The 278,616-nt window shown below is 55.0% G+C and overlaps 2 protein-coding genes across 18 annotated transcripts in view; both read left to right on the forward strand.

Annotated features, from left to right (window-relative positions):
* Window positions 1–31,267: 31,267 nt before the first annotated feature.
* Window positions 31,268–191,790, forward strand: PPP2R5C (protein phosphatase 2 regulatory subunit B'gamma). Of its 17 annotated transcripts, none has more exons than XM_051834798.3 (17): window positions 31,269–31,510; window positions 31,969–32,034; window positions 52,357–52,525; window positions 131,763–131,962; window positions 151,782–151,892; window positions 153,109–153,201; window positions 153,287–153,417; window positions 157,643–157,702; window positions 159,699–159,807; window positions 163,664–163,717; window positions 168,643–168,813; window positions 175,096–175,223; window positions 177,471–177,572; window positions 179,876–179,948; window positions 184,227–184,343; window positions 187,724–187,797; window positions 189,491–191,790. In XM_051834798.3, exons 1-16 carry the CDS (start codon window positions 31,484–31,486, stop codon window positions 187,772–187,774), a joined length of 1,662 nt encoding a protein of 553 aa, XP_051690758.1. In that variant the 5' UTR covers window positions 31,269–31,483; the 3' UTR covers window positions 187,775–187,797; window positions 189,491–191,790.
* A 23,371-nt stretch (window positions 191,791–215,161) lies between these two features.
* The window catches only part of DYNC1H1 (dynein cytoplasmic 1 heavy chain 1), a 65,645-nt gene continuing 2,190 nt past the window's right edge, over window positions 215,162–278,616 (forward strand). The window contains exons 1-72 of the mRNA XM_089322660.1: window positions 215,162–215,629; window positions 223,575–223,662; window positions 227,979–228,152; window positions 228,323–228,578; window positions 228,946–229,132; window positions 230,612–230,883; window positions 230,969–231,196; window positions 232,119–233,195; window positions 233,729–233,908; window positions 235,323–235,472; window positions 237,722–237,868; window positions 239,795–239,935; window positions 240,477–240,653; window positions 240,754–240,864; window positions 240,945–241,064; window positions 241,579–241,818; window positions 243,748–243,903; window positions 243,990–244,103; window positions 244,629–244,739; window positions 244,813–245,022; window positions 245,197–245,343; window positions 245,448–245,614; window positions 245,703–245,876; window positions 246,703–246,868; window positions 246,947–247,135; window positions 247,219–247,413; window positions 247,913–248,195; window positions 248,412–248,512; window positions 249,455–249,614; window positions 250,893–251,136; window positions 251,246–251,429; window positions 251,621–251,833; window positions 252,813–253,051; window positions 253,224–253,380; window positions 255,050–255,277; window positions 255,639–255,869; window positions 256,023–256,163; window positions 256,405–256,638; window positions 256,725–256,931; window positions 257,013–257,134; window positions 257,817–257,982; window positions 258,827–258,990; window positions 261,919–262,048; window positions 263,684–263,817; window positions 264,142–264,256; window positions 264,360–264,521; window positions 264,608–264,822; window positions 264,897–265,101; window positions 266,408–266,581; window positions 266,772–266,891; window positions 267,026–267,146; window positions 268,627–268,822; window positions 269,248–269,365; window positions 269,448–269,663; window positions 270,281–270,493; window positions 270,573–270,700; window positions 272,640–272,793; window positions 273,236–273,382; window positions 273,469–273,619; window positions 273,700–273,953; window positions 274,037–274,171; window positions 274,269–274,363; window positions 274,459–274,633; window positions 274,739–274,814; window positions 275,877–276,037; window positions 276,117–276,228; window positions 276,311–276,371; window positions 276,451–276,574; window positions 277,135–277,248; window positions 277,636–277,806; window positions 277,909–278,126; window positions 278,225–278,328. Coding sequence (XP_089178786.1) covers window positions 215,371–215,629; window positions 223,575–223,662; window positions 227,979–228,152; window positions 228,323–228,578; window positions 228,946–229,132; window positions 230,612–230,883; window positions 230,969–231,196; window positions 232,119–233,195; window positions 233,729–233,908; window positions 235,323–235,472; window positions 237,722–237,868; window positions 239,795–239,935; window positions 240,477–240,653; window positions 240,754–240,864; window positions 240,945–241,064; window positions 241,579–241,818; window positions 243,748–243,903; window positions 243,990–244,103; window positions 244,629–244,739; window positions 244,813–245,022; window positions 245,197–245,343; window positions 245,448–245,614; window positions 245,703–245,876; window positions 246,703–246,868; window positions 246,947–247,135; window positions 247,219–247,413; window positions 247,913–248,195; window positions 248,412–248,512; window positions 249,455–249,614; window positions 250,893–251,136; window positions 251,246–251,429; window positions 251,621–251,833; window positions 252,813–253,051; window positions 253,224–253,380; window positions 255,050–255,277; window positions 255,639–255,869; window positions 256,023–256,163; window positions 256,405–256,638; window positions 256,725–256,931; window positions 257,013–257,134; window positions 257,817–257,982; window positions 258,827–258,990; window positions 261,919–262,048; window positions 263,684–263,817; window positions 264,142–264,256; window positions 264,360–264,521; window positions 264,608–264,822; window positions 264,897–265,101; window positions 266,408–266,581; window positions 266,772–266,891; window positions 267,026–267,146; window positions 268,627–268,822; window positions 269,248–269,365; window positions 269,448–269,663; window positions 270,281–270,493; window positions 270,573–270,700; window positions 272,640–272,793; window positions 273,236–273,382; window positions 273,469–273,619; window positions 273,700–273,953; window positions 274,037–274,171; window positions 274,269–274,363; window positions 274,459–274,633; window positions 274,739–274,814; window positions 275,877–276,037; window positions 276,117–276,228; window positions 276,311–276,371; window positions 276,451–276,574; window positions 277,135–277,248; window positions 277,636–277,806; window positions 277,909–278,126; window positions 278,225–278,328 — 13,009 coding nt within the window. The 5' untranslated portion in view covers window positions 215,162–215,370. The remainder of the gene's footprint in view (window positions 215,630–223,574; window positions 223,663–227,978; window positions 228,153–228,322; window positions 228,579–228,945; window positions 229,133–230,611; window positions 230,884–230,968; window positions 231,197–232,118; window positions 233,196–233,728; window positions 233,909–235,322; window positions 235,473–237,721; window positions 237,869–239,794; window positions 239,936–240,476; window positions 240,654–240,753; window positions 240,865–240,944; window positions 241,065–241,578; window positions 241,819–243,747; window positions 243,904–243,989; window positions 244,104–244,628; window positions 244,740–244,812; window positions 245,023–245,196; window positions 245,344–245,447; window positions 245,615–245,702; window positions 245,877–246,702; window positions 246,869–246,946; window positions 247,136–247,218; window positions 247,414–247,912; window positions 248,196–248,411; window positions 248,513–249,454; window positions 249,615–250,892; window positions 251,137–251,245; window positions 251,430–251,620; window positions 251,834–252,812; window positions 253,052–253,223; window positions 253,381–255,049; window positions 255,278–255,638; window positions 255,870–256,022; window positions 256,164–256,404; window positions 256,639–256,724; window positions 256,932–257,012; window positions 257,135–257,816; window positions 257,983–258,826; window positions 258,991–261,918; window positions 262,049–263,683; window positions 263,818–264,141; window positions 264,257–264,359; window positions 264,522–264,607; window positions 264,823–264,896; window positions 265,102–266,407; window positions 266,582–266,771; window positions 266,892–267,025; window positions 267,147–268,626; window positions 268,823–269,247; window positions 269,366–269,447; window positions 269,664–270,280; window positions 270,494–270,572; window positions 270,701–272,639; window positions 272,794–273,235; window positions 273,383–273,468; window positions 273,620–273,699; window positions 273,954–274,036; window positions 274,172–274,268; window positions 274,364–274,458; window positions 274,634–274,738; window positions 274,815–275,876; window positions 276,038–276,116; window positions 276,229–276,310; window positions 276,372–276,450; window positions 276,575–277,134; window positions 277,249–277,635; window positions 277,807–277,908; window positions 278,127–278,224; window positions 278,329–278,616) is intronic.

The following is a 278,616-nucleotide window of genomic DNA, read 5'->3' on the forward strand; positions in this document are numbered from 1 at the left end:
TGTGTTCTTTTGGGGCATCATGTTGTCTCCCTTATTCTTGTTTCTCTTTAACTGGTGCATTTGTTGTTCAGCATTGGGGAGATACTCATTAGTTTTTTTTTTTTTTCTTTTGCTGTGGAGGCGTTTATCTTTGTGCTCTGCCTCGGTAGATAAGTGGATGGTCAGCGAATGTCTAGAAGTTCGTAGTGGGTGTGGCCAGGGAGCTCGGTTCAGTTCTCCAGGCCGTGTCTAAGGTGCCACACCCGAGTTTGGTGGTAAATCTCCTTTTTTTTTTTAATCAGAGGGGAAGTAATGCTGCTCAGCTGAGCTCTTCTCCTCGATGGCGATCAGTGCCTAGCACTAGCCCCAGTGGGCATATTTGTCCACTGACCCAGGGACCACACAAGGATCTGTGCAGTCCTCAGTGTAGCTCAGATTCCAGCAATGTCCCTCACCAGGTAACCAGGGAGCCCTGCGCGTGTGGAGCCTCCCACAGTGACCGCCTACAGTCCCGGCCACACCGTGAGTCCTCCCACACAGCCTGTTTTTTCACAGTCCTGGCACATGAGCCTCCCAGAGTCAGGAGTGCCCAGCCCTCTGTTAGTTCTCCCGGCCAGGCAGGGGTCTCCACTCAGCCGTTTGCTGGGCTCTCATGTGTGTCCAAAACTGAGCCCTTGTTGCAGGACGCCATTGTAAAGGATGGGGAGAGAGAAACGTGTCCCTTCTTTCTCTCTCCTCTGGTTGGCAGGTACACTGTCCCCCACGGGGCTCCACGCTGGATTCTCTCTGGGTTCTTCCTGCAGCTTTAGTGCCAGGGACTGGGCTGCTGCGGCCTGGTCTCCCCTCGCTGTCCAGCACTGGTGCGTAGCTCTCAGCTGCTGGAGGCCTGAGCTGTGGGCGCCCTCGCCCTCCACGTAGGTCCGCCGTGTCCCTCCAACATGCATGGAGTTTCCTGTGCCGAGTTCTCCCTGAGTCTTCCCTGAGCCTGCACTCTCTCCACATTTTAGAAACTCTCTCCTCCTGGACTAGAGCAGTGAGCACCCCCACACACACTCCGCCATCTTGGAACTCCTAGAGATTTAAAGGTTTAAAAGCAAGATTTATTACAGTCAAAGACCTCCAGCCAGAGCAGCATGGGGGGGGGGGGCTGCAAGAGAAGCCAAACCCAAGGACCGGTGGCACTGGGATTCTAAGGACAATAAGATGGGGACAACCCCAAGAAAAGGCCTGATTTACAATTCTCCATCCTGTCTGGCTTGCTCACAATAAAACAAAAAGCACCAGGAGGGTGGGTACCTAACTTGTTTTCACAATAAACTGGGAGCTCAGAGGGCGGCCACCACTCCCTTGCTGTTCTCGTGAGGAGACTGGAAGCCCAGGTCAGGAGTGCCTGCTAAGGGTGACTTTGGGGGAACATTTTCCACTCTCAGTCTCCATTCTGCCTGCTAAACCCACCTGACTCCTAGGACCCCGCCACGCACCAAACCTGAGTTGAGAACTCAGCTCCCAGCTTCCGCCCAGACCCCGCGGCCGCTGGGGGCATCTGGGAAGTGAACCAGCAGGTGCAAGCTCGCTCGCTCGCTCACTCTGCCTCTCAACATTTAAAAAAACAGTTTGGGTTAGTTTGTATGTTTCTGGGATTTTGAAGAATGCTTAATCGATATAACGCTTATTTATCTATAACCAGTTTGAATACAACTGCTGTAAGCTGAAGCGGCATTGCCATCTGGAATTGGGAAAATATCATATACACAGGACACACAAACATACCTGTGAGGGCACTTGGACCAGTTCACGGAGATGCGGTTAATGGCCAAGCTCATTTTGGTGCAAAAAGTTGTGAAATCCATTCATATGAAATTACAAAACCTTAAAGAAAGAAATAGAAGAGGATACCAAAAAATGGAAAAATCTTCCATGCTCATGGATTGGAAGAATCAACATCATCAAAATGTCCATTCTCCCAAAAGCAATTTATAGATTCAATGCAATCCCAATCAAGATACCAAAGGCATTCTTCGCAGATCTAGAAAAAATGATGCTGAAATTCATATGGAGGCACAAGAGACCTTGAATAGCTAAAGCAATCTTGTACAACAAAAACAAAGCCGGAGGCATCACAATACCAGACTTCGGGACATACTACAGGGCAGTTGTAATCAAAACAGCATGGTACTGGTACAGAAACAGATGGATAGACCAATGGAACAGAATTGAAACACCAGAAATCAATCCAAACATCTACAGCCAACTTATATTTGATCAAGGATCTAAAACTAATTCCTGGAGCAAGGACAGTCTATTCAATAAATGGTGCTGGGAAAACTGGATTTCCACGTGCAGAAGCATGAAGCAAGACCCCTACCTTACACCTTACACAAAAATCCACTCAACGTGGATTAAAGACCTAAATCTACGTCCTGACACCATCAAGTTATTAGAGAACATTGGAGAAACCCTTCAAGATATTGGCACAGGCAAAGAATTTCTGGAAAAGACCCGGGAGGCACAGACAATCAAAGCCAAAATCAACTATTGGGATTGCATCAAATTGAGAAGTTTCTGTACTGCAAAAGAAACAGTCAGGAGAGTGAAGAGACAACTGACAGAATGGAAAAAAATATTTGCAAACTATGCAACAGATAAAGGGTTAATAACCAGAATCTACAAAGAGATCAAGAAACTCCACAAAAACAAAACCAACAACCCACTTAAGAGATGGGCCAAGGACTTCAATAGACATTTTTCAAAAGAGGAAATCCAAATGGCCAACAGGCACATGAAAAAATGTTCAAGGTCACTAGCAATCAGGGAAATGCAAATCAAAAGCACAATGAGGTTTCACCTCACCCCAGTTAGAATGGCTTACATACAGAAATCTACCAACAACAGATGCTGGCGAGGATGTGGGGGAAAAGGGACACTAACCCACTGTTGGTGGGAATGCAAACTGGTCAAGCCACTATGGAAATCAGTCTGGAGATTCCTCAGAAACCTGAATATAACCCTACCGTTCAACCCAGCCATCCCACTCCTTGGAATTTACCCAAAGGAGTTTAAATTGATAAAGAAAAAAGCGGTCTGCACCCTAATGTTTATTGCAGCACAATTCACAATAGCCAAGACCTGGAACCAACCTAAATGCCCATCAATGGTAGACTGGATAAAGAAATTATGGGATATGTATTCTTTAGAATACTATACCGCAGTAAGAAACAACGAAATCCAGTCATTTGCAACAAAATGGAGGAATCTGGAACACATCATGCTGAGTGAAGTAAGCCAGTCCCAAAGGGACAAATACCATATGTTCTCCCTGATCGGTGACAACTGACTGAACACCAAAAAGGAAACCTCCTGAAGTGAAATGGACACTATGAGAAATGGTGACTTGATCAGCATAGCCCTGACTGCTAATGGACAACTTAATACATTATCCCTCATAGTATTTTTTTTTGTCTGTTCTACTTAATATGACTGGTTTAATTCTGTAATTATCACACAGTTATTCTTAAGTGTTGAAAATTAACTGAAATGTGATCCCTGTTAAACATAAGAGTGGGAATAAGAGAGGGAAGAGATGTATAATTTGGGGCATGCTCGGGCTGACTTGCCCCAATTGGTAGAGTTGGAAACATACCAGGGGATTCCAATTCAATCCCATCAAGGTGGCATGTGCCAATGCCATCTCACTATTCCAAGTGATCAATTTCAGTTCACAATTGATCATAATGAAAGGACTAAGAGTCAAAGGGAGCACATAAACAAGTCTAGTATCTGCTAACACTAACCGATAGAATAAATAAAGGGGAGAGTGATCCAACATGGGAAGTGAGATACTCAGCAGACTCATAGAATGGCGGATGTCCTAAATAGCACTCTGGCCTCAGAATCAGCCCTAAAGGCACTCGGATCTGGCTGAAAAGCCCATGAGAGTATTTCAGGCATGGAAAGCCAAGACACTCTGGCAAAAAGATCTCTGTGAGTGAGATCCCAGTGGAAAGAACAGGTCTTCAAAGAGGGAGGTGCCTTTCTCTGAAGGGAGGAGAGAACCTCCACTTTGACTATGACCGTGTCTAAACAAGATAAGAGTCGGAGAACTCAAGGGGCTTCCATAGCCTTGGAAACTCATGACTGGTGCATAGGGAGATTACTGATGCCATAAACAGGAGTGTCAATTTGTAAAGTCAACAACAGGAGTCACTGTGCACTTACTCCTCATGTAGGATCTCTGTCCTTAATGTGCTGTACACTGAGGCTTAATGCTATAACGAGTACTCAAACAGTATATTTCACTTCGTGTTTCTATGGGGGTGCAAACGATTGAAATCTTTACTTAATGTACACTAAACTGATCTTCTGTAAAAAAAAAAAAAAAGAAAAGAAATTATCAATTCCCAACTTGACTCTCACTGGGATTAAACATGACAATAGGTCTGATCTGATTTCATCATCATTTAAAAAAAATCATCTATTATTTTTCACTTTATGTTTCTGTGTGGGAGCAAACTGTTGAAATCCTTACTTAAGGTATACTAAGCTGATCTTCTGTATATTAAGATAATCGAAAATGAATCTTGATGTGAATGGAAGGGGAGAGGAAGTGGGAAAGGGGAGGGTTGTGGGTGGGAGGGACAGCATGGGGGGGGAAGCCATTGTAACCCATGAGTCGTACTTTGGAAATTTATATTCATTAAATAAAAGATAAAAAAAAAACCATTCATATGAAGAGCTTTCAAAGGGTTTGTGGCCGGCGCTGTGGCATAGTGGGTAAACCCATTGCCTGCAGTGCCAGCATCCCATATGGGCACCAGTTCAAGTCCTGGCTGCCCCACTTCCGATCCAGCTCTCTGCTGTGGCCTGGAGAGCAGTAGAAAATGCCCAAGTGGTTGGGCCCCTGCACCCACGTGGGAGACCTGGAAGAAGCTCCTGGCTCCTGGCTTCGTATGGGCACAGCTCCGGCCATTGTGGCCATTTGGGAGTGAACCAGCGGATGGAAGACCTCTCTCTCTCTCTCCCTCTCCTCTCTCTCTGTAACTCTGACTTTCAAATAAATAAAGGGTTTGTGGAAAACGCTGATTATGAAAACTCTGCACAGACTTCGGGAAGTTTTGCATCAGAATTGTCTTTGGATCCGGTCGTCACCGATGGCCCCCGGTGACACCCCCGCTGCGGAGCGTGGATCTTCCTGGAATCGCGATGGGCAAAGCCGGTGGAGCTGCGGGCAAGGCAAGGCCTGCGGCCGCAAGCCGGGACACTGGGCACGGCTTGCGGGGTCGCCCTGCCTGCCATGCAAGCTCCCGGGTCTGGGGGCTCAGTTGCTGGTGAGGAAACTTCCAGCCGCGCTGTGGCTTTTTGTTTTCCTCGGTCACTTATTTGAGAGGCAGAGAGAACTCCTGCGGGCCGCAAGCTGGGCGCTCACCCCGGTCTCTCCCGCTCGCCGGAGCCTGAGCCGCCCCTGCTGCCTCCCGCGTGTGCGTTAGCAGGCAGCCCCCCCACCCCACCCCCGTCTCCGCCCTGCGGGGCCGCGGGACGTCCCCAGGGCCCAGCCGAGAGGACCAGACGTCCACTTCTGTCCACTTGTTTCTCCTCTCGGGCGGGGGCTGGGGGAGGGGTGGCCGGGGACCACCGGGTTGCAGTGGAGCAGCTGCCAGGGGCGCCCTCCCAGCTCCCTCCTCCACCCGCGAGCCCCGCCCGGGCCTCCTGCCTGGGGGAGACCCCCAAGCTCCTCTCTGCTCCCCGCAGCCCCTGGGACCCCTGCCCCCTGGGCCCAGAGTAGTTCCGGAGACCCCACGGGAGCCTGGGCTGAAGTCGGCGGACAGCGAGGGGAGGGTCCCCAGGAAACAGGAGCGCGGGGCAGCGAGGACGCCCCCGCCCCCAGCTCAGCGTCGGTCCCCTTCGGAGAGCTCGTGGGGGTCTCCCCGGAGGAGACAGAGTCGCCATCTTCATGACCACGCAGTGTCCTGCTGGGACCCACAAAGGGCGTCCCGGGCGTCCCCGAGCTGCGACCACGCCTGGGGGGGGGGGGGCAGGGGTCGAGGGCAGGCGCAGCTGCCCCGTGGTGCCCAGGTGAAGGACACCTGGGCGCAGCGGGAACCGGCTCGGGGGCGGATGAGGGCTGGGGGCTTCGGGAACGACCCGCCCCCGCCCTAGCAGAAGTCATCCCGGGGCTGCTCCCGGGAAGGCGCCTCGGACCCAGCAAACGGTGAGGGGTTTACCCAAGCAAAGCCACACAAAACCCGGGAGCCTCTAGGCTGGCCGTATCACGCAGCCGCTGGGCGGGCGCCCGGCGGTCCCACCCCCAAACCCCTCCTCAATTCGAGGTGCGGTGCCAGGCTATGGCCACCAGAGGGCGCGCGGCGACCGCCCCTTGCGCGGGGCGCCCCTCACTCCGCGGCCGGACGCCAGGCGCGCGTCTGGCGCTGACTTGCTGGGTCCTCGCCAACGCCGCCCGAGGCGCTGGCTGTCGCCGTTTGGCGGATGCAGCATCTGGGGCCCAGAGAGCTCGAACGCCTCGCCTGTGTCCCCAGGGGCTGCGCGCACCGGCGGTGCTGGTTCCTGGTCCGTGCGTGTACATGCGCATTCCGGCGAACCCTCTCCCTGGGGAGACAGCCGGAGTTGGTGAAATGCGTTTCCCAGGGTGGGCCTGGAGAGGTCATACGCAGCGGCATGACCTGAGGGCCAGATCCAGAAAGATCTGTGGGCTGCTCAGCTGCTCCAGCCAGGGCCTCATGGGGCCGCCCAAGGACCCTCCCTACTGGACTCGGGCGCATCTGCAGCTCCCAGTGGTCCTGGAGACCAAGCCCCAGAAGTGGAGCCCCAAAAACATCCCCTGAAAGCCCCGACAGGAAGAAGTGGGGTCCCTGGAGCACGGTCGGGCAAGGTGCACTTGAGGACGGCAGGGGCGTGCCCGGTTTGTGCACACGGAGGCGGGGGGCACCCATGGAAGCTTCTGGAAAGAGTGGGCTTCTCTCTGGGCAGTGGTGAAGCAGGACACTGCTTACAGGCGAGATTACATTAAGAGCAAAGGGCTGGGCACGCGGCCTGGCCACTTGCCGCTTCACCTGTCCACCCCCGCTTCTGCCGTTGTAATTTCTGTTTCCTCCAGCCCGGAGAAGCTGGGACAGGCGGGTGTCCCTCATCTGCAGTGCTTGGAGTTGGGAATATTTTTGGATTTGGGAATGTTCGCAGGTACTTAGCGCGGTCCCATGGGGGTGGGGCCCAAGTCTAAACATGGCTGTCGTTGTTCCGTATTCGCCACCCCCACCTGGCAGCACAGTGTTGTCAGCGCACCTGCATCTGGGCCCCAACCATCGCCCCAGCTCAGGGCGGCCTTTTCCGCTGGCAGGGTCCTCTTGAACGGAAGAGGTTGGGATCTGTGGCCATGGGGGGCGGGGAAGGTGGTCTGGGTGGGGTCAACAAACCCCCCTCCCCCACTCCGTGGGCACCCGAACAGCGGCTGCATTGCTCAGTGCCCGTCGGGGCGCTGGAGAGGGCAGTGCAGCTCCGGGCGGTGCCCCTCCCGCCCTGGCTGCCTCAGGGCCCCCCAGGGGTTGGAGCGACGCCAGCGTTGGCCCCTAACTTCAGCCCCCAGCCCTGCGCTCCGAGTCACTGAGGCCACATTGGTGTTTCCCGTCCTGGGTGCATGTGGGGCCGCATTCGAGGTGTTCTACAATTAATGTCACCTGTGTCTTTTTACTGGGTCGGTGTGGCTACTAGAAAATTCTAAGTCACACACCTGGCCCGCCTTGGTGACGTTCATTCTGTCTCCAGGGGCAGCGCTGGTCTAGAGTTCTGTACCCTCCGCCTTCCCGGTGGGCACCCCCACAGGGCAGGGGCCTCCCTTGGCGTTGGGGGTGACTCCACGGGGCCGTGCTCTCTGCCGACCCTGCAGCCCCCACCCCCGCCCTGGCAGACGGCTCCGCCTTCCGCAGCGGCTGCCCCAGAGCAGATCCAGCAGGCGGGAGCTGGACCCTGCTGACCCAGTGGCCTGCGTGGTGTCACCAGGGCACACGGTCACCTGCTGGTTGCCATGGAATCCACCCATTCCTAAGGGACTGCTGGCTCAGCCTGGGGGTACAAATGTGCAGGTCACAGTGGCTGGGGGCAGGGGACTGGGCGCCTGGTGGGACTTGGCTGGCGAGGGCTGAGGAGGGGTGGATGAGCCGCAGCAGCGGGAGCCCCCGAGCCTGGCCCTGTGTCCAGCGACCCCGTTATCACCTCTGCCCAGGCCAGCAGGGCCGACCAGGGTCAGCCCCTCCCTGCGTGATGGCCGCTGTGTCCCTTCCTGTGCGATTCACCCTAAGAGCTCCTGCTCCCCCTCTTTTCTGGCCGGGGGCGTTGAGTTCACAGAAGCCGCAGTGGAGCCCTGGACTGGTGAGGCAACCGCATCCCTCCCGTGCCCCACCAGGTCTGCCTGCTAACGGCCACCCTGGCCGGCGCCTGCCGGACGCCAGCCCTGCCTTCCTCCCGCCGGCGCCGTCCTCCCATCCCCACAGCAGCTGCTTCACTCAGGCCCTTGCTGTTTCTCCCTCCAGCCCCCCAGAACCCTGTTGAACCCCAGATTCCCACAGGGGTGGCTCCAGGGGGCATCCCCAGCTGAGAATCCAAGCAAGACCCAGCCTGGCACCCGGTGCTCCTCGGAAGAGCCTCTCTCGGCTTTCGGAGCACCCAGAGCAAAGACGGTGGCCCCGGGAAGAGGCGCCCTGGTGGCGCAGGACCCAGGCTTGCCGAGGGAAGGGCCGGCCCCCGCAGTGGCCACCGCATGGCTTGCGTGTGCTCCTCATTTGTCCCACTCCCCTGTGGGCCATGGGCTCCGTGAGGGCAGAGCCGGGTCTGGCTCGGCCCTCGACTGTGGCTGTGTCTCCGTGGCTGGGACTTCCAGGGTGACACAGGGGAGTGGGCACGTGGGAGGTGCCTGAGCAAGCAGCCTGCGAGGTGCTGGCGCGTGCAGTGGAGGAAGGGGCCCTGGCGGGGGGGGGGGGGGGAGGACACAGGCCAGGCAGCCGAGGACAGGAGGGGACAGCGTCGCCCGCGAGTCCTTGGAGACGTGTAGTCCCCTGGGGCTGCCCTAACGAGGTCCCGAGCGCCCACTGGCTGTCGGGGACCTGACAGCATGGCCCCAAATCTGTACCTGAAACCCCAGCCCCAGACCGTATCTGCAGGTGCTGAAGTCAGAATGAGGCCACTCAGGGCCAACCCAGCCTGGCAGGTGTCCTCACAGGGACAGGGAACCCAGGGTGCCCAGGAGACACCAGGCGAGGGGGCGCACGGAGGAGAGGCTCTGTGAGGGCCCAGCGAGGAGCGAACCCTCAGAAACCCCCACTGCCCGCCCTAAGGCCTGGACCCGGGTCCCACAGCCACGAGCTCAGGCAGCTCCATGGCGTGGCGTGTGCTCAGGACAGATGCTCACTGCCTCCCAGCCCTGGGGCCCTGTAGCCCAAGCTGGTGTGGGCGGGGCCTACCCCTCCGACAGGGCTCGGGACAGGGCTGTCCCCCGCCTCTCCTCGCGGCTGGTAGCTCTTGGCCTGGTCAGTGGGCTCTGACCTCCCTTCTCTCTCTCCCTCTCTGTGTGTCTCCCTGACTCTCTGTCTCCTTCTCTGTGTGTGTGTGTGTGTGTGTGTGTGTGTGTGTCTCCCTCTCTCCCTCCCTGTCTCTCTCTCAAGTGTGCACAGAGAAGAGGCCGTGTGAGGACGGGCACTGGCTCCTTGATCCCGGACTGTCAGTGTGTGGAGCTGGAGGAAGCCATTTCCGTGGGAGGCGCCCGGTCTGTGGCATTTTCCCGTGGCAACCGAGCAGACTAGAACATGGCGCCTCTCAGAGCCGGCACTGGCACACCCCGCGGCTGCTGCAGGCTGGCACCCAGCCCACGGCACCTCCCTGGACAGGACTCGCCCCTCGGGGAGGTCCAACCCCAGGGCCACAGAAGCCAAGCCACACTCGCTGTGCCTGGCCAGGCTCAGGACACCGCAGACGTGACGTGAGGTGCTCAGGAAGAGCCACGGGGGTGACACGGGGATGGGGGGCGCCACCAAGAGAGCCCGCAGTGGCCACAGCCAGGACAAGGTGAGCGGCAAGATAACGCAGCAGGGGCCAGGGCGAGAGGAACAGAGACAGAGAGAGAAGCAGGGGGAGGGGGTCTTCCGTCCGCTGGTTCATCCCCAAATGGCTGCAGTGGCCAGGGCTGGGCCAGGCTGAAGCCGGGAGCCGGGAGCTTCATCTGGGTCTCCCACGTGGGTGCAGGGGCGCAAGCTCTTGGCCATCCTCCGATGCTTTCCCAGACGCATTAGCAGGGAGCTGGATGGGAAGTGGAGCAGCCAGGATTTGAACTGATGCCCGTATGGGATGTCATCATCACAGGCAGTGGTTTAACCCACTGTGCCACACACCAGTCCCTAAAATAAAAAGTAAAAAAAAAAAAAAAAACCCTCAAGGTCACCAAACAGGAGTCATCTAGAAACCTGTCGCAGCCAAGGGGAGCCCAGGAGCCCCCACAGCTCAGAGTCCTGGCGTAGCCTGGTGAGACCCAGGGACTCCAGGGGACACTTTAGGGGCTCTGGGTGAAATGCGGACTTGAGTTGTTACCAGTAAAGAAAGCCAGGTGAGAGACACCAACCAGGTACGGTTCTACAGCTGCCAACTGCCCCAAAGGGAACAGGACGGCGGGCGGGCAGGGGTGGGCGCTGCGGCAGGCGCCTCCCACACCCCAGGGCTGGTTTGGGTGCCGGCTCCTCTGGTTTCGCACCCAGCTCGCTGCCAGGGCACGGGGAAGGCAGTGGATGAAGGCCCAGGAGCTCGGATCCCTGCATGGAGCTCCTGGCTCCTGGCTTCAGCCCGGTGAGGATCTGGCTATGGCAGGCATCTGAGAAGCGAATCAGCAGAGGGAAGATCTCCTTCTCCCTCTCCGTCACTCTGCCTTTCAAATACAATAAACCTTTATGAGAGAATGAAGAGCAGTCAGGTCCATGCGGGGACGGTGGGTGCCAGCAACAGGTCGACAGCCCCGAACTACACATCAGAATACTCACACACTGGGTGCCAGAGGGAGGAAGACTCGAATATCTATAGCTAATGAAGTCATGCAGCATTAGAATAAAGTCACTGTAAATACTTCTATGATCTTGACATAAGGAGTTCCTCCTAAACATTACTCCAGAGGCAAAAGCCACAAAAGCTGTTTTAACTGCTTTATGATATAATAGCGGCCACTAAGAAAAAATCAGACGCCAAGAAAAGTAGCAAATGACGGTCTCACTCTCATGCCCTCCAGCCTGCTAGTAAGCACTGTATTAACGCATTAAACCCCCAGAATAAGCCTGCCAGGCATTGCGTCGCCCCAACCTCAGATGAAAACCAGAGGCTCCGGTAGGCAGGAGAGGGGCCCCAAAGTAAGGCCGTTAGGGAGCCACAGGGCTGGGGTCACAGCTGTGCTCCGTACCCCAAAAGTAGCAGACACAGCACAGCCGGGGAGGTGGATGAGAAGCGAAGGTCAGTGTCTTTGTACAAAGCACACCCTGCACTCCAGCTCAAGAGGGACCCAGAGGAAGTCACCCGCAAGGAAGCCAGCAAGGGGTGTCCAACTCAGCAGGCATCAGGTGCCTGCCCGGCCCCCCGCCGGCGGGGAAGCAGGCCCCACGGTGGCGCTAGCGGCCCAGCCTGGCCCAACGCTTGCAGGGGCAGGGCTCCACATCAGTCCCCAGGGAGGTGAGCAAGCCAGGGGGCGCCGGGAGCCTCCTCCTTGAGCTGAGCAGAGACGACCCCCACCCTGGTGTGTCCTGGGGGGAGGGAAGACAAGGAAGTCCTTGCACTGCGGGTGGGAATGCAAAGCAAAACCCAAGTGGCCAGTGCAGACGTGACTTCCTCAGCAGGTGGTCAGGCTGGGAGACGCTGGTGTATCTCACCACAGTGTCCACAGTGCCAGCAACAGAGGGCTGCACAGCCCGCGTTCCTGTGCTCACACAGGCCCCGGCCCCGGTCCTGGGAGATCGCTCTCTGAGTCACTCCCGCCTTCACGCAGGTCCTCTCTGCTCCTCAACCTTACTCCTCCCACGGCGTCCTTGGCCTCCCTTCCATGGTGACTCCCTCAACCTGCGCTGGCCAATCTGGTAGCCACTTGCTATATGGCAGGGGAGAGGCCAGTGTTGTGGCTCAGCAGGTTAAGCCCTGCCTGCAACAGCAACCCATATGGGCACAGGTTTGAGTCCCAGCTGCTCCACTTCTGATCCAGCTCCCTGCTAATGCACCTGGGAAAGCAGCAGAAAGTGTCTCCAGGGTTAGGGTTAAGGTTAGGGTTAGGGTAGGGTTAGGGTCAGGGTCAGGGTCAGGGTCAGAGTCAGGGTTAGGATCAGGGCAATCAGGCTGGAGCTAAGAGCTAGGAATGGAATCTAGGTCACTCCCCCAAATGCCTGCAATGACCAGAGCCAGGCTGGAGCTAAGCGCCAGGAGTGCAATCCCAGGGTCTGCCTTAGCAGGAAGCTGGAGCCGGGACCCGGAACAGGAGCCAGAGCTGGGGACTGAACCCCGGCCCTCCCATGTGGACGCAAGCACATTGAAAACTAAAGGCTGAGTGCTCATCTTAAGATCACTCGATGCGGTTGCAAGACTCCTGCGTTCCACTGCGTTCTCCCTGAGGCCAACTCCTCCACCCGTTCCAAGTCCTTGTTCCCCACTGACGTCCACTGGGGAGGGACAGGCTTCTCACTGCACCCGCCTGGCCACCGGCTCTGCGGTCCCCGGCTGTGCCCCAGGCCGACACCCCACTTACACATTAGCCTCCCCCGTTGCACCATCTCTCAGCCACCACCATCAACCTTCCTCTTTATCAGACTGTATTCCATGCCTCTCATTTCAAAACCCATCAATTAATTAACTAAAAATTTGAAACCTTGACCTGTCACCCCTCGTGGCTCTCATTCACGGCGATACTCTCGAGCTAGCGCTGCCTGCTGTCTCCAACTCCTCTCTTCCCATTTGCTCTTGAACCCGTTTCATTCAGCATCTGCCTCCTGCCATTGCATGGAAACCCTCCAGGGCCCCCCGTGCCACTTACGATGAAGCCCAAGTCCTCAGTGCGGCCTCCCAGGCCCCTCTCCTAGCTGCCCCCGCAGCCACCAGTCCGTGGCACAGCTCACGGCAACGCTTTGCCGTGGCAGCTGGGGACATCCTGGGGACAACTGTGGACCAGAGCGGCCCTCCGTCCTGGCCACCAGGAGGACTGGAAGTCCTGCCCCGGGGCAGGAGCTGGGAACAGGCAGCTGGCAGGGGTCTGAGGAGCCGGATGTTTCCACGTAAGAAGCACGGGGAGGCGCGGCTGCGGGGAGGCGGCTGGAAAGGCCCGATTTCCCCATCCTACCGCCAGCCGATGGCGTCGCTCGAGGAAGGCCAGAGGCACCGGGAACGTGAAGATGCCGTACCGTCCGCGGCGTCGGAACGATTCTGTGACGGGGCACAGGAGAAAAGACGGCAGCACACAGGCCGGACGCCGACGTTGCCCGTGGATGCCCGATGGTGTTGGAAATGGGTTTTTGTCTTCTTCCTTATGTTTTTTGTTATTTTCTCATTTTTTATAATGTGAACTAATTTTCTCCTTGGAAAGGTATTTTCAGTTTTTAAATGAAATGGAAATTTTCACTGCGAACAAGATGTTTCTCCTGAAGCAACGCAGCTAAACTGGGCCAGAAGACAACAAACCCCACCATCCTGAGAACAGCGAACGCCACAGCGGCTCCCCTCCCCAGAGGCTCCCAGGACACAGAGCAGGCACCGAGGCGGGACCTGGCAGGCCCCCGGGAGACCAGGGCGCTGGGACTCTGAGAGTGACAAGGAGGCGGGAGCCATGCAGACAGAACCCAGGGTGTGCAAAGACCCTCCTCAAGCGTGCCGAGGGATGTGGTCTCCCCGCACACGGGGAGCAGCCACAGCTGGAGACAGAGCATCTGAAAGGACTGGGGTGCCCGGGGCCGGGGCCAGCACCTGTGCCAGAGCCAGACGAGAAGACTCATCCTGCGAGGCATCGGGTGAAGCACCCAGGAAGACTCTGTTCTGGAGTGGCAAGTACTTAATCCTGGCCTGAAGGCTGCTGTGTGCCCCCTGGCGTCATGAAAGCAAGCCCAGGAAGGACAAGACAGTGAGTCAACTCCAGGAACACAGGGTAACCAGCGCGCAGCAGGAGGAAGTGGACAATGCCCAGTACCCAGTCACGAATGTCCAGACTGCAAAGAAGCCCGCAAACATCAAATCAGCTAGGATCGACACAGATGCTAGAATCAGACAAGGGCATGAAAACCCTTGTCAAAACAGTGCTCCATGTGCACAAATGTTGTTAGAGACGTGGAACACACATGGAAGATTCAAATAAACAACTCTGCAAAGATGAAAACGACAGTGTGTGAGATGAGAACAACACTGGATTTATTATGCACACTGACCAGTTTCACAGGAAAGAGCGAAGACGAGTTCAAGACTACTCAGCAGGAATTGACCGATACAGCACAGAGGTGGAAACTTGGCGAAACATCTATGATGGCCCGAGGCCCGTGTGAGCCCCTCCTCCTCGTGCTTGGCCCTCAGCAGCCTCCACTCCATGGAGCAGCTCTGGCCAACTACTCCGCAGAGATCCGGGGAAATGTTGGGATTCGATCATTTGCCTTTAAAAAAATCAAATAATGAGCACTATTGTTTTGCAAAGCAGAAAGAAAAGCAACACGGATTCATTCTCCCAAATATTTGCACAGCCAGGGCTGAGCCAGGCTGAAGCTGAGAGCCAAGAGCCCCATCTGGGTCTCCTGTTTGATGGCAGGGACCCAAGGTCTTGGACCACCACCTGCTGCCTCCCAGAGTGTGCGTTAGCAGGAACCTAGACTCTGACACAGAGCTGGGACTCAAACCCAGGCACTCCACTGTGGGATGCCAGTGTGCCAAGTGGCATATTTTTTTAGATTGATTTTTTTTATTTGAAAGTCAGAGCTACAGAGAAGAAGAGGCAGAGGCAGAGAGAGAGAGAGAGAGAGAGAGAGAGAGAGAGAGAGATCTTCATCCACTGGTTCACTCCCCAAACGGACAATTAACGTAGAGCTGTTTATGAAAATAAGAAGAGGAAGAATCCCATGAAAAGCACTCTGCTCTTCTCCAAAGCGTGCGTGGCTGACCCTCCTGTGGGACCCTGGGGTGCTCGTCCTGTGCTAAGCTCAAGGTTGGGGGGCAGCTGCTCACAGCCCACTGGGTTGAAAAGCCAGAGTTAGTTCTCTTCCTCCTCCTCCTCCTCCTCCTCCTCTTCTTCTTCTTCTTATTATTATTCTTTAACTTTTATTTATTTGAAAGGCAGATTGAGAGAGAGAGAGAGAGAGAGAGAGAGAGAGACCTGTCTGCTGGTTCATTCCTCAAGTGCCCACCAGGCCAGGGCTGGGACAGGCCCGTCAGGAACCAGGAGCTCACATGGGACCTCCCACATGGGTGACAGGAACCTAACTTCTCAGCTCATCACCGCTGCTCGCCCGGCTGTGTCTTAGCAGGAAGCTGTGTCGGAAGCAGAGCAGGGAGCTGCACCCAGGCACCTTGCACTGGGATGTGGGTGTCCAAGAGCAATCCTAGCCCCTGTGCCACACCCCTGGGGTTCAGGTACTGGGAACCGAGTCCAGTTCTTCCAGGTGTGTGGCGGCGTCCAAGTCCCTGAACCGTCATCTGCGGCCTCCCGGGGTGTGCATTAGCAGGAGGCCAGACCAGAGGCGGAGTAGCTGGCACCTGAACATGGAGTGTGGGTGTCCTAGGCAGCAAGGAAACCACGGCGCCCCAGGCCCACCCTACGCCCAGGGGGGTCTGTATTCTACAGCTCCTGGGGACTTTGCACCTCCACCTCCCCCACGCCCCTGCTAGCGATTGCCCAGGTGCCCTGGTTCAGGTGTAACTCCCAGAACTCAAACCTTGTTTTTGGGGCTTTCAGGGCTGGCTCCCCCAGGTCACAGATGTTGGTGACTGCATGGGAGAGGGGGAATTCGTGACAAAGGCAGGTGTGGGGGAGGGCACGTGTCACAGTGGCTTAGACAGCTTGAGATCCCCACATTCCGTGTTGGAGAAAACACCCCGAGTGCTGGCTCCGCACTTCCGATTCTGCTGCCTGCCATGTGCACCCCAGGGAGCAGCAGGTGATTCTTCAGGTACTTAGGTCCCTGCCATGCGTGTGGGAGACCCGATTGAGTCTCAGGCTCCTGGCCTCAGCCTGCCCCAGCCCTGGCTGTGGCAGACATTTGGAGACTGAATCAGCTGATGGAAGATACCTCTGTCTCTCTGCCTTTCCAATCAGATGAAAATAAATGAATAAATACTGTTAAATGCAGGTCTCTGGGTCCCCTCCTTGGGCCTACTAACTCAAAGCTCTGGAGTGGACTCAGAATTTGTATTTTAACCAAGCATCACCAACAGATTCCACACCTGCCATGCTCACAAACCCTTTGCCGGGGACCTGTGTGAGCAAAGCCATGATGTCAGGGTCCCCTGGGCGGCAACAGACTTGCCCTTCGTCCTCCCCCGGGTGGCAGGGCCGTGGTCAGCAGGGACAGGAAGCAGTGCTTCCGTGGCCCGAGCCACACACGGTCATGCACGCTGGGTAGAGGAGAAGGGTGGCCACAAGAGGGGCTTCCCAGCAGCCAGTGGTCAGGGCCAGGTGGGACAATGCGGGGCGGGGGGGGCATCTCCTCCAGATTGTCAGGGCCAGGTGGGACAGTGCCCTGTGGGGGGGGGGGCAGAGCCATCTCCTCCCAGATTGTCCGTTAGACACTCTCAGAAGCATGAGAAGGCCACTTGTCAGCGGCAGAACCAGCGGGTTTCCCGCTTGCCCAGAGACAGTGCTTTAGGGGGCAGAGGCGGGAGCCAGGGACGGGGACGGCGGCCTCAGCCGTCAGGGCCGGCGTCCGGCTCAGCTCTTGGGATGCCTGTATCCCATATGGCAGTGCCGGGGTCAAGTCACGGCTCCTCTCCCCATTCCAACTTCCTGCTGATGGGCCAAGCACTTGAGACAAAGCCACCCATGTGGGAGTCCTGGACTGCATTCTGGGCTCCTGGCTTTGCCCCGTTGCAGCCCTGAACCAGCAGATAAAAGATATCTCTGTCTGTCTCTCTGTGTCTTTGCTTTTGAAATACATAGTCTCCTTTGCATTCCCTTGAAAACAACATTGAGCAGCCTTGCGGGGGTGGGGTTAGGATGGAGCAGACGCGCCCCCATACACCAGAGGGTCCCCACGCACGGGCAGCACCCCCAGGGAGCTGCAGCCACCTGTAGGGAGTATGCCGAGAGCAGCGGTCACCTCCTTGCCAGTCGCTGTCCTGCCTCACTCCCCCAGAAAGATGGTCCCCTCAGTCCCCTCGAAGACTGACCTCGAACTTTGCCTCCAGCGAAGCGGGTTCAAGTTGCAGCTCGAAGGTGGGTGGACTGGGACGCTTGCAAGCTTACCCTCGTGTGTGTTCACTTCCCACTCGGGCTCCCACTCGGCCTGCATCCAGCCCCCAGGGGTGCAGGAAGCCCCTGACAGCAGGAGGGCAATTGTGACCACCCTGGTCAGGGACCAGGGGCCTGAGAACAAGGTGCCACCCATCCAGAAGAACATAAGTCCCAGGGCCTGACACCGTCGCTGGGGCAGCTTTGCGTCATCCTGGACCCCGAGGACCCTGACCCGTGTCACCGGGCTGCTCCCTGACCCAGCACGTCTCGGCAGCTTTGTTAAGGGCAGCATTTCCACGCGCAGGCACGGTGCTTTCTGGAGCGGTGCCGCCGCCAAAGCAACAGAAACTCAGCGCACGAAGAGGGAGAAGAGCAGCCAGCAGGTTTCCCAGGTGAGCGTGCTAATAATACCTGCTTCCCTGGGCCCCCACGCTGTGCTGCATTTCCATAGCATCTACACCCACCTGTCTCCGAGAGCTCACTGAGCACTAAGTGGGGCAGATGTAGTCACGCATCTAATGTGCATGTTACACGTGCGTGTGGAAGCTCGCCACGTGCACGCAGCCAGACGGATCCGCCGCGCTCATTTGTCCTCTGGCACCATCGGCTCTCCACGCAGGTCCTCCCTGCCGCCCGGTGGCGTCCCAGGACTGAGAGACTTACAGCAGCCCTGAGCTGCTTGCTCTCCTGGTCCTGGGCCGACTGGGCTGCAGGGAGGCAGTTCTGCCGGGGGCTTTCCCATGCACTTGGGGTCAGTGGGTACAGGGGATGCCTGGTCCGGGGTTGGGGGGGTGCTAGCCAAATCCTCGCATGGCCACTGCATGAGCACAGGGCTTCCTCCTAGCATGGTGGCTGGGTTCTGGGCCCGCGTGTCCTGAGAAGGGGTGGGCGGCAGCAGCTGTATCACCTTTCATGATCTGAACTCCGGTTACGCGGCATGAGTGCTACGTGGTCCACGCCTGCAGGGTTTCAAGGGAAGGGGACAACTGCCCACCTCTCAGCAGGACGGTCATCACTGGAGCTTCCTCCAGGTCTCCCATGTGGGTGCAGGGCCCAAGCACTTGGGCCATCTTCCACTGCTTTCCCAGGCCACAGCACAGAGCTGGATAGGAAGAGGAGCAGCCGGGACTCAAACCGGTGCCCTTACGGGATGCCAGCACTGCAGGTGGTGGCTTCACCTGCTGCCGACATGCCAGCCCCTCCTTTGGTTTCCAGTAGATAGTTCTGTGCGGATTGAGTTCTCAGCACGTCTGTGACATAAGCTTATAATGAATAGTGCTCATAACCTGAAATACTGACCGGTCTCCCAGGAAGAGCCCTTGGGGACGCGTTTCCAGGTGGACTCGGGGCCGCCCGCGCACAGCCCATGGCTCAGATTCGCGTGCAGAGCCTTGGGCCGTCTGAGAGTCCAAGCCGCAGAGGTGTGGTCTGGAGCACAGGACGGGAGGGGTCAGCAGGCTCGCGCCCCAGGCCACTTTGCTCCCACTGCAGGGACAGCAAAGGCTCTGGGTGGTGGCACGTCCGCCATGGCCCAGAGGGACCGTGAGTGTCCCTTAACCAGCACCAGGCTCTAAGCCAAGGCCACTCACGCTCAAAGGAAGCTCACGTGAGCTCCGGTCTTTAGGGTTACTTCCTGGACTTTGAGCAACTGGGCCGTCGGAATTCAGGTGACCGTTTCCCGCCCTGCTCAGCACTGAGGGCCGCGGGGAGCCCTGGGCGAGCCTGGGGCAGGCAGGGCATTCAGCAGCTCCCAGGTGGGTGCAGAGCGCTCATCACTGAGGGGGCGGGTGGAGCAGGGGAGGGGAGAATGGACTATGGGGGCCCCAGAAACTCCCGAAGCCAAGTGAAAGCCAAGGAGGGCAGGGAGACCTGGCAGAGGGGGTGGGTCGGGTGGGGAAGGTGTGGCCAGGGAAGAGGAGGAGCTCCGGAAATCCAAGACGGCCGAGTGGTTAGCGAGGCCACGTGGGCAGGGCTGGCCGAGAATAGGTGCATGGCGGGCAGGACCCGGGCTACTGACGGCATGCAGGAGGGAGGAACACTCTCAGAATGTTTTGTAATGAGAACTCATTCTTTATTATGATTTTTTTTTGACAGGCAGAGTGGACAGTGAGAGAGAGAGACAGAGAGAAAGGTCTTCCTTTGCCGTTAGTTCACCCTCTAACGGCCACTGCGGCTGGCACGCTGCGGCCGGTGCACTGCTCTGATCCAAAGCCAGGAGCCAGGTGCTTCTCCTGGTCTCCATGGGGTGCAGGGCCCAAGCACTTGGGCCATCCTCCTCTGCACTCCTGGGCCACAGCAGAGAGCTGGCCTGGAAGAGGGGCAACCGGGACAGAATCCGGCGCCCCGACCGGGACTAGAACCCGGGGTGCCGGGGCCGCAGGCGGAGGATTAGCCTAGTGAGCCGCGGCGCCGGCCTCTTTATTATGAATTTTAAAGTTACTACATTTATTTGAAAGAGCAACAGAGAGAAAGAACCTTCCATCCACTGATTCACTCCCCAAAAGGCCGCAAGGTGCTTTTCATTTGCTTTGAAAGTGTTTGTGACCCATGTCACTTGGCACACAGCCGTGTGTTAGAGCAATGACTGCACTCACCTCCAGCTCCCTGGGTGTCTATGCTCACCTCCAGCTCCCTGGGTGACCGTGAGTTCCCTCACCTCCAGCTCCCTGGGTGACTTTGTACTCACCTCCAGCTCCTTGGGTGACCGTGAGTTCCCTCACCTCCAGCTCCCTGGGTGACCGTGAGTTCCCTCACCTCCAGCTCCCTGGGTGACTTTGTACTCACCTCCAGCTCCTTGGGTGACCGTGAGTTCCCTCACCTCCAGCTCCCTGGGTGACTTTGTACTCACCTCCAGCTCCCTGGGTGACTTTGTACTCACCTCCAGCTCCCTGGGTGACTTTGTACTCACCTCCAGCTCCCTGGGTGACCGTGAGTTCCCTCACCTCCAGCTCCCTGGGTGACAGTGAGTTCCCTCACCTCCAGCTCCCTGGGTGACCATGAGTTCCCTCACCTCCAGCTCCCTGGGTGACCATGAGTTCCCTCACCTCCAGCTCCCTGGGTGACTTTGTACTCACCTCCAGCTCCCTGGGTGACCGTGAGTTCCCTCACCTCCAGCTCCCTGGGTGTCCGTGAGTTCCCTCACCTCCAGCTCCCTGGGTGTCCGTGAGTTCCCTCACCTCCAGCTCCCTGGGTGACTTTGTACTCACCTCCAGCTCCTTGGGTGACCGTGAGTTCCCTCACCTCCAGCTCCCTGGGTGACCGTGAGTTCCCTCACCTCCAGCTCCCTGGGTGACCATGAGTTCCCTCACCTCCAGCTCCCTGGGTGACCGTGAGTTCCCTCACCTCCAGCTCCCTGGGTGACTTTGTACTCACCTCCAGCTCCCTGGGTGACCGGGAGTTCCCTCACCTCCAGCTCCCTGGGTGACTTTGTACTCACCTCCAGCTCCCTGGGTGACTTTGTACTCACCTCCAGCTCCCTGGGTGACCATGAGTTCCCTCACCTCCAGCTCCCTGGGTGACCGTGAGTTCCCTCACCTCCAGCTCCCTGGGTGACTTTGTACTCACCTCCAGCTCCCTGGGTGACCGGGAGTTCCCTCACCTCCAGCTCCCTGCGTGACAGTGAGTTCCCTCACCTCCGTGCTCTCCACAGGAAGATCAGTTTCTCGTCCTCCTGGCCACCTGGCCAGAGTGCACAGCGGGGCCGTAGTGGCCTAATGCCACAGCTGCAGGAGGCCGCAGCCAGCCTGGGGCTGCAGCATGGACGCGCGCACACACGCACATGCGCACACGCACCCCGTGCCCAGTAGCCTGCTCTCACCCTTAGAGCGGCGGCTGGGGATTCCTCCTGTCTCCCAGGTGCTACACTTAGCGGCCTCTGCCCGCTTTGTCACCTCTGGTAGACTGCTCGCGGCTGTTCATGACTTTGAAGGAGTGATTCAGGGAGTGGCCCGTTTTCCCAAAGCACTGCCGCCCTGCACCGGCCTCTGCACTCCCAGTCAATCTCCCCTTTTCCCTTTATGTCACCCGCTTGGTTTCTCTCCCCACCCCCACGTCACGCATTTGCAGCCTGAGTGCCTAGGATTGAGAGAAAGGCATCCGTGCAGCTCTGTCTCAGAGGGCCTCACCCTGGACCCCGGCGCCCACCCTCCAGGCAGGGCCTGCACTGCTCCCGGCCCTCTGGCCAGACCTGGCCAGGGCAGGACAAGCACAGGCTCCTGGAGCCAAAGACCCCCCGCCTCTCTCTCTGTGTAACTCTGCCTTTTTTTTTTTTTTTTTTTTTTTGACAGGTAGAGTTATAGACAGTGAGAGAGAGCCAGAGAGAAAGGTATTTCTTGCGTTGGTTCACCCCCCTAATGGCTGCCATGGCCGGCGCTGCGCCAATCGAAAGCCAGGAGCCGGGTGCTTTCTCCCAGTCTCCCATGCGGGTGCAGGGACCTAAGCACTTGGGCCATCCTCCACTGCCTTCCCGGGCCACAGCAGAGAGCTGGACTGGAAGAGGAGCAACTGGGACAGAACCCGGTGCCCCAACCAGGACTAGAACCGGGGTGCCGGCACCACAGGCAGAGGATTAGCCAAGTGAGCCATGGCACTGGCCATAACTCTGCCTTCCAAATAAGTAAAATCTATTTTATAAAAAGAAAGGTGCAGGGCCGGCGCCGTGGCTCACTTGGTTAATCCTCCACCTGTGATGCTGGAATCACATATGGGCCCCGGGTTCTAGTCCCGGTTGCTCCTCTTCCAGGCCTGCTCTCTGCTGTGGCCTGGGAGGGCAGTGGAGGATGGCCCAAGTGCTTGGGCCCTGCACCTGCATGGGAGACCAGGAGGAAGTACCCGGCTCCTGGCTTCGGATCGGCACAGTGCCGGCTGTAGCGGCCATCTGGGGGGTGAACCAACAGAAGGAAGACCTTTCTCTCTCTCTCTCTCTCTCTCTCTCTCTCTCTCTCACACTGTCTATATCTCTACCTGTCAAATAAAAATTAAAAAAAAAAAGAAAGGTGCATCTGCACTGCACACGCAGAGGCTTATTCGCCATTGTCTGAGCCACACTGTGTAACAGTCTGACTCAGCACTTACACGGCGTTGGGTGTTGCAATCCAGAGATGACATCGAGCAAACAGGAGGATTGCATTGGTTACGCGAATTCTGCACTTTCCTAGAGGGGGCTTGAGCCTCTGAGGATTCTGGTATCTGCGGAGGGTCTGGGCACCACCCCGCCATGGGCTGCTTCATTGTGGCAGCCCCAGGAACAGCCCACTTGCCTTACGGTCCCCAAGTGAGATGACCACGTGGACACACTGTGAAAGGGCTTGTACAGCTGACTCATTCACACAAGAGCAATCTTTGAGCGCCGACTGTGTCCAGGAGCCAAGCCTGGGTGCTAGGAGTCTGCAGGGGCCCCTGTTACAGAGTTTTTTACTTTGTTTTCCTTCCGTGAGTTATCTCCCCAGCTACTTGCAAGTGTCCTAAAATCTGTCCTAAAATGGTTCCAGTCCTCAGAGCCCCTGGTTAATCATTAAGTACACAGCAGGGGGCCGGCGCTGTGGCATAGTAGGTGGGACTGCCGCCTGCAGTGCTGGCATCCCATATGGCTGCCGGTTCTATCGGCTGCTCCACTTCCGATCCAGCTCTCTGCTATGGCCTGGGAAAGCAGTAGAAGATGGCCCAAGTCCTTGGGTCCCTGCACCCACGTGGGAGACCCGGAAGAAGTTCCTGGCTCCTGGCTCCTGGATCGGCGAAGCTACAGACATTGCGGCCATCTGGGGAGTGAACCAGTGGATGGAAGCCCTCTCTCTCTCTCTCTCTCTCTCTCTCTCTCTCTCTCTGCCTCTCCATCTCTCTCTGTGTAACTCTGACTTTCAAGTTAATAAATAAATATTTTTTTAAAAAAGTACACAGCAGGCATTTATTAAATGCCTAAAGAATCACTTTCACATGGATTTGTGATAATTTCAAATTATTCAGCACGCAAGTCTGGATGCGTGAGTGCCGAAACTTATTGTCTTCCACAACATGCAGGAAAACCAACCAGGATTTGGCCCCATTTCCTTGGCCCCACAGCAGGCCTGCCCTGTCCCGCAGGACTTAGGCTACCGAGCCCGAAGCGAGGGCACCTGGTTTGCGTCCACGGCTGCATCTCAGCTTGCGCGGGGGCAGACGGTGGCTCCGGACGAGGCTCCGAGGGAGGCTGCACTCCGGTGGAGGAGCAGGGCTTCCTCTGGGATGCATCGTGCGGCATCTTTGTAACTTCACTTTGGCCGCCGCAAACTGGCGTTCTGAGATCTTGGCATTAGAGGAAGAGAGAGCCGGGGAGAGAGAGAAGCAGAGAAATGGGAAGAAGGGGCGGGGGAGGGAGGGAGGAAGTTCGGGGGGAGGGAGAGAGGGCGGACAACACATTTGGGGCCAAATCCGTCGCTGCAGCGTGTGTTCTTCGTGTGATGCTGGACAGAAGGGTTCTGAGCACGACAAGATGGAGAATGCCATGTGTGCGCGAGTTTTAGTTCTGTCTCGTCCTGACGGACGGAGAGCAGTTATAGATGCCAAGGGTCTCCCAGAAGGCCCGCCGGGCATGTGGCCCCTTTGTGCCTTCACGCCACTTTTCTTTGCTTCTCCAGGGTCCAAAGAAACTGGCAGGAACTGGCACCTGCACAGCACCGTAACTGTGAGAGAACTGAGGGCATGTATTCAAGCCCCAGGGGCGCACACTCGCGTGTTGGATTCCCCACCTGTTTGCCCAGCACCTGAATACGCCAGGCCCACAGGACCACAGCAAGGGCCCGTCACTCAGGGGTGCACTGCCTGCCAGTCCAGCGCTGCAAGTGCTTATGCAGCGACTGATTTGGCACTTGGATATGACATTGAAAGTACGGGTAGCAAAAGTAAAAAAGTAGCTACATCAGGCCACATCAGAATTAAAACCTGCATCCGAGGATCTAATCAACAGGGTGAAAAGGCAGCCCACGGGGTGGGTGGAGAAAATATTTGCAATCATAAATCTGATAAGGAATTAATATCCAGAACATAGAATTCTTGCAGTTCAGCAACAAGAAAGAACAAAGGACCTGGACAGACATTTCTCCAGAGAGAACACACTGACGGACTGCAGACGCATGAAAGTGTTGGGCCACTGCTGCGGAGCCCGCGTCCCACATCAGAGTGCCAGTTTGTGTCCTGGCTACTCTGCTTCCAATCCAGCTTCCTGCTAACGCACCTGGAAAGCAGGTGATGGCACAGGTGCTTGGGCCCCTGCCAATCATGTCAGAGATACACATGGAGCCTCTAGCTCCTGGCTTCAGCCTGCCCAGCCCTGGCTCTTGTGGCCATATGAGGAGTGAGCCAGTGGATGGAAGCCCTCTCTGTCTCTCCCCCTCTCTCTCTCTGTAACTCTACCGCTCAAATAAATAATCTTTAAAAAAAAAAACAGACTTACAAAAGGATGCTCAGTGCCCCCTGATCATTAGGGAATTCATAGCAAAACCACAGGAGACATCACCTCATGTCCCTGTAGAAAATAGTAAGTGCCGGTGAGGATGTGGAGAACTCAGAACCTTTCTGTGTTGTCGGCAGGAATGGGGACCAGCGCGGCCTCAGAACAGTAGGAGCGGCCACAGCAGCCAGCAGTCTCGCTCTGGGTACACGCAGTTGGCCCCTCTTTTCTACCAGTTCCACATCTGTAGATTCAACCGACCACGGGTGGAAAATATTCAGAAAAAAATTCATTGTGTCGAACCCGCGCAGGCTTTCCCCTTCATCATGTTCTCCTGAACACACAACGTAAAACCATTTATTTACGTGGCATTTGCGTCACTTTAGGTGGCAGAGGTAACCTGGAGATGATTGACAGCACGGTTTTCTGTGGGGGACTGGAGCATCCTGGGCTCTGGCGTCCGTGGAGGGCTGGCCGCAGACCCAGAGGAGCGGTATTGCACACCCATGGCCACGGCGGAACTATGCCTCACGGCCGAGAGCTGGAGGCAACGCAGGTGTCTGGGAGGGATGAGCACCCAGGCAAACTGTGGTCTGTGCGCATCCTGGAGTGCTTTTCAGCCTCCCAAGGAGGGAACTCCTGACACGTGCACCAACGGGACATTAGCCCCAAAAGCAAGCCAAGTCCTAGCGACAGAGCAGAAGGGTGGCTGCAGGACTGCGGAGCAGGGCCGGGGAGTTTGCAATGGGGACAGAGCTCCGCTGGAAGGTGGAAAGAGCTGTGGCGAAAGCTGTGCCCTGGCGAGTGTCCGCAAGGCCTCAGAACCAGAGACTTTAGGCGGTTAGCTTGGTCAGTTTCACTTTATGTGTATTTTACCGAAGCTAAAGGAAATGTCAAAAGCAGGCTTATTCCTTATTCCACAGAATAAGCAGGCTTATTCCACAGAGCGGCAGCCTTCCTTAGGCATCCCTGGAAGCCAACGTGACCTGGATGAGGGCTCCTCCCACCAGAGCGGCTGCTCTCTCTCCCCACCCGCAGGGCAGGAAAGACAGACAGAGTGGGGCTTCGCTGAGCCTGTGGGCACCCTTCTGCCGCTCACGCCCAGGACTGCCCGTGATACTCACACTGACCACCAGGGCGGCAGGCTGGCTGCTGTCACGTCCACCCCAGCACTGGCGACCTCTGGAGCCAGCACATCCCCAGCTGTCAGGGTTGCCCTGTGCACTGCAGGGTGTTCAGCAGTACCTGTACCCACTGGTTGACAGCAGCGCCCCCTACTGACACTGGTGCAGCGCCAAACCAGCCTTTGCCAAATGCCCCCTAGGGACACCATCAGCAGGGCTTCCGAAGCCTTGGTTGGTTCAGCAGGTTGAATCTGCATGCAAGCCCCAGTCTCCCCTCCAAGGCCCCCTGCAGAGCCACTGCAAGAACACCCAAGAGAAGCCTCCCAGGGCTCCCCCCGCCTCAGGCCCCAACGAGGTGAGACCTGGAGAGAGAGGAGGCTGCGGTGTTCACACACTCACACACACACACACACACACACACACACTGCACGCCGGGGTTGGAGGCAGGCCCTGGCAGCACCTTAACCTCCTTTGCCCCTACAAATGGGAACACACCGCCTGTGGCCGTGAGCCTCTGTGCCTTGCTCCTCTTGTGCGTGGACTTGATCTTGCCCACGTCTATACACAGCCCTTTCATTCATTCAGTTCCCGTTAAACCCTTTGGACTGTGCCATCTGTTACCAGCCCGCTGAAACCGACAGCCCCAACCCTGGGCCGAGGGCTGGAGGGGCAGACTTGGACATACCAGGCCGCAGCAGCAGGCTTTCCACTGCCCCCATTCCAGCGTGCCCTCCTGTGCCCCAGACTGCCTGATCCCGCTCTCTAATGCTCTTAGGGTATTCCCTCTCCTCCTTGGGTTATTTCTGTCCCTTCTTATCTCCTTAGGGATTTGGGAGGAATAAAGAAATCAGCATACTTCACTCCCTTACAGGAAAACGCATTCTTTTTGTGCTGCTTTGCGTTTTTCTTCAATTAGTAGTTTTCAGAACATGTTTAGAACTTGCAGAGATTCTGTTTTCAACCCACGAAATGTTCGGCCTTTCGAACTCCCTTCCATGCGGACGGTCCTCCAGGTCCACGAGCACAGCACTGGCTCACGGTTTTATCTGACCTGGGATCTGCCTGGCCCAGCAGACCTGTGTGGGTGCCCTGGCCTCACAGTGGCAACTTCTGGGTGTTTCCCTGGGCCCTCGGAACTGAGCCGTCGTCCCCTTGCGGGCGGGTGAACTCACTGGGAGCTCCTGATGTGTTGGGCACTCTGTAGATGCATAATTTTTTTAAGGATTTATTTACTTATTTATTTGAAAATCAGAGCTACATAGAGAGAGGAGAGAGAGAGAGAGAGAGAGAGAGAGAGAGAGAGAGAGAGAGGTCTTCCATCCGTTGGTTCACTCCCCAGATGGCCACAATGGCCGGAGCTGCGCCAATCTGAAGCCAGGAGCCAGGAGCTTCTTCCAGGTCTCCCATGTGTGTGCAGGGGCCCAAGGGCTTGGACCATCTTCCACTGCTTTCCCCGGCCATAGCAGGGGGCTGGACTGGAAGAGGAGCAGCCGGGACTAGAACTGGCGCCCATGTGGGATGCCGGTGCTTCAGGCCAGGGTGTTAACCCACTGCGCCACAGCGCTGTCCCCTCTGAAGAGGGGACATAATTAACTCAAAAGCAAATTTGTATTGGAGGGAGCTGAGTTTGTAAATAAATAGACCCACATTCCATACATCGTGATTGTTAATGACATTTCCATGGAAACACAGCGAGGAAAGGTGGCAGGGTTGAGTGGGTGGGGAGTAGATGAACTGAACTTCCAGGCCCGCCTTAGCAGAAGTCACTGTGCAGTGCAGGCAGCCCCCCGCCAGGAGAGGTGACGAGGGGGGCGGGAGGCTCAGGAGCCCAGGGGAGCAGAAGGGGGACCTGTGGCTGTGCTACCAGGCTGGGGACAGACAGCAGACCACAGGAAGGCAGCATGAGGTCGGAGAACAAGTCGGGGTATTAGGCCAAGCCACAGAAGGCCAGTGCTAGGGCTGACGATCACAGGAGGTCTGAGGCATTGCCACTGCCCACCAGCAGCTCAGCGGAAAATCCATTTACACAGTCTTGATGGCCAAGGAACCCGGCCCTGCAGGGAAGGCCGGAGACACCCAAGCCCAGATTGGCACCTCGGGAGCTAGAAGAGCAGGCTCCCTGGGGCAACAGACCAAAGCCACAGCAGGATGCTGGGACCCTCCCAGAGGTGAGCCAGTGCATGTGGACACACACACACACACTCCACGAGCCCCCTTGCCTACTCTGAATGCCTTCTTTTAAGGGCAAGAGTTGTATCTACGTGCAGAGTTCCCGTAAACGCCCCAGCACCCAGTATACGGCACGACACTCAGTGTCCTCTGCTGCATTGATTATGGGATGGATCCTCTCATGTGAGCAGGGGATGGGTGGTGACGAGTCAGGCCTTCCTGGTTACTATGGTTTCAAAGTCGTTGGGTGGGAACAAGGCAGTTTTTCTGGTCTCGCATCCCTAAGCATTCCCTGAAACCTCACGTGACACACAGCCTGGCCTCTGTGTGTCCAGCGGCCAACACGGGCGGCTCTGCTCTCCCCCAGCAGACCACACCCCAGGCGGGAACCAGCCTGCTTCCTGCAAAACTTGCTGTCCACGCGCGTCCATGCCCCCTCGTCCACTTGAGTGTTGGACTTTACCTGGGCTCTGTCCATGTGCGTCCGTGCCCCCTCGTCCACTCGAGTGTTGGACTTTTCCCGGGGCTCTGTCCATGCGCGTCCGTGCCCCCTCATCCACTTCACCGGGACTCTGTCCACTTCACCAGGGCTCTGTCCACGCGCGTCCGTGCCCCCTCGTCCACCCGAGAGTTGGACTTCACCCGGGCTCTGTCCACGCGCGTCCGTGCCCCCTCATCCACTTCACCCGGGCTCTGTCCACGCGCGTCCGTGCCCCCTCGTCCACTCGAGTGTTGGACTTTTCCCGGGGCTCTGTCCATGCGCGTCCGTGCCCCCTCATCCACTTCACCGGGACTCTGTCCACTTCACCAGGGCTCTGTCCACGCGCGTCCGTGCCCCCTCGTCCACCCGAGTGTTGGACTTCACCCGGCTCTGTCCACGCGTGTCCGTGCCCCCTCATCCACTTCACCCGGGCTCTGTCCACGCACGTCCGTGCCCCCTCGTCCACCCGAGAGTTGGACTTCACCCGGGCTCTGTCCACGCGCGTCCGTGCCCCCTCGTCCACTCGAGTGTTGGACTTTTCCCGGGGCTCTGTCCACGCGCGTCCGTGCCCCCTCATCCACTTCACCCGGGCTCTGTCCACGCGCGTCCGTGCCCCCTCGTCCACTCGAATGTTGGACTTCACCCGGGGCTCTGTCCACGCACGTCCGTGCCCCCTCATCCACTTCACCTGGGCTCTGTCCACGCGCGTCCATGCCCCCTCATCCACTTCACCCGGGTTCTGTCCACGCACGTCCGTGCCCCCTCGTCCACTTCACCAGGGCTCTGTCCACGCGCGTCCGTGCCCCCTCGTCCACTTCACCCGGGTTCTGTCCACGCACGTCCGTGCCCCCTCGTCCACTTCACCCGGGTTCTGTCCACGCACGTCCGTGCCCCCTCGTCCACTTCACCCGGGCTCTGTCCACGCGCGTCCGTGCCCCCTCGTCCACCCGAGTGTTGGACTTCACCCGGGGCTCTGCTCCTCTCTGCCGGAGAAGCTGCTTCCTCCCGCAGTGCCTGGGCAGGCGCCAAGATCACGGCTACTCCGGGTTGCTCTCTTCGCCTCCCACCTTCACCACACCCTCAACTCCTTTGCCACGCCCGGGCCGCACGTGAGCACATCACTCTCCAGCTTGACCACCTTCGGTGATCCTGAACTGCATTCGGAAAAGAGTGCCACTCCTGGGCAAGCCGTGCCAGCCTTGACCCAGAGCCTCTGTTCCCTCGGGCGCATTCCTGGCTGCCTGGGGCGTCTGTCAGTGAGTCCCCGGCCTGAGCACCCGCCCCAGCCTCATCACCTGTCACCTGTCACCTGTCAGGCCCTCCCAGCTGCTGGTTCTTTCTGTGTCCATCCACGCATGCGAATCACAGGAGGTCAGGGCAGGGCCCTGCTCACGCTGGAACCTGCAGCAGCAGCTTTGCACACCGGAGGGTGTGCAGCGTGTGCGGCACTGCACCAGGGCTGGCGGCACAGAACTGTCTTGCCCCTTAGCCTCCTGACAGCCGCTCCTCCTTGATTCGGGTTTACAGGGGGTTGCTAGCTACCCCCTCCGGGACTCTCTCCTCAGCCCGCGTTCCCATCACGGACCGCAGAGAGCCCCGGAAAACGCTTCGCTCGCCGACCCCTACGGCGAGGCCGGCCACGCCTGGAGCCGCATTCTCGACCGAGCGCGGGCCGTCAGCGTCCCCGCAGGTGGCGGCGGCAGCCGGACTGCGGGCACGCAGTGCACCTCAAAGCCACACTTCGTCCCTCGAGCCTCTCGTCTCCCCAGACCTATTCGCGAGCTGAGAAAAATCGGGGCTCCTGATCACCACGTGGCTTATCACCGAGTCCAGTTAAAGAATAAAGTAAAATCCCACGGGCGCAGGTCCATGACAGCACCGCGGTGGGCGGAGCCGACGGAAAGGGGCAGGGCTTCCCTGGGCTGTGGGCGGATCCGACCCGGTTAGACGGGGCCGCCCCTGGGCGGGCTACTGGGAAGAGGCAGTGGGCGCAGCCAACCCGGGAGAGGAGGGCCGCCCCTGGGCGGGGCTAGCGGGAATAGTGGCGGCGGGCGGAGCCAACCCGGGAGAGCAGGGCCGCCCCTGGGCGGAGCAGGGGAGCAGCGCCGGTGCACGGGGCCGGCCCGGTGGGCGGAGTCTTCCCGGGAGGGGCGGGACTACCCCGGCGGGCAGAGCTCAGCTGGGCCAAGTGAAACCAACGCTTGCGCGGCCACGGGGCCTTCTCGGTGGCCACGGGGCCTTCTCGGTGCCCCCGGTGCGCCGCGTGCGGACGCCCGTCCGCGCCCTGCCCGCTGCACTTGTTAACGTGCTTCAAAACACGCATTTCGCACGCCTGACCCACTCGCCGCGCTCTCTGTGCCCACCTCCACAGCGGCCACAGCCCGGCCACCGCTGTCACAGGCACACACCCCTCCCCCAGGCCCCGGCCCGGAGCCGCCGGCCGGCCAAGCGACGGGGGCGGGCGTGTGGGCGGCAGCTCGGCGCGGGCGGGGAGGCGCGGGAGAGCGTTAGGGCACGTGACGGCGCGCTGGCCAATGGCAGGCGCCGTTGGGCTGAGGGGCGGGACCGGCGCGGGGCGGGGCGAGCGGCGGGAGGCGCGGCGGGGCGGGCCGGGGGAGGGGCGGAGAGACGCCGCCGCTGCCGCCGCCGCCGCCGCCGCCGCTGCCGCCGCCGCCGCGGCTGCAGCAGCCTCTGGGAGCCTGGGAAAGGGGAAGCGAGAGCGAACGAACGACTCAGTCCCCGGGCGGCGGGGGCGGCGGCGGCGGCGGCGGTGGCCGGGCGGGCGCGACGGCCGGGGCGGCGGCGCCGCTGCTGCTGCTGCTGCTGCTGCGGGGAGCAGGCGGCGGCGGGGGCGGCGGCGGCAGCCCGCACCAGCCATGCCGAATAAAAACAAGAAGGAGAAAGTGAGTTCAGGGCCCGGCCGCCCTGAGGGGCCGAGTGGGAACCGCCCTGAGGCGGGGGCGCGGCGGGACCTAGGGGTCGTGCCTGGGCGCCTGGCCCCCGCCCCCTGCCTCCCGCCGCGTCCTCCCTCTGGCCGGTGGGGGCGTGCGGGGCAGGTGCGGCGGCAGCGCGGGGCCGGCCTGGCCGCTGAGGGCCGCGGCTCGCCGCTGCGTGCGCCCGGAGGCCGGGGGGCCCTCGACCGCGAGTCCTGCGAGGGGCGAGGGAGGCGTGCGGCGGGGCCCCCGCGGCGCCCGGAGCGCCGAGCGGACGCGGGCGGACCTGTTTGTGCGCGAAGTTGGCGCCGCAGGTCCGGAGCCGGGGGGCGTGGGAGGGGGCGCGGCGTGATCGGAACGGTCGGCACCGTGGGGTCGAGGGTGTCCGTGCATCTCTACGACCTGACGTTGACGCGTTTGTTTCCCAGGAAGTACCGAAAGCCGGGAAAAGCGGAAAAAGTTCCAAAGAGGGACAGGACACGCTGGACTCGGAGGTAACTGGCCCAAGTGCCCGCTGTGGCCGTGAACTTGTAGCTCGGGTGGGAACACCGAGGGCGCAGATGCCCGGCGGCTTGTGTGCGGTGGCCGTCCCCACCCTGGGCTGGGCTACCGCGGTGTGTGTCCAAGCGCCTTCCCTGGGCCAGGGGCCTGGCAGCCCTCCTGCCATAGGGGTCTGTGGTTGGCTCAGGCCGGCCCCCGCTCCTGTGGGGTCTGTGGCTGGCTCAGGCCGGGCGTCCCCTCTCCTGTGGGGTCTGTGGCTGGCTCAGGCCGGTCCCCTCTCCTGAGGGGTCTGTGGCTGGCTCGGGCCGGGGCCTCCCCGCTCCTGTGGGGTCTGTGGCTGGCTCAGGCCGGTCCCCTCTCCTGAGGGGTCTGTGGCTGGCTCAGGCCGGCCCCCTCTCCTGTGGGGTCTGTGGCTGGCTCAGGCCGGTCCCCTCTCCTGAGGGGTCTGTGGCTGGCTCGGGCCGGGGCCTCCCCGCTCCTGTGGGGTCTGTGGCTGGCTCAGGCCGGTCCCCTCTCCTGAGGGGTCTGTGGCTGGCTCAGGCCGGCCCCCTCTCCTGTGGGGTCTGTGGCTGGCTCAGGCCGGGGCCTCCCCGCTCCTGAGGGGTCTGTGGCTGGCTCAGGCCGGGGCGTCCCCTCTCCTGTGGGGTCTGTGGCTGGCTCAGGCCGGGGCCTCCCCGCTCCTGAGGGGTCTGTGGCTGGCTCAGGCCGGTCCCCGCTCCTGTGGGGTCTGTGGCTGGCTCAGGCCGGTCCCCGCTCCTGTGGGGTCTGTGGCTGGCTCAGGCGGAGGCCTCCCCGCTCCTGTGGGGTCTGTGGCTGGCTCAGGCCCGGGCGTCCCCGCTCCTGAGGGGTCTGTGGCTGGCTCGGGCCGGGGCGTCCCCGCTCCTGAGGGGTCTGTGGCTGGCTCAGGCCGGGGCGTCCCCGCTCCTGAGGGGTCTGTGGATGGCTCAGGCCGGGGCGTCCCCGCTCCTACAAGCCCACAGGTGGCTCCCTCTGTCTCTGCTGCTTTTCCCCCGGCACAGCCTCCACCGCTGGTATCCTGGCCTCGCTCCTTTCTCACTCGGTGTCTGGTTCTTCAGCCGGCTCTGGGTCGTGCAGATAGTCTTGATTTAAATATTCCAGATTGACCGATCCTCGGCGTCTGTGTTCAGCGGCATCGCCGTTCCGGTCTCTCTTTCGCTCTGTCCAGTTCTGACGCTTTTGCTTCCTGAGCTCGGCTGAGGAACTGGCGGATGCGAGCCGGGTGGGGTTGGGATTGTTCTGGAGACGATTTGCACAGTCACTGCTTTCCCTGACGCTGGGTGTCGTGGAGCCAGAGCACCTCGGGCCAAGGGGCCAAGAGCTGTGTGGGTCCAGGCAGAGCTAATGGCTCCTTTTGGGTCCATGGGCAGCGGAGAAGCTGCGTAATTTAGCATCAGTTGTCTCCACAGCTGGATCATTGAGGCCCTGGTCTTAGCACAGATGACGCTAATTTGCAAATGTCCTAGAAGCCAAACTCGAGGGAGTGACATTCTGTCTGGAAAACGCAGTTAAACGGTGATTCTCTGCAGTAGACTTTTTTTTCCTCTTGCTAAGGCCCAGGTTGTCTTTGCCCAGTCCCTGGTGGTTGTCTTTGCCCAGTCCCTGGTGGTTGTCTTTGCCCTGTCCCTGGTGGTTGTCTTTGCCCAGTCCCTGGTGGTTGTCTTTGCCCAGTCCCTGGTGGTTGTCTTTGCCCAGTCCCTGGTGGTTGTCTTTGCCCTGTCCCTGGTGGTCCCAGGCTCCCGCCCGTTCAGCAGGTGGTTGGTCCCGGCACATCTGCTGCCCTCTCAGAGCCAAAAAGCAGACATCTGGAAGGTCCCCCGGATAGCGGGAGTTGGCGTTCTTTGTGCCAGCCCTTCCCGGCCCTTTCTTTATAGCGTGCAGTCCCGTGCTGCGCTGGGGGCCTTGGATTCCACCTGCTGCTGTGCCACGCTGTTGACTCAGTTACTGGGGATGAAATGTGGCCATCCTGCAGGAGTGTGTGCGCGCACTGTCTGTTTTGATTTGATTTGGGTTGGTTGCTCTTTCATTAAAACTGCTGAGACTTCCTCCTGCTCCCCAGGCCTCTTGCTAACCCATTCGGGTCACAGAGGAGCGTCGGTAAATGTGTGTCCCATTTATTCCTGTGCCAGTAGAAAGGACTGGCTGTAAGGATGGGTCATGTCAAGTTAAAACACAAAAAACCCTTGAACAGTTCAAAGGTCAAATTTGTGTTTTCAAGGTGGTTGGGTTTTTAGACGGTCGCTTACATGAGACCCATGGGGTGCAGAGCCTTGCGTGTGCTGGCCCACCTGTCCTTTTGTATTTTCTCTAGTGCTGCTGTCTACGAGCTGGAGCCACAGAGCTTGAAGTTAGCACTGAGAGACAGTGAAGTGTTGCCATTCAGTACTTCTCCCAGAGGTGACACGGCCTTGTAACAGGTCACTGTGCAGGAAGACACACTGGGGAGCCTCTGAACTTGGAGTCGCCCCTGACTTTTCATTGTTGCTTTCCTCTGCTCAGTCTCCAGCTCGCTTCTCCGTTCCTTCCACCCACTTGCCACGTGACTGACACACACTGTCCCACCTCTCAGTGTCGCTCTCAACTTGAACGTCTTAACCCGAACAGTGTGCACAGGTTTCATACGCCCTTGCTGCTCTTAAGCCTTTTTGGCGATTATGACACCTTCCTGATGGCCAGTTGCTCACGTGACCCTGGGCACTCGCCTCTGTTGGGACGACTTCCCAGCCCTGACAGGTGTACAGCAGGTACCTGCCTGGGGCAGCGTAGCTGGAGGATTTGGGAGTAAGAGGAGACAGTACAGCGTGTGGCCCGTGGTTGGTGTAGCCCTCGACAGCAAGTGCAGGAGAGGGCCTGTCGTGACATCTGAGCTGGCAGTCACCGAGGCCCGGCAGGCCGTGCAGGGGGCTCGCGCTGCAGGACGCTGGCACGGGTTTGTAGGAAGGAAGGCGGCGTCGTGGAGGAGAGAACAGTGGAAGCAGTTGCAGCCTAGGGGTTGGCGTCAAAATGCTGCTTCCTGCTCTGCTGCAAACGGTGTGGCTTACCTCGCTCGGCCCGGGTCTCGCGTCCCTGGAGGGCCTTGGTGAGCTCGCGATTAGGCCGTCTCTAACTATCCAGCAGAGTAGGCACCGTGCGGGCCTTGCCGTACTCTTAGAGCACCTCCTCCTTGAATGACATGTTCATACGTATTTCTTTTTCTCTTTCGAATTCTTAAATTGGACTTTTTGCTTATCCACGCGTGTCCCAGAAATGAAAGTCTCTGCCCAGCCCTTACTGCTGATTTACCCCCAAGCGTATCTTTCAGGAATGAGGCCAGGCGCGGGCCTGTGGGCCACGTGCAAGTGTGTGGCCGAGGGAGCGGATTTCTGCGCAGCTGGCCTTGTGAGGGCCCACAGATCCGGGACCACGACGAGGCGTCTTGGTGAATATTTGGAGTCCACATCGTTGCTCTGAGACCCCTGCCGTCTGGAGGCTCAGACCACAGGAGGGTGTTGCTGCGTTTTCCCAATTTGTGTACTGGGTCCTAAGTTACATTTTAAAAAGCATTAATGCCTTTTTAAAGTGATTGTTTTGAGCAAATTTGTGTTCTCTGGCCACGTGTTTTGCATGTGCGACTCCATAGTGCTGCTGTGTAGCAGCCACGGCTGCGGACAGGGCTGGACAGCCCTCATGTGGACCTGCTGGCTGCGTGACACCTTCAGTCACAGCCTCTTTCCTCCTGTGATCCGTTCCGGTCTGGCCTGACGTACAGGGTGCTAGGTGGTGGTGTAGTTTCTTACAAGTGAAGGCTGAAATTTTGAAAGTCTGTCTAACATACCCAGGATGTGTTGACAGAAACAACATTTTAATGAAAGCTGTCTGGGTTGGTTTGTTTGTGTTTCACTTCCGGTGCTCTCTGTGGCTGTGGACCATAAGTGCGCTGGAGGAGGGCCGTGGAGGTGGTTTCCACGGGGTGTGGTGGAGCCCCCACTCCTCCACCAGAGAGCAGAGCCGCTGTCTGGCTCCGTTCTGAGCTCTGGGCTTCCTCCTCGTCCCAACCGTGTCCGTACAGCCCTGAGCTGAACTCCAGTGAAACCCGAGAGAAGCAGTACTTCAGAAATCTCTTGAAATTCGAAATTCATATGTAATTATTATCTAGGAAATAGGGGTCCATGCTTGTCACTGCCTGGTCTTGGTTCAGTCTTGCCAGCCTCCCCGTGGGCCTTGCCTGGAGCATGGTGTGCAGGAGAGGTGGGCGGGGCGGGTGTGAGGAGAGGTGGGCAGGGGGCGGGTGTGAGGAGAGGTGTGCAGGGGCTGGGTGTGGGGAGAGGTGGGTGGGGCGGGTGTGAGGAGAGGTGTGCTGGGGCGGGTGTGAGGAGAGGTGTGCTGGGGTGGGTGTGAGGAGAGGTGTGCAGGGGGCGGGTGTGAGGAGAGGTGGGCGGGGCAGGTGTGAGGAGAGGTGGCTGGGACGGGTGTGAGGAGAGGTGGGCGGGGCGGGTGTGAGGAGAGGTGTGCAGGGGGCGGGTGTGAGGAGAGGTGGCTGGAGCACAGGTGTGAGGAGAGGTGGGCGGGGTGCAGGTATGAGGAGAGGTGGCTGGGGCGGGTGTGAGGAGAGGTGTGCAGAGTGTGGGTGTGAGGAGAGGTGTGCAGGGGGCGGGTGTGAGGAGAGGTGTGCAGGGGCTGGGTGTGAGGAGAGGTGTGCAGGGGCTGGGTGTGGGGAGAGGTGGGTGGGGCGGGTGTGAGGAGAGGTGTGCAGGGGGCGGGTGTGAGGAGAGGTGGGCGGGGCGGGTGTGAGGAGAGGTGTGCAGGGGCTGGGTGTGGGGAGAGGTGGGTGGGGCGGGTGTGAGGAGAGGTGGCTGGAGCACAGGTGTGAGAGGTGCCCAGAGCAGGTTGTGCAGGAGAGGGGTGGCGCTGCAGACAGGAGGGTCGCCGTGGGTCCCAGCCTTGACCTTCAGGAGGTGCTGCCCTGGGCCAGCTGTCCTGGGGCTGCGCAGAAGCAGTGGGTTCCTCTCTAAGCCACCGCATCCTCGCTCCCACTGCCGTCCCGTGCTGTAGGCTGGCCCAGCAATCCCAGGCCCAGCGTGTGCATGTGAGGCCTGATCCTTTTTTGGGGTCCAGTACTTTGTGGGGTTCTCCTCAGCATCCTTGGCCTTACCCACCAGACACCAGTAGCAACTAAGGATCCCAGACACTGGGGATGTCTCCTGGTGCACAGAGTCGCCCCCTGCTGGGCCACCACGCTTAAAAGACGGACCCCCCCCCCCAGTACATCCACTTACAAAGCCTGCCTGACCCACAGTCATCTGGATGTGGTGTTTCCTGTGGGACAGCAGCGCCCTAACCTTTGCACTCCTCACGGTGTGGAGAGTCCAGAGAGCTGCAGGGCAGGCTGTGTCTATGTTCTGATAGAAGTCAGACCTGGAATTGTTACAATATTCATTAATTCACCTAATGATGACAATTCCCATTACACATCAATGCAAATAATATTTATATGAAAATTAAAAACCCCACTGGGAAGAGAGGTATTGCTGCGTGTTTCGCCCGGCTGTAACGTCTGGCGTGAGAGGTAGAGGACTGTCCTGCCTCCTGTTCTGCTGTCACAGAGGGAGCCTGTGGAGAGCTCCAGGTAGTGACGGGCAGGACGGGAAGTCGTGTCTTAGTGCGAGCATAGACACACATTTGGCCCTGTGGACTCCTGAGAGGTCCCAAAGAACCCAGCTCTGGGCCCCCAGCCCACACTTGGAGAACCGCTGTTTGAGAATAGTCTTCTCCCCCTTTCCTCTTTTAGCTCCGACTCGGGTTGTCTATTCTGAAATTCCAGGGAAGCCATATTTCTTCCGTATTTTGAGTTAGAGCACTCGCGGTGCCCGTTGTTTGCCATTTACGCTGCCTCGGGCCGCCTGCCTTCACCTGTGAATTGGCTCCGCAAGCTGATGAAGCTGTTGGGGACGGCAGCTGAACCGACTCCCAGCACGCCCCAGGTGCGTAGCGCCTCGGCCCGGGAAGGTTCTGAGGCGCTCAGGGAAGAGGAGCGCCTCAAATCAATTAGGTTGCTGATTTTTCTGATACTGTAAATTAGCACAAAAAAAAGTTCTTTCATTAAGAGGCTTATTTCCTTATCGCCTTTTTTGGTCTCCTAAGGGAATTTTAAAGCAGAATTTTCCCTCAATGTAATTTAAGTAAGTAGCATTATTCTAAAGCAGAAAAATATGGTACTCAGATCTTTCTGTACTGTCTTAATGAAAGTTGTACAAAATGGAAGATTTTGTTTTTGGCTTTTATGTACTTAGTAGAAAAAATATAGTCTTATAAGATCCTAGTAAAAATTATAGTTTCATATGATCTTATTTTAACTTATTGCCCTTCAAAGTGGTTTTCCTTTTAAATATAAGGGTTCCGTATGATTTTGTTTTAGAAAGATTTATTTATTTATTTGAAAGGCAGAGTTACAGAGAGGCAGAGGTAGAGAGAGAGAGAGAGAGAGGTCTTGCATCTGCTGGTTCACTCCCCAGATGGCTGCAACGGCTGGAGCTACACTGATCCAGAGCCAGGAGCTTCTGCCGGGTCTCCCACACAGGTGGAAGAGCCTAAGGACTTGGGCCATCTTCTACTGATTTCCTAGGCCTGGCAGAGAGCTGGATAGGAAGTGGAGCAGCTGGGACTCGAACCAGTGCCCATATGGGATGCCAGCACTGCAGGCCACAGCTCTACCTGCTATGCCACAGTGCTGGCCCCATATGCTCTTTAGTGCTTTATATTTCTTTTTTTTTAATCTTTATTTTTTAAAAGATTTATTTATTTATTTGAAAGAGTTACACAGAGAGAGGGAGGGAGGTCTTCCATCCACTGGTTCACTCCCCAATTAGCCACAGTGGTAGGAGCTGTGCAGATCCGAGGCCAGGCGCTTCCTCTGGGTCTCCCACGTGGGTGCAGGGACCCAAGGATTTGGGCCATCTTCCACTGCTTGCCTAGGCCACAGCAGAGGGCTGGATCGGAAGTGGAGCAACAAGGACTCGAACCGGTGCCCATTATGGGATGCCGGCACTGCAGGCGGCTGCCTTACCCGTTACGCCACAGCACTGGCCCCAAGTGCTTTGTATTTCTTAAAATTTAAGTTTGTTTTGGTAACATGTCCCAGCAGAACAGAGTCACATATATGTCAGTGTTTCATTTAGACAGCTACAGCTTTGTTTTGAGCAAGTGCTGTGCTGAGGGTTGTGATGGATAAAAGAATAAGTAGGGGTGGGCATCTGGCCTAGCAGTCAAGACTGACTGGTGACTCTCAGTGAACCTGGATTCCACATCTACTCTGCTCCTGCCTCCAGCTTCCTGCCAACGCGCCTTCTGAGAGGCAGCCATGATGGCACAGGGTTCTGGGTTCCTATCACCATTGTAGGAGAAGTCCTGGCTGCTGGCTTAGCCCCAGGCACTTGGTGAGTGAACCAGTGGATGGCACTGTGGGTCTCTCAGTCTCTTTCCACTCCTTCCCCTCACCTCTCAATAGTGGTGGTAGTAATGATAATAATGACATAGCCCTAACGTGTTACACACAGGCTGTGTGCATTACCTGCGACATGCTGGCCCCGTTCCTCCTTACTTTCTGCCACTGGATGGATGGGACAGATGTCGCCCATCTCATGGAAAGAGCAGGTGGGCACTGGGTAAGAATCAGGGGCTTCCAAGTGCCTAAGCCAAGGGCAGGGAACCTGTTTTCTGCCAGGGGCCATTTGGGTATCTAGGACATCATCTGCAGGCCATGCAAAGCCATCAGCCTCAAAATGAGCAGACTGTAGATCTGTTGGGTTTCGAGTCCCACCTGCAGTGGCCTTGGCGGGGCCGCACATTCCCCACCCTGACCTGAGCAGACCCGGGCGCACCGTTAAGTTCCTGCGTTCCCGAAGGCGCCTTGCTCCGAGGCTGCGTGCTGCAGTGGAAGCCAGCAGCGAGGATCACTCAGCGTTCTCCGCCCCCTTTAGTGAAAACTCATTCCATGGCACGTATTTCTAGAAAGTTCCTGAGTGAATGATAGGAAATCACTGCAGGTTTCCCAGCTGGGGAAGGCGGTGCTGTGTTGGAGCAGCCGCCAGGTGAGTGAGGCAGCCGGAGAAGGCTGTGGGGAGCTGGGTGAGGACCCGGCCACGGGGGACATCGCTGGAAGATTTCAGCTACCAGAGGCCTCCCCGAAGCTGCCGGGGGTCGTGGTGACCCCCTGGCGTGTTCCTGGCAGTGCTGGCACCCTGCCGGGTTTGAGAACGCCACAGTGCTGCTGCCCAGGTGCCGGGAGGACTGCCGTCCTCCTCCACCTGGGGGAGGCAGAGAGCAGGCCCAGAGTCCAGCTCCAGGGGAAATGCTCCGAGTGGAATGCTCCGAGTTGGATTTTCCTGCATCTTGTGTACTTTTTTTTTTTAATAAGTTTATCAGTGCCGTAAAAGCTCGGTTTTGGACTCTGCAGCCTGCAAGTGTTAGCTCTGACCCAGTGCTGCCGTGCCCATGAGCCCAGCGCACCTGGCAGCTCTGAGGGTGGTAGACCTGCCCTAGCCACGGTGTTAGCCAGGTGTGGCTATTTCATTCCAATCCAAATGAATGGGAATTAACATCTAACTAAGCAAAAACATCCAGTGTCTTGGTCGCACTGGCCTCCTCGCGGCCAGGCCCGGTGGCCAGTCGCATGGCGTCAGATGCTGGGCAGCCCCAGCCTCACGGACGGCCTTCCCGTTGTGGACCCTCAGGGTGTCTTCCAGATTCCAGTGTGTGTGCATTTAACTGAATTCTTGGTTGTCACTGTAAAAGGTCAGACTTCCAGGTTAAATGTAAAGAAAAGAAGACACAAACGGACAGAAGACAGGGAAGTAGATAAAATTAGGAGAAAGAAGACAGGAGAGGGGAGATGGCGGCGACACAGGAAGCAGGCCGTGTCCCCCACGCGGTCTGCTTCAGGTCCACACCCTGGGAAAGCTCCGTTTCCCAGCCGGGCGGGGCCTGGAGAGGACTCGAAGTCACCCCTGTGCCCTTCCAGTCCATCTTTCTTTCTAGACTCTTTCTCTTATTTTTAAGTCGAAACACATATGCTTAAAAATAAAGAAATTGCGTTTCCGCCGTCAGCTCACTGCATACTCAGGCCTACTCCAGGGGGTCAGAGTGGCCTCACCAAGGAGAGGGTCGCGGTGACCTGAGTGCCACCAGAGAGCCTCCTTCACACTTCTGCCGGGGGAGGGGCGCTGTGGGGTGCAAGGGTGGGCTGGGCCAGGCACCCTTTCTGCTCGCCGCAGGGTCTGTCTCCCGGCGTCCTTCTGCTTCCTTGATCTTGGCTGTCCTGCAGGGGATCCATCAGGTCCATCGAGATCCCCCCATGTCCTGGGCACGGTCACGGGTGCTGGGTGCCTAGCACTGAACAGAACGGAGTGCCTGCGTGGAGTGCCTTCAGTGAAGGCGTGAGAGCTGGGTCCTGGGGGCAGCCCCACTGCAGCAAGAGGGCTGGTGACACGGGGACAGCATCGCACGTGTTTGCAGAGCAGGGGCCCCAGTGACCGCCAGTACTGCCAGGCACCCCTGGTGGGGCTGGCCGCCTCTGGCAGCCGCTCTGCTGGACTCTGGGGGCTCCTGGGGAGGTCTCAGCGAGGGCGTGAGGTTAGAGGTGAGCCCTGAACGTCTGCGAGGAGCCGTTCCTGCCAGGGACAGCAGCCGCTGCGGAGGGCTGAGGCAGGAGGAGCCGGATGTGGCTGCCAGTGCAGTCGGCTGTGAGAAGGGGGTGGGAGAGTGGGGAGGTGACGTGAGAGGTGGGGTAGGGTCTTGTAAGCAACCATCAGTGGGGCTTTGGGGTTTGCATTCTGAGTGGGATGGGAGCTTTGGGGGCAGGGGCTGAGCGGGAAGGAGCTGATCTGAGGGTAGAGAGCTCGTGGGCGTTGCCGGGGAGACCAGCCTGAGGACCGCGCCTTTTCTCAGATTGCCGTCTTCACTCACACAGGCGAGGCTGAGGCGCCAGCACAGCCGGCAGTGAGCCGGTACTGACCTTGGTTTAAAAGCCTCCGCTGGTGGGGTGGGCGTTTGCGCTCGGGGTGCTTGCATCCCACATCAGAGTGCTGGTTCAAGTCCTGGCGGTTCCACTTCCAGTGCAGCTTCCTGCCACGTGCACCCTCAGAGGCAGCAGGTGACGGCTCACGTACGTGGGTCCCTGCCACCAACATGGGAGATCGGATTGGGTTCAGGGCTCCTGACTTCAGCTGGGCCCAGTGCTGGCTGTTCTGGACATTTTGAAGAGGGAGCCAGCAGAGGAAAGAGCTCTGCCTGTCTCTAACTCTTTGACTTTCAAATAAAATGAAAATAAATAATTTTTTTTTAATTAAAAAAAAAAAAAAAAACCACCTTAGCCGGGAACTGGCTCCATGCCGTTTGGTGCCTAAAGGCGGATTGCAGAGAGCTTTGCTTTGCGGGGCGGCTGCTGCTGTACGGCGGCCTTGGCTTTTCCCAGACAGTTGGGTTTCTCGGGAGAACACCTTTGTTGGCTCTGATGGACACCCAGTTCTCCGGTGATCTGCAGGGGGGTGTGGTGGCTTTGGGCAGGTCAGTGTTCAGACAGAAATTACCGTCCTCCCTTCAGCCCCATGGCTCTCTCCCGCCCTCTCCTGCACCCAGTGTCCGGGCCTTGGTTTCCGGGGGACTCTGTGGGAGGTCACCTGCCTTGTCCCTTGTGCATCTGCACAGTGCTCTTGTCGTGGGGTGCACCCGTGACTCCACATGCTGACCTGAACCTCCTGCTGCTGGAGGCGGTAGCTCCCTTCACTGTCACTGGTGAGGGGGGCTCCGGAGGCCTGCTGATAAATGTGGCTTCCTGATAGCCTTGATGGGGCAGTCTGTCCTGCTCTGCCTTCTGTCTGCCTCTCAGCAGGAATCATTGGCCTGGCCCAGGGGTCAGCCGAGCTTTCTGCCAGGGTCAGGTGGAAGATACTCCAGGCCTGGGGAGCATTTGGTTTCTGTCACAACCACTCAGCTCTGCTGCTGTAGCCAGAGAGCCGCGGTAGACAGTAGGCAAGCAAACAGGCCTGGCTGTGTTCCAGTCAAACCTGACAGCAGAACGGGCGCGGCCCAGATGCAGCCAGAGGCTGTAGCTTCCCAGCTCTGCCTGGTGGAGTCCACATCAGGGTCAGTGCTCAGAGAAACGCTGCGACAGGACTGACGGCTGCCACCCTGGGGGTGTCTGCCCTTGAACCCTTAACCTGAGACCAGCACTGCTTGTGCTTTGGCAGGACTTGACACACTCTCGAAGCTATGGAGAGCACAGTGCTTGCCTGCCCGACTCCTGCCAGGTTGTGAGTTTGGGGGATCGTGGCGTCCGGGTGAAGGGAAGGAGATGTGTGTTCAGTGTGCTAAGCCCTTACATGGTGAGACGTCCAGAGTGACTGACTGAGCAAAATAGTTCTTTTTTTTTTTTTTTTAAGTTTTATGTATTTATTTGAGAAGCAGAGTTAAAGAGAGAGGTTTTCCACCTGCTGGTCCCCCCTCCCCCCACAAATGGCCATAACGGCCAGAGCTGGGCTGATCCAAAGCTGGGAGCCAGGCGCTTCTTCTGGGTCTCCCACGTGGGTGCAGGGGCCCAAGGACTTGGGCCATCGTCAGCTGCTTTCCCAGGCCACAGCAGAGAGCTGGATTGGGAAGAGGAGCAGCCGGGATGTGAACCAGCACCCAATGGGATGCTGGTGCCACAAGTGGATACTTGGCCCACTACGCCACATCATCGACCCAACTGAATGAAATATTTCAAAGTAGAGACACTTGTAGGCAGCATGGACCAGCATGCCTCCCATGTTTGTAGGGCTGCTGGTGCCTGGCGGCACAGGAAGCTGTGGAGGGGCAGTGCCCAGCAGGCACTTGGACATCCGGAGGTGACGTGGCTCATGTCAGAAGCTGCGTGGTGGCACGTTTTCCCAAGGGTCAGGGAAGCCTCTAGCACCTTGTTCCTTCTGTGTTAGAGGTGCAGCCCTTGCATGTTGGAGGCTGGAGAAGACTGGAGGAGAGGCCTTCGTGCCCTGCGGCAAGCAGACCTCTGCACCTCCACGCACCTGTCAGGCTGGGAACAGGGGCTCAGCTGCCCTGGCTGGGACCCTGATCCTCAGCCTGGGGTTGGGAGCCTGCCTGGGCGGCCCCCTCGGCTCACCACGTGGACTGGCGCCTTCACCTGTGCTTTCCTGAGGCCCTCCTTGCCAGTGCCTGCCGAGTCCTGGGCCCTGCGTAGCCCCCTTCCCTGCGGCCAGTGTCTCTGAGTAAAGAGCCCGGTAGGGCAGGGGAGGACCGGCCAGCAGCTGCTCCTGTAGCGCCTCAGCTCATTGCTGGGCTGCCCATGTTACCCAGAAACCCAGTGCCCACTCGGCGCTCTGCGGAGCCACCAGCTCTCGGCAGCGCCTGCGAAGGGAAGGGGCGGCTGTCCTGGTGTGTGTGTGACGAGCTGTACTGAACTTGCTGCACGGGCTCCTGTGATTAGCGACACGTAAGGAAGCTGAAGTACCTCTGGGGTCTCTCTCGCCTCAGTGAGCGAAAGCAAAGCTCCCCAGAGCCTCCAGGCCGGAGAGGGACAGCGATGGACAAACTTCACCTTTTTAGGTTTCACCCACGCTAGGTGGCTACACAGCGTCCTCCTCCTCCGTGAGGATTTCCTGTCATTCTAAGGAAGATGCTGAGCTGAGCTGTTATTTCTTGCTAAACCGCTGACTCAGGAAGCACTCCTGCCGTCTCACTGAGGGCTCAGCCAGCGTCGGTGCCTTCTCTGTGCCCAAGACCAGTGGACCCTCCCGAGTCCCACCCGACTTTGGCACTCGAGGTGCCTGTGCTGTTTCTAACAGTAAGCCTGGAAGAATCGAGAGGGGTCGGGGCAGCACAGCCAGCGGCACCGTCTGCTGTCAGAACACTTCCCTCACCCCGAAAGGAAGGCCTGGGCCCGTGAGGCAGTCTCCGTCTCTCCGACCCCAGCCCCTGGCGGCCGCCACCCTGCTCTCTCTCTGGATCTGCTCCTATAAATGGAACTGTCACGGTGGCCTTTTCTGCTTGGCTTCCCCCACGGCACAAGATGTTTTCAAGGCCCTTAGATGCTGTAGCGGGTATCAGAACTTCATACCGTCTCGTGGCTCAATGATGCTCCGTCATTTGGATAGACCACAGTTTGTGTCCTGAGCTAACGGACGTGTGGGTTGCTTCTGCCTGCTGGTTGCTGTGGACTTCCATGCACACATTTTTGTTTGGACGCCTGCCCAGTTCTTCGGGTTACCCTGGGAGTGGGATTGCTGGCCCACACGGCAGTTTGATGTTTAACTTCCCGAAGAACCTCCAGACTTCCACAGTAGCTGCCTCATTTTACGTCCCCGCCAGCCTTCCGCCAGCCTTCCGCCAGCCTTCCGCCAGCCTTCCGCCAGCCTTCCGCAGGGCTACCATTGCTCCACACCCTGACTCGCACTTGTTTTCCGTTTATTTTATTTTTTTAATTAAAGATTTTATTTATTTATTTTGAGAGGGTTGCAGACAGAGAGAAAGGTACTCCTTCCACTGGTTCACTCCCCAAATCACCGGAGCTGGGCTGATCCAAAGCCAGGAGCCGGGAGCGTCTTCTGGGTCTCCCATGCAGGTGCAGGGACCCAAGCACTTGGGCCATCTTCCGCTGCTTTCCCAGGCCAGAGCAGGGAGGTAGATCGGAAGAGAAGCTGTTTTTCCCTTTTCATGGGTCTTTTTTTTTTTTCCACTTTCTTGATAGTGTCTTTTGATGCATGAAAATTTTTAAATTTGCGAAGTCCAATTTATCTGTTTTTTCTTCAGTCGTGCTTTTGGAGTCATGGCTAGGAACCCATGGTCAGACCCAAGGTCAGAAAAGAGTTTTTTGGTTTTAGGTCTCATATCCAGGTGTCCGCCGCACTTCGTGTGTGGTGTGGTGAGGGTCTGATCGCACTGTGGCCCGGGTGTCCCAGTGCTGCTGGTTGACACGCCCCCCCCCTCCCCCCGAATGCGTGTTCCACTGATCAGGCTGCTTACCCTGACTGCAGCGCCACACTGTTCTGGTCAAAGTGCACTTGGTTCAAAGCTCTGAAGAGACACACAGAGCTCGGGTTTGTCACGGGCCAGGTGGCCGCGGCATGGAGATTCAGGGACTGTGGCCTGCTCTCAAGCACAGAGTGGGAGGTGAGGCAGCCCCTGCCCCGTGGAGGCAGCAGCACTCAGGGGTGAGGTTGGCGCCTGGGAGACGCCTTCCGAGCGTGGAGTGGCCGGGTCCCGGTGACTGCGTGAGTGGGGAGGGTGGGAAGTGGCATTGGCGTCCGGGCCGGGCCTGCAGGGCCCTGGGGTGGGGTGGAAGGGGAAGAAGGCGTTCAGGTCAAAGCAGCAGGCATCGCACAGGATGCAGCCGGCGCACCTGGGGTGCTGCTGCTGGTGGAGGAGCTGGCGTCCGAGGGACAGTGGCCGGCCACGGAGACACGCTCGGGCAGTAGGGAGCCGCAGAGGGCTTCTGAGGAGGGGAGCAGTCTGTTGCAGGTGTAGAGAGGTAGGTCTGACAGCGGCGTGAAAACACGGTGGGGGAAGGATGAGAGATGTTACCTTTTAGTCTAGAGGTGATGGGGTTAAACCAGAGCGCGTGTGACACAGGAACACACAGGTGATAACACAGAGACACGCAGGTGACGGGAACACACAGGTGATAACACGGAGACACGCAGGTGACACAGGAACACGCAGGTGATAACACGGAAACATGCAGGTGACACGGGAACACACAGGTGATAACACGGAGACACGCAGGTGACACGGGAACACACAGGTGATAACACGGAGACACGCAGGTGACACGGGAGCACACAGGTGATAACATGGAGACACGCAGGTGACACGGGAACGCACAGGTGATAACACGGAGACACGCAGGTGACACGGGAACACACAGGTGATAACAGAGACACACAGGTGATAACACGGAGACACACAGGTGACACGGGAACACGCAGGTGATAACACGGAGACACGCAGGTGATAACATGGAGACACGCAGGTGACACGGGAACACACAGGTGATAACACGGAAACACGCAGGTGACACGGGAACACACAGGTGATAACACGGAAACATGCAGGTGACACGGGAACACACAGGTGATAACACGGAAACACGCAGGTGACACGGGAGCACACAGGTGATAACACGGAGACACGCAGGTGACACGGGAACACACAGGTGATAACACGGAGACACGCAGGTGACACGGGAACACGCAGGTGACAACACGGAGACACGCAGGTGACATGGGAGCACGCAGGTGACACACGGGAACACGGAGCAGACCTACTACTGAGGGGAGAGCAGGTGCTGACCCGTCCATGCGGAGGGACACCACTCAGTGGACGAGTTCCTCCCCCAGGCCACACTGCCTGTGCGTCCCCCAGTGGGAGAGAGTCGCAGACGGACTCCACGTGTGCCTGTCTCTCTCAGTATTGTGACAGGAACACACGGGGAAGAGGAGACACAGCACTGCCCCAGAGAAGCAGCGGAACTGCAGCGCACCGGAGCGTGTGTGTGTTGAGCGTCACGAAGACACACGTGAGCATCACGGGCGCCCAGCGCAGCTTTTGACTGGCATGGCTACCGAAAGACGGCGGCTCTGACGGCAGGGGCGTGGCACGAAAGTTTCCTGCAAGCCGCGACCTGGGGAGTGCACGGTGGGCCCAGGCCCCGTCGCCCAGCCCTGCGGACGTCAGCGTCCACCCGCCTTCGCCCCCGCTCCCTCCTCACACTGGGTGGTTTTGAAGCAAACTCAGCCATCGTGCTTTGTTCATAAATCTCGAATTGGGATATCTTTGAGCAGGGGACCCCAAGCAGAGCCAAAACACTGGTGCCACACCTGCGAGAGGTTTAGTGCTCCTTGCCGCGAGCACGCGCCAGTCACGGTCCGTTCTCGGATGCCCACCCCGTTCTTCAGCTGGCGGGTTGATAGCTAAGGGCCAGGTCCTGCGTTCGTGGCTGCGTGTCCTGGATTTCCCATCATCGGCATAGGGCCTGTCTGTCCTTTTTCCCCTTGCACTTTAGCTGTTAAGGAAATCAGGATATTCACACGCCTTCGAAGGGCGCGTGAGCTCTGACAGTGTCTGCAGAGGCTTCCGGTTTTCCCAGCTCGAGGATGGGTGCTGCCTGCCTCTTGTAGACAGAGGCCAGGAGGCCGTAAACGCCTCGCAGCGCACAGGGTGGCCCCGCAGAAGTCCGTCCATGGGGCTGCGGCACAGAAACCTGCAGCTGCCCCCGCAGCCCAGGTTTGCAGATGGCGTCCCTGGGTGGTCCACAGGCCCCCTGTCCTTGTACTTTCTGGAAACTGGCGGTCAGACCCCGAGACCTGGTCAGGTGGAAGCTGGGCTTGGAGACGGCAGCACTTATTCCTGTGTCACGGGGTGTCATGTCGTCTCTGCCACGGCAGCGGTGACCATTTGGTCCATCCATTATAAATTGTAGACGGGGACAAGCTTGGGAGACCGGCGACTGGGGTTGCCTGCCTGTTGGACGTAGGGAGGAGGAGTGGGATCCACCTGGAGTTGAAGGCCGTGGACCCCGTGAGGCTCGAGCCTGCAGCATCACTCCTTCTGAGCACTAAACTGAGGGTGCTGTGACACCATGGAAGCCCTCCGAGGGTGGGAGGCAGCTGCCCACCGCGTTCCGCCCTGGCCCTGCCCCCCTCCACTCCACGGGCACCCAGGACGGGGCCATGGCCGTCACTCCCCTATCAGAGGACTCGGGGTGGTGGGAGTGGGAGATCTGTGTGAGTGCTGGCTGTGGGCAGCCGTGTCGGGTGCTGAGTAGGAGCGTCTGCTCATGCTGCCGGTGGTCCAGGCAGCTTCCTCTGTCCTCCGCCTGGTGACCCTGCTGGCCTTCCTGCTGTCCCCAGGCCTGCAGCCTTCCATCAGGGTGATTCTTGGCGGACTTCGTCTTTCTTTTCTTTATTGTTTTACAATTTATTTTGTTTGTTTCAAAGGCAAAATTACAGGAGAGAGAGAGAAATTGATTGATTGCTCTTCCGTCTGCTAGTTTACTCCCTAAATGGCTGCAATACCCTGGGGAAGCCAGGAGCCTGGAACTCCATCCTGGCTTCTCATGTAGGTGGCCGGGGACCGTGCACTTGGGCCATCATCTGCTGCTTTCCCAGGCACATTAGCAGAGAGCTGCGTTGGAAGTGGAGCAGCCGGGACTTGAACCGGTGCCTGTGTGGGATGCCAGTGCTGCTGAATCTGCTGCCGATGCTGGCCCCTGCAGATCTCTCTTTCACACAGATACACACAAAGCTGTCAGATGGCTCAGCTCAGGGCTGTCAGACAAGCAGATGTGCTGGGCTCGTCATGCTCTCCCACAGGGGGGCCAGGGACCCAGGCACTTGACCATCCCCGCAGCCTCCCAGGGTGACGTTAGAGGAAGCTGGAATCAGGAGCCAGACTTGAGACTCCACCCCAGGCACTCTGATGTGGGTTGTGGGCGTCTTGAGTGAGAGGCTGAAAAGCCTACTCCCACCCACAGTTTTAGAAAGCGTTGTGGATCCAGGATCTGCCTGCTTCCTGCCCAGGCCTGCCAGCTCCTGGGGCTGCTGCTCCACGCGGCCGACCTCCCCAGCCGGGACCTCTCTGCCGCTGGAGCCGGTGGTGGTTTGGCCTCCAGGAGGGCACCCCCGCCCGCGCCTGCTGCCCACGCAGGACAGTGCTGTCTCCTCTCTCCCTCGTCCCTGCCAGGCAGCCTGGTTCACTCCTGTAGCTTCAGTCACCGTTTCGATACCATGGACTCCGGAGTCCTGTCCTGCTCTGACGGGGGTGTCCTGGGTGCCCCTGGAGACAGGAGGTGAGGAAGGCCATCCGTGCCACATCTCTGGGGCAGGGAGGAGAGGAGCCCGGCCCCCCCTCCATTTGCTAAGCATGCGGACTCGACCCAGACTGGGCTTGTACAGGTTGGGTCACCACGCTGGACGTCAGATCGACAGGCACGTACTTGGGCTTCCTCCAGTCCCCCTCTGTCCCTCTCTCTGATGCCCTCTGCTCCCTCCTCCCCACACATCCACTCCTGGTGTCCCCTTGTCCACAACTACCCACCAAGTCCTGGTCTAAGCTGGCATCCTTGTGTCTTGTTCAGGCTGCTGGATGGGCCCTCTGAGGACCAGCCCCCATCTATGGGCCACTCCTGAGGCTGGGTGATGTGTCCTTGTCGCTGCCGTCACCACCTCCCTCACTGGGCTGCCAGCGCCCTCAAGAGGAGCTCGGAGCTGTTGGCCTGGACTCGCTGGCTCTGCCCGCTGCTCCACAGGCACGGCACAGCACTTGCGGCCTTCCGGCCTTGGAGCAGCCCCCTGCCTGCCTCCCCGGCTCCCTTCCTCAGAGACGCTCTCCCCGGACTGTGGTGCCTCCGGGAGCTGCTGGCCCTCGTCAGGGAGAAAGATGTCTGTCCCACCACTGATGGGTGCCCGAGCCTGGGACACACATAGCAGGGCAGACCAGGAGTTGGCCGGGAGCACCGCTCAGGCCCCCTCGAGAGGGAGAGCAGAGCAGCCCTTGTGCCAGTGTGGGGTGGGGTCTGGTGGAGCAGGAGGGAGCGGGGCCATCATGAGTTAGCGCGGGGCAGGGACCAGGCTTTCTTTTCTGGAAGGCCACTGCGCACTGCTAGGGGAACGCCTTGGAGGGAGGCGGGGCAGGCGCATCTTCGTTCTCGGACGCCGGAGACGTTTCCTCAGGGGCTGCGGGCACCTGTGAGGTGGGTCAGACCGTGCAGGGTCGAGGGTCACATCCTAGACGTCCACCTTGCTGCTGAGAGCCAGGCTGCTTCTGTCCACCTCTGCCTGATTGTGACCAAGGCCGTCGTGTGTTCCGCGTTAGAGGAGGATGAAAAGGAGACAGACTGTGACCAGGGGTCAGGTGTGCGAATACGTATGACTTAGCGCTGAAAGCAGGCCGACCGACGGGAGAGAGAGCCCTGGGGTCTTCTAGGGGCCTCCAGGGAATGCACAGTGGAGGAGCTTCAACTGGGGGGATTTCCATGGCGGAGATGCGTTGTGGATGGGGTTTTTGAGGAAGAAAGACCCGAGCTCCCCGGTCAGATGGAAAGAATGACAGGTGTCGAGATCGGGCCCACAGAGCGTGTTTTGAGGAAGAAGCTGCAGCCTGGGAGGGAAGTGGTTCTGGACTCTGGTCCCACGCAGCATTCTCCTGCCGTCCAGGTGCTCTGGCCGAGTGTTCTCGAGCCCCTGTCACACGGCAGCTCCTCACTGCTCAGTGAGCGCTGCATGGCAGGGTGGCCTCTAGCCTCTGCCCTCTCCACTTGACAGCTGGCGCTTGCCAGTGCTACTGGTGACCAGCACTGCTGGGCAGTGCAGGCAGGAAACCATTGTTAGGGTGAGGGGCAGGGCCTGGCTGGACTCCACAGGGTCTCCCTGGGCCTGTGTGGGTGGCAGGGGAAGGGGCCCCTGGAGGCTGTACTGTGTGACCCCTCAACTGTCGCCCCATGCTGGAGTGTTCCACGGGGCCGTGGGCAGTCGGGCCATCCTGATTGTTGTGATGCAGCTTGGAGATGGACAGGTGGACCAGGAGCCAGGGGTGAATGCAAGGAGAGCAGCTAGAAGAAGAGCATCTCCTGGCCCTCAGGGGGAGGTGCCTGCTCACCTCGCCCGAGTGGTGAGAGGCAGGGCAAACCTGTAGGTTATGAGGCGCTCACCTGTGTTTGCCAGTTTTCACAAACTTAGCAGCCTACAGGAAGAACACGAACTTGTCAGAAGTCTGAGCTGGAGCCAAAAGTGGGGTCCCAGGGCAGAGTTGTGTGCCGCCTGGAGGCCTAGAGGCTCCCAGCATCTGACACCACCTGCTCCCGCTGGCCCACGGCCAGTGGCGCCGTGTCGCCCTGCCTGTCTGCTTGTCCTGTGGTCTGCTCTCGTCTGGCCGCCCGCATCTCCTGAGCCCCTGTCTGGGGACATCCTGCCCCATCAGGACCACCTGCACCTCTCAGGAGCCTTCACTCACTCACACCCACAGAGTCCCTCTCGTCAAGTTAAGGTCACAGACTCACAAGCCCCGCGAACCCCCGGGAGGCGGGGGACCCATCCTTCAGCCGCCCGCATCGGCCTGGGTGGCGAAAGTTTAGGAATCCGAGGTTGGAGGGAGACGTGGGACTAGGTACGTCTGTGGAGCTGAAAGCCGACGTCGCACGGTTCTAAGAGGGGGGGATGTAAGCCATGCCATGCGGCACCTCGAGGCGTGCCGGCCCGGGTCAGGCGGAGGAGACTGCTTTCTCTCTGGGCCTCAAATCCCCCAGCTCACGTGCTCTTCTGTTTTTGTTTCGGAAGCTGATTCCCAGCAGCAGGAAAAACAGCCTTGTTGCTGTCCCGCCTACGGTGTCTACCAAGATCAAGGTGCCGGTCCTGCAGCCCATAGTGAAGAAAGACAAGCGGCAGAACTCCTCCCGGTTCAGTGCCAGCAATAACAGGGAACTTCAGAAACTGCCGTCTTTGAAAGGTAATTGCCACTTGCCTTCCAGAAGTCAGACTTGGCTGTGTGGATGGAGGGGCCGTGTTCCGGCCTGCTAGCTTCTTAAGCCCGTGCTGTGTGTGTTTTGTAGGATTGTCTTTTCTTCTGTGTGAGGCTTTTTGGCTTTTTTTTTTTTTTTTTTTAGGTGGAATGGCTAAAAAATAAATCAATTTATTTACTCAACTAACATTTTAAATGTCAGAGCTACTTAAGATAAAAATCTGATAACTAATGTTTTATGGGTGTAACGTGCTATGAAAACAGGAAGAACTTAAAATCTCCTCCTATTCATTGTAATTTTTTTTCTTTTCAGTACCTCTCTTGTTTTGTCTCAGGGCCCCAGCGGTTCAGAAGGGGTTTGCCACAAGTAATTGGAAGAACTCAGGAGAGCCTCTTAGTTCTTAGGTTTGAGAAGCTGGGATGTAGCTGCCACAGCACTTTGTGACTTCCCCTTGTGACGGCTCGTGTGCAGCTTTGAACCTTCCCCAGTGGCATGTGCCCCTCTCCCTCTGGGTGTCCGGCCCCTGTTACAGAGGAAGATAGAACAAGGAGCTTACAGTCAGTTGTGAGTCTTGGAAACCCTTTTATTTACTGAAGTAAGAAAGCTGCATGAAGAGCGTATCGGGCTTCGGCGAGAGCAGGAGGTCTGTCTTGGCAGAGCTGTGACCCCAGAGCCTGCCCCTGGCTGGAGCTTAGTGGGGACGTGGGCAGTGGGGGACAGTGGGGTCATGGATGACTTTCCTGGAAACCCAGGCTCCCTGCCTGTGGCGAGCTTGTTGTTGGCTTATGGTAGGTACCAGGCATGCTCGCCCACTTCTGCTCCCAGATAGTCGGTACCTCTCTGGTGCCATTGGCTCACTCATTAGCACGCTGAGCACACCAGTCACCACCAACGAGCCCGCTGTCACAGCAAGACCTGCCCGGGACTGCTCCCAGCAGTACCCTCAGCCGGCCCAGAGACAGACAGTTTGGATGAGTGGCTCGGAAGAAGTTTTGTGTAACTGTTCCAGAGCCTTCACGCTCACCGCAGCCCGAGAGCCAGAGCTTGGTTTGACAGGGGCGCGTCTGACATGTGCCCGGCCTGCTCTGTGCTCAGCCTGGGCTGGCAAGACCCGGTGCAGGCCAGAGCGGACCTCCCGAGGAGTCTGCACAGGCTCCTGCGTGCCTTGTGGGCAGTGCCCCTCGGAGAACAGCACAAGGTATGGCCCGGTGGCCCCCACCTCCCCTCCCTAATCCTGTCTGACAGCTCTTTGTTGGCTGCTGCAAGACATTAACACTCGTGTAGAAGCAAGCATGATTTCATCCAGTTCAGAAAAAGCAGGAATTGATGGGAATTACGTTAAAGTTACGTGTTAATTTGGGGAAGATTGACTATGATACCCTTTGCCTATTTTGGTGGGTGGTATAGCTCCTCCATGGTTCTGGGTTTTATTTTCTTACTTATATAAGATATTTTTTTTTTTTTACTTTCTGTAAATCTCTACTTTTCCCTTAATTTTATCCCTAAGTACTTTAGTTTTTGTCACTCTTGCAACTGGGTAATACTTTTTCCATTTCTACTTCTAGTTGGCGCTTTCTAATCTCATGAAAAGCTATTTATTGGATTTTGAGTATTATGCCATCGCCTTACCGAGTTTTCTTATTAATCTTAGTGAGGTTTTTTTTTTTTTCTGTACTAGCATCTGCCTGTACAGTCTTGTCATTTCTAATCAGATCTTATCTTTCTCTTGTGCTGTGTGAGCCAGTGCTACTTGTTGGGTTAATTTCGCTCCACCACCAGCCAGGACTAAGGGTAACAGAGGCACTGGCAGGCGTTCCTGTGTCCTCCCATTTTTATGTATTTATTTTTTCTCCATTTTTAGTAAGTGGCTTCAGCATGTCAGGTAGAGGGGGCTCATGTTGCTGGCATTGGTCTTGCCCAATGGCTCACACCCCGCATGTGAGTCTTACAGCCTGGCTAGGGGCTCCCGCCCGTCATGCTGGTTTTGTCACATGTTGTAGGGCTTTCTCCTTAGCACGTTAATGTTAGGATTGCAGTGTTTGATTCCGGTTTTAAACTGCCTTACTGTCATAGCATGCATGCTAACTTTTTTTTTTTTTTTTTGGCAGGCAGAATTAGACAGTGAGAGAGAGACAGAGAGAAAGGTCTTCCTTTTCCATTGGTTCACCCCCAAATGGCCACCATGGACAGCGCGCTGCACCAACCCGAAGCCAGGAGCCAGGCGCTTCCTCCTGGTCTCCCATGTGGGTGCAGGGCCAAGCACTTGGGCCATCCTCCGCTGCCTTCCTGGGCCACAGCAGAGAGCTGGACTGGAAGAGGAGCAACCGGGACAGAATCCGGTCCCCGACCGGGACTAGAACCTGGTGTGCTGGCACCGCAGGCAGAGAATTAGCCTAGTGAGCTGCGGTGCCGACCTGCATACTAACTTTTATATACTGCCTGCTTCGGGTTAGCAGTTTTCTTCTGAATTTTTGCTTCAGTGTTTTTGTTTTAAATATTTATTTATTTATTTGAAAGAGTTACACAGAGGAGAGGCAGAGAGAAAGAGAGAGGTCTTTCATCTGCTGATTCACTCCCCAGTTGGTCTACAACGTTCGGAGCTGCGCCAATCAGGAGCCTCCTCCAGGTCTCCCATGAGGGTGCAGGGGCCCAAGGACTTGAGCCATCTTCTGCTGCTTGCCCAGGCCATAACAGAGAGCTGGATCAGAAGAGGAGCAGCCGGGACTGGAACCGGCACCCAGATGGGATGCCAGTACTGCAGGCGGCGGTTTAGCCTGCTAGGCCACAGCGCTAGCCCCTGCTTCAGTATTTATGACAGGGAGCTGTTGGGATGTTTTCCTCTTTGTATTGCTGTATCTTTTTTTTTTTTTTGTTAAGATTTATTTATTTATTTGGAAGTCAGAGTTACAGAGAGAGAAGGAGAGGCAGAGGGAGAGAGAGAGGTCTTCCATCCGCTGGTTTACTCCCCAATTGGCCGCAATGGCTGGAGCTGTGCCTATCCGAAACCAGGAGCCAGGAGCTTTTTCCAGGTCTCCCATGTGGGTGCAGTGGCCCAAGGCCTTGGGCCATCCTCTATCACTTTCCCAGGCCATAGCAGAGAGCTGGATTGGAAGTGGAGCAGCTGGGACTCGAACTGGCACCCATATGGGATTGCCAGCACTGCAGGCAACGGCTTTACCCTCTACACCACAGTGCCGCCCCCTCCCCCCCCTTTTTTTTTTTAAGATTTAAGAAAGAGGCTGGCGCTGCAGCTCACTAGGCTAATCCACCACCTGCGGCGCCGGCACACCAGGTTCTAGTCCCGGTCAGGGCACCGGATTCTGTCCCGGTTGCTCCTCTTCCAGGCCAGCTCTCTGCTGTGGCCCAGGGAGTGCAGTGGAGGATGGCCCAAGTGCTTGGGCCTGCACCCACATGGGAGACCAGGAGGAAGCGCCTGGCTCCTGGCTTCGGATCAGCACAGCGCGCTGTCCATGGCGGTCATTTTGGGGGTGAACCAACGGAAGAAAGACCTTTCTCTCTGTCTCTCTCTCACTCTGTAACTCTGCCTGTCAAAAAAAAAAAAAAAAAGATTTAAGAAAGAAATAGAGAGAGAGTGGGAGAGACAGGGAGAGGGAAAGGGAGAGAAAGATCTCCCATGCACTGGGTCACTCCCTAGATGGCTGTAATGGCCAGGGCTGTGCCAGGCTGAAGCCAGGAGCCAGAAGCTTCATCCTGTCTCCCATGTGGGTGCAGGGGCCCATACATTTAAGCCTTTCTCCAGTGCTTTCCCAGGCCATTAGCAGGGAGCTGAATTGAAAGTGGAGAGGGGCCAGTGCTGTGGCATAGCACGTAAAGTCGCCGCCTGCAGTGCCAGCATATGGGCACCAGCTCAAGTCTTGGCTGCTCCACTTCCAATCCAGCTCTCTGCTGTGGTCTGGGAAATCAGTGGAAGATGGCCCAAGTCCTTGAGCCCCTGCACCCTCGTCGAAAGACTGAGGAAGCTCCTGGCTCCTAGCTTTGGATCAGTACAGCTCTGGCCATTGCTGCCAACTGAGAACTAAACCAGAGGATGGAAGACCGACCGATCGATCGATCTCTCTCTCTCTCTCTCTCTCTCTCTCTGCCTCTCCTCTACTCTATATAACTCTTTTAAATACATACATACATACATAAATATTTGAAAAAAAAAAAAAAAAAGAAAATGAAGCAACCAGGACACAAATCGGTGCCTATATGGGATGCCAGCATCACAGGCAGTGGCTTTACCCACTCTGCCAGCCCCATCTTGCTGTAACTTTCCAACTGTCAGATGGATTCATCCTGGCACCTGGTGATCTTTCCCAGAGTGGGCTGCACACGGTTTCTGTGCAGCTTTCATGCTGCTATTATATGCCTGAGAGAGATTGTAAGACATGGAGTAGCATGTGGCTGTGAAATAGGGTTGAAAGGTAGCCTGTGGACTCAGTGGGCCCAGTGCCTTCCCCTGTATCAGTGCTGAGTCCCTGGCGCCCGGCGTTGGTAGAGCAGGCCTCGCGTTCCTCAGTACGCAGTGCTGTTTAATGAGTCCTTTCGTCTCCTCCCATCTGCGGTGCTGATGTTGCCTTTCCAAATCTGTAGTTGTCCTGTTTCCTTTAGTTTATCCTTTTCCTCATTCGTTAAGTTGAATGGAGTTCACTTGTTTTTAGTTTGCTTTTTAAGATTCAAGAGAGGCAGAGAGAGAGAGGGAGGTCTTCCATCCGATGGTTCACTCCCCAGTTGGCCACAACGGCTGGAGCTGCACCGATCCGAAGCCAGGAGCCAGGAGCCTCCTCCGGGTCTCCCACGTGGGTGTAGGGGCCCAGGGACTTGGGTCATCTTCCACTGCTTTCCCAGGCCATAGCAGAGAGCTGGATCAGAAGTGGAGCAGCCGGGACTCGAACTGGTGCCCATGGGGATGCCCGCACAGCAGGCCAGGGCATTAACCCACTGCGCCACAGCACCGGCCCCATAGTTTGCTTTTTAATAATGAAACAACTTAAAGCCATGTATTCCTCTGAGAATGACCTAAGTGTCCACTCTCTCTCAGTACTTTTTTTTAAAAAAAGAAACTTTTCAAGTCATAGATTTTTTTTTTAATTTTATTAAGGCATAACTTGCACACCCTAAAATTTATCCACTGTGAGCGGAAGGTCTAATTGTCGTGGTGAATGTGTGGAGTGGCGCAGCGGCCCCCGCAGTCCAGGTTAATCTGTTTCCAGCGTCCTCCGGGGTCCCCTGGAGCCACTGCCGCCCCCAGCTGCAGGCCGCCTCAGACCTGCCCATTGCTGGTGTTTCACATTGGTGAACCCCTGTAACGTGTGGTCTCTTTGTTCTTAACTGGCTGATCCTTTCCTTTCGTGTACCAGTTTGCAAAGTAAAATGTCACCCTTAGCATCCTCCAGGGATGAGTTTCTCTTAATTAGTCGATAGTGCTTGCATGTACTTACCGCAGTGTGTTCATTGGGTGCGTTTACACGGTGTGCAGTGATGAAATAAATCAGAGTAACTAGCCTTTCCGTCTCCTCATACATTTATCATTTATTTGTGTTGGGAACCTTCAGATTATTTTGTTCCAGTTATTTTAAAATGCATAATAAATTTTCCTAAGTTGCAGTCACCGTGCAGTGCTGCAGGACGCTAGAACGGACTCACGCTGCCTGATGGTGGTTTGAGGCCCGTTAGGCCACCTCTCTCCGTCCCTCGCCCCCTGCCCACCCCCCACCCCCGCTTCCTGGCCTGCAGCAACCCTGTTCTGATCTCTGCTCCTAGGAGATCAGCTTCGCTGGCTTCTGTGTGTGAGTAACCAGCGTGTGAGCTTTGTGTTTCTGTGCCTTTTTTCACTTAAAATATTTTCCTCCAGTTCCCATCATGTTGCTGCAAGTGGTAGGATTTCAGTTTCGTACAGCTAAGTAGCATTGCATTGTGTGTGAATCACTTTCCCCTCTCCTGCCGGTCCCTCAGTGGACAGCTTCGCTGAGACTGTCTCTGGGCTGCTGTGAGTGGTGCTGCGAGTGAGCGTGGGGTGCAGTGTCTCACTGGTGTGCGGGCCTCGCCCCCTTGGCTCTGCACCCGGGGTGGGCTGGCTGGGGCAGGAGGTAGCTTCTGATGGCTTTACTAACTCAGGTTCCCGTCAGCCACGGAGGAGCGTTCCCGCTTCTCTGCATCCCCATCAGCATTTGTTATTTCTGTCTGTCTGGTGTTGTTGTTGTTGTTGTTGTTTTTTTCTTGTCATCAGGCAGAGTGGACAGTGAGAGAGAGACAGAGAGAAAGGTCTTCCTTTGCCGTTGGTTCACCCTCCAATGGCCGCCGCGGCCAGCACGCTGCGACTGGTGCACTGCGATGATACAAAGCCAGGAGCCAGGTGCTTCTCCTGGTCTCCCATGGGGTGCAGGGCCCAAGCACTTGGGCCATCCTCCACTGCACTCCCTGGCCACAGCAGAGAGCTGGCCTGGAAGAGGGGCAACTGGGACAGAATCCGGCGCCCCGACCGGGACTAGAACCTGGTGTGCCGGCGCCGCAAGGCAGAGGATTAGCCTATTGAGCCGTGGCGCCAGCTTCTGTCTGTCTTAAATAGACCTTCTAACTGGAGTGAGGTGATGTGTCCCTGGTACATTTCTCTGATGATTAGTGATGTGCATTCTCTTCATAGAGTTACTGGCCTTCTTTGGAGAAACGTCTGTTCAGTTCATTTGTGTGTTTTGATTTTTCACTGTTGTCCAAGTTCCTTGTGTATTCTTGATAATAACCCTCGTAGGATGACGTCGGCAGTTGTCTCCTGTTTTCCAGCCGTCTCCTGACCCAGCCAGTTGTTTCCTTTGCTATACAGAGGCCTCTTCATTTGTGATAATCCCATTTATCTGCTTTTGTTTTTTGTTGGCTTTGCTTTTGGGGTTTTATCCAAAAAAAATCTTTGCCTATACTCATGTCTTAATGTGTTTCTCCTATGTCTTTTTTGGTAGTTTCATATCTTCTGTTTAGATCTTTAATCCAGTTTAAGTTGATTTTTTATATGACAACAGATAGGGGTCTAGTTTCATTCTTCTAAATGTGGATTTTCCTTGTACTATATCTTATTTATTTTTATTTTTTTAAAAGATTTTGTTTATTATTTGAAAGGTAGAGTTACAGAAAGGCAGAGGCCGAGAGAGAGAGAGAGAGAGAGAGAGAGGTCTTCCATCTGTTGGTTCACTCCCCAGATGCCACAATGGCCAGAGCTGTGCCAATCCAAAGCCAGGAACCCAGGGACTTGGACCATCTTCCACTGCTTTCCCAGGCCATAACAGAAAGCTGAATCGGAAGTGGAACAGCTGAGTCTCGAACCGGCACTCATATGGGATGCTGACACTGCAGGCGGTGGCTTTACCCACTACACCACAACGCAGCCCCAGCCATTTCTTTTTCCATGCTATATGTGGTGCCTTTGTTGAAGATCAGTTGGCTGTGGATGTATTTATTTCGGAGTTCTCTATTCTTTCTTTATTGGTGTATATGTTGACTCTTTTGCCAGAACCATGCTGTCTGTGTTGTTATAGTTTATGCAGTGTTTTGAAATCAGATATTGAAATGTCTTGACTTTTGTCATTTTTACTGTGGCTGTTAGGGTCTTTGATGATTACATATAACTTTTATGATTGCATTACTATTTTAATAAGGATTGTGTTGAATTTGTAGATTGTCTTGGGTAGTAGGGACATTTTAATGATATTAGTTCTTCTGATCAATGAACATGGGATATCTTTCCATTTTTGTGTGTCCTTTTTAATTTCTTTCATAGAGATATTTTACTTCCTTGGTTAACTTTATTCTTTGGCAGTTTTGTGCGTGTACAGCTGTTGTGAATGAATTTTTTTGAAAGATTTATTTTATTTATTCAAAAGCCAGAGTGAGAAAGAGAGAGGAAAAAAAAATCTTCCATCTGCTGATTCACTCCCCAAATGGCCACAACTGCTGGAACTGGGCCGATCCGAAACCAGGAGCCAGGAGCTTCTCCCAAATCTGCCATGCCAGAGCAGAGGCCCAAGCACTTGGGCCGTCCTCCACTGCCTTCCCAGGCACATTAGCAGGGAGCTGGAGTGCAAGTGGAGCAGCCAGGACTTGAACTGGTGCCCATATGGGGTACCAACACTGTAGAACCTGTTGTGCCACAGTGCCAACCCCAAAATTATCAGTTTTAATAGCTTTTTGGTAAAGTCCTTAGGTTTTCCTGTATACAAAATCGTGCCATCTACAGAGATCATTTGACTTCCTTCTCTCCACTTTGGATGCCCATTGTCTCATCCTCTTGCCCAGTTGCAGACTTCCAGTACTGTGCTGAGTTAAGAGTTATGAAGATGGGGCTGGTGCTGTGGCGTAGCGGGTAGCAGGAAAAGCCGGCACTGCAGCCAGTTCAAGTCCTGGCTGCTCCACTTCCGATCCAGCTCTCTGCTGTGGCCTGGGAAAGCAGTAGAAGATGGCCCAAGTGCTTGGGCCCCTGCACCCACGTGGGAGACCTGGAAGAAGCTCCTGGCTCCTGGCTTCAGATCAGCACAGCTCCAGCCATTGCAGCCGTTTGGAGAATGAACTGGTGGATGGAAGACACCTCTCTCTCTCTCTCTGCCTTTCTGTAACTCTTCCTTTCAAATAAATAAATAAATCTTTAAAAAAAAAAAAAAAAGAGTTATGAAGACAGACATCCTTGAGTTGCTCCAGATCTTAGAGGAAATACATTCAGCTCCCCCATTTAGTATGATGTTGGCTGTAGGGTTTTGTATTTAGCCTTTTTTTTTTTGTTATTGAAATATGTTCCTTCTTTACTTTTGTTAAGATTTTGTTGTTGTTTTGTTTTGTTTTAATCATGAATAAGTCTAGGTTTATTCCGTTATGGTCCGTGATGGTCCATGACAGGAGTCCCATGTGTTGGAGTTTGTTGAGACGCTTGGTGCATCCTGGAGAATGTGCCACGTGCTGATGAGAAGGAGTATGTGAGTGGCTAGCTGCTACATGAACTTCGTAGGTTCATTTGGTCTCCGATGTGTCTGGATTTTTTTATGGGTGATCTGGCATCGATGGGATCAGCCCCAGCTGTTGCTGTAATGCAGTCTGTCTGCCCTTTAGACCCAGCAATGTGTGTGTGTGACGTATTTGGGTGCTCCATTGTTGGGTGCCTGCACGTTTTGTTTAATTGATCTCTGTTATAAATCACCTGCTTTGTCTCTTTTTACAGTTTCCATCAAAAAGCTTTTAAAAGTCAAAAACTTTTACATAGGAAGAGCTATTTTTGCTTGCTTTTGGTTTCTGTTTGTGTGAAATATTTTTTTCCATTATTTTGCTTTCAGTCTGGGCATCCTTACTATCTGAGGGAGTTTCTTATAGACAACATATAGTTGAGTCTTTTGGTTTTTTTAAAAATTCATTTATTTATTTAAAAGGCAGAATTACAGAGAGGCAGAGACAGAGAGAGAGAGAAAGAGAGATCTTCCATCCTCTAGTTCACTCCCTAAATGGCTGCAACAGCCCGAGCTGGGCCAGTCCAAAGCCAAGAGCCTGGAGCTTCCTCCTGGTCTCCCACACAGGTGCAGGGGCCCGAGGAGTTGGGCCATCTTCCACTCTTTCCCAGGCCACAGCAGAGAGCTGGATAGGAAGTGGAGCAGCTGAGACTCCAACCGACGTCCATATGGGATGCTGTTACTGTAAGCGGTAGCCGTTACGCCACAGTCTCAACCCCAAGTCTTATTTTTTTTTTAAATACATTCAACCTGTCTGTATCTGTTTTAAAAGATTTATTTATCTCTTTAAAAAGCAGAGAGAGAGAGAGAAAGAAATCTCCCATCCACTGGTTCACTGCCCAAATAGCTGTAACAGCTAAGTCTGGACCAGGCTGACTAGGAAAGCAGTGGAAGATGGCCCAAGAGCTTGGGCCGCTGCACCTGCATGGGAGACCCAGAAGAAGCTCCTGGCTCCTGGCTTCTGATCAGCTCAGCTCTGGCCGTTGCGGTCATTTAGGGAGTAAACCAGCGGATGGAAGACCTCTCTGTCTCTCATTCTCTCTCTCTGTCTCTCTGGCTCTACCTCTCTCTGTAACTCTGACTTTCAAATAAATAAAATAAATCTTTAAAAAAAAAAAAAAGGAGCAGGCCGAAGCCAGGAGCCAGGAACTCCAGCCTGGTCTCCCACGTGGGTGCAGGGGCCCAAGCCCTTGGCCCGTCTTCCACTGCCTTCCCAGGTGCAAGAGCAGGGAGCGTGGACTGGAAGCCAAGCAGCCGGGACTCTGGTGCTCTGATGTGTTAGCAGCAGTGACTTAACCCACTGCACCACCCCCGCCCCCGCCCCCAGCCTACCCTTTATTTGGTGAATGTAATCTGTCTGCATTCAAGGTTTTAATGATAGGTAAGAACTTACTCCTGTCGTTCTGTTAATTATTTTCCATTTTGTTTTGTAAATCTTTTGTTCCTTTCTTCTCTTATTTATTTGTAATGTGGTGCCTTTCTGTATTGATAAGGTTTGATTCTTTTTTCTTTCTTTTTTACCTATCTGCTGTACCAGTGGGTTTTCTATTTCTGCCCATTTTCATGATGGCAGTTATCCTTTTGTTTCCAGATGTAGGCCTTCCTCAAGCATTTCTTGTAAGGGTGGTCAGGAATCTCCTTGGTTTTTGCTTCCAGGAAGACTCTCTCTCATTTCTGAAGGACAGTTTCACTGGGTGTCATATTCTTACTTAGCATGCAAATGGTCTCTTCATCTGGCTCTTTGATTTGGTGTAATGTTTCTGAGGCTTATCCCTGTCTAGTAGTTTGTTTCTTTTTGATGATAAATGATATCCGGTTATGGATACGCCACATTTTGTGTATCTGTTCACCAGTTAGTGGATGTTTGGTTTATTTTTTAGCTGCCGTGAATAATGCTACTGTGAATCTCAAGTCTGTTCATGAACATAGATTTCTCTTGGGTAGACACCTAGGGGTGTGTTTGCTAACTTGTAAGTTTACGTTTCACTGTTTTCCAAAGCAGTTGCACCATTTTGCATTCCCACTGGCCAGGGTGCCCGTACTTTGCCCATCTGACCTGTTCCTGCCTGTCCTTTTCTCTCTCCTGTGGGTGTGTGGTCGCGTCTCAGTGTGGTTTTAATCTGCATTCCCTTGATGACTGGAGATGTTAAGCATCTTTGCAGGTACCTGTTAGCCATTCGTATGTCTTCTTTGATAAGATGTAAATTCAGATCCTTCCTCTGTTTCTAAGTTGATTTCTTATTATTTAATTGAAATAGTCACTTGTGTACCTTGAACATGAGTCCTGTATGTGATTACAGGGTATAACAAAAATAGATTACTGTAAAAATGAAACATAAGGGCCGGCGCATGGCTCACTGGGTTAATCCTCCACCTGTGGCACCAGCATCCCATATAGGCACCGGGTTCTAGTCCCATTTGCTCCTCTTCCAGTTCAGCTCTCTGCTGTGGCCCAGGAAGGCAGTGGAGGATGGCCCAAGTGTTTGGACCCTGTACCCCATGGGAGACCAGGAGAAGCACCTGGCTCCTGGCTTCGGATCGGCACAGTGCCAGCCTTAGCAGCCATTTGTGGGGGTGAACCAACGGAAGGAAGACCTTTCTCTCTGTCTCTCTCTCTATCTATATCTCTACCTGTCAAAAAAATAAATAAATAAATAAAATGAACTCACAACTTTTTTATTATTATTAAGTTCATTATACATAAAACTACCCTATTCCACTGCTGTCAGAGTTTCTAAATACTTATTCCCAATTTCTGTCTCATCGAGAATCTTTAGGTTTATGTACAAGTGTTAAATCCATTTGTTGAAGTTTTAATTTCAGATGTACTTTTCATTTCTGAAAACTCTGTTTTGGTCATTTTTTCAATCTGCAGTGTCATTTTTAAATATTTCCCGTTCTCTTGTGCATTTCATCCAACCAGCCTTTCTTCCTGTCCCGTAAGCCAAGGTAAGCGCAGCCGTCTGGCCGGTCTATGACTGGGTCAGGTAGCACTGTGGGAGCGGCTGCTACATTTGTCAGGATGCCTGTGTCGGATTAGTTGTTGCCCTTTGCTGGTCTTCCTACTCAGATGCTTAGTAAACTGAATCCTAGAGTGGAAGTATCTTCTTGAATGGGGGGTTGGTTTTGGCTTCTGCCGGACACAGGGCCCTGGCCGCTCTGACTTAGGTGAGCGCGTCGTCTCCTGTGGTTTCCTGTACAGGGAATGCGTCAGGGTTAGCACCGAGTCCTGTGAGGAAGATGCACGGCCTCTGGTTGCCCTCGAAGTGCTGCTGAGTTTACCACCGCGTCGGGGGATCACAGGTTGACCTCCCCATGTGCAGTTATAGGTTTCCCTTTGCAACAAAAACCACTGGTCGGGGCGGGGGGGGGGGGGTGTTTTGGCATCCTGCCATTTTGAGTTCCCTGTCAATCATGTCCTCATGTTTTAAACGGCACTTGATGATCTTTGCCTGAGCCAGCAGTGTCACTAGAGAGGCGGGCATTTGACCTGGCCTTCTCCTGAAAGACATGATATTTTTCTTTGTAACTAGAGATACTTGGTTAGCCCGAAATATAGTTCCCACTGGAGAAGTAAGGTAAGCTTAATTCTCCTTCCTTTAGGTACTGGTGGCCCTCAAGTGGTAACAACTTAAGCTTTTTTCTTTTCTCTTAGATGTCATTGTAAATGGTAATGTATTGCCTTTTATTTCGTGTGTTGTAATTCACTAAAGTCACTCTTTATTTTGTGCATTATTTCAGCCATTGGGTGCTCCCAGGTGAGCTCCTGTGTAGTTTTTGGCATTGCCTCATTGAATTTTGAGTTCTTGGCTTCTGAAACACTGGGATGTCCCTAGGCTCACTTTGTACCTTCCCTGCCCTGGACTTGGCATCTGCTGGTTTCCACAGAGCCTGGGCTCTGCCCATGGAAAGTGATGGTGGACAGCAAGCCCTGGGCACTGCTGCTGGAGTGGCCTCCTTCTAAGTGCTTTCAGTGGAGGGAGCTGGAATATAAAATTCTTTAAATCATGCATTCATGTTTATAGTTTCTACCCAACATCTTAAAGAAGATAGACTTAAAAAAAAAAAAAAAAAGAAGAAGAAGAAGAAGATAGACTTAATTTAAAAGGCAGGGAGACAGAGATTTTCCATCCACTGGTTCATTCTCCAAATGGCTGCAGCGGCCAAGGCTGGGCCAGGCCAAAGCCCGGAACCAGGAGCTCTACCCAGGTCTCCCGTGTGGGTGACAGGACTCTGGGACTTGGGCATCTTCTGTATTCCCAGGCACATTAGCAGGGAGCCAGATTGGAAGCGGACCAGCGGGGACTTGAACCAGCACTCTGACAAGGGATGCCGGCATCCCAACTGACACTGAACTTGCTATGCCAATTTTAATAGTGTTTTCACCTGTTTCCTGGATTTTTTATAGTTTTATTTCTCTTACACCAAAAATTTTGATTTCTTTTTTTTTTTTTTTAAGATTTATTTATTTATTTGAAAGAGCTACATAGAGAGGAGAGGCAGAGAGGGAGAGAGGTCTTCCATCCACTGGTTCACTCCCCAGTTGGCCTCAACGGCCAGAGCTGTGCCAGTCCAAAGCCAGGAGCCAGGAGCCTCTTCTGGGTCTCCCATGCAGGTGCAGGGGCCCAAGCACTTGGGCCATCTTCTACTGCTTTCCCAGGCCATAGCAGAGAGCTGGATCAGAAGTGGAGCAGCCGGGACTGGAACTGGTGCCCATATGGGATGCCGGCACTGCAGGTGGCAGCTTTACCTGCTGTACCACAGTGCCAGCCCCAAATCTTGATTTCTTAAGTCCTTTATGTGTCCTTGGCTATATTCTACTAAAACAATTCCCAACACAAATATTGGTATTGTTACAAACAGGTGCAACTTCCAATCAGCTTCATCTCTTCTCAGAAAGAGCTTCGGCGTTTTCACTGGGATTCTATTAAATCTTTTAAATACCCAGGGAGGGCCGGCTTCTCACAGCATCGCCGTCTCCTCTCTAAGAGTATACTGTGTCCTTTCTACTTCCCTGGGCCACTTGGGTTCCCTTTGGGAATGTTTTTAAGTTTTCCTTGTTGGATTTTGCGTGCTTCTTTTTAGGCTAATACCTGGATGGTCTGTTAGAGTTGCTTTTTTAAATAGTGTCTTCGAAATAGTTGTTCATTGTTTATACAGGGATGATTGATTTGGGGTCTTGTTTCATACCAAGCTCCCTTCCTGAATTATTTTATTGTTTGCAGTGGCTTTTCAGCTGGTTCTTGTGGGTGTGCCAGGTACCTAGTCAGATCATCTTCACACACAGGCGCTTTGACCTCTGCTTCTGGCCCTGTCTGTCCTCACAGGTGGCTGCTAACAGTAGGACGTCACATTGTAGGGAGGTGGTGAGAGTGGGTACACCTGTCCTGTTCCCGACACCGTGAGAATGAGAGGCATAGTTTTTGACAACTGTTTATTTTCCAGGCTGTGGGTACTCCAGCTGTTTTGAAAGATTACTTTGTTGCATTTTATTTATTTGAAAGACAGAGAAAGTGTGTTCACATGTGCTGTTTCACTACCCAAATGATGGCAACAGCCAGTTAGGCCAGGCCAAAGCAGGACAAGGAAGGAACTCCATCCAGGTCTCCCCTGTGGGTGGCAGGGACCCAAGTCACCACCTGCTGCCTCCCACAGTGCACAGTAACAGGCAGCTGGAATTGGGAATGGAGTCTGAACTCTGACCTCGGCTCTCGACGTGGGCCGACTGTGGCGTGTTTACTGCCGAGCCAGGTGCCTGCCCTGGCTTTTCAGCTCTTACAAACAAAGCCGTTATGCAAATCTCTGGTTGTTGCATCTTTGAATCTTAAGCTGATTCAAGAAAAGGAGTTGTGAATCACAATAGGAGCTTTCCGAGCCCCTGCAGAGCCCCTGTCCACTTTCCAGAGAGGCCACCCAGCGTGTGAGATGCCAGCCCAGCCGTCTTTCCCATAGGGGTCACTCAGAAGCTTTAGTCATTTCTTGAGTGGAAAATAGCATTTCCTTTTTTGATTTTTTTTAAGTTTTGTTTTATTTTATTTGAAAGGCAAAGTTACAGGGAGAGAGAGAGGTCTTCCATCCACTGGTTCACTCCCCAAAGACTGCAATGGCCAGGGTTGGGCTAGATGGAAGCCAGGAGCCAGGAGCTTCTTCCTGGTCTGCCACCTGGGTACAGGGGCTCAAGCACTTGGGCCATCTCTGCTGTTTTCCCAGGCACTTTAGCAGGGAGCTGGATCAGAACTGGGACAGCTGGGACTCAAACTGGCACCCATATTTTTATTTTTTTAACAGTGAAATTTAATGTAGTCCTCAGACTTGCTCATTGAAAGATTTTTCTTAATTCCGTCATTTGGCATTTTTAGTCTGGAAGGTGCAAGTGTCAAATGAGGAGGCCAATCTTTTTTTTGTAAGTGACTTAGAGGAGTCGTCGGTGGGCTCTGTGTCTTGAGGCTGTTCCCCCTGCATCAGCAAAGGGAAGCCTGGGAGAAGTCAAAGCTGCAGTGCCAAGCAGCAGGACCCCGTGGTCCACTCAGTCGCACAGGCCTCCTCTGAAAACCGTGGCTCTCTGAGTCTTAGGAGAATTCACTCCAGTTTTTTTTTTTTTTTTTTAAATTGGCTTTCCAGTGGCAGTTAAATATTTTATATTTCTTGATCTCCTTTTTTCCAAATACAGTACTTCACTCTGTTTCAGATCAGTTTATTTTCCGATAACAGTTGAAAGTTTGCAATAAAAGTGGGTGTTTTCACTGCTTTAAAATGAATTATGCATTTATTTACAGGAGCTTTGGCGTCTTGCCTGTTAGTTGAAGGATAATAAAAATGGCTGTGGGAGAGACACCGGAGTTCCTGCCCCTGCCAGTCAGCCTAGAAAGGTGTGCTTTCCTTTGTCCCCCAGTATCTAGAAGCCTGAGGCCCTGGGCTTGGAGCGGCAGGTGCCGGTCCACAGGCCACCTGAGCTGCTCAGGGCAGGAGAGGCTGGCAGGTGACAGTCCTGGGCAGGCCTCTGGCCCCTGAGCACTGGGGTTTGCGTGGCTGCCCTCCTGCAGCAGCTGGGTAGCTAAGGGGCTCCCAGGACCCTGCTCGTAGGTGTTGGAGAGCAGACTGCGGGCCTCACAGCCTGTGCCCAAGCCAGAGCAGCTGGCCCGCCCAGCCCTGCCCCTCCCCAACAGGGTGCCCTCCTCTCTGTTCCCCTTGGGCCACGGACACACCCTTTGAGTTATCCAGGGCCAGTATCAAGTCTCTCTGGGCTGCACCTGCTGTATTCTTGCATTCACTGTTCAGCCTAGACCCTGCCCAGGCCTCACCCCTGCCTCTCCCAGCACCTGAAATTGTATTTCTCTCTTTCTCCCTCTTTCTCTCTCTCTCCCCCTCTCTCCCCCCCCCTCTCTCTCTCTCACACACACACACACACACACACACACAGAGAGAGAGAGATTCCCTGAGCATTCCTGTTCCTGTGAGTCATTGCAGCAGGAGGCCAGGGCGCCCCAGTGGCTACCTGGAGTGTCGCCTGAGCTGCCCTGGTTCCAGCCTTCCTTATCTTTTTATTTTTAACTGTGGTCAAATACACATAGCGTGTTTATTATTTTAACCATTTGTAAGTGTACAGTTCAGTGGCATGAATTCTTTCAGAATGCTGTGTGCCCGGCACGACTGTCTGCCCAAAACTTGTCCATCATCCCCAGCAAAAACCCTGCCCCGTGAAACACTAAGCCCCAACCCCCCGACCCCAGGAGCCTGTGTTCTCTCTTCTGTCTCTGGATTTGACTGCTCCGGGGTCCCCATGGGAGTGGAACCCCACGGGAGTTGTTATTTCCATCTAAACACCATGCCCTCAGTCTGCCCGCAGTCCTGAGCTGCCCTCCTCCTTCAGGCTGGCGGCGTCGCGTGGTGTGGACGGAGCCCCTTTTGTTGAGCCGTCCATCTTGGGCTGCGGAGGGCTCCGGACATGTTACCCACCCCCCCTCAGGCTTAGCTGTTGTCTGAAGCGTCACCAAGGGCAGGGGCTGCTTGCATTCTAGCATCTGCCGAGAATCCAGGAGATACAGAATGAAAAGCCCCCTGGCCCCCGGTCCTCTGCCCATCCTTCCCCTGCTACTTCAGCTGTGACAGGTGACTGTGGTGTCACCTCTCTCGGGACAGCCAAACATGGCCCAGGCTCACTGCTGCCTTCACCCCACTCCACCTTGAGTCTTCTTGGGAACAAGGCTTATTGCTCCTTTGACCTACTGCAGGGTAGTGAGTGTGTCAGCAAGTTAAACAGTGCGGTTGGAACTCCAGGGCTCTGACGCGAGAGCTGGGTGTACCCTGTGTGGGTCTCACACTCGCAGGACAGGGGCTGTGAGCACTTGCTGTGGTTTGAGGTTTTGCCGCGTAAGCAACAGGGAGAGTAGAGCGGAGCCCCGTCTCGCGAGCCCACACTTCGGGTAAGCGTCGCTGCCTCCGCTCCACTTCCCCGCACTCAGCTTCCGCTGGACGAGCCCCTCTGTCCCTTTTAAGTCACTCGCAGGGCCCACTCACGTCAGCCAGGCCACAGCGCCTGTCCCTTTGTCCTTGCTGTTGGCAAGCACGAGTCCCCTGGCAACCTTTGAGCATAACTGCGTGTTGGGTGTCTTTGATCTAAGGAAAAAGTCTATTTTAAACTGTAAGTGGAGCCCGATTTTGTAGGTTGGATCTGTTACCCAACAAAACGTACATCATCCATGCTCACATATTTTCTAGGTTTATACAAAATGAGGCCAGCCAGCGTGAGACCAGTGCTCTGCGGTGACAGTGCCACAGACCTCAGGGTCAAAGGACCGCTTCCTGCTCATTACTGTGAAGCTTTGTTGCTGAAATATGGGCAGAGCTGGTTGGAGAGAGAAAAAATAAAATGTATGGCTGATTTTAGACGTGAAACTTCACAGTCTTATTCGGAAATGCTACCTAGAAATTAGTTCAGGCAGTTGGGATTTTTTTTTGTTTGTTTCAAATTTTTATGTATTTGAGAAACAGACTCCCATCCTCTGGTCCACTCTCCAGATGCCCACAGTGGCTTAAGGGTGGAAGCCAGGAACTCAGTCCAGGTCGTCCACGTCCACGTTGGGGGGCAGGACCTCCCCCCATCACTGGAGCCACCACTGCTGCCTCCCTGGGTGCTCGCTTGCCCAAGTCACGCAGCTGAACTGAAATGCTCCTGTGTGGACACAGGTGTCACAGCTGGGTCTTTGCTTCTAGACCAAACGCCCACCCTTGTTTTCTTTTCTTTTTCTTTTATTTTTTAAGATTTATTTATTTATTTGAGAGGCAGAATTACAGAGAGAGAGAGGTCTTCCATCCGCTGGTTCACTCCCCAAATGGCCACAACAACCAGAGCTGGGCCAGTCCGAGGCCAGGAGCTTCTCCCACCTGGGTACAGAGGCCCAAGCTCTTGGGCCATCTTCCACAGCTTTCCCAGGCCATTAGCAGGGAGCTGGGTTGGAAGTGGAGCAGCTGGGACTCAAACCAGCGCCCCTGTGGGATGCAGTGCTGCAGGTGTAGACTTAACGTACTCTGCCATGGCGTCAGTCTTGTACTCTTGTTTTTAAAATAAAGAATAAAACTGAGGGAGTCACTCGAGAATAAAGAAGAATCCCTTTTCATACCTTAATTTCAGTATAACACAGAGGCCAGTGTTGTGGCACAGCTAGGTAAGCTGTGGCCTACAGAGGCATCCCCTATCAGAGTACCAGTTCAAGTCCCAGCGGCTCTGCTTTCTCATCCAGCTTCCTGCTGATGTGCCTGGGAAGGCAACAGATGGTCTCAGTACTTGGGCCCCTGCCATTCAAGTGGGAGACCTGGTTGAAGTTCCAGGGTGGGACTGGCCAGTCCTGGCCATTGTGGCCATCTGGGGAATGAACCAGTGAATGGAAGATCGATCGCTCTCGCTCTCGCTCTCCCTCTGCCTTTCTAATAAGTCCTTTTAAAAAGATTATGCTGTGTGTGGTGTGTGATGGGAGGCTGCAGCAGAACCTACAGATCTGTTTGCTCGCTTCGCCCTGTGGAGGCCACTGCCAAGCTGCCTGGCCTTGGCCTTGGCTGAGCCATTCAGAGTGCAGCTGCGCCCTGGGGGGCCCGGAAGCATTGCGACATGGGAGGCAGGGAGAGCTGCCTGCAGGTGGTGGGTGTAGGGCACCTGTCCTGCAGCTGGCGCTGTGGGAGCGTGAAGCCTTGTCCAGACAGGATTCACCGGCTCCTCCCTCTTAGAGAGCTGGGAAGTGTAGCAAGGCGGGGGAGGGTTCAGATCAGAGCTGGGTGTTGCCGCTTCATTTGTTCGTTCATTCAGTTCCTTTGATGGAGCACGGCTTGGGTGCCAGGCATTGTCTTGGGGCTGGGCCAAGGGCCAGAGCCTGTGGCTCCAGCTCTTGTCCAGCAGAACAGGGAGGCTAGAGGAAGGCTGCCCGAGGGGGTTGGTCTGAGCAGAGGTTCCTTAACTGGCTCTGCTGCTGCCCGTTTTAGCCAGGGGGGCTCTTTCCAGAGCGCCACGGGTGGACAGTCCTGTTTTTAGAGTGTGTTGATGCTAACTGCTTTCCGCCTGTCCCTGGAACTGCCAGGGAAACGCTCTGTGGTAGCTTTAGCGACCCCCTGCCAAGCTCCATCCATGTGACTGCACCTCGATCCTGTGGTAGCCTGAGCTACTCCCTGCCGAGCTCTGTCCTTGTACACTGCTCCTCTTAGGATGGGTAGAGGAAGGAGATCAGATCTACTCCCTCTTCCAGGTGAGGGAGAACCAACCTGGGGCTGCATAGGGCTGCCTCTCCCTGTCCAGCACTGTTCACTGGCCACTGCCTGCCCTGTGATGCAGCGTGCCCAGCGCAGGCGCTGTCAGGCCCATGTGCTGAGTGAGGAAAGCAGTACTTGAGCAACCGTTGGCCCTGACAGCTCAGGGGCACAAGGCTGCAAAGGTGAGACTCACAGGGAGGAGTGTGGGCAGCTCATAAAGGATATGGTGAGACGGGGCGACTCCCTGATCCCCTGGTCCAGCCTCTCATACCTGATGCCAGCTAATTTTTGTGTGTTTTTCTGTACATAATCCCATTTATCTGTCACAATAAACCTCTCATGTAAGATGTCCTCGTCACCATCACGGCCCTTTCTCTGTTCTTAGTGTAAGTCTAAGAGGCAAGCGCTCATTAAGAGAGTCTCCGCTGTCACTGAATCTGTGTTTCTTTTTTTCCTTTTTTTTTTTTTTTAAGATTTTATTTATTTATTTGAGAGGTAGAGTTACAGACAGTGAGAGGGAGAGACAGAGAGGTCTTCCTTCCTTTGGTTTACCAAATGGCCACAACAGCCAAAGCTGCGCCGATCCAAAGCCAGGAGCCAGGTGCTTCTTTCTGGTCTCCCATGCGGGTGCAGGGCCCAAGCACTTGGGCCATCCTCCACTGCCTTCCCGGGCCACAGCAGAGAGCTGGACTGGAAGAGGAGTAACTGGGACTAGAACCGGCGCCCATATGAGATGTCGGCGCCACAGGCGGAGGATTAACCCACTGCACCATGGTGCCAGCCCCCCATTTTTCTTTTTAAAAATTGTTACTTTTAGTTGTCCTGAAAGCAGTGTGTGTTTGTTTTGTCACTACTGAGAAATTTAAGGAAGCTTCTGGAAGGAAAAGCTCTCGTAGGGGCTCTTTCTGTGCTGGGACTGTGTCTGAACAGCCGTACGCTGCCCTTCCTCCTGCGTTTCTCTTTTGTAAATCTGTGTGTTTTTGTGGATGTGTACCTGTTTTATTGAGTGTGAGATAATCCTTTCACATTAGCATTTTAGAGCCATAAATAAGATGTGATGCTCTCAAAAAAAGAACAAAATATTTAAGAATAAGCTTCTCAGGAGGGGAAAGACTCATACAAGGAAAACCACGACACGCTGCTGAAAGAAGTTAAAGGAGACAGCCTACTTGAGGAAGCTACCCTGTGTCCATGGATGAGAAGATCTGATACTAAGGTGTCGGTTCTACCCGCATACAGTCATTGCAGTCCCAGTCCAAATGCCAGTGATGTTTTTTTCCCAGAAATAGAAAAAGCCATCTTAAAATTTATGGGGAATTTCAAGGGACTCCAAAAGAATCTTGAAAAAGAAGAACACTGGTGTTGTGGCATAATGGGTAGAGCTACCGCCTGCAGTGCCGGCATCCCATGTGGGTACTGGTTCGAGTCTCGGCTGCTCAGCTTCCGATCCAGCTCTCTGCTGTGGCCTGGGAAACCAGCAGAGGATGGCCCAAGTGCTTGGGCCCCTGCACCCGCGTGGGAGACCTGGAAGAAGCTCCTGGCTCCTGGCTTTGTATCAGCCCAGCTCCGGTTGTGGCAGCCATTTGGGGAATGAGCCAGTGAATGGAAGACCTCTCTCTGTCTGCCTAGCCTCTCAGTAACTCTGCCTTTCAAATAAATAAATCTTTAAAAAAAGAAGACCAAAGTTGGAAGACTTGCATTTTGTGATTTTAAAACTGAAAGTGACAGTAATCAAGGCAGTGTGGTAACTGCCTCCTGACAGACATACGGACCAGTGGAGCAGAACAGAGCCCGTAAGCCTTGTGGTCTGTGGTCAGATGATTAGACAAGGACGCCAAGACCCCTCAGCGGGGAAGATAAGTCCCCAGTGAGTGATACTTGGAAAGCTGATGTCCACATGCAAAAAAATGAAGTTGGGCCCTTATTTTATACCAAATACAAACATTAACTCAAAATACATCAGAATCCTAAATGTAAGAGCTAAGGTGTAAACCTTGGGAAGAAAATACAAGGAAGTAGAATCTCATGGCTCATGATTCAGGATAAAAAAAAAAGCACAGGCAACAAAAGTGAAAGTAGATAAACCGGAGTACATCAGAATTAAAAGCGAACACGCATCAGAGGGCACAGGAGAGTGCATCCACAGGATGGAGGAGTCTGGCAAATCACACGTCTGGTGAGGGGTTAACATCCACCCTACCCAGAGCAGCCTGCGGCTCAGCCATAACCAGGCAAAATCGGCAGTTTGTAAGAAAGCAGGAAGGACTAAGCGGGCTTTTGAACCAGTGAGACTGCTGCAGCCACGGCTGCTCTTGGGAAACAGAAAGCGAGTGTCGTCGAGGAGCTAGAGAAGTCGGAAGGCTCTGCGCAGTCGGTAGGGACGTAAAGTGTCGCAACCACTGTGGGAAACAGTGGAGCGGTTCCTCAAAGCGTGGAGTAGAGGATCCTGTGTGACCCAGCACCCGCCAGAAGGTGGGAGTGGCCAGGTGTCAGCCAGCAGGTGCATGAACAAACTTTGTTACGTCCACACTGTGGGGTAGTACTCAGCTTTAAGAGCAGGGGTGTCTTGACACCTGCTTCAACAGCGGTGAACACTGAAGACGTAGTCACAGGAGGACTGCAGCATTCCACTTGTGTGTGGTGTCTAGAGCAAGCAGAGGCTGGCTGCCAGGGGCTGGGGAGAAAGGACTGGGCAGTTGGTGTCCGATGGGGACGGAGTTTCAGCCTTGCAGGTGGAGATGGTGGCGGTGATGCTGGCACAGCAGTGGGAGCGTACTCAACACCACGGAGCCGTGCACTTGAAAATGGCTGTGATGATAAATTTCGTTGTGCATTATTTTAATACAATTTTAAAAACGAGTGTGCTTTAAATATGTGGTGCTCATTCGAGGCTATTACATTTCTAGAATGGATTCCCAGGAATAAAATTGCTTCGGCAAAGAATCTTGACGCATGTTGCCAAATGATTTTCTGAAAGGATCAGAACAATTTATAAATTTGTTGGCAAAGTTACATCAGACCTCTATAGTACTGAGTAATTATCATTTACAACAGGCATTGCTGATTTGGTAGGTGAATAAGTATTTTTTATACAATTATTGATCATTTATTACTCTGATGAACTGAATCATTGAAACACTGAGGGTTCAGTGTTTCTTTCACTTATAGTACTGTTCCTTGTTGATTGTCTTTATAACATTTTTTAAAGATTTATTTATTTTAAAGGCATAGTTACAGGGAGAGACACAGAAAGAGAGAGGTCTTCCATCCGCTGGTTCACTCCCGATATGGCCACAACGGCAGGAGTTGAGCCAGGCCAAAGCCAGGAGCCAGGAGCTTCATCCAGGTCCCCAACGTGGGTGCAGGGAGCCAAGCCCTTGGCCCATCTTCCACTGCTTTCCCAGGCCATTAGCAGAGAGCTGGCTTGGAAAAGGAGCCACCAAGACTCCTGTTGGTACTCAGATATGGGATGCCAGCGTTGCAAGCAGTGGCTTAAAGCGCTGTGCCACAATGCCAACCCAGCATTTATTTTCCTCTTTACCTGTTTCTTTGGAGGGAACATACAGCATTTGTCATTTTTTAACATGAGGAAGACCTCGTAAGGCCTGTGTTGAGTGTTTTTAATGCCCTTTTCTAGCTTGGGACCCGATACTCACTTTTTCCTATAAAGCTGAGGAGCGTTCGGGGTTTGAGTTCAGTTTCCTTTTTTCTATTTGTTTAACCAACCCGGTCTGGGATAAAAGGGTTTGCACTGGGGCTGGTGCTGCGGCTTAGCAGGTTAAGCATCCACCTGAAGCACTGGCATCCCATATGGGCTCAGTTTGAGTCCCAGCTGCTCCACGTCCAGTCTAGCTCCCTGCTGTGGCCTGGGAAAGCAAAGTGAAGATGCCCAAGTCCTTGGGCCCCTGCACCCGCATGGGAGACCCGGAAGAAGCTCCTGGCTCCCGGCTTTGAATCAGCCTAGCTCCAGCCTTTGCAGTATTTTGAGGAGTGGACCAACAGATGGAAGACCTTTCTCTCTGTAACTCTGCCTCTCAAGTAAAGAAATAAATCTTTAAAAAAAAAATTGCATTGACATCTCCCTACATAGCTAGTCCCCGCTGTCCTCCCCGGTGCCCCCTCTTCCTCTGACCCAGGCTCCAGCTCTGTCGAGATGTCCCCAGGTGTGGGCTGTGGCTCGGGGCTTCTGTCCCACTGTGAGTGCCCATGCCCAGCCTGCTGTCGTCCCTCCGTAGAGCTCTGGGGAGGTCCGGCCTGCGCCCTGGAGGTGACCTAGTTCTTGTTACTTTCCCGGGTAAACTTTAGAATGCTTTTGTCAGTTACCTAGCAAAATGCAGAGCCCTGCATGAGTTTTGGCAGGATGCGTTTTAGACCTTTAAATCCCTGCGGGGAAAAATTAACAGCAGCATCCTTAGAGTATCTGTGCTTCCAGTTCATTTTTACTCGTGTTTTTTCTTTCTGCATATCCCTTGTTTATATTACAGAGTGCATTCCGTCAGTGATTTCGGGGTCACAACCTTGGAGTTCTTCAAAGAACTACTTTATATGCATAAGGTTTCAGAAGAGCATGGGGAGAATTGGTAATAAAGTTGAGATCCTTTGATCTGAGATCATTAGGAAAAATACATCAAAAAGTGTGTTCACTTCTTTGCAATCTCATCTGTATATTTTATATGCGGCTCCTCTGAGCCTCTCCCCTTTATTCCCGTGACCCAGCTCGTCTGCGCTGTGTCAGGATAGGCACGTCGCCGTACCCCCCACGATCCGCTACAGCGCAGGTCTGTGGGGAGCCTGTGCCCCTGGATCTTTCCCAAGCCCCCAGATGCTCAGCCCCATCTGGGCCACCTGGCTGCACCCTGTGCACGAGGAGGTGCTGGCGAGTAGCTGTTGGCACGACCTTGTGGCTGAGATCTCCTGACCAGCATAGCCCAGGGGTCAGCAGTGGAAGCCCCAAGGCCAGCGAGCAGCCAGGACCTAAGTGGGAGCCGCCTGACGCCTGACGCAGGCACGTGCCCTTCCCACGTGCCCAGCTCTGCCATTCTGAGAGCGGGGAGCCGGGGCGTGCCCAGGTGGCACCTGGCTGCGGTCTAGGGAGAAGAGCAGCATGGGACTTGATTGGCTGCAGGCCTGCACAGTGAGAAGCATGTCCTGCCGTGAGAAGGCTGCAGCGGGTAACGCGTGCACCCTGCCTCTCGCTGGCAGGAGCTTCGTGAAGGAGCGGAGGGGCGTTGTGTCCCCTCACAGGGGGAGCGTGGGGCGTTGTGGAAGAAGGGCACCGTCGGGCAGACTGTCACGGCGAGTGTGGAGCAGCGTCTTGCACTGCTAGGACAGTAAGGCCTGACTTAATAGCTTTTTTTTAAAAGATTTATTTATTTGGGCCGGCGCCGCAGCTCACTAGGCTAATCCTCCGCCTTGCGCGCCAGCACACTGGGTTCTAGTCCCGGTCGGGGCGCCGGATTCTGTCCCGGTTGCCCCTCTTCCAGGCCAGCTCTCTGCTGTGGCCAGGGAGTGCAGTGAGGATGGCCCAAGTGCTTGGGCCCTGCACCCCATGGGAGACCAGGAGAAGCACCTGGCTCCTGGCTTCGGATCAGCACGGTGCGCTGGCCGCGGCGGCCATTGGAGGGTGAACCAACGGCAAAAGGAAGACCTTTCTCTCTGTCTCTCTCTCTCACTGTCCACTCTGCCTGTCAAAAAATAAAAAAAATTAAAATAAAAAGATTTATTTATTTATTTGAAACAGGGAGAAGGAGAGGCAGAGAGAGAGACAGGTCTTCATTTGCTGGTTCACTCCCCAGTTGGCTGCAATGACCAGAGCTGTGCCAATCCAAAGCCAGGAGCCAGGAGCTTCCTCCAGGTCTCCCACACAGGTGCAGGGGCCCAAGGACTTGGGCCATCTTCCACTGCTCTCCCAGGCCACAGCAGAGAGCTGGATCAGAAGTGGAGCAGCCGGGACCCAAACTGGCACCCTTATGAGATGCCAGCACTGCAGGTGGTGGCTTTACCCACTACACCACAGCGCCAGCCCCTGACTTAATAGCTTTTAATGCTAGTCCCATCAAAATAATTGAAATATCTTTCTCTCTCGCTCTCTCTCTTTGTTTTAGCTAAGCATAAAGTACCTAATACAAAAGTAACCACACTGCATTTCATAGTATGCCTTTTCTTTCCCTCATGGCCATGTCATCTTACAACTGTAATTTGTAGCATTTTCTGGCGATTGAATATCAAGAAGCTGTCATTTCCCATATTATTTTTCCAGGAAAAAAATAGATCAAGAAAAGTCAGCGTCTGGTCTGGGGATTATAAATTCATAATTTTCTCTGTTGGTAGTAGAGGAAGTTGAATGAGAGTCCCGACTAATGAATCAGAATTGTGTGATATTTGAATAGCCATTTGTTTAAAAAACAAAAAACAAAAACACTGGGTTGCCAGAATGCTGCACGTGATGCAGCTGTCACAGTGATTGGAACCAGAGAGTGGGGGGCAGACAGGTGGGTGTAACCCGCCCCTGAGCGTGGGTGCCGGTCAGCGAAACCTCCAGGTCCAGAGTTCGCAGAGACGTCCACACGGGAGCTTCCTCCTGGGCAGTGTTTACTGAGGTGGTGGCCTCCGGTCTCGTCCCCCGAGAGCCGGGATCTTTGCCTGAGAGTTACCGAGAAAGGAAGGCTGCAGGAAGCCGGGAAACGGCCAGGCTTCTCGCGCACACTGACAGCCAACGCAACGCTCTTTCCGCTTGCAGTTTTTTTTTTTTTTTTTTTTTTTTTTTTTAGTGTCATTTTAAGTTGCAGCTTCCAGCCAATCAGCGGGCTCCGTGCCTGCTGACATCACGAACCAGCCAGTTCCCTCCAGCTGCAGAGAGCTTCAGTTTGTCTTTTTTTTTTAAACTAAAATGGAGGCTGGTTTCTCGCCTTAAGGAGTCCATTGCCTTCCCGCTGGAGTCTAGATGTTGACATGTAATAAAGCGGGCAGCAGGATGGTGGTGGATGCGGCCAGCTCCAACGGGCCTTTCCAGCCCGTGGCCCTTCTCCACATTCGAGGTAAGTAACTGTGGGTTCCGCCGAATCGGAGCCTTCCGTGGGCAGCTAATAAATGGCTATTGTGCTTCAGATAAGAGCAGCAGGAAGTCCTTTCCGGCAGATTCAGCCCGTTTTCGCTGCAGACGGAACCCGAGGAGGCTGGGTGTGTCACCGCGGTTTAGCATTTCACGAACTACTTACAGAATTTGAGGCTTGAGCGAGGCCTTGCATGCATAGTTCAAAGCTGGTTTTTCTGCTTTCTGCTCGCTCTCCCATCCCCCTTTCAAAGCTGCGCTGATGTCAAAGGATGTGAAGTCACTGCCTGGGGAAGGTATTGGGTGGGGGTAGGAAGGAGGCGGGCCCGGCCGCGGAGTTTCTGTTGCATCTGTGTTGCCGAACACCGCGAGGGTTTCTCCGCGGACACCTCTCTGAGTTGACGATCAACTGCAGGCAGAAGGGGCCGAGCGGAGGAGAAGAGAACTTCCTTCAGGAAGCGCTGTTTTCACCCTTGCATGGCGCCCACGAGAAGCGGCTTGTGCTTTCAAAATATCCTAGACTGCTGCGGAGCCTGGGTTCTGGAGCGCTGGTGTTTCCAGAGAACCTCGGGAGTGTTTTGTGTTTCGGTCGGCTCTGTAGTGCGGTGCGACTGCGATTTTAAGTGGCCACACGTTTTCAATGAGTGTAGATGATCACGACTTCAGTAATTGCTGTTTGCCTCTTGTAGTTTGTGCATATTTTGGACTCAAAATTTAGCCCTGAAAACACAGTTACTGTAGTGATTAACAGCCCAGTTAAACCGAAGGGTATCAGGGTAGTAACGTACGTGTTCTTAGTTGATATTTTGAGATAGTTCTTACACAGTATTTTTTTTTTTTTGCTCGTAATTGGGTGAGGTAGAAAATGGATGTCAGGCTTGGTCGAATCACTCTAAAATGTATGTCTCAGCTGTGTCCTACGAAAAGTTTTCACTGTCAGGAGCTCCTTTAAGGAGCTGGGCTGAGGAAGGGTGGGGGCGGGATCCCTGGGTGACTAGTGACCTCTGTGACTAAAATGCCGCCCAGATACTTCAGGTCCCAGGGTGCACCCGGGGAGGTCCAGGCACGAGGACCCCGAGCCGGCTGCGGTGTGACTGCCCCGTGCTCTTCCCTCCAGACCCTTTTTGGACGAAGCCGGTGGAAATCAGCCCACGGTCGGCGGGCTGTAGGTCTGGCCAGGGATTTGTTGTTTGGTATTGCACCCAGTGAGAAGCAAAAGCTAACTCCAGGTAACGTTCAGGTGTTTTGGCTGCAGGAACCAAATGGGCGAGGGCCAGGTGCAGTTGTCAAGTGGTCAGGCTTTAAATTAGTTCGGAGGCACTGACTAGGTGAGCCGTGAGATCATCCGATTGCATATAAAATGTGAGTTTTTGTACTTTTGAGGTACCTGCTTATAAATCACAAATCTTTTTAATTTGTGAATTTTCTGTTTTTATTAGACAATTTAGAGTCATTTTTTGAATTGTAAATTTACTCTGAAATAGAATCAGTTGAATTTATGTCTTAAACCACAGTAATATATTTACTTTAAATTCCAAGGGCTCACGTTGGCCAGTTTGGGTTTTCTGCCGTTGGTTGCGTGCGGTGTAGTTGTGGAAGGAGAAAGCAGTGAAGTGTTAGCCTGAAGGAGACTTGAGTTTTTAAGAAGCGGTAACCTTTAGGGACCTCAGACTGACCACTCGTCCAACGGTGGGAGTAGTCATTTCAAAACTGGACAACACCTGATGTACGCAGAACTTTTTGGAGCAAGTATGTTAACGTGAGGTGGAGAAAAACTCGATGTATTGATTGGGCTTTTAGAGTCGTAGTCTCTCTCACATCCAGCTAGCAGCTACCCTGTGCCAGTGCTGAGGGTCATTAGAAATCACTGGTGCCAGGGAGGGGCCGGGAGAACCGGCTCCTGGGCCCAGCGCTCTGCTGGGAGGATGCAGCCCGGGCTGGCTCGCTCCCTCACTCACAGGGACATGGTCCCATTTAGGTCCCCGCACGGTGTTTTGTTTGGAATCTTGGTGTTTTCCTTTTTTAAGCTCAGTTTAAAGTCGACATTATGGCTGTTGGTTGAACACTCTGCTACAGGATCACAATAGTGGTTCCTCCCCTACTGCCTGATCATCTGTTCAGTTCAGGGGCCACTTTTGTTGGCCAGTTTTGCACCCAGGGCTCATTCCTTACTGATCTTAGAAATATTTGTCAGCTGTGCCACATGCCGAGCAGGGGCCCAGTTTTCACTGAGCTCAGGGCCCCTGGCCAGGGAGGGGCGCAGGCGGTGAAACAGTGAACACGACCACTAGACCGAACAGTCGTCCGCATTCAGTTGATTCAAACCTGGAGTTCGCCATCAGCACGCTGAAGTTAGGGATGGGTATTGGACACAGCAGGGAAGACCCCACTTGGCCGCTTGCACCCCACGGCAGAGTGCCTGGTTCAAGTCCGGCTCCTCTGCGTCTGATCCAGCTTCCTGCTAATGCACACCTGGGAGGAAGCAGGTGAGGGCACAAGTACTGGGGTCCCTGTGACCCATGTGGGAGCCCTGGCTTGAGTTCCAGGCCTCTGGCTTTGGCCTGGCCCAGCCCTGGCTGTTGTGGGCACCTGAGGAGTGAACCAGCGATGCAAGCGCCCCAGCTGCCTCCCTCTCTGTGCCTTTCAGGTGAAGTGAAAATAAATAAGTAAAAATATGGTGAGTTAGCATATCTGGAGCAGGTCAGGTCTGAAAGGGACATCTCTCTTTCTTTCTTTCTTTTTTTTTTTTTTTTTTAACAGGCAGAGTTAGACAGTGAGAGAGACAGAGAAAGGTCTTCCCTCCATTGGTTCACTCCCCTAATGGCCACCACAGCCGGCGCTGCACCAATCCGAAGCCAGGAGCCGGGTACCTCCTCCAGGTCTCCCGTGGGGTGCAGGGCCCAAGCACTTGGGCCATCCTCCACTGCACTCCCGGGCCACAGCAGAGAGCTGGCCTGGAAGAGGGGCAACCGGGACAGAATCGGCGCCCTGACAGGGACTAGAACCTGGTGTGCTGGCGCCGCAGGCAGAGGATTAGCCTAATGAACCACGGCACCTGCCAGAGACATCTTTCTCAAGCTGCATGTAAACTTTCCAGTCTGTAGGAAAGAGCCGCCTGGAACTTGAGGACTTCAGCCCTCCCCTCACGGCGCCATCCCGGCAAGCTGCTGCAATGGTGGTGGTGTTCTCAGTGCTGTCCAGGTGACTGTTGAGCACTTAAATGTGCAACTGAGGGCCAGCGCCGCGGCTCACTAGGCTAATCCTCCGCCTAGCGGCGCCGGCACACCGGGTTCTAGTCCCGGTCGGGGCGCCGGATTCTGTCCCGGTTGCCCCTCTTCCAGGCCTGCTCTCTGCTGTGGCCAGGGAGTGCAGTGGAGGATGGCCCAAGTGCTTGGGCCCTGCACCCATGGGATACCAGGAGAAGCACCTGGCTCCTGCCTTTGGATCAGCACGGTGCGCCGGCCGCAGCGCACCAGCCGCGGCGGCCATTGGAGGGTGAACCAACGGCAAAGGAAGACCTTTCTCTCTGTCTCTCTCTCTCACTGTCCACTCTGCCTGTCAAAAAAAAAAAAAAAAAAGTGCAACTGAGACACTGAATTTTTATTTATTTATTTTTTTTACAAGCAGAGTGGACAGTGAGAGAGAGAGACAGAGAGAAAGGTCTTCCTTTGCCGTTGGTTCACCCTCCAATGGCCGCTGCGGCCGGCGCACTGCACTGATCGATGGCAGGAGCCAGGTGCTTCTCCTGGTCTCCCATGTGGGTACAGGGCCCAAGCACTTGGGTCATCCTCCACTGCACTCCCGGGCCACAGCAGAGAGCTGGCCTGGAAGAGGGGCAACCGGGACAGAATCCGGCGCCCCGACCGGGACTAGAACCCGGTGTGCCGGCGCCGCAAGGCGGAGGATTAGCCTAGTGAGCCGCGGCACCGGCCTGAGACACTGAATTTTTAATGCTATCATAGTTACTTTTAATTTAAATAGACACGCATGTCTGGTGGTCACTGTATTGGACAGTTTGCACTGGAATTGGCCAACCACATCTGAAAAGGACTGGTTTTTGGCTTTGTGGGTGAGCGCAGCCATAGATGGTAAACAAATCGGTGGGTCAGGTAGCAGGCTCTGCTCTGGTGACGGGGCACGGGTTGCCTGGCCTGCTGTAGACCTTCCCTCTGGTCGTTGGACCGCCTGCAAGACCAGTAGTAGAACGCGTTTCCTGCAGGCTTCTGCGCCGTCCTTGTCTTGCGCCATTTTTTGGAAGCAGCGGAAGCACTGGGAGGAGGGCCCAGTGGCCAGTCCCTCTTCCCACCCAAGCGCACTCTGCTTTCAGAACTGGGTTTCAGGTGTTGACAGCCCAGCCAGAAGATGCTAATGACCAAAGCGGAAGCAGCAGTCTGGCACATCTTCCAGCTGGCCTTGATTCTGGCCTCCAGAAAATTCTCAGCGGCTCTCAGCTTTTCCTAGTCATTTGTAAACTTACCCTGTCGATGAGTCTGTCTGTGACAGTAGCTTCAACCATACAACAAACCGTTCTCTATGCAGAGGTGTGATTAGGGGAAAAGTTTGGTTTCTTTAGCAGCACTTCCCAAATCACCAGTTTGTTGAGTGTTGCTGCTTTGCTAATAAAAATTTAGAGAAAATGCACAAAAAGTGTAGGAGTCAGACCCATGGCTTTTGTTTCCACTGCACTGAATCCCAGTGACCGCCTGCTGCAGTAAATAGTGCATCCAGTGCACACAGCCGCTGCAGCCGGCACACACCTGCACCATGGCCAGGCCGCTAGAGCCGGCACACACCTGCACCATGGCATGGCCGCCGGAGCCGGCACACACCTGCACCATGGCACAGGCCGCTGGAGCCGGCACAGGCCGCTGGAGCCGCTACACGCCTGCACCATGGCACGGGCCGCTGGAGCCGGCACACACCTGCACCATGGCACGGGTCGCTGGAGCCAGCACACACCTGCACCATGGCACGGGCTACTGGAGCTGGCACACACCTGCACCATGGCACAGGCCGCTGGAGCCGGCACACGCCTGCACCATGGCACAGGGCACTGGAGCCGGCACACACCTGCACCATGGCACGGGCCGCTGGAGCCGGCACACACCTGCACCATGGCACGGGTCGCTGGAGCCAGCACACACCTGCACCATGGCACAGGCCGCTGGAGCTGGCACACACCTGCACCATGGCACAGGCCGCTGGAGCCGGCACATGCCTGCACCATGGCACAGGGCACTGGAGCCGGCACACACCTGCACCATGGCACGGGCCGCTGGAGCCGGCACACACCTGCACCATGGCACAGGGCACTGGAGCCGGCACACACCTGCACCATGGCACAGGGCACTGCAGCCAGCACACACCTGCACCATGGCACAGGCCGCTGGAGCTGGCACACACCTGCACCATGGGCAGTCAGGAGGCACTAGTGAGAAAGGCTACCTCCTGGTGTCCCCATCCCCCAGAATTAGGAAGGAAGAACGTGGGCAGACCCTGACGAAGATGAAGCCAGTGGTTCTGTCTCTGAGCTGCACGCAGCTCAGCTCCAGCTTCTACCTCCACGGGTGTCTGGATCGCGGGACTGTAGCTCTGTGAAGTGCCATCTGGAAGGGCCCTGCTAACCCTGCCTGGTGCTGCAGCGAGGAAAGTTGTCCTCTGCATTCCCTGGGTGACACAGCGCTGGAGGCAAGGCCATGTACAGCTGCGTGCCTGCTTGTCCCTCAGTCCCACCCCAAACTTGGGGCTAGTGTCCACTCAGGAGGCTTCTGCTTTTGTTTTTAAAGATTTTATTTATTTATTTATTTTAGAGTCAGAGTTGTAGAGAGAGAGAGAGAGAGAGAGAGAGATCTTCCATCCGCTGGTTTACTCTTCAAATGGTGACAACAGCGGGAGCGGGGCTGGTCTGGAGCCAGGAGCTTCCTCAGTCTCCCATGTAGGTGCAGGGGCCCAAGCATTTTGGCAATCTTCCTCTGCTTTCCTAGGCCCATTTCGGGGAGCTGAATTGGAAGTGGAGCAGCCGGGACTCAAACCGGTGCCCACGTGGGATGCTGGTGCCACAGGCGGCAGCTCTGCCTGCTCTGCCTCAGCACCGGCCTGCTCAGGAGGATTTGCCTGCAGCAAAGGCTGTCTCCTGGATTTTGTTCATTAAAATATGTTAGCGGATAGGGGAATGAGAGAAAAAGAAAGGGATAAGGTTAGTAGTCGGGAAAAGGGTGTGTGTTTTTAAACCTAGGAACGGGACAGGCAGAACCCAGACGTGGTAGGTTCTGGCTGCCTCCTGCTGCTTCCTTAGGTCAGATACAGTTGCGAGGTGGTTCTGAACCTGCAGCACTTGGCCGTGCTGATGACCTTTCATCAACACTGGACTCCTGCCTGGGAGGTGAGGGCAAGTCCCAAAGTTTCTCCTCCCCACGGTCACCCAGCCTGTAGGGCCCAGTCCAGGGCCACTGCCCCTCTCCCCGGGGCCTGCTGCCCGTGGCTGTCCCAGGAGAAGTGCACTTCCCGAGCACCTCAGTTTGCCGGGCCAGGGGCCGTATGCGCCTATCTCTGCTCTCTCTTAAATCCGCCCAGCACTGTGAGGCATCATTCCATTTTTTTTCCCCTTAGAAGGGAAAGGGGAGCCCTTTGTCCAGGCCACAGAGAATGGAGTGAAACGGGACCAGGGCCTCATCAGTGCGGCCGCAGAGCCCGCGTTCTGCTCTGCACGGCGTCACGTGTTGCGGGGTGGGGTGAGAGCCCCTGGCGGGGCATCTGGACGGCTGTGATACCTGTCAGTGGCTGGAGCTGAGAGCTCGTTTCAGGCTGAGCAGGCGTTCGCTGCAGGTTCACACACGTGTTCTTGGCGGGCACGGCAGCTGGTGCTGGCGCTGCCCTCCGTGGCCCAGTTCACAGGCGTTCCCCGTTGGCTCCGTGCTCCTCCACTCCACAAAATCGGAAGCGTCCTGACAGTCATGTGAGCTTGACCCCTCGTGACACCTGGCATCAGTCCTGGAGTGTAGGCATCAGGCAGCGTTGCTGGGTTGAAAATAAAAAATAAAAAAGACCGTTGAGGCCGGCGCCGCAGCTCACTAAGCTAATCCTCCGCCTTGCGGCGCCGGCACACCGGGTTCTAGTCCCGGTCGGGGCGCCGGATTCTGTCCCGGTTGCCCCTCTTCCAGGCCAGCTCTCTGCTGTGGCCCGGGAGTGCAGTGGAGGATGGCCCAAGTGCTTGGGCCCTGCACCCCATGGGAGACCAGGAGAAGCACCTGGCTCCTGGCTTTGGATCAGCACGGTGCGCCGGCCGCGGCGGCCATTGGAGAGTGAACCAACGGCAAAGGAAGACCTTTCTCTCTGTCTGTCTCACTGTCCACTCTGCCTGTAAAAAAAAAAAAAAAAAAAAGACCATTGGGTGTATCCCTTAGCCAGGTACCCCATCAGGCGGTGGTGTTTCCCTAGCTCCTGAGAGCCTGCCTGAGGTGACCGGCTGGAAAAGCAGGCACAGGGAGACACTGCGCTCTGGGCCGTGCTCCCACTAAATCTCCTTTCTGCGTCAGACTGGAGATACAACCACCAGGCAGAGAACATTAAAAAGCGGGAGACATAGTGGATGGATGTCACTACCGTACTAGTGTTTGCCTTTTTTTTTTTTTTTTTTTTTTTTTTTTGACAGGCAGAGTGGACAGTGAGAGAGACAGAGAGAAAGGTCTTCCTTTTGCCGTTGGTTCACCCTCCAATGGCTGCCCCGGCCGATGCGCTTTGGCCGGCGCACCGCGCTGATCCGATGGCAGGAGCCAGGTACTTATCCTGGTCTCCCATGCAGGTGCAGAGGCCCAAGGACTTGGGCCATCCTCCACTGCACTCCCGGGCCACAGCAGAGAGCTGGCCTGGAAGAGGGGCAACCGGGATAAAATCCGGCGCCCCAACCGGGACTAGAACCTGGTGTGCCAGTGCCGCAAGGCGGAGGATTAGCCTAGTGAGCTGCAGCGCTGGCCTTGTGTTTGCTTTTTAACTGTGGGAAGACGCTGGCTGAACTGCACCACTGCACCAGATAAAGGTCTGGCTTTACTTTGGGTCCTTGTGTTAGTCATAAGTCAAAACTCTTCTGTCTCTCAAAAAACACTCTAGGGGCCGGCGCTGTGGCATAGTGGGCTGAGCGTCCACTTGCATTGCCAACATCCTATATGGGCGCCAATGTATCCCAGCTGCTCCTCTTCCCGTCCAGCGCTCTGCTGTGGCCTGGGAAAACAGCAGAAGATGGCCCAAGTCCTTGGGCCCCTGCACCTGCATGGGAGACCTGGAAGAAGCTCCTGGCTCCTGGCTTTGGTCTAGCCCAGTCCCAGCCATTGCAGCCATTTGGGGAGTTGAAGTAGGCAAGAGCTCTCAGGTTCTGTTTCTCTCTCTCTCTCTCTGTTCCCTCCCTCCCTCCCTCCCTTCATCGCACCCCACCTCCACCTCTCAGCCTCTCAAATAATAACTTTCTGAAAGAGGCTAAAGGAGTATGATGATTAAATACAATGAGTAAGTCTAGATCAAGCCCTTGTTCTAGAAAATACAAAAGGAAGCCTACAGAAGACGTTGCACAGACAGAGGAGGTTGAGGGCAGACACTGGTGCTGTGACGTTGCTTGTTGTTCCGGGTCCTGTCAAGGCGTGACGCTGCAGGGGGTTGTACTCATTTGTAAGGAATGCAGAGTGGAGCATTCACAGGTGCAGTGTCGTGTTCGCTGTAGTACGTGTTGAACGATAAAGAGAAAAATGGCTATAAAACAGATGTGCTAAAGGGTAGAACTGTTGAATCCAGGGAGGTGGATCTGCAGGTCTGCACTGGACTTCTGCCTGAACTTTTTCATAATGTTTGAGGGCGGTATTGCTTGTGAAGCACAGAGAGGGGGCGTAATAAGTTAGAAACTGTTTCCTGAGTTGTGAGCAGTGGTCTTTTAGGGTCGAGCTTTTGCCTGCCAGTGACAGCACTGCCCACTCAGGGTGACTGCCCAGATGGCTGCACCATCCGACCTCGTGGTGTCTTGGGGCTCTGGACCCCTCTGATGCTGATTGGGACTTTCATTGGTCTTTTTTAGAGTGTGACTGCCTCTAAGGCCTCCTGGGAGATAAAACCAGGGTTCCCTCTGAACTTGAGAGGCGGTGCCTAGTGGTTAAGGGTGGGGTGGGGAGCCGCCCCCACCCCGGGCCAGCTGAGCCATCTTGGGCGGATGACTCACCCTCTGTGCTGAGAAGTGGATGTGAAATGGAGTAACAGCTCGACCTGCCTCTTTGGGTTTTGTGAGAACTGAGTGAGCGAATGCGCGGCAGCCGCTTCGAACGGTGCCTGGAGCGTTGTGAGGCCCCCGTGCAGCTGGTGGCCGCGGTCACCTCTGTAGTAGGAGCCTGCGGTTCAGCCACAGCGCGCTCTGCCCCTCTAAGCTACACTCCTGCCGTCTGTTCCTTTCGAAGCCTGTCCGTCTGCCTCTCTCACTTCCCGAGCCTTTTCCTTGGCATTTGGGCCCTGGAGTTGCACCGTGTGCCTCTTGTACACGGTGTGAACTCCCTGTGAGCCGGTCGCGGCACTGTCCCCACGGCCTCCAGTCGGAGTGTGCCTGCCTCTCCATTCAGTGTTCTCTCCCTGCTCGTGGTCCAGTCTGTTGTGTATGGAGTAAAATGAGAAATGGGCATTTACCAATAACCTTTTTCTTTTAAAGATTTTTTTTTTATTTAAAAGAGTAACAGAGGCAGAGAACTTCCATCCACTGGTTCACTCTCCAAATGGCCACAAGGGCCAAGGCAGAACCAGCCGAAGCCAGAAGCCTGAACTCCATCCAGGTCTCCTACGTGGGTGGCAGGAGCCCAAGTGCTTGGGCCGTCTTCAGCGTCTTCCCAGGGGCACAGCGTGGGCTGCCAGCATTGCAAGCAGCCCTGAACCCACTGCACCACACACTGGCCCCTAGGTACCCATTCTCAACTCTGGAAGAAAAGTCTTAGCAAAACATTTGTAAAACATTTTAAGTTAGAGATATCATCTGTGGTTAATCCCAAATGGGTGACTACACATGCCATTTCCCTTAGTTGTTTTTAAACATAGATGTTACTGGGACTGGCATTGTGGGACAAAAGCTTAAGCTGCCGGGCCGGCACCATGGCGTAGTGGGTAAAACCGCTGCCTGCAGTGCCAGCATCCCATGTGGGCACCAGTTTGAGTTCTAGCTGCTCCACTTCCGATCCAGCTCTCTGCTCTGGCCTGGGAGAGCAGTGGAAGATGGCCAAGTGCTTAGGCCCCTGCACCCGTGTGGGAGACCCGGAAGGAGCTTCTGGCTCCTGGCTTTAGATTGGCGCAGCTCCAGCCATTGTGGCTATTTTGGGAGTGAACCAGCAGATGGAAGACTTTCTCTCTCTGCCTCTGCCTCTCTATAAATCTGCCTTTCAAATAAATAAATACATCTTTAAAAAAAAAAAAAAAAAGGCTGCCACCCAGGACTCTGGCATCCCTTATCGGCACTGCTTCGAGTCCCAGCTGCTCCACTTCCTATCCAGCTCCCTGCTGATGGCCTGGGAAAGCAGCAGAAGATGGCCCAAGTGCTTGGTCTCCTGTCACCCACATGGAAGAACTGGATAAAGCTCCTGGCATTGGCCTGGCCCAGCCCAGCTGTTGGGACCATTTGGGGAGTGAGTCCCCACCCCACCCCCACCATAACTATTTGTCTTTGAAATAAATAAATAAATCTTCAAATAAGTAAATAAACATAGATGTTGCTCTCTGGTGCTTTAACGATTTGACTTCCAAAGTGAAGTCCCATTACATTAAACTCCTTTGATTTTCCTTTTGGTGCTGATTTTCTTTTCTTTTAAAGATTTATTTATTTGTTTGAAAGAGTTACACAGAGAGAGAAGGAGAGAGAGAGAGAGGTCTTCCATCTGATGGTTACTCCCCAATTGGCCTCAACGGCTGGAGCTGCACCAATCAGGAGCCAGGAGCTTCTTCCAGGTCTCCCAACCAAGGACTTGGGCCATCTTCCACTGATATCCCAGGCTATAGCAGAGAGGTGGATTGGAAGTGGAGCAGCCGGGACTGGAACCGGCACCCATATGGGATGCTAGCACTTCAGGCCAGGGCATTAACCCTCTGTACCACAGAGCCGGCTCCAGCTGGTTTTCTTTTCTTAAGATTTATTTTATTTATTTGAAAAGGCAGAGTTAGACTGGTTCACTCCCCCAAATGGCTGTAACAGCTGTGGTTGGGCCAGGCCGAAGCCAGGAGCTTCATCTTGGTTTCCCACGTCGGTTCACGGGCCCAAGCACGTCGGCCATCTTCCGCTGCTTTCCCAGGCGCATTAGCAGGGAGCTGGATCGGAAGTGGGGCAGCCGGGACTCACACCAGCTCCCATGTGGGATGCTGGTGTTGGCAGGCAGCAGCTTTACCCACTATGCACAATGCCAGTCCCTGGTGCTGACCGTTTAAATTGGGTAGTATTTGAGCTGATACCTCAGCTCTGACCTTCTGTGTTATGTTGTTAGGTTTGAATGCTGATGCCGTGACCCTGTCTGATGAGGGTTTGCAGTCTGCTCCCCATCGGGGATGCAGGTGAACTCTGTGTCCCCAGAGGTCTGCTGTCTCCTGGTTGCTACTCACGAGCAGCGTGTGCTGGTAGTGGTGCTTCATTCACGGTTGGGAGAGTAGTAACGTTTCACTCCAGGGAACAAGCCCAGTGCTTCCTGAGTTGCTGGTCTTTGTTCTCGGCAGGCTCCAGGAGAGAAGGCAGGTAGGGTGTACTGGAATGTGTTGACAGTTTCTGTGCACGCACAGCCTTATCCAGGGGCGACGTTTGTCAGCCGTGTCCTCAGAGTGTAGAGCTTCAGTCTCTGTAGTCTGCGCAGCCCCGGTGCTGCAGAGCTGCATCCGTGGGGTCCACAGAGCCAGCACTTCCCCTTAGGAACGGCAGGCTGTAAGCTGCCTCTCCCGCTGTGCGACCCACCTCGTGCACACCTGTCTGACCTCAGACTGTTCCTGACGAAGCAGGAGACTGTTAGTTCCTACCCCACAGAGCTCACGTGAGGCCCTCCAGCATGCCGGCCTAGGACTCGCTGTGGAAGCGCACCTGTGCAGGTGTGTGCGTGGCTGGCTGCACTGCCCGCTGGTTCCAGGAACATCCTTTTTATTTGAAAGAACAAAAAAGCAGACAATCTGGTTTTCAAGACTTGAATATTTGGCAGATACTTCCTCTAGAAGTGAGCTTATCAATCCAAGGGAAACAACTGGGGCAGCATTTCTTTTCTTTTTTTTTCTGCCCTTGATGAAATCGGAGCTTTCAAGCAGAATTTGAATTTTGGAAAACTTGCCCCCGACAGTGTGAGCTTGAGGCCCCAGTGTTGCCTCTCCTGCCATGGTTGGGGGTGGGGATGTTAACCATGGGATTTCCCGTACCCACAGCGCCCCAGCGTGCTCTGGCCACCAGTAAGTGACGCTGTGAAACCCTCGTGGGCAGCAGAGCGGTTCTGAGCCGTGGGACAGCCGCTGCGTCTTGGGGGTAAATGAAAGATGCACTCTGCAGCGCAGCCTTGAGAAAGGTCGCACTGAGGTTCCGTGCGGGGTAGAGGACAGCCAGCCAGCGCTTTCTGAAGGGCAGTGAGAGAGTTCCTCATCTCAGCTCGTATTTTTTGTGTGTTCATTTCTTAGGAAGAAAACGTCTGACGGCCTGGCTCTCACAGGCTGCGAGCATCTTGGTAGCGCTCTCTGGTAACAGGTGGTGCTAATGTGATTAAGCCCGGGCGTACCTGCTCAGCGGCATCTCCTGTGCCTTTCTGTGGAGGTGGTGCACACCTTCAGAGCAGAGAAGTATCTGGGAGGAGGAGGCGGGCAGAGCACCTGCTGTGCCCGTGCCCTGGCCTGTCCCCAGCACGCACCAGAGCAGAGCCACGCCCTTCCTGCTCTGCCACGCTGCTGCGACCTGCGATTTTGTTTCTCAGTTCTTGAGCCCTGGTCTCGAGGGGGCACTTTGCTTTAGAGAGTAGCGCTGACCATTTAAAAATGTGCTTGGGGAGCGAGCATTTGCCCTACGGATTAAGATCCTGGTGTCCCATATAAGAGTACGTGAGTCTGAATCCTTGCTCTGGCTACTGACTCCAGCTCCCTGGCGATGCAGACCCTGGGAGGCTACAGGTGACGGCTCAGGTACTTGAGTCCTTGCCACTCACCTGAGACACCTAGACTGAGTTCCGGCTCCTGGCTGACCCAGCTCCAGCGCTTATGGGCATTTGGAGAATGAACCAGTAGTTAGGAGTGTACTGTCTATCTGGGTGACTCTCCCTCTCCCTTTCTCTCTTTAAATACATAAATAGTTTTTTTGTTGCTTTTTTTTTTTTTTTTTTTCAAACTAGGGCAGAGGCTTGCTAAAACAGCTTAAATTGCCTGTTGGGATACTCATGTCCCACATCAGACCAACTAATTTGAGTGAGTCCCAGCTACTCTGTTTTGATCTAACTTCCTGCTAGCGAGTGCCCTGGGAGGCAGCAGGTGATGGCGCAAGGACCTGGGTCCCTGTCGCCCATGTGGGAGACCTGGATGGAGTTCCAGACTCCTGGCTACAGCCTGGCCCAGCTGTGGCCATGGCATTGCAGGCAGATGGGAGTGAACTGGCTCTTTCTCTCGCTCTCTCTCTCTGTCTCTCTGTCTGTCTGTCTCCCTCCCTCCCACCTCATCAATTTTAAACTGTACTTAAAAGAAGCTATGAGCTTTTCTTTTTAAGCAAAGTAATTTTTAAATTGTACTAGATGTTGAAGCATTGAGGGTCTGTTAATTTTATATGCTCATGTACACACACACATAAATGTTCATATCATATGGGAATCCAAAGCTCTAAAGTCTAGGTTTAAGACCCAGCAGTGGGGGCTAGCTCTGTGGCATAGCGGGTAAAGCCGCCGCCTACAGTGCCAGCATCCCATGTGGGCACTGGTTTGAGTCCTGTCTGCTCCACTTCCAATCTGCCTCTCTATTGTGGCCTGGGAAAGCACGCAAGTCCTTGGGTCCCTGCATCCATGTGGGAGACCTGGAAGAAGCTCCTGGCTCCTGGCTTCAGATCAGCACAGCTCCAGCCATTGTGGCCGACTAGGGAGTGAAGCAGTGGATAGAAGACCTCTCTTTCCCTCACTCTTCCCAGTGTGTGTGTGTGTGTGTGTGTGTGTGTATAACTCTTTCAAATAAATAAATTAAATAAATCTAAAAAAAAAAAAAAGACCCAGTAGTGTTCCTTACTGGGGCCCATGACTATGTCACTACACCTTCCTGAATTTCCAAATATGTTTAAAAGTACATTTGACTAAACTTATTTTCTTTTTCTTTTAGATTTATTTTATTTATTTCAAAGTTAGAGAGAGAGGTAGAGAAAGAGAGAGGTCTTCCATCTGCTGGTTCACTCCCCAGATGGCCACAACGGCCAGAGCTGAGCTTATCCACAGCCAGAAGCCAGGAGCTTCTTCCAGGTCTCCCACGTGGGTGCAGGGGCGCAAAGACTTGCGTCATCCTCCACTGCTTTCCCAGGTGCATCAGCAGGGAGCAGGATTGGAAGTGGAGCAGCCAGGACTCGAACCGGTGCACATATGGGATGCTGGCGCTGCAGGCCGGGGCTTTGACTTGCTGTACCACAGTGCCAACCCCGACTAAAGTTACATTCAAGAGAATTGACAGAAAAGAGCTTACTGGCATTCCAGCGTAAGATCCCTGAGGACAGCAGTACAGCAGTAATGAGAGTGAGCAAGTTGCTTTCATTGTACTTTAGTTGAGGAAAACCTGAGTGACTGCCTGCCCAACAGGTGGGCTGTTTTGTTTTAAAGAATCTCATAAGTTCAGGGACTGTTTTTCTTTATAATAGTTACGAATGGTGTTGGGTTGAAAAAGTGTTTTTACTGCTGTTAAACAACAGTTAAATTTATGATTTCGTGACATTTTTACTCCTCTTCCTCTCCTTAAGAACCCATTCTTATTTTATATCATTTATTTTACACATGAGACCATTGGGTATTAAAGCCAATGTTTTCTAAGGCTCATAAACTTTTGTGGTTGGTTTTTCTTTTTGTGGTTGGCTTTTCTTATTCAAATAGTGTAGTATCAGTGGATATGAATCCTGCATTATTTTTTTAACTTTTAAATTTCTTGCATCATGTTAACTTCCAGAATTTTGACCTTAAATTTTTGCATTCCATTCTTGAGTGAGTTGGAACAGTCTGTAGCCAGTGAAGTGGACAGGAGTTGCCTTGCCTACATGGAGTGGAACTGTTGCTTGGAGAGTGTGAGTGTGGGCACGCACGTTTGCATAAACCAGTTCACGCGCTGTGACATAGGAGCCTTGCCTTGCTTCCTTGAGCCTCTTCACTTTTTATTTTTTAAAAAGCCAGTGAGTCCGGCCTGCGCCTGTGGCGCCGGCACACCGGGTTCTAGTCCCGGTCGGGGCGCCGGATTCTGTCCCGGTTGCCCCTCTTCCAGTCCAGCTCTCTGCTGTGGCCAGGGAGTGCAGTGGAGGATGGCCCAAGTGCTTGGGCCCTGTACCCGCATGGGAGACCAGGAGAAGCACCTGGCTCCTGCCATCAGATCAGCGCAGCGGCCATTGGAGGGTGAACCAATGGCAAAGGAAGACCTTTCTCTCTGTCTCTCTCTCTCACTGTCCACTCTACCTGTCAAAAAAAAAAAAAAAATAGCGAGTCTTTAAGTGAAATGTAAGCTAAACTTGGAGCCCCCAGAATGATTTTTTACACGCCACGTTTGAATGTCTTCTTAATATGTATTTATTAAGTTTTTTTTTTTTTTTATTTGAAAGGCAGAGTTAGGAGGAGAGGCAGAGAGAGAGAGAGAGAGAGAGAGAGATCAAGATCGAGAGAGAGATCTTCCATCCACTCATTCACTCCCCTAATGGCCACAACAGCTGGGGCTGGGCCAGGCCGAAGCCAGGAGCTTCTTCCAGGTCTCCCACAAGGGCCATCGTCCACTGCTTTCCCAGGCCATAAGCAGGGAGCTGGATGGGAAGTGGAGCAGCTGGGTCTGGAACTGGTGCCCATACGGGATGCCGGTGCCACAGGCAGAGAGGCCTAACCGGCTACACCACAGTGCCAGCCCCACATGTGAATGTTAAAGAAAACAAAGGGAAGTTTAAGACGCTGTTCGGTGAAGGGTTCTTTGGCAGAAACAGGGACTTAACAGCCAAGTTAATGGCCTTAAGTATGGCATCCTTAGTAAGGAAAGCGTGCAGCCTGTGTACACATTTACCCCGGCCAGCATGCTGCAGACCAGTGCTAAGACGCAGCTCAGGTTGCCCCAGCCTCAGCTGTCAGTGTTTGGTTTCTTCTGCACTGTCTTGGTCACCAGCCATCGCTGTGGATCATTGCTTCCAGGGTTTTTCCAAAGTGTTGAGCCTGAAGAAAGAATCTGAGAAGACCGTGCACCCCGGGCACTCAGCATCCCATCTGCAGCTGGTGGCTCCCACGTGAGAACAGGCACACTGTTATTGTTTGTCATTAGCACCAGGAACCTTTTTCATCTTCAAAGCTTCTCGCAGGTGCTCATTAACCGCCGTCCTCCTTCCTATCGGGCGTAAACAGGTATCATTAGTCCCATTTTTACAGTTGAGGAAACCAAACCAGAGAGTCCTGAACCTGCCCGAGGTCCCAAGGATCTGGGGACAGCGAGCAGACGAGCGCCTGGGTTTTCTGACTCACGATTCTGGGCTCACCCTGCTCCGAGCCAGCCTCGGAGGCTGCTCCTGCAGGCTTCTTAAGCCCAGAGACATAGGCACGCGATCGGCAGTGTCCACAGTGCTGAGTGCAGCACCCCTGGACCCGGGTTAACTGATCTTATGGTGTCATCTGGAGAAACAGGAGATGCAGATTCTGGGGCACGAAGGTAAGGCTGTTCCTTGGGGGCTTGCGACTCTGAGTGACACCCTCCCAGCAGAGCCCGGGCTTGGCCAGCTGCTCTCAGCACCCACTGCCTCTGGGCGGCCCGGGGCTGCTGAGGGGCCACGGCTCCATAGCTGGTTTTCCACTTGAGTGAAGGATCTCGCCCACCCTGGGCAGCTCACGCTGAAGCTGTGTGAGAGTACTTCCATGCTACACATAAGGTTACTATGGGTAGTGATTCTCAAGGAGTAATTCTTCAAATGTAGTACAGACTTAGATGTTCTTCCTGTTGGTGGTGATGCAACATGGAACCTTTGGGGAAAGAGAGCAAGGCGCTGTTTATCTGAAACCTGGCTCGCTCTTGCCGTCTGTCGAAGGGGAAGCCAGGCTGAAGCAAGAACATTTCTTGCTGTGTACAATTGAGATAATGTTCACATTGTAGTGAAAAAAATCTATGACCTCGTGTTCCTGATTTTAATAACGCTCCACCAGTGCTGCCTTCCTCATCGTTTGCTTTCCAGAACGCTGTGTGTATGTTGGAGTTGATTTTCAGTGTTGATACAGCAACCCTGTGTCACGTCTTTGTGCCGAGTAAGGTTAAGATGAAGACTAAGATTTTGGTTAACTGGGTTCATTTCACGAAGAAGGAAAAGTATGTGATTGTACCTAACACAGATGGGAAAAGAGCTTTACCATGACTCTCTGCCTTTTGGCACCCAAAACTGCACCTCATTCATGCTTGGAAATTACCAGCATGGTGGTTGGCCCTCTGCATGGTGGTTGGCCCTCTGCGTGGTGGTTGGCCCTCTGCGTGGTGGCAGCCATGGGCATGTTGCTGGTGCAGCGGCACGAGTCTCTGGCAGCCAGGAGCCTGGAGGGAAGAGCAGGCCTCCCGGGAGCAGCAACAGTGCAGCCACGGTGCTGCAAGCTCTTTGGTGGTCTTTGGTGGTCCTGGCATGCATTCGGGAAGATGAAGAGTGGGGGGGAGGGACACCGGGATTCAGCCCTCTGCAGTGTGTTTTGGGGGTGGGCATGACCATGTTGCAAGAGAAGTCCTGGGAAAGGGTTTATTTCAAATAAGCAGCGTCCCTTTATGGACCAGTGAAAGGAGGGAGTCAGAGGCCAGGTGGGCGGAGGGCGAGATGCCAAGCGGTGGTATGGCCCAAGAGAGGTGGAGCCGAGAACACATTGGTTCCGGTTCCATGGTAAAGCCCCAAGATGTGTGTACAAGAGAGTGAAAGTGATGGAGGGTTAGGATAAGAGGGTTCCCACTCTGTGTGATTGAACGAGGCGAATGTATTACCCATTCAAAAAAAAGTACAAAGAAGGCATAGCATGAGACGTGGGGAGAGACTTGCTCGCGCAGATTTCACATCAGGACATGTGCCTTTCTCGGTCTCTGAAGTTCCCACTGGTTGTAGCCAGTTACCTGGCTGGAACACAGTATTGTCAGACCAACATGATGCATTTGGATTTGAAACATCGACAAATGTTCACTTCCCGAGCGCCTGCCCAGGCTGCCAGGAGTACACCCCACCCTGTCCATGAGGGCAGCAGAGCACCGGCGGGCAGGGGGTCGCATCAGTCCCCACTCCCCTTCCCCACCCAGGCCTTGTTCAGGCTGGGACGTTCTGGATTAACCGACCTCTCATTTTTGTGTGTTTCGTTTAGTTGAATGAACCAGTTATGCGCAATTCCGGCCTGTCACTGTGTGCTCAGCCCTGTTCGTTTTTTGTAGGTGAATGGTAACAAGGCAGGCAGAACGGGGTCTCCTGAAAGCCAGGCCCTCGCTGTCATCGTCATCGGTGAAGAGGGTTCTCAGAGCTGTCTGGGGCGGCCAGGGAGGTTTAAGGATGAAGTTGGGGAAGGGAGAGTCACGCTGCTGGTGTTCCTGGTGGCATAAGAGGGGACCGTGATGGGAAGCATGAAGGACGACGAGGGAGCAGGCCTGCGCCCGGTGAGGGAGTGCAGTGTGCTCGAGGTAGCCGGGACTCACAGCAAGGCCTCCGCGTGCTCTGCCTGCGCACCTGTGTTCTCCTTTCTCTGGGTTCCTTTCTCACTGCCTTGTGTCTCATTGCGGCACCCAGGTGTTCAGTTTGGATGAAGGCCAGTTGGTCTGATTTGTCACTTGTCCTCTGTGCTTTAGTGTCTTAGCCGAAAAACCACCGCCAGATCCGAAGGTTTAGGCCTGTGCTTTCTCCCGAGAGTGGCAGAGTTTTAGCTCTTACATTTGGATCTTTGAGCCGTAGTTTTTTTTATGGTGTGAGGGAGGTAAGGGTCCAATTTCATTCTCAGATGTGAATCTGCAGGTCTCCCGATGCCATTTCTCGAACTAGCTGTGCCCCCCCCCCCCCCATGGCATGGAGTTCCCGTCTCACCGAGGGTTTATCCCTGGATCCACGGTTGGGCACCCGCGGTCTGTGCGTCTGTCCGCAGGTCAGCTCCTTGCCATCTTGGTGATTGTAGCTTTGTAGCAGGATTAGAAATTGGGAAGCTGAGTGTTCTACCTTTGTTCTTTCTCAGAACTCTTGGTAACGTGGGTCCCTGCCATTTCCTTGGGAACTTCTGGCCTGGCTTGTTAGCACTCCTCTTCTCCATCTCGTGATTCCGTAGCCGTCCCTGAGTTAGAGTCTGATACATGAGGGCAGGCCTCCCAGCCCCTCCCTGGGAGTTCCTCCAACTTGGGGGGAACCATAGCCTGAAGAACTCCTAGGTTTTAGGGCCGGCGCTGTGGCATAGCAGGTAAAGCAGCCACCTGCAGTGCCCACATTCCATTTGGGCTCCCGTTCAAGTCACAGCTGGTCCATTTCCAATCCCACTCTCTGCTGTGGCCTGGGAAAACAGTAGAAGATGGCCCAAGTCCTTAGGCCCCTGCACCCACATGGGAGACCTGGAAGAAGCTCCTGGCTTCAGATAGACTCAGCTCTGACCATTGCAGCTATTTGGGGAATGAGCCAACAGATGGAAGACCTCTCTTTCTCTCTGTCTCTGTCTCTCTCTCTCTCTCTGCCTCTGCACCTCTGCCTTTCAAATAAATATATCTTTTAAAAAAAAAGGAAAGAAAAAAGAACTCCTAGGTTTTATCATAAAAAGCTAAATTTAGCATTTTGTTTCATAATTATTACAGCTTAGTTTAAAATGTTTATGGCTATTTAACTGCATGGAAAACGGATATTTCTGGAAGCAGGCCTGTTTGTCCTGTGGCTTTTTGCACAGACAGCCCCAGTTTAAAAGGCCTCCAGGGAAGAAGCCTGTGTGTTGCAGCCCTTGTATTTCCTGAACCGTTAAGTCGGCTATCCAGCCTCCCCAGACCACAGGCCACCCAGGCAGAGCCACGGGGAGAGTGCACAGGGGCGGTGGCGTCCGCGGTTCACAGGTGCCGGCTGCCCGTGCACAGCTGCTGTGCTGTGAGACAGACGGGATCCCACCAGTCATCTCCATCAAACAGATTTAACGCCGAGAGGACAAGGTCCATTTCATTCACTGGGTTAGCTTTTTGCCTTTTTTTTTTTTTTTTTTAAGAGTCAAGTTCTTGGCCCATGAGCACACACTCTTAATCTATCCAGGTTCAGGTGTGCTAAGACAAAGGTGGTGCAGTGTGGTGGGTTTCCACAGAGCTGAACATGTCCGTGTCCAGGGCTTTGCGCCCTGTGAGCGTGTCCTCTTTGTAGTAAAGTGTCTTTCCTACTGCAGCTTTTCCTGACCGGCTTTTTGTCCTGTTATATGGCACTGCCCGGTGACAGCCTTCAGGGTTCTGGGCTGTGAAATCCTGACTCCCACCTTGTTTATGTTTGAGTTACTGCATAATATTCCCAGTGCTTTTTGTAAACTAAAAGCCCATTTTTTTTCATTCCTTTTATATGAAATACCTAGAACAGGCAAATCCATAGAGATAGGTCAGAAGCTCCCTGTCAGAGCCGGCACTATAACACAGTGGGTTATGCCGCCGTCCGCGGTGCCAGCATCCCATGTGGGCACCAGTTCCAGTCCCAGCTGCTCCACTTCCCATCCAGCTCCCTGCTGATGCACCTGGGAAAGCAGCAGAGGATGACGCAAGTGTTTGGGCCCCTGCACCCATGTGGGAGACCCAGAAGAAGCTCCTGGCTTCAGCCTGACCTAGCCCTGGCCATTGCAGCTATCTAGAGAGTGAACCAGTGGAAGACCCCTCTCTCTCTCCTTGACCTTACCCCCGTTTTCCTTCTCTGTGTAACTGTTTCAAATAAATCTTCAAAAAAGAAGTTCCCTGGGCCTGGGGGAGTGATGGCGTGCAGGATCCAGGGTATTCTGAGGCAGAGAAGCAGCTTGGACCCTAGAGGCATGGTTGTGCCGCCCCGCGACTGCGCCACCAGATTCTGCTGTCAGAGTGGTTCAGGGTGCAAGGGGGTCTTCAGAAACTTCATGGAAAAATGCTCATAAAGGGGGGGAATATGCAGATTTACATGTCTTGCTCCAAACGTGTCCAGTAACTTCAGGTGTGTCAGTGGAGGCTGACTTCCTTCCTTTCTGCCTTGGGACAGCAGGAAAGTTTAACACTCAGCTTTACCTCACCCCAGAAACAATTTTTTCAGACTTGCACACTAAATGGCATCTGTCCTACCGCTCAGTCAGGTCTGCCCTGGCCTGGGGTATCAGTCCGGCCTGCACTTCCGAGAGCTGTGCCTCAGCGGCTTTTCCAGACCTGGGAATGGAAAGTGGGATTTGCCCTCCCCTTCTCTTGCCAAAAAGGAAAGGGGAGAGAAGTGGGGAATCTGTATTTTTTTTTTTTTTTTTGACAGGCAGAGTGGACAGTGAGAGAGAGAGAGACAGAGAGAAAGGTCTTCCTTTTTGCCGTTGGTTCACCCTCCAATGGCTGCCGCGGCTGGCGCACTGCGGCCGGCGCACCACGCTGATCCGAAGGCAGGAGCCAGGTGCTTCTCCTGGTCTCCCATGGGGTGCAGGGCCCAAGGACCTGGGCCATCCTCCACTGCACTCCCGGGCCACAGCAGAGAGCTGGCCTGGAAGAGGGGCAACCGGGACAGAATCCGGCGCCCCGACCGGGACTAGAACCTGGTGTGCCAGCGCCGCAGGCGGAGGATTAGCCTATCGAGCCGCGGCGCCGGTGGAAATCTGTATTATTTTAAAGTTATAATCCTTGTTCTAAGCAGAGACTTCTGTTGTTTTGTTTTTTTGCATTTCTTCTTTCCCTCCTGCTTGCTGCGCTTGCTCAGCTTAGTCCACTCTGGGCGTTTGCACTTTGCCGTCGCTTTCTCTTTCGCAGCACTGAAATGTCATCGCTAGAAACGGAACTTTGGATTTAGTGTCCGCGGCGGGAGGGGGAGGGAGCTTCCAGAATTGATTACTTGGCTTTCTGCATAGTGAGATCTAGAAATGAAATCAGGGCACAGGTGGTGTTTTCTGAACCTTGGATTGTGTGAAATACCATTTTTGTAAAGGAAACATCTGATTTATCCAGGCCTATATTCAAGACAGAAGATCTTAAATATAAGCTTTGTGACTCAGAGGAAAACAAATGCAATTCCTAAGTATGCGGAGTTGTTCTCCCACTCATTCCTGAAGACCCAATGCGCTCTAGTCTATAGCAGAGAAAATTGCTGAATTCATCGATTCACGTTTCTGTTGCCAGCTGTGTTTTACAGCCCATATAAAGCTGTGTTTCGGTGAAAGCTGTAGTCTCAGGTAGAGCTTTGTGGGGCCTGTGAAGTGCTCTCTTCCCTGCAGGTGAGGCGTGAGTGAGACAGGGCCCACCTCAACCAGCGAAGCGTGATCTCGCTCTGCACGGCGAGCAGGTTCTAAAGTGTGGCTCCGTGGCGTTTCTGACCTGATTCCGGTCTGCTTTGAGGGTTGACCCAAATCAGGGTACATTGGAGCCACAGAGGGCGTGTGCTCGGGGCAGGGCCGTCTGCACCTGCGGTGAAAACTGAGGCAGGCTCAGTCTGCTCGCAGCTGTGTCCGGGACGTTTGCAGCGATGGCGCTGTTGCGAGTTGTGCGGGATTTCTCTCACCAAAACTCAAGCAGCTTTTCAACTGATGCCTTCGTGCTTAGTGGAGTCGAGGGTGGAGACTTGATACTGCGGTGCTTCTGAGGGGGCCAGTGTGAGGTCGCCGGCTGCCCCTGGAGCGTGGTCCTCATGGGGGTTGGAGTATTTCAGTCTGAGTTCAGCCTAGTTTCCCCCTCTCCCTCCTGACTCCCGGTGTGACCACTGCTGCAGCGCACACCGTGACAAGCCTGCACACCAAGTGCCAGACCACGGGGCCACCTGATCCTCTCGCCTCTAACTGGAAGGTGAAATAAACCTCTTCTTCCCCCAGGCAGCGCCTCTCGGGTACTGCAGGTGGAGTAACAAGAAGTGGACTACACCAGCCCCTAGTCACAGCGTGAGCGAGGTGTGCTCCGTGCAGAGGCCTGTCGCGTCACACCACAGCTCTCCTGTAAGGCTGGAGAGTGCTGGGCATTAGATTCTTCATGAGGAAGGACAGTAGAACAAAGGCAGGAAACACAGAGGCAGGAGAGCCTGTGCACGGGGGGTCTGCAGTGTAGGACTGGAGAGAACGTGGATACGCATCTCCAATACAGAGTGAAACGCACGCGTCACTAGAGGGCCGTGGTGCTGTGTGCAGGAAGTGTCCCCGTCCCCAAGACAGCTGGGTGTGGGACTGGGGACATGGGAGGAGACCCAGCAGAGAAAACCACATGGGAGTGAGGAAATGGGGCAGGCGATGGGGGGACAGGTGGGCGCACGGCCGTGGTGGTGATTGGGGACAGGTGGGCGCCTGGCTGTGGTGGTCACTGGGAGTCAGGTGGGCACACAGCCATGGTGGTCACTGGGGGACAGGTGGGTGCGTGGCTGTGTTGGTAATGGGAGGACAGGTGGGTGCGTGGCCGTAGTGGTGAGTAGGGGACAGATAGGCGCACAGCCGTGGTGCTGATGAGAAGGCAGGTAGACACACAGCCATGGTGGTCACTGGGGGACAGGTGGGCGTGTAACCGTGGTGATGATGGGAAGGCAGGAGGGTGCACAGCCGTGGTGGTCACTGGGGGACAGGTGGGCGCACAGCCATGGTGGTGAGTGCAGGACAGGTGGGTGCATGACCGTGATGGTGATGGGAGGGCAGGTGGGCGTGTGGTGGTGGTCACTGGGGGACAGGTGGGTGCACGACCTTGATGGTGATGGGGTGCAGTTGGCTGCATGGCCGTGGTGTAGCCTTGTCATAAGTGTGGTCATGCAGCAAGATTTCCCCAGCACTTGCGCGTCTGATCCTGTCTACACTGGCGAGAATCATGGGCAAACAGCCCATCTGCAGATAGCAGCAGTGCAGTGGCTATTTGGGGGCACTCGCAGAGCCCAGGGAGGGTCACCTCACTCAGCTTTGGGGACAGAGATGTGTGTGGGTTTGGTTCTTTTTATTTTTTACCACAAATACCATCCTTCTTTGTATCCTGGTGTTTGTCATAAGTTGGCGTTTACATCTTCAGGTATGAAACATGCTTACGTTGATGTAGGACATTAGGATATGTTTTGGCTACTCCCAGAAAAGAATTTGATATGGCTTAATCTGTTAGAACACATGCTTCTAGCAGGGTATTAAAGGGAAAAATTGGCTAGCATTCAGTGTAGAGGACAAATTCAGATTTTGAAAGGAATTAAAAGTTTGAGAAAAATTTTGTGTGGCCTGATGGGCCACTGAGCAAAGCCTGTTTTCCAGCTGCTTTCTAGGTTGTGAAGTGGAAGCTGTTGCGGGTGCCCTGTCCAGTGTGAGTCGTGCCTCCGGTCACTCCCTCTATGAGTGAGAACGTTAGACTGGCAGTGGGGAAAGCCGAGTTTCATGGGTCCAGAGACATTTAGCAGCCAGATTGTGTTGTGGATTTGAAGGCAAAACTTAAAAACTAGCACTGGGTTCCTCCGTAGTATTTGACTTCCCGGACTGTGGGAGCACCGGCTGGCACGCCACCCACAAAGGCCGTCTGTCCTCTCAGAGAAGAGAGGCACAACACAGCAGGGAGGTGGAGTTGGAGACTTGAAACCCTGCACTTTGTTGAGTAGTGATAGTCAACTCAGAAATCTAGGAGTTAGATAAAATTGGAGATTCCTTGTCTTTCTCTCCTTTTTTGCTATGGGATGACTCCTCCAGATGTGATAAACACAGGCCACTGCCGGTGGGGTGAGAGATGATTTTTAAGTGATCGGAGTAGAGCATTATTTCAGTAATTATATATTGATGAGTGTGCAGATGTATAATTAGCACATTAAATCCATGATTTCATGAGCCATTGCTTAGGACAGGGCTCAGTCAAACGTATGTCCCTTTAAAGCAAACACCAAGTAAGCAGTCCACAGCTGTGCACAGATGTGACGGAAACCTTGGCGGTGTCTGTGAACGGCACAAGTGTAGGAAGCCCTGGTGAGCTGCTCTGGGCGAACTCCCAGAAGGCTTTTGTGACGAGGAGATGAGCAGCGCCTCTCTCGGGCTCTCGGGTGCACGGCAACGTGTGCGAGGCTCACGCTAAGGGAGGAACCCAGGCGGAGGAGCCGGGGGGAGCTGGACCGTGGAGCCTGCGGGTCTGGATTGCAGCAGCACAGCTGGCTCCCGGTGTTCTCGTCCACTCCTCTGCCTCTGCTTGTCGAGGCCCCTCCTTGCGCTGGCCTCGCGGTGTAGTTTCTCCGCGTGTCGCTCAGTGTCGCCCAGAGCCAGCCTGCCGAGCAACTGCTCGTCATCTGTGAAGTGGGAGCACACAGCATCTCCCCATGTGGAGTGGCCACAACGGTCAGTGAGCCTGGGGGCTGAGAGCCTGGCACGGGGTCCGGAGCACACTGAAATCACTGATGCTGGCACTGACCTTGACTGTACCTGCTGCCTGCTTCCCATGTCCCCAGATTCAAAGGCCAGCTGGTGAAGGTAGATTGTGGGTAGCTGCACTTTCTGGGAGAAAAACCTTGGCCTCACCAGAACATCACCCTTGGGTCAAGTTGTTTTGTTTTTGAAGATCGATTTATCCATTTAAGAGAGAGAGTTACAGACAGAGGAAGAAACAGAGAGAGAGGCATTCTGTCTGCTGGTCTACACCCCAAATGGCCGCAACAGCCAGGGCTGGGCCAATCAGAAGTCAGGGGTCAGGAGCCTCCTCCAGGTCTCCCACATGGGTGCAGGGGCCAGAGCTGGATCGGAAGAGGAGCATCCTGGACACGAACCAGTACCCACATGGGATGCCAGCACCAAAGGTTGAAGCTTAACCTGCTGCGCCACAGTGCTGCACAGTGCTGGCCCCTGGATCAAGTTGTGTGGTTTTTTTTGTTGTTGTTTTGTTTTGTTTTTTTACAGGGAGAGTGGACAGTGAGAGAGAGAGACAGAGAGAAAGGTCTTCCTTTGCCATTGGTTCACCCTCCAATGGCCGGCGCATTGCGCTGATCGGATGGCAGGAGCCAGGTACTTATCCTGGTCTCCCATGGGGTGCAGGGCCCAAGCACTTGGGCCATCCTCCACTGCACTCCTGGGCCACAGCAGCGGGTTGGCCTGGAAGAGGGGCAACCGGGACAGAATCCGGCGCCCCGACCGGGACTAGAGCCCAGTGTGCCAGCGCCGCAAGGTGGAGGATTAGCCTAGTGAGCCGCGGCGCCGGCCTAAGGATCAAGTTCTTTACTCTTGTCCCTGCCACCTTGGATCGGGGTCCTGCTCTGTTCTCAGCCATCCTGGGAGGAGTCTTGGCCGGCAGTGTCCAGTGCATCCGCCGGCTCAGCAAGGAGATTCTGAAGGTCCCTAGACTCCGTGCCTTTGGCGTGAGTTGTCGGGGGACCAGTGGCGTTGCCTGAAGTGACCAAGTAAATTACATGGTTTGCTGATTCTGCAGCTACTCCCAGCCGGGGGAACCCCGATCTTATTTTGCATTCATTCGCTGCTCTAATTGTCGAGTCCAAAAGCCTCATTCACAGTTGCGTAAAGGACGCACTTCATTCCATGGCAGTTAGTGTGCCTTAAAAGAAGTAAAAACAGGCCGGCGCCGCGGCTCACTAGGCTAATCCTCCGCCTAGCGGCGCCGGCACACCGGGTTCTAGTCCCGGTCAGGGCGCCGGATTCTGTCCCGGTTGCCCCTCTTCCAGGCCAGCTCTCTGCTGTGGCCCGGGAGTGCAGTGGAGGATGGCCCAAGTGCTTGGGCCCTGCACCCCATGGGAGACCATGGCTCCTGCCATCGGATCAGCGCGGTGTGCCAGCCGCAGCTCGCCGGCCGCGGCGGCCATTGGAGGGTGAACCAATGGCAAAGGAAGACCTTTCTCTCTGTCTCTCTCTCACTGTCCACTCTGCCTGTCAAAAAAAAAAAAAAATTAAAATTAAAAAATTTAAAAAAAGAAGTAAAAACAAAAAGAGCAGGAAAAATTAGTAAGATAAAATTCGATAAGAAATCAGATTTTAAAAAAATTATTCAGAGAGAGAGAGAGCTTTCATCACTCCCCAAATGGCTGCAACAAACAAATGGCCAGGCCGAAGCCAGGAACCCAGAACTCCATCTGGGTTCCCACGAGTGTTAGAGGCCCAGAGGCCCAAGCACTCGGCCGTCTTCCACTGCCTTCCCAGGTGCATTAGCAGGAAGCTGGATTGGAAGCAGTAGCAGGGGCTTGCACCGGCCCTCTGACATGGGATGCCAGCCTCACAGGTGGCAGCTTACATGTGCCACAACACTGGCCCCATCCGTTTGCTTTTGAGAAAACAAAATGTGATGGGATAAGAGGGCTGAGTTGTATCTCTCCTGGTAATTGCCAAGTTAAAGAACTTCTCCAAATTGTTTCTCTCAGGATTATATGAATCAGACCACGTGATGTTTGCAGATATGCTGTCTATTTTATCAAAAATTTTAGTGTCTGTAAAGATTTATTTTATTTGAAAGATGGGGCCTGGGCAGGGGAGGGAGAGACAGAGATCTCCCATCTGCTGGTTCACTCCCCAAATGGCTGCAACAGGCAGCGCTGGGCTAGGCCTAAGCCAGGAGCACGGATCCAAGCCAGGTCTCCCATGTGGGTGTCAGGGGTCTGAGTGTTTGGACCGTCATCCGCTGCTTTCCTAGGTGCCTTAACAAGGAGCTAGATCGTAAGTGGAGTAACCAAGACTTGAAGCAGTGCTCTCATATGGGATGCTGGGCGTTGCAAGCGGCAGCTAAACCTAGCAACATTTTTTAAATGGTCTTTTCTTCTGGTTGACCAGCTATAGTCCAGACAGGACAGGTTATAGCCCCTGTGAAATCACTGTGAGAATTTGGACGGGACACTGCCGTGTGGCCCTGGGCCCCTGACTTCCCCCTGGTCCTGACCGCCTGTCTGCAGGAAGTTGTGCGTGGGGTCAGAAGCAGTGGTGGCAGTACTGAGGATCGGTGTCAGGAGGAAGCTAAACGAAAGTCTCCTCAAAGCACGAGACGCAAAGTGGCACCCAGTGTCCCCTTGACTTGGCCCGAGCAGCAGGTTCCGCGAGGGGTCTTTGTCTCTCCAGAGCAGGCGACTGCTGCAGCAGAAACAGCTCCAGACGTTCACCTCCCGGACTCGGCGTCTTGAGGTGAGGTGTCAGAGGCCCATTGCCGGCGCCGGCATCTGAACCTCTGCAGATTATGAGGTCGTGCTCAAAGCCCGGGCTGTCGCGTTGCTTGGGGGTGTTCATACTTAGATCCCGGTTTGGCCTCGGGACGCTGGACGGGGGCAGAGTGCATCTTTATCCCGTGCCGGGACAGTCTGCCGCTCGCCTTCTAGTTGACGGCTTTACGCTCTGAGGACGCCCTCGGGCCTCGGCGATGCACCACGTGGAGTCTGAGCGGAGATGTCAGCCTCGAGAGGGTTAGAAAGCCTGGCCCACCTGCTGCTCCTCCCAAGGCCTGGAGAAGCCCTCTTGCCCTGCGGAACACACTCCCGGCGAGAAGAGCAGCCTGTGCCGTCAGGGGCTTGGGGTGTCCAGTTCCAGCCACGGCCACCACGTAACCACCCTGGATCTGATCTGGGGGGCTGGGGTGAGGGGGGTGAGGAAGCGGAGCGGCAGGCCTGGGTGGAGCGCTGGCCAGGTGTCACACTGAGGGACTGGCACAGTCTACACTCCAGGGACTTCCGCTGGGGGTGGTTTGTAGTAGCTCATAATTTGGGTATTTGGTTGGTGGCAAAGTTAGTAAGTCACACTTGCAGTTAAGGCAGTGTCCTAGACGTGTGACAGTTTGTTTAGAGAGCTCCTTCTATGACACAGGCTCATTGGGAGCCTGGTCCAGGTGACGGTTATTAGGAGTCACTGTTGCGGGGTTTTTTGTTTGTTTGTTTTTTTAATTGTTAAGATTTGTTTTGTTTTAATTTCAAATGCAGAATTAGAAGTGGGGTGGAGCATAGAGGTCTTCATTTGCTGGTTCACTCCCCAAATGACCACAAAGGCTGAGGCTGGCCCAGTCCAAAGCCTGGAGCCAGGAGCTTCTTCTGGGTCTCTCATGTGGGTGCAGGGGCCCAGGTACTATGGCCATCTCCCACTGCTTTCCCAGGCACATCAGCAGGGAGCTGGGTCAGAAGTGGAGCAGCCGGGACTCGAGCCGGTGCCCCTAAGGGATGCTGGTGTCACATGCAGCAGCTTAGCCCGCTGTGTCCCAGCACCAACCCCAGAACCACTGGTTTTCATTCAGATATATTTTACTGAGGAATTTACAGTTCTTGGAAGAAATAATTTTATTAAGGCTCCTGAGGGGTCCTGGGGCATAGTCATTATGTTGACCAGGAACCGGGCAACCAGTCTTTTCCCTGCCAGGGACAGATAACAGGTGTGGGACACCCTGGGAGTTCAACAGTGCCAGCGAGAGGCCACCCAGAAGCTCTGTAGCCACCCTGCATGGGTCCACACCCAGCCCTGTCACTTGTGAACTGTGCCAGCTGCACCTGTCTGTGGCTTCCTGCCGTTGTCTGTGTGGTGGGGATAGCAGTGGTCTTGCAGGTTCAGGGGACTCATGGACTTGGGAAGGTTACAGCAATACCTGGCGCATAGAAGTACTCAGTATTGGTGTGCAGTGAGAATTCCTTAAAAGGATTTAAAATGAAAATAGTAGGAAAAAATAGTAAAATTCGAAAAGAAATTAGATTGTAAGAATTACTCAGACACAGAGAGAAGTAGTGGGTCCTGGTGTCCCCGACGCAGTGTGTGACAGTGCATGAGCACGGGAGAAGAGCTAGGAGACGGGGCGGGGGCGGGGGCGGGGCGCTGCCCGCCTGGTGGGATCGGTTCACGCTGAGCGTCGCATCTGTTGAAACCCCGCACCGTGCCCAGAAGCGTGCACAAGTGCATGTGTTCACCAGAAGCGTTTTAAAGAACACTTTCACTCCTCCCCCAAGAAAGGCAACGCCTCAGCGCGCGGGCAGCGAAGCGTGAGAAACCGCGTCTTCCCAGCAGCCGAAATGCTTTGTGTGTTTGCAGCTGCACGGCTGGGCGGAGCTAGGCTGGTGGAGCCCTGACCTTCAGCTGTCACAGGGAGGAGGTGAGGAGGGGGAGCCGTGCCGAGGCCACACCCTGCTCCCCTCTTGGCCGGCTCCTGCCCGGCCAGCCTTTCAGCTGAGATCCCTGCCGCGGAGCTCATCACTGTGACATCATCCCGCTCCTGTTGCAAATGAGTCATTGTGTGTATTTTGGGAATTTGTATCTTGTGCCGGGGGTCCAAAGAGATTTCTTTTTCAAAATGCCAGTTAAACTAAATAATTTCTTTAAATGTCACAACTTTAAACGTCTGAGGTGTCGCGTGCGTGTTTCTAGGCTAGCAGAGCTGAAGGGTTATCCCCACAATTTTAGAACTTGTGTTTACCTTTATATTTGCATTACTCTCTATAACAAATTAAGCAATTCTTGTAACTTTAAATCCTAAAACAAGGTAGATAATCGATACAAGAGTATTTAAAAGAAATAGACAGCAAAGATATGTTAGATGGAAAAAGGAAAACAGAATTATGATACTGATGTAGGCGCAGCTGAGTTCGAGGCCAAAAAAAAAAAATAACACAATGAAGGGTGGACATTTAGCCTCCTGGCCAAGACCCCCATGTCCTGTGTCGGGCCTGACCTGGCTCCACCTCCTGATCCAGCGTCCTGGTGACGCAGACCCTGGCAGGAGCAGCGGAAATGGCTTCAGTAATTGTGTTCCTGCCACTCAAGTGAGAGACCTACACTGAGTTCTCACCTCCTGGCTTCTGTCTTAGCCCAGTCATTTGGGACATTTGGGGAGTGAACCAGCAGATGGGAGCCGTCTTCACTATCTGTCTATTACTGTCTGTTTCTCTCTCTCTCCCTCCCTCCCTCTCCCTCCTTCCCTCCCTCTCCCTCCCTCAAAGTTTTAATGGATTTTAAATATTAGATGCGACAGGATTACTTCATTATGATGAGGCATACAGTATATAATTAGATAGGCTGATGCACCTGTCGTGGATTTATGTGGCCTAAATGATTTGACGTGGAAACATAAAGCAACAACTAGGGGGAGTATAAGACAAAATTGATAGCTGCAGGGGTGATGGGAGACGGTGGGCAGACCTGCTGCTCACGAGAGCAGATCACCTGCTGGAGGACAGGTGGACGCCTTCAGGGTCAGTGCTAGAAAACAAGTGCTCACAGGCACGTTTTAAATTTAACATGCAACTGCTGCAATTTGCAAAAAGTTGAATTCCATAGAAAGCATATTCTCTTGTCGTAATGCAATAAAATTACAAACACACACAGGGGTGGAAATCGGGCATCCCAGGAGGCCCCGGGAGCAGAGGCGCCCGGCTGGCACCTGCTTTCAGGCCTGAGCTGTCCCCTGACAGAGCCCCACTCTCGCTCAGGAGCTTCACTCTGGCTTTTTCTTTCCTGGAATTATCTTGTTTATTGATTTTTTTTTTTTTTGTCTTCCCCACTCAAGTGACATCTCCATGAAAGCAGGGACTTGTGTCTTTTCTGTTGGAAGTGGTGCCCTCAGCGTCTAAAACGCTGGCACTGTGCAGGCTTTGAGCAGAGGTTGCTGAGTGAATGACAGCTAATGATTGCACACTGCGGCGCTGCTGCAGCATTTTGCATTGATCACCCCCCCCCCCCCGTCCCCCTGGGAAGGAGACACTGTCATTGTCCCTTGTTACCAAAGGGGCACGTGGACATGGGCTCAAAAAACTCCCCAAGCTGGCAGCCAGCTGGTGGAGGACTGAATTGAGCCTGTGCTCGCGTCCTGGAATCTTGGTTGCCTCCATGAGTGAAAGAATAAGATAAGGGGACAGCGTACAGAGTCAGTGTGTAGACACCGTTATCAAATAAGAATGAAAAGGAATTATTTAAACGCTAAAAAGACAGGAAAAAACTGGGGCCTTCGCTGTGGCATTGTATGTAGGTTACACCTCTGCCTGTAGCACCCACATCCTATATGGGTGCCCACTCGGGTCCCGGCTGCTACACTTCCAATCCAGTTCCCTGCTAATGGCCTGGGAAAGCAGTGCTTGAAGATGCCCCAAGCGCTTGGGCCCCTGCACCCATGTGGGAGACCCGAAAGAAGCTCCTGGCTTCGGATTGGCCCAGCTCCAGCTGTTGTGGTCATCTGGGAACTAGGCCGATGGATGAAAGACCTTTCCTCTGTATCTCTCTCTCTCTGTGTCTGTCACTCTGCCTCTCGAATAAATACATAAATCTTAAAAAAAAAAAAAAATAGAGGCCGGTGCCACGGCTCAATTGGCTAATCCTCTGCCTGCGGGGGCGCTAGATTCTGTCCGGGTTGCTCCTCTTCCAGTCCAGCTCTCTGCTGTGGCCCGGGAAGGCAGTGGAGGATGGCCCAGGTCTTTGGGCCCTGCATCCACATGGGAGACCAGGAGGAAGCACCTGGCTTCTGGCTTCAGATCTGCGCAGTGCCCATTTGGGGGGTGAACCAACAGAAGAAAGACCTGTCTCTATCTAACTGCCTGTCCAAAAAACAAAAAAATAGAAAAAACTAAAATAAAGAATTGCTGCTTCAAAGGAAAAAGCAGAAAGGAATGAAGGGGGGAAACAAGGAGACCCAGGAACTGGCTTTGGAAGGGAGGCAGGCGGCAGAGGAAGAGGATAAAAGAAAGATAAAATAGACGGCCTCAGGCTAACCTTGTGAGATGAGAGCACTTGAAGGGTGCAGCAGACGTTAATAATAGGTACAAACAGCACGCTGAGCGTCTTGGTAAATCCAGAGTTTCCATTCCTGCCTGTGGTTGTTTTGCTTATTTACTTGGTTTTTCACTTTTTGAAGTCATTTCAAAATCGAGAAACTTCCAAGAGCAACGAATTTTCTTTGTGAAGATTGACCCACCTGTTGACACTATACCACATTTGCCGCCTCCCGCTGTTCACATATCTGTCTGTAAAAGTCACGATGATTGGGGAGTTGCCAAGCCCTCCCCTACCTCCAGGGCTGTGGACCTCTTTTTGTGTTGCTGACCCCAGGAGGCTATAAAACAGTGAGGGACTCGAGTCTCACCTGGCCCCAGCGTGGGCAGGCCAAGAAGACAACCCAGAGACAGGACTGTCTGCCCCTTCTTCCTGGTCCTATAAATCCGCACCATTTTCCAAACTCATTGCTACCTCTCCGTGGATTTTTCTTTTTTAACTTTCTCAAGTGTCTTGTTGCCCATTGAAGGGCAGCCTCCTGCCACTCTCCAGAGAGCCCTTGCGTGGTGTGGTCCAGATGGCGCAGGGAGGCGGCTTTGCAGTGGTCTCCCACCTCCCTCTTCCTGGCCCAGTGCATGCATTCCGCAGGTGCCTGGCCTGGCCTGGCATTCGGGGCCTCGCCCAGGCACCCTCAGTCATGCCCCCATGCTGCCTTCCCTGCCTCCCAGGTGCCCGCGCCTCCGTCCTCCCTAAGACCAGTGGTCAGCTGTATGCAGAGGCTTCTGTGTGTGCCTCCCTGTGGCGCCCGCCCTTCCTTGTGGAATGCTCGCGCCACACTGCTCTGCCTCTGCTTGTGTTTAGAGACCCTGTCGTGTTTTCCTCAGCTCCCCTCTGCAGGATTCCTGGTCAGCTCTCCGGCGCCTGAGAGAAGCACCCTCCCGTAGTCTCGTGGGGCAAGGGCAGCCTTGTCTTTCGACGTGGAGAGCAAGGCCCACTGGTCGAGCCGCTGCCCACAGCTGCCTCACAGCAGTGCCTCCTGCCGCTCTGGCCTGCTTGGCTTTCTGGTTTTTACCTATCGTTACCCCTGTGAGCTTCCAGCCCCAGCCCCAGAGTTACAACAAAAAGCCACCACAACCCTTGGGTGTTTGGGTGTTTTTTTTGTTTTGTTTTGTTTTGTTTTGTTTTGTTTTGTTTTGTTTGACAGGCAGAGTGGACAGTGAGAGAGAGAGAGACAGAGAGAAAGGTCTTCCTTTGCCGTTGGTTCACCCTCCAATGGCCGCCGTGGCCGGCACACTGCAGCCGGCGCACCACGCTGATCCGATGGCAGGAGCCAGGTGCTTCTCCTGGTCTCCCATGGGGTGCAGGGACCAAGCACTTGGGCCATCCTCCACTGCACTCCCGGGCCACAGCAGAGAGCTGGCCTGGAAGAGGGGCAACCGGGACAGAAGCCAGTGCCCCAACCGGGACTAGAACCCGGTGTGCCGGCGCCGCAGGCAGAGGATTAGACTAGTGAGCCACGGCGCCAGCCCCACAACCCTTGTTAAACCTGCTGAACTTTAGAGATATTTTGCCCTTAAATCTAGTTATGCCACAGACTGATGCTCGTGAACCTGTCAGGGAGATCCGCTTCCCCGCGAGGCGCATCTGGAGTAGGGAGATTGGGGTTCCTTCAGCCCCTTTGAGCCAGCACTGGGGTAGCTCCTGTGGTGTTGCCCTGTCCAGCAAAGCCCCAAGGCTCCGCCCTGGCGCAGGGCAGGCACCGTCGAGTTGAGATCCTGCCTTTGCTTAGGTACAAATCCGTTTGCCGAGTGCCGTGTACCAGTGGTGGCCTTCCTGGAAATGCCTGGACAGGATAAACACGGTTGCTTCCATGTTTGGCATGCTTGAGGAAGGGCAGAATAGCATGATTAAGTGAAAGAAACCAGCGCTCAGCATGGATGTCTCTTAACTCATGGCAAGCACAGTAGGTACCGTAACTCCCATTCTCAGCTTGAGGCTTAAGGTCAGACCTCAACCCTCGTCTCCCAGCTTTCCACCAAGTTCCTGCTGCCTTCACTCCCAGAGGCTTTGCTGAGTGGAGGATTTAGTCAGAAAGCTGTGTCTGGTGGTGGTGGGCTCCAGGTGCCCTGAACACGTTGAGTTGTTTTGTTTCACTGTTAAAATTTGGAGCCGGGGGCAGGCTTTTGGCACAGCAGTTAAACTGCCTCTTGGACACCTGTATTTGGCATCCAAGTACCTGGGTTCAAGTCCTGCTCCCCTCCCCAGTTCCAGCTTCCTACTAATACAGAGACTAGGAGGTGATGGCAAAAGTACCTGGGTCCTGCCACCCCCTAGGGAGACCTGGGTTGACTTCTGGGCTCCCAGCTTTGGCCTCGCCCAGCCCCCTCCATTGCGGGCATTTAAGGGGTGAACCTCACCAGCAGATGAGAGCTCATCCCCCCCCCCCATGCATAAATCAAACAAACACAGGTCTTACAGATCTGGGCCATGAAGAGCAAGCTTAGAAAGTGCTGCGTGCAGCAGTGTGGACTTGGAGGACCAGGTGTTCACCCACGGGCCCCACTGAGATCACCGTTAGTCTGCCAGGTGCAGAGTGCCAGACTCATCATGCTTAGCAGTCAGACCTGCCCTGAGGAGTGGAGGTGAGAGCAGGGGGCTGCCCACAGCGAAGGTCCGGTCACGGGGGGCCAGGTGGGCCTGTGACAGGAGGTTGCTGTCACACAGGCCCGTCAGCTGCACGGCTCCGTGGGGGGAGGGCCACACCCGTCCGCCTTCCCTGAAGACCACCGAAGCTGCAGCTCTCCCACCGAACTTGTCGTGCGTGGTGGTTCTGTCCTGTTGGCACTGGAAGGGAGCACCTCCCACTCCTGTGGGGAGTCGGCCTCCTTGCAGGGAGCTTCCCAGGAGTCTTCCTTATTCCAGCAGGCTCCTCCTTCGCCAGCCCAGCTGCGTCGAGAGCGAGCAAAGGAATCTGTAATGGGAAGATGTGATTCCAGGCAGATCCAGCCTCGCCATGCAGGTTGGGATCAGATGTGTGGAAGGGGTCGCTGCGTGTCTTCCGGCCCACCCTCCGCACGAGAAGGTGCCTCGTTTTCAGGAATGGCACGGGTGGGCAAAGGCCGCCTTCAGCTTCCCACCTGGAAGTAGAGCCGGCTGGGTGCTGGCGGGTTCCAGGTTGGTTACTTGCTGGTTTGCTTTCTTGCTTGGTGGGTGTCCCTGGAGAGCTTCCTGAAGAATCGGGAGTGAATGGCAGGCCCGAGGCGCGGCATCCCGGCACAGCACGCTTGTGTGTGGCCTTCCCAGGCTCTGGTCGCCAGCCATGGGGGAGAGTTGCACTGAGGATCCACGTGTCGCCACCAGTTTCCCCCGCGCCCTCCCCTGAAGAGGCCCGTCCAAGGGAGTGTGCGGTACAGGGTGAGCGTGGCCCTGCCGACAGCCTGCTTTCTGTCCTGGAATCGTCCTCCTGGTCACAGATCTGTGTCCGACCCTGCCCGGCTCAGCCGCAGTGCTGAGGCGCTTGGTCACACCTGACACAGCGTAGACAAACCCTCCGTCAGGGCAGTGATGGGCAGGACCTGCTCCCTGCTTTAGGAAGAATATTCTGGAATGCTCAGTGTGTCTTCCTGCATCCAGAGTTCGTTAAAGGCCTTCTTGTAATTTATTACTTGAAGCAGTAACGTAGCAGGCTTCAGAAGGGATGGGGCCGGCGCCGTGGCTCACTTGGTTAATCCTCCACCTGCAGTGCCAGCATCCCGTATGGGCACCGATTCTGTCCTGGTTGCTCCTCTTCCAGTCCAGCTCTCTGCTGTGGCCCGGGAAGGCAGTGGAGGATGGCCCAAGTGCTTGGGCCCTGCACCCACATGGGAGACCAGGAGGAGGCACCTGGCTCCTGGCTTCAGATCGGCACAGTGCACTGGCCATGGCAGCCATTTGGGGGGTGAACCAGCAGAAGGAAGACCTTTCTCTCTGTCTCTCTCTCTCTCACTGTCTAACTCTGCCTGTCAAAAAGAAGAAGAAGATGAAGGGCTGACCTTTTTCCGGTAATTTACACTTAAGAACATTTGCCTGCCCCGGCACAGTGGGGTCCTGTCCTCATGGCAGCCCCTGCTGCCTACCCAGGAGGAAAACCTATCCTGGGGCCTGTCCCTGCAGCTCCCCTTGTCCTTTGGATGGCAGCAGCGTGGAGGCCGGGGTTGTGAGCAGCCCTGTGGTTTCAGCATCTTTATTGACGTGACTCAGTGGCCAAGCACCTGCTGTCTGCGGACACGGAGCTGAAGGCTGGGGATCCAGAGGCAAAGGCGGCCGGAGCTGGAGGACCCTGCGGCTTCCTCCCCGTACAGCAGCCCGGGAGCTGGAGGACCCTGCGGCTTCCTCCCGTACAGCAGCCCGGGTCACAGCAGGGAGGGCGTGGGCTGCTCCAGCATCGGGAGCGCTGCTGGGAGCTGCTGGGAGGCCCTGGCTTGTGTCTCTGGCGCTGTTAGCTCCTGATCAGTGATGATGGGCAGGCAAGGTGGACACAGGAAGCCAGTGCAGCTTGGTCTAGCTTAACTTAGCACTAGCACGGAACCATAAAGTCAGCTGTTGGGAGCAGCGCAGTGGGCGTGTGGTGGTGCTCCAGGGCAGACGTCTCCGTGCCTCGCTGGTCCCTGTGTGCTGTCGTGGTCCTGTGTGCCAGGCTGCCTCTGCTGGTGTGGACCTCCAGCTGGGAGCCCACGGCTCTCTGCGTCCCGGCCCACGGGCTCCCAGTGCCACCTGAGGCCTCCCCTCCTAGAGCCTTCCCGCTGCCAGGTCTGGGCTGGACATCCCCTGTTAAGGGCTGCAGCAGGAGAGTTGTGTTCAGGAGGAAGCAGCACTGGCGTCTGCGCTGAGATATAAAGAGAGAGGACGTAAGAACACACCTGTGTGCTGTGTCCTCACCACTCTACCCTGCTTCGTCTGCCTATAGACGCTGGAAGGTCTGAAATCTTCCTTTGACAGCCAGTGTGTCGGGTGTTACAACCAGTACCTGTTCTGAGATGTGACCTGCCCTCGGGTGCAGTAACGTTACCAGTACTTAACACTGTGTCTCCAAAAACGTGGGTCTAAGTAGAGCAGGTGCCGCCACCCTGCAGAAGTGTCCAGTGGAGTCTGACTGTGCCCCCACAGGGTATCCTAGAGCAGGATTCCCGCGGAGTGAGAACTGTGTCAGCAGGCCACGCCCTGCTGGACCTGTGCCTGTGTTCCGAGGCCTGTCGCTGTCGTCATCTTTTCCTGCAGACTCACTGGCGGCTGGAGTCCCGTGATGCCCCTGTACTGGAAGGCGGGGGCTCGCCAAGGATTCACGTTGTGTATGCAGCTCTTACAGCCGTGGGAGCCTGCCGCTTAGGATAACTTCCCTGTTCTTGCCTGGTGGACTTGAGACTAGATGCCAGTTTGTTTCTTCTGAAAATTACCTGTCCTTGACTAAGCATTTCTGAGGAAACCAGTGTCTCCTGGCCTTTATCTTATCTCTGTCCGACCTCATACACCACGCACCGCCCATTCTCAGAGGCAAAACACAAGAATGAACTAGAACTTGCTTCAGCCACTGCAGTTTTGAAACGAGCGTCTGCCTTGTTCACCCTAATTCAGTGGGAAGGGTCTGACAGTCAGGGGCCAGCAGTGGGAAACTGCGGAAAGTGACCGTGACCCCTTCCTTCATCTGCAAGCCAGAGCTAAGGGGTCAGTGGGAGGAAACCCGCCGGGAGGCTCCCACACGTTCAGGGGTCAGTGGGAGGAAACCCGCTGGGAGGCTCCCACACGTTCAGGGTGGGCTCGGCTGGGTTGGTGGGAACCCAGGAGGACGTGCATTTGGTCAAGGTGTCAGCAGAGCTTCGTGAAGTACAGAACTGGGGTGCGCAAAAGGAGCATTGCTGGCGGCTTTTGGGGTATAGGTCGTCTAAGCAGCCACGTGGCACACAGCCGGGATCAGCTTAGCTCTGCCCAGACGCCACCTCCAGGAAGAGGAGAGGATGGTTTCAGGGTCCAGATGACAGGAAGCTGATCACTGTGCTCCCTAGATAAAGTGTTGCTGCAGGTGGCAGCGTTCGCCAGTGAGCGCCAGTGACAGTGGTGTGGTTTTTCCCAAGCGCGGTCTGCGGCAGGGGTGGCACTGTGCTGGAATGAAGGGAGGTCCGTGGAGGAGCCTGGAAAGGGTGAGGGTCACCTGCCAGGTCTCAGGAGACCTGAGGGCCTGTTGCTCGTGGGTCGGAAAGTGAGACGCAGCTTGAGTTCAGGGACTTTAATGCGGAGAACGTGTGTGCTGGGGTGGAGGGGTCAGATGCTCTCTGATGCTAACGATGATGCCTTGTAAACGTGGAAGTCAAATTCAGAGCAGTCTGCAGGGACTGTCCCAGCACTGAGCGTGTGCAGGTGCAAGTCTAGGAGCAGAAGTTCCTCCGTCCTTTCTCTTCACGGACGTGGAATGGATATCAGATTCACCCAGGCTGCGGATGCACGGAATACCAGGTGGTTGACACGCAGGCTGCTGACCCGGGCAGCAGAGCAGGGGCGCCTCGGGCCCTCGCCTCCTCCACACCTGCATCTTCGCTGCAGCCCGGCCGTGCCCCTTCCTGGGAAGTGGGCAGTCATTGGCTCCTCTGCTCAGAGCGCCTCGGGGGCTGCAGCCACCTCTGACCACGGAGGTGCCTGGCAGGCAGCAGCCAGGAGCAGCCCCGGGCCTGCACTCGCGGCTGTGCCGTCGCATTCTGCACCGGCACACGTGGCGTCACTGGATAGGAAGGAATGCTTTAAGTTATGGCACTGCTCGGTTTCCCTCAGATCAGCCTGTTCACTCCGCATGCATTCGAGGTCCCACCAAGTACTGGGCCAGTTACGTGCTGAGGATAAATTGTCTCTGAAAATTTGTGAGCGAGTATCTAGTGTGACGACTGGGGCTGTGTAAGACGTGGTGGGTGCTGTCCTCATTGAAGGCGCTGCCTTTGGATTTCAGAGCATCCCTGTGTCCTCCTGTGACATGAGCCGTGGGCGTCTCTGGGTGGTTCTCCCTGCTGAGCAGGGCCGGCCTCCCCTTCGTTGGGTGGCCTCCGTCCCCAGCTCCACACAGGTCTCCACAGGTCCCCTCTGGTGCCTGTCACCTCTTGCGGTTGTTTTTCTTTCTGGTCAGATGTGTGCTGCATCTCAGTCCACGGTGCCCACCCCTTCGCGTCCCATCCATCTGCAGAAAGGGCCGCCCCGAGGCCTTGGTTCTCAGGTCCCCATTGCTTCACTCCGATGCTTTAGGGCTGATGAACACATCGTAGAATTTGTATTTCGGATATTTAGGATCGTAACCGCTGATCTGGTCTTAGAGAATATGTACATAGGAGATATCAGGGATCACTTAGATCATATTGACTGGGAATCTTTTTCATTAAAGACAAGACCCAGAGCTTCAGTTCTGCTCCAGGGAACGCTGTGTAGAGGAGGGCTGCAGATGTGTCGGAAGTCCGTGCTCGGGTGCGTGCTGTGCAGCTCCGGTAGGTGTGGATGAGCTCAGAGTCCGAAAGCACTGACTCATCTCGGGCTCTGAGGGAGACAGCTGACGTGCAGGGCCTGGGCAGGCCTAGGACCCACCCAGCGCAGCAGCAGCTGGGGAGAGCAGCAGGTGCAGAGGCTGGCTGTGGAGGACGGAGACTCACATGTGTGCTCATACACTTAAAAAAAAAGATTTATTTTATTTATTTGAAAGTCAGAGTTAACAAAGAGACAGAGACAGAGATCTTCCATTCACCGGCTAGCTCCCCAAATGGCCACAATGGTCAGGGCTGGGCCAGGCTGAAACCAGGCGCCTGGAACTCCATCCAGGTCTGCCACAGGGTGCAGGGCCCAAGCACTTGGGCCATCCTCCGCTGCTTTCCCAGGCCAGAGCAGGGAGCTGGGTCAGAAGTGGATCAGAAGTGGAGCAGCCAGGACTTGAACCGGTGCTGGTATGGGATGCTGGTGTCGCAGACTGTGGCTTAATGTGCTGCACCACAGCACCAGCCCAGTGAAGACATTTCATCTCCTGTTTAGAGTTACTTGAAGAAATGCTTCAGGATCTTGCTCCCCACTTGTTTAAAATTCCCATTGGAAGCTCTGCTCGCGTCTGCAGCTGATCTGGTCGCCACAGGTCTGGGACCTGGGGAGCAGAAAGCCGGAATTGGATCAGCTGAATCAATTTGGTGCAGGTGGTGTTGGTGTTGGTCCCTTCAGTTGGGGCAGAAACAAGATGGACTTCTTGCTTGCAGATTGATGTGGTTGGTCTGCATCATCTTCCTTGTCCCCTTGTCCCTTCTTCACACGACTCATCCTCGCGTAAGCCGCTGGTTTCTCTGGGGCGTTGTCCCCATAAACGGTTCATCAAGCATCAGTGATTTTGCCATTCTTCCACCTGGACTCCACCACACACTGGATATTTGTTCATATTATTTTTGTTTTTGGTTTTGTTTATCTGAGGGAGAGCTCCCAACCACTAGATTCACTCCCCCAGATGCCCATGACTCCTGAGGCGGGGCTGACGTGGAAGCTGGGAGCCAGGACCTCATTCAGGCCTCCCACGTGGGTGGTGGGGACCCAGTTACGTGAGCCAGGTCCACTGCTTCCCAGAGCATGCGTTAGAAGGAAACTGGAGTCAGGAGCCAGAAGTCTGCAACCCAGATACCCAGTGGGGGACAAAAGCGTCTGGCCGCAGGCCCGATGCTCACCCCCATAATAATTTTGCAAAAACATTCGAGTTTTGCCTTTCACACTGAAGTCTTTGATCATCCAGGAGTTAATTTTTACTCTTTGGACGTAATATGATCAGTTTCGTCCTTCCTTTTTCTTGTCCCTGGCCCATCACCAGGGTGGAAAGGCTGGCTTTCTCCCTGTGTGCCCAGTTCTGTGGTAAACCCCGTGTGTGCACAGGCCTGTCTGGCTCCGTGTCCGTGGCAGCACAGCTGGGCTGCTGTCGTGGGGGAAGCTGCGGGGAAGCCTTGGTTCTGGAGCAGCGTGGCCTCCGGCTTGGGTCCTTCCGCAAGGGCACCTTGCATAGTGCCCGACCTTTGCATCTGCCCACGTTGCAGAATCCGCTGGTCCGGTTCCACGAGAGCCGGTGCTGGGAAGTAAGTCAGGGCAGCACTGAGCCTCTGGGTCAGTTTCTCACTCAGGTGAGCGTCGGCCGCAGACCCCGAGGGCAGGCGTCTGCCTCTGTGGAGAGCAAGGGGAAGCTCCCGGCTGAGGTGGGGCAGAGGAGGGTGTCCTCCCGTGGCGCCGGAGGTCAGGTCGGGACTTGGGGGCTCAGGGAACCTGGAGGGGTGTACAGGTGCTGATGCGGTTCACAGACACTCAGCCAGGCAGCCAGGTGCAGATGTGAGACCCCAGGTCTTTGTTATTACAACACCAGTCAGAAAACCCGAGTTCTTGAAGATTCCATTTAGAGTAGCATTGCAACATTAAAAAAAAAAATACACAAAAGTAAATCTAAAAAAAAAATGTTTAACAAGTTTTTAGGAAAAAATTGTCATACTTTCTTGAGAGATGTTTGAAGAGAACTTGAGTGATTGGAGAAAGGTTCTGTGTTCATGTATGGGGAGACTCAGTGCTGGAAACACCTCCACTCTGCCCAGGGGCACCTGGGAAAGGCAGGGAGCTGTGGGCAGCGAGGCCTCAGCCCGGTCAGCCCCCAGGGCTCGGGCTCTGTGGAGCATGCAGGGAGGCAGGGCCCTGCTGGAGCGACTGTGGTCCCAGACAGGAGACACCAAGAGCGGGGGTGGGGGGGTGGGGGTTGCATTTTAAAGAAAATGCACAAATTTTTCTTTTTGAAAAGCAAAGGACTGTTGCTGACCTTTTGTCTTCGGGGGAAACTTGCCGTCTGCTGAGTTTCCTCTTGTGGGAATAGTGCTGGGTGGAAGTGACTACAAATTAATCAGGAATTAATTGCTAGTAATTCAGCTTCAAGTTGAATTGTCAGTAATGTAGTAAATCGTTAAATTTAGTGACTGCTAGTAATTCAACCTTGCTCCTGCTCATTTCATGCTAAGAATGAACATAACAGAAGGCAAGATGGCTCCATGGTTCGGGTTTGGCACTTGCTCTGGGGAGCCGGCTTCTTGCTTCTGTTGCGCGTGTCTTTCCCATCATGGGGCTGGGTGACTCACGGTGCCCTTGACCTCGTGGAGCAGCACTGTGTGTGCCAAGAAGACAGCATAACCCACAGTCACACTTCACGCGCTCTGCTGGGAAAGTGGGCTACTTGAGATGCTTGTGATTAGTGCGCAGGTGACTGGAAAGAGGCTCCCGCCCGTTGGAGCTGTACCTTTGAGACCATTCTTGAGAGCGGAAGTTTCAGCTGCCGCGTTTCTTTGTTCCATTGGGGTTGTTTCTTTAAAGGAAGCCACCATCCCAGGCTGGCGTGGTGGCATCGTGAGCTAAGCCACCGTCTGCAGGGCCAGCATCCCCTACAGGCTCTGGTTCAGGTCCCTGCTGCTCCACTTCTGGTCCAGCTCCCTGTTAATGCACCTGGGAAAGCAACGGAAGATGGCCCGAGTGCTTGGGTCCTGCACCCGTGTCCGAGAGCCAGCTGAAACTCCTGGCTTCAACCTGTCCCAGCTCCAACCATCGTGGCCATTTGAGAAGTGAACCAGCCGATGGAAGATCTCTCTGTATCTCTCCCCTCTCTCTCTCTCCAACTCTGCCTTTCAAATAAATAAATAAAAAGCCACCGTCTGTGTGCCAGGAAGTCCGGGTCCTGCTCTTTCTGTAGCAGCTGGACTGCACGTCACTCTCTTATTGCATTTGGGACCCTCCTTCCCTCCCTCCCTCCCTCCTTCTCTCTCTCTCTCTCTCTCACTCTCTCTCTCTCTCTTTGAGAGAGAGCGCGTCTGTCTGCTGAATCATTTCCCAAATGCCTGCCGTGCCTGGGGCCAGGCTGGGATGAGGTGGGGGCGAGGAGATGCAGTTCAGGTTTCCTGTGGGTGGAGGAAGCCAGATTCAGATGCTACAGCAGGAACTTGACACCAGCTATCCCAGTGTGACACGTGGACATGTCTTTTTAAATAATAGATTGATTTATTATTTATCTGTCTGTCTATTTGAAAGGCAGAGCGACAGAGAAAGAGGAAGAGATGGAGAGAATCTCTCATCCACTGGTTAACTCCCCAAATGGCTGCAATGCCAGGGCTGGGCCAGGAGCCAGAAACTCCATCCTAGGCTTCACATGGGTGGCAGGGGCCCAAGCAGTTGGACAATCATCTGTTGCCTTCCCAGGCATAGAGGCAGGAGGCCGGGTCAGAAGCGGAGCAGCCAGAACTTGAACCAGCACTCTGATTGGGTGCCAGCCTCTCGAGCCGCGGCCTGCCTGACTGCCCAGTGTGGGTGCTTAGCCACTAAGCTCAACCGCAGCTTCCAGGCGTTTCCCGAGCATTAACCAGAGGCTTGCCTCGGGGTGGTTTTGGTTTTATTTGGCTTGGGGGTTTTTTAGTCATTTTCCTGTTTGCAGAGTTCATATGGTGGGTGCCACATGGCGCATAGCTCAGTCTTACCACATTGCGTTCTGTGATTTGGTGGTTAAGATGCGGATGCCGTCCTTGTCACACCTTTGTGTAACGGAGGCTCGCGTTGGTAGTCGCGTGGATAAAGTGATGACACAATGAGCTGTTTAGGACTCCTTTACAAAGGCCTGCGGTGGCCCTCACTGCCCGGCAGGGTCTCCGAGGCCTTTAGATCCTCTCTGCCCCGCACAGCTCCCCCGTGTGTCAGTTTGTAAAGTAGACATCAGTGTTGCTCCCCCTCTTCATGGAGGAACGACACTAAACCTGCCTAGGCTTCATATCCGAGTCACGGCACCATTATGTCGCTCCCCCTCTTCGTGGAGGAACGACACAGGACCCTGCGCTGTTCTTTCGTCTGCTCGGCCCTCCCCGGGTTTGCTGCTGGTTCTTCCCGGGTTGGCTACCAACCCTTCCACCTCCGTGGAAGGGTGGTTCCCCCTGCCACATTCCCCACTTCCGCGGGGGAGCGGCACACCGCCGGCCGGCTCTCTCGGGGGCTGCACAGGTGTTCCTTCAGATAGATGTTCCCCTTAGATGTTCTTGGTGCATGTTGTCTCTCTCCTCCTTTATAGTCCTCTTCCACCAATCCCAACTCTGCTACCCACACGCCGAGTATGCTGCTCTCCTCCAATCAGGAGCAGGATCAGCTCCTGGAGGTCATCACTCAAGTTGGCGAGAGACAGCTGCGTAGAAGCTGTTTCCTCCTCTCCCAGCGCCATATTGTGGGAGAGCAGATGCATAGAATAAGTCTTAATTCCAGTAACTTAGTCCAGTCTGGGTTGCTCCCCACAATCAGTATGTCTTGGTGTCTCGCGCTGTGTGGAAGAACACATAATGAGACATTCTGCTGTTCCTTCCTGCGCCCTCATGGCACATCTCCACCAAGCTCTGAAGATCAAGTCTGGTTCCATGGACTCGGGCCGTGTGCCGTGAGAACACCACCCTCCTCGCCGTGGGACCACAGGAATTTGTGAAAGGAGGTGCCCCTGCCCATCCTCCTTTGTGCAGCATCTCTGTTGGGCTTCCTTAGGTAGGTCCAGCTTTAGACGAGTGAGGCACCCTTGCCCCGCCGCCTTCTGTCAGTCACAGCCCTGGACTGAGGCTCTTCTCCCCGCTGTGCCTCCCTACAGGGTCTCTCTGTGTGTCCAGAGGTTTAGCTCCTGGGTATCATTTGTCTGGGAGTGGTTGGAAGTGGTCTCAAATTCACAACAACAAATTAATGAAATAGTGGGAAAGGGAGACAGAGTTACACAAGTATGTGAAAGGTGTTTAACATGTATGCGGTTAAAACTCAGAATATATAGAGATGAAATCTGCTCTTCCAGTACCTCTGCCCATTTTTACTCCCCAGTGGAACAGTTCTGTTAACCAGCAGAAAATGAGGTTTTAAAATATGCTAAGGAGGGGCCCGGCGCCGTGGCTCACTTGGTTAATCCACCGCCTGCGGCACCGGCATCCCATATGGGCACCAGGTTCTAGTCCCGGTTGCTCCTCTTCCAGTCCAGCTCTCTGCTGTGGCCCAGGAAGGCAGTGGAGGATGGCCCAAGTGCTTGGGCCCTGCACCCCATGGGAGACCAGGAGGAAGCACCTGGCTGCTGGCTTCAGATCGGCGTAGCTTCGGCTGTAGCGGCCATTTGGGGAGTGAACCAACAGAAGGAAGACCTTTCTCTCTGTCTCTCCCTCTCACTCTCTGTAGCTCTACCTCTCAAATAAATAAATAAAAAATCTTTTAAAAAAATATGCTCAGAAGAAGCTAAATTAAATTGCATTCTCTCAAAAAATATATATGGAACTATTTCAGATGGCCCCAAAGATGCATATTTTTTTCACTTCTATACTCAAATTTGTTACAGCTTTTTTCAAAATAGTAAATTGTAAAAGTAGCCAAATGAAAATTTTCAAGTTAAACAAAGAGCTCTGAGATTATAATCATGAAACCTGTTTATAATAGCCTATAAACAGAAATACTACAGGTAGCACCTGTCTGGAGCCTTGGAAGAAATAGTTGAGATTTGGTTGCCATTTAGAAGTATTTTTGGTTTAAAAAAAATTATGGTAGGGGCTGGTGCTGTGGCACAGCAGGTTAACGCGCTGGCCTGAAGCACCAGCATCCCATATGGGCGCCAGTTCTAGTCCTGGCTGCTCCTCTTCCAATCCAGCTCTCTGCTATGGCCTGGGAAAGCAGTAGAAGATGGCCCAAGTCCTTGGCCCCTGCACCCACGTGGGAGACCCGGAAGAAGCTCCTGGCTCCTGGCTTCAGATCGGCGCAGCTCCAGCCGTTGTGGCCATCTGATCCTAGATCTGATCTGGGAAGTGAACCAGCGGATGGAAGACCTCTCTCTCTCTGTTTCTACCTCTCTCTGTAACTCTGTCTTTCAAATAAATAAATTTTTTAAAAATATGGTAAAAATGTTTCACTCCATTTTTTAAAAAAGTTTTTAAATGTATTTGAGAGACAAGAGAGCTTCCTAGCACCGATTCACTCCCTAGAGCATTGCGAGAGCCCCTGGTTGAGGCTGAAGCTAGGAGCTAGGAGCTAGGAACGTAATCCAGTTCCTTCATGGGCAGCAGGGACCAAGTGCCCGAGCCATCACACTGCTCCCCAGGATCTGCATTAGCAGGAAGCTCGGGTCAGGAATAAACCCAGGCACTCAGCGGAGAATGAAGGTGTCTTAACAGCCTTTGCTCTTCCTTCCTTCCTTATTTATTTATTTGAAAGGCAGAGCCACAGAGAGATCTTCCAACTGTGGGTTCACTCTCCAAATGGCCTCTATGGCTGGGGCTAGGCCAGAGCCAGGAGCCCGGAGTCTCATCTGAGTCTCCCACCGTGGGTGCAGGGGCCCGAGGACTTGGGCCATCTTCCACTGTTTTCCTCGGCGCATTCAGCAGGGAGCTGGGTCGGAAGCTGAGCCGGGACTCGAACCTCTGTCCACATCTGATGCCAGCATCGCAGGCAGTGACTTAACCCATCACACCACAGCAGTGGTCCCTCTTCCTTCTTAGTAATATTTTTTCCTCGGATTTTGGTGACAGTGTTATCTTTATTCGGAATATCGGTTATCGTGTGCTGTGTTTAAAAAGGAAATGGTGCCTTCGGGGCCTTTTGAGGTACGTAAGACACTGCCCTGGTGACCACAGCACCTTTTGGAGTCTGGATTCGCTGAACAAGGAGCTGTCATGCCTGTGCTTTGTCCCTTCACCATGCTGTGGCCGTCTCCTCCCCTGGCTTGACACTGTTGTCACAAGGATCCAGTGAGGACTTGACCGGCCCCCTCCTTCGTAGCAGCTGTGCCGTGAGCAGATTCTGAATGTGGGGTGAATCTGGAGCCCGTAGCTCTGCAGTGCCGAGAGTGTGAGAGTGCCAAACAGGTCTCAGAACAGAAGCTGTGACAACAAGTATGAAGTCAGTTAGGGAGATGCTGACCAACTGCGACATGAGAGGTTGTAGAATTGATGAAGGTAGAGGCCAGCAAGGAGGGAATTTAGAAAATGAACCTTTTTTTCTATTTTTTTTCTTCCAGAAAGCCTCGCTATTTTAATGTTAAGAGTCCTGAACATTGTAATTGAAGTTCCTTGTGGCAAGTGATTGAACAGTCACTGAGTTCTTGCGCGTTTGGGATTCAAGTCTCGGTTCTCACGGTCTCTTGAGTGTTCTGGGGGAAGAATGTTCCGGTGTTGTCACTCTGCCTGCAGGGTAGGACAGAGGGAAGGGTCACTTGCGTGCCTGCTCTTTCGGGGCGCACTGTTGGGACCAGGGAATTCTAAGAACTGAAAACAAAATCCCATGACACCTGCCTTCAAAAAGCTTCGGTCAGCAGGTTGACGTCCAGAGTGACGGGAAGGACTGTATGACCGGTGCAGAGCAAGCGCCTCTTATCTAACTAGGAAATGAGTAAGCTTTGGAGAAGGAACTGAACAGGAAGTTGACAGGGTAGGAAAGAGCCAGAGCGGCTAGGTGTGGGCTTAAGGAGAGACACACTCAACTCTCCAAGTCAAAGGACAGCAAATGCCGCAGGGAGACTCCCTGGGGTGCGGTGGGGCGCTGGCTTTCCTGTCCCTCACACGCCTAAAAATTATATAAGACCCCGAAGAGTTTGCTTATGCAGGCTTAGCTGTTAATATTGACCGTATTTTAAATTGAATCAAGAAGAATCTTAAACGTCTTTAGATCGTTGAAAAATACAAACAAGGCAGATGTTTGGCCTGGTGACTTAAGAAACTGGAACATCCCATGTCCGAGTTCCTGGGTTCAAGTCCCAGCTCCACCTCCAATCCCGCTTCCTGCTAATGCACACCATGGGAGGTAGCCGGTGGCAGCTCAAGTTGTGGGGTCCCTGCCCCTACGAGGGAGACCCAACCCCCAGAGTCAGCTCAGCCCAGTCCCAGCTGTTGTGGGCATTTGGAGAGAACCAGTAGGTAGAAGTTCTGTCTCTCTTTCTCTGTCTCCGTCACTGTCTGCCTCTAAATAAGTAAGCAACAGATAAATTTTAAAAAAAAATTTAAAAGAAATCTATCGGCCGGCGCCGCGGCTCACTAGGCTAATCCTCCGCCTAGCGGCGCCGGCACACCGGGTTCTAGTCCCGGTCGGGGCGCTGGATTCTGTCCCGGTTGCCCCTCTTCCAGGCCAGCCCTCTGCTGTGGCCAGGGAGTGCAGTGGAGGATGGCCCAGGTGCTTGGGCCCTGCACCCCATGGGAGACCAGGAAAAGCACCTGGCTCCTGGCTCCTGCCATCGGATCAGCGCGCTGCGCCGGCCGCAGCGCGCTGGCCGCGGCGGCCATTGGAGGGTGAACCAACGGCAAAGGAAGACCTTTCTCTCTGTCTCTCTCTCTCACTGTCCACTCTGCCTGTCAAAAAAAAAAAAAAAAAAAAAAAAGAAATCTATCATATATTAACATAATGTCTTTTATGAAAATATTTTCCGGGAGCCGGTTCCATGGCACAGTAGGTTAATCCTCCACCTACGGCGCCAGCATCCCATGTGGGTGTCAGTTCTTGTCCCGGATGCTCCTCTTCCAATCCAGCTCTCTGCTGTGGCCTGGGAAAGCAGTAGAAGATGCCACAAGTGCTTGGGCCCCTGTACCCGCATGGGAGACCAGGAAGAAGCACCTGGCTCCTGGCTTCGAATAAGCATAGTTCCAGCTGTTGCGGCCATTCGGGGAGTGGACCATTGGAAGGAAGACCTTTCTCTCTGTCTCTCCCTCTCAGTGTCTATTACTCTACCTCTCAAATAAATAAATAAAATCTTAAAGAAAAATATTTTACAAAACAAGCAAATTTAGTGAAAAGAGTGGCACTGTTGGCCGGCGCTGCGGCTCACTAGGCTAATCCTCCGCCTAGCGGCGCCGGCACACCAGGTTCTAGTCCCGGTCGGGGCGCCGGATTCTGTCCCGGTTGCCCCTCTTCCAGGCCAGCCCTCTGCTGTGGCCAGGGAGTGCAGTGGAGGATGGCCCAGGTGCTTGGGCCCTGCACCCCATGGGAGACCAGGAAAAGCACCTGGCTCCTGGCTCCTGCCATCGGATCGGCGCGGTGCGCCGGCCGCAGTGCGCCGGCCGCAGTGCGCCGGCCGCGGCGGCCATTGGAGGGATGAACCAACGGCAAAGGAAGACCTTTCTCTCTGTCTGTCTCTCTCTCTCACTGTCCACTCTGCCTGTAAAAAAAAAAAAAAAAAAAAGAGTGGTACTGTTTAATTTTTCAAATCTCCGCAGTGCCGGTCTTACTGGGAGGTAGCTGGAGTCTTTGCTTCAGTCTGTTGCCCTGGCCTGTAAGCGTAGAAGGACAGAGTTGCTAAAGATGATTGTATTGGGCTTTTCAGGTAGTTGTGGACGGTTCTGTAGTATTACACCAAGCTGAACAGATGGGAAGTTTCTGAAAGGAGCCTGCACGTGGAGGCTGGGGATGTCTGTATACTTTATTCCATGGAAGCCCAAGGGTCTGCTTTGCCTTGACTGAGACTGTGACCGTGGTTGCGTCTGTTAATCACTTGGAAAGTACTGGTTCGCTGAGCCGCGCAAATGTTTGCGGTCTCTGGCACGTTGCAGCGTGCATGTCAGGAAGACCATTTCTTAATATCCCCACGTCTCATCTCCAGCCAGGACAGCTGTCGGGCCCACCCAGACACTGGGCACTCCTCCTGCAAGCTTTGTTTATCACTTGCCAGCCTTTCAGAGACCCTTTATTAACCTATTTCTTTTTGTGTGTTGGGGGGGGGGGGGAGTGACATGGTGATTTTATTGTGATTTTAATTTTCTTTTTCCCAATTACAAATCTTCATCTGTTTGCAGATTGTTTGTGAGTTCTCTTCTCTGAAATGACTTTTCATGTTTTTAACCTGTTAAACAGTTGATCCCAGGTGTTCTGTATATATCCTGGGTATTAATTCTTTGCCAGTTTTGAACGCTGCAAGTGCACCCTCTCAGTCTGAGGTCTGCTTTCTGTTCGCAGCCGAGGGTCTCAGAACAGAAGTTCTTATTTTAGTGTAGTTGATTTTTATCCTTCTTTCCCTTATGTTTGTTTTCCCCCTGTGCCTTGTTGAGGAAACTATTCCCTGCTACAACGCCGTAAAAATATCCTCTAGATTGTAGTCCTTAAACAAAAGGCTTCTGGGAAAGACAAACTTCACGCATCTCATAAATACAACTTTAGGAACATGGTGGTTCTTCTCATTGTACCCACACTCCCACCCCCCCTCCTCCCTCTCCTATTCCCATTCTTATTTTTTTACTAAGATCTAACTTACTAAGTACAGAGTTCAACAAAGGAAAAAAAAGAGTTCAACAAATAGTATAGAAAAAAAAACTGTTCCTCAACAGTCAAGACAGGGGCTGTTCAAAGTCACTGCTTCTTAAAGTGTCAGTCTCACTTAGATTGTCTTTTAGGTGCTCTGTTAGTTATCAGAGTTCAGGGAGAATGCTTGGTGTGTGTCCTTTTGGGACTGGCTTATTTCACTAAGTATAATGTTTTCTAGTTTTATCCATTTTGTTGCAAACGACAGGATTTCTTTTTTTACTGCTGTGTAGTATTCCATGGTGCACATGTCCCATAATTTCTTTATCCAGTCTTCAGTTGAAGGACATCTGGGTTGATTCCATATTGTGGCTATTGTGAGTTGAGCTGCAATAAACATGGGGTACAGATCACTCTTTCATGTGCTGAGTTCAGTTCCCTTGGGTGAATTCCCAGGAGTGGGATGGCTGGGTCATACGGTAGGACTATATTCAGACTGCTGAGGTATCTCCATACTGTCTTCCACAGTGGCTGTACCGGTTACATTTCCAAACCTGTTTCTTTATCTCTGTTGTGTTTTCATAGAGGTAAAATGGAAAAGACCAGTGTGTTTGAAGTCCTTAGTATGAGGCCTTTCGCCGTATAATCAACGGTGCTTACTGATTCTGTACCGCTGTCTCTGCCGCCACCAGTCACGTGGGCAAGTAGCTGCTGGTGCCCTGTCGCTGTCACCACGTGAGGGGTGTTGACTGGAGCAAGATGAGGAGGGGGCCTGTTGAGGAGCAGGGATTTTGGCCATCTCTGGATGAGGCCAGCCAGTTGCTCTGTTTGTCAGCGACAGTGTGGGACCCTCCCCATGCCCACACAGCTCTTGAAGAGTTCAGAGCCCACAGATGCTCACGAGGCCCCTTGCCCTCATCCTTTATCTGCCCTTGGCTCCGTTCTGCTGTTACCACGTGGTGTCAGTGTGCCCGTGCCCCGTCCCTCAGGACAGGCCCTGCTGCCTGCCCCTGGGTTGTGTGTCCCACTCGGCGCCGGGCGGGGGATCCTGGCGCTCGGAGAGTATTTGTTGAGTGAATCTGTGTTGAAGGGAGCTAAAAAGCCTAGAAACTTGGTCACATTGCCCTTGGGATCTGAGCAGTCACTGGCTGTTTCTTTTCATTTCCCTGAGGAACGTGTCACCCCTCTTCTTTCTCGAATGTGTGTTAATGGAGAGCGCCTGCCCGCGCTGCTCAGCACGGCTGCAGCCCCGTGTTTGCCCTCTGCGTTGCAGATGTTCCTCCTGCTGACCAAGAGAAGCTCTTCATCCAGAAGCTGCGGCAGTGCTGCGTCCTCTTCGACTTTGTCTCCGACCCGCTGAGCGACCTGAAGTGGAAGGAGGTGAAGCGAGCGGCGCTGAGCGAGATGGTGGAGTACATCACCCACAACCGGAACGTGATCACCGAGCCCATCTACCCCGAGGTGGTGCACATGGTGAGTGATCGCAGCACCTGCGGGCTCGGGGTCAGGGAGGACGGCGCTGCCTGGGCACGCCCTGCAGAGAACCGTGGCCGTCGGCGTGAGGGGAGCCGGCTCCCCTAATCACACATACCCAGTGCAGTAGAAAAGTTGGGACTTTTATTGGAACTTCTTTTATCATTAATTTATCTTTTATCTTTAATTTTTTTCATACGTGACCTTAATATCATGGTGCCGTTGTATCATTTAGAAGTAAACATGGCCATATGTGTGCAGAAAAATCTAATGATGGGGCGGGGTTAAAATGCTAGTGGGGCCAGGCTGGTACCAGACAGTGCGTCCTGATTGGCTGCGTTGTCTCTCACCCTGCACTTAGTTCATCATTCGCTTTATTTATTGAACGCTGAACTTCAATATTCTGTTGAGGTTTTTTTTGAATTGCTAAAAAAAATTTTTTTTTTAGTTTTTTTTAAACTTTTATTTAGTAAATATAAATTTCCAAAGTACAGTTTATGGATTACAATGGCTTCCCCCCCCCCCCCGCATAACTTCTCTCCCACTCGCACCCCTCCCATCTCCCACTCCCTCTCCCATTCCATTCACATCAAGATTCATTTTCAATTATCTTTATATACAGAAGATCGATTCAGTATATATTAAGTAAAGATTTCATCAGTTTGCACCCACACAGAAACACAAAATGTAAAATACTGTTTCAGCCGGCGCCGTGGCTCAATAGGCTAATCCTCCACCTTGCGGCGCCGGCACACCGGGTTCTAGTCCCGGTCGGGGCGCCGGATTCTGTCCCAGTTGCCCCTCTTCCAGGCCAGCTCTCTGCTATGGCCAGGGAGTGCAGTGGAGGATGGCCCAGGTGCTTGGGCCCTGCACCCCATGGGAGACCAGGAAAAAGCACCTGGCTCCTGGCTCCTGCCAGGATCAGCGCGGTGCGCCGGCTGCAGCGGCGGCCATTGGAGGGTGAACCAACGGCAAAAGGAAGACCTTTCTCTCTCTGTCTCTCTCTCTCTCACTGTCCACTCTGCCTGTCAAAAAAAAAAAAAAAATACTGTTTCAGTACTAGTTATAGCATTACTCCATATTGGACAGCACATTAAAGGACAGATCCCACATGAGGAGTAAGTACACAGTGACTCCTGTTGTTGACTTAACAATTTGACACTCTTGTTTATGGCGTCAGTAATCTCCCTCGGCTCTTGTCATGAGTTGCCAAGGCTATGGAAGCCTTTTGAGTTCGCTGACTTCGATCTTATTCAGACAGGGTCTTAGTCAAAGTGGAAGTTCTCTCCTCCCTTCAGAGAAAGGTACCTCCTTCTTTGATGGCCCCATTCTCTCCACTGGGATCTCACTCGTAGAGATCTTTCATTTAGGTCTTCTTTTTTTTTTTCCCAGAGTGTCTTGGTTTTCCATGCTTAAAATACTCTCATGGGCTCTTCAGCCAGATCCGAATGCCTTAAGGGCTGATTCTGAGGCCAGAGTGCTGTTTAGGACATCTGTCATTCTATGAGTCTGCTGTGTATCCCGCTTCCCATGTTGGATCGTTCTCTCCCTTTTTGATTCTATCAGTTAGTATTAGCAGACACTAGTCTTGTTTGTGTGATCCCTTTGACTCTTAGACCTATCAGTGTGATCAATTGTGAACTGAAATTGATCACTTGGACTAGTGAGATGGCACTGGTACATGCCACCTTCATGGGATTGTATTGGAATCCCCTGGCAGAATTGCTAAAATTTTATCCTCTTTGGAATTGGTTCTCCAAGTTATTGGGAAGTGATTGTTACTTAAGATAAAATTGATTTTTTAAAGATTTATTTATTTATGTATTTGAAAGGCAGAGTTACAGAAAGGCAGAAGAAGGGGGGGTGGGTTTCCATCACTGGTTCACTCCCCAGATGGCTGCAACGGCCGGAGCTGCTGCACAAATCCAAAGCCAGGAGCCAGGAGCTTCTTCTGGGTCTCCCACGTGGGTGCAGGGGCCCAAGGACTTGGGCCATCTTCCACTGCTTTCCCAGGCCATAGCAGAGAGCTGGATCGAAAGTGGAGTGGCTGAGTCTCGACTCAGCGCCCATTTGGGATGCTGGCACTGCAGGCGACGGCTTTACCCACTACACCACAGCACTGGCCCCAAGATAAAATTTTAAATTTTCATTGACGTCTTTCTTAAGTTACTGATATTTTTTTCCAGAATGACATAATTCAGAATTGACTATACTATTAATCCAACTCTTTTCTAAAGATTTACTTATGTATTTGAAAAGCAGAGTTACAGAGCCGGGGGGGGGGGGGGGAGCGGCAGATAGAGAGATTGCCCATCTTTGGTTTCACTCCCCAAACGGCTGGGGCTGGGCCAGCCTAATGGCAGGATCCTGGAACTCCAGCTGGGTCTCCCACATGGGTGCAGGGGCCCAAGCACTTTGGCCATTCTCTGCTGTTTTTCCAGGTGCATTAACTGGATTGGAAGCAGCCGGGACTCCAACTGGTGGTCACGTGGGATACCAGCATCACAGATGCTGGCAAACCCGCTGTGTCACAGCACTGGCCCCAAGATACTTTATCTGATGTGTTTGCTTTGGAAAAATAAGATGAAAGTCAAGTTCTTTTTTGTAGTTCAGTCTACATATCAGTAGTTGAGGTCTTCCTGATTGTTTTAATTTATTGTTAACTTTTTAAAAAGTTGTGTTTATTCACTTTATTTGAAAGGCAGCTCTTCCACCTGCTGGTTCACTCCCCAAATGTATTCTCTCCTAATTCTTTCATATCTTTATTCTTCATATTACATTCTGTAATGCTCTTGAAACTTTTTTGTCTGTGTGAATGTTACATTCTGTTAAGAATGTAACTTCAGTTCTTATTTGATTTTTTCCTAAAATTATTGAAAAATCATTTGTCCCTAATTCATACATTAAATGTTCCATTTCCCCAATTAATTTAAAACTCTTTAGTATATAATGTTTATTTTATTTTAAACTTAATTTTGGATATATATTTGACTAAACATTTATATATTGTATTTACACGTATGGAAGATTTTTCCTTTTTTATTTTCTTTTTTTTAAATTTTTGTTCATCTGAAAGGCAGAGAGACAAAGATCTTTCATCCACTGATTCACTCCCCAAATGCCCACCACAACCAGGGCTGGGCCAGGCAAAGCCAGGAGCCTGTGACTTGTTCTGGGGCTTCCACGTGAGTGCCGGGGACCCAACAGCTTGAGCCACCCCTGCTGCCTGCCGGGCCTGCGTTAGCAGGGAGCGGAATCCGATGCAGACGGGACTCAGACACAGGCTCTCCAGGACGGGATGCAGGCATCCTAAGTGGTGGCCCGATGCCCCCCAGGTTTTTATTTTCACAGAGTCTTGGCTGCCAGTGGTCCCCAGTAGACTCCCATCCTTTAAGTGAGTAGGAAGGAGTCTTGGGAGGATGCTGGAGCTGAGCCAATCAGGAGCCAGGAGCTTCTTCCTGGTCTCCTGTGTGGGTGCAGGGGCCCAAGCACTTGGGCCATCTTCTACTGCTCTCCCAGGCCACAGCAGGGAGCTGGATTGGAAGCGGAGCAGCTGGGACTTGAACTGGTGCCCTTAGGGGATGCTGGCACTATAGGTGGCGGTTTCACCTGCTATACCACAACATCGACCCCTCCATTTTCACAAGAAGTTCTGCAGCCACAACCCCTGGCGTGCTTGCCTCTCAAGCTACACTTGGCTGTTTTGCTGAAACGGTCCCTGTGGCTTCCTGTGGTTCTTTCTGATGTGTGTGTCCGTATTTTGGCCACCGTGTGTGTTATAGATGGAGACGTTAACTAACAGTTAGCTGTGGTTCTTTCTGATGTGTGTCCGTATTTTGGCCACCGTGTGTGTTATAGAAGATGTTAACTAAGCTGTGGAGAATCCAAAGCTCTCCAGACGTTTTACTCCTAGTGCTGCTACTTCTACATGCCTTGCCTACTACTGCTGTGTGGCTTGTTACAGACTTATTAAAATATTCATACACCTTATAACTCACTCATCTAAAGTGTATGACTCAGTGATTTTTAGTATGAACATAGGATTATGCCAAGTGTCATCCCATCTAGTGTTAGAACATTCTAGTGCCCCCAGGCAGTCTTAGATTCGCTGGCAGCCTCTGCCATTCCTCCCCACCCCCACCCGCCAGCCTGGGAACCAGTGATGGCTTTCAGTCTGGATTCACCTGTTCTGGGCATTTCACGTAAAAGGATCATGCGACATGTGACTGTCTGTATCTGGCTGCTTCTATTTAGCATGGTGCTTTCAGGGTTCAGCTGTGTTACAGCATGAATCATGCAGATGAGACTCCGTCACACAGATCCACCACCTTTTGTTGATCCAGTCACCTGTTGCTGCACATTTGGGTTATTTCTGGTTTTCTGACTGCCATGAACGTTCGCGGACAAGCTGTGGTGTGAACGAGGTGCATTTCTCTTGGATCTGCACCCAGGAGAGGAGCTGCTGGGTCCCGGACTGACCCTGGGTGTTTGAACATTCTAGGCACTGCCGGGCGGTTTTCAGGGTGGCTTCATCATCTGCTCTGCTTTCAATGTGAATGGGGGTTCCAGTTTCCTTGTTGTCATCTCTCTTCATTGTAGCCACCCTATGGGTGATTTGTGCTCTCTGCTGACTCATGACACGGGGCCTCTCTAGACGTGTGCTGTGTTCAGACACTGGGGATGCTACACCGCACTTTATTATTATTATTATTTTTTAAAGATTTGTCCACTCACTCGAAAATGAGAGCTACAGAGAGGGCGGGGGGGAAAGGGGAGAGAGAGAAAGAATGTGAATGAATGAGTGTGTGTGTGTGTGTGTGTGTGTGTTTCCATTCTCTGGTCCACTCCCCAGATAACCACAATGGCTTGGGACTGGGCCAGGCTGAAGCCGGGAGCCTCCTGCAGCCATCTCACGTGGGTAGCAGGGGCCCAAGCACTTGGGCCCTGCTCCACCACCTTTCCCAGGCCATTTAGCCGGGAGCTGGATCGGAAGTGGAGCAGCTGGGAATTGAACGGGCGCCCACATGGGATGCTGGTGTCGGACACGGCAGCTCCACCTCCCACACCACAGTGCCGGCCCCTAGACCTGCATTTGAACAAAACATTGCCGATCATGTAGTCTGACCTTTTTCTTTTCTAGATAAAAAAGCTCGGGTTCAGAGACCTAAGGGTGAAAAGGAGCAACGCAGGCCTGAATTACAAAACCCCATTATCTCTGTTTCAGTCATATTTTTGATACAACCAGCCATCTGGTTTTTGCTTTGTTTTGTTTTGTTTTTTTAAATTAAATTAGCTAGTTGATCTGTTTCTCAGCCAAGGGTGTTTTTCTAATCCTGAAAGCAGAACCAAGTCACAGTGTGGCTGGTGGAAGGGATCTGCCCTGATCAATGAAGTGTTCACTGCTGGCGGTCGAGCCTTCCCAGTGGAAATTTGTACCAACTTGTACCTAAGATTGCGGAGGGTTCGCACCCTGAGTTAAGAAGTGCAGAGTCTGGGGGCCGGCACCGTGGCTCACTTGGTTAATCCTCCGCCTGCGGCACTGGCGTCCCATATGGGCGCCGAGTTCTAGTCCTGGTTGCTCCTCTTCCAGTCCAGCTCTCTGCTGTGGCCCAGGAGGGCAGTGGAGGATGGCCCAAGTGCCTGCACCCGCATGGGAGACCAGGAGGAAGTGCCTGGCTCCTGTCTTCAGATCAGCGCAGCACCGGCTGTGGCAGCCATTTGGGGGTAAACCAACGGAAGGAAGACCTTTCTCTCTGTCTCTCTCTCTCTCTCACTAACTCTATCTGTCAAATAAAATATTTTTTTTAAAAAAGTACAGAGTCTGTAACCAGAGATTGCTGGGGCCCCTGCGGCCATTTCAGAGGTCTGTGAAGTCAGAAGTACTTTCGCAGGCACGCTAAGGCTTGCACTTCTCCATGGTGCTGACATTTGCAGGGTGGTGTGAGAGCGGATGAGCAGCTAGGCCAGACTCCAGACTGACCGGGTGTGTTCGTGACCGCATGCCCACAGTTGTACACAGTGGTCTGCAAGAAGACATAGAATCTGTTCACAACCTTGCACACTGGCCTTTGAAGCCCCCAGGCAGTGCAGTGTGTGCAGGGCACCTGGGCAGCCGCCCAGAGGGCAGGCACTTGCGCACTTGAGCTTCAAGCTGAACTTGCCACTGTTTGCACAGAATACATTTTACCAGGAAGATGACTGGCAGACCAACCAGTGACTCAGGCTCCAATACTTATCAGGCTTTTCTCACAAAAATAAACGAAAGAGAGGCACATGTTTTTTGGTTTTTTGTGTGTTTTTGTTTTTTTTTTTTTTTTTTTTTTTTTTTTTTGACAGCATGGGCAGTAAGAGAGAGACAGGGAGAGAAAAGTCTTCCTTTACCGTTGGTTCTCCCTCCAATGGCCCCTGCTGCCGGCATGCTGCGGCCAGCGCACCGCGCTGATCTGAAGCCAGGAGCCAGGTGCTTCTCCTGGTCTCCCATGCGGGTGCAGGGCCCAAGGACTTGGGCCATCCTCCACTGCACTTCTGGGCCACAGCAGAGAGCTGGACTGGAAGAGGGGCAACCAGGACAGAATCTGGCGCCCCGACCAGGACTAGAACCTAGCACCGAGCCTACTGAGCCGCAGCGCCGGCTAGAGGCACATGTTTGACACAGCAGTTCAGCTGCTGCTGGGGCGCACACATCCCATAGCAGAGCGCCTGGGTTCAAGTTCTGCCTCCGCTCTGATGCAGCTTCCTGCTGACGGGCACCTGGGGTCAGCAGACGTTGCCTCAGGTGGTTGAGTCCCTGCCACCCACGTGGGACCCCGTTTCAGTTCTGGGCTCCTGGCTTCGGCCTGGCCCAGCCCCACCCATTGCAGCCGTTTGGGGAGTGAACCAGGAGATGGAAAATCCCTGTCTCCCCTGTCTCTGTCACTCTGCCTTTTAAATAAGTAAGTCTTTTTTTAAAAAAAATTTTTTTCAATGATAAAATGAGAACATTACTTTAAGGAAAATAACTGTTGGTGTTTGTTGTCAGTGATGAAATTTGATCTTTTTTGCCTTAAAGATTTTATTTATTTAAACGTCAGAGTTACAGAAAGGGGTAGGGGGGATTTACCACTGATACATTCCCCAAATGTATACTCCCTAAATGGCCGCAACAGCCAGCACTGGACCAGGCTGAAACCAAGAGCTTCATCCAGGTCTCCCACGTGGGTGTCAGGGGTCCAAACACTTGGGCCGTCTTCCACTGCTTTTCCCAGGCCAGTAGCAGGGAGCTGGCTCAGAAGCGGAGCAGCCGGGACACAAGCTGTCATTCATATGGGCTGCTGCTGTCACAAGCCCTGGCTTTACCCAGTACAACACCTCACTGGCCCCCTAAAATTTGAGCTCTTAAGGGAAATTTGGAATTTTGGGAAATTTGTACTTGCCAGTACTGCCGGCTCCTGCTGAGCTTGGTAGCAATGTGGCCAAATGGGATTTTTTGGTAGATATAATGAAATGAGTAAGTGACACTTGGAAAATGTGTGTGACTCAGCTAACCAGTATTTTCCAGTTGACCCAGAAATTATGTTTAAAAAAAAAAATCACTGATAGAAAGGTACTGAGTGTGAGACCTGGCTCTGGACGTGGACGGAGGAGCTCAGCACTCGGGTGAGGTCTCAGCCGCGTAGCCACTCCCCTCCCCAGCGATGGGTGGGTGTTGGGTGTGTCGCAGAGGTCACAGGTTCCCTAAAGACCTACTCCTCCTCCTGCCCTGTAGCTGCGTGTCTGTGTGAGACCAGATTTTCTTTCTTTTTTTTTTTTTAAGATTTATTTATTTATTTGAAAGTCAGAGTTACGCAGAGAGAGAGGTCTTCCATCCGATGGTTCACTCCCCAAGGGGCCACAATGGCAGGAGCTGCGCTGATCAGGAGCCAGGAGCTCTCCGGGTCTCCCACACGGTGCAGAGGCCCAAGCACTCGGGCCATCCTCTACTGCTTTCCCAGGCCACAGCAGAGAGCTGGATCGGAAGTGGAGCAGCCGGGACTAGCACCAGCGTCCATATGGGATGCCGGTGCTTCAGGCCAGGGCGTTAACCTGCTGCGCCACAGCACAGGCCCCCAAATTTTCTTTCTGCATTTCAGCCAGAGCCATGTTCTGAAGACCAAAGCAGAAAGTTAGCACAGCCTGTCTTTGTGAAGCCAGACATTGAAGAGATGTGCAGAGATAGAGCAGTGCTGCTCTCTCACTCGGCCATGTTTGGAGAAGTACTTACTTGTCAGTGTGTTGTTTACCTTAAGATGTAATGGATTGGGCCTGGCGCCTGTGGCCTGGGAAAGCAGTAGAGGATGGCCCAAGTGCTTAGGCCCCTGCACCCACATGATAGACCGGGAGGAAGCTCCTGGCTCCTAGCTTCAGATTGGCCCAGCTCCAGCTGTTGCAGCCATTTGGGGAGTGAACCAACGGATGGAAGACCTCTCTCTCTCTCTGCCTCTGCCTCCGCCTCTCTGTAACTCTGACTTTCAAGTAAAATAAATAAATCTTTTAAAAAAAGTAATGGATTTATTTTTTTAATTGTTCTGCTTTAAGCTCAAATACAGTCAGTATCAGTCAGTAAGACTCTCTAAACAGAAGTTCTCTGGGGTCCTCAGTGATTTTCTTAGCTGAGTGGGGTCCTGAGGCCCAGAAGTTTCAGAACCAGGCTTCTGAAACAGCGCCGTTCACGGCTGCAGCCGTGCCTCTGGCCGGGAACTTCACGACGCCCTGGTCCTGCCTGTTTTCCAGCTCATCCTCAGGCAGGCCAGAAACGGGAACAGCGGCTCTGAGGAGCCCTCCGTGGTCCCCCCTCTGCGCCACAGGTTCCCCGAGAGGGAAGTCGCATTCTTTCATTTCTTCCACTGAGCTCAGCACGGCGCCTTTTCCCAGGCCCAGGAGATGTCATTCGAGGGGAATTTTCTGCATAGACCTGAACATCAAGACTAGTCTTGGGCCAGCGCCGTGGCTCACTAGGTTAACCCTCCACCTGCGGCGCCGGCATCCCATATGGGCGCAGGGTTCTAGTCCTGGTTGCTCCTCTTCCAGTCCAGCTCTTTGCTGTGGCCTGGGAGGGCAGTGGAGGATGGCCCAAGTGCTTGGGCCCTGCACCCACATGGGAGAACAGGAAGAGGCTCCTGGCTTTGGATCGGCGCAGCACCGGCCATAGCAGCCATTTTGGGGTGAACCAATGGAAGGAAGACCTTTCTCTGTCTCTCTCAGTGTCTGTAACTCTACCTGTCAAAAAAAAAAAAAAAAAAAAAAAGGCTAACAGTCGCAGATGAACGTAACCTGGAGGGTGGTGGCTGAACAAGTCAGCTGAATGAGATGTGGAAATGGCACTCTCTAGAATTACCCATCCTGCTGAGCTGCAGGAAACAGCCGGCTCTGCTCACCCAGTCACTCAAGAAGTGGGTATTCCATACCTGCTGGGTCCCGGGCACCATGACCAACATAACGTATATGTGATCACAGTTCACATGTAATTACATGTATGTAGAATGCTTGTGCGTTGTGTAGTGTGACTGCACGCTGACAGGGCCTGTCCTTGCTTGTGTGGGAGACAGCGCCAGACAGGCTGTGTATGGGCTGGTGAGGGCATGTGCCGGAAACTCAACCCATTGCCCGGCGTCCCAGCGAGGTGGAGGTGGAGTACATGCATTCCCAGCAGACAGCAGCCTCTGCAAAGGCCCCGAGGCCAGAGGAGGTCAGGTGGGTTTGGGTCTGAGCAAAGCCCAGAGCTCCAGATTGGATGGGGCTGGAGTCCAGGCCCCGGGGACTGGGGATTGACATTGTGCCTGCAGACCTGGGCCCCCTGCTGCCCTGGCTGCAGTGTGCAGCGTGGACGGGAAGGGGCGCTGACTGGGAGCGGCAGGTGCAGAGGAAGGAGGGTGCTGAGACAGTTCAGTGGAGAAGTGGTGGCGCGGACCAAGTGACTGAGGGCCAAGAGAAACAGAGATGCTAAGAAGATAGAACAGGAGTTGGTGGCAGATTTGATTTAGATGTGGGGGACAGGAACACAAAGACCCAGGCTTCTGACTCCAGCCAAGTGCGGTGATGACACAGGCCTGGGGCTGGTCGTGTCTCTGGGTTACAGGTGGCAGACGCCCGCTTCAGTACTGTGTTCCCTCAAAGGAGAACACACTTCGTCCACTCACGGGGTCGACTTCTGTCCCCATGTCCCATGTCGCCTGCTGTCTGTGCAGCCTGCCTGCTCTCAGGTGCTTTACCCACTTAAAAAAGACAAACCAGGGTGGGCCATTGGTGTGGTTCAGATGCTGCGTGGGTTGCCCTCATCCCATTTCAGAGGGACTGGATTCAACTCCAGACTCCTGCAAATGCACACCCTGGGAGGCAGCAGGCGATGGCTCAGGCACTTTGTGTGAGATACCTCCTGACTGGCGTGGCTGTGAGAGAACCCCCCAGAGTCTGCCCTAGCAGAAAGCTGGAGCAAGAATCCAATCCAGGTACTCGTGGAGGGCGTGGGCTCCTTAAGCAGAGGGCCAAACGCCCACCCTTGAAGGCCTGGGAAGCGCGGTGGTCTTGTAGCGGCCACCAGTCAAGATGCAGGCACTGTCCTTCCCCTGCAGACACTGTTTGTGCTGCTCCTTGCCCTGTCTGCACCCGTCACGCTGCGCTGTCCAGAGTACCGCAGCAACAGACTCAGGGTAAGTGTAGCCCGCAGAGTCTCCTTCGTTTGGGACCTTGGCGACGGTTGTTCCTTTAATTGTTCGGTCTCCTCTCATCATCTCATGGTGCAGAGGATATTTGGGTCGTTTCCTGTTTGGAGCAATAAAACTGCTACCAATGCCTGTGTGTGAGTGTAGGCGTGGGCATTCACTTAACCTGGATAAACAAGGAGACGTGAACTGCTGGGGCTGGTGGCAGGTATGTGTTTAACTTTCTGGGAAACCAGGCGCTGTCTCCTGCTTACACTGCCCCCAGCAGTGTGCGTTTTCTGCTCCCCGTCCCATTGGACCTGTATCTTGTTCTGGTTTTCATTGGCGTTTACCTGCAACCAAGGATGCCGAGCGCCTTTCCTGCGCTTATCTTCCCTGGGATGCTTGCTCTTTTTTTATTTAAATTGGGTTGTTTTCTTACTGAGCTGTTCAATTTTTTTTCCTTTGTTTTTTTCTTTTCAGAGTTACAGAGAGGGAGAAATGGGGGGAGGGAGAGAGAGAGAGCGCGCGACAGAGAAAGAGAGACCTTCATCCACTGGTTCATTCCCTAAATGGCCTCAATGGCTGGGGCTGGACCAGGCGGAAGCCAGGAGCTTCCTCCAGGTCTCTCACGTGGGTACAGGGGCCCAAGCACTTAGGCCACCTTCCACTGCTTTCCCAGGTCATTAGCAGGGAGCTGGATAGGAAGTGGAGCAGCCTGGACTTGAACCGGTGCCCATATGGGATGCCGGCACTTCAGACAGCGGCTTAACCTGCTGAGCCACAGCACTGGCCCCATATTATTGGATTTTGAAACCTCATTAGATATTGTGGATGTAGATCCTTTCCCAAATAAGTGATCTTCAAGTGTTTTCTTTCATTCTGTAATTTGTCTCTTCTTTTTTTTTTTTTTAAGATTTATTTATTTGAGATGCAGTTAACAGACAGACAGAGAGAGAGAAAGAGATCTTCTATCCACTGGTTCACTCCCCAGATGGCCACAATGGCTTCAGCTGGGCCGATCCAAAGCCAAGATCTGGAGCTTCTTCCGGGTCTCCCACGTAGGTGCAGGGGCCCAAGAACTTGGGCCATTTTCAGCTGTTTTCGTAGGCCACAGCAGAGAGCTGGAACAGAAGAGGAGCAGCCAGGAAACGAACCTGCACCCGTATGGGGCGCCGGCACTGCAGGCAGGGGCTTAACTTACTACACCACAGCGCTGGCCTCTGCTTGTCTTTTTCTTAACAGTGTCTAATCGAGCAACAGTTTTTAACTTAGAATGAGTGCAGTGGATGGTGTGTTTCCTTGGTCGACGTGCCCTTGGTGTCTTCATCTCAGAGGTCATGGAGCTTTTCTCCTGTATTTTTCTCCTAGTTTACATTGTGCATCCAGGTCTGGGATCCATTTTGCGGGTCATTTTCAGCACGCGATGTTCACTTGTCCTGTTGATGGAGACGCTGGCTGCTCTGTGTAGTCGCCTTCTCGCCTTTGTTGTGTCTGGAGTCCTGCTGTATTTTTTTCCATTCATCTATGGAACTTGCTGTTCACCAATGCCATACCATCTTCAATATGGCCACTCTCCGGTAAAAAAAAGTTAAGATTTCTTTTTTTTTTTTTTTTAAGATCCATCTATTTATTTGAAAGGCAGAGCCACAAGAGGCAAAGGCAGAGAGAGAGAGACAGGTCTTCCATCCGCTGGTTCACTCCCTAGATGGCCGCAATGGCTGGAGCTTCATCATTCCAGAGCCAGGCTCCTCCTCTGGGTCCCCACCTAAGTGCAGGGATCCAAGCACCTGGGCCATTTCCACTGCGCTCCCGGGCCGCAACAGAGAGCCGGACCAGAAGTAGAGCAGCCAGGACTCAAACTGGTGCCCATATAGGGTGCCAGCACTGCAGATGGCAGCTTATTCCACCATGGCACAGCACCGGCCAAAAGATTCTTTATTCATTTATTTAAACAGCAGAGTCACAGAGAGCAGGAGAGAGACACACAGAGACCTTCCATCCACTGGTTCACAGAACTCCCCAGATGACCACAGCAGCCAGGCCGGGCCACACTGAAGCCAGGAGCCAGGAGCTCCATCCTGGTCTCCTACATGGGTAGTGAGGGCCCAGGTTCTTGGACCAACTGCCCCTGCCTCCCCAGTTGCATTAGCAGGGAGCTGGACGGGAAGCAGAGCATCCAGGACTCGAACCAGTGCTCCAGCCTGGAACGGTGGCTTCACCCCCTGCACCACAATGCCGGCCCCTCTAGTGAATTTTTAAATCAGGTTTTCTGAATTCTCCAACCTTTTGCCTCTTTTTCAGAATTGTTTTGGCCATTGTCATTATTTTACCTTTCCACGGATATTTTATTTCACTGTATTTTTTCATGGTGCACAAATGATAGCAGGATTTATTTAAAGTGAGAGTAAATATGTATTCACATGTGAGTGTGGGCACACCCAGCAGGAGAGAGACACCATGAGAGGGCCAGAGTGAAGCCCAGAAGGAAGTGGGAGAGAAAGTTCAAGTGCAAGGCCAGAAGCCAAACTGCCCATCCCCACAAGCAGCATTTCTCTTTGTGGGGCAGAGGTTGGTTTCCTGAGTTGTAAACAGTGTGGAGTATGAGTGGTGTTTAGTGTATGTGAGCATTTCTGTGAGTTTCATTGTGCCTTTTTTTAATCTTATTTAAGGTAAACAAGTTTCATGTATTTCATATATACAGATTTAGGAACACAGTGACACCTCCCAGCCTCCCCTCCCTCCCAACCAAGCTCCAACCCTTCTTCATCCTCCCTCGCCTATTCCCACTCTTAATTTTTACAAAGATCTATTTTCATCTTACTTTATACTCATGACATTACACTAAGTAAAGAGCTCTAAAAATAGTATGAAAAAAAATAATAAAACTGTCCCTCAACAGTAGAGTCAAGGGCTGTGAACAATCATCAAATCTCAGAATGTCCATTTCACGCCAATACATTACATTTTAGGTACTCTGTTACTTACCCCAGATCAGGAAAACATAGGATAGCTGCCTTTTGGGGCTGGCTTATTTCAGTAAATATAATGGTTTACAGTTGCATCCATGGATGTGTTAAAATCAGCCTATTGGGGCTGGAATCGTGGTGCAGTGGGTTAAGCCACAGCCTGCAACACCAGTGTCCCATATCAGAGCACCCGAGGCCCGGCTGCTCCACTTCCCATCCAGCTCCCTGCTACTGCCCCTGGAAAAGCAGCAGACAATGGCCCAAGTACTTGGGCCTCTGCCACCCACGTGGGAGACCCTGATGAAGTTCCAGGCTCCTTGCTTCAGCTGGGCCAAGGCATTGTAGCCGTTTAAGGAATGAACAGTGGATGGAAGATTTTGTGTGTGTGTTTGCTTTTCTCTCTGTCACCCTGCCTTTCAAATACAGAAGAATAAATCCTGGGGCCAGTGTTGTGACACACAGTAGTTTAAGCTGCCCTCTGCAGCGCCAGCATACCACATGGGCTCTGGCTTGAGTCCTGGCTGCTCCGCTTCTGATCCAGCTCCCTACTAATGGCCCAGGGAAAGCAGCAAAAGATGGCCCATGCACCCACATGGGAGAACTGGAAGAAGATCCTGGCTCCTGATTCTGCCTGACCCACCCCCAGCCATTGTGGCCATCTGGAGAGTGAATCAGTCAATAGTCTGTCCCTCTCGCACATGCGTGTGCCCTCTTATTTTCAAATAAATAGCTTTACAAAGATGAAATAGGGGCCAGCGCTGTGGCACAGCAGGTTAAGCCACCGTCTGCAGCACCGGCATCCATATGGGCACTGTTCAAGTTCCGGCTGCTCCACTTTTGATCCAGCTCCCTGCTAACGTTCCAGAGAAAAAACAGAGGATGGCCCAAGTGCTTGGGCCCTGGCACCCACGTGGGAGACCCAGATGAAACTGGGTTATCATCTATAAAATATCTTTCAGGGGTTTAGGTGAGACTTTCACTGAATATGTAGATTTGGAGAGAACTAACATCTTAACAGCATGAGCCTTTCAGTCTGAGTGTCCACCCGTTTGGGGCTTCCTCCCCCTTTTGTACTTCTCGGCATGTAGATGTTTTCCATACTTTTTTAGGCTCGTACATTAGTGTTTAATTTTTTGTGCCATTTTAAATAGGACCTTTTGTTATTTGCCTTTTGTAACTGTTGTCATTCTTTCTTGCAGTTCTGCCCTGTGTTGTTGGTGCAGAGATGCTTCGCGTGTGTCCTTGTTGAGCTGACTCACTCTTCCTTGTAATACACCCTCTCTGTCCCCGCTAACCGCATCTGCCCGAAGCCCGCCTGCTTGACGTGAACAGCCATTGCTGCTCTGCTGGCTGGTGTAGGATGCTATGTCTTTTCCTCTTGCTTTACTTTTGGCCAGTTTGTATCTTCAGAGTTGAAATGGGTTCGTTGTGGGCAGGATACGGTTGGATCTTGCTTTTTATCCATTCAGACAGTGTCTTCCGTTTGCTTGGTTAATCAGACATTTATTTTTAGTGTGTTTTTGATATAGTCAGATTTAAACCTTTACCAACTTATTGCTGTTTCTTTCTATTGGTCTCCTTTGGTCTTTGCTCACCTTCCCTCCTCTTCTGCTTTATTTTGGATCAGTTGAGTCCTTTTTATGATTCTATTCTTTTTTGACTTTGTAACTGTTTAGTGCTTGAATTTCATTTTTTACGCAGTTTTTCTAGAATGTGTCCTTGACTTGTCGTGATCAGTCTGCCTGCACGTGACAAATGGCAGTTCCACTCAGCAGAGTTGAAGGACTGCCCAGCATTGTACTCCGTTTCTTTCTTCCTGGCATTCCTGCTTTTGTTGTCATGGATTTTTTTCTTCATGTTATAAACCCCGCAGTGTATTATTTTCATCACTAATTTTTAAAGAGATTTAAATAATTGCTTTATATTCACCAAGAGTTGCCATTTTCTTTTTTTTTTTTTTTCCTAAAGATTCTATTTATTTATTTGAGAGGTAGACTTACAGACAGAGAGAGAGAGAGACAGAAAGGTCTTTCCTTCCGTTGGTTCACTCCCCAAATGGCCGTAACGGCCAGAGCTATGCCAATCCGAAGCCAGGAGCCAGGAGCCTCTGCCTGGTCTCCCATGTGGGTGCAGGGGCTCAAGGACCTGGACCATCTTCCACTGCTTTCCCAGGCTATAGCAGAGAGCTGGATTGGAAGAGGAGCAGCCGGGACTAGAACCAAAACCGGCGCCCACATGGGATGCAGGTGCCGCAGGTGGAAGATTAACCTACTGCGCCACAGTGCCGGCCCTGAGAGTTGCCATTTTCTTTTTTTTTTTTTTCTTTTTTTTTTTTTTACAGGCAGAGTGGACAGTGAGAGAGAGAGACAGAGAGAAAGGTCTTCCTTTTGCCGTTGGTTCACCCTCCAATGGCCACCGTGGCTGGTGCGCTGCGGCTGTCGCACCACGCTGATCCGATGGCAGGAGCCAGGTATTTATCCTGGTCTCCCATGGGGTGCAGGGCCCGAGGACCTGGGCCATCCTCCACTGCCCTCCCGGGTCACAGCAGAGAGCTGGACTGGAAGAGGGGCAACCGGGACAGCATCCGGCACCCCAACCAGGACTAGAACCTGGTGTGCCAGCGCCGCAAGGCGGAGGATTAGCCTATTGAGCCGCAGCGCCGATGAGAGTTGCCATTTTCAATGATCCTCCATCCGCTGGGCAGATCCAGAGGATCCAGTATCCATTTCCTTCGGCTTGAAGGACTTCGTGTGGTGATCCTTCTAGTGTGAAGGTACCAGTGGTGAATTATTAGTGCTTTCAGTATCTAGAAAGGTCTTTTGTCTTCAGTGATGGACACAGAATCCCATGCCAGCAGTTTTATCCTTTAAAAATTATGCTCACCTGGTATCGTGCTTGTAGTGTTTCTGATGAGAAATCTGCCATTCTCACCAATTTTATAAAGATTTATTTATTTACTTGAGAGGCAGAGCATCAGATGAGAGGGAGAGACAGAGATCTTCCACCTGCTGGTTCACCCTCCCAGATGTCCACAACAGCCAGGGCTGGGCCAGGCCAGGAGCCCGATGCTCTGTCCAGGTCTCCCATGTGGTGCAGGGCCAAGCACTCATCTCCCACTGCTTTCCCAGACACATTAGCAGGGAGTGGATCAGAGGAACAACAACCAGGACTCAGGCCGGAACTCCTGTATAGAATGCCGGCGGCATAAGTGTGTTAACCCGCTGCGCCGTAACGCCAGCCCCTTCTCCACGTGGAATGCTTGAGTATATTGTTTTGCTCTTTTAAGCATTCCTAAACTTTCTCACATTTTACTGCAAAAAACATAAATAAATAAAAATATGCAATTAAGCAAATATGTAAGAATGTTAATGGTAAAGTCTAGTTGATAGTCACCATAAAATTCTTTCAACTTGTTTGCATTGATATTTTTCATAATAAAATCTTCAGAATACATCCTTCAGAATCTATGTAAAACTAATCTTTGGCCCAAAGTAAATAACTTTTTTAAAAAAGATTTATTCATTTTTTATTTGAAAGGCAGAGCTATATAAAGAGGGAGAGACAGAGAGATTTTCCATCCACTGGTTCACTCCCCAAATGGCCGCAATGACCAGGGCTGTGCCAATCAGAAGCCAGGAGCTAGGAGCTTCTAGGTCTCCCACTTGGTGCAGGGGCCAAGCACTTGGGCCATTTTCCTCTACTTTACCAGGCCATTAGCAGGGAGCTGGGTCAGAAGTGGAGCAACTGGGAATCGAACCAGTGCCCATATGAGATGCTGGCACTGCAGAGGGTGGCTAACCCGCTACACCACAGCACCCGGCCCCCCCCCTTAAATTAAATAACTTAACAGAAGCTTCCAAATCTAATGTTATCTTTTTTTAAAAAAAAAAAAAGATTTATTTATTTGAAAGGCAGAGTTACAGAGAGGCAGAGAGAGAGAGAGGTCTTCCATCCACTGGTTCACTCCCCAGCTGGCCACAACAGCCAGAACTGTGCTGATCCAAAGCCAGGAGCCAGGAGCTTCTTCCGCATCTCCCATATGGTACAGGGGCGCAAGGACTTGGGCCATCTTCTACTGCTTTCCTAGGCCATAGCAGAGAGCTGGATCGGAAGTGGAACAGCCGGGACTCGAACCAGTGCCCGTGTGGGATGCTGGCACTGCAGGTGGTGGCTATATCCCCTATGCCACAGCGCTGGCCCCAATCTGATGTTGTCATTAAAGGACACTAATTGAATTTATAAATACCACAAATTATTGTTATATATACATAAATTTCTATTCTTAAACTGAAAAATATTTTGAAATAAACATATACACATAAGTACTAGTGATTATCATGCTTTCGTGGTTACCTGAAATAAAATGGCATTGTGCATTTAGTTATGAAATAGTCATGAAAATTATTCATTGTTTGAAAAGTTGTGACTATATTTCTTTTATTAAGTATTCTACAAAAATTTTTGTAAGTTCTTATTTCCATATCTTTAACTGTTATGTAAGAACAAAATTGAATAGATTATAAAAAGAGCAAGTTACTTAAATTGAGGATTTTAAATGTAATTCTTACACATCAGATTCTGGTATAAGGGCATTCTTTGGAAGCATTGCTGGCCGTGAGGAAGGATCGTTATAGGTTCATGAGAAGGAAGGCTCCGCTGTCTCTGTCTCTGCTCACTGGGCACTCTGTCTGCACCAGGCAGGCCTGGGGCATGAGGCCAGGAGGGTACTCAGAGCTCTAGCCATCCAGCTGCATGAGACAAATATTGCAAAGAAGATGTGCAGCATTTACAAGTGAAGAGCCAGTTAGGGCCGCAGGGGCTCTACAGCAAGGGTTTAGCAGGTTAATCAGGCATAACTGAGCTGCAGTTAGTAAGGTGACTGTGTGTACTCTTCTCGGAGAACCCATCACTCGAGGTGCCGTGCCAGGTTCTGTGGGTGCTGGGGGTCAGCAGTGTGCAGTGTGGACTTCATGTTCTCCACGGTGACACCCGAGCTCTGGTGCCATGCAAGCAGATTTGAGCACACTACAGATGAGGAGAGGGACCGTTTTCCTCTTTAAAATTCTTGTGGTGGGGTGGTGGTGAGCGTTGTGGTGTAGTGGCATGGGGGTGAAGCCACCACCTGCAATGCCAGTAGCCAATATGGACACCGGTCCAATTCCTGGCTGCTCCACTTCAGATCCAGCCCCCTGAGAAAGGCCTGGGAAAGCAGCAGAGGATGGCCCAAGTGCTTGGGTCCCTGTACTCATGGGAGATCTGGAAGAAGCTCCTGGCTTTGGCCTGGCCCAGCCCTGGTCATTTGGGGAATAAACCAGCAGATGGAAGATATCCCTCCCCCCTCCCCCTCTCCCTCCCTCCGTCCCTCCCCCCCCCCCATCTATGATGTTCTGTACTCATTGGTGGAGAGGTTGTTGCTGATCATTTATGTTTTTGCTTTTTATTTCTGATGGCCCAGCTGTGACAGTCTTCTATCTCTGGCCTCTGTTTCTAGGCATACAACTTGCAAACAAATGATAGTTTTCTATTTTAAAAAGATATGTGTAGGGGGCTGATGTGGCACAGCAGATTGAACCACCACTTGTGACGCCAGTGCTGGCATCCCATACTGGCATGCCGGTTCAATTCCTGGCTTCTCTGCTCCTGATACTATTCCCTGCTAATGCACCTGGGGAGGCAGCAGAAGTGCTTGGACCCTCGCCACCCAATTGGGAGACCCGAATGGAGTTCCTGGCTCCTGCCTTTGTCCTGCCCAGCCCTGGCCATTGCATCTGTTTAGGAAGTGAACCGGCAGCGCTCGCTCGCTCTCTCTCTCTCTCTCTCTCTCTCTCCCTCTCCCTCCCTCCCTCCCAGTGCCTGGGTTTGAGTCCTGCTCCACTTCCAGTCCCAGCTTCCAGCTTCCAGCTCCCTGCACCATGGGAGCAGCAGGTGATGGATTAAGTGCCCGAGTCTCTGCCCCCCGCCTGGAAGACTAGACTGAGCTCCAGGTCCCTGGCTTCAGCCTGGCTGAGTACTGGCTGCTGCCGGCATCTGGGGAGTAAATCAGTGGATTAAAGATCTTCCCATAGCTCTCTGTCGCTCTCCTTTTCAAACAGATAAAAATTCAAAAAATACAAAGAATTACTTGAACCTTTTTAAAAATGCTCTCTGTGAATATGTCTAATGCCTGATTATAATTTTAGATTTTGTGGATTTTAGTTTGCAGTTAACATGTTTCGAACATTGCCACCTTCCTCCAATCCCACGGGAGCAGAGTTTGACCCCGAGGAAGATGAACCAACGTTAGAAGCAGCCTGGCCTCACCTGCAGGTACTGGGCTCGGGTGTGCAGCTGTGCGTGCGCCTGGGGGGCTGCAGAGCAGGTGTGAGGCCGGACTGCACACCAGCCGCCACCAGTGGATCTTTGGTGGGGCAGACCTTGCAAACCTGTGAATACAACAGAAATATTCTAGCGGGACAGGGAACGTTGGGGGAGGGGGCGTGGTGTTCTCACATTTTACATAAATCGCCAAAGTGGGGGCTGTCCGTGTGTTTTCACTTCGAGTGGCCACTTTGATGACAGCCACTGGGTTTGGGCCTAGAGGACTGTGCGGACATTGTGCCCGTTCTCAGTAGGCGGGGAGGGCAGTTGGAAGGTGAGAGGCAGAATGGTCAGGAGGCGCCACGGCCAGTGTTGGCAGAGCACGTGCCAGGCCTGCTGGAGGGAGTGGGCTCACTGTGGAGCAGGAAGTCGAGGTGGGAAACACAGGAAGGAACATGACAGCAGCACACGCTGGGAGAGCGGCATCGTGGGAGGGAGCCGGACATTCCCTGCACACGGCCCCTCAGCGATGGGTCGGTGTCTGTGTCTCAGGGCCCTCACGGTGGGTGGGCTACCAACCCCTCCCTGGGGTTGGCCGCTGCACCTGGGTTCACAACAGTATGATTGAAGCATCAGTGACATTGGCCATTTAAGGGTTCAGTCTGTAGTTCTTATAAATAAAATAATTACCATCAATTACAATTACATTAAGCCATGTGGTTTCACATTGAGTCTATAGCTACGTGGCTTTTCTTAGAAAGGCTATGTGCAGGGCCGGCGCCGTGGCTCAATAGGCTAATCCTCCGCCTAGCGGCGCCGGCACAACGGGTTCTAGTCCCGGTCGGGGCGCCGGATTCTGTCCCGGTTGCCCCTCTTCCAGGCCAGCTCTCTGCTGTGGCCAGGGAGTGCAGTGGAGGATGGCCCAGGTGCTTGGGCCCTGCACCCCATGGGAGACCAGGAAAAGCACCTGGATCCTGGCTCCTGCCATCGGATCAGCGCGGTGCGCCGGCTGCAGCGGCGGCCATTGGAGGGTGAACCAACGGCAAAGGAAGACCTTTTTCTCTGTCTCTCTCTCACTGTCCACTCTGCCTATCAAAAATAAATAAATAAAAAAAAAAAAGAAAGGCTATGTGCAGGCAAATAAAGCTTCAACTCGGTGCATTTTCATCTCTGGCTAAGAAAACGCTGTGCCGTTTGACGTGCTGTTTTTCTTTTTTTCTCCTAGCTTGTTTATGAATTTTTCTTAAGATTTTTAGAGTCTCCAGATTTCCAACCTAATATAGCGAAGAAGTATATTGATCAGAAGTTTGTGTTGCAGGTAAGGTGCAAATCCACAGAAACCCCAAGATCCCGGCCTGTGGCACCGTCACACCAGGTCCCTAAGTGTCTCTTTCTTTCTGAAGCTTCTAGAGCTCTTTGACAGTGAAGATCCTCGGGAGAGAGATTTTCTGAAAACCACCCTTCACAGAATCTACGGGAAGTTCTTAGGCTTGAGAGCTTACATCAGAAAACAGATTAATAATATATTTTATAGGTAAGTCCATGTGTGGCCCTGCACGGCCACCCCCAACGTCTGCCCCTCTACTGCAGCCGCCGGGCACCCTCCAGAGCCACTCCACCCCCCCATGCCTCACCCTTGTCCTGCTTTGTTTCCATTTTTACTGGAGTGTCCAGTTGGAATGGATGCGTGGACGTGCAAATTCCTCCCCTTGTGGGTTGCCTCATCAGCAAGCAAAGGAAGGGTTGGGGTGTGAAGCCATCGTTGTCCAGGTAGGGATGAGGTGTGAAGCCATCATTGTCCAGGTAGGGATGAGGTGTGAAGCCATCATTGTCCAGGTAGGGATGAGGTGTGACATCATCGGTCTCCAGGAAGGGATGGGGTGTGAAGCCATTGTTGTCCAGGTAGGGTTGAGGTGTGAAGCCATCATGGTCCAGGTAGGGATAGGGTGTGAAGCCATCGTTCTCCAGGTAGGGATGAGGTGTGAAGCCATCATTGTCCAGGTAGGGTTGAGGTGTGAAGCCATCGTTGTCCAGGTGGGGATGGGGTGTGAAGCCGTCGTTGTCCAGGGAGGGATGGGGTGTGAAGCCATCATTGTCCAGGGAGGGATGGGGTGTGAAGCCATCGTTGTCCAAGTAGGGTTGAGGTGTGAAGCCATCGTTGTCCAGGTAGGGTTGATGTGTGAAGCCATTGTTGTCCAGGTAGGGATGAGGTGTGACGTCATCGGTCTCCAGGAAGGGATGGGGTGTGATGTCATCATTGTCCAGGTAGGGTTGAGGTGTGAAGCCATCGTTGTCCAGGTGGGGATGGGATGTGAAGCCGTCGTTGTCCAGGGAGGGATGGGGTGTGAAGCCATCATTGTCCAGGTAGGGATGGGGTGTGAAGCCATTGTTGTCCAAGTAGGGATGAGGTATGAAGCCATCATTGTCCAGGTGGAGATGGGGTTTGAAGCCATCATTGTCCAGGGAGGGATTGTTCAGGTAGGGTTGAGGTGTGAAGCCATCGTTGTCCAGGGAGGGGTGAGGTGTGACATCATCGGTCTCCAGGAAGCCGCAGGTCTGTGCATGCAAGTGAGAGGTCTGGGGGCTCCTGTTATGTACCTGGGAAAGGAGACCTGCAGAAGCTGCAGGGGGCACAGACCACATGGCTGTCCCTGGGCCTGTGGGAGCCCACGCTGTGGTTGCAGATGTCCTGGCACAGCCCTGAAGTCACGGAGAAATGCTTCTAGCATACCAAGTGCAGGGCTCACGTGACTCCCCAGCCCCCAGCCTCGTGGATCCTTGCAGTCTGAACGTCTCTCTGACCCACCAGCGTCTGCCATCTGCTGCTGCCTTTGCCCCTGGAGCGGTTCCTGAATGAGCAGTGGATTCTGCACATGTTGGCTTCTCAGGTCAGCTCGCCCCTTGCAACATGTGACTCCAGGATGGCTCGAGGCAGTGATAGCTCCTAGCAGTGGCGGGGACAAGAGTGGCACCGTCGCTCTGTGACTTGAGGACAAGAAGCTGCAGGGCCAGGGCATCGCCTGGACAAGGCCAGGTATCCCCCACGGCAGACACACAGGTCAGGCAGAGCCTCCTGCCGGGGAAGAGCAAACAGGGAGCTGAGACGGAGGGCGGTGGATCATCCACACCACCGAGACCAGCAGCCCTCTGAGGGCATCCCATTTCATCAGTGCCGTCCCAGCCTGGTCGGCAGGCTGCACAGAAGCCCCCCTCCCACCTCGCACTGTCCAACAGCCTCGAGGCTCCAGCTCCACCCCCAGGCCTTCTCCCGTCAGAGCTGCTGTGCGGCTCCGCCTTGAACGCCTGCTGCATCCCCACCGTCGGTTTCCGCAGCAGAGCCCACGGCCAGCTGGGATCAGTGACGTCAGTCTCCGGGGCGTTGTGTTCCTGTTTCTTGTATCATGTTCTCCTGCTCTGCGAGGTCGTATTTGGCTGATGTACTTACCTAGCAGAACGTGTCATTTAAAAACATGGACAGGTGCAATTGAACTTAAATTTCAGTCTTTTAGGCCTGAACTGAAACAGTACCCAGTGCTCCTGCTTTCTTGGCCCTGGTAGGATTTGTAGATGGGGAAGTCACACAGCCGTTGAGCACTTGCTTGAAAGAGCTAGAAAACGCGCCACACCTTCAGGAACCTAGTTTAACAGCTGTAGGAATACCTAACCAGTTATGACTACACGCGGTTTACTTCAGCTGTCGCGCAAGGCTTGATACCACAATGTGGTCTTTTTCTGGGCTTGGGGTTTTGGGGTGTTGTTGTTTTTCAATCTTCCTTTCAATTATCTTAATATATGCAGTCAAAACCAAGCGTATTGCTTGGATTCCATAACTGGTCTGAGTTCTCACCATCAATGCCACTCCTTCCTCGTTCCATGGGAGAAAAGGCAGGCGAGCTGGGCCCTGTGTTCAGCTGCACCGTGTTGAGCTGTGTCTTGCAGCTACACCCAGTCGGGAAGAAAGTGTTTCAGACAGATTTGGTTCAACTTTCTGAAAAGGTTAATGTAAAAGTTCCTATTTATAACTAGTCTTTGATTCTAGTCGGCTGTCGAGATGCCAGTTAAACAGTGTTGCCTGCCCTGGCAAGCAGTGGAAGGCACAGGGCTCACCGGGATGCTCCCTGCTGGGGGAGGGGCTCTGCAGAGCCTGGGACCCGCCTGGGCTGCCTCCTGCGGGGGGCAGGGCTCACTCAGTAATTTCCAGGCCCACAACTGCTTCCAGGAGGGAAGGAAGGGAGCCGACCAGAACTGGCTTTGGTCAGAGCAGCTCACAGAACAGTCTGGATCAAAGGGAGGGGAGACAGGCTCCGCCTCTGTGTGGGGCGCACAGCACACTAGCAGGGAGGAATGGGATGGACGGTACCCAGCTTGTGGCTAAGCACCGCCCTTAGAGGTTACGGCCGAGCGTGTGACCACAGGCAGCCCCGGGCCTGCGGAGGGGCTGGCAGCGTGCTGGAGCAGAGATGTGACTTTCTGCACTTGCACTGTTTTAGGTATTTCAGATCAAAAAGTGAAGTGAAAAGGAACCTGCAGGTGGAGCTTTCTCAGGTACAGCACTCCTTAGTGGAGACGCTGCAGAGGTCTGAGAGCAGAACCGACAGGAACCCCTCCTTGTGACTGTGCCGCCACCCTGCTCGGCCCCGGGTTCCATCCCCATTCTCCTGTTACTGCGCTCCTGCCGCTGTTCTGCTTCCGGTGCCTGGGCCTGGGCCTCGGTCACCCTGCTCTGGCCCTGCAGCCCCGCACGCTGCCTTGCCCACTTCAGCTCCTTGACCCCTCCTTGAGAAGCAGCTCCCAGCTGTGGGTGTGTGACCTGCTCTTGACCTTGAGGGCACCCGTCCATTTGTTACAGACAAGGAAGAGGAGACTGCAGCGTGATTGTGTTCAATCTTGCCAGACCTTCACCTTCGGCTTCCATCTGATAGGCAGGGACCTGTCCCCACACCACTCTCACTTTGTGCAGGTGACTCTGCCGTGTGGGCTCAGACCCACTCTGGGAGCCGGGCCAGGCAGGAGCGTTGTCTATGGGAATCCTCTGCAGGGGCACAGCTTCCTTCTCCCGACACGTCCCCGTTCTGTCTCCTGTCCTCGGTTTAGTCAACAGATGGGTTCCAAGTCTGGCAGATGCTATGTGTAATCCTAGCACCAAGAATCCGGGACAAGTCTTGTCCCTGTGCTCAGGGTCCCATCTGGAAGGAGACAGGCCTACACAGGAGGTGGGGTGCAGGAGCTCCCCACAAGCACGGCAGGCCCAGCAGGCCAGGGCTGCATAGGGGAGATGCTGGGGCCCAGGGCCAGGGTGTGAGTGGAGAAGTAGACAAGAGGTGTTCAGAAGAGACCGTCCATCCTTTGCAGGGACTGTGCTAAACATGGCAGACTCCAAAACTGAGCAAGCATCAGCTTACGTAGTAGGTTGCAGGGCAGTGGGCAGTAAATGGACAGGTAGAGGGGAGTGTGGTGATGGAGGGGCCCTGATAAAGCCAGCCGGGCAGGCTGAGGGGTCGAGTCAGGGGGCAAGCTTTTCTAGGTGCTTAACACGTTTCAAAATGAGGCCCTTGCCTGGAGAAAGGTGTGCAGCAGGTGGGTGAGCCCTCTGCGCTCCAGGCTGTGGGGTCACACCTGGGTTCCTACAGGGCCGCCTGGTGCCAGTGAGCGGCTGCCCCCAAAGGGCGTCCCACACGGGTGTGCTCTCTGCCACCGGCCCCCCGCCCCTCCGTGTCTCAGGTCAGTGTCGGTCCTAACCAACACTTTGTTTTCTCTAGGTTTATTTATGAAACAGAGCATCACAATGGCATAGCAGAATTACTGGAAATACTGGGAAGGTGAGTCTGTGTGTGCCAAAAGGATCTAGAAGGAGCTGCATCTTGGAGCCCAGCTCCCCTTTCCACGGGGCGAGGCAGCGAACGCTGCCCCCAGAAGAGTTCTGTGGAGTGCCACCCTGGCATCACAGCTCGCCCAGCGACATCCCCACCTGTGCTCCTGTGCGTGGCTTCTCCCTCCCTCTCCTCACATCATCTCTATGGATACACCATCGAAATGACTTCCTCAAGAACAGTGTTAAAATAGTGACATGAGCAGGTTAATACTGGAAGCCTGTGAGAAGAAGGGGTTGTACATACAGGATACTGAGTAAATCCAAATATTTCAAGTTGCTTTGATCTTAACAGATTTAAAAAAAAAAAAAACACAGCATTTCAGAAGTTCTATCATCTAAACCCAAGTAAAGTTTTTGCTGGTTTTTTTTTTAATCAACCTATAGATTTTATGTTAGATTTTATGTTAGACCTCCAAGCCCGTTTGCCGAGCAGAACTCCGCAGGGTTCGTGGCAAGCGCCCTTGGAGCACTTCTGTCCGGGACCTTCCCAGGAACTGGGCCGCGGGGGAGCCTGCAGCAGAGGCGGGGTGGCTCCCTGCGGTGTCGGGAGGATCTTTCCTCATGGGACACGCCACCATCCGGGGGATCGGTGCTGCCTGGTGGTTCTGAGACGTGATGTGATGGAACATCAGTCCTCTCCGAGAGTCCTGGGTGTGGCTCGGGGGCTGCCCCCAGGTCACTGTATGACCTTGGGCAAGCTTCCCTATAAGTCGGGGAGACTCTGCACCTCCCTCGTGTGTGGCTGTCAGAGTGGGCGCACCGAGAAGTGCTGGGCGCAGGCCTCAGGGCCACTGTGCCGCTCTGCCTTCTCCCAGAAGCGGTGTACTGGGCAGCCTGTCACCGTGACCGGCCACCGTGCCTGAGTGACGAGTAGTGGGGGACGGAGTTAGGAGTTGCTCCTCCTCCTCCCGCAGCCCCTGGGAACACTGACCAGCCTTTGCCTGATTATGACACCTGATGGATAAACTCAGAAGTCTGAGACAGAAACTTTAGAGTTTACAGGTGGCCGGCGCCACGGCTCAGTAGCTAATCCTCTGCCTGCGGCGCTGGCACACCGGGTTCTAGTCCCAGTCGGGGTGCCGGATTCTGTCCCGGTTGCTCCTCTTCCAGTCCAGCTCTGTGCTGTGGCCCGGGAAGGCAGTGGAGGATGGCCCAGGTGCTTGGGCCCTGCACCCCATGGGAGACTAGAAGTACCTGGCTCCTGCCATCGGATCAGCGCGGTGCGCCAGCTGCAGCGGCCATTGGAGGGTGAACCAACGGCAAAGGAAGACCTTTCTCTCTGTCTCTCTCTCTCACTGTCCACTCTGCCTGTCAAATAAATAAATAAATAAATAATTTAGAGCTTACAGGTAGGACTTCCTTCTCTGGCAGAAGGGAACAGCTTTGATCCTTAACCAGCACCTCCTGCTCCAGCTTGTTCTCCACTGCCCATGCGGGAGTGCCGAGCCTGACTTCCTCCAGGAGGCCAGCGAGCGAGGCAGGGTGCTGGGTGTGGGAGACGCCCCCAGGAGGCCATGATCGAGGCATGATGCTGGGTGTGGGAGACGCCCCAGGAGGCCAGTGAACAGGGAGGGTGCTGAATATGGGGGAGATGCCCCAGGAGGCCAAGAGCGAGGGAGGGTGCTGGGTGTGGGGGAGACGCCCCAGGAGGCCAAGAGCGAGGCAGGGTGCTGGGTGTGGGGGAGACGCCCCCAGGAGCTCCTGCTGTTCTAGCGTCCCTCTGTCAGTGCAGTTTTTAAGTGACCTCACAGCTAGAAGGGAGACATGGCTAAGCTTCCCTGAAGGCATTTCATTCTTCATGTCTACTGAGGTTCTCGTTTCTCTGAAACATTCCACCTGCTGGGCTCTCATGTGGAAAACAAAGTAAGAGAAAAACCCCAAACTGTTTGTAATCTGCAATTTGTAAATACTCAAACCTCGAATCTTTTTTTTATTTTTTGCAGTATAATTAACGGATTTGCCTTACCACTCAAAGAAGAGCACAAGATTTTCTTACTGAAGGTGTTGTTACCTTTGCACAAAGTGAAGTCCCTGAGTGTCTACCACCCCCAGGTGAGGGCGGGCGGGGACCGCTGCTGCTGGGACAGCGAGTCAGCCTAGAAGGGCGGGCGGGGACCGCTGCTGCTGGGACAGCGAGTCAGCCTAGAAGGGCGGGCGGGGACCGCTGCTGCTGGGACAGCGAGTCAGCCTAGAAGGGCGGGCCGGGGACCGCTGCTGCTGGGACAGCGAGTCAGCCTAGAAGGGCGGGCGGGGACCGCTGCTGCTGGGACAGCGAGTCAGCCTAGAAGGGCGGGCGGGGACCGCTGCTGCTGGGACAGCGAGTCAGCCTAGAAGGGCGGGCCGGGGACCGCTGCTGCTGGGACAGCCAGTCAGCCTAGAAGGGCGGGCGGGGACCGCTGCTGCTGGGACAGCCAGTCAGCCTAGAAGGGCGGGCGGGGACCGCTGCTGCTGGGACAGCGAGTCAGCCTAGAAGGGTGTGTTTCGAGTTACATCATTGACTTTGGTAACGAGGCTCTGCCAGTAATTGAAAGGATAAGAAGGTAAAGCAAGATTGCTTTTACGGAGTTCAGAGGGGAGGGCATTTGGCACAGGGGTCAAGATACCACCTGGGGGGACACGCGCATCCCATACCCAAGTGCCTGGGGTCAGTCCCAGCTCTGCCTGGGAGGCAGCAGTGATGGCTCCAGTGTTCGGGCCCTGCCACCCACATGGCAGACAGGACGGAGCGCCCAGCTCCTCACTTCCTCTGGGCCCAGCTCTGGCTGTTGCAGGCATTTAGGGAATGAACTAGCAATGGAAGAGTCAGTCTCTCTCTCTGCCTTTCAAATAAATAATTTTTCTTTAATTTCAGAAAAAATTTCTGGAAGGCAGAATTTTAAATGAGTTTTAACTTCTCAAAGGAAAATTACCTAATACCTTAGAGAAAAATCTGAGAGTTCCATGCCAAATTAAATGACATAGGAAAACATCTTTTTAAAAACCTGTGGACTGGGCCGGCGCCGTGGCTCACTAGGCTAATCCTCCGCCTAGCGGCGCCGGCACACCGGGTTCTAGTCCCGGTCGGGGCGCCGGATTCTGTCCCGGTTGCCCCTCTTCCAGGCCAGCCCTCTGCTGTGGCCAGGGAGTGCAGTGGAGGATGGCCCAGGTGCTTGGGCCCTGCACCCCATGGGAGACCAGGAAAAGCACCTGGCTCCTGGCTCCTGGCTCCTGCCTTCAGATCAGCGCGGTGCGCCGGCCGCGGCGGCCATTGGAGAGTGAACCAACGGCAAAGGAAGACCTTTCTCTCTGTCTCTCTCTCTCACTGTCCACTCTGCCTGTCAAAAAAATAAATAAATAAAAAATAATAATAAAAAATAAAAAAAATAATAAAAAAAAACCTGTGGACTGGCCGGCGCCGCAGCTCAATAGGCTGATCCTCCGCCTTGCAGCGCCGGCACACCGGGTTCTAGTCCCGGTCGGGGTGCCAGATTCTGTCCCGGTTGCCCCTCTTCCAGGCCAGCTCTCTGCTGTGGCCAGGGAGTGCAGTGGAGGATGGCCCAAGTGCTTGGGCCCTGCACCCCATGGGAGACCAGGAGAAGCACCTGGCTCCTGCCTTCAGATCAGCGCGGTGCGCTGGCCGTGGCGGCCATTGGAGGGTGAACCAACGGCAAAGGAAGACCTTTCTCTCTGTCTCTCTCACTGTCCACTCTGCCTGTCAAAAAAAAAAAAAAAAAAAAAACACCTGTGGACTGGGGCCAGCACTGTGGTGTAGCAGGTAAAGCCGCCGCCTACATCCCATATGGGCGCCGGTTCGAGACCTGGCTGCTCCACTTCCGATCCAGCTCTCAGCTGTGCCCTGGAAAAGCAGTAGAAGATGGCCCAAGTCCTTGGGCCCTGTACCCACATGGGAGACCCATAAGAAGGTCCTGGCTCCTGGCTTCAGATCGGCCCATCTCCGGCCATTGCAGTCAACTGGGGAGTGAACCAGCGGATGGAAGACCTCTCCATCTCTCTGTCCCTCTCTCTCTCCCTCTCTCCCTCTCTCCCTCTCTCCCTCTCTCTCCCTCTCTTCTCTTTGTGTAACTCTGACTTTCATATAAACAAATAAATCTTAAAAAAAACCTGTGGACGTGGGGTGGGGCACAGTGCTGAAGATGCCACTTGGGCCACCCGCATCCCATATCCGAATGCCTGGGTTCAAGTCCCAGTACCACTTGCAGCTCCAGCTTCCTGCTGATGTCGACCCTGGGAGCAGCAAAACTTGAGCACTGACGTTCCTGCCACTCCCATGGGGGAGCCCGACAGTGCCACACCCTGGCCCAGCATTGGCTGTCGTAGGCATCTGGGGAGTGAACCCACGGATGGAAGGTTGGTCCCTTCCTCCATCCCTCTGCCCTCTGCCCCTCTATGTATCTGTGTGTGTATCTGTCTTTGTCAAAGTCTGTCTTTCAAATAAATATAAGTGAAAAAAATTCTAAAAGCTTGGATTTTTCTTTTGAGAAGAAGAGAGCTACTATCTGCTGTTCACTCCCCAAATTCCTGCAATGGCCAGGCTGAAGATGGGAGCCAGAAGTCAATCCAGGTCTCCTGAGTGGATGGCAGAAGTCCAGTTACCAGGGGCCAGCGCTGTGGCTCAGCAGGTTAAGCTGCCATCCACAGTGCCAATGTCCCACATGGACACCAGGTCAAGCCCCAGATGCTCCACTTCTAATCCAGCTCCCTATTAACGTGCCTGGGAAGGCAGCAGAGAATGGCCCAAGTCCTTACACCCCTGCACTTGCGTGGGAGACCTGGATGAAGCTCCTGGCTCCTGTTGCAGCCATCTAGGGATTGAACCAGCAGATGGAAGATCTCCCTCTCTCTCTCTTTCCCTCTCTCTCTCTCTCTCTCTCTGTAATTATAATAATAAAATCTTAAATTTTATTATTCAAATAAGGTAAAATGAAGCTTTAGAAAAAGAAGCCCTATTGCTTGAGCCACTATTGCTGCCTGCCAGTTTGCATTTGCAGGAAGCTGGAGTCAGGGGCCAGAGGCAGGTGTTGACTCAGGCATTTTGATGTGGGATGCAGGCATCTTAACCACAAGACCAGACACCCAGCCGTAAAAAGCCGGGAATTTTTAGAACTGGACTCTGCACTTTCACTGAAATATTGCTCAGCTGTGGTTGCTAACTGATGAGGCGCTGCGTTTACCTAGGAGGCTTGGTCTCTCTCTCAGGTTCAGGCAGAGCTCAGGCTGCGCTGACTGCAGCGTGCTGAAGGGTGAGGGAGGCCCCGCCCCGTCCGCAGCCGTTACCTTCGTCCCCTGAGCTGTGCTGGGGCTGGCACTAGCAGGCACACCACAGTGTACGCTCCAGACGGGGCTGGCACTAGCAGGCACGCCACAGTGTGCGCTCCAGACGGCCTGAGTTTGTGGCAAGGGATGAATTCCAGGAAGTATAGCCTTTAATTGGTTCTAATGACTTAGGCTTCCTGGGCTGTATTTGACCTCCCTTCTCTGGGTGCCAGTGACTAGGAATATCTTTCCATCCAGCCAGATTGTTACCATGTTCAGAGTACGAAAGAAATTAATGGTTAGTACAAGATGGAGCCAGGTTTTCAGTGTTTTTTCCCAGCTGCTAGATTACAAGTTCATCACGGTCTCCAGGTGGACCACAGGAAACCCGTCACACTGGTCTGACGCGGTGCAGGCGTTGGTCTAAAGGACGCGTCCTGTTCACTGTTTTTAGCTTCCTATCGCCAGTTAACAGGGAGCGTCAGTCCCGGGGTCCCTCCCTGCTGGGGGCCCACCAGGCCACAGGCGGCTTACCCTGGGGCCAGCAGCGCAGTCACGTCAGGCCCTTGCCCTGCCAAGGACCGCGTTCTAGAAGAGACACAGCCGCGTGTCCACGTGAAATGCAGCACTAACGCTCTCCTCTGCTTCCTTGCAGCTGGCCTACTGTGTCGTGCAGTTTCTAGAGAAGGACAGCACCCTCACGGAACCAGTAAGCGCTCGCTCTCGCTCTGCTCTTTCTCTCCGGGCCCACACTGCGCCAGTGCCCTCAGTGCTCTCAGGCAGGGTTTTCCTCTGGCATGGCAGTCGGGTGAACACTGGCTCCGTCCGTGTGTTACAGTGCGCAGAGTGTGGTCATTTTAACTGTGGGGATCCTTATTGCAGTGCTCATACGTCATGACATGGCCGCCCTCCTCACCACACAAGGCAGCAGCACGGTGCCTCCGGCTCTGTCGCGCCTAGCTTCAGCCGGAGCGAGAGCCTGAGCTGCGTGTGGTGCTAAGGGGGCTTTGTAACCTCAGATTCTTGCCAGCTTAGACTGGTCAGAGTCACGGATGTTGGATTCCAACAACCCCATTTTGGATTTCTAATTTCTTTGGTATTTTATCTATGTCAAAAATATAAGGGAGGGCTGGCGCCGCGGCTCACTAGGCTAATCCTCCGCCTTGCGGCGCCGGCACACCGGGTTCTAGTCCCGGTCAGGGCGCCGGATTCTGTCCCGGTTGCCCCTCTTCCAGGCCAGCTCTCTGCTGTGGCCAGGGAGTGCAGTGGAGGATGGCCCAAGTGCTTGGGCCCTGCACCCCATGGGAGACCAGGAGAAGCACCTGGCTCCTGCCATAGGATCAGCGCGGTGCGCCGGCCGCAGCAGCCATTGGAGGGTGAACCAACGGCAAAGGAAGACCTTTCTCTGTTTCTCTCTCTCACTGTCCACTCTGCCTGTCAAAAAAAAAAAAAAAATGCAAGGGCTTTTTGTAGCGTAGATTAACCAAATCTGGCATTTGAATATACGTTTACTGACTTATAATTCACTTACCATGTAATTCATCTGTTTAAATTACACATTCAGTGGTCGCTGGTGTATTAGGTTAACTTTTTAATTGTGATAAAAGATAACGTGAAAGTTGTCATTTTGACGATTTGACACGTGAAATTCTGCGGCATTAATTACGTGCACAGTGCTGTGCGGCCATTCCACTGTGGTCGTCCCAAATAGAAACTCTATAGACACGAAGGTGCACCTCCCCACCTCGCCTGCCCCCACCCCTGCCAACCTGTAATCCACCTTCTGACGGTGACGACTTTAGGTTCCTCATGCAAGTGCAGTTATGAAGTCTGTCTCCTTTTGTGCCTGACAAATTTTGCTGGTGTAACAGCTCGTAAGGCTCCTCCTTGCTGTCTCGGGGATCAGAGCTTCGTGCCCTGTTGTAGCTGAATCGTGTTCCTCGGGGCGCAGAGACTGTACCTGCTGATCCCTGTGTCCGTGGATGGACACTGGCTGTCCCACCTTTTAGCTTCCTGAATACTGCTGCTGTGAACACGGTGTGTGTACACACGCTGTTCAGCTTCCTGGCTTCAGTCACCCAGAAGTGGGATTGCTGCACTCAGGGGCCACCGTGTGTTCAGCTCCCCAAGCAGCCCCGTCCTGCCGCCCACAGCCACTGTACGTTTCGCTTGCCCACCAGCAGCGTCCTGCACTTCCATTTCCTCTCCCTCCTCACCAACGCTTATTTTCCATTCCTTTTTTTTAAGAGTCATTTTATTTTATTTGAAAGGCAGAGTTCCAGAATGAGAGAGGGAGGGACAGAGAGAGAGAGAGAGAGAGAGAGAGAGCGCGCTTCCATCTGTTGGTTCACTCCCCAAATGACTTCAACGACGGGCTGGGCCAGGCTGAAGTCAGGAGTCAGGAGCTTCTTCCAGGTCTCCGAGGTGGGTGCAGGGGCCCAAGTACTCAGACCATCCTCCACTGCTCTCAGAGGCGCATTAGCAGAAGCTGGGTCAAAGTGGAGCAGCCGGGACTGAAACCCACGCCCATATGGGATGCCGGCACTGGCGGTGGTGGTGTAACCCACTGCACCACAACGCTGGAAGCCCTCCGTCTTTTTTTTTTTTTTTTTTTAAGGAAAAATGTCTCTTTAAATCCATTGCCCGTTTTATTGATTGGATTGTTTTTCATTATTGAGTAACAAAAGTAAGCAGTTGTAAGTTCCCATCTAAATGTTTGGATACTCTTGGATAGGTTGCTATAAGAATAGGACAGAGAGGCCGGCGCCGTGGCTCACTAGGCTAATCCTCCGCCTTGCGGCGCCGGCACACCAGGTTCTAGTCCCGGTCAGGGCGCCGGATTCTGTCCCGGTTGCCCCCCTTCCAGGCCAGCTCTCTGCTGTGGCCAGGGAGTGCAGTGGAGGATGGCCCAGGTGCTTGGGCCCTGCACCCCATGGGAGACCAGGAAAAGCACCTGGCTCCTGGCTCCTGCCATTGGATCAGCGCGGTGCACCGGCCGCAGCGCACCGGCCGCGGCGGCCATTGGAGGGTGAACCAACGACAAAGGAAGACCTTTCTCTCTGTCTCTCTCTCTCACTGTCCACTCTGCCTGTCAAAAAAAAAAAAAAAAAAAGAATAGGACAGAGAGCCAGGGCTGTGGCGTAGTAGGCTAAGCCTCGACCTACAGTGCTGGTTCAAGTCCCAGCTGCTTTTCTGATCCAGCTCTCTGCTATGGCCTAGGAAAGCAGTGGAAAATGGCCCAAGTGCTTGGGCCCCTACACCCACATGGGAGACCAGGAAGAAGCTCCTAATTTCAGATTGGCCCAGCTCTAGCCGTTGTGGCCATTTGGGGAGTGAACCAGCAGATAGGAGACCTTTCTCTCTCTCTCTCCCTCTCTCTTTCTGTTTTTATTTTTTATTTTATTTTATTTATTTTTTTTTTTTGACAGGCAGAGTGGACAGTGAGAGAGAGAGAGAGAGAGAGAAAGGTCTTCCTTTTGCCATTGGTTCAGCCTCCAGTGGCTCGCTGCCAGCGCGCTGTGGCCGGCGCACTGCGCTGATCCAATGGCAGGAGCCAGGTACTTATCCTGGTCTCCCATGGGGTGCAGGGCCCAAGCACTTGGGCCATCCTCCACTGCACTCCTGGGCCATAGCAGAGAGCTGGCCTGGAAGAGGGGCAACCGGGACAGAATCCGGTGCCCCGACCGGGACTAGAACCCAGTGTGCCAACGCCGCAAGGTGGAGGATTAGCCTAGTGAGCCGCGGCGCCGGCCTCCCTCTCTTTTTCTGTAACTCTGCCTCTCAGATAAATAAATAAAATCTTTAAAAAACCGGGAACACGAGCCGGCACTTTGGTGTAGCTGGTAAAGCCACCACCTGCAGTTCCAGCATCCCACATGGGCACTGGTTCAAGACCCGGCTGCTCTACTTCCAATCCAGCTCTCTGCTATGGCCTGGGAAAGTGGTAGAAGATGGCCCAAGTACTGGGCCCCTGCACCCACATGGGAGACCTGGAGGAAATTCCTGGATTCCTGGCTCCTGGCTTTGGATTGGCCCAGCTCCAGCCATTATGGCCATTTAGGGAGTGAACCAGCAGATGGAAGTGCGCTCTCTCTCTCTCTCTCTCTCTGGTTCTGCCTCTCTGTAACTCTGCCTTTCAAATAATTAAATAAATAAATAAATAAATCTTCATTCCACTCAGTACCTGGACGAGGAAGCTGCAGATGCACACACACCTCCACTCTTAGCTTCCTGCTGCAAAGATGACACTGGAGTGCTCTTCTGGCCACAGGGAGCAGATTTTAGTTTTCTGTGCATTGAAGACATTCAGGCACTCTCCTCAACACGTTCCTTCCCGAGAGTTCCTGTCTTCTGAAGGCATGCGGGAGGGCCACTCTTCCTCCTTCAGCACTGGGACCTGGGTGCAGGCTGCTGCACAGCTGTGCATGCCCAGCATACTGGGTGCTGCACCCTGGGTCCTGCCTGGGAGCTGAGACAGTGGCTCCGTGATGCTGCGCCGAGGCTCAGTGGCTGCCCAGAGAAGCAGCCCGCACCTGTGCGGTGTGTGAGGGAGGCTGCCGGCTTTGCCCGCACCTGTGCGGTGTGTGAGCGAGGCTGCCGGTTTTCCTTGTACCTGCTACAGATGCCTCTTTCGGGTCATTGCACTTTTTAGGCACTATGACAGCTAAATTCTAGAGATATTGTTAATCTACACTGCCTGAGTGAAATCCAGTGTCATGTATTGACTGCTGAGTTCGGGGTCAGACATCAGGAAGCTGCCACATATGAGCAGCGAGGAACCGTCCGTGGAATCTCTTTCTAGCTGTCTTGGGTGAGGAATACAACATCCGGCACCCAGAACCCCCTGCAGCCTGAGGGGATGTGACCCGCAGGGAGCCGGCGGCACAGACGCAGAGCGGCAAGTGGTGCTCGCCAGGCTGCCCCCTGCACGCTCGCTGTGCACCACACACCCCTCCCACACTGTGGCACCACAGGTGTGCACTCGTGGAGCCAGTGCAGCTCCCCTGGCTGTGGGTTAGGTCAGCTCGGTTCCCATCACTCCTTTCATTATGGTATATTTTACCATATATTTTATCATGGTACAATCACCATATACGCACACAGGGATGCACATTTGTGTGGAAATATGTATGTGGGGTCCTTCCAGAAGTTCATGGAAACACGCATTCTCTTTTAATTCCATTTTCCCACCGACTCTGAAAGCGGTTCATTTGAGAAAGAGCCCGCAGCTGCGCGTGCGCTGCCAGCTGTTCAGAGCTCGCGACTCCACACTCAAGTGTGCGTGGCCCTGTGCTGGGGCTCTCACCAGGCAGAGGACTCGCTCCCTGTTCCCACTGCTCCCATTCTCTCTCAACTCTGCCGGCTTGTTCATCTTTTTTTAAGGAACTCTTAGTGAAACTGGTGGTTGATCAGCGAGTGGAACGTGTGAATTTAGACCATGGATCTAAAGCACATAAAATTTGACCTGTTTCTCATAGAAACCACTGGTGACTGACTCAGCGTTCCTTCTCCAAGGGAGACAGCCCAGCTTGCTCTGTGGCTGGGCCGCGGGGACCCCTCCCTGGAGATGCAGACCCCCCCCCCACTCTGGAGATGTGGGCCCGAGGCATCACTGCTCTGTCCTGTCTTCCCTAGGTGGTGATGGCACTCCTCAAATACTGGCCAAAGACTCACAGTCCAAAAGAAGTCATGTTCTTAAACGAATTAGAAGAAATATTAGACGTCATCGAACCTTCCGAGTTTGTGAAAATCATGGAGCCCCTGTTCCGGCAGCTGGCCAAGTGCGTCTCCAGCCCGCACTTCCAGGTAGGCGGGGCTCGGGGAGGGAGAACCAGGCGTTCCGCTTCGGCCACGAGAGGACTCGGCGCGCAGCCGGGTGTGGCGTGCTGCTGTGTAACCAAAAGGTGGAGATGCGAGTTTTCCCCTCAGTTGGCCCTCGGGGTCGAGGTGCTGAGATGCACTTGGACATCTTGTCGCCGTCAGGGAAAGCGTCTTTCTCTGTAAGACTCGTGGGAAACGGCTCCTCTGCCCAGCGTCTTTGACCTCAAGGCAGTGCACTCCCCGTCCGTAAAACCTTACTTTCTGAAAGCGAGCAACAACAGGTAATGGAAACCAGCTCGGAATGGTCTCCCTTCCTGAGCCGTTCACGCCTGGCAGCACGTAAGCTCATCCACTTCTTGACCCTTTAAAAATTCATCATCTACCAAATTGCTGTCTGAGGACGACTGTGACCCCCTTCCCGTCCTCTTCCTGACTTCCTCTGCAGCCCTCCGCAGGTCCCAGCCCCTCCGCAGGTCCCAGCCCCTCTCCCGAGGCGTTCCCTGGGCCTCTGCAGCCTGCCTGCTCCTCTGACTCCAGCCGCTAGCCTCTGGCATCCGGTGCTCTGTGATCAAGATAAAGGTGTAAAAGACAAGCACGACCTAGAGGTGTCCTGGGAGGCGGTGACGGCAGGCTCCGAGAAACCCTTGCAGATGCAGATAGCAAACCAACGGAAGGCAGTCCTCACGACCAACAGAGTTAAGACAGAGACGCACAGCCGATGGCAGAGCTCGGTGGGGCAGGGCTCCGACAGGTCCAGCTTGGGCTGAGGAAGGGCACGGCTTACGGCATCGTCTCCTCCATTGCCGAGAGTTCTTAGGTTAGAGGTGTCTGAGCTCCCACCCAAGGAACCAGGCAAGGGAGCTTGTGTCTGGCAGGCTTGTGTCTGGTGTGAGCTGTGTGTCATTTCCTAGACAAGGCGGGGATCAGCGCTCCAGGGCACAGCCAAGCAGCAGCCCACAGCGGCAGGCGCCCACCAGGCCTCTGCCCAGGTGAACAGGTCGCCATTGGCACAAGTGGTATGTCCTTCCATAGGACACAACCAAGGACACAGCCACACCACGCTTTTTTTTTTTTTAAGATTTATTTATTTAGTTGAACGGCAGAGTTACAGAGAGACAGAGGCAGAGAGCGCTCTTGCATCCGCTGGTTCACTCCCCAAATGGTGGCAATGGCTGGGGCTGGGCTGATCTGAAGCCAGGAGCCAGGAGCTTTGTACAGTTGTCACTCATGGGTGCAGGGCTCAAACACATGAGCCATCTTCTGCTGCTTTCCCAGGCCGTTAACAGAGAGCTGGATTGGAAGTGGAGCAGCCGGGACAAGAACCGGCGCCCGTGTAGAATGCCGGCGCTGCAGGCAGTGGCTTTACCCACTGCGCTACAGTGTCAGCCCCCACAGCTCGCTTCTAATCAAGCATGTACAGGAGAGAACACCATGTGGGGAAGTGGGCAGCCAGGAGGTCCTGCTGCTGCCAAGATGAGCGTGAGTCAAGGCCCTGCCCCCATGGGCACCCTCCACCCAGCACAGAGCGAGAGGAGCCTGGGACAGGCCGGCGCCTGGCTGGATGCTCTCAGGACAGCCTGGCCGTGCTGCACTCCCTGCCGCCGCTCTGCCTCTTCTCTGCCCTGGTGAGCACAGGGTGGCGCCCACTTCCGGAAGACCCAGGTCAGTCCCAGGGATATTCCAGGAAGTCTTACAGGTTCGTGCACGTGAGGCCAGCTCCACCTTCATTGTAGGTTATGCTCTCACCAAACAAGAGAGGCTGAAGAACATCTCAAAGCATTAAGCATCTGAAGTGTTAGTTTCTTTTTTTAATTTTTTATTAATTCTATTAATTTTTAATTAATTAATTTTATTGATTTTAATTTTTTGATTTAATTTTAGTTGTCTCATGGAACCATCAGAAGCCATGGTGGTCCATCACTTTTTTAAAAAAGATTTATTTTGTTTTTAATTTATTTATTGTCTCTCCCAGAGAGGGAGAGACAGAAGGGTCTTCACTCCCTAAATGGCCACAATGGCCAGAGTTGGGCCAATCCAAAACCAGGACCAAGAGCCGGGAGCCTCTTCTGGGTCTCCCACATGCATGCAGGGGCCCAAGCACTGGGGCGCCTTCCACTTCCAGGCCACAGCAGAGCTGGATCAGGAGGAGGAGCAGCTGGGACACAAACCAGCACCCATACGGGATGCCGGCACCACAGGCGGAAGCTTAGCCTACTGTACCATGATGCCAGCCCCTCTGTTTTCTTTATTTTATTCTAGTTGTGCATGTTTTGGGGTACAGTGGGATAACTTGATACAGGCATATGATGTGAAGTGATCAAATCAGGGTTTGGTTGACAGGTAGTACTTGTGCACATCTATGGTGTACAGTGAGATTTTAGTACATGTATACTGATCGAATGCATTGGCGTAACATTTGTTCCTCTACCAGTTCATAAAATGTGTACAAGGTCATGTGCACTGGGCCACGGGCTGTGCTGCAGCAAGTAGAACTCCCTCCTTTCTGGCCAGCTCCCTGACCCTGCCTGCAGCCCCCGCCCCTCCCACCTGCCAACCCCAGGAACCACTGCCGCGTCTTCAAATTGGGCTTTTCCTTCAGCCTCCCCATGGGAGATCGCACAGCACCTGTCGCTCCATTTACTACAGTGTCCTCCACTTCATCCACGTTCCTGGGAGTGACAGGGTGTCTCCTTCTTATGGCTAACGAGTATCCCATGTGTGTTTGCTCCACACTTCACCCAGGTGTCCATTGGTGGACTCCGAGGTGACTGCGTGTGGTGACTGTTGCTGGCAGTGCAGCAGTGCATGTGGGTGTGCAGGCGCCGCCTCTGCGTGGACAGGAGCTCCTGGCGCCTGGCTTCGGACCAGCGCAGCACCGGCCGTAGCAGCCATTTTGGGAGAGAACCAGCAGAAGGAAGACCTTTCTCTCTGTCTCTCTCACTGTCTGTAACTCTACCTGTCAAATCAATAAATAAAAAAAAGAAGTTATCAGAAAATCTTTTCCTATGATGGGATGCTTTCAGTGGCTCATCTTCATTCTTGGTGTAAATTTTGATGATTCATTTCATGGTGTGCACGTCTCCCTTTATGGCACAGAATCTGATGATGATCAGGCAAGACTCTACCTCACTGATTCTCAGTATGTTTTTCTATAAAATGTAAACAGTCGTCAGCCTGCTGGGTCATCGCATAGCTCTGTTAGTGTCTTGGGAAACTCCAGTACTATTCTCCATGATGGCTGTACTAATGACTCCCTCTCAGCAGTGCACCACACCCCCACCACGTGGACAGTGCACATCCCCCAATAGTGCACCACGTCCCTCCCCCTTGTGGCCAGTGCACATCCCACCAACATGCACCACGCCCCTCCCCAACACAACCAGTGCACATCCCCCAACAGGGCACCACACCCCTCCCCCCACATGGCCAGTGCACACACCCCCCAACAGGGCACCACGCCCCTCCCCAACACAACCAGTGCACACCCCCCCCCAACTGGGCACCACGCCCCTCCCCAACACAACCAGTGCACACCCCCCCCAACAGTGCACCACGTCCCTCCCCCCACATGGCCAGTGCACACCCCCCAACAGTGCACCACACCCCCTTCCCCCACATGGCCAGTGCACACCCCCCCAACAGTGCACCACGCCTCTCCCCCGACATGGCCAGTGCACACCCCCCAACAGTGCACCACGTCCCTCCCCCCACAGGAAAAGTGCACCCCTCCCAACAGTGTACCACGCCCCTCCCCCCACATGGCCAGTGCACATCCCCCAACAGGGCACCACGTCCCTCCCCCACGTGGCCAGCATTTGTTTTTCTCCTTTTCATCGTAGCCTTTCTAACCTGGGGTAAGATGATACCTCATTGTTTGTATTTCCCTGATGTCTAATGATCTTTAGGCGTTTTTCATAAATTTGTTGTAAACTTCAATCTCTTCTTTTGAGAAGTGTCCATTTGATTTGTGTCACTTGCCTATTTTTAATTGGGTTGTCTTTGTGTTACTGAGTTTTTTAATTTCTTATATATTCTTTTTTTTTTTAACAGGCAGAATTAGACAGTGAGAGAGAGAGACAAAGAGAAAGGTCTTCCTTTCCATTGGTTCACCCCCCAAATGGCTGCTGCAGCCAGCGCGCTGCACTGATCCAAAGCCAGGAGCCAGGTGCTTCCCCCTGGTCTCCCATGCAGGTGCAGGGCCCAAGGACTTGGGCCATCCTCCACTGCCTTCCCGGGCCACAGCAGAGAGCTGGACTGGAAGAGGAACAACTGGGACAGAATCCGGCGCCCCAACCGGGACTAGAACCTGGGGTGCCGGCGCCACAGGCAGAGGATTAGCCAAGTGAGCCATAGCACTGGCCTTAATTTCTTATGTATTCTTTTTTTTTTTTTTTTTTTTTTTTTTTTTGACAGGCAGAATTAGACAGTGAGAGAGAGAGACAGAGAGAAAGGTCTTCCTTTCCGTTGGTTCACCCCCCCTAATGGCCGCTACAGCCGGCACGCTGTGGCCAGCGCGTTGCACTGATCCGAAGCCAGGAGCCAGGTTCTCCTCCTGGTCTCCCATGAGGGTGCAGGGCCCAAGCACTTGGGCCATCCTCCACTGCACTCCTGGGCCACAGCAGAGAGATGGACTGGAAGAGGAGCAACCGGGACAGAATCCGGCACCCCAACCAGGGCTAGAACCCCGGGTGCTGGCGCCACAGGCGGAGGATTAGCCTAGTGAGCCACGGCACTGGCCTTAATTTCTTATATATTCTTGATTTAAACTTTTATTTTCTAATTAAGGCTTAAAAGGATTACTCTGAAATACATTTATGGCTAAATGGATAGATGCTATTATTATTATTATTATTATTATTATTATTATTATTATTATTATTTAAAAGAGTTACACAGAGAAAGAAGAGGCAGAGAGAGGTCTTTCATTCGCTGGTTCACTCCCCAAATGGCCACAAAGGCTGAGCTGGGCCAATCCGAAGCTAGGAGCCAGGAGCTTCTTCCAGGTCTCCCACATGGCTTCAGGGGCCAAAGGACTTGGGCCATCTTCCACTGCTTTTCTAGGCCATAGCAGAGAGCTGGATAGGAAGTGGAGCAGCTGGGACTCAAACCGGTGCCCATATGGAATGCTGGCACTGCAGGCGGCAGCTTTACCCACTACGCCACAGCACCGGCCCCGATAGATGCTTTTTAAAAGGCAGCGTATCAACAAACAAACAAACAAACAAAAAAAAAAAAAAAAAAAAGGCAGCGTATCTGTGTGGGCATTTGCTAGTGGTTAAGACACCAGGAGGACCTGTATCCCGTTTTGAAGCACCGGGTCCAAGTCCCAGCTTCCTGCCAGTGCACAGCCTGCAAGGCAGTGGTGAAGGCTGTGGTGCTGGGGCTCCCGCCACCCGCATTGGAGACCTGGACTGAAGGTCCAGCATGGCGCTGACCATCACAACCATTTGGGGAGTGAGCTGGTAAATGGGAGCTCTCTGTCTCTCTCTATTTTTGAAAAAAGAAACACATATTTACTTGAAAGAGCGAAATTTCTTCTATGCACTGGTTCACTCCCCAAATGGCCACACATCCAGGGTTGTGCCAGGTTGAAGCCAGGAGCTTCCTCCAGGTCTCCCACGTGGGTGCAGGGGCCCAAGCACACGGGCCATCTTCCTCTGCTTTCCCAAGCACATTAACAGGGAGCTGGATCAGAAGTAGAACAGCCGGAACTCAAACCAGCACCCACATGGGATGCCGGCGTCACAGGCAACAGCTTGACCCACTATACCACAGTGCCAGCCCCTGCCTTTCAAAAAAATATGTGAAAACAAATGTCCTCCCTCCCTGCTCAGAGTGTCAGGCTGCTGTTGGACGCACGCAGCACAGGCGGGGGATGGCCTGAGCTGGTGGAGAGAACCTGCCTGATCGGGCCGTGCCGGCTGTGGCAGGGACACACTAGGTGTCCTGGAGACAGCAGCACTCCCACCTGGTTCCTTCAGCACCCACACGTGTGCTCGTCAGCGGAGGAGGGAGAGAAGCAGGGCAGAGGGGTGCACAGTGGCCAAACCTGGGAGGAAGGGTGTGGGCGCCCCTCGCGTCAGTCATCGAGTGAGACCCCCACTGTCTTCTGTCCCGTGGACGCTGCGCGGTGGCCCTGTGTCCTCCCTGTGGTCTCCTGGAGTAGCACGAGTGTAGCTGCTGACCCTGTGTGCAGGCGGGACACTCGGGTCTGCCTCGGGGTTTGAGTGGGATTGCCGACCACACTGCGTGCTTGCTGTGTTGCAGGTGGCAGAGCGAGCGCTGTACTACTGGAACAACGAGTACATCATGAGTCTAATCAGTGACAACGCAGCCAAGATCCTGCCCATCATGTTCCCATCCTTGTACCGCAACTCCAAGACCCACTGGAACAAGTAAGAGCCAGCAGGTGTTGCATTTTGGATTAGAATTAAAATCCGAGTTTTAGACAGCAGCTGAAAAACGAAAACGCGCGGCTCTTTGTGAGCTTGCAGATTAAGTAGCAGTGTACATGGTATCCGTAGCCATTTTATTTTTCCTCCTTACCCCGAGCCTAACCAGTGTAGAGGTCCGTTGCCTGCACCTGCCTGCAGCAGTGTCTCCAAGGCCTTGTCCCCAGTTCCCTCCGCAGAGGCGACTGCAGAGCTCACGGGGGTCCTCCCAGTGGGAACACAGCCGCCACCCCGTCCTCAGGGCAGTCCCTCCAGCCAAGCTGACGTAGGCCCAGGGGTCACTCCCTAGAGAATCGGAAAGGTGGACCTCACCTCTCCCCTTTGTCTGTACACTTCGTGAGTCAGTCCTTCCGCCGAGCAGTTCTCTTCTGAGATCTTACCAAGAAACCTAATAAGGGGCCATGCTGTGTTTTATACTGAATTTAATACTCGTGTTACTTACGTGAGTACAAGCATCAGCTCTTCTTTCCCTGCCTTTCATTTCTCTCCTTTGTGTACTACACTCAAGTAAGCGCTTAACGCACAAAGACCGTAGCTTGCTTACGTTACAGACGAGGAAAACAAACCCGAGAGGCACTGGGCAGCGCATCCTGCTGCCACCAGCAGGTCAGCGGCTCTGTCCTGGGCAGCCCTGCTCTCTGCCCAGTGAGGCCTCCTTCCAGAACTAAGCCCCCGGGCAGCCCGACAGCTGTTTCCCGTGTGGAGCCCTGGCACCCGGGGCCAGCCCCCGGCTGCGCCTGGCAGACTTGGTTGTCGTCCCTGTTCCGCTGGGACCGGCTGTCTGACCGAGGCGGAGCGTCCACTCCAGGTGTTTCTCAGTCACTCCTGCAAAGTGCACTGCTGCTCTGGGTAAGATCTGCCCTGTAGAAAGTGCTTCGCTTTGCAGCGACCTTCGCACAACAGCGAAGTGTAACGAGGCTGACGTAGACACAAGTCCCTGGCACACACAGGGCGCTGGGCCAGTGTTTGCCATCGGCTCTGTGGCTGCTGGGCTGGCCTGGGCACTGAGGATGCAACCACCGCCTTCGCCGTGGCAGCAACGGCGGTAGTCACGGCGATCAGGGCATCACTCCGACAACCCGCTTTCTTTTTTTAGTATTTATTTATTTATTTGAAAGGCAGAGTCACAGAAAGTGGGGGAGACAGAGAGAGAGATTTTCCATTCACTGATGCATTGCTCAAATGGCCACAAAGGCTGGGGCTGGGCCAGGCTGAAGCCAGGAGCCAGGAGCTTCTTCCAGGTCTCCCACGTGGGAGCAGGGCCCCAAGCACTTGGGCCGTCTTCTGCTGCTCTCCCAGGCCACAGCAGGGAGCTGGATCAGAAGTGGAGCAGTTGAGACTCCACCCTGTGTTCATATGCCACTCGGGTGACAGTTTTACCCACTGCACCATAGTGCCAGCCCTGAGAGCTAAGCTCTGATGAGGCCGTTTTATTGTCTTGTTATTTAGCGCTGTGGCGTAGTGGGTAAAGCTGCCACCTGCAGTGCTGGCATCCTGTATGGGCACCGGTTTGAGTCCCAGCTGCTCCAGTTCCAATCCAACTCTCTGCTTTGGCCTGGGAAAGCGGTGGAGGATGGCCCAAGTCCTTGGGCCCCTGCAGCCGCATGGGAGACTGAGAAGAGGCTCCTGGCTCCTGCCTTCAGATTGGCACAGCTCCAGCTGTTGTGGCCAATTGGGGAGTGAACCAATGGATGGAAGACCTCTCTCTCTCTCTGCCTCTTCTCTCTCTTTCAAATAAATCTTTTTTAAAAAATCATGTTATTTTCAATTGGCTGAAGCTGCACTTTGGCATTATTAAAATTTCTTTTTCTGTCTTCAGTAAGTTTGCCAGAAAGCCAACATTCATAGCAAATAAAGTGTTTGTCGCCACCCTCTGTATAATTTTATCCTGATTGTATTTGTTCGAGTGCCAGCATTCTGTATTCCATCTCCAAGCAAGGGGGCTTCTGACTGCCATCCAGCTGGGACGGTGAACAGAGCGGCCTGGCTCACACAGGGCAGATAGGAGGGAGAGGCTTGGGCCCGTGTGGCTGTCACCAGGGAAGCAGAAACAAATGAGTGAGAGCCTGCAGAAGGCCAGCAGCCTGTGCACAGGGAACCAGCCAGGGAGCCGGGAGAGGGCGGGGCTCTGGCTGGGGAAGGAGGAAGAAGGTGGAGCACTCGAGTCTCACCGCGAGGTTTTCCCCGCAGGACAATACACGGCTTGATATACAACGCCCTGAAACTCTTCATGGAGATGAACCAAAAACTGTTTGACGACTGCACCCAGCAGTTTAAGGCAGAGAAGCTGAAGTAAGTTCCCCTCACAGGGTCCCTTGGTGCCAAATGACCTCATCCCATTCGGGCTTGAGTTGGCCCTCCTGAGAGGCAAAGCCCGCCTCCCTCATGTGGCCAGCGACGGGCGTGGCGCGCTAACCGGTTTCCGAGGAGCCGGTGATGAAGGCAGCTCTCCTTCCCTCCTGCTGCCGGCGCGGCTGTGCGCTTGCAGCTCAGCCTCGCGAGCTTTGACTTCTCCAGCGGACACGTAGAGGCTGCCACGTGCCCTGGTTTGAGTGACATCCTGAGCTCTAGGGGAGGGGCGAGCACCTGCCATTGAGGGGAGCTTCCCTGTGCACCGTAGTGGCCACACAGACGTGGGCACTTTCTGGACTCTGACCTGCCCTCCCCAAAGTCAGGGTCCTGCCCTGCCTCTGACCCAGGCACCATCTGGGTGATGAGGCGCTCTTGTCCCTTAGCTGGGCACGTCATCCTGGGGTTGGTTAGTGTTCCGGAGTCCCTCCTAAAGTCCCAGTGTGGACTATTGGCACATGTTGTTTTTTGCTTGTTTAAAACTGGCCAGGGGGCCGGCGCCGCGGCTCACTAGGCTAATCCTCTGCCTTGCGGCGCCGGCACACCGGGTTCTAGTCCCGGTCGGGGCGCCGGATTCTGTCCCGGTTGCCCCTCTTCCAGGCCAGCTCTCTGCTGTGGCCAGGAAGTGCAGTGGAGGATGGCCCAAGTGCTTGGGCCCTGCACCCCATGGGAGACCAGGAGAAGCACCTGGCTCCTGCCATCGCATCAGCGCGGTGCACCGGCCGCAGTGCACCGGCCGCGGCGGCCATCGGAGGGTGAATCAACAGCAATGGAAGACCTTTCCCTCTGTCTCTCTCTCTCTCACTGTCCACTCTGCCTGTCAAAAAGAAAAAAAAAAAAAAACTGGCCAGGGGCCAGCTGTGCTGAAGCGGGTAAAGCCACCACCTGCAGTGTACCCCATATAGGCGCCTGTTCGAGTCCCAGCTGTTCCACTTCCGATCCAGCTCTCTGCTGTGGCCTGGGAAAGCAGTGCAAGATGGCCTAAGTCCTTGGGCTCAGCACCCACGTGGGAGACCCGGAGGAAGCTCCTGGCTCCTGGCTTTGGACCAGACCACTTCCAGCTGTAGCAGCCATTTGGGGAGTGAACCAGCAGATGGAAGACCTCTCTTTGTCTTTCTCTCTCTCTGCCTCTGCCGCTCTATAACTCTGCCTTTCAAATAAATAAATAAATCTTAAACTGGCCGAAGCAGATAAACTCTGGCTGTAGTTCAGAATACAGTGTGTCTGTGTAAGCACCATCACTCATTCTTCCGACACACACATGAGTGCTCACCTCAGGGCCGGGCCCTGGTGATGCGGCTGTAAATGCAACAGAAACCCTTGCCTACCGGGCTTACACTCTGGACAGTGTGGAATGGGAAGGAGCAGATACCAGAGAGCGAAATGACCACAAGCAAAGCCGCGCGCTGCCCCCAGGAGGCATGCCAGACCGGTGGTTACACCTTCAGCCACGTGGTCCGTGCTTAACTTAGCACTCACTGTGGAGCTCATGCAGGGAACACGTAAGCACTGGAGCCTCGTGCTGGGAACCCCCTCCCACAGACACAGAAAGGAGAGCCGGTAGTGCATTTCCTGCCTTAGAAAATCAAGCTAGGTCCAAGCTCAAAAAGGTCATGTGACCTTTCTTTTGTTTGCTTTTTAAGATTTATTTGAAAGGCAGAGTGACAGTGATATCTTCTGTCTGCTGGTTCACTTGCCAAGTGGCTGCCAACAGCTGGAGCTGGGGCTGGGCCAGGCTGAAGCCAGGAGCCAGGACTCCATCTGGGTCTCCTACACAGGTGGCAGGAACTCGATATTTGGGCCATCGTCCACACTGCTTCCCAGGCACATTAGCGGGGAACTGGATCCAAAGTGGAGTAGCTGGGGCCGAAGTGGCGCTCCAGTAGGGGTGTGGGCCCTGCAAGCATCAGCTCAGCCCACTGTGCCAGGACCCCTGCCCCAGGCCTCCTGTTTGTCCACAGCGCCGCTGGGGTGGGGAGGCCGGCACCTGGCCTTGCTTCCTGTGAGAATCCCCATTCTTGGGCAGGATAAATTTTTAGCAGTTTATTTTTGTTAAAATCTCTATTTCTGAATCTCGATTTGGTTCTTAATTTCATTCTTCCCGCCACTCGCGGGCCGCACGCATGGTTTGTGGAACAGGACCAGAAAGGGGCGGAGGCACACGGAGGCGGTGTTGCTGGGTGGTCCAAGGGTGCCGTCTGGAATGCAGCGCACTCTAACACAAGTGATGTTTTCCTGTTTTTCAGAGAGAAGCTAAAAATGAAAGAACGAGAAGAAGCATGGGTTAAAATAGAAAATCTAGCCAAAGCCAATCCCCAGGTACTGAAAAAGAGAGCAATATGAAATTGTATAGGGTGTGTTACTTGAATATTTTTATAAGATAGGAGTGTGGCTTAATCATGGGGGGAGGGAGACCAGTCCCACCCACGCTGTACGTGAAAATGTCTACAATAAAAAGTGGTGTTTGCCTTTGTAGCCTTCCGCTTGTACAAGTGCTTCTTTGGTCCCGCGGTGTTTCTGCCACAGAATGGACTGTGTTTTTCTCTGCTTTGTAACTGACGTGTGGGTCTTATGGATACGCTGTGGAGAAAGAAAACCAGGATGCAGGCTCTGTTTTAGACCAAGGTCGTAACTTGCTTGTGTTCTCAAACGCCGTTGATGCTGCAAGTGAAGTGGTCCCTTCTTATACCCAGTAACTGTAAAAGGAAGGAAGTTGGATTTGAAGTCGTTGAAGTGCGGTTGATGTCTTTTCCCAATATTGAGTTTCCAGAGTTAACCGAATTCTGCCAGTGGTAGTGACGAATCCCTCTCCCCTCCCTCATGCCTGAGTGCACCGTGCGAGGGACCAGCAGTTAAAGCCGAGTCCCGGGGGGTCTCCCAGTTGTGGGCTTTGGCCTGGAGGATTAGGGCACCGCCGGTGAGGGTGCCCTCCTGCCCTGCGTGCCTGTGTGATGGGAACAGCGCCTCGTGCTGAAAGCCGCTGTCTGACTCTGGCCGTGCTACGCGTGCTCCGGCTTCTTCACTGCCCAGGAGAGGCGATAACTGCTACACGATGCATTTCCCTTGGCGAGAGGTGTGCGTACATCATTAGTATCCAAGTTGGTATTTCTTAATTCTCTGACATTTATTGAAAAACGAAATGTGGAGATACAGTTAAAAGTCTATGTTTCACCTACATAATGACACATTGGTCTGTATTCCCTTGGAGGAAACTCTAACTGTGGCAGAATCGAACGGCATTCTTAACCGATGTCCTTGAACCCACCAGCCTGCCCTCACCCCTCTCTCCCTGCTGTCACGTGAGCATGGCATTTCAAGGTGACCCTGTGGAGCGGCAGCACTGACTGAGGTGGATAGCTACATACCTCCTGCAGTGGTACCTCCGTCAGCGTTCACATGTCGTAGACCATAAACCTGGGGCGGTTCTAGGGCTTCAGCCCCCAGGGACGCTGCTCTGGGCTGAGGGCCCCGGGCCAGGGGTGCAGGCAGGTGTGCCTGAGGGTTGTCGAGGAGCCTGGCACACACAGCTGACATCAGCAGCCTGGAAAAACGTGGGCTACGTGCAAATCAGAGGTTCTGATTCTTTTGGTTTTTAAGGATTGGTTGGTTGATTTGAAAGGCGCAGTCACAGGGAGAGAGAGAGTGAGCCCTTCCATGGCTGGTTCACTTCCCAAATGGCTACAGTGGCCGGGGCTGGCCCAGGCTGAAGCGGGAGCCTGGAAATCCACTGTGGTGTCCTCCCACCTGGTGGCAGGAGCCCAAGGCCATCTGCTGCTGCTCTCCCAGGTGGGTTAGCAGGGAGCGGCCAGGACTCGAACCTGTGCTCGTGTGGGATGCCACGGCCCCACGCCGCCGGCCCCACAGCGTCTGGTCTCATGCACCTTACCTAGAGTGGAGAAGTAACCTCTTGAGTGCTGGCGAGCTGGCTGGCTGTCCTGCGGCGCTGTGACCGGTGGCCCCCTCTTCGCCCTTTATCTGAGCTTTCTCAAGTAACTTTCTGTGCTGCTCTTGGTTGCTGTCTCTAGCGCTGTCTGTGATGGTGGCGCAAGCGCGGCGGACCTCCTATAACGCTGTCGCCCGTCCTCTCTGCGGAATCGGCCGTGACTCGGGCCCTGCGCGCGTCTCCTGCGGAGGATGCCTTGCAGTGGACGCCTCAGAGCCCCGCGCTTGCCCCCCTTTCTCTCGAGGGGGTCCTTCCTAAATTCTGCTCACCGCTTGCCTTTGCAGCAGCAAGTAGCCCGCTGGTGGGCGACACCGTCCGTTTCCTCTGCAGGCTGCCGCGGCTCGCTTTTCTGTCTGAAATTGGCCTTGACGGCCTTGACATGGACTCCCAGGAGGCCCCTCTGTCCCCCGTCTGCCCTTGGCCGTGCAGGCAGGCTGGCGGGCATCGGGGCAGGCCGTGGAGCCGTGGGCATTCTGTCTCGCTTGTCCCAGTTGTGGTGACAGCACCAGGGCTTTCTGACGTCACGCACAGCATGAGCCCACGCAGTCAGGAGGCGCTGCCGGAAGGCGTCTACGGTAAACTCTGAGAGGCCGCTTGCTTCCCTCTGACGTGAACCCAGGCGCCCTGCGGCTCAGGGCCTCTGTCCCCTCGCGATGACGAGCCCAGGGCCTAGGGTCCGGCTGGGCTTCCCGGGCAAGGGCGCCCTCTTCGTCTTTGTTGCTGGCGAGAGCCCTTCCCTTCCAGTGCCTGCCGAGTGGCGTTTTTTAGTAGCAGCCATGTTTGAGTGCCGCGAGGGCCAGGAGGACCGGGAGTCCTGTGCAAGGCACTGTTTTGTTCTCGGAGTGGCCGAAAGCGGAAATGTGAGTTTGAAAGCCCCCGCCCGCCTCCGGCTCAGCCTCGCGATGCTGCCGTGCGTACGTTTCGTGTCTTCCCGCCCAGCCGTGAGCCCCTCAGGGATGGCCGCCGTGACATGGAAATTTCCAGGGATGCAGTACTGAGAAGGAGACACAGGGCCCCTCCCCCACGGCCCCACCTCAAGGAGCTCACGGCCCGTGAGGGGAGCCAGGTGGGAGCAGAAAACGGTTCAGTGCCAGAGAGGGGCATGGCTCACGTCTTTAAAGGGAGACGCGCCAAGAACCTGGGCACGGCTCAGGTGTGGCTGCAGGTGCCCAGGGCACCGGGCCTCGGGGTCTCGGCACTGCAGGGCAGGTGGGTGGGCACGGAGAGCAGCGAGGAAGCCGCAGGCGCCCTCCCCGTGGGGTGTTGGTCACGGGGCGGGCCGGCAGTCTGAGCTGGGGTGAAGGTGCGGAGAAAGCTCTCCTCCCAAGACCATAAGCAGGTGCCGAAGGGGCGCAAAAGCGAAGCTGTGGAAGCGGCAGGGACAAGGTGCTGGAGGCCGGGCTGGGCACCACGGGGCGGGCACCCACTGGTGTTGGAGGCAGGCAGTGGCAGATGTGGCTCCAGCCAGTGAGCAGGTGGCTGCTGGAGCACAGATCGCACGCAGGCCCCAGCCGGAGAGACAGCCCAGGAGGCTTGGAAGCCCGTCGTGAACCAGGAGGGCCTGAGGGCTGGGTGTGAGGAAACGGGTGGAAGGGGCAGGCAGAGGAAAGAGGAGAGAAATGGGACAGGCTGGGCCCGGAGCCGCAGGGCAGATGTCTGTCACCACATAGAGACCCAGTGAGAAAAAGGACAAAGTGGCTGAGCAGGGGGTTATGACGAGCTGGTGCCAGCATCTCCCCAGGGCAGGGAGAGCTCAGCCCGGCCCATGTGGAGCCGAGTAACCAGAGGAACAGGGGATGGAGCTGGAGGGACTCGCCCGCTGAGGCTGACGGACCGGGGCTGGGGTGCACCTGTTGGGCAGAGGGTAGAGGGCAGCCTGGGCGTCAGTCCCAGCGTCCACTCTCGCTGTGAGACCCTGAGCAAGGTCTGCATGCTTCAGTCACGGGACAGCAGCCGTGCACACTGCCCCCCCAGACACAGGCACCTCCTCTCCCGGCCTCCCCTCGCGGGGAAGGCAGGCAGTAAACTGGCCAGCACCCCAGCTCGTGAGCTTGTTCTGCCGTCCCACAGCCCTTGGAGGCCATCTGAGCAGGCACTGGCTGGTGGTGGCAGTGCAGGGACAGTGGAGAAGCCCCAGGCCAGCCACGCAGAGAATGAGCGAAGGAGTGGTGGGAGTAGGAAGCCGGGCCTAGGAGGAGAGACAGGCTAGCAAGCAGGGCCCTGGTTCTGTGCTGGGAAGGGCGGAGACAGGACAGTGCAGAGAAAAGGAGAGGAAGGGTTGAGCATCGCAGGGTCAGTGGGCAGAGGGTGGGGCTTGGCGGAGCCATGGCGGTAAAACAGCCCCATGACCAAAGCCAGGGTGTGGGCTGTCGGGCTCCTGAGGACCCTGGGGGGGAGGGTGTGGAAGTGACCTCGGTGCCCCACAGCGCAACCCCTGACCACAGGACAATGAATGGCTTCAGGTTTTCAGAAGAGGAGGGCGCAGGGGCCGCAGCTGTCGGCAAGTTTGTCTCCCTCCAGGGGGTCTTGCCAAAGAGGGCCCCCGCCCTGGGAGGTAGGCAGAGAGGGGCGAGACCCCCACCCCGCCAGGATGAGAGACCTGGAGTTCCGAAGCCAGGGCCTAACGCAGAGTGCCTCCCCACTTTGCATTGCAGTACTCACTGTGTAGTCACGCGAGCACCGTGAGCATGCCGCTTGCCATGGAGACAGACGGGCCCTTGTTTGAAGATGTGCAGATGCTGAGAAAGACCGTTTCCGACGAGGCGCGGCAGGTAAAGGTGCCTGGCTGAACGCGCGCATTGCTTAGCAGGTGCTGTGGTGCGCAAGGGTGCTTTCTTTCGAAAGCTCATGGAAAATGGGACTGCTGCGGAACACTTGTGAAATCCGTGGTGTGAGCTCATGATCCACGTCTTCCGTAAACTTTGGGGAAGAGCCCTGTGTATCAGTGCCTTGCTAGTCTTGTAGGAAACACTCCACCCATCGTTCTCGGTGATCACCTGACTGGGAGCACCTTTTAAGGATTGTGTCTGTGCCTGAGACCGGCTTCTTCGTTTACTTAAACAGGAGTAATCCCAACACTTCATGTCTAGGTGTTCGCCTGAGCAAGGTCAGGCGCTTGGCAGTCCCGTCTCAGCGAGCTCTGCCCGCACATCCCCTGCCTCCCGCCCCAAACACTCCCTTCAGCAGCCCTGACACAGGGCGGACCCCCTCCTACACCTGCCGCGGTCGCTGTTTCCCTGGCCGCGGACAAGAAACACTCAGCTCTCTGCTGGTCCAGAGAGAGCCTCTTACCAGATCGGCACTGTGTGCAGTTAGGTGTCACCAAGGGCGGCTCGCTGAGCCCGTGGCAGGGTCTCTGGAGCAGTAGGGGCTGTTTCCTGAGCAGCCCCCTCTCACTGTTTCAAATACACGCAAGTGGATGCCAGCCTCTGGGGTCGGGGCGGACCTTGGGCTTTCCCACCCTGAAACTTGAACCTCCTTCAGCCAGGGCAAAAATTTCTGAAAATACCCAGCACTGACGTTCTGAGCTGTGGAAGACGGGAGTGGCGACAGTCCTCCCATAGCTGTGTGCCCTGTGCTGCACACACACGGTCTATGGTCTATGAATGCCCATGTCCTTTGGAGTTCAATGAAACAGATTTTTTTTGGTAATCTATGTGAGTACTTTTAAAAGTTCATGCAAAGTGGAATTAAAAGATGTTTATTTTGGTGGAAAAAGATTCTTGAAATTCATGCACCCAGGAGCTCTTCAGAAGTTTCATAGAAAATGCATATTATGAGAAACTGTGCATGGATTTAAAAAACATTTTCTGCACCAAAGTAAGCTTATCTTAATTGCATTTTTCCATGAATTTGCTGAGTACCCGCATGGTTGCATTTGATTCAAGTAAGCTGTGTCTCCCTCGTTAAGGCAAGAGGAGGCATTACCAAAGGCACACAGTGTGGACAGCCCCAGCCCTCACAGTGGAGCAGGTCCCAGTCAGCGTAAACGTGCGCGTGGGAGCCTGAAGACAGGCCATGTATCATTTTTACTGACACACCTTGAAGTGCTCATGGTTTGGCTGTATGGGGTTAGGTAAGGCGTGTCACTAAAACTGATGCCACCATTTCTCTCTGCTTTTCTAACGTGACTACTAGAGGGTCTGGAACTCTGCCTGTGTGGCTGCCCTTGTGTGTTGTGGGACAGCCTGGCCTAGGCGCTGTCCGCACAGCACCACTGTGCGAGGAGAAGGCTCCAGGCCCCGAGCACCTGCATTGCGTGTTGATCTGCCTGCCTCTAGCAGGAGGCCCTCGTCTTGGGCGAGCAGGTCGACATGAGAAGCAGGTGCAGGACAGTCCTCGGAGGTGGGAAACAGAAAGGCCCACAGCACCCGGAACCGCTCGTTTATGGCAAGCAGGTGCATCTCCTGTGTTCCTCACTGCTGCTGTTCCCAGGCCCAGTAGGCGTCACCGCAGGCAGGAGAGTCCACACAGCGCTCTGCTGCTTGTGGGAGTGCTCACTTTCCTCACTGCTGTTTCGACGGGAAAGGAGTAGAAGGTTGTCTTTCTGAGGACCACGAAGGCTTCCAGTTGGCTGAAGATACGCGTGAGGCCTCGTTAGCTACAGACAGGGTGCGCCAGAATCTCGGTCCTGCAGGGGGAGCTCACCACTGCGCCTCGCACGCAGCTGACGGCGTACAAGCCAGTTGTCACACAGTTAACTTCTAAGACTGGGGCAGAATTCTGACTTGGGTCAGAATTACAGTGAGGAAAAGAATTAACTGTGTTCTAACTATAAGGAACCTGGAAGTCACAGACATGCTTAGGACTAGGCTCTGTGCTGTCGGCAGCCGGGAACTTTCCCACAAACCAAAGCACCATTCTCATCCGGAGCAGCAGGTCGCCGGGAGTCGGCCCCGGTGGCGCGCCGTGCGGTGAGCAGTGGGGCTGCTGCGGGGCTCCGAGGGGGCTCCCGGCAGCGAGGCCCAGGAGGCACATCGGCTTCCTTGTTTGTTTTCATGGCTCTGGAAGTCAGGTTGCGTGACTGGATCTTCTCTGTAATCGGTGCTCCCACAAGACTTGCTCTCCCGCTTCCTGGATACCACTGGGACGCAGCTCTCGCACGTCAACGTAGTCTCAGATTCCCAGCAGGCCTCTTACTAAGTCAACAAGCAGATTCTAAAATTCACACAGAAATGCAGAAGGGCCTAGAACGGCCAAATCGACTCAGAAAAAGGACTGAACTGGAAGACCACAACACGACCTGACCTCAGAGCTCACCGCGGGTTTCTGTGGCTCGCCTGAACTTCAGGGAGTCAGCCAAGTTCAGCTGCATCTCGAGCAAGCCACAGGAATACATTTCTGCAGTGCCATCTCCTAGAATTCATATTTGAAATGATAGGCTCTTCTTTATATCAAGGGACTCGGAGGGGCTGGCATCGTGGCTTAGTGGGTAAAGCCACTGCCTGCAACGCCCACATCCCCTGTGGGTGCCGGTTCAAGAGCCAACTGCTCCGATTCTGATCCAGCCCCCTGCTTTTGTGCCTGGGAAAGCAGTGGAAGATGTCCCAAGTGCTTGGGCCCTGTACCCGTGTGGAAGACCTGGAAAAAGCTCCTGCCTCCTGGCTTCCGCCTGGCCCAACCCTGGTCTCTGCGGCCATGTGGGAGGTGAACCAGCAGATGGAAGATCTCTCTCTCTCTCTCTCTCTCTCTCTCTTTCCTCCTCTCCGTAACTCTGTCTTTCAAATAAATAAGTCTTTTTTAAAAAAGTGCTTAGTCATTTTCCTGAAATTCTGAAAATCACTGCTGTTAAAGCAAAGGAGACGCACGATGCAGGAAAACGTGTGCACAACTTTGTGATCAGAGCGACACTCGATGTTTTAGCTTAAAATGAGGCTTTTTGGTTTCCATGTTTGGTCAGTTGACTGCTTCCAGCACCCCTTTAATTTTACTTCAGCCAGCTTTACTTTTCCAAAACGATTCCACATTCCTTTAACGTGGTTGGAAGCCTGGGTGAGGACGGGTGTGGGGTGAGCGGGGTGTTTCAGGAGGGTGGGTGGGGACACTGTGGTGGGGTGCCCCTGGGGGTTGAAGCCTCCCACGCACGCTCTGGACCTCCTGGGAGGGCGCGGCTGACAGAGACCTTTAAAATGTTTGCAATTCTGCTTTTCAGCAGCTGGTCGGGAGAAAGGCAGTGTCGAGCACGCAAGTAAGGAAGGTGTAGGACCCGGCAGGTGGGCAGTGCAGGTACTGGCGATTCCGTACGTAGAGCATATGTAAGGCTGTGTGTCTGGGGCAGGAGCCGGCGCGGTCGCCCGTGCACACCGAGTTCTTCCTTCCACGCCACGCCCGCTCGTGATGGTGCAGATGCAGGCAGAAGCTTCTTGCCCCTCAGGACATTTCCATCCGTTCTGCCCCGAACTAAGCAGTGACGTTTGAACACGCACCTCTGCGGGAGAGCGAAAAGCTGCCCCATCACGTGCGCCAGCCTCGGGTGCTCTCGCCCACCCACTCACTGCTGGTGGGGCTGCAGGGGCGCCCGCTGGCCCCCCGCCCCGTGCCAGCCGCCAGGTGCGGCCGCCTGCATGGCCCTCGCTCTTGGCTGCCGCCTGCCTGTTTTCCTCGTTGCCCCCTTGCGGTTTGTAAGGTGACTCCGCGTCATACTCCAGCCTGAGTGGCGAGGCCGTGCGTGTCCACTGCTTCCCGCGCTGCCAGAACCCCCCCACGGTGTCTCTCGGCTCACCCGCTGCCCGTCTCTGTAACCGTGTCCTCTTGGGAGAGCCTGTTGCAGCCCTAACTGCAGGTTTCCATGTGCGTAAGGATCTCGGTGTAGTTTGGTTTCTCTTTGCTTTGTTAAACAGATCAAACTAGAATGGCGTAAGATGCAGGCTGGGATTTCGCCCGTGAGTTTCTCCGGCTGGAGGCGAACCCCAGTCTGCCTTCGCCATGGCTGAATGCCAGACTCATGTCCAGAAATACTCCTGGGACGACGGCACACAAAGCTCTTTTTGATCCCTATCACGTTAGCTGTTTTCTGAATAAGCCGACCTTACAGAAACGTGAAGTTTCATGTTATGGCTGCCGCAGGTCTCCAGGCTTCGCACGACAGCCAGGAGACGCGTCTTCCAGGCGCTGTTCCAAAGCCAGACCCCCGGGCACCAGGAGCTCCCCAGCTTCTGCCCCTCTTGCTGACCAGTGAGTGAGAACAGTCTCTTCCGGTAGACGTCCGTGAGAGCGTTTCCGGAGACGCTGACAGGAGGAACGTGGACCCCAAGGGGCGCCCCGCATTGGAGCGGTCCAGGCGGCGCCCTGCCTGAGTGCGGTGTGGAGCAGGGGCTGAGCTGGAACCCTGAGCTGTGGAAGGGGCAGCCTCTGCTTCCCGGCGAGGGGACGGCCCCGCGCGGCGCCTGGCTCCTGCCATCAGTCATCCAGACCCTCTTGCCAGAATGGCATTCACTTATTTTTTTTTTTAAGTAAAACCAGAATTTTCAAAACAAGAACAAGGAGTCTTGTTTCCCAGCCCTGATTCGCGGAGTTTGTGTTGCGAGCAGTCGCGGACGGCTTCTCCATGTGCTAGGGATTTGCCCTGTTAGCCACCGCCTCCCCCGTGTGTGTGGCAGCAGTGTTGGGTCTCCTGCTTTAAATCCAGTCTCAATGTTTTCCCTCATTCCTTCCATTTGCCCCAAAGGAATGTCTCTTGTGAAATGCTCCTCTAACGCATGGGCCATAGAACGGCTCTGGTAATGTGTTGGGAAGCAGGAGGGCACTGTGTCTGGGATTCACAACTGGCGAGTCCTGTGCAGCCGAGGTGCCCGCGTGGCACACCCGGCCCTCCCACGGCCCCAGAGGAGGTGCGGCCAGCCCGGGAGGGGTGCTCGCTCACGCCTCGCCCCTCGGCCGGCGTGGTCTGTAGCCAACCGCACTGCCTTTTTCATTCCAGGCACAGAAAGACCCGAAGAAGGAGCGTCCTCTTGCGCGTCGCAAGTCCGAGCTGCCTCAGGACCCCCACACCAAGAAAGCCTTGGAAGCTCACTGCAGAGCCGACGAGCTGGTCCCCCAGGACGGGCGCTAGCTCCCTGGCCCCGCGGCACGGCCGCCCCGCCGCTGCCGGCCCGGAGTCTGTAGAAGATAACTCCCTTCTGTGTGCCATACCAATCAGTTACACTCAAACCCCACGCTTTCTCCGACCCAGTTCGTAGCACGTGTCCACCTCAGCTCCAGATGAGGGGTTCAAACAATGGTGGCTTCTCAGAGCCCGCGGGCAGAGCCGAGGGCTGGTGGCCATGTCCCCACCCCGGCAGAGCCCCCGGGGCTCCGTGTCCCGAAAGCAGAGCTGTAGGGAAGCACCCTGGGCACCCTCCTCACGCTCAGCCCTGGCGGAAGTTGGGAGCCTTCCAAACAGGCGGTTCTGGGGAAACACCGATGCTCTTCGAATCCGAGGGACGCTTTAAGGGTATTGCCTGCTCTTTGAAAGACTTCACGGCCTTTGCAATGGTTTCTGCGTGATTGTGGTGCGAGCGGTTTTTCGTGTGTTTGTGGTTTCAGTCTCGCGGAGACAGCCCTTGCTCTCGCGTTCTGACGTGGCCGTCCTCAGCCACTGGGCCCAGCCGGGGTGTTCACTGGATTCACACGTGCAGCCCGTGTCCTGCTTCTCTGTGCACACCTGAAGCCATATCTTCAAGCCTGTGGTACAGCACCAGGGTTCCAGGAGTAAGCTGTGGGAGAGAGCTTGCTCTGTCTACCTGGGATGCAGGTGGAACGTTTAAATTATGTGTTCCTATTTCGTATTTGCAGAATTATCTTCATCAGCTCGTACACTGTTGCCCCTCATCAAGGCTCTTGAGTGAATGAAGTGGCAGTCCCTATGGCCTGCACGTCGTGTAGAAAGTTAGACGGTCTGGGGCTAAGCCAGCTCCTGGGCTGACACAGGCTGCCGCTGCCTGCGGGCACAGTCACGGGGACACGCGGCGCCAGGCACACCAGGGCCCCTTGCAGTTCTGTGGTTCTGAGAGTGAGGAAGCCGTCCCCAAGGCCTGGTGAAGAGGGCAGTGTCGGAGCCGTCCCCGGTCTCCACGCCTGGGTGTGTCCCGGGCTCCCTGGCACGCCCGGTGCCTCGGCTGGAAATGGGGCAGCTTCGTCTGTCCTTCCTTGCTCTCAGGGTGGCCGCTGTTTGGACAGACTCCTGCTGCCCGAAAGCTGCTGGAGGAGTGTGCTAGTGACGCTAGGTCGTTCTGTCTCTGGCGTGAGATTGTGTAACTCAGTGGTCAGTGTCCTGATGCGTGCAAGAGATGAAATGAGGCTTCTTTCAGGGTCTGGTGTTTAGACCGAGGTCTCTGGTGTCCGCTGAATGACAGCTGTGCAGGCTGTGCAGCTGTGCAGCCACAGCGCGGGGCCAGCTGCCCGTGGCTTCCCCTTCCCCAAGCTGTGTGTCGGAGGGGAGACCCTGCCCAGAGGGGACTGCCCGTGTTCCCGAGCAGGTGCAGGAATGACACCTGAGGCGGCCCCAGCTGGGAGTGGCCACTCAGCTCCGAGGGACTTGCTAAGTATCTGTCCGCTCCACCATTATAAAATCTACCCTTTACAAAAACCAACAAGTTTAGATGCCTTCTCCTCTTGAGGGAAAAAGGGTGCTTTTTACTGTACAAAGCGTATTTTGATAAACCATTGTTTGAACTGCCGTCCGTAGCTGATAGCTGCTCCGATGCCCTTGACCCTGGGTGCTGGGGGTGTCGCTGGGACAGAGTTCCGGGAAGACGTCCTTCTCGCCCCAGGGGAAAAGCAGAGCACCTGTGGCCGGGCGCCTGTGTGAGGCTCAACCCGTGAGAACACCTTTCTGTCCAGGTGTTATTTCCGCTCCTCACTGAAAACAAAGGTTCACCAGAAAGGGAGGGGGGAGTTTTGAGAGCTGATTTTCTCAGAGGAGCGCGTGCTCCGGTGGCCTGGTAGAGTTCCCCTAGAGGGCTCGGTCCCCGCGCTCCGTCATCGGCGTGCCCGGCGCGAGCTGGTGACTGTTTTCATCAAGTTCTGCATTCGGGCATCTTCGCTCTTCCCAAATGCATCTGTGCATCAGAAATGTCACTATTCCGAGTGTCTTTTTAGTGTGGCTAGTATGGCTTCCTTTTAATATTGTACATACATTGTATCTTTGTTTTATGGTAATAAGTAATAAAAATGTAGACTTCATATTTTGTACAAAATGTCCTATGTACAGAATAAAAAAGTTCATAGAAACAGCAAAAATAGGTAAGTGGCACAATTATTTTTCTTTAGAAAATAGCTAACTTTATGCCCTAGTGAAATGCTAATTAAGTACCTACGTATTTTTTAACATTTTGTAATTCAAAGCTTTTTGTTTTGACATTGTTTATGAAGAGAAGCTTCATACACTCGCCATTTAATATGCTCTTTTATCGAATTTTAAAAAACTAAAAAATGGTGTATGATATGGACTAAATAAAAAACATGTGACTTTCACTGCTCATCAGGACGCTAAATGCAGCCACGGTGTCGGGCACGCCGCCGCCAACGTGGTGGGTGCTGGCTCGGCAGGGCCAGGGCCGCCGGCCTCCCAAGCTGCTGGGACACCTTGATGCAGGCGGCAGAGTGGCTTTGTGTAGACGCCTCGTCTTCCGCGGAGGACAGTGTGAATCGACGTGATTTTATAGAAATCAAACTACTGGAGCCCCAAGTACATTTTTCAGAAAATTCTTGCAGAGAAACCCAAGTCTTGAAAACAGGGTGGAAGGGCTGAGGATGGGAGTGTGGGGTCCTCTTAACCCAGCCCCTCCCTCACTGCCGCCGCCTTTCCTGTAGCGCCCTCGAGCGGCCACCTGTGCTCCCCCGTGCACCCCGTCCTCCCCCGCCCACCCCGGCCCTCACCTGTGCTCCCCCGTGCACCTCGTCCTCCCCCGCCCACCCCTGCCCTCACCTGTGCTCCCCCGTGCACCCCGTCCTCCCCCGCCCACCCCTGCCCTCACCTGTGCTCCCCCGTGCACCCCGTCCTCCCCCGCCCACCCCGGCCCTCACCTGTGCTCCCCCATGCACCCCGTCCTCCCCTGTGCACCTCCGTCCTCCCCTGTCCTCACCTGTGCTCCCCCGTGCACCCCGTCCTCCCCTGTCCTCACCTGTGCTCCCCCGTGCACCCCGTCCTCCCCTGTGCACCTCCGTCCTCCCCTGTCCTCCCCTGTCCTCACCTGTGCTCCCCCGTCCTCCCCCGCCCACCCCGTCCTCCCCTGTGCACCTCCGTCCTCCCCTGTGCACCTCCGTCCTCCCCTGCCCTCGCCTGTGCTCCCCCGTGCACCCCGTCCTCCCCTGTCCTCACCTGTGCTCCCCCGTCCTCCCCTGTCCTCACCTGTGCTCCCCCGTCCTCCCCCGCCCACCCCGGCCCTCACCTGTGCTCCCCCGTGCACCCCGTCCTCCCCTGTGCACCTCCGTCCTCCCCTGTCCTCACCTGTGCTCCCCCGTGCACCCCTGTCCTTCTCTGCCCACCCCGGCCTCCCCTGTGCACCTCCGTCCTCCCCTGTCCTCCCCTCTGCACCTCCATGCACCCCGTTCTCTCCGATGCTCACCCAGGAGCGCTAGGCGTCAGCAGGCCTGGGAGCCTGGACGACTGGCCCCTCGGTGTCCTCGCGGGCCTGTGGCCTGTGCCTCCCTGGCCAGGGACAGAAGCTCCCAAGTCGCGCCGGGAGAGCGCGGGCGCCTGCTGGCGCTCCTGGGGTGCCCGAGACGCTGCCCGCAGCAGGCGCCCTCCGGAGACTGCGGGTCGCGGAGTCGCGTTCGCCGCTGCGTTCCCAGCCTCCCTGTGAGCCGGGAGGAGACGCGGGCTCGCCTGGGCTCGCTAAGCAGGGCCGGGCCGCAGTCTTGGATCCAGCGCGAGCCGGGGCCGCTGCGGGGTGGCCGAGCCTGGGAAAGCGGGCGCGCATCAGCCGGGTCTCCCGAGGAGAAGCCGCGCTTCCGGTCACCACTCCACGCCGTCGGGGCTGGGAGGCCCCCGGGCCGCGGCCGAGCGCAGCGGCAAAGTCCGGAGGCCGCGGCAAGTCCACGGCCATGCGCGCAGCCCGGGCCAGCCACGCCAGGCGAGAGACGGTGGAGCTGGCTCCCGGGAATCCGATTCGGTTGAAGGAGTCTGTGTTTGGGACCACAGGACCCCCGGCCAAGTCCGCTTCGGACTTAGGCGAGCGGCGCCCGGCCGGCGGCTCCCGCACACTGCGGTTCCTGAGTCTGTGCGTCGGTCTGGGTCGCGCACGGCAATGTTTTCACTTGGTCTCTCTCGGACAGATAAAACGGTTACGGGGAAAAGGCTAGGCCGGGCGCTGTGGCACGGGTCCTGGGAGGCCCGCGGCGCCTGTTAGGGTGTGGGTTCGCGTCCCAGCTGCTCCTTGTCCGATCCAGCTGCCTGCTGATGCCCCTGCCCCCGACATGCAAGACATGGACGGGGCCCCGGCTCCTGACTTGTGGCTGTTTTGGATATTTGGGGAGTAATCAAGCAGATGGGAGATCGCAGTCAGTCTCTCCCTCCCTCCCTCTCCCTCCCTTTCCATTCCTCTCCCCCTCTCCCTCTCCCCTCCCCCTCACCCCCTTCAATTACATGAAAATAAATGAACACCCTTTTAAAGCCACATTTCGTATTATGTTTGGAAAAGCCCTTTGGACCGAGCGCACTGTGAGGGCTCTGAGAACCGCCGGCACCTGCAGCCGCAGCTTCCTGTGGCGGCCCCACAGCACAGTGCCTGCGACTGAGTCCGCCTCTGCCTCCGACCCAGCGTCCTGCTAAGGCCACCCTGGGAGGCAGCAGCTGCCACCCACAGGGGAGTCCTGGGTGGGGCTCCTGGCTGCTTCAGGCACTTAGGGAGTGAACCGGCACAGGGAAGATCGCCTGCTCGCTCACTCTCACTTTCCCCTCCCTCTCCCTGTTCCTCTCCATCTAAAATTAGCACTAATTTTTCTAATGAAACATTATCATTTAATCTGTTATTAACATGATTTTTCTTATGTACTTTTTTAGATTTATTTACTTGAAAGGCAGAGTTACAGAGAAGCAGAGGCGGAGGGAGGGGTCTTCCATCCGCTGGCTCACCCCCAAGAGGGGCACAACGGCACTGCTGGAGACGGCCGCTCCACTTCCCATCCAGCTCCCTGGCAGTGCACCTGGGAAAGCAGCGGAAGATGGCCCAAGTGGTTGGGCCCCTGCACCCACGTGGGGGACCCGGCTGAAGCTCCTGGCTCCTGGCTTCAGTCTGGCCCAGCCCTGGCCATTGTGGCCAACTGGGGAAAGACCCAGCAGATTGGAGACTCCTCTGCCTCTGCCTCTGCCTCTGGCTTTCTGCCTTTAAAAAAATAAATCGTCTTTTTAAAAAGTATTTTGAAAAAGGAAAGCGTGACTGGAATGACGACGGTGGAGACAGCAGCCATGGGGCTGCAGTGACAGGCACGGGCCACCCTCCAGGCAGACGGAGCCTGCTCGCGGCCCAGCTCGGCTTCCTTCTCCCAGGGGCTGGCACCGGGACAGCTGGCTACTGGAGCCACATCCCGGACTCAGCCTCGACTTCCTGCACACGACGCCGAAGTCCTGGAGATTCCACCGCCGTCTGGAAGCTGTTGTGACAACTTCCCAGAACGTGTGAACGGTCACCGCGTCACCTTCTTGCCTAAAACCTTCACAGGAAGGCGGGGACCCACGCCAGCCTGCGAGAGTCCGGCTGAGCTGACCTCTGCAGTGTGGCCGTCGCCAGCTTCTGTTTCTTGCCCACCCAGCCCCTCACCCGAAGCGGGTGGCTGACTCCGCTTTTTGTCCCACAGGCCACGCCTGGGTGCCTTCGCTGAGCACCCTGCTGAAGCGGAGAGCTCCCGGGGGCTCTCGGCACAGCCCATTCTCTTCGGACCCGACACCTGTGGAATTCTTCCTTTAGTACCCCCACCTCCGGACAGGGACCTCGTCTGCTCCATCGCCTTGTGCCCAGCCCCAGCCCCGGCACCGACAGGACGCTCTGCGCACTTGTTCAAGTGGGTGCAGGGGCCGGAGGAGGCTGGGCCTTGGAGAGGGGACCGTCCGCTCATTCCGACGTTTGTGAATTTGCCAGCGGTGACGGTGACACACAGTGCAGCCGTCTCTGTTGTCCCGTAACAGACCTTTCCCAGGCCAGCCTGCGTCAGCCCGCTGTCATCACCGTGACACATCTGAGAGAAGCTGTCTCAGGCAGAACAGGTGCAGAGGGGGCAAGTGACAAGCCAGGAAGCACAGCTGCCTCCCAGTCTCCACAGTCTCTCCCCAGTCACAGGCTCCACCCCACAACCTCATCCAATCCCCTCCAGACACCACAGTCTTCATCCATTAACCCCTAAGAACCCATCGGGGCTGGCACTGTGGCACTGTGGGTTAAAGCCCCGTATGGGCACTGGTTCAAGTCCCGGCTGCTCCTCTTCCAATCCGGCTCTCTGTTGTGGCCCGGGAAAGCAGTAGAAGATGGCCCAAGTCTTGGGCCCTGCACCCACACGGGAGACCCAGAAGAAGCTCCTGGCTTCAGATCGGCCCAGCTCTGGCTCTGCCTGGTGAGGGACGAGGATGTCCCCAGCAAAGGGCCCTGGCTGAAGCCGCATGGACGAGGGACGCTGGAAGGGGGCTGTGCGGCAGGTTAGGCTGCTGCCTGTAACACCTGCATCCCACATCCGGCCACCGCTGAAGAACTCGAGATTCTCTCTCTCACTCCCTGTCTCCCTTGCCCCATCACTCTGCCTTCCAAGTAAATAAATAAATTTTCCTTTAAAGCAGCAGCTATGCTGGAGCCAGGCTGCTATCAGAGTAGCAGAGAAAGTGGCCAAAAGGGACCGGCGCTGTGGCATAGCAGGTAAAGCCGCCCCCTGCAGTGCCAGCATCTCATATGGGCGCCGGTTCAAGTCCTGGCAGCTCCTCTTCCAGTCTAGCTCTCTGCTATGCCCTGGGAGAGCAGTAGAAGATGGCCCAAGTCCTTGGGCCCCTGCACCCACTGGAGGAAGCTCCTGGCTCCTGGCATCTCAGGCCATTACAGCCATCTGGGGAGTGAACCAGCGGGTGGAAGACCTCCCCCTCCCCCTCCCAGTAAATAACTCTTTTAAAAAAAGAAAGTGGCCAATAGACGGAGCTGAGGCCTGAGCAAGGGCCAGGCCAACGCGGCAGCCATCTGACCCCAGAGAGGAGCTGGAGCTTTAGTCTGTGGGCAACAGGAGGCTGTTCTGGAAGTCTGTGCACTCGGCACCACAGTGAAGACACCACTGTGTCGTGGTGCAGCAGGTTTAGCCGCCACCTGCAGCAGCAGCATCCCATATGGGCACTGGTCCGAGTCCCGGCTGCTCCACTTCCTATCCAGCGCCTTGCTAATTAATGCACCTGGGAAAGCAGGGGAAGATGGCCCAAGTGTTTGGCCCCCTGCACCCACACGGGAGACCCAGAGGAAGCTCCTGGCTCCTGGCTCCAGATCAGCTCAGCTCCGGCCATTGTGGCCATTTGGAGAGTGAACCAGCAGAAGGAAGATCTCTCTCTCCCTCTCCCTTTTTCTCTAACTCTACCTTTCAAATAAATAAAAAGTCTTTTTTTTTTTTTTTTTTTGACAGAGTGCACAGTGAGAGACAGAGACAGAGAGAAAGGTCTTCCTTTTCTGCTGGTTCACCCCTCAATGGCCGCCGCGGCTGGCGCACCGCGCTGATCTGATGGCAGGAGCCAGGTGCTTCTCCTGGTCTCCCATGGGGTGCAGGGCCCAAGCACTTGGACCATCCTCCACTGCACTCCCGGGCCACAGCAGAGGGCTGGCCTGGAAGAGGGGCAACCGGGACAGAATCCGGCACCCCGACTGGGACTAGAACCCGGTGTGCCGGCGCCGCAGGCGGAGGATTAGCCTAGTGAGCTGCAGCACCCGCCATAAATAATTCTTAAAAAAAAATAAATAAATAAAAGACACCACTTTGGTCGCTCACATCCCACATTCAATACTTGGGTTCAAGGCCCTGCTCCACTTCCGATCCAGATTCCTGCGGCTGTGACCCTGGGAGGCAGCAGGTGATGGCTCCCTGCCACCCACATGGGAGACCTGGATGGAGCTCCTGGTTCCAACCTGACGCAGCCCCAGTTATTGCTGACGTTTGGAGAGTGAACCAGTGGCTAGAAGACCTCTCTGTCTCGGTCACTCTGCCTTTCCAATAAAAAGTTTTTAAAAGTCTATGCGGCTCAATAGGCTAATCCTCCACCTAGTGGCGCCAGCACACTGGGTTCTAGTCCCAGTCAGGGCACTGGATTCTGTCCCGGTTGCCCCTCTTCCAGGCCAGCTCTCTGCTGTGGCCCGGGAGTGCAGTGGAGGATGGCCCAAGTGCTTGGGCCCTGCACCCCATGGGAGACCAGGAGAAGCACCTGGCTCCTGCCATTGGATCAGCGCAGTGCGCCGGCCGCAGCGCGCCAGCCGTGGCGGCCATTGGAGGGTGAACCAACGGCAAAAGGAAGATCTGTCTCTCTCTCTCTCACTATCCACTCTGCCTGACCAAAAAAAAAAAAAAAAAAAAAAAAAAAAAAAAAAAAAAACAGAAAAAGTCTATGCAGGAGATGGCACTGTGGTGTGGCAGGTAAAACCAGTGCCTGCAAGGCTAGCATCCCATCTGAGCACCAGGTCATGTCCGGGTGCTCCACTTTCGATCCAGCTCCCTACTGATGCCCCTGGGAAAAGCAATGGAAGATGGCCCCCGTGCTTGGGCCCCAGAAGAAGCGCCTGGCTCCTGGCTTCCACTGGCCCAGCCCTGGAGTGAACCGGTGGATGGAAGATCTCTCTCTCTCCTCTGACATTCAAAGAAATAAATCTTAAAGTCTACACCAGGGTTTCAGATCAGAGGAAGAGCCACGAGACATTGAAGACCCTCAAATTATTAGTGCTGAGGGTGGGAGATTCCACACCAGAGAAGAGTGAGGAGTAGTGTGGGGTCCCCACCTGTCACCAAGACTCTGGCTGCCTGCCCTGGGTTATGCACCTGCTGCTACCAAGTAGCAAAGCTGGTGTCTAACAGAATCTGCAGCCCTCTGCTACCTGTGTGGGCACCAGGACGGGGAGAAGCACAGGAGTCCCCGGTTCTGCCTGGGGGAGTGGAGGGCAATGAGCACCCTTCCACGGGCGCGTTTCTGTCGCCCGTTTGGTCGGTGGTTCCTAGAGCAGGGCCAGGCCCTTTCTCGGAGCTATACTATGGAGAGGACTTGGCAGGGGGCGGCAGGGCACTGGGCCAGGAGGCAGGAGGGGCCAGGAAAGCCAAGTCCAACACCAGTGCACACGGGCCAGGCACAGAGGACCCTGCCCGCAGCCGTGAGCACCAGGGGCAGGCAGGTGGGTGGTTGGCCCGGGCACACACACACACCCCAGCGGTGCCGCTGAGGGAGCTCTGGACAGAGCAAGCAGCAGAGATGGAGAGAGGCGGCCTCTGCCCCAGCGGGCAAGGGGTCCCGTGGATCTGAGCAGGGCTGTGCCGAAGCCACTAATGGGAGGATCCTTATTATGCACCTACTGTGTACAGGCTTATTTTCTGGTTTGGGAACGCACAGCAAGGAACCATCAGAGATGAGAAGAGCCCGGGCGCGCTGGGGCGGGGCCCCCTGAGGTGGGTCTGAGAGGCCTCCCTGAGGGTGGACTTCTAAGGGTGCGCCTGCAAGCCCAGAGGGGCCGGTGCCAAGAACAGCGGGCTGCAGAGGCAAATCCGCTGCCAGATCCCAGTCCGTGGTGACAAGTGACACCGGGGTACAAGGAACATGGGCGCCCAGGAGGGTGCTGTTTCACGGAGGGCCATGGGACACTGCAGGCAGCCTCTCAGGCGAGGGAAGGCAGAGGCCACAGGGAGACAAGGCAGCCCCTGAGGAAGACATGGGAGCAGGGAGGATTTTTTAAAACAGCTCTAAGAGGTGTGACGGACACGCCCCACTGCACCCGGTTGTGTGTGAGCTCGCCGAGTCTGGCCGGTGCTCTTAGTGCGTTGTCACAGGGCACCGCAGACTGGTCCCGGTTCCCGGCCCAGAAGCCACCTCCCGTGGGGCTCCCTCGCAGAACACTGAGCCAGGTCCAGACTGACCTGTCACCCCCCCCCCGCAGCGGCACTTTCCACCACCAGAGGGCGCCGGCCGCCTGGATCCCCCCCACCCGAGCGCCACACCCCGGCTGGTTTCGCGGATGGCTGGTCTGGACCCAGAACTGGACGCTGTGGGTCTCTGCGTGTTCTCCCAGCGCCGCATTCTCAACACCTGCAGCGAAGCCAGACGCTGACTTGAAGGAAACCCACAGTACCTCGTGGGAGGCGTTTCTGCAGAACCAGTGGGCTCCTTCAAGCCGGGAGAGGACGGGGGCACCACCCACGGTCACCTGCGGTAGCTGGCCCTCTGCAGGCATGCGCACGCCTCGGCAACTCGCCCAGGACCAACCCGCGCCACTGCGCCCGCCTTGCTGATGAGAAGGCCGAGGCCCTGAGGACCACGCACCCGCTCCGTAAGCTCACCAGCCACTCCGAACCCAAGCGCAGGCCGGCTTGGCCCTCCGGAGCCCTCCCCTGTCCCCGGACTTCAGGATGAAGCCAGCAGCCCGTGTGTGCTGGGGGCAGACGCCCGGTCGGGACTCAGGTGCTCGGCACCCAGAACACACCCTCGCCAGGCGCGCTCCCCTGGGTCGTCTGCACCACCGATGTGCCCAAAACCAGGAGGCCGGCCTTTCTCACCGCCGTGCCACACTTCAAGACCAACCAGCAGAAGCAAGCCCCCCCTCCCAGCCGTCGGCACTGCTCGGCTCCCCTCCCCAGACACTCTGCGAGGCACTTTAACGTTCGGAGTGGGGTCCCCTGTCCTCCCCTGCAACCCCGGGACAACTCGGGCCTCCCCAGCCTCAGCGCGCCCGGCGCCCTGGGGCTCTGGCACCCTGGCGGGACCAGCCTGCAGGCTCTCCCTGCGCGCCCCGCAGGACCCCGGGACGACTCGGGCCTCCCCGGCCTCCGCGCGCCCGGCGCCCTGGGGCTCTGGCACCCTGGTAGGACCAGCCTGCAGGCTCTCCCTGCGCGCCCCGCAGGACCCCAGGACAACTCGGGCCTCCCCGGCCTCTGCGCGCCCGGCGCCCTGGGGCTCTCGCACCCTGGCAGGACCAGAACCCGGCTCAGCGCCTCCTGTGCGGGGCTGGATCCTCCCCGGGAGTCCCGGCCAGTCCTCGGCCCCAGGCTCGGTCTTCCTGCGCTCCGTGGGAACAAGTCTCCACGCCTGGCGCTGCCGCCTCCACCCCTCACGCAAGGCTGAGCGCGAGCCCCGGCCACTGGGCGGGTCAGCAGCCAGAGCGGGACCAGGTCTCCTTCGGGAGCGGCGGGAACCCGGGGCTGTGCGCCTCGGCAGGAGGCCAGGCTCTCCCGGGTGTGGGCTGCGAGCCCGCGGCCGCTCGCGTCCCACCCAGGAGCGCCGGCCCCGGCCCGGCTGTCGCGCCCCGTCCGCCTGGGAAGCTCGGAGACCGGGATGGAGCAGAGGACCCCGGATTCTCCCCTGCCGGGCCCCGTGAGGACTCTCCCCGGCCCAGGCCGCAGGGAGCCGAGCACAGTCCCACAGCTCCCGCCGACACGCGGCTGCCCCAACCCCGCCCGCCCCAAGGCGAACGGGGGACGCGGAGGCGCCCGAGAGCCCTCGAGTCTCGCGAGAGCGCGATTCCCGCGGCCGAAGGAGCGCATGGCCGGGCGGCCTGATGGCGCTTTCCTTCTTCTGACCGAGAGTCCCGCCTCTTTTTGAGAACCAACCAATCACAACGCCTCTTTCCCGGACGCATGGATTGGCTGCAGCGAGCACGTGATCGAGTGGGTGTCTGGTCATGTGACGAGGCGCGGATCACATGACAGAGCCTGTCGCATCCAGCAGCAAGGGCCTCGCCTGCGGCGCGATTCGGAGCGGGTAGGGTTGAGGCGCAGTGGAGCTGGGGGCTTCCTGCCCCGAGCCGGCCTTGTACACGCGGCCGACTCTCCTAACAGTGACCTGGAGTAGGGCGCTCTTCGGAGCCGAGTCCCCTCGCCCAGAGGACAAAGGACGGGGCCCCTGCGTGGGGCCCGGCGCGAGGTCGGGAAGCGGCGCCCGCCCGCTGGGCCCCAGAGCCGGCGGCGGTGCGAGGCCCGTGGGTGAGCCGGGCCAGGCCGGGGCCGCGCGGCCGGGCAGCGGAGCGGGCCAAGCTGGCCCCTGCTCGACCCGCACGTCCGCGGCCAGGCGACTCTCGTCCCTCGAGAGACGGAGACGCGGCCCACGGCGCCTCGCCGGACCGGGGAGCGGGGAACAGGCAGGAGGGACGCGGGGAACGCGGCGGCCCGCGGACAGCCGCTCCGGCCCCGCCCAGCGCAGCAGACCGGCGCCGGGGAACTCGCGCCCTCCCCGAAATTCTCTGCCGGTGTCATTCCTAGAGAGCTGAAAAATGGAATTAAAAGATGGGTATTTGGGTGCAAAAAATGTTTGAAATCCATGCGTACTTGTTCATAATAGCACTTCCCATGAACTTTTTAAAGACTTATTTATTTGAAAGGCAGAGTTACAGAAAGAGAGAGAGGTATCTTCCATCTGCTGGTTCCATCCCCAAATGGCCACAACAGCCAGGCCTTGGCCGAGCGGAAGCCAGGAGCCAGGAGCTTCTTCCAGGTCTCCCACGTGGGTGCAGGGGCCCAAACTCTTGCAGCGTCTCCCACTGCTTTCCCAGGCCATAGCAGGGAGCTGGATCGGAAGTGGAGCAGCCAGGACTCAAGCTGGCACCCGTATGGGACTCCGGCAATTGCAGGCAGAGGCTTTGCCTGCTAAGCCACAGCGCCGGCCCTTTCCGTGAACGTCCTAGAGCCCCGTCCTGCTTTGCAGCACTGGAAGTGCGAGGGTGAAACGCTGGGTGCTGAGCCGGCGGAGAAAGCAAGGTGACAGCTCACCAGGCCGTAGGAGACTGCCGCTTGGTTTGTAAGTTGTACAGTGAGAAGGAGGCAAGGACCCCTAGGTCGGGTCGGTTTCCCTGTAAGCCGTGGTTAAATGCACATAGCCGCATGCGTGCCACCTGAACCACCTCCAAGTGTACGTTCGGCGGTGTTAAGTACATTCGTGCCATCGTAAAAATGAGCGTGGGGCAGGCATTTGGCCTAGCGGGGAAGACCCCCGCTGGGACTCCCACATCCCCTGGTGGCGCCTGTGTCCCGGCCCAGCCCTGCTTCCGGTTCCAGCTTCTTCCTGATGCAGACGCTGCAGGCAGCAGCTGGGGGTTTAGGTAGCTCAGTCCCTAGCACCTGTGTGGGAGTCCCAGACTGAGTTCCTGGCTCCTGGCTTGGTTGCAGGCTGACGTGAACCAATGGGTGGGAGCTCTCTCTGCCTCTCTCTTTGATTCTCTAATTAATTTTTTGAAAAAAGATTTATTTGTTTGAGAGGTAGAGTTACAGACAGTGAGAGGGAGAGACGGAGAGAAAGGTCTTCCATCCGCTGGGTCTCTCCCCAGATGGCTGCTACGGCCGGAGCTGCGTCAATCTGAAGCCAGAAGCCAGGAGCTTCTTCCGGGTTTCCCACGCGGGTACAGGGGCCCAGGTGCTTGGGCCGTGTACTGCTTGGAGCAGCTGGAACTAGAACCGGCGCCCATGTGGGATGCTGGCTCTGCAGGTGGAGGATTAACCTGTGACACAGTGCCGGCCCCCTCTAATTTCAAGTGAATAAAAATATGGGAAGCCTCATGAATCGTGTATTAGGTTAGCTTAGAGGACTAATTAATTTTGTCTATGGCTCCAACTTTAGTAAATGGGTTGCCAGATGAACATGCCTCGTAACTTGTTTTAAGATTTATTTCCTGGGGGCCAGCATTGCGGCATAATGCATCCTGTATGCAACGCTGGCATCCTGTATGGGGCCTGTTCGTGTGCTGGATGTTCCACTTCTGATCCAGCTTCCTGTGAATAGTTTGGGAAGAGCAGCAGAAGATGGCCCAAATGTTTGGGCCCCTGCTACCCACATGGGAGGCCCTGAGAGGCTTCTGGCATTGGCCTGGCCCAGCACTGGCCATTGTGGCTATCTGGGGACTGAACCAGAAGATGGAAGGCCTATCTGTCTATCTGTCCCTCTAATTCTGTCTTTCAAATAAAAAAACAAATCTTTAAAGATTTATTCACTTACCTGAAAGTTACAGAGAGAGATCTTCCAACTGTTGGTTCATTCCCCAAATGGCACAACTCCATCCAGGGCTCCCATGGAGGTGGAAGGGCCTGAGCACTTGGGCCATCCCCTGCTGTTCTCCCAGGAGGTCTGGTACAGAGCTGGCTTGGAAGTGGAACACCCAGGATCTGAACTGCCGCCCACAGGGGATGCCGGCATCACAGGCAGTGGCTTTACCCACTGCACCACATGCGTCCTAAGTTCTGTCCAAAGAAACAAAGCAGTTGGGTTTCTAATGATTTAAGGTGGAGTGTGCTTAAATACTTTACTATGTTTTATTTCTCTATAACCAATAATAGAGTTTTTAATGTTTCCTTTATCTCCTAAGCTTTATTTATTGGAGAGGTAGGTTGAGAGTGCCCCTCTGCTGGTCCATTCCCTGAATGCCTGCAGCAGATAGGGTGAGGAGTGGGCAAAGCCAGGAGCCCAGAACCCACTCCAGGCCTCAGACGTAGGCGGCAGGAACCCAAGGACTTGAGCCATCTTCACTGCTCCCCGGAGTCGGCACCACTGAAGAGCCAGGAGCCAGGATCAAACCCAAATACTGGGTTGTGGGCCGTGGCAGACCTAACCAGAATCTTCACTGCTGGGCCAAGCACACGCCCCAAGCTGTTCATGTTTAAGGTCTTAGAACCATCGTAATGTTTCCCGGGATTGCTTTTTCCTCCTCACGTGTCCAGTGTTGTTTCGTTTTGTTTTGTTTTGTTTTGTTTTGTTTTGTTTTTCATTTGACAGGCAGAGTTAGACAGTGAGAGAGAGAGACAGAGAGAAAAGCCTTCCGCTGGTTCACCCCCCAAATGGCCGCCATGGCCAGAGCTACAATGATCCGAAGCCAGGAGCCAGGTGCTTCCTCCTGGTCTCCCACACAGGTGCAGGGCCCAAGCACTTGAGCCATCCTCCACTGTACTCCCAGGCCACAGCAGAGAGCTGGACTGGAAGAGGGGCAACCAGGACTAGAACCTGGCGCCCATATGGGATGCCGGCACTACAGGCGGAGGAATAACCAAGCAAGCCACGGCGCCGACCCCAGTTTGTTTGTTTTTTTTTTTTTGTTTTAAGAGATATTTTATTTATTTGAAAGACAAAGTTACAGAGAGAAGTAGAGACAGAGAGAGGTCTTCTGTCCCAAATGGCCACAACGGCCAGAGCTGAGCCGATCGGAAGTCAGGAGCTTCCAACGACTTGGGCCATCCCCATTTCCCCGGCGCATTAGCAAGGAGCTGAATCAGAAGTGGAGCAGCCAGGACTCCAGCCAGCACCTGTATGGGATGCTGGCGCTGGGGCAGGGGGTTTTAACCTGCTGTACAGTACTGGCCCCACATGTCCATTTTCTAAAAAATGTTTTATTCGGACAAAATTCTCATTGCATAAAATCCACCACTTGAGCCACTTGAACGTGCTTAGTATGTGTTAGTGTCTGCACGGTGCTGGCCGCCCACGGCCGCCCGGGGCTGGGGTCGCTCTGCACGGCTGCGGCTTGCCATGGCCGCTTTGACAGACCTGCCTCGCCAGGCAGAGCAAGAACTGCCTGTGTGTGCTTCAACCAGGGGGAGTCTCAGCTGCTCCACAGCCCAGCTGTGTCACTTCGAGCTGGGTGTGAACCCTCCGAGACTGATTTTCTGTCCTTTAAGTCTATGCTAATCACCCATTTACGCGCTCGTCACATACTCACGGAGCCCTGGATCTGTGCTGAGCCCTGTTCTGGGAGTGAAGGGTCACCTGACCTTGGGCTAACAGTGTGCATCTCTCAGCAAGACGAGGAGCCAGCTGGGGCTGATGGACCATAGTGGGTTAATCCAAAGCCTGCGGTGCTGGCATCCCAAATGGAAGCTGGTTTGAGTCTCAGCTGCTCCACTTCGGATCCAGCTCCCTGCTAATACACCTGAGAAAGCAGAGAAAGATGGCTTAAGTGCTTGGGCCCCTGCACCCACGTGGGAGACCCGGGGGAAGCTCCTGGCTCCTGGCTTTGGATCAGCGCAGCTCCGGCCGTTGTGGCCATCTGGGGAGTGTACCAGTGGATAGAAGACCTCTCTCTCTCTCACTCTCTCTGCCTCTCCTTCTCTCTGTGTAACTCTGACTTTCAAATAAATAAATAAATCTTAAAAAAAAAAAAGAGAGAGAGAGAGAGAGGCCTTCTACTCGCTGGTTCACTCCCTAATTGGCTGCAACAGCCAGAGCTGTGCTGATCGGAAGCCAGGAGCCTAGAGCTCCTGAGTCTCCCACACGGTGCAGGAGCCCAAGGACTTGAGCCATCTTCTACTGCTTTCCCAAGCCAAAGCAGAGAGCTTAGTCTGAAGTGGAACAGCTGGGACTTGAACCGGTGCCCATATGGGATGCCAGCACTGCAGGCAGTGGCTTTACCTGCTACACCACAGTGTTGGCCCATAAATAAAATCTTTTATAAAAAAAAAAAATTGCTTGAGAATCAACACTGTAGCATAGCGGCCTGTGGTGCCAGCATCCCATCTGGGTGCCAGCGGGGGTCCCAGCTGCTCCACTTCCAGTCTGACTCCCTGCTGGTGCACTTGGGAGAACAGCAGAGGATAGCCAAGTCCTTGGGCCCCTGCACCCATGTGGAGACCCAGAAGAGGCTCCTGGCTTCAGATTGCCCCAGCTCCGGCCATCATGGCCAGGTGGGGCATGAGCCAGTGGGCGGAAGATACCTCTCTAACTCTGCCTTTCAAATAAATTTAAAAAAAGAGTAAAATGTAGTGTGTGTGTGTGGAGAGAGAGAGAGAGAGAGAGAGAGAGTAATACTGTTTTTAAAAAATTAAAAATTTTACCATACTTGTTAATTTAATTGATAAAATTTTTTACTATTTATTTGTTTATTTGAGAGAGTTACAGAGAGAGGGAGAGGTTGTGCATCCACTGATTCACCCCCCAAATGGCTGCAACAGCCAGAGCTGAGCCCATCCAAAGCCAGAAGCTAGGAGCTTCTTTGGGGTCTCCCGCATGGGTGTGGGTGCAGGAACCCAAGCACTTGGGCCATCTTCCACTGCTACGCAGGCCATTAGCAGAGAGCTGGATTAGAAGTGGAGGATGCCCACATGCCAGCCCTGCAGGCGGAAGCTTAGCCTGCTGCACCCCCGCAGTGGCTCCCTGGATACAATTTCAACAAAGAAATTACCAACTGGCTACACTTTAGAAGTTTTCTGGGAGGTTGCATGAAGATGTGGTCAACATTTTTTTTTTAAGGTAGGAGACAATGAAACCAAAATGAGGGAGAGGAGAAACATGAAGAGAAACAAGCAGGAAAAAGGCAAAGGGAAGAAAAAATAGGAAGAATACTAAGGGTGGAGTGAGGAACAAAATTGTAAAAAAAAAAAAAAAAAACTAGAAGGAAAGCAAGAGGGAGAAAGAAGCAGGAAACAGACGAGCAAGAAAGGAAAGTGAAGGAGAAGAGAGAAATGAATGAGGCAGAGCAGACAGGTCAGCACTTCTCACAGAGACCGGGGCCGGCGCTGGCACGGGGTCAGGTGGCCACCTGTGACGCCGGGGTCTCACGGATGCAGGTGCTCCTATTTTATATATGCAATATATGTAAATAGAAACTTTATATAACATACAGATGTTTTTAAGGCAGAGTTACAGAGAAGCAGAGAGAGAGGTCTCCCATCTGCTGGTTCACTCCGCAGATGGCTCAAGGGCTGCGCTGAGCCGATCCGAAGCCAGGAGCTTCTTCCAGGTCTCCCGCAGGGGCGCCGGCCAAGGACTTGGGTCACCTCCCCTGCCTTCCCAGGCCATCGGAAGGAAGTCGGACCAGACGTGGAGCAGCCAGGACCCAAACCAGCACCACTTGGGATGGAAGATCTCTCTCTCTCCCTCTTGCTCTTAGTAATTCTGCCTTAAAGAAAAAAAAATTGCTTGAAGCTGGGAGTCATTATTATTGAGAGCCTGCTGTCTTAATTTAAAACGTGTATAAAAGGATGCTCACGCATTTGCCAGTTGTGCTTGGCACACAGCTTCTTCCAGCCCTCCCTTCACCCACATTCTATTCAGAGAGAATGGAAACTCAGAATACCACATTTCTCAGGCTCTTATCACTGTGGCCCTGTTAAAAATCAGGTTTGCCGGAGCCGGTGCTGTGGCACTGTGGGTTAAGCCACAGCTATGATGCCGGCATCCCACCCGAGCGCGTGCCAAAGCCCCAGCTGCTGCACGGCTGATACAGCCTGGGAAGATAGTGGGAGATGGCCTCAGTGCCCGAGCCCCGCTACCCGCGTGGGAGACGCACGACGGACTTCAGGCTCCTGCCGTGGCCTCGCCCAGCCCTGCCTGTTGCTGCTGTTTTTAATGGAAGATTCCTCTCTCTCTCTCTCTCTCTCTCTCTCTCTCTCTCTCTCTCTCTCTCTCGCAGCCTTTCAAATAAAAATCTTTAAGAAATTAGGTTTTTCCAATTAAAGGCACAGCCAGCTTTGGGAGGTGATCTTTCCAGAGATCCGGTGGACAGATGGGCACTGGCAGAGCCTGGACCCACGTCCTCCTGCTTGGTCACCTGTTTAGTGGTGTGAGTGACTGGACAGGAGCAGTACCCTGACATCATGACAGCGGTGGGGGTGGGGCCTTGAAGCACCTGTGTCTGCCCTGCTAATCTTTCCCGCAGTCTTGTAAGCACCTAATTCCCTGTATTAAATCCCTTTCTACTTGAAATACCAAGAGTGCTTTGTTGGGTCCCTGAATCCAAATGACCCAACAACCATCTTTGAAATACAACCCAGGGGCCAGTGCTGTGGGGCAGTGGGTTAAAGCCCTGGCCTGCAGCAGCAGCATCCCATGTGGGCGCTGGTTCGAGACCTGGCTGCTTCTCTTCCAATCCAGCTCTCTGCTGTGGCCTGGGAAAGCAGTAGAGGATAGCCCAAGTGCTTAGGCCCCTGCACCCGCATGGGAGACCTGGAAGAAGCTCCTGGCTCCTGGCTTCAGATTGGCCCAGCTCCAGCCATTGCAGCCATTTGGGGAGTGAACCAGGAAATGGAAGATTCTCTCTCCCTGCTCTGCCTTTCTGATAAATAAATCAGTCTTTCCCGGCACACCCCTGTGGCAGTCCCGGAAGAGGAGCGAGGACTGAAGGACACTGGGGGAGCGTCCCTCTGGGGTCTGACTCCCCAGCAACCTGGCAGCGCTCTGTGACGACTTCCCTCTCCAGTCCCCCCAAAGAATTCCACTCTGTTTTCATGGAAGCGGCTCTTTTTGCATCCATATTCCGTTGACTTACAGGAAATTGGACTACATGATAAGCACAACTAGCAGAAGCTGGAAATTAGCACAGTGACTTGAGCACACCATAGGGTGATCAGGCAGGGAACGCTTGCAGACAGACCGTCGGGGGCTGGCGCTGTGGCGCAGTGAGGTCAAAGCCACAGCCTGCAGAACTGGCATCCCATATGGGTGCAGGTTCAAGTCCCAGCTGCTCCACTTCCAACCCAGCTCCCTGCTAATGCGCCTGGGAGAGCAGCCAAAGGTGGCTCAAGTGCTTGGGCCCCTGCACCCAGGTGGGAGACCCAGAAGAAGCTCCCGGCTCCTGGCTCCTGGCTCCTGCCTGGCCCAGCCCTGGCTCTATCTGGGGAGTGAGCCAGCAGATGGAAGTCCTCTCGCTCTCTAACTCTGCACTCCTGTACCCCGCAGATTCTGTGTGTGGCCCAGACAGTGTAACTGCAGGGTTTGCATTTCTCCTTGACCCACTTGACGTCATCCTTGGCTGCATGAGCTGGTTCGAGCAGGGACAGCCGAGCACAGGCGGCACACGTCACTGCCAAGCAGACGCGGAAGGGCCAGCAAGCATTCTCCGCGCAGGCCACCTCCTTCTGGCATACACCGGGCATCCCCTCTGACCCCAGCTGCCCCACCGGTCCAGGCCTCTGAATGAGCTGTCCCAGAACAAAGCTTCAGACAACCCTCGGTGAAGATACAGCAGGAATGAGCCCTTGTGGTTGCGGGCTGGGGTCTGAGCACAACATGGCCCTCCTGGTGGACATGGGGACCCTCGAGGTCCCTGCTGTCCTGAGTGGGGGTTCCCTGTGCTGTCGTGGGTGGGTGTTCCCTGTGCTGTCGTGGGCAGGTGTTCCCTGTGCTGTCGTGGGCGGGTGTTCCCTGTGCTGTCGTGGGTGGGGGTTCCCTGTGCTGTCCTGGGCAGGTGTTCCCTGTGCTGTCCTGGGTGGGCGGGTGTTCCCTGCGCTGTCGTGGGCGGGTGTTCCCTGTGCTGTCCTGGGCAGGTGTTCCCTGTGCTGTCCTGGGTGGGCGGGTGTTCCCTGCGCTGTCGTGGGCGGGTGTTCCCTGTGCTGTCCTGGGCAGGTGTTCCCTGTGCTGTCCTGGGTGGGCGGGTGTTCCCTGTGCTGTCGTGGGCGGGTGTTCCCTGTGCTGTCGTGGGTGGGTGTTCCCTGCGCTGTCCTGGGTGGGGGTTCCCTGTGCTGTCCTGGGCAGGTGTTCCCTGTGCTGTCGTGGGCGGGTGTTCCCTGTGCTGTCCTGGGTAGGGGTTCCCTGTGCTGTCCTGGACAGGTGTTCCCTGTGCTGTCGTGGGTGGGTGTTCCCTGTGCTGTCGTGGGTGGGTGTTCCCTGCGCTGTCGTGGGCGGGTGTTCCCTGTGCTGTCCTGGGCAGGTGTTCCCTGTGCTGTCGTGGGCAGGTGTTCCCTGTGCTGTCGTGGGCGGGGGTTCCCTGTGCTGTCATGGGTGGGGGTTCCCTGCGCTGTCGTGGGTGGGGGTTCCCTCTGCTGGGCTCTGGCAAAGATCACAAGTGAAGCCTGCACCACGCAGAACTTCCCTCGCTGGGACAGAGATGGGGCAGAGGCCGGGGCAGAGACCTGCCTCCATCTGCAGGCGGACGGGGAGCGAGCCCTGAGCACATGCTCTGAGATGCACGAGAATCCTGAGTCCCGGGCTCAGACGCAGACGCGGCGCGGGACAGCAGCGGAGACAGGGCTTCGCGCCAGCGAGCCAGGGTGCCCGTCCCACCCCGGGACTGCAGGGGAGCAGTTCTGGGCCGAGCCCCGCACCCTGCGTGAGGAACGCTGCTCGTCTGGGAACTTCAGGGCTGTGTGACCACAGGGAGCCGTCCTTCGGCTGCGGGATCAGCGGCCAGAGCCCCCGCCCGACCCGGCCTTAAGAGGGCCCTGGCCTGGTGGTTGGGCCGCCACTCCGCTGTGCTGCCGCTGCGACGGGCACCCAGAAGCCGCTGGTTTTGCGCATCCATCGCTGTGTGGGGAAGGATCACTCGACGCCTGCAGCAGGCAGCCTGTAGTAGGGGCCTGCTCAGCGATCTGCCAGAGGCTACGTCCCCTTAAGTTCTTACCTGAGGGGGAGAGAGACAGCTGCCGTCCCCTGATTGCTCCCCCAAGTGCCTACAGTGGCTGCTCCTGGGCCAGTGCCAGAGCCAGGAGCTGGAAACTCACATGGGGAGCTGGCGCTGTGGCACAGCGGGTAAAGCCGCCGCCTGCGGCACCAGCGTCCCATATGGGCACTGCTTGGAGTCCCAGCTGTGCCACTTCCGCCCAGCTCCCTGCTAATGCGCCTCGGAAAGAAGTGGAAGATGGTCTGAGTGGTTGGGCCCCTGAGGCTCCTGGCCCCTGGCTCCAGACAGCCGCGCTATAGCTCTTGTGGCCATTTGGAGAGAGAGATGGAAAAGTCCTTCTCTCTCCCCCCTCCCTCACTGCTTCTCCCTTTCAAATAAACTTTTTTTGGCGGGGGGGGACAGGCAGAGTGGACAGAGAGAGAGACAGAGAGAAAGGTCTTCCTTTGCCGTTGGTTCACCCTCCAATGGCCGCCGCGGCCGGCGCACCGCGCTGATCCGAAGCCAGGAGCCAGGTGCTTCTCCTGGTCTCCCATGTGGGTTCAGGGCCCAAGCACTTGGGCCATCCTCCACTGCCCTCCCGGGCCACAGCAGAGAGCTGGCCTGGAAGAGGGGCAACCGGGACAGAATCCGGCGCCCCGACCGGGACTAGAACCCGGTGTGCCGGCGCCGCAAGGCGGAGGATTAGCCTAGTGAGCCGCAGCGCCGGCCCTAAATAAACTATTTTTAAAAATAAACTCAGCCCGGGTCTCACCTGTGGGTGGCAGGGACCCAACCACTTGAGCGTCACTGCTGCCTCCCAGGGTGCACATCGTCAGGGAGGGCAGCCCAGGCGCTCCACGCACCCAGGCTGGCGCCCAACCACCAGGCCAGGGCCCCCTTTACCAGGCCAGGGCGGGGGCTCTGGCCGCTCATCCCGCAGCCGAAGGACGGCTCCCTGCGGTCACACAGCCCCGAAGTTCCCGGACGAGCAGCTTCCTCACGCAGGGTGCGGGGCTGGGCCCAGAGCTGCTCCCCGCGGTCCCGGGGCGGGACGGGCACCCTGGCTCCTGGGGCTCCGCCCTGTCTCCGCTGCTGTCCCGCGCCGCGTCTGCGTCTGAGCCCGGGACCCACGTCCCAGGACAGCAGCCTCTGGAGCTAGCGTCCCTACCCCGCGTCCCTGCTCCGTGCGCGGCCACTCTGCAAGGACGCTGTTTCCACCTCGTGTGCGGTCCACGGGTGCCTGCGGTGACCTCCCGGCCCCGAGCGGCTGCACCACAGTGCGGAGCCTGGCGGCGACAAAGAAAAGCGCCGTGGCCGCCACTGCAGCCTGGATGGAGGCCGACTGCAGGTGCCTGGGGAGAACAGGGTTCGGCACCCGCGCGGGGGCAGCAGGGTGCCTGTCTCGCGTCTGTAACGCTGGAGTAGGCTGTGCGGCTCTCCACAAACCCGCTTCGCAGGGCTTGGTCACTGGGTTGCTGCGGGACGCCCGGTGCGGGGTCCCCCACGCGGGAAGTTCTCTGCCCACTCGCTCCTTCCGGGACGGTTCTTCCACAGTCCCCGCCCCCATGGAGCACTCCAGTCGGTGACAAGGACAGTTAATGAGTTAATGGGGTGGGCGCTGCGGTGCGGCAGGTGAGGCGAGCGGTGATGCCCGCATCCCGCATCGGAGCGCCTGGTTCGAGCTCCGGCGACTCCCCTTCCACGCCAGCTTCCTGATAGTTCAAGCCCTTGAGCCCCTGCCACCCACACGGGTGACCCTGAGTCCCTGGCTCCTGGCTTGCGCCTGGCTCAGCCCCGGGTGTTGCAGGCATTTGACGAGTGAATCTACGGATGAAAGATCTCTGCCACTCTGCCTTTCAATAAATCAATCTCAGGAAAAACAAATAGGTGTCACGCACAGAAAAGCGCTCCAAAGCCAAGCACAGCAAGCGGGGAGCGCGGCGGGGGCCGTGTCAGCTTGGGCTGGATGTCGGCGGCCAGAACCCGGGGACAGCGGGGTAGCTGGGGGGTCCCGGGAGGGAAGGGGTCACACCGCACCAGCGGTCTCGGCGGCGCGCACAGGCGGGCTGCGGTCGGAGGAGGCCCCAGGCAGAGCCCGAGCGGGTGGTGAGGGGCCGCCCGTGGCCCCCGTCTGCAACCGGTGACCTTGGCCAGCCCGCCGGCGCCTCGGGGACCGACGGGCCGGGGGACGGCCCCAGGGCGCATGCGCGCGCGCTCCGCGTCGCCTCCCCCGCCCCGCCGCTCCCCGCCACGCCGCGGCTCGCGAGTCTCGTAGGTTCGCCGCGGAGCCTTCGGGTCCAGGCCGCGAGGCCGGGACGGCGCGGGACGCTGGACCGACTTCCCAGCGGGGCGCCCCGGGCTTCCCGGCCGCCGTGGCAGTGCCCCGGCCGAACCCGCGGGGGCCCCTGCTCCGGGAGCCCCTGGGATGAATGAGTGACGGGCCCAGCGTGGGACGGGAGCGGAGAGGACGCGGCGGAGCTGCGCCTGCCGGGGCCTCCCTGAGGGGCCCGGTGCTGCGCGGGCTCGGGAGACGGCGCTGGGCGCCGGCCCGGTCTGCAGGAGCCGCCCATGTGCTGTCCCCAGAGCGCTGGGGGCTCCCGAAGGACACGGGTGCGCGGCAGCCGCGGCGCCGTCCCCCGCGCCGGCGCGCTCTCCGGTCCCCCGCCCCCTCCACCGAGGAGGCAGAACGGGGGCAGCCCGGGCTGTGGTGGGGCCCGAGGAGGAAGCTGCCGACCCCTGGGACCGCCCCCGCCCCCTTGCACAGCGCCCTGCGGACCCACGTCATCTCGGCCGTTCTTATGCACCGAGTGGCAGCCAACCTCTAGGAAACCAAAGCAAGCGTGTTCGGTCACGGCGAATCCTCGTCCGGGCTCCTCCAGGGCGGCCGCTTACGGTGACCTTTCAGCGTTGAGCCTGTGGTGGACAGGGCGGCCTCCGCCTCGCCCGGCGCCGGGCTGCAGATGTCCCCTGGGTGCTGACTCACGGTGCAGCTGGCACAGCCTCTGCACCGGGTCCCTGTAGGCTCGGAGCCGTCTGTGGTGCATGGCCGACTCGGAGACCACTGACCTGCCCCTGGAAGTCCCTGTCCCTACCCCTGAGGAGTATATGGGGAGGGCGCCCACCTAGCGGGAAGTGAGCCCGGGTGGGAGTCACTCCTGCTGTGACCACAGCACGTTCGCTTTATCCCTCCCCCCATCATTACACAGGATACAGCGATGGCGGGTGGGAGATAGGGTATTAAACTGTCCCCTCCTCCGTAAAGGAAGAATCATCTGAGTAGTGTCTTCCAACAACCTCTGGGGCCCGGCATCAGGTAACTGTGCAGGCCATAAGCATAGTGTGGGTTTCACAGTTTTCCAAAGATGATTTGGGAGAATGAAATCATACCATCATCATTGCACCAATCAGGACGCAGCTCTCTGACTGCACTTTGATACAAAAAAAAAAAAAAAGCAGCCTTTGGTTTCCCCCACTCTGCCCAATTTAAGAAGCAAGGTTGAAGTGTGTGAGCTTTCACAGGCCAGTTATTGCCACTTGGAAGAAGCCACCATCTGAGACGCCCGGGCTGGGCAGCCTGGGTTCTAGCCCTCCTGCAGGCTTGGTGTCGGGAGGAGGTGGTGGTGGTCAGCTTTGTACAGACCCGCAGAAGGGCAGCCCCGGCTGCCGCAGGAGCGCGCCCGTGTAGGTCTCCCTGCCGGCCCTCACAGCATCCTTGGGGGGGGGGGGGGAATGACTGTGTCGCAAGGAGCCAGGACCTGTCACAGCGTGGCTGTCCCCACCCCTGCTTCCACCTTGCACCGCCCTGCACCCTCAGGCCCCTCTGCCTGTGTACAGGCGCCATCCCCCGCTGGGAATGCCCCCTAGCGAGGCCCCCGGCTGGACACTGCTCTCGGGCTCGGAACAGTGCTGAGCACCCTTCCATCATTCAGTTTATGCGGGTTTCTAGGGCTCTGTGTCATTCTCTGCGTCCACATCGGCGCACACGGCGGATGCGGTTCCCGATCACCGCGCACGGACAGCGTGACCAAGTCCAGCCGCATCCTCAGGGCTCGCCTCGCTGGGATGCGGGCCCCGCCCAGGGCACGGACTACGAGTCCCAGCGGGCTCCGCGGCGGAGGCCCCGCCTCCCGCGCGGCGTCGTGACGTCAGGGGCGCGAGCGGGCGCCGGTGGCTGCGGCGGAGGGCGGGGCGGGGCCGGCGGGCGGCGGCTGCCTTTAGGGCGGAGCCGGCGGCAGCTCCCCTCAGTCGGCCGCGGCTAGCGGACGACCCGGCTTCCGGCGGCCGTTTCTCTCTCTCTTTCTCTCTCTCTCTCTCTATCCGTCTCGCCCGGTCTCGCGCGCGGAGTCGCGGCCGCCTTCTCAGCGCTGCCCGCAGGCCCGAGCGCGGCGCCATGTCGGAGCCCGGGGGCGGCGGCGGCGGCGAGGACGGCTCGGCCGGCCTGGAGGTGTCGGCCGTGCAGAATGTGGCCGACGTGTCGGTGCTGCAGAAGCACCTGCGCAAGCTGGTGCCGCTGCTGCTGGAGGACGGCGGCGAGGCGCCCGCGGCGCTGGAGGCGGCGCTGGAGGAGAAGAGCGCCCTGGAGCAGATGCGCAAGTTCCTGTCGGACCCGCAGGTCCACACGGTGCTGGTGGAGCGCTCCACCCTCAAAGGTGCGGGTGCGGGTGCGGGGCGGCGCCCTGCGGGCCTCGCCCCACTCGCGGTCCGGGGGCCGCCCGGCCTTGCGTCCCCCCGAGACAATGGGCCCGCTTTGTCTGCGCGGGCCTCCCAAGATGGCCGAGCTGGGTGGAGACAGCGGCGGCCGGCCGGGCCGGGCGGAGGCCGCATCCCTGCCTCGGTGTCGCGGTTTCGTTTTGGGCCGGCCGCGGCGCTCACGCGCTCCCCCGCATCCCCCCATCCCCCGCATCCCCCGCGGCGGCCCGTACCCCGGTGTGCGGCTCCTGGCCGGCTGTCGCGGGGTCGCCCGGGGTGTGTCACGCGTGGCCGGGCCCCGCGTTGCAGGTGGAGGCCGCGGGGAGTCGGTGCGGGGGTGCTGCCTGGGCGTGGCACCTGCGCGGGGGCGGGGGCTGCCCGCACGTGTTCCCGGCCGGGCCGGGGGCTGCGGAAGCCGCGGGGCGAGCCCGGCCCGGCGCGCTCTCCGGGTCCGATAGTTCGTTCCTCTCCGCGGCTGTGCGTGCTCAGATCCACGCGCCGTGCTGCGCGCACATGAGCCCTGCGGACGGGGCTTGCCGGGCTGGGGGCCGGGGGCCGGGGACCGGGGGCTTAGGTGTTCCTACGGGAAACCAAGCGTTGAAAACGTCGGCTCGCAGAGGACGAAGTCACCCGGAGTCCTTTGACCCAGATAGCACTGTCAGCGTTTGGGCTCCTGAGGTCATTTTTAATGAAGTAAATTTAAAAAAGAATCAGAGTTCCATTTTGAGTGTTTTGACTGTGGGCGACTTTAATCGACGGTTTCTGTATTGAAGTCAGTGACTGCGTCTTAACCGCGGCCACAGTGCTTTTTGGGGGGCGGGGATTGCCGGTTTTGTTCTTCGCTCCTGCAGGATGACCGGAAATTCACCTTTCTCAGTCGTTCTAAATTCCGCTTCGCCGCAGTGCAGGGAGGAGAAGCGTCTCCCCGGGGGTCACTGTCCAGGGCACAGCATCTCTGTCTAACTTTGAGCACGGTGCAGACCCGGCAGCCAGGCTCGCCCATCATGACTTGCACTTTTGGAAGCTGACTGAGCAGTCACGACCTAAAATCCCAACCCCACCGCGTTCCTGTGCTTGCACAGACCTCTGATGCATTTCTGACAATCCACCCGTCTGGGCTGCGCTTCTTCACATGCGACTAAAGAATCATTTAAACTTTTGACACACATTTTACATATTTATGGGGGAGCATGTGATGCCTGATGTCTACTCAGGATACGCGTATCTGTTTATTCAAACTCATGATACGATGAAAGCGTTCAAAACCTTTCCATCTTGTTTTAAAGTACTATTCAATGAGGTTTTTAAAGATTTTGTTTATTTATTTATTTGCGAGGTAGAGTTACAGACAGTGAGAGGGAGAGACAGAGAGAGAGAGGTCTTCCATCTGGTGGTTCACTTCCCAGGTGGCCGCAATGGCCAGAGCTGCGCCGATCCGAAGCCAGGAGCCAGGAGCTTCTTCCAGGTCTCCCATGTGGGTGCAGGGGCCCAAGGACTTGGGCCATCCTCTGTCATTTTCCCAGGCCACAGCAGAGAGCTGGATGGGAAGTGGAGCAGCTGGGACTCAAACTGGTGCCCATATGGGATGCCGGTGCTTCAGGCCAGGGCACTAACCCACTGCACCACAGCGCCAGCCCCTTTTTTTAAAAGATTTATTTATTTATTTGGAAAGCAGAGTTACAGAGAGGCAGAGAGAGAGAGAGAGAGAGGTCTGGTTCACTCCCCAGATGGCTGTAATAGCCAGAGCTGTGCCAATCTGAAGCCAGGAGCTTCTTCTGGGTCTCCCACGCAGGTACGGGGCCCAAACACTTGGGCCATCTTCTACTGCTCTCTCAGGCCATAGCAGAGAGCTGGATCGGAAGTGGAGCGGCCAGGACTTGAACCGGCGCCCATATGAGTTGCCGACAACTCAGCACAGGCCCCACCACTACTTCTTACTCCTGACTGTAACTTAGTATCTCTTAGTCACTGTTCCTTATCCTTCCCCTGTGCGCTCCAGCCTCTGTTAACCACCACTGTAGTTTTTCTTTTAAGATTTACTTATTTATTTGAAAGGCAGAGCAACTAAAAGGGATAGAGATCTTCCATCCGTTGGTTCACTCCCCAGAGAGCAGACAGCCAGAGCCGGGCCAGGCTGAAGCCAGGAGCCAGGAACTCCATCCAGGTCTCCCACATGAGTGGCAGGGCCAAGTCCTTGAGCCTCATCCACTGCCTTCCCAGGTACTTTAGTAGGAAACTGAGCAGCTGGGACTTGAACTGGCGCTCTGATATGGGACACTGGTGTCGCAACAATGGCTTAACCTGCTGCACCGCGGCCCCAGCCTCCCAGTTGTGGTCAGTGGTCTCGCCAGTCTTATTAGCATCCTGGCTACACAGAGACAGTTAATACTGCAGAGAGCACCCACATGGTTTAGCCTGGACTGCACATGAATTTACATGATTTATTAAATGAACAGAGAAATTGCTTTTATCTGTTGCTATGCCTGTGTGTGTGTGTGGTGTGTGTGTGTGAAGAAGCTTCCAAACACTTGTAATTGAATACAGAAGCATTATTTTTTATGAAGCCATAAATGTGAATATGAATTTTTTTTAAGATTTTGAGAGAGAGAGTTAAAGACAGAGAACGAGAGAGACAGAAAGGTCTTCCACCTGCTGGTTCACTCCCCAAATGGCTGCAACAACCAGTGCTGGGGTCAGGCCAGAGCCAGGAGCCAGGAGCTTCTTCCAGGTCTCCCTTGTGGGTGCAGGGGCCCAAGGACTTGGGCCATCCTCCACTGCTTTCCCAGGAGCATTAGCAGGGAGCTGGATCAGAAGCTGAGCATCAGGGAAATGAAATGGCACCCATGTAGGGATGCTGGCATTGCAGGTGGCGGCTTTATCCGCTACACCACAGTGCCAGCTCCCACGTATGTGTTGTTTACGCAGCTCCCAGCCAGCTACAAACTTTTTTGTTCAAGTGTGGCATTCTCAAAGTCTGGAATAAAGGAGGTGAATTTCACAGCTGACATTGCCAGTGGAGAGCCAGTAGGGAAGGGGCTATTAAACTCGAGCTCCTCATTTTAAAGAGAAATCTTCCTGGAGTTCTGACTTGGACATTATTTGGTGTCACAGTGTACCCTTAAAATTGTGGCCACATACATGCTCACTCCATGCCAGGACATTCGGTAGCACTCGCTGGTGAAGCACCGTTCTGTCGCGTCTTGCCCTGGTGCAGGGCGGTGTGGCGGGGTAGCAATGGCTGGGGCCTTGTCTGTGCTCTGCGGCTCCATGGTAGCCAGGCCGAGGTCAGGTGGCCGGGTTGGGGGGGTGTTAGTGCCTTGGAGCCAACATAGTAGCTGTCTTTGACGAGTGTGTAAGCTCAGAATTCTAGTTTCCCCCTAGAGAGAGCGTGGGGGCCGGCCTCCTCCTGGTTAGTGCAGGGGTGCCGGGACTGGAATGTGGCCGAACACCAGAGGTTTGTGTGACTCAGCGTTCTGGAGGTAGAGCACTCTGGCAAGTGCTGCAGGGTTTTGTTAAATTTGTCTGAGGAAATGATTTTCCTGAAGGTGAAGAAATGTAGCAGATTGATGACTAAACGCATAGGATCCAGTTCTGGCCTTTGCCTGGCGCCCGGATGGTTAATGAAGTGGCTTCTGGGTCCACAGGGGGAGTTTTCCACTAAACCGTCTTGCTGCTTAGAGCGGCAGGCAGGAGTCCACGCAGCGGGCTCCCGCAGTCCCACGCTGTCACCCTCTGTGGGACAGACCAGCCTGCAGTGACATAAACTTGAATGTGCAGTGTAGCATAGTAAAGGAATGTAGGGACAGCACACTGGAAACAGTAGCCGTGAACTGTGAAGTGGATGGGAGCCATCTCCTGGCACTGCAGAGAGGGATTCAGGTTGGGAACAGCAGGAGAGGTTTAGTCCCGGCTTTCGTGAATGAGGAAGTCAAAACCCCAGGACTTTAAGACCCAGTTGGGGAAAGGATGTTTTAAGGAAGATTCTGAATCTGCAATTTTCTAGCATCCAGTTATAATGGGAGTATAGGGGCCAGTGTTTTGGCACAGCAAACTTTTAAAAAAATTATTTACTTATATGAAAGGCAGAGTTGCGGTGGGGAGGGATCATCCATTCATTAGTTCGCTCTCCAAGTGGCTGCGACGGCCTGGGCTGGGTCAGGCTGAAGCCAGGAATCAGGAGCTCCATGCAGGTCTTCCATGTGCAGGGGCCTAAGCACTTGAGCCATCTGCCACTACTTTTCCAAGTTGTTAGCAGGGAGCTGGAACAGAAGTGGAGCAGTGAGACACACTGGCATCCATATGGGATGCCTTTGGTGCAGGCAGGAGCTTGCTGGCCCCAATGCTATTTTTTTTTAATGCTTATTTATTTTTTCATATACTTGAAAGGCAGAGCAATGGAAAGATTGATTGATTCATTGATTGATCTTCCATCTGTTGGTTCATTCCCTGTTCCCCACTCCAAAAAACCCTACAACCACCAAGGCTGGGCAGGCTGAAGCCAGGAGCCCAGAACTCCGTCCAGATCTCCCGTGAGGGTGGCAGGGGTCCGGTCACTTGAGCCATCATCGCTACCTTCCAAGATACATTAGCAGGAAGCAGAGCCTCCAGTCTGAGATGCGGGTGTCTCAGTAAGTGGTTTAACTGCCGCCCCACATACCCACCCCGTGAACTAGTGCTAGGTCCCTTACTAACTAGGGTTTTTTTAACTCCCTATTTCTCCTCTTTTTCTGGAAATACCAAAATGAGCCCCAGTTTCACACTGCGCACAAGTACTCTCCGTGTGCCATGCTCCCTTGGTATGCAGGCAGTGTCAGTGGAGTCTTGGGCTGAGGCGAGCACGCACTTTCTCAGCGCGTTCGTAGACTTGCACCGGAGCGAGAGTGGTTGCTGCAGGAGAAGGAAAGGGTGGACGTCCAGAGACAGAAAAGGGAAAGCGAAAGCAGCCGCGTGAGCACACGGGAGGACGCGTGTGATCCCGATGGGAAAGCAATGCGGGACGTGTGTTTGGGATTGTAGAAGGGGAAGATGAGAGGTTAAGCAAGGGCCCAGAACAGGTAATTTGGTAGTGTGTAGGTGGAGGGAAATGAACGGCTGGTCCACGGGCGGGGGAAGGGAGCACTCACCCTGTGGCCGGGAGAGAGCTGCAGGGCCAGGCCACCCTCGGGCCTCACCAGAGTGCTGCGCCCCACCTCTGGCCACCACTCCCCGGACGTGGTGGAAACGTGCCCTGGTACTTAGGAGAGTGCAGGGTGCTTCTCAGGGTGACTGAACTCGATCCTGTACTTGGTTAAGCTGGACGCTCTGCTCACTCTCGGCGCCAGCCTGCCAGTCAGTGGTGTGCCGCGCCCTGCGCCAGCCTGCTAGTCAGTGGTGTGCCGCGCGCTGCGCCAGCCTGCCAGTCAGTGGTGTGCCGCACGTTCCGCCAGCCTGCCAGTCAGTGGTGTGCCCCGCGCTGCGCCAGCCTGGCAGTAGACTGACGCACTGGCTAGTGCCAAAGGCCATTCTCGAAGCTTAGACATGTATTGAACTCAGAAGTTGATCACGAAAGTGTCCAGCAGACATTGTGCTGGGTCTCAGGGACCTGCAGCGAGGACTTCTGGGCAGGTTCTCTGATTCTTTGTATTGACAGCAGCACCGGGCTGTCCGGCTACATAGTAACCGGTAACTTCACTTGAGTGGCCAAGGTGAAGCTTCTAAATACAAGAAGAGCAGCATTAGTAGCCTCTTACTAAACGTTAACAATCAAGTGTCTCTCTCCTCTGAACCATTTTTTAAAGTATTTACCAAAGCAGAGTTCCAGGTTATTGTCAGGAAGCTGTGGGCCCTTTCGGGGCAGAGCAGCGTCCCAGGCTCTGTCCTTGTAAATGGGGCAGGACAGCCTCAGCCTTGCGCCTGTGTGCGCGGAGAGGGAGTGTGCAATCAATAATGACTTGCACAAATTGTCATCAGGGAGGCGGGGCTTCCCCAGGGCCGCAGGGCAGTGTGCCTGCATTGGTGAGGTGACGTCACTGGGTGTGCCCGCCGGAGCCCAGGCAGCATTCTTCTGCATTGCAGTGTGCCGGCTGGCTGGCTCGCGGAGCTGCGGTGCCGGCTCCCTCCACCCCGTGGCACTGGGAAGCGGCTGCAGCCTCACCGCTGTGCTCAAACTGCACCTTTTGTTCCTGTGTGGTTTTGTTAGATTCTGGACCTTTATGGGGGAGGGTCGATAATTCCAAATTCACACACTATGTTTTTAGTTGTGTTGGTGATTTCCTTTGGTTGTATAATGCTGTTTTTATTTTCTATTTATCAAGTAGTGTTTTGATAACATGTTTTATAGAAACATTGAATGGAATTATGAGAAATTGAGAAAATTGAGGGGGAGGATATTTCATAACTCCACCCTAACAACTCTTTTAGTGTGAGGGTATTTTTTTTTAAACTTTAAAGCCAGCGAGTGAACTTGCAGATGGAAGATCTTGCTTTCTATCTCTCTGCCTTTCAAATAAAATGAAAATAAACAAACAAAAGTTTTATAAAACGAAATCCTGTAGGTTGTCTGGTTGAATAGCTCGCCTCTCCTCAACTGTCCGTTTTACATCTGCAACGATGACGCCCAGGGGAAGTGCATTCCAGGACCACTTAGCTGTGAGCAGTGGGACGAGCTGGGTCGCCTGCCTTGTCTGTCACCAGGAGGCCCCGATGGGAGCCAAGGTGACTGTTCCGGCGCAGAGGCCTCCTGTGCCGGGGCAGCCGCAATGGTTCAGTCAGGGCACTCAGGGTAACACCACACAGAGAGGCTGGGGGTGCTTTCTGGTCTCCCCTTAACTTTGGGGGTTTGGCTCAGCTGCCTCGCGAGGCTGTCATGCTGTCAGATTCCAGGGAGTTTTTAGTGAGTGCATGCAGTGTCATGCTGTGAGGAACCTGGCCTGCATCACACCTGGAGCAGACTGACAGGTGCTGTGGTGGAGTGAGGACAGGAAGACTGGGGAATGCCCGTCATGCCCGGGGTGTTCTGTTTGTTTTTATTTATTTACTCGAGAGGCAGAGGAGAGAGTGCTCCCATGTACTCCCCAGATGCCTACAGCGGGCCCGGGTAGGCTGGAGCCAGGAGCCCGGCTGAGTACTGAACCCAGGTGTTTTTTTTTTAGAAAGCTTTTATTTAATAAACATCAATTTCACAGGTACAGCTTTTGGATTGTAGCAGTTCTTCCCCCCATACCTGCCCTCCCACCCCTACTCCCATCCCATCGCCTACTCCCTCTCCCATCCCATTCTTCGTTAAGATTCAATCTTAATTATCTTTATATACAGAAGATCAACTCTATACTAAATAAGGATTTCAACAGTTTGCACCCACACAGACACGCAAAGTATAAAGTTCTGTTTGAAGACTAGTTTTACCATTAATACCCCCCCACCCTCGCACTGCACGTGCGATTCCTTCTCCAGAACCCAGGAATGCCAGCAGCACCTGGAAGGTGCCAGGAGATTAACCGCCTTGCCCAAGATCACACAGCAAATAAGTGACAAGGCAGGGCTAGGAAAAAACATATAGGGAAGGAAAAATAAATAGCGCCATGTCATGGGGAGGTTTACATGGATTCATTTATCTGAGAGACGAAAGACAGAGAGAGCTCCCTCTGTTCCAACTGCCTAGGCAGTTGAAGCCAACTCCCGGAAACTCAATCTGGTCTCCCATGTTGGTAGTAAGGGACTTGGCTACTTGAGCCGTCACCTGCTTCCCAGGATGTGCGTTAGCAGGAGGCGGAGCTGGGACTCGAACCCAGGCACTCTGATGTGCAGTGTGGATGTCCCAACCAGCAGCTGCGACGTGGCAGTTTAAATGTCAGAGTAGGGGTAGCAGTTGACAAATAAGAGGGTGAAATGTTGATATGAGTCTGAAGTATCTATTTTGATTTATAGAGGATGTCGGTGATGAAGGAGAAGAAGAAAAAGAATTCATTTCCTATAACATCAACATTGACATTCATTATGGGGTTAAGTCCAACAGGTGAGTAGTGTGGGTATACCATTATCTGAGATCTTGAATTTGTGAGAACAGAATTAACGTAAATCTTAACTGATCCAGATGAATAAGTTAGATTTCTGTTGTTTAAGTTCAGTATCTTTGATTTCGTGTTTTCAAATTAGGATTTCCAATTCAATGCACTGTAAATGCTGTCGTCTTTTAATTGTCACAGCATCCATCTTTATATCAGCCATTATGTACTTAACATATCTAGTGATACTCTCATGATATCTCATATCTGATCTTCATTGTTACAGATAACTAGTAAACATTCTCATGTACAGGTCTGATCTCTTTAGGATAAATCCCTAAAGATAGCATGACTAGTTCAGTGGCAAAGACCGTTAATGTTTGTGATGCATATCGCCGGACTTTCCGCCTTGTAGAAAGATTGCATCAAGTTGCAGTAGGTTAAACACATCCACATTGAAATCTGTAAATGTTACTGGTTCTGCAGTGGTTTTTAGAAACTTACTTTTTAAAAAACATTTTAAAAAATTATTTATTTATTTATTTGAAAGGCAGATTTACAGAGAGAGGGGAAAGACAGAGACAGAGAGATAGGTCTTCCATCAGCTGGTTCATTCCCCAAATGGCCACAACAGCTGAGGCTGGACCAGGCCAAACCAGTAGCCAGGAGCATCATTCAGATCTCCTACATGGATGACAGGGGCCTAATCAGTTGGATCATCTTCCACTGATTTCCCAGGTGCATTAGCAGGGAGCTAGATCAGAAGTAGAGCAGCTGGGGCTCGAACCAGTACCCATATTGGATGCTGGTATTGCAAGTGGCCGCTTAACCTGCTATACTACAACACTGGCCCCAATTTTTTTTTTAAAAATATTTAAAGGCAGAATGACAGAGAATGGAATAGAGACAGATCTTCCATCCTGTGGTTCACTCACCAAATGCCTGCAACAGCAGGGGTGGGCCAGGCTGCAGCCAGACGCTAGGAACTCCATCTGCGTCTCCCTGTGGGTGGGAGTACTTAGACCATCATCCAGTGCCTACCCCAGTACCTTAGCAGAAAGCTGAACTGGAAGTGGAGGAGCCAGGTCTGAAACCAGCAGTCTGACATGGGGTATGGTCCTGCCAGGCAGCAGCTTACCCCACTGCACCACAGTGCCCGCCCTAAACTTTTTCAGGTTTCTAGGAAGTCACATGAATATAGAACCCCAGGTGTCTCGGTGCACATTGGCCACTTTTGCATTTTTTTGTCCTGTTGGTGATAAACAGTGTACCCCTCATCCCTAAGTGCTTGAGTGTGTTTTCCTAGGAGCAAGCACGAAGCCTCGGCTATCGACGCCAGAAAGCATATTTGTTGCTATAATGTCAGTGTCTCATTAGAGTAATGTTCATATTGTCTCAGAAGTCTCATTGTCATAATCCGTGACCTAGGGCCCGGTCCAGGGTCACGCCCTGCCCTGAGTCTCCCCTCGCATCTGCTTTCCTCCAGGGCAGCCCACCAACCTGTCAGCCTCTCCTGGCGTAGATGTATGTGACAGCTACAGACCAGTGGTTTCATGGAACATCTGTCTTTTTTTAAGATTTATTTATTTGTTTGAAAGGCAGAGTTACAGAGGCAGAGAGAGAGAGACAAAGAGGTCTTCCATCTGTTAGTTTACTCCCTAAATGGATGCAACGGCCTGAGCTGGGCCAATTCGAAGCCAGGAGCCTCTTCTTGGTCTCCCACATGGGTACAGGTGCCCAAGGACTTGGGCCATCCTCCGCTGCTTTCCCAGGCTATAGCAGAGAGCTGGATCAGAAGGAAATGAAGCAGCCGGGACTCAACCCTGTGCTCATATGGGATGCCGGCACTGCAGGCGGTGGCTTTACCGGCTATGCCACAGCACCGGCCCCTCGTGGAATATTAGTTTGTTGGATGTTTTTCCCATAATTAGATTCAGGGTATATGTTTTCGGAATATGGTTGTGATTTTGTTCCTTCTCAGATGCGTCACGTCAGGAAACTTCATTGACTTTTTGGGGGGGGGGCTGTTTTTGTTTTTGTTTTTGTTTTCCTGTTTTTTTTTTTTTTTTTTGAAAGCTTTTATTTAATAAATACAAATTTCATAGGTACAGCTTTTAGAATATAGCAGTTCTTCCCCCCATACCTGCCCTCCCGTCCCACCTCCTACTCCTTCTCCCATCCCATTCTTCATTAAGATTCAATTTTAATTATCTTTATATACAGAAGATCAACTCTAAGTAAAGATTTCAACAGTTTGCACCACACAGAAACACAAAGTATAAAGTACTGTTTGAAGACTAGTTTTACCATTAATTCTCATACTACAACTCATTAAGGACAGAGGTCCTACATGGGGAGCAAGTACACAGTGACTCCTGTTGTTGATTTAACAATTGAAATTTTTATTTATGACATCAGTGATCACTCGAGTCTCTTTTCATGAGCTGCCAAGGCTAGGGAAGCCTTTTGAGCCCACAACACTGTAGACAGAGCCATAATCAAAGTGGAAGTTCTCTCCTCCCTTCAGAGAAAGGTACCTCCTTTTTTGATGGCCCCTTCTTTCCACTGAGTTCTCACTCACAGAGATCTTTCGTGTAGGTCATTTTTTTGCCAGTGGCTTGGCTTTCCATGCCTGAAGTGCTTTCATGGGCTTTTTAGCCAGATCTGAATGCCTAAAGGGCTGATTCTGAGGCCAGAGTGCTGTTTAGGGCATTTGTTATTCTGTGAGTCTGCTGTGTGGTCTGCTTCCCATGTTGAATCCTTCATTGACTTTTTTTTTTTTTTTTTTTTTGACAGGCAGAGTGGACAGTGAGAGAGAGAGACAGAGAGAAAGGTCCTCCCCTTGCCGCTGGTTCACCCTCTAATGGCCGCCGCGGTCAGCGCGCTGCGGCCGGCGCACCGCGCTGATCCGATGGCAGGAGCCAGGAGCCAGGTGCTTTTCCTGGTCTCCCATGGGGTGCAGGGCCCAAGCACCTGGGCCATCCTCCACTGCACTCCCTGGCCACAGCAGAGAGCTGGCCTGGAAGAGGGGCAACCGGGACAGAATCCGGCGCCCCGACCGGGACTAGAACCCGGTGTGCCGGCGCCGCTAGGCGGAGGATTAGCCTAGTGAGCCGCGGCGCCGGCCTCCTTCATTGACTTTTTTTTTTTTTCAGGCAGAGTGGACAGTGAGAGAGAGAGACAGAGAGAAAGGTCTTCCTTTGCCGTTGGTTCACCCTCCAATGGCCGCCGCTGCAGCCGGCGCACCGCGCTGATCCGATGGCAGGAGCCAGGATCCAGGTGCTTTTCCTGGTCTCCCATGGGGTGCAGGGCCCAAGCACCTGGGCCATCCTCCACTGCACTCCCTGGCCATAGCAGAGAGCTGGCCTGGAAGAGGGGCAACCGGGACAGAATCCGGCGCCCCGACCGGGACTAGAACCCGGTGTGCCGGCGCCGCAAGGTGGAGGATTAGCCTATTGAGCCACGGCGCCGGCCTCCTTCATTGACTTTTTAATTGTATTTCAAGTTCTGGTCTGGGAGCTGGAAAATTGAAACAGCTTTAGTTAGTCTGAATCCATTAATTAGTATTGTTGAGCACCTGTTGTAACAGTAGCAAACAAATAAAACCCAATGCCTGTTCCCAAGAAGCTTCTGGTCTTTGAGAAGAAAATTGGCAGGTATACAACTAATATTCAGCAAAACGTCCCAGAACACGAACGTTGGAGAGATTGCTCAGATCAGGGACAGGCCCGGGGAGGGGCCATGCTGGGGCTGACTGTGGGCGGTGCCTGGCTTTCATCAGATGGTTATGCAGACACATAACACGTGGTATGTGGAGGAGATGCGATGTCTAATTTAAGTGATGACTTAGAGTGGGGAAGAGGTAAAATTGGAAAAGATGGCCAGCGCCAGGCAGAGAGCCTGCAGTGTGCTCTTCTCACTTCCCTGTGAGGGACTTTGGTTTCCTCAAACAGATATGTGACTTAGTGCAGCGAATGAGTGGTTCAGGTTAGCGTAAGGTGAGGTTTAAGTACATCTTGGCTTGTAACTTACAGTTACAACTTAACTAGGGCAGGCTAGTTTTAGGCCAAGATCGTGAGTTCAGCTCGTTTACACGGCAAGTTAACTTTGCCTTGTTTTGTGATCCCGTGATAGAGCCGTGACCCCGATTCCATAGTTCTCAGAGTGAGAAAGACAGGCAGCAGTCTCAGTGTGGAGTCAGTTCTTAATGTGATTTTTAAACTAAACTCACAAATGAAGTTTTAATTTGTGTGCAACACAAAGGTGGCTGCGGTTAGTGAGGCTGCTTAGGAATGGGGCTGCACTCATTTCTTTTGCTTGCTTTAAGCTTGGCGTTCATTAAACGAACTCCTGTGATTGACGCGGATAAGCCAGTGTCTGCTCAGCTCCGCGTGCTCACGCTCAGCGAAGACTCGCCCTACGAAACGCTGCATTCTTTCATCAGCAATGCTGTGGCTCCTTTTTTCAAGTCCTACATCCGAGAGTCTGGCAAAGCAGACAGGTGAGTGCCGCTTTTCCTTCTGTGGTTTGAACGCCATGGCTCACTTACCGTTCGTACAATGCAAAGGTGATGTGAAACCCGGGAGTTGGGAGCGCGGTGCTTGAGTGAATACGTGGCTCGCTAGCATTTGGCAGACCTGAAACCTGACCGTGGACCTCGCGTCTTTGTAGGGATGGTGATAAAATGGCTCCCTCGGTCGAGAAGAAGATCGCAGAGCTGGAGATGGGGCTCCTGCACTTGCAGCAGAACATCGAGATCCCGGAGATCAGCCTGCCCGTGCACCCCCTCATCACCAACGTGGCCAAGCAGTGCTACGAGCGCGGCGAGAAGCCCAAAGTCACAGACTTTGGCGACAAGGTTGAGGACCCGACGTTTCTCAATCAGCTGCAGTCCGGAGTTAACCGCTGGATCCGAGAAATTCAGAAAGTAAGAGCAGAGTACTGAAAGTTAGCACATGCCACGGTTGCCTGCAGTGCTGCAGGAAGGCTCGCCGGCCTCTCTGTCGACAAGGAACACTCGGCACGGGGACAGCGTTACTCAGGGCACAGTTTGAGGGGCTCCAAACAGGTCGTGGGAAGGGAACGCAAGAAAGTGCACATTTGCCGTGAACTGTTGGAGATCTCTTGTGTTGAGCCCGAAAGAGCATTAATCCCAGCATCCCAAACCGAACCACTTTTAATTTATGGGCAGGAAATCCACCTGAAGTGTAGCTGTTAATTTGTGTTACTTAATGATACTTTTTCTACCTGTGCTGGAACAGTGGATATCCTTGAGTGCTGTTTTGTCTTCAAAGGTGACCAAGCTGGATCGGGATCCTGCCTCAGGAACTGCTCTGCAGGAGATCAGCTTTTGGCTGAACCTGGAGCGTGCACTGTATCGCATCCAGGAGAAGCGCGAGAGCCCCGAGGTCCTCCTGACCCTGGATATCTTGAAACATGGCAAGCGCTTCCACGCCACCGTCAGCTTTGACACCGACACAGGTAAAACCTGGCCAGGAAATCACTGTGCTGCTTTATGAGGTCTTGTTTGATGAGTAGGTGCTTGTAACGGTTTCTTTCTCATGCTCCTCCAGTTCCAGTGAGTGACACTGCTAGCCGTGTCCACATGTGAGCCACCCAGGTGCTGGGCGACCTGGTTTCTCAGCTGCTCGGCTCCTCTAGGGGGTGGCCCTTCTGGTGCGAGATCGAGCATGCTTTGGGCAGCCAGACAGGAAGCTGGTGTAGGTTAGGCGGAGGCTGCTTGCCCGGAGGGCTGTGTAAGAAAGCTGGCCAGCTCTTGCCCTTCGCTTCTCTGCCTTCCTCCCATTCTGATAGGTGGGCAGAATAGATGGAGCTTTACGGGTTTTTTGCTTTGTTTTAAAGATTTGTTACATTTGAAAAGCAGAGTGGCCAGTGCCGTGGCTCACTAGGCTAATCCTCCACCTGCGGCGCCAGCACACCAGGTTCTAGTCCCAGTCGGGGCGCCGGATTCTTTCCCGGTTGCCCCTCTTCCAGCCCAGCTCTCTGCTGTGGCCCGGGAAGGCAGTGGAGGATGGCCCAAGTCCTTGGGCCCTGCACCTGCATGGGAGACCAGGAGAAGCACCTGGCTCCTGGCTTCAGATCAGCACGGTGCGCCGGCCACAGCGCATCGGCTGTAGCAGCCATTGGAGGGTGAACCAATGGCAAAAGGAAGACCTTTCTCTCTGTCTGTCTCTCTCACTGACCACTCTGCCTGTCAAAAAAAAAAAAAAAAAAAAAAGAAAGAAAGAAAAAAAGAAAAGAAAAGAAAAGCAGAATGACAGAAGGAGAAAGAGAAAGATCGTCCATCCACTGGTTCACTATCCAGATGGCCGCAACAGCCAGGGCTTGGCCAGGCCAAAAACAGGAGCCAGGAACTCCATGTGAGTTTCCCACGTGGGTGGCAGGAGCCCAAGCACTTGGGCCCTCCTGTGCTGCCTTCCTGGGAGTGTTAGTTGGGAGCTGAATCTGAAGTGGAACAGCTGGACTCAGACTGGCTGTGCAGTATGGGATCCAGCGTCACATGCAGGGGCCTGGCCAAACGCACCGCACCACAGCACCAGCACCAGAAGTAGATTAATTAAAGCCCAGGTTTCTGTGAGTCCATGTCTATAAGAATGTGCTTCCCCAGCCTGAGCCAAGGCACAAAGTCTAAATTTCATTGTTCTCAAGGATAATAAAATTTTAGTTTCTTGACATGTAATTATTAGCACTAGAACATTTAGATGATATAAAAAGCAAAAAATGGTCAAATGTAGCCTCAGCCTCGGGTGTGTATGAGTAAGCAGCAGTAGGACCACACCATGGTTACCCTGCACGTTACATTACTTTTTCAAGTATCTTCAACAGATTGGTTTGTGTCATTAAGTATTTTGCAACATGACAATGTTGGATTTTAAGGATATATTTCAATTTACCTACTTATTACCTTGTGGAAACTGTTAACTGTCCCTGTTAACCTAGGTCTGAAACAGGCTTTGGAAACTGTGAATGACTACAATCCTCTGATGAAAGACTTCCCTCTGAACGATTTGCTGTCTGCCACCGAGCTGGACAAGATCAGGCAGGCGCTTGTTGCGATTTTCACCCATTTGAGAAAGATCCGAAACACAAAGTACCCCATTCAGAGGGCCCTGCGCTTGGTGGAGGCCATTTCAAGAGACTTGAGTTCTCAGTTACTCAAAGTATTGGGCACCAGAAAACTGATGCATGTTGCTTATGAAGAATTTGAGAAAGTAAGTTGTAGCCTACTAGGAAGCAGCCTCAGGGCATGGGGATGAGCGTGCTTCGGTAACGAGCTAGTCTCAAATCGCATCCTAGGTTATGGTGGCGTGCTTCGAAGTGTTCCAGACGTGGGATGATGAGTATGAGAAGCTGCAGGTGTTGCTGAGAGACATCGTGAAGAGAAAGCGGGAGGAGAACCTGAAGATGGTGTGGCGGATCAACCCCGCGCACAGGAAGCTGCAGGCGCGCCTGGACCAGATGCGCAAGTTCAGGCGGCAGCACGAGCAGCTGCGGGCGGTGATCGTCAGGGTCCTGAGGCCGCAGGTCTGGTTTGCACACTAAAGTCTGGTGCTGGCCTTGTTGTAAAGAATCAGCCCTTTCTCTCTGTTTCACACTGCTGATTACTTCTTTAGCTCCATTTCCTTCTTGTTGCTGTCGTCTTTAATATCTGTGGCCTCGTTTAGATTGTTTCAATCCAAACCTCCAGTGTTCTGCCTCCATTCACCCCCTCCCATTGTGCGTGAACCCTGGAGGCAGACTTGGCTATGTGGCTGGAATTCGTTGTTTTTTTTTTTTTATATATAAATTTTTAAAGATTTATTTATTTATTTGAAAGTCAGAATTACACCCAGAAGAGAGGAGAGACAGAGAGAGAGGTAGAGAGAGAGATCGTCCATCCGATGGTTCATTCCCCAATTGGCCACAATGGCCGGAGCTGTGCCGATCCAAAGCCAGGAGCCTCCTCCAGGTCTCCCACATGGGTTCAGGGGCCCAAGGACTTGGGCCATCTTCTACTGCCATCCCAGACCATAGGGGAGAACTGGATCGGAAGAGGAGCAGCCGGGACTAGAACCGGTGCCCATATGGGATGCCGGCGCTTCAGGCCAGGGCATTAACCTTCTGCACCAAAGCGCCGGCCCCAGGATTCGTTCTTTAGCCCCTGTTTCACCTGTAAAATGAGGATGATCATGAATATGCCGGGGTTTATTCCAAAACGGAGTGACTCTTTCTGTTTTTTCTGTTTACCAAGTCCTTTCTTTAACGAATCCAGTCAGAACATCATTACAGAGCTAAAATGAACTCTACTGTGTTTTACCTGGCTTTTTCTGTTTGTTTTTTTCTGTTATGAGTAGTAGTTTTAAAGTGTTTGAAAGTTCGGGAGCCTGTCTTGATGGAACTCTTGTGTGGTGTGAAGCGAACACAAGAATGCTAGTCAGTGAGCGTGTCTGTTACGCGTCTCTTGAAGGTCACAGCCGTTGCGCAGCAGAACCAAGGAGAGGTTCCCGAGCCCCAGGATATGAAGGTGGCGGAGGTTCTCTTTGATGCTGCTGATGCCAATGCCATCGAGGAAGTGAACCTTGCTTACGAGAATGTCAAAGAAGTGGACGGGCTTGATGTGTCCAAAGAAGGCACGGAGGCGTGGGAGGCCGCCATGAAGAGGTACGACGAGAGGATCGACAGAGTGGAGACCCGGATCACTGCCCGCCTCCGAGATCAGCTCGGCACAGCCAAGAATGCCAACGAGATGTTTAGGATTTTCTCCCGGTTCAATGCGCTCTTTGTCCGGCCTCACATCCGCGGGGCCATCCGTGAATACCAGACCCAGCTGATCCAGCGGGTGAAAGACGACATCGAGTCCCTGCATGACAAGTTCAAGGTCCAGTACCCGCAGAGTCAGGCTTGCAAGATGAGCCACGTCCGTGACCTGCCCCCCGTGTCCGGGTCTATCATCTGGGCCAAGCAGATCGACAGGCAGCTGACCGCCTACATGAAACGCGTGGAGGACGTCCTGGGCAAGGGCTGGGAGAACCACGTGGAAGGGCAGAAGCTGAAGCAGGACGGAGACAGCTTCCGCATGAAGCTCAACACCCAGGAGATCTTCGAGGACTGGGCCCGGAAGGTGCAGCAGCGCAACCTGGGCGTCTCCGGCCGCATTTTCACCATCGAGAGCACGCGTGTGCGCGGCCGCACGGGGAACGTGCTGAAGCTGAAGGTCAACTTCCTCCCGGAGATCATCACGCTGTCCAAAGAAGTCCGGAACCTCAAGTGGCTCGGCTTCCGCGTCCCGCTGGCGATCGTGAACAAGGCTCACCAAGCCAACCAGCTGTACCCGTTTGCCATCTCGCTGATCGAGAGTGTTCGTACTTACGAGCGGACCTGCGAGAAAGTTGAGGAGCGAAACACCATCTCACTCTTGGTGGCCGGCCTGAAGAAGGAAGTGCAGGCTTTGATCGCAGAGGGCATTGCCCTGCTGTGGGAGTCCTACAAACTGGACCCTTACGTGCAGCGCCTGGCCGAGACCGTCTTCAATTTCCAGGAAAAGGTGGGCTCTGATTCAGCTCTTTGGTGCTCTGGCGTGGGCCGGAGCTTAGAAGTGGCTGACTCAGGAACGTGTCCGCCTGGGGACGGCACGCGGGGTTGCCCCAGCCTGCAGCTGTGTGGGCTACAAGGAGAGGGGCCATTTTGGTCACTGTGCTGTAGATGGGGTGGGGCCATTAAGAAATACCCCAAGTTCAGGAGCCCGTGGAGAGGTGGACCCAGAAATCCGACAGAGCACAGTGAGAGCTGTGTTGTGATACAGCTGGGGCTGGTCACCCCTGCCTCATCCTCCCCAGTCCCTGGCATAGCTAGACCGGCACAGACCTCCGGGCCCAGAGGCTGCCCCGCCAGCAGACAAGAATGAGCATCTGAGCGCAGGCTGCCTCCCCAGAGCAGAGGGTGAGCAGAGGCTCCCAGCCTTCCTCTTCCCCGCCGCCAGGCTGAGCCGGTGATGGGAAGCTGCTCTGCATACGAGAGGGGTGTACATAAAACACGGGAGTAGAGTGAGTGGATTTTCAAATGTTCGTCTGTGTTTAGGTGGACGATCTGCTGATAATTGAAGAAAAAATAGACCTGGAAGTCCGGTCCCTGGAGACCTGCATGTACGACCACAAGACTTTCTCAGAGATCCTGAACAGAGTCCAGAAGGCCGTGGATGACTTAAACCTGCACTCCTATTCCAATTTGCCCATCTGGGTCAACAAGCTGGATCTGGAGGTGAGGGCAGGGCCAGGGACCGTGCCGCCTGTCTGCTGCGGCCGTAGGCGTGGACCCTGTTGAGTAGGTCTGCTCGTCACTAGAAAGCCCTTTTCCTTAGCAGTTGTCTGATAGTCCAGTTCCCTTCCAGAACCCCATCTAACGATAGGGCTGAGCGCTGGTACCACAGGTCCCTGCTCATGTCAGTTGTAAGTGGGAAGCAAGGAGCTGAGGGAGGAGAAAGAGTTCTGTATTCGCTGGGTTTTTGACAACTTTCTATTTGTCCTGCTCTTTTTTTTTTTTTTAAAGATTTATTTATTTGAAAGAGGCAAAGGCAGAGAGAGAGAGAGCGCTTCCATCTGCTGATTCACTACCCAAATGGCCTCAATGGCCAGGACCAGGCTGGAGCCAGGAGATTCATCCAGGTCTCCCACATGGGTGCAGGGGCCCAAGACTTGGGCCATCTTCCACTGCTTCCCCAGGTGCAATAGCGGGGAGCTGGATCATAAGTGGGACACCAGGACTTGATTGGTGCCCATATGTGATGCTGGCACTGCAGGCGGCGGCTTTACCCGCTGCACCACAGTGCCAGCCCCTGACCTGTTCTTCTTACAATATAGATTCTCTTTCTTCCTCTTCAGGCATTGTTCTCTGTCCAAGCTGCCTCTCCCCAATCTAGAAAGAAATCCTCTCGTCCCTGCTGGGGCAGGGAGCGGTGTAGGTGTACGTGCCGTGAGCTTACCAATCCTTGGCTTTCCTCACAGGTGGACTTAAGCAAGCCTGGCAGTGGAGTGTCTGGGAGGAGGGAATTTAATAGCCAGTGCTACAGGCCACACCTGGTTGGGTCCCAAGCTGTTGGTGGTTTTCCCCTTCCTGTTTTTCAAAATGGATAAGTAGGTTGCAGTGTACCCACAGAGTGGACACTGACAGTCGGAGCTCACAAACCCCGCTGTTGTGAACGCACAAACCCACAGCCCCTCAGGAAGCCCGGGGCTGTCAGAGCAGCACTCAGCACACTCCTAGCCAGGCTGCAGGGCCCAGCGCAGACAGCTGGCAGGGGCGTGCAGTGGAGGGAAACATTCTCTGCTTGTTAAAATACAGTGATTTGCTCTCCAAATTAGAGATTTGTCCTGCCTTTGAGGCTGCCAGAAAAACACGGTAGTTTTGTGAATTTTCAGGACTCATTGCAGAACATATCTGCTGCATTAGTGGCAGTCTGTCACTTACGGTTGGGAGGACTGAGTATTCGTCAGGCCAGAGCTGGAGCACACAGCCAACCCAAGATGGGCCCAGTGAGACGGGGCGGGCGTAGACAGAAGGGTTGTCATTGGTAACGTCTTGTCTTTGACCTGAAACGCCTGTGGTTTTCTAATGCGTGTCTCTTGTGAGCTAACTTTGGAAGGAATGCCGCTCCCTGATGCTGCTTTCTCTGTAGATTGAAAGGATACTGGGAGTCCGTCTGCAAGCTGGCCTGAGAGCGTGGACCCAGGTCCTTCTTGGACAAGCTGAAGACAAAGCTGAGGTTGACATGGATACAGATGCCCCTCAGGTCAGCCACAAGCCTGGGGGAGAGCCAAAGATCAAGGTGAGTGTGCCCTGCCGTCGTGTTTGCTGGGAGCTGAGATGTCGCCCCTGCAGACGCACCCCTGGCCGTGCATCCCACAAGACAGTCGCCCTTCCCCAGCCGAGGAGGTGTCACGTCACCAGGTCACTGGTGATGCGTGGGCTTCGTGTGCCTGTGACGTTGTGAGGAGGAAGTGTCACCCGCTGTGGTCTTCTTCCAGCTCTGTCTCATTCTAGCCACGAGAAGAGCGTCACACAGTCCCAGGTTGAGGGTCAGTCTGCAGAGTGCCTGCCCCATACCCTTCCTAAGTGTCAAGGTCATGAAAGACAGAAATCATCAGGGTTGGAAGGGGTTAAAGAGAGAGCTGACTTGGATGAGACCCCGGGAAGCCCAGCTGAAGTCTTAGCTAACGCACGTTTCCGTGGGGCGGCCGCTGTGCGGAGTGAGATGCCAGCCAGGGACAAAGCTGGGGAAGCACACGTGGCACTTCTGTGACTTCCCTGCCACTCTCCTGTGAGCCTGTCAGAGTTCCGAGACTCCTACATGAGAAGTAAACCTTAGTTATTTATTTTTAAAGATGTATTTATTTGAAGGGCAGAGTTACAGAGTGAGAGAGCCAGACAGAGATCTTCAGCCACTGGTTCACTCTCCAAATGGTGACAGCAGCTGGGGCTGGGTCAGACTGATGCCAGGGCTCCCCCGCGGGTGCAGGGGCCCAAGCACTCAGGCCATCTGCTGCTGCTTTCCCAGAGGCATTAGCAGGGAGCTGAGTTGGAAGTGGAGCATCTGGGAATCAAACTGGCCCTCCCGTGGGATGCTGGTATCGCAGGCAGTGGCTTAACCCACTGCACCACAATGCACCACAGTGCCAGCCCCTAAAAAATATATTTTAGGAAAAAAAAAAAGCTACTTTGCAGAAGAAGGACCTTCCCTACTCACTGAGTTTTCATGCTGATCTGAGCATTACCTGCCACAGATAAAAGTCCAGCCAGGACACTAGATGTGACGAGAGTCCAAGCCCAAGCCGCGTGAAAGGACAGAGCAGCACGTGGGCAGACTGGGGTGGGCAGTGGTCTCTGCCTCCCAAGCCATCTGTTGCATTTGTCTGAGGAAGTGGTCACCTGGGCCTTAGCCAGCCTTCCAGAGAATTCAGTAACGCTGATCACCGAGGGCTACCCGTGGGCGGTAATTGTCAGTCACCCGTTTGATCTCTGTGTGTCCAGCATTTGTGCAGGATTGACTTACAGCAGGTTCTCACAAGACTTGTGCAGGTGAAGACTGACGTGGGAGACATAATTGGCTCTTTTTTCCAACCCGAACTGTACCTTTTCATTTTTTCTGCACACTTGAATTTTTTTTATTGTTTTAATATTACAGGTTTTGATTCCCAGAGCATACTTTAAAACTGCTGAGTCTCAGAGAAGCAAATGAGCTGTTGGAGTAGGCAGGGTCACGCAGTGAGACTCCCTGGGATTCTTGAGCAGCCTAGGCACTGGTGGCTACAGAGTCCCCTCTGCCCACGGAGCCCCAGGCAGGGCCGTGTGTTCCTCATGACACCCCGTCAGTGGCGCTGGTTTCTCAGCTTCCAAGACGCTTATGGCAAGAGATGGTTGTATTTGCCAGATTGTGTGGTGCCTGGCTGAGCACCTGTCAGAGCTTCAACACCTGGGCACAGGGGGCCCAGGAGGTGGTGAGGCAGTGCCTGGCCTCTGACTTCCGTGGTCATTTGGGGGCAGCGGACGTGTCACATCGTGAGCAGAAATTACGCAAGATCGTATCTAATAAAGTGACACACTAGGGTCACACCAAGGTAGTTTGTTTTTTTTTTTGTTTTTTTTTTTTTTGTTTTTTTTTTTTTAAGATTTATTTATTTCTTTGAAAGTCAGAGTTACACAGAGGCAAAGAGAGAGAGAGGTCTTCCATCCACTGGTTCACTCTCCAATTGGCCGCAATGGCAGGAGCTGCACCGATCCAAAGCCAGCAGCCAGGAGCTTCTTCTGGGTCTCCCACGCAGGTGCAGGGGCCCAAGGACTTGGGCCATCTTCTGCTGCTTTCCCAGGTCATAGCAGAGAGCTGGATAGGAAGTGGAGCAGCTGGGACTTGCACCAGCACCCATATGGGATGCTAGCACTGCAGGCAGCGTCTCTACCCGCTTTGTCACAGCGCTGGCCCCCTACCAAGGTAGTTTTAATAATTTAGGGAAGATGTGACACAGCAGGACTTTTATTGAAATGGATTGCTGTGTAAAAAGTGAAACTTTTCTTTTCTAGAATGTCGTTCATGAACTGAGAATAACCAACCAGGTGATCTATTTGAACCCCCCCATTGAAGAGTGCAGATACAAACTCTATCAGGAGATGTTCGCCTGGAAGATGATTGTGCTGTCTCTCCCCAGGATCCAGAGTCAGAGGTACCAGGTGAGTCTTCGGGCGCCCTGAAGCACACCCCTTCCGTGGTGGCCTCTCCTGGGCTCTCCACCAGCTCCTCTCCCTGGTGTCTAAAGCAGCTCGCTCTCTGCGAAGAGGAGGCTTTGTGCTACCTCATGTTTTCTCCAAGTAGTGACTTGGCGTCTTAGCTTGCTCTGAAATTCCCTCCGTGAGCATCTTTGGGAGTCTTAATTCCGGCTTCTCATTTCCCCCTTTGATTAGGGAGGTTTTCAAGCACACACACGGTGGGAATCCAGCCTTCTCTGCCACATGGCCGCTTGATCTCACTTGTTCCCTTCCCCATCGCCTCACCCACTAGGTGGGTGTAGAGTGGATCCCAGCTCGCACGCGTCTGCTGCTGGAGCAGAAGCAGAACTGAAAGACCGCGTGGCTCTTGGCCCCCAGCCCGTGTTGCTTCTGCACAGGACTGGTGGTTTCCGGAGGGGAGAGGCCATGGTCTCTGTGATGGCTGAGGGATCTCAGTAGGAAGCTTGCACTTATTTTTTTTTTTTTAAACATAAAACCAGTTCTTTTAGATTTTTTTTAGGTGATTAATTGCTCATGCCTTGAAATCTTGGGGACGTTCAGCCCAAACCTTGACGACACCCAGCTCATCAGAACCAAGCTTGTAAACATGGATTCCTGCCCCAGGGAGCCTGCCTGCAGTCTAGCATCTTTCTCCTGCTTTCAGTTGTCCGCTTCCCGTTGCCTCCGTCTCCTGCTCGTCTCCAACACAGGCCGCCCTCCCCTCGTGCACTGGTTCCTGTCCTCTCGTTCTGATACTCAGTAGTTCTCGCCTCTTCTGAGTCTGCCTGACAGGCCATGAGCTTGACCACGTCCTGTGTCCTGCAGCTGCCTGCTTCTGTACACAGGGAAGCTGTAGGAAGAGCTCCTCTCCGGGGCTGGCGCCACCGCCTGACCTCTGTGCCCTGTGCAGTCGCTGGTGCCTCCCACTGCTGCAGGTGGACCTGTAGGCCCTTTCCTGCCTTCTCGGCTGCAGGACTGGGCGAGTGCTCCCTGCTTCCCTGGTTTTCCTCCTTCTATGACCGGTCCCTTTTTTGGATTCCTCTTTTGCTCTCCTTCCTCCCAGCGTCCTAAGTGGGTGGTGCCCTCCCTACTCCTGCGCACCCTCTAGGTGTTCTCATGCAGTCTGTTGACTTCAGATACCACCTGCATGCTGTCACTCCATTTTCCTACCTCCATCCAACCTTCACCCTGAACTCCAGGCCTGTCTGGCTGGCTGCCCACCTGGCTGTCCAGTGGACATGTTCAGGCTTACCCAGAATGAGTCTTAAATCCTAAGTCGATCCTGACACTGCTCCTCTTAGAACCCTTTATCAGCTTCCTGTCAGATTCGCTGGGTCGGCTGATCTCTGGTCGTGACTGTTCACAGGGCTTACTTTCTCCTCTCTCTGGTCTGCCCAAATGTCCCCTTCTCAGTGAGGACTTCCTGACTGGTCTGTTTAAAGCACACCCCTCCCCCTGCCCTCCCTGTCACCTTCCTGCTCTCTCCAGTGTTTCCCACATTCTGTGTATATTGTTTGATCCGTAATTTTCTCCTCCCGAGGAGTGTAAGTGTGTGTGAGCAGGATTTGTGTGTGTTTCTTGTACTTTGGATAGAGCCTGCCACATCGTGGGCACGGGAACAGTTGAGTGAACGAATGCTCAGTGCACTCTGGAACCGTTTGCACCATTAGCAGCAGCGCCTGTCTCCAGCCTGAGGTTCATGTGATGTTTCTGTACCTGGTTTGGGGAATGAAATGTAAATAAGTGTTCTGGTCCCTCGTGGCTGGGGTAAGCAGGTGTTTTCCCTGAAACACCATTTTGGTCGAGAGCTCTTCCTTGATTTGAGCTCATCTGACGTAAGTAGGAGGTCTTGGACCCGTGCACGCGTTCACTGCTGCTCTGGCTCACTAGGTGGGCGTGCATTACGAGCTGACCGAGGAGGAGAAGTTCTATCGGAACGCACTGACTCGGATGCCCGACGGGCCTGTAGCCCTGGAAGAGTCGTATTCTGCCGTCATGGGCATTGTCAGCGAAGTGGAGCAGTACGTCAAGGTAGGCCACCCCGGTTCTGCTGAGAGGGCTGTGTCAGCTGTGCTCTGGACACTAAGCATGAGGTGGAAAACATGTGGAGGTCTTGACTGCGTATTTATTATACACTTATTTTAAGGCCAAGAGGAGACGACAGGGCAATTCTTTTGGATTTTAACTGAGACTCTGAAAGAGGAGAGAGGCGAGATGTCTTCCATCTGCTGATTCATTCCCCAAGTGGCTGCAACAGCCAGGGCCAGGCCAGGCTGAAGCCAGGATCCTGGCATCAATCTGGGTCTCCCATGTGGGTGAGGGGCCCAAGTACTTGCGTCATCTTCCACTGCTTTCCCAGGAGCGTTAGCAGGGAGTGGATCGGAAGCACAGCATGAGAGCTGCTGGCGCTGTGGGAATAGCTTTACCCCCTGTGCCACCGCACCAGCCCTGGGACTTTTCCTGATGGTGTTGAGGAGTGAACTTTTCAGTGTGGTAGGAGCATAGTGCGTAGTAGGATCCTGCAGGAGGAGCAGAGCAAGCCGCACCACTGAACTGTGTTCCCTGCCTGCAGGTCTGGCTCCAGTATCAGTGTCTGTGGGACATGCAAGCCGAAAACATCTACAACAGACTTGGGGAAGACCTCAGCAAATGGCAGGCACTCTTGGTCCAAATAAGGAAGGCCAGAGGGACCTTTGACAACGCGGAGACCAAGAAAGAATTCGGACCAGTGGTCATAGACTACGGCAAGGTGGGTCTGCGGTCGGACTGCAGCCGAGACAGCGGCGTGGACGTGTGACCGTGCTGGCGCAGGGGCTCATGCAGGGTCGCTGTGTGCTGCTCACCTGCAGGTGCAGTCCAAAGTGAACCTGAAGTACGACTCTTGGCACAAGGAGGTGCTCAGCAAGTTTGGGCAGATGCTGGGATCTAACATGACCGAGTTCCACTCCCAGATCTCAAAGGTGAGGGCTGGCGTTCCGCAGGGAGATGCGGCTTCCCGCAAGCCCTGGCCCCATGTGATCAAATCCCCCTCTCTGGACAGTCCCGCCAAGAGCTGGAGCAGCACTCGGTGGACACAGCCAGCACCTCCGATGCCGTGACCTTCATCACCTACGTGCAGTCCCTGAAGCGGAAGATCAAGCAGTTTGAGAAACAGGTTGAGGTGAGCTCTGTGAATACTTAAAACCCTCAAACCAGACGTCTAGTTCAGTTTGTTTCTTACGATATTTTGCATTCTGACCAGACCCATAAGGTCTTCCTGTGTGGGCACCAGCATTGCCTTTTAAGTGCAGAGCGGAGGCTGGCCCTGGAGTCTGCCCTCTGGGAGGGCTGCCGTGACTCGTACGCAGCAGGTCGAGGACTTCTGAGCTGTCTTCCAGGATCTGTTTACGCTGGTGGTTTTCAAGCCATCCCCCCTGCCTGCCCCTTTTGGTGTCACTTGGAATGAAGGGTGCAGTGTGGCTCCGCGGTGGTGCCTCGTCACCGGGCACGGCGCACGCCACCCCTGGGCCGGTTGGGGTCACACAGCAGCCTCAGGAGGGAGGGCTTCCAGACGAGAGCAGGCGCCCTGACCTGCTGTCCTGCAGCCGTGGCGGGCCGTCTCTCTCGTGGGACTCTGGCAGTGGTTTCTGTGAACCTTACAGAAGGAAAAAACTCTGTTTTTTTAACTCTCAAAGCTCTACCGCAACGGCCAGCGCCTGCTGGAAAAGCAGCGTTTCCAGTTCCCGCCCTCCTGGCTTTATATCGACAACATCGAGGGTGAGTGGGGCGCCTTCAATGACATCATGCGGCGGAAGGACTCCGCCATCCAGCAGCAGGTGGCAAACCTGCAGATGAAGATTGTCCAGGAAGATCGGGCCGTGGAGAGCCGCACCACTGACCTGCTGTCCGACTGGGAGAAAACCAAGCCCGTCACGGTGAGTCCCTGGCAGAGCCCCGGCGCCCCTGAACCCGCAGTGCCGGTCACTGTGCTTCCCTCAGACTTAAAAGGCCTGCAGCAGCTCCGACTTCTGCACTGAAGACTGCTTGCTTTTGTGAGTATCAAATGCTTGCAGAGGGCAGACGTGAAAACGTGCACCTGGACCCAACTCTCTCTCACCCGGGATGACGGTGCTGGCAAATCAAGGATTGACATCTTCTGTCCTTAATTCAGCCCCCTCCTTAGGCGTAGTCAAAGTTGGAATCTAATTCCTGGTGTCACAGGCCCAGCCTCATGTTGCTGCTGGCTGTGCACCTCGGGTGGATGCAGGCTCTGTTGTTGGTTCTGAACCTTTCTGTGCCCACAGCCTGCCACGCCCCTTGTCTTCATGCATCCGTGTCTGTGAGCGCTGTCTAGGCTCCAGGTCTTATTCTAGCAGGTAGGATAGAGCAGTGAGTGAAGACAGCAGCGCCCACCCTCACGGAACTGGGCTCCTATGCAGAGACAGATGCGGTCAGCGGCGAGACCTCAGAAAGGCCTTGTTGGGGAGGTGGAGCGGAGGGGAGACGGGTGAGGGGGAGCTGGGTCTGCCGATGACGGGGGGCAGCATGTAGGTCATGGCGTGTGGGGTTCACTGGGGGCAGGAATCAGAATTTTTTTCAGATTTACAAGTAAGCATAGAATGAAAAAATGAAAAGGATTAAGATATTTTGAATGTTCCTGTGACTTTCTGATTCAGGGATGTAAGTTTTCCACAACAGACCTGGTAGCAGACTGAGCCCCACAGCCACCTACAGGTTCCCCTTCCATCCTGGCCGCGGCCGTCTGTCCTGCTTTGGGGTCAATTTTGGTTTGCTGGTTCCTGCCTTTTTTTCCTTTTTATCTACTTGAGAGGCAGATGACTACAGAGACAGAGATGCAGCTCTTCCGTTCACAGACTTAGTCCCAAAATGCCCACAACAGCCAGACCGGGGCAGGCCAAAGCCAAGAGTCTGGAATTGCAACTGCGTCTCCGTGCGGGTGGCAGTGCCCTCCCAGGATGCATCAGTAGGAAGCTAGAGCAGGAGCAGCGGAGCCAGAATTTGAATTGGCAGTTCAGTTTGGGATGTGGTCATCCCAGGCCGTGGCTTAACCCACTGTGCCACAATGTGTCCCTCCCAACTGCTGATGGGCCCTGTTTTAAAAAGAATTTGGGGGGCCGGCCTTGTGGCATAGCAGGTAAAGCTGCTGCCTGCAGTGCCAGCATCCCATATGGGCACAGATTGAGTCCTGGCTGCTCCACTTGCCATCCAACTCCTTGCTAATGTCTCTGGGAAAGTAGCGGAGGATAGCCCAAGTCCTTGGCCCTGCACCCAGGTGGGAGACCTGGAAAAGGCTCTTGGCTTTGGCCCAGCCCTGGCCTTTGGGGCCATTTGGATGAAGATCGATATCTTAGTGCCAGTATAATGTTACAGTTAAATTTACTGGTCTTTTGCCTTGGTAGGAAACTGTAATACTTTCTACCGTTTTCAAGTGAGTAAAATGAGAAGGGAACCTGTAAGTAGTGTTGATGCTAAGTCAAGTCCTTCCTTGGAGCTGTCTTCACTGGGGGACGGTGTAACAGTTGTCCACCTCAGGAGAGGTGTGGCCGGCGGCCCCAGAAGCCGTGCCTTGCTGGGTCCCTGGGAGTGCCCCAGGGACCCTTCCTGCCGCCAGGGCTCAGGTGAGATGATGCCTGAGTGGCGAGATGGTCCACATGTCAGACACTGATGTCAGACTCCCCTGCAGTGCTCTGTAGCATCCTAAGTTGACATGTCATCGCGTGTCCCACGTGGGCGTGTCCAAGGAGTCAGAAATTTCCAGAAGCCTCTCGGGCCCCTCCAGCGTCACGCCAGGTTCCTCTTTGCTGAGCCTGCGCGGCAGCGCACTGTGCTTTGGGTGCTTTCAGGGCAATCTCCGCCCAGAGGAGGCGCTGCAGGCCCTGACCATCTACGAGGGGAAGTTCGGGCGGCTGAAGGACGACAGAGAGAAGTGCGCCAAGGCCAAGGAGGCACTGGAGCTCACAGACACGGGACTTCTCAGTGGCAGCGAAGAGCGCGTGCAGGTACCAGCCGTCCATGGGGAATCGGCTGGGTTCTGAGGGCTTCTTTCTGTTTTTCAGACCCTGATCACGTCCCTCTCTTGCCACAGGTGGCCTTGGAGGAATTGCAGGACCTGAAGGGCGTCTGGTCAGAGCTCTCCAAGGTCTGGGAGCAAATTGATCAGATGAAGGAGCAGCCGTGGGTCTCAGTACAGCCGCGCAAGGTACGTGCCGTTGGGACGGGCACCTCTGGCGTTCGTATGTTACACTGGAGGGTCCTGGGAGCTCCGCCTGCAGGGTGCTGTGCTGAGTTCACGGGTCGCGTCGGTGACAGTACTCATCTAGACTGCTGTGAAATGTAGTTCAAAACCATTGTAAAAGACTTTGACATCAAGGCTAGTGTCGGCACGGTGGGGTAAGCTGCCCCTTGTGTTGCTGGCATCCCAAATCAGTGCCAGTTCACTACCTGGCTGCTCCATTTCCGTCCAGCTCCCTGCTGATGCACCTAGGAGGCAGCAGGTGATGGCCAAGAACTTGGGCCCTTGCTGCCTACGTCAGAAACCAGGATGGAATTCCTGACTCCTGGCTTCGGCCTGACCCAGCCCTGGCTACTGGGGAGTGAACCATCTTTCTGTCTCTGTCTGTCCTTCTTTCTCTGTCACTCTGCCTTTTGAGCAAATAAATAAACATCTTTTTCAATTAAAAGAAACGTTAGCAAACTGAACACCTTCTCATTTTCCGCCTGACAGCTTCGACAGAACTTAGATGCCCTCTTGAATCAGCTGAAAAACTTCCCTGCCCGCCTGCGGCAGTACGCGTCCTACGAATTTGTGCAGCGGCTCCTGAAAGGCTACATGAAGGTAGGGGCCTGGTGTCGCGTGGGGGTTCCACCGGAAGCTCCGTGCACAGGTGACACTGCTCCCTCCCGGACAGATAAACATGCTGGTCATCGAGCTGAAGTCCGAGGCGCTTAAGGACCGCCACTGGAAACAGCTGATGAAGAGGCTGCACGTGAACTGGGTTGTCTCTGAGCTCACCCTTGGCCAAATCTGGGACGTCGACCTGCAGAAGAACGAAGCCGTTGTCAAGGATGTGCTGCTCGTGGCACAGGGGGAGATGGCGCTGGAGGAATTTCTGAAGCAGGTGAGTAATAGACGGGCATCCACTTTTAGGTTGTGTTTCCGGCTGTTTGTAGACTTTAGCCCATGAAGTGGAGCCTTGTCACCTGTGGTCCTTTTGTCCCTGTCCCATTTGAGTCCGCCACGACTGGTAAATGCCCACGTTTTGATAACGCGCCTCTTTCTGGTTTGAATCCAGATAAGAGAAGTGTGGAATACGTACGAGCTGGACTTGGTTAACTATCAGAACAAGTGCCGCTTGATCCGCGGCTGGGACGACCTCTTCAACAAGGTCAAGGAGCACATCAACAGCGTCTCCGCCATGAAGCTGTCTCCCTATTACAAGGTACCCTCGTGGGAAGCTAGGTGACGCCTGGCTGGGCTCCTCGCCTGCGCGTCTTCCCGGAGCTTCAGCCTCCAGTGAGCGCTGTCCTCGCGTGTGCCCACCAGGTATTCGAGGAGGACGCACTGAGCTGGGAAGACAAGCTGAACCGCATCATGGCTCTCTTTGATGTGTGGATCGACGTGCAGAGGCGCTGGGTCTACCTGGAAGGCATCTTCACCGGCAGTGCCGACATCAAGCACCTGCTGCCTGTGGAAACCCAGCGGTTCCAGAGGTGAGAACCCCCAGGGGAGAAGCGTCGGCGGGGGCCGCCCACCGCGCTCCACACAAGGGCTGATGGATGCTTGTGTTTGGTTTTGCAGCATCAGCACGGAGTTTCTGGCTCTGATGAAAAAAGTATCGAAGTCTCCGCTCGTTATGGACGTTCTGAACATCCAGGGGGTACAGAGGTCTCTGGAAAGGTTGGCAGACCTGCTTGGAAAGATCCAGAAAGCACTGGGAGAGTACCTGGAAAGAGAGCGGTCATCGTTCCCCAGGTGAGTTGGCTAACAGTTGTGTCCTCACAGCATCGTCCCTGCCTTCCCACATGAAGGATTTGTTAGCCAGGATCATTGGATGAATGCCATTGCTCTAATTCTGAGCCATAATCCTTAACTTGCTACTGCCGATTTATTAAGCTTCATTTAAACTATCATCCACCCGCCAAGCTGTGGGCTCTCTCTGGTGTATGGCCCTGACAGCTTTCTAAGTGGCAGCTCTTCCTTTCTGAATAGCTGGCTTAGGGCGGACTGAATGGGTGTTTGTTGTTGTCGTTTTAAGATTTATTTATTTATTTGAAAGTCAGAGTTACACAGAAAGGAGAGGCAGAGAGAGAGGGGGGTCTTCCATCTGCTGGTTCACTGACCAGTTGGCCACAACGGCCTGAGTTGCACTGATGAGGAGCCAGGCGCTTTCTCTGGTCATCCCTCGTAGGTCTTCCACTGCTTTCCCAGGCCATAGCAGAGAGCTGGATCAGAAGTGGAGCAGCTGGGACTCAAACTGGTGCCCATATGGGATGCTGGCACTGCAAGCAGCGGCTTTACCCACTGAGCCACAGTGCCGGCCCCTGAATGGGTTTTTTAAAAAGGAGTTAATGAAGTAAGGTGGATGACATGAAATTCATTGAATCCTTCTGACGTCAAAGTGTTAGAACATGTGTGTCTTTGGCTGAGGGCTGGAAGAAATTTGGATGTGATCTGAATCCAGGCTACAGGTTGTCCACCAGTAGCCACATCCTGTCCCCTTGCAATTGAGAGTTTTGCCTTGGTTCACCTTAATTGTGTATCTAAAAGTTTAGCAACTTGAACGTTATTTTAATTTTAGGTTCTATTTTGTGGGTGATGAAGATTTGCTTGAAATTATTGGAAACAGCAAGAATGTAGCTAAATTACAGAAACACTTCAAGAAAATGTTTGCTGGAGTCTCAAGCATCATTCTAAACGAGGATAACTCTGCCGTCCTGGGCATTTCATCCCGGGAAGGAGAGGAGGTAGCCACATGCACAATTGTAACTCGAGAAGCTTCTCTCACGCCTTGGCACGTCCCAATCCTTACGTCTTTGTTTCAGGTTATGTTTAAAACCCCTGTGTCGATCACGGAACACCCCAAAATCAACGAGTGGCTCACACTGGTGGAAAAGGAGATGCGGGTCACCCTGGCAAAACTTCTGGCTGAGTCCGTTACGGAAGTGGAGATCTTTGGTAAAGCAACTTCCATTGACCCAAACACCTACATCACTTGGATTGACAAGTACCAGGTAATCTGTGGTGGAAGCGAGCTGGCCGTGGTGAGTGCACTGACTGACCATGACAGTGACCCTCCGAGGGCCGTGTCTTTCAGGCCCAGCTTGTGGTTCTGTCAGCCCAGATAGCCTGGTCTGAGAACGTGGAGACGGCGCTGAGCAGCATGGGCGGAGGTGGCGACGCGGCGCCCCTGCACTCGGTGTTGAGCAACGTGGAGGTCACCCTGAACGTGCTGGCCGACTCCGTCCTCATGGAGCAGCCCCCGCTCCGCAGACGGAAGCTGGAGCATCTGGTGGGTCACACACTCAACCCCTTCGTCACCTGTCCTCATGCTTGAAGGATCTCACTGGTCTCCTGGAGACAAGCAGATGGGGTGTTGACATGTGCTGGGGCGCGTGTGCGGCTGGCTCTCTGTTGAAAGGTGGTCTTGATGACTGACAGGAGGCGGTGATTGCCTTGCCCAGGTCTCCTGCCCTCTCTGTGTTCCTGTTGTCCTCTCCCCGAAGAGGTGGCTGCAGCCTGCTCTGAGCCCTGCTGGGCACGGGTGGACTGTTGGCTCTTTAAGCTAGTTGCAGAGTTTTTATTCAGACTGAGGTGTTTCCGTTGTTTCTTTGTGTTTGCTGTAGCTTTGGGTACTATGTAATACCCTAGTGTGAACAGCATTTCCGTTATCTCACAGTGGATTGTGTTATGAAATAGTTACCGAAGGCCGCTGTAGCTGGCTTTAACAAATGACTCACATGCCCAGGAAGAGTACTGTATTGATTGCTGATAGCGCTGTACTTTCTCAGATTACAGAGTTGGTCCACCAGAGGGATGTTACCAGATCCTTGATCAAAAGCAAGATTGACAACGCCAAATCTTTCGAATGGCTCAGCCAGATGCGCTTTTACTTTGACCCTAAGCAAACGGATGTGCTGCAGCAGCTGTCAATCCAAATGGCAAATGCCAAGTTTAACTACGGCTTTGAGTACCTGGGTGTTCAGGACAAGCTGGTCCAGACCCCCCTCACGGACCGGTGCTATCTGACAATGACACAGGCCTTGGAGGCCAGGCTGGGCGGCTCCCCATTTGGTAAGCTACTCCACAAACCTGGACGCAGGGCATCGCATGAGAAACGTCATTTTTAAAGATTAAGCTGACGATAGGAATGTGTCAGTTACACGGTTAGTCCCTCCTAAAATCTTAGGTTTGTCTGCATTCATGACATCTGCTCTGGTTTACTGAGTGAACTGCTTTTTACAGTTAGGTAACGCACTCAGGGTCTCGGTGCTTCTCCTCCAATAACAGGGCCTGCTGGCACCGGGAAAACAGAGTCCGTGAAAGCTCTGGGCCACCAGCTGGGACGCTTCGTCTTGGTTTTCAACTGTGACGAGACCTTTGACTTCCAGGTGAGACGTGGGGACCTCAAGCTCGCACCCGTCTCCAAGCAGTCGGTCCAGCAGCCAGCCTGGTTATATGGACTCCTGAGTCCTCACAGAGCCAGGTGCTCGATCTCCAGTGTCTGTGCTTTCAAGTTGGCTTTAGCTTCCTGTTTCCAAAGTTACTTTTTGAGCACCATGTGTCAGTTTTTCTAACATGGCAGTTTTTTGAAGAAATGTTTACTATCTAGGAACAAACAACTTTAGTGGAAGAAGTTTTAAAATCAACAAGTGGTGGAATGAAACAGCAGCTTTGTCATTGGGGTTGTATTTGCATAGGAAGGGAAAAGATTCTGCATTGTGCACCTGCACAGTAATGATGGCTACCAGTGATGAGTGCCCGACACCTGTGTCTGATTTACCCTTCCCAGCCACCCGGGGGCAAGATGGTATTGTTCCCATCCCAAAGAGTAGGAGACACGGGTTTCAAAAACGTGATTTGCTGAGGTCAGACAGATCATCAGAGCTGGGGTTGAGCCCTGTGGGGTCCACACCGTAGTGGGTGATAGCTTAGACTGTCCTGACCCCGCGCCACAGTGCCTGTGGGCCACGTGGCTGAAGCCACAGAAGGGTATCCTCTCAGTCCTGGAGGCTGGAAGGTGCCAGGAGGGTTGGTTTTTGCTGAGGGACCTCTCCCCAGCTCGCAGGTGGCCACTTTGTTTTCCTGCTGCCGTTCCTCTCAGCGTGTACAGAGGGAGAGTGTGCTCCGGCCGCTTCCTCTTGCAAGGACACCAGTTCATCAGATGAGGGCTCGCCCTTCTGACCTCACTTAACCTGCTTTGATTGCCTTCCCATAGGCCTCTCTCCAAATACAGTCCCACGGGGTGCTGGGTTCCAATGTATGAATCTGGGGAAGGGGCACAATGTAGTCCCCAGCAGATGGTTCTTAGCTTTCCTCTTTCTGCATTTCAGGCAATGGGACGCATCTTTGTGGGGCTTTGCCAGGTGGGTGCGTGGGGCTGCTTTGACGAGTTTAACCGCCTGGAGGAGCGGATGCTCTCAGCCGTGTCCCAGCAGGTGCAGTGCATACAGGAAGCCCTGCGCGAGCATTCCAACCCCAGCTATGATAAGAGTAAGACTTCTCTTTTTCTATAAAGTCACTTTCAGAATGTGGAGAGAAATTCCATTGTGAACTAATTCTGACATCTTTGGTTAGAAATAAGCAGGAATTTTGCTCATCAGAACAAGGCAGTGTGGTGAGTCCTGGTTAAAGACTGAAGGAACAGCTTGTATCACTCGTGCTGGGGCAGCCAGAACCCCAGCAAGCCCTTCCTCAGCTGGCCAGAGCCCCCAGCCCCTTATACGTGTGTGTTTCCTCCTGCAGTACTAGCTACACCACAAGTGCTTTGGCCAGCGTGGGCCCCCAGGACTCTGCCTTCCTCCATGCAGCTCGAGAGAGCCAGCCTCCCTAGCCACCTGTTGGCCAGAGTTTTCTGTTGCCTGGACTTGGCAGTGAGCCCTCTGTCATCATAGGAGAGACTCCGAGGGCTGTGTCACTTGCCTTGCTCAACACAGAGCCAGGCGTGCGAGGCAGGCAGGGTGGAGTGTTGGGGGAATCCCTAAGTGGGGATTGGATAAGCGTGAAAGTCTTCCTGTGTGCACAGGTGTGACTTCTGAAGATTGTTCGAAGGGCAGAGTGACTAGAGAGCAGGAGAAAGAGCTTCATCCACTCGTTCACTCCCCTGAATGGCCACAATAGCGAAGGCTGGGCCCGGCCAAAGCCAGAAGCTCCTTCTGTATCTCCCACATGGTTGGCAGGTGCCCGAGTACTTGGCCGTCCTCTGGTGCCTTTCCAGGCACATTAGCAGGGAGCCGGGTCGGAAGCAGAGCAGCCAGGGCGGGAGGCCAGCATCACAAGTGGTGATTTCGCCCAGCCCTGGCCACTGTGGCCATCGGAGAATGAACCAGCAGATGAAGATCTCTGCACCACATCATCATCAGCCTCTTGGGTTTTTTGGTTTTGGGTGTTTGTTTTGTTTTGTTTTGTTTTGTTGGTTCTGGTCTGATTTTGATGATCCTAGAGAAAAATCAGTTTTCATGACCAAACCAATCAGTTGTGTTACAGTGTTGATGGATCTTGTTTTTATTCTGTTGTTGGACTGCGTTTGTCATCTTGCTCTGTCTGTACATTTGAGATGTGTGGAAAGGGTCTCGTGGGCTGGCACACATGAGCTTCTGCAAGAGGGCCAGGTGCAGCCCCTCCCGCGAGCTTCCCGCCAGCTCCCTAAGAGTCCTGGGCTTTGGCTCCAGAGGTTACTGGCCGAGGATCAGTGCTCTGTCTGCCCTTTTAGGGACATTTTAAATGTGTTTTCCAATGTCACAAGTCTGAGTGCCGTCCTCTCCCTTTCAGCCTCTGCCCCCATCACTTGTGAGCTGCTGAACAAACAAGTCAAGGTGAGCCCGGACATGGCCATCTTCATCACCATGAACCCGGGCTACGCAGGCAGGTCCAACCTTCCCGACAACCTGAAGAAGCTGTTCCGGAGCCTGGCCATGACCAAGCCCGACCGGCAGCTCATCGCCCAGGTCATGCTCTACTCGCAGGGCTTCCGCACCGCCGAGGTTCTCGCCAACAAGATCGTCCCGTTCTTCAAGTGAGCAGCCGGGTCTTCCCAGCCTGTGCCTGGCTCATAACTGTCGCACGTCTGATCGCTTGACTCGGTGTAACAGCGTGCGTCCCTAAAGAGCCCTTCTCTTCCTCAGGCTGTGCGACGAGCAGCTCTCTTCCCAGAGCCACTATGACTTCGGGCTTCGGGCTCTGAAGAGTGTGCTGGTGAGTGCGGGCAACGTGAAGAGGGAGAGGATCCAGAAGATAAAGCGGGAGAAGGAAGAGCGCGGGGAAGCAGTGGATGAAGGAGAGATCGCCGAGAACCTCCCCGAACAAGAGGTTTGTGCACTGTGCTGCTGATGGCTCAGGCCTCACACCTTGTGCCCCTGGGATCGCAGTGGGTACCCGTGACACTCGCGCAGCAGGTCACGTGGAGGTGTGGGCGAGAAGGGGTCACGCGGCTGTGTTCACTGTGCGCACGGCAGGTGTACGCCCCACGCCCGCCCTCAGAGCCGCCCCTTTCCCTGCAGATTCTGATCCAGAGCGTCTGCGAGACCATGGTGCCCAAGCTGGTGGCAGAGGACATCCCGCTGCTCTTCAGTCTGCTGTCGGATGTGTTCCCCGGGGTCCAGTACCACCGGGGTGAGATGACCGCCCTTCGAGAGGAGCTGAAGAAAGTGTGTCAGGAGATGTACCTGACGTACGGCGACGGAGAGGAAGTCGGCGGAATGTGGGTGGAGAAGGTAACAGGTCGATCTGTTGACTGCTGCCCTCACAGGCCTGCCGCTGCCCCGCCACCAGCGAACCCCACTGTGCACAGGACCGGGAAGGGGCATTAGCGGGTTTATGAAGGTTCGCCCTGGCCTGCTTGAGTTGTTCCTTTATTTAAATGCAAAGACAGCAGAAGTTACCTGAGTCACTTAGGTGGTGTCGTTCGTCCTCTGGGAGTGCTGACTAAAGGAACGTCTGCAGCGGATCTGTGCTGTGAGGCGTCTGCTCACTTTGCAGCACCGTGCATCAACCCCCAGCAAGGCCTCTTGTCATTCCATACCCTGAGTGATTCACTGAAGCAAAACTTTTTATTTTTTAAAAAATAGATTTTATTTGTTTATTTGAAGGGCAGATTATAGAGATGCAGAGGCAGAGAAAGAGGTCTTCCATCTGCTGGTTCACTCCCCAGACGGCTGCAACAGCTAAAACTGGGCCGATCTGAAGCCAGGAGCCAGGAGCTTCTTCTGGGTCTCCCACGTGGGTGCAGGGGCCCAAGGACTTGGGCCATCCTCTGCTGCTTTCCCAGGCACATTAGCAGGGAACTGGATTGGAAGTGGAGCAGCCAGGACTCAAACCAGTGCCCATGTGGGATGCTAGCACTGGAGTCAGAGGCTTTACCCACTACACCACAGTGCTGTGTGTGAGCTCTGTGCGGAGCCTGGAGAAACGGCGCTGGATGAACCCCAGGCTGATCCTTCTGGTGTTTGTCCTGGGACCGCCTGTGTCCTTGCTGAGGGAGCCTGATAGGCACCTCCCGCCCACTGGCCGCAGCCTTCCCGACAGTTTAGAAAGGTCTGTTAGAGATCCGGCCTGAGCAACGTCTCCCCAGCTGAAGAATCCCTGTGCTTGCCTCAGAGTCCGTGGGTGGCGTCTTTGCTCGTTGTGCAGAGGGGCTGCGGGGCCTCCCTCTTCCCTCCGCGGGGGTCTTGATGCTGGTCTGTGACCCTGTAGGTTCTGCAGCTCTACCAGATCACCCAGATCAACCACGGCCTGATGATGGTGGGGCCCTCGGGCAGCGGGAAGAGCATGGCCTGGCGCGTGCTGCTCAAGGCCCTGGAGAGACTCGAGGGCGTGGAGGGCGTGGCCCACATCATCGACCCCAAGGCCATCAGCAAGGACCACCTCTACGGAACCCTGGACCCCAACACCAGGGAATGGACGGACGGGCTCTTCACACATGTGCTAAGAAAGTACGTCTGCTCCGACCTGTGTTTGCCTGCAGTGGTGGCTGTGGGGCCGGATGAGCTTTGTGTTTGCGGCCGAGGCGTGGAAACAGGAAGTTGTTCAGAAGCCGTGACCGGGTGAGCATTGCTGTGTTAGATTCCTGAGGTGGTCACCGCTGTCTTACGCCCTCCCCTCCAGGATCATAGACAACGTGCGAGGCGAGCTGCAGAAGCGCCAGTGGATCGTCTTTGATGGCGACGTGGACCCTGAGTGGGTGGAAAACCTGAACTCGGTGCTGGATGATAACAAGCTCCTCACTCTGCCCAACGGGGAGCGCCTCAGCCTGCCGCCCAACGTAAGTAGCACGCGCTGGCCAAGTGCAGCTCTGCTGCGCAGGGGAGCAGTCTGCTGCGTGGGTGCCTCCCAGCCCGCACGCCCGCCGCGGGGCTGTTGCCGTCCCCGTTGCTGGCGAGAAATGAGAGCAGGCCTCCCGGCGACTTCCTCCCTTCCATGGAGTCCACAGCACACTCCGTAATTCTGTTAACCTTCCCTGCAGCCCTGCAGGGGATTCAAGTGGGAATTTTGTTTTCTAAAGATGTATCTATTTATTTGAAAGGTAGAGATAACAGAGAGAAGTCTTCCATCCGCTGGCTCACTCTCCAAGTGGCCACAACGGTCAGGGCTGGGTCAGGCCAAAGCCAGGAGCCGGAAGGTTCCTTTAAGTCTCCCACGTGGTTGGCCAGGGCCCAAGCACTTGGGCCGTCCTCTTCCCTTCCCAGGTGCATTAGAGGGAACTGGATAGGAAGTGGAGCAGCCAGGATGCAAACCAGGCTCTGCAGGCAGAGGCTTAACCTTCTACGCCACAGCGCCGGCCCCCAAGTGGGAATTAAGCTACCGTACACCTAGGAGGGGGCAGAATGAGGAATTTACAGAGGAACAATCAAGGCTGTCCTCGGGAAAGTGCAGAAAGAACATCCCGAGAGGCTCTCTGGACGGTGGTAGTTTCAGTAGAGACGGGAGTGAGAGCAGCGGGGCGGGGCCATAGGCCCCAGCGTGTGCAAGGAGACCCGGGGCAGTCGACTGAAGCCAGACACCGGGGTGAACGTCGGGGCAGGCCTGGAGCTGGTGCACTGCCCAGTGCAGAGCCATGGGGAGTCGTGGGAGGAGCGGGGTCCCCTCTGGCTCTTCAGAGTAGTTCCTGCGTGCGGGCTGGATGAGCTGATGGTGGCTGCTGCAGTATACAGGCGGTGCCCTGGGAGCTTACGATGGACCAGATGTGGCGGGAAGGGAGGACTAGATTCTCCACGCGGCCTGGAAATGCGCGCTTACTCAGACTGGGCTCTGCTTTGATAGCTGATTGTCTGGTGGGTTCTGTCGTCAGAGATTCACCTCCTTGTGAGGCGGCATCAGCCGCAGGGCGAAGGCTCTGGAATCCTAGCGCCCGATGACAGGCCCAGCCCCACTGTCTGCTGGCAGGGGAGCCCCAGCCAGCTCCCCGGCCCGTCTGAGGTGCTGGTGAGGCCCGGTGCCCAGAGCCCTCCGTTGTGGGGGATCCAAACTGCTCAGGCCCTTCTCCTCCATGCCCAATCCTGTGGAGAGGGGTTGGTGGATAGTGTGGCCACAGGAACTATGGACATTTTTATTTCTGATGTAAGTGCAGAAAAATTGTTTAAATTACCCTTTTAGTCTGTACATAAAACAGTCTTTAAAAAGGTTTGTTTGATTTATTTATCTGAAAGGCAGAGTGACAGAGAGATCTTCCATCTGCCGATCCATTTCCCAGATCCCACACAGCCAGGGCTGGGCCAAAGGCAGCACCTGGAATCCTTTCAGAACATCTCCCGTGTGGGAGACAACAGACCCTCATACCTGGGCCATCACCCAGTGCCTTCCCTGGGACATCAGCAGGAAGCTGGATTGGAACCAGAGCAGCCACCAGCACTCCCCCGCCCCAGGTCTAAGAATCTTAATGTCTGAGCTTACCAAACCCACATCATTAAGTCTGCTTAATGATTTCTTTTAAGGTGCGAATAATGTTTGAAGTGCAGGACTTGAAGTACGCCACGCTGGCCACGGTGTCTCGCTGTGGCATGGTGTGGTTCAGCGAGGACGTGCTGAGCACGGACATGATCTTCAACAACTTCCTGGCCAGACTGCGCAGCATCCCCCTGGACGAGGGGGAGGACGAGGCGCAGCGGCGGCGCAAGGGCAAAGAGGACGAGGGCGAAGAGGCTGCGTCCCCCATGCTGCAGGTGCGAGGGCTGCGCGCACCCGCAGGCCTGCTGGAGTGCTGGGACCTCGGGGCACAGCGAGGTCAGGCTGCCCCGTCCCCCGAGCGCAGGGAAGTCGCGGCCCTTTGCACAGATGGCCGCCACGGGCTCACCGTGGAATCCAGGCGTCCTCGGTGTTGCCTGGCTGAGAGGGGAGCGTGTGAGATCTAAAGGCCTCTCAGCCGCCGTTTCCCGCATTCAGCGAGGACACCAGCTGCTCAGAAGCAGGGTTAGGAACCCCAGGACGCGCAGCGGCTGTGGAAGCGCCGCCTCCTGGGCCTAGGTAGAGCAGAGGGGACGCCCGGCTCTGAAACGCAGCTCAGCACCTTGGTTCCGCTCCTAGATCCAGAGGGATGCAGCGACGATCATGCAGCCGTACTTCACGTCCAGCGGGCTCGTCACCAAGGCGCTGGAGCACGCCTTCAAGCTGGAGCACATCATGGACCTGACGCGCCTGCGCTGTCTGGGCTCGCTCTTCTCCATGCTGCACCAGGCCTGCCGCAACGTGGCGCAGTACAACGCCAACCACCCCGACTTCCCCATGCAGCTGGAGCAGCTGGAGCGCTACATCCAGGTCAGGCGTTCTGCCCACAGGCAGTGCTCGCTGTGCCGGGCCAGAGTCCGGCTTTGCCGAGGCGCGGGGTGTCCCTCAAAAGTAGGAGGGCGTCCAGCCTCTCTCCGCGCTGTGCGGGGCTGCTTGGTTGAAACGCCGGTGCCTGTCTTACAGCGCTACCTGGTGTACGCCATCCTCTGGTCCTTGTCTGGAGACAGCCGGCTGAAGATGAGAGCAGAGCTGGGGGAGTACATCAGAAGGATCACGACGGTGCCGCTGCCAACGGCGCCCAACGTTCCCATCATCGACTACGAGGTGGGCGCGGCACGGCCTCGCGCTCCTTCTCCCCGGCTTGGTCTGTTTCGTCCCAAAGCAGCCTGGCCATGGGCTTTGACTCCGTTTCCTCGTGTCCTCGAAGGGCTCTCTTTTCGTCATTTTCGTTTGTCTGGTACCAGATGTTCGGATTAACTCAGTGAGAGTTGTAACTCTTGTGCAGGTGAGAAGGTTTTGTGTGGCGTGTGTGCCGCAGAGCGATTGCATCTCCGTGTCTCTGTAGGTGTCCATCAGCGGGGAGTGGTCCCCGTGGCAGGCCAAGGTGCCTCAGATCGAAGTGGAGACGCACAAAGTGGCAGCCCCTGACGTCGTGGTGCCGACCCTGGACACGGTCCGCCATGAGGCCCTCCTGTACACCTGGCTGGCTGAGCATAAGCCGCTGGTCTTGTGCGGCCCTCCCGGCTCTGGCAAGACCATGACCCTGTTCAGCGCCCTCCGGGCCTTGCCCGACATGGAGGTACGGGGGCAAGAGGTGGGCAGCCGCCTGCTGGTGTTCCAGCGTGGGACTGCTCTTCACCGGGTTCCGTGTCTTCCCTTCCAAAGGTCGTGGGCCTTAACTTCTCCAGCGCGACCACTCCCGAGCTGCTGCTCAAGACTTTTGACCACTACTGCGAGTACAGGCGCACGCCCAACGGCGTCGTCTTGGCTCCTGTTCAGCTGGGAAAGTGGCTCGTGCTGTTCTGTGATGAGATCAACTTGCCAGACATGGACAAGTACGGGACGCAGAGGGTCATCTCCTTCATCAGGCAGGTGCGTTGCCGCCACAGCCCCGCTGTGCCCAGTGCTGGTGGTTTCCAGGGCGCTCCTAACGTGTCACGCCGTCTCCTTCAGATGGTGGAGCATGGAGGCTTCTACCGCACCTCAGATCAAACGTGGGTGAAGCTGGAGCGAATCCAGTTCGTCGGGGCTTGCAATCCACCCACCGATCCTGGAAGAAAGCCCCTCTCACACAGGTAACAGCTTTCTGCCGTTGTGGGGTTGCTGTGAGTTTAGCACGGTAATAATCCGAATTGAGCAAGTTACCAAGGTAGCAGTACTGCCCGTCTCTCCTGGGATGCCCCCGGTCACTTACACCGTGCCGTGACACCAGGAAAACATGTTGAAAAGAGAAGGATTGAGGGCTGGGCGTTCTGTGCGGCCGTTCAGAAGCCAGTAGGGACTCCCGCACCCCGTGTTGGAGCGTCTGGTCTTGAGTCCTGGCTCCACTGCAGCAGGTGGGGGCTCAGGGAAGGGGTCCCTGCCGCTCACATGGGAGACGTGGACTGAGTTCCTGACTCCCACTCCTGGCCTGGCCTGGCCTAGGCTGTTGTGAGCATTGGGGAGTGAACCAGTAGACAGAAGACCTCTGCCTAGCACATAAGTTTTAAATGACAGCATTGACTTCTTGGGAAGTAATGAACTCCTCCAGACCCATCAGTGAGCCAAGATGAGGCTGAACTAAGCCTGAACTCTTGTCCCGTCTTGGGTGGCACCAGGTGTATTGTGGGTCAGACCCCAGCCTGAGCAGTGGGTGGCCGCAGTTAGCCTTGACATTCTGCCTGGGTAGGTGGGCTGGGGGGTGACTGTCCCCTGGGAGCCTGCCTCTCGCCTGCAGCCGCTGAGCAGCGCAGGGGCTGAGCTGCTGTCCTTGCACAGGTTCTTGCGTCACGTGCCCGTCGTGTACGTGGATTACCCGGGCCCTGCCTCCCTCACGCAGATCTACGGCACCTTCAACCGCGCCATGCTCAGGCTCATCCCGTCCCTGCGCACATACGCAGAGCCGCTCACCACGGCCATGGTGGAGTTCTACACCATGTCTCAGGTACGTGCTGTCTCTGTGACGGAGGACCGTGCGGCCTTAGCCAGAGCTCCTGTGTCTGCTCTCAGGGCCCCCTCTGCACAGGCGCGCAGGCAGGTGCCTTGGAACTTGGACTGCCTCGTGCAGTTTCTAGCAGGGGGCGCCTGCTCCTCGGGACGCAGCCAGGGCTGCACTTGCTGGTGGCGTGCGGCTCAGCACCTGGGCCAGCGACCCTTCCCCCGGCAGCAGCTCTTCACTGGCACCTGTTCACATTTCGAAGAATCTCATCACGAAGCACTTGACCTCTGATGCGGAGGGGCTCTCATGGTTTCTTTGCTAAGCAGCCGCACTTCAGCGAGGGGCTCTCGCACCACGTGCCCGTCCTGAGCCACCTGTCACAGGTTCCAAGTATTTGTCAGTCAGTCTTCAGTTTGCTCTTAGTTTCAAGTGTTTTCAGAAAAAAATTCGTTGTGTTTTCATTGCTTTAAACCTTTAAATACCGCTTATTCCAACATAAAGTGAACAGCTTGGTCTGACAGTGTTTTGGGCAGTTGTCCAGGTGTTCGACATTGTACAGTAACTGATCCTTAGATACTGCAGAGTCTACGTCCTTTCTCTTTCATATGGAGATGAGTCACAGCACATTTTACTTTATAGCCACCTCCCCGTGTCTGCAGACATTCATGGGGGGCTGGCAGTTAGCCTAGCGGTTAAGCCACCAGTTGGGGCACCTGTGTTTCATGTCATAGCGCCTGGATTCGACTCCCAGCTTCCTGCCAGTGTGCACCCTGGGAGGCAGCTCAACTACCTGGGTCCCTGCCACCCACATGAGAGACCCAGGCTTACATACAGTTTCCCCTTCCTGCAGGAGAGATTCACCCAGGACACCCAGCCGCACTACATCTACTCACCCCGGGAAATGACCAGGTGGGTGAGAGGGATCTTTGAAGCGTTGAGACCTCTGGAGACGCTGCCCGTCGAAGGCCTCATTCGCATTTGGGCACATGAAGCCCTGCGTCTCTTCCAAGATAGGTAAGGAGGACCCAGGACCCCGGGTGGCACTTTGTGTTCCTACGGCCCTCATGTCTGCATCTGTACAAGGCTGCCAGGCCCGAGGGTGGAAGGGAGCAGCCATGTGGGCAGCGTTGTGTCCCAACACTGATCTGCCACCATGACAGAACGGTGTCCCACCCATGTCAGGCTACTGTGTGTGCCAGGTACTGGACCTCTTAGTGGTGGGTGGGGGCCTGCACCAACCCTGCGCAAGCACCTAGTTCACTGGCGAGTCAGACGCCTTCCCACAGTCCCCTGGCAATGCCACGCTTCTTTGTCCTTGGTCCTGGTTCTACCACAAGACAAGTGTCCATCGTAGGAGCTTTTGCCTCTGAGCCGCTCATCGGCCTTTCTGGCAGGATCTTTTTCCGGGATGGGCATTCTTTGTAGTTTGGCACAATCTCTGTGTAAAAATACATGCTTCATTTGCCTAGCTCCTGCGTTATTGTTATTTCCTTTTCTATTTTTAAGGTTTTATTTATAGAGAGAGTTACAGAGAGGGAGTGACAGAGAGAAAGATCTTCCATCTGCTGGTTTACTTCCCCAAATGGCTCCGGCTGGGCTGATCTGAAGCCAGGAGCCAGGAGCTTCTTCCGGGTCTCCCACATGGCTGCAGGGGCCCAAGCACTTGAGCCATCTTCTACTGCTATCCCAGGCCATTAACAGGGAGCTGAATTGGAAGTGGAGCAGCTGGAACTCACACTGGTGTCTGTATTGGATGCCAGCGCTACAGGCAGAGACTTATGTTTTATGCTTCAGTATTTTTAATGTTTTATGCTTCAGTATTTTAGCCCATCCTATTTGGGACTTGTTTTTAGTTGGTGAAGTTTATTTTTATGCTTTACCACTGAAGCTACAATGAACAATGAATGTTGTTGACTATTTAATGCAGCACCACAGTTTCCTGTTGCAAGTGATTTGGGACAAAGCTCTGCCTGTGGACCAGGTTACTCAGAGGAAGAGGGGCTACACGACAGGATAGGCCAGAGGAGGTGTTTGTTTGTTTTTCTTTCTTTTAAATTTATCTGAGAGAGGGCTCTCATTCACTGATTCAGTCTCCAGATACCCATATCATCTGGGCTGGACCAAAGCTGGGAGCCAGGATCTCAATCCAGGTCTCCCACTTGGTTGGCAGGGACCCAAGTGCTTGAACCACCACCACTGCCTCCAAGGGCGTGTGTTAGCAGAAAGTTGGAGCAGGGAATCAGCCCATGTATCCCTCTGGGTGCAGGCATGTTTTTTTATTGATTTATTTTATTTGAAAGGCAGAGTTATATATAGAGATCTTCCATCCGCTGGTTCATTCCCCAAACGTCTGCATCGGCTGGGGCTGGACCAGGCCAAAGCCAGGAAGCAGGAGCTTATTCCATGTCTCCCACATGGGTGCAGGAACCCAAGCACTCGGGTCATCCTCTGCTGCTTTCCCAGGTGCATTAGCAGGGAGCTGGATTGGCAGTGGAGCAGCCGGGGCTTGAACCGGTCCCCATAAGAGATGCCGGTGCTGCAGGGTGCAGCCTAACCTAACCCACTACACCATGGGCTGGCCCCAGATGCAGGCAAGCTAAATGCTTCCTCTGTATTTCCATTTCTTAAATCAATGTAATTAAACATTTTTAGAGGATTTTTTTTTCTTTTAGTGTCATAATGCCATATTTCTAAGGGGTTTGTATTTCATATGAAAATTTCACAAGACCAGTGTTGTGGCACAGCAGGGTAAGCCACTGAGTCCTGGCTCCTCCATTTCCAGTCCAACTCCCTGCTAATGAGCCTGAAAAAGTAGCAGATGACCTGGCTTTGGCCTGTCCTAGCCCTGGCCAGTAAGGCCATTTGAGAAGTGACCAGTGGATGGAAGCTCCCTCTGTCTCCCTCTCTCTCTCTCACTCTGCCTTTCAAATAAATTTTTAAAATGTTTTAAAAATTGCTGAAGCCATCCTGAGTTCTGCTTCTCAGGATCTTCCATTTGTGGTGACAGGTGGACACAGGGCGGGCTGCAGGGCTGCAGGGCTGCAGGGCTGCAGGGCTGCAGGGCGTGGGTTCCATGCCTGCCTCTGCTTCCCATCCAGCTTCCTGCAGCCTGGGAAAACAGTGGTGGCTCAAGTGCTTGCGTCCCTGTTGCCAATGTGTGGACCAGAGGGAGGTGCTAGCTGCAACCTGGCCCAGCCCCAGCTGTTGTGGGCATTTGGGAAGTGAACCAACCCATGGTGGATCTCTCCTCTCTCCCCCCACTCTATCCCAAATGAAAAAAAAAGAAAGAAAAACAACAGGTCTGTGTTGTTTTATTTTGTTTTGTTTTTTAATATTTATTTAGTTGAAAGAGTTACACAGAGAGAGAAGGAGAGGCAGAGAGAGAGAGATTTTGCATCCGCTGGTTCACTCCCCAATTAGCCACAATGGCCAGAGCTACGCCGATCCATGAGCATGGAGCTCCCGGAAGAAAGCTGACTGGTCCCATAGCCAGTGATTACTGAACCCAACGCACGCTGAGACTGCAAATTAGGGAGCCATCCTCGTCCTTTACCGAGAAGAAGGAGCACTCCCACTGGCTATGGGACCAGTCAGCTTTCTTCCGGGAGCTCCATGCTCATGGATCGGCGTAGCCAGGAGCCAGGAGTTTCTTCTGGGTCTCCCACGTTGGTGTAGGAGCCCAAGGACTAAGGCATCTTCTACTGCTTTCCCAGGCCATAGCAGAGAGCTGGATAGGAAGTGGAGCTGCCGGGACTTGATCCAGCTCCCATGTGGGATGCCAGCACTGCAGGTGGCGGCTTTACCCGCTATGCTACAGTGCTGGCCCCCAGGTCCCTGCTTACTTAAAAAGGAAAAAGCCTGCAGTGCTCAGGCAGCACAGGGACAGCGCAGGGACGGTGGCTTGCTCACCTGCTCAGCTGCGCGGCTGCTCTCCTCCCACAGACTGGTGGAGGACGAGGAGCGGCGCTGGACTGATGAGAACATCGACATGGTCGCGCTGAAGCACTTTCCTAACATAGACAAGGAGAAGGCCATGAGCCGGCCCATCCTGTACAGCAACTGGTTGTCGAAGGTAAGGACGCGGCCTTGCGCTGGACCCGCGTCTCCTCCTGTGTCGGTGAGAACTGTCTCCTGGTCTTGGGCATGCTGCATTCGCAGCTGTGGTGACGGCTGCGCACCCGTCTTCACCCTCCTGCTGCCCGTGGTGCAGCTGGAATGACTGTGTTTGCTCCAGGTGCTAGAATCCCGGGGGAGTGGACGTTCCTAGAATAGCTGGGAGTGCTCCTTCTTCTCGGTAAAGGACAAGGATGGCTCCCTAATTTGCAGTCTCAGCGTGCGTTGGGTTCAGTAATCACTGGCTATGGGACCAGTCAGCTTTCTTCCGGGAGCTCCATGCTCATGGGGCAGGCCGGGTCCAAGAGAGCTCCTCTGGAGAGACTGCCTTCGTATTGGGCTTTTTTTTTTTTTTTTAAGATTTTATGTATGTATTTGGGAGGTAGAGCTAGAGGTAGAACTCAAGACAGAGAGGTCTTCCATCCGCTGGTTCACTCTCCAGATGGCTGCAACAGCTGGAGCTGGGACAATCCAAAGCCAGGAGCTTCTTCCAGGTCTCCTACTTGGGCAGATGCAGGGGCCCAAGCACTTGGCCATCCTCTACTGCTTTTCCAGGCCAGAGCAGAGAGCTGGATTGGAAGAGGAGCGGCCAGGACTAGAACCGGCATCTATATGGGATGCTGGCGCTTCAGGCCAGGGGTTTAACCTTCTGCGCCACAGCGCTGGCCCCTGCTCCACTTCTGGTCCAGCTCTCTGCTGTGGCCTGGGAAAGCAGCAGAAGATGGCCCAAGCGCTTGGGCCCTGCACCTGCGTGGGAGACCCTGAGGAAGAAGCTCCTTGCCCCTGGCTTTGGATCGACACAGCTCTGACTGTTGTGACCACGTGGGGAGTGAACCAGAGGATGGAAGACCTCTCTCTCTGTCTGCCTCTGCTCTCTGTAACTCTGCCTTTCAAATAAATAAATAATTCTTTTAAAAAAATGCTCATCCTGGCAGGGAGGGCGTGCCCAACAAAAGCTAGGAAGAGCAAGGTGGGTTCATTCTGTGTTACTGGAGTTTTCTGTTCTCTCTTCATTCTCCCTTTGGGGTCTTTGAAGAACAGCTGCCCTTAAAGCCTCCCTCTGTCCTGGTGGAGCCGTGCGTTGGCGCTGTGGGTCTGTCCTCAGCATGTCCTGTGTAGAGGAACCCTGTACTCTACAGGGTCCCGGGACAGTGGGGATCCCGTGCGTGTGGCCTGTCGCAGGGCCTGTTCCTCCCCGTTTTCCTTTCCATGCTGAAACCACGGTCTGACAGGCTCTCTCCTTGTGGGGATCTTGGCCATTCTCGGCCCCTTCACCCTCCAGGTGAGGCTCAGGGCACCCCACCACCACATCTGAGGTCTGACGGGGACGTGGACACACTGACATTTTACACAGTGTTTTCCATTGTGACTGTGGTGTCTCCGTCCGTGGAGGCTTTGACGCCCCGTTTTCTCTGTGAAGGTTTCCACGTCTGGGTCTGTTTCTAGCTGACTTCCTTTTTTGTTGCTGTGTCATAAATGGTGTCTTCTCGCTGCACTTTTTAACAGTTCCTTTGTGGGCTGTAGAAGTGCCATTGACTTTGGTCCAGTCACCACGGTAGTTCTTCTAAGCATTGGATGTACCTTTTTCCTGTAGGATTACATCCCAGTAGACCAGGAAGAATTAAGAGATTATGTCAAAGCTAGGCTGAAAGTCTTCTACGAGGAAGAGCTTGATGTCCCTCTGGTCCTGTTTAATGAAGTCCTAGACCACGTGCTCAGGATTGACAGGTGGGTCGCGCCGGGCCCCTGCGACCTCCCCCACCTCTAGGCGGCACTTCACGCTGCCTCCTGCTCGCGCCTGTGCTGTCCACGGCCCCAGTTCCAGCCCTTAGCCTCCTGTGTGTGGCATGAGGTTCCGCCTCGTGTCTGCCGAGTCTGGAGGGCGGGACCAGCCTTTGCGCCATAAGCATTTGACGTACACTTTCAGGTTGAAGCGTGCTCAGGTCCTGCCAACAGAGTCCTAAAGATGTTGGCGCCATGGGTGGGCATCAGTGTCAGAAAGGGAGTGAGGCATACAAGCCTTAAAATGTCTCACCTCTCTTAATGTTCCAGAATATTCCGTCAGCCACAAGGCCACTTGCTTCTGATAGGTGTGAGTGGGGCGGGAAAGACGACGCTGTCCCGGTTCGTCGCCTGGATGAATGGCTTGAGTGTGTACCAGATCAAGGTGGGTCTGGCCGGTGGGCTGTGCCCAGCAGCAGGGTCTTGGTTCCTGCCCGCCCGGCGCTGGTTGTGTGAGAGGGGGCCCAACTTGCTGGCTGCCTCTCTAGGTCCATCGGAAGTACACAGGGGAAGACTTTGACGAAGATCTTCGGACAGTACTGCGACGCTCCGGCTGTAAAAATGAGAAGATAGCGTTTATAATGGACGAGTCCAACGTGTTAGATTCTGGGTTCCTGGAGCGAATGAATACCCTTCTGGCCAATGGAGAGGTAACTGAGCGAGGCCGCGCGCTGCGGGCCGTGTCAACGGCCTGGTGTGCGGGGACGGGGACTCAGCTGCTGTCTCGTCCGCCCAGGTTCCCGGCCTCTTTGAAGGAGATGAGTATGCCACGTTGATGACGCAGTGTAAGGAGGGAGCGCAGAAGGAGGGCCTCATGCTGGACTCCCACGAGGAGCTCTACAAGTGGTTCACCAGCCAGGTCATACGCAACCTGCACGTGGTGTTCACCATGAACCCGTCCTCCGAGGGGCTCAAGGACCGGGCGGCCACCTCCCCTGCGCTCTTCAACAGGTACGTGGACTTCACGCGGCTCTGGGTCCTGGCGGCCCCTGACAGCTGTTTTGAGACATGGGCATCTTTTCCAGGTGTGTGTTGAACTGGTTTGGCGATTGGTCCACTGAGGCACTGTATCAAGTCGGCAAAGAATTCACCAGTAAAATGGACCTGGAGAAGCCCAACTACATTGTGCCGGATTACATGCCTGTCGTGTATGACAAGCTGCCGCAGCCCCCGTCCCACCGGGAAGCCATTGTCAACAGCTGTGTGTTTGTCCATCAGACTCTTCACCAGGTGGGTGTGGTTTCAGAGCGACATGTGAGAGACACAAGGAACCATCACGAAAACGAAACCAGGGCCAGCACTGCAGCCACAGGAGACACTGGCCTGAGTCCTGGCTGTTCTTTCTGCTGATCCGTCTCCCTGCTCATGAGCCTGGGCGGACAGCAAGGGATGGCTCAAGCACTTGGTCCCCTGCCTCCCATGAAGGAGTGCTGGATGGAGCTCCGGCTCCTGGCTGTTGCAGGCATCTGGGGAGTGAACCAGCAGGTGGGAGCTCTCCCCGCTGTCTCTCTAACTTGACGTGTTGTGTAAGTAGGCTTGAGGGTCTTGATACTTGTTACTGTACCCACACCATGTGTTGCGTAAGTAGGCTTGAGGGTCTTGATACTTGTTACTGTACCCACACCATGTGTTGCGTAAGTAGGCTTGAGGGTCTTGATACTTGTTACTGTACCCACACCATGTGACAGGTGCCTGATCTCTTACTCTGTAATGACAGCCCCTTTTTGCCACAGTTCTGGAGCCGTCGATTCTGCCCCTGTGTGGCTGCCCTCCCTGCCTCTCTGCTGTGTCAGGTCCTGGTTCTCTCCCCAGACTTAGGCTTTGCAGGCCATGGGGGTGTGGGGGGAGCAGCTATTGCCAGTGAAACCTGCCCATGGCCAGATTTGCTGGCCTACCCTTGCTCTAATCTCTGCAATGGATGAGTCCCGCCTGCTCCCCTCCGCCAGAAAAGCCCGAGGTTGTGGGCATCCTGGCTCCAGTGTCTCCAGGGTATCCTCTGACCCAGCTCCCCTTGCTGGTCTGCTCTCTCCTGTCCTCCTTCAGAGTCATCTCCCTTTAAGCCAAAGGGGACCAGACCTTTTATCACAGAGCCTGTCCACTGTTTAAAGATTTATTTATTTATTTGAAAGGTAGAGAGATATCACCCATTGCTGGTTCACTCCCCAGTCGTTAACAGCTAGATGTAGGCCAGAACTCCGTCCAGGTCTCCCACCTGGGTGCAGGGGCCCAGGGCCTCGGGCCATCTTGCACTGCTTTCCCAGGCCATTAGCAGGGAGCTGGATCAGAAATGGGGCAGCCAGGACTTGAATCAGTGCCCATATGGGACGCCGGCACCGCAGGCGGCAGCCTGATCCGTGATGCCGCGGCAGCCCCCGAGAGCTCGTAGGTGACAGCCAGCCCGAGTGTCGAGCCTGCTGAGGGCCTGGTTTCTTCCACTCTGGTCAGACCGCTCTTACAGCAGAGCAGGTAGAGCTTTCTGCGGGCCAGCTGCAAAGAGCGCCCTCGAGTGACCAGATGTGACCTTATGTTCTGAAAGGCCAACGCCCGGCTGGCCAAGCGAGGAGGCAGGACGATGGCCATCACGCCTCGCCACTACCTGGACTTCATCAACCACTACGCCAACCTGTTCCACGAGAAGCGCAGTGAGCTGGAGGAGCAGCAGATGCATCTGAACGTCGGGCTGCGGAAAATCAAAGAGACCGTGGACCAGGTACGGCCGGCAGCAGCTCGGCGCCGGCGTGGGGGCCCGTGGGTTCCGTGAGCCACCGTGGACCAGGTACGGCCGGCGTGGGGGCCCGTGGGTTCCGTGAGCCACCGTGGACCAGGTACGGTCGGGCAGCAGCTCGGCGCCGGCGTGGGGGCCCGTGGGTTCCGTGAGCCACCGTGGACCTGTCCTTTAGGTGGAAGAGCTGCGCCGCGACTTGAGAATAAAGAGCCAGGAGCTGGAGGTGAAGAACGCGGCAGCCAACGACAAGCTGAAGAAGATGGTGAAAGACCAGCAAGAGGCAGAAAAGAAAAAGGTACGTCCTCTATCACAGGGAGCCGCGGCCTGCCCAGCTCGAACAGGAGGCGGGTGTGGCGCTCGGGGGAGTGAGTGGGCACTGCCATCGAGGCCACCTCTGCTTAACCCCGCGTACGTGCCCTTCCCTTCTAGGTCATGAGCCAGGAGATTCAGGAGCAGCTGCATAAGCAGCAGGAAGTCATCGCAGACAAACAAATGAGTGTCAAAGAAGATCTGGACAAGGTGGAGCCTGCCGTCATCGAGGCCCAGAATGGTAAAGGCCGGTAGAGGCGGCTGCACTCAGCACCACCAGGCCTCGCGCGGGGGCTCGCGGGTGGTTCCCACGAGCATTGCCAGTAAAGCCCAGAGCCTGTTTGAGGACTGCACACGGTCCTCATCACACAAGTTGCTGTACTAGTCCGTGTTTATTTGAAAGGCAGAGCAACACTTCCCAAGTGCCCGTAACAGCCTGGGCTAGGCCAGACTAAAGCCAGGAGCCAGGTCCTATCTGTGTCTCCCATGCGGGTGGCAGGAACCCAGGTGACTGCCATCATCCACTGCCTGCCAGGCACATTAGCAGGAAGCTGGATCAGAAGCGGACTTCGCCAGGGCTCCACCCAGTGTGGGCTGCGGGCATCTCAGGTGACAGCTCACCTGCTGCGCCACGGGCCCCAGCCCATGGGGCATCCTGGGAGTGCTCTGGTTCCGGCCCTGGCTGGGAATTGCTCGTTAAGGATATGTAATAGTCGCTTCTCATTTGCTTTCCATTCCCTGCATGCTCATGAAATGCGGCCAGGAGAGGGTGGTGGCTTCTCACCGTTTGTTTTTTCTGTTTGAGAGGTAGAGACGAGACAGACAGAGAGCCGGCATCCACTAGTGCACTCCCCCGACGCCTGAGACAAGCCCCTGCTGATGCTAGAGCTAGGAGCCAGGAACTCAGGCCAGGTCTTGGTTTCCAGTTCATGGCTGACCTCGGCCTGTGCTCTCATCTTCCCACTACTATTTCGCTTTTCCAAATGCCCTAATTATTTTCAGTTTTCACATTTTGCAAAATGAATTTTCATTCATAGTTGGATTTGGATGAGAATTTAATTTAGTTCTGACTTGCTGAATTAAAAGAATTTTACAAAAATTGGAGGCTAGAAAACTGCATTCCCATTTGCAGAAAACTTGGGCTTTTTTTTTTTTTTTTTTTTAAGGATTTATTTATTTATTTGAGAGGCAAAGGCAGAGAGAATCTTCCACCTACTGGTTCACTCCCCAGTTGGCCTCATTGGTTGGTACTGGGCCGATCCAAAGCCAGGAGGTTCTTCCAGGTCTCCCCCGCGGGTGCAGGGGCCCAAGGACTCAGGCCATCTGCTGCTGCGTTCCCAAGCACATTAGCAGGGAGCTGGATCCGAAGTGGAGCAGCCGGGATGTGAACTGGCACCCATGTGGGATACTAACACCCACTATGCCACAGCACTGGCCCCCAATTTTTTGATAGTTATAGAAATAAAGGAATTAATGAAGACTTGCGGTCAGTGGAAAGTAATAGCCTGGTTTCTCAGGCGTTTGCAGCTGGGGCCTAGTATAGTAAGGTCTTCATAATTACTTAGAGTCACTGCTCGCGCCATTCCCAAGGGATTTCAGACAGCCGAGCCAGAGCTCTGTGGCCCGTGACGGGAACGGCCCCATGCTGGGCTCGTCCTCACCGCCCTGGCCCTCTGCCGGGCTCGTCCTCACCGCCCTGGCCCTCTGTCCGCCCTGCTCAGCTGTCAAGTCCATCAAGAAGCAGCACCTGGTGGAGGTGCGCTCCATGGCCAACCCGCCTGCTGCCGTGAAGCTGGCGCTCGAGTCCATCTGCCTGCTGCTGGGGGAGAGCACCACGGACTGGAAGCAGATCCGCTCCATCATCATGCGCGAGAACTTCATCCCCACCATCGTCAACTTCTCCGCAGAGGAGATCAGGTGAGCGCCGGGAGGCGAAAGACTGCTCGGGGTGGAGGCTGCCGGCTTCCCGGGGGCGCTGTTGGCAAGTGGCCTTTTCCTGAAGGTGCTGCTTTGTCATCTCTGGCTTGTCACCGGCCAGAGCGTGGCGTTGTCTCCCTGGGCCGTCCTCTCAAGGAAGCCAGATGCTCCCCTGGGAGTTTGCTCAGCCAAACGCTTCAGCCCCACCACAGCCACAAGCCAGGGCCACCTGCCTGCTGCAGCAGAACCGGCCCGGGAGTTTGCTGTGGGCTGCCAGGGCCTCCCGTCACCAGCTCTGTCCTCTTGGTTTCTCTGCCTCGTCCCAGGTGCTCACTGGGGCAACAAGATGGAGCTGGCCTCGTCCCGTACATTCATGGAGTCACTTGTTTTGCCCAGCATGTGCTCAGACGATTCCTCTTTTGCAGTGATGCCATCAGGGAGAAGATGAAGAAAAACTACATGTCCAACCCGAGCTACAACTACGAAATCGTGAACCGTGCCTCCCTGGCCTGTGGGCCCATGGTGAAGTGGGCAATTGCACAGGTAACGCGCGTGGCCAGGAGCTCCCCTGACAGGTGCGCTCTTTTCTGTCATTGTGAGTGACAGGTGTCAATCTGCCCCACAGCTGAACTACGCAGACATGTTAAAGAGAGTGGAGCCCCTGCGAAACGAGTTACAGAAGCTAGAAGACGACGCCAAGGACAACCAGCAGAAGGCCAACGAGGTGGAGCAGATGATCCGGGACCTGGAGGCCAGCATCGCCCGCTACAAGGAGGAGTACGCCGTGCTCATCTCGGAGGCCCAGGCCATCAAGGCTGACTTGGCGGCTGTGGAGGCGAAGGTGAGGTGCCCCGCCCGCCGGCCCGAGGCTGACGAGGCTCGTTAACGTGGCCTGCACTGCTGTGGCGGCCTCCACACATCAGCTCGTGGGTGTCCGCTGGGGTCCAGAGTCTACGTTTCTTTTCCTGGAAGATACAAGCTACCTAGCGCTTACAGGAGGTGAATCACGACAGACAGCAGCCGACTAGTCTGAAGCCAGTGAACCGCACCACCCCCCCCCCCGCCTCCCCACCCCGCCCACCAGCTGCAAGCCTGTCTGCCCCAGCTCTGGGCCTCCCTCAGCGGGTCCCATGCTCTCGCTGTCAGCACTCGCTCAGCCGTCGCTCCTCCCTCAAGTCCGTGAAAAGGCACTTGAACCTGTGCCACTGTGCTCTGCTTCGTCTACCCACGCGTTTCCTTTGGCCCCAGAGGCCCTGTCTTCCTGCTGCTGCCTCTGCTCCTGCAGACGGCTCGAGGCTGAACGTTAACTCTGGGTCCGGCCTAGGCCCTCAGGAGACCCCTCCCCTGTGTCCTCATTGGGTGTGTGCCTGGGTCTCGTCTCCTTGCTGACTGGGAAATCTGGGGGATGTTGGCGGCCGCCTGGGCGTCTGTGCTCAGTGGGCCCCCTCTGTCCCCCAGGTGAACCGGAGCACTGCGCTGCTCAAGAGTTTGTCTGCTGAGCGCGAACGGTGGGAAAAAACAAGTGAAACGTTCAAGAACCAGATGTCCACCATTGCCGGGGACTGTCTGCTGTCGGCCGCCTTCATAGCGTACGCGGGCTACTTCGACCAGCAAATGCGCCAGAACCTGTTCACCACCTGGTCCCATCACCTGCAGCAAGCCAACATCCAGGTATTAGCCCGCAGGGGTCCAGGATGGACGCTGGGGTCCCCCGGCGTGGCCGTGAGGAGGTAACGGGCCTCGCCTTCAGTTCCGCACAGATATCGCCCGGACGGAGTACCTCTCCAACGCGGACGAGCGGCTCCGCTGGCAGGCCAGCTCCCTGCCCGCTGACGACCTGTGCACCGAAAACGCCATCATGCTGAAGCGCTTCAACAGGTATGAGCCGAGGCCCTGGGGCCGGCCGGCCTCCATTGTAATCGAAACACAACCTTGTCTGAAGGGAAGAGGAGCTGGGCATGGGATGCTGTGTAGGTCAGTGTTTGCCCCTGAAGGTTGGGAACGGTGGCGTGCTCAGTTCTTTGCACACTTAATTCGTTTCCATTTTACTTGAAAAGCAGAGAGACTGAGAGAGGTTTTCCACCCACCGGTTTACTTCCTAAATTCCCTGAACAGCTGGAAACAGGCCAGGCCAAAGGCAGGAGCCCAGGACTCCATGCAGGTCTCCCACCCAAGAACTGGATCCCTGCCTCCCAGGGGTCTGCTGCTTCCCAGGGTGCATGTGAGCAGGAAGCTGGCTCTGATAGGTGCAGGCGTCACGCGTGGTGGGTGAGCCACTGCCACAATGCCCACCCCACTTCCAGCACCTCAGGCACACAAAGTGGTGAGGGGTCTGGCATGTGTCATTTCTGAGCAGTCCCTGGGGGCCCGGCCTGGACTCGGGGTCACTGTTGGTGCTGGCTGTATGCAGAGCTGGGGGCATCCCAGTGACCGTGTGCACCCTTGGACCTGGAGTTCGGCCTCTACCTAGTATTTATTCAGCAGCAGCTAGGCACGTGAAAGGTGGCAAACCCAAATGGCGTGAATGCTGGAAGCCTGGAAATTGAACACTGAGGTCCCTGTGGGGTTGTCCACAGCAGTGGAGCCCTCCAGGTGGATCGGGTAGAGAGCAGACGCGGGGGCTGCTTGTCTGCATCTGGACCACCTGAGCCTTGCCTGTCAAGGCATAGCAGAGGCAGGTGTGTGGCGTGACTTGGGACACCCACACCCCTCCCTTGTGGGAGTGCCTGGGTTCAAGGCCCAGCTCTGTCCTGATTCCCACTTCCTGCAAATGATGGCTCAAGTGCTTGGGTGCCTGCCACCCACCTGGCTGGAGTTCTTGACTCCTGGCTGCAGTCTGGCCATCACGCTCCAACTGTCGCAGGCTATGTAGGGAGTAAACCAACAAACGGGCACTCTCCCTGCGTCTCTCTGCCTTTCAGATAGGTCATCAAGCAAGCGAACTGTAAGAGAAAGGTAGCACAGAGCTGCTGCAGCCGTCCAACACCTGGGCAGGGCGACTTGGCAGCCACTGGGGGCCCGTGGGAGCTCCTGTGTACCCAGCTGTGCAGATCCCCGGGCTTGTCGTTAGCTGCCTTTCCTCACTGGTAAAGCGGATCTGATGAGAGCCTGCCTCGTGGGGCTGTCGTGAGCACCACATGAGGGAGGCAGTGTCTGGAATGGGACAGGGTCCCTTGTTGGTTAGCTCTGATGCTGCCTCCACGCTGCTGTTATTTTGCGTTGTGGCACTGCCCTGTGTGGAAGGGCAGCAAAACACTCAGCCTCTGTAGGAAATAACAGCATTTTTAATTATTTATTGAAGGGCAGAGTTAAGAGAGTGAAGGACAGACAGATCTTCCATCTGCTGGCTCACTCCCCAGAAGGCAACAGTGGTCAGGGCTGGGCCAGGCGGAAGCCAGGATCCTAGAGCTTCTTCCAGGTCTCCCATGGGGGTGCAAGGGCCTGAGCCCTTTGGGCCATCCTCCACTGCTTTCCCAAGCCATCAGCAGGGAGCTCGATTAGAAGTGGAGCAGCCAGGACCCAGACAGGCACCCACATGGGATGCCGGCATTGCAGTCAGTGACTTAACCCGTTATGCCACACTCCGGCCCCACAAGTCATCCTAACAGCAATGGGCACAGGGTGCCACGGCGCTGCATCCCAGGGAGCAGGGGCTGGAGTGGTGACACAGCGCCTCATCCGGGCAGGTCTGCAGAGATGATCCAATCCTAGCGCTGAGCCCGAGAGCCACGCGTGTCCTCCCTTCAGCCTCCAGACACCACCTGGGTGCGTCCTGTGCCCTGCTGGGCCTCACTGCTCCGCTGCTGCCCCGTCCTAGGTACCCGCTCATCATCGACCCCTCCGGGCAAGCCACAGACTTCATCATGAATGAGTACAAGGACCGCAAGATCACGCGCACCAGCTTCCTGGACGACGCCTTCAGGAAGAACTTGGAGAGTGCCCTGCGGTTCGGCAACCCCCTGCTGGTGCAGGTCTGTGTTGGCTGTGCACTGCTCACCCTGCTCTCAATGGCGAGTGCCTCTTAGCGCACACAGTCGATGCAAAATAAAACTCAGTTACACAGTGCGAGCACTGGGAGCTGGCCTCTGCGAGGCTTCGCTGATCTAAGGCCCTGGGGCTGTGCTGTGAAAAGCACGTCCCAGGGAAGCAGCGTTGGCATCTCCGCCTGCAGAGCGCTCCACGCGGCACTCCAGCCGCAGCCCACGAGGCCGTAGAGCAAGATGCCTGTGGCCAGGGTGCCCGAGAACACGACTGTTCGTAAAACTTAGGCCTCCACGTGCACCTAGTGGCTGCCCCGTCAGTGCAAGTCTGCGTGGCCACGTGGCCCCGGGCAGGGTGCTGTCCCCAGGGAAGAGGTCCATGTCACGGCGTCACAGGCTCTGATGGTTACCTTTTCCACCGCGTTTGGCACAGGATGTGGAAAGCTACGACCCAGTTTTGAATCCAGTACTGAACCGTGAAGTCCGGCGAACGGGCGGCCGAGTGCTGATTACGCTTGGTGACCAGGACATAGACCTGTCTCCGTCATTTGTCATCTTCCTGTCCACCCGAGACCCGACTGTAAGCAGCGGGAGCCTGCATGTGGGGGACGGATTTGGTCTTGCAGCCAGGTTAACAAAGCAGCCCGGTGTGTTGTGGGCCGGCAGGTTGAGTTCCCGCCGGACCTCTGCTCCCGCGTCACGTTTGTGAACTTCACGGTCACCCGGAGCAGCCTGCAGAGCCAGTGTCTGAACGAAGTGCTGAAGGCCGAACGGCCCGACGTGGATGAAAAGCGCTCGGATCTTCTGAAACTGCAAGGTGCACCCCGGGGCGGCTGCCTGGGGGAGGCGGGCGGGGGCCGTCGGCGTCGCAGCGGCCTGGACGTCTCGGCCTTCCAGGGGAGTTCCAGCTGCGTCTGCGGCAGCTGGAGAAGTCTCTGCTGCAAGCCCTGAACGAGGTGAAGGGGCGCATCCTGGACGACGACACCATCATCACGACGCTGGAGAACCTGAAGAGGGAGGCCGCCGAGGTGACCAGGAAGGTGGAGGAGACGGACGTCGTGATGCAGGAGGTGGAGAGCGTGTCCCAGCAGTACCTGCCGCTGTCCACCGCCTGCAGCAGCATCTACTTCACCATGGAGTCCCTGAAGCAGGTGAGGCGCCCCCGCCCGTGCCGCCCGCCGCCCGCGCGCTGCTGGACGTGTGCCTGACGCCCCTGACGCCCACCCCCTCGCAGATACACTTCCTGTACCAGTACTCCCTCCAGTTCTTCCTGGACATCTACCACAACGTCCTGTACGAGAACCCCAACCTGAGGGGCCTCACCGACCACACGCAGCGCCTCTCCCTCATAACCAAGGACCTCTTCCAGGTGACGGCCGAGCGGCCTCGCTCCGGGGCGGGGGCGGGGGCGGGGCCGGGGCGTGCTGGACGCGGCAGGATGTCACGGCTCCTGCCCTTGTCCCCAGGTGGCGTTTAACCGCGTGGCCAGAGGCATGCTGCACCAGGACCACATCACCTTCGCCATGCTGCTGGCGCGGATCAAGCTGAAGGGCACGCTGGGGTAGGGCGGCCTCCACTCGCTAGCTGGGCCTCGCTCTGCAGGGCGCCGTGGCTGTGGACAAGGGCAGCCTAACCAACCCTGTCCCGCCCTCGCAGGGAGCCCACCTACGACGCCGAGTTCCAGCACTTCCTGAGAGGGAAGGAGATCGTTCTGAGTGCCGGCTCCACCCCCAAGATCCAGGGCCTGACTGTGGAGCAGGCGGAAGCGGTGGTGAGGCTGAGCTGTCTTCCCGCATTTAAGGATCTGATCGCAAAGGTTCAGGCCGACGAGGTAACTGTGCCGGGTGTTCCCTCAGCAGTGTTGCCTTCTCCCATGGAGCGAGCAGTGCCCCAGCCCAGCTCTGCCTTGGTGACACCTGCGCTCTTGTCCCCACAGCAATTTGGCATCTGGTTGGACAGCAGCTCCCCGGAGCAGACAGTGCCCTACCTGTGGAGTGAGGACACACCGGCAAGTGAGTGCACGGGCCCTGGGGTCTCCCTGGGGGCCTGACCGTGAGGTTGGGCTTTGTCTGCTTGAAGCGACAGATTCCCCAGAGCCAAAGCTGGACAGGACAGCAGGCAGGGAGATGGGAAGGCCAGGCCTCACGTCCCTTCAGCTGGTGCCCAAAGAGTGAGGGAGGAGAAAAGCCAGGAGAGCCCTGGCATCCAGGGAAGGGGGAACTGGCTGCCCGTGTGCACTCCGGGGTGTGTCGGGCCGGTGCCGGGCTTGCCGTGTGCACTCCGGGGTGTGTCAGGCCGGTGCCGGGCTTGCCGGCCGGCATCCGGGGGCCCAGAGCGTCCCCGTCTGTTCTTCCAAGGATCCACATGTGCTCTGCAACAGAAGGCCCTCCTGGAACCATTTGAGAATCAGTAAACAGGGGGGCTGAGATGTTGTCATGGGGCCCCCGAGGCATCGAGGAGACCCAGGAGTCGGAGCAAGTTCTTCTCGGCCCAGAGACCAAATGGGCATTGTGATTTCCAAGACGGCTTTGAGGTTTTTTTGGTTTTGTTTTTTAATGTATTCATTTGAAAGGCAAGGATCTTCCATCCACTGGTTCACAATGACCACAACGGCCAGGGCTGGAACCAGGCCAGGCTGGAGCCAGGAGCCAGGGGCTCCATCTGGTCTCACGTGGGTGAAGGGGCCCAAGCACTTGGTCCATCTTCTGTTGCTCTCCCTGGCGCATTAGCAGGAAGCTGGGCTGGACTCCAACCTGCACGGTCACGTGGAATGCAAGGGCCCCAACCTGCTGTGCCACTAAGCTGGCCACCTTTCTTTACTACTATTATTTGAAAGGCACAGAGATCTCCTAATCACTGGTTCACTTCCCAAATGCTCTCAACAGCCAGGGGCTTGGCCAGGCTACAACCCAGGAGCCGGGAGCACCATGCAGGTCTCCCACGTGGGTAACAGGGACCCAGCTGCTGAGCCGAGTGTTGACGCTGTTTGTTGAGCAGATGCCGTGGGCAGAGCAGTCCAGACACCGGGCGGGGCCTTGAATTCTGCTGCCGCCAACCTTGTCCGCTTGTTGCAGCTCCCATAGGGCAAGCCATCCACCGCCTGCTCTTGATCCAGGCTTTCCGGCCCGACCGCCTGCTGGCCATGGCCCACATGTTTGTCTCCACCAACCTCGGGGAGTCCTTCATGTCCATCATGGAACAGCCACTTGACCTGACGCACATTGTGGGCACAGAGGTAACGCCTCCACCGCCTGCCTGCTGATTCCTGAGCCTCAGGCCCCGGCCCCTCCCTTAGGGCTCTCCTCTCTGGCCAGGTGAAGCCAAACACGCCAGTGCTCATGTGCTCCGTGCCTGGATACGACGCCAGCGGGCACGTCGAGGACCTGGCCGCCGAGCAGAACACGCAGATCACCTCCATCGCCATTGGTAAGGGCGCGGGGGCTTTCACGGGCCGTGGGGCCTGGCGGGCCGCAGCCCTCATTGCCGACACTGAGCTTCCTTGTACCAGGCTCAGCGGAAGGCTTTAACCAAGCGGACAAGGCGATCAACACGGCCGTGAAGTCAGGCAGGTAGGCCCGCGACGCCCACTCTGGCGGGAAGCCTGCGTCCCCACGAGGCCAGGCAGGCCCTGAGGCTCCCTGTGTGCAGGTGGGTGATGCTGAAGAACGTGCACCTGGCGCCCGGCTGGCTGATGCAGCTGGAGAAGAAGCTGCACTCCCTGCAGCCGCACTCCTGCTTCAGGCTCTTCCTCACCATGGAGATCAACCCCAAGGTGCGGCGCGGCGGCCGTGGGTGTGGTGTGACGTCACGTCTCCTGTGTGCGGGTCTGTGCCTGTGTGAGAGCTGTCTCACGGTCTGTGTGTGTGTGGTGTGACGTCACGTCTCCTGTGTGCAGGTCTGTGCCTGTGTGAGAGTTGTCTCATGGTCTGTGTGTGTGTGTGGTGTGACGTCACGTCTCCTGTGTGAGAGCTGTCTCATGGTCTGTGTGTGTGTGTGGTGTGACGTCACGTCTCCTGTGTGAGAGCTGTCTCATGGTCTGTGTGTGTGTGTGGTGTGACGTCACGTCTCCTGTGTGCGGTCTATGCGTGTGTGAGAGCTGTCTCATGGTCTGTGTGTGTGTGAGCTGTCTCAGGGTCTGTGTGTGTGTGTGGTGTGACGTCACGTCTCCTGTGTGAGAGCTGTCCCGTGGTGTGTGTGCCCCCTGATGTCTGGGCTTGTGTGTGTGTGTGTGAGAGAGAGAGAGAGCTGTCCCGTGGTGTGTGTGTCCCCTGATGTCTGGGCGTGTGTGTGTGGCTGAGCAAGACCCGAGAGTGCGGCGCCGTCCTCCGCCAGGTGCCCGTGAACCTGCTGCGCGCCGGCCGCATCTTCGTGTTCGAGCCGCCCCCGGGGGTGAAGGCCAACATGCTGCGGACCTTCAGCAGCATCCCCGTCTCACGCATGTGCAAGGTGAGCCCACGCCGCCACCGCGGACCGAGCAGGTGACGGTGCTTGTTGGCAGCGGGTGTACGAGCCGGCGTGCAGAGCCTTGGGCCTGGGGCCTCCCGAGTGGCTGCCGCCTGCTTGCCTCTCCTGCCGGGCAGGACCCTCCTGGGCTCAAGCTGTGGACGGGAGCGCAGGGCCAGGGGAGGGGTGTGCCGAGTGTTGCATCGCCGCACGTGGGCCGGCGCCAGACGCCACCAGACTCGTCCTCAGAAACGTGGGTTTCTCCGTCTGCTTTCCTGTTGGTGGAGAACTCGGCACACTGTCCTCGAGTGGGAAGGGAGCTCCCCCAGCTGGCCTGGACAGAGCGCGGCTGTCTGGTGACTCTGTCCTGGGTCACTCTTCCTCGTCTAGTCTCCCAACGAGCGTGCCCGCCTGTACTTCCTGCTGGCCTGGTTCCACGCCGTCATCCAGGAGCGCCTGCGCTACGCACCGCTGGGCTGGTCCAAGAAATACGAGTTCGGAGAGTCTGACCTGCGGTCGGCCTGCGACACTGTGGACACGTGGCTGGACGACACGGCCAAGGCGAGTGTGGGCTCTGGGGGGCAGACGCTGTGCGGTGGGGGTCCCTGTGTGTGAGGACGGACGCGCGTGCTTCCCTGTGACCCCAGCCTCTGCACACCCCAGGGCCGGCAGAACATCTCGCCAGACAAGATCCCGTGGTCGGCGCTCAAGACCCTGATGGCCCAGTCCATCTACGGCGGGAGGGTGGACAACGAGTTTGACCAGCGCCTGCTCAACACCTTCCTGGAGCGCCTGTTCACGACCAAGAGTTTCGACAGCGAGTTCAAGCTGGCGTGCAAGGTCGACGGGCACAAGGACATCCAGATGCCGGACGGCATCAGGTACACCGGCGCCCCGGGCTGCAGGGAGCCGCGAGTGGCGGCTGCTGTGGCGCAGGGCACAGCCCCTCACGCCGTCTCCAAACGTGATGGTCTTCCAGGCGCGAGGAGTTTGTACAGTGGGTGGAGCTGCTGCCTGACACCCAGACGCCCTCCTGGCTGGGCCTGCCCAACAACGCCGAGAGAGTCCTCCTCACCACCCAGGGTGGGTGCCTGCCCCTCGGGGGACGGGGCGCGTGGCGCGTGGCTTAGAGATCATGGGAACAGGCCTGGACATTGCATTTAGGGCTTCTTCATCAAGAGTTGACCAGAGCCTGCGATTAAGTGACACTGAAGCCACTAGTCTTTCATCTATGTGAAAGGCAGAGCAACCGAGGGACAGAGACCCCCAGTGCCCACCACAAGCAGGGCTGGGCCAGGCCGGAGCCAGCTGCCCAGAGCTACGCGGCGGAGGCAGAGCAGTGGGACCTGCTGTGTAACAGGCCCCAGCGAG

Source organism: Oryctolagus cuniculus, chromosome 20 (assembly GCF_051225735.1).
Source record: "Oryctolagus cuniculus isolate XC-2025 breed Fujian yellow rabbit chromosome 20, ASM5122573v1, whole genome shotgun sequence".
NCBI classification, from domain to species: domain Eukaryota; kingdom Metazoa; phylum Chordata; class Mammalia; order Lagomorpha; family Leporidae; genus Oryctolagus; species Oryctolagus cuniculus.

Excerpts from the sequence above, each read along its gene's own strand:
- PPP2R5C (XM_051834796.3), top strand. The coding sequence starts at position 31,484 with ATGCCGAATAAAAACAAGAAGGAGAAA. Across the intron at positions 157,703-159,698 it reads TTACTGGAAATACTGGGAAG|TATAATTAACGGATTTGCCT; the intron begins GTGAGTCTGTGT and ends TATTTTTTGCAG. Across the intron at positions 159,808-163,663 it reads TGAGTGTCTACCACCCCCAG|CTGGCCTACTGTGTCGTGCA; the intron begins GTGAGGGCGGGC and ends GCTTCCTTGCAG.